This window comes from Megalops cyprinoides, chromosome 18, assembly GCF_013368585.1.
Source record: "Megalops cyprinoides isolate fMegCyp1 chromosome 18, fMegCyp1.pri, whole genome shotgun sequence".
Classification (NCBI taxonomy): domain Eukaryota; kingdom Metazoa; phylum Chordata; class Actinopteri; order Elopiformes; family Megalopidae; genus Megalops; species Megalops cyprinoides.
The window spans coordinates 12,964,725-13,209,014 of NC_050600.1; the positions used below are offsets into that span (position 1 = coordinate 12,964,725).

Consider the following 244,290-nt stretch of genomic DNA (forward strand, 5'->3'; position numbering starts at 1 on the left):
ATCATACTATAAAGGAAGTAATGAGTAAAAAAACAGCACCCAGATAATAATATTAATGTAACACATCATAGAGTCAAATAAAGAAGTCTTATGGGAACAGATTGGAAAAGGGGAATTTAATAAAATAAATTTGAAAAGTCATTACTGTTGGTTAGTTGATTTTTCTTTTAAAATGACAAGAATGCTTTGAGAAGCTTCTGTGGTTTGTCTTCTCACCTGTAAAGATGAAGTGAAATGATATTATGTCAGATTCATTCCTGTACTGTTTTTCATAGCAAAATTGGTTATTATCTATAATACTAACTTGGGACTGATGTTTGCGTCTTGTGTGCAGCAGGTCCAGAATGGTTACGTGAATGAAATGACTTAATTGGGGACCAACAACGCAAGTCATGTTCACCACAATCGAGGGTCATGCTGCTCTCCATGCACTTGCCAGTTTTTGGAAAAATGCAGAGGGTGATACAGCTGACCGCTGGTGTGTTGAGTTCAATGGTTGGTTGAGTGAAATGGTGGATGCTGTTTCTAGGTTACACTCCTTGCCTTCCACCATTACATCAAAACACAATAAGCATGAAGGCTCTTTAGCTCAGCTCACTGGGGCTGAGGGTGTTTCAATGTGCGCATTGGCATTCAGTTCGGGACTATCATCAAACACTTGGCACTATATTTTGAGATTTCGTCCTACAGATCATGTGGGTGACCATTTGCACACACAGTTTATCTGATGTCATTGGCAGTGAAGCTGATAGAGAAAAAGGTCAGTTTGGAGCTGAATGCAGTGCAACAAGGAGATCCCGAGCTCAGACTAGAACACAGGCCTGGGCTGAATGAGTCAGCCAGTCTAAGTAACAGGTAACCTTGGGAGCCCAAGACAAAACTTTTGAACATTGAACTGAACATTTGGTCCAGATACAGAGTATCCATGATATATTATGTATTGATATTTCTGCTGTATATTTAACCTTAAGGTTCCAAAACACATTTGAAATGTGTTATATTTATTTTTTTATTAATGATATTTATTTCTATTTTATATTTAAAAGTTATGTATTTATGGTAACCATATTATAGACAGAAAATTCAAATGTATTTAACTTCTACAAATACTGACAGCCAAGGCAGATCATTGTCTATTCATTTTCTTGTGGTTTTGTGGCTATTAGTTTAATGAGGTGAGTTACATTAGATCGATGAGCTGGGTTTCACATTTCACGAATCAGTGGTGGAATGAACAGCATACACTAGTACGCTCTAAATAAATCTGGTTTCATATGCCACTTAGTCACTTTTTCTTGCACAACTGTGAACACAGCTGCACAAATGGGAAAGTATGGCATAGTGAGACAACAGCTTAAAAAGCCCCTCACACCTGACATCTATGTGTATAATGCAAATACAAACAGAAATGAAAGCAGCAATAAAAATAATACATCCTGCAGTAACACTAATTTGTCCTACTTGTCCACCCAGTATCCACTGGTTTCAGAGGACAAGGGTAGCTTGTGGGGTGGATAGAATTTAGCAAGCCCTGAAAGAAAGGCAAGTTCCTGACCCTCATTCATTCCTAGGAATGGAAAACATGTTTTCTGACCTGGTTAGTTTCTTCTTTCATACGGTTGTGAAGCAGTTCTGCTTTCAAGCTCTTGACATGCACTTGACTGTTGAACACTGTCACTGACTGTTGAACTAAACGGATTGTGTTTGCATGATTGCATGTTGTAATGGTGACGAATTAGAGTAGTCATCATTATATAAATGTCCATCACATTGGACATTTGATTGGTAATCATTCTGTATTTTTGTTTGGTTTTGTAATGGATGTTTACTAATTGTATTTATATGGAGTAGCTCTGGGCTGAGAAATACTCTGCCTGTTGCATGACTTCTTCGGCACAGGTCCGAGATGAGCTTGGCTACTTCATCAGCTGCAAATTGCTAATGGCATTACTGCACACATTTATTTAACCACCACCCATTCTTCTCATACCATCCACCACTGCAGCTGAAAGAAATGTAATGATAATGAGTTTCTTCCTCATCCAGTCTGCCACTGGATTGATCAGGGTGAAAAATGAGCCTTGAACACTAGTGTCATCAGAGTTCATCATAAGAAATCTTACTAGGTTGCAGTCAGGTATGATATGCATTAGCACTACCATGTTTGTTCCAAAAAGGCTAAAAATTATTTCGCATTGGATGTAAAAATGTGAAAATTATGGATTTGAATTAAATAAGAAACATTAGCTATTCTCTTAATGAGAGTAAAGGGGTACTGATCTTTGGCTTGGAGTCATGATGCAGAGGTTGCACTTGGCCACAAGGAGAGATTGTCGATCCCCCATTGGACATCATAAACAGGAAAATAAATAAAAGGAGGAGAGAGGGAGAAGGAGGGAACAGCCAACATGAAAAGGATGTGGCAAGCAGATGATGATGAGATTAGCTGAGAAGGGACTGTCTGAAAATTCTCCAGCTGAATATTTATTTGGAAGTTCAACAAATATTTATGTGTAAAACACAATAAAGCCATAGTTTAACGTGTATTTAGTTTCATATTTGTTGAAATTTTGGGCTGACAATGAAATCCTTTCTGAAAATCATGAACAATATGCCCCCATTAGCAACAGAGAAACCAGGAATGGGGTAAACACCTGACCAAGAGTATTCTTGTTTACCTTTACACATATAAAGACAAAATGCAAAACATTTCAGATGCAGATGAATGTGCTATGACACAATCATGTCTGCCATACAAGAGGACAGTGATGGTTTATTTTATACTGACAGCCTAATTTATAGTTCTGTCTGTTTAGACCTTTTCCAATAAATCTGTAAGTTTCCGTTGCTGGAAAGCTTATGCTCCACTCTGGTTGTGATCATTTTCATCACTATTTTTTTGTATATCAAAAACATTTGTTGTAAAAATGGAACACTGCTGTACATAGATTATGCTGCTGTACATTTAGGTTTTGTCAAGTCGCCAAGTTAAAGGGAAGCATTGGATGAAAATTGAGTTATTATATTCAGGCAAGTTACTTTCCTGTTGAAAATACTACCCTTGTTTATTTTGGAATGCTTACTGAAAAGCAAACAACCTGTTTCACAGTACAAAAATATCCATATACATTCCCAAGAATGTTCTGTGCTGACACGAGGATCAGCATGGTGACATTTTTTCAGATTTTTATTTCTGTCTGATAAATAGCACTTTCACATACATGAATAGTAAACAATTATGCCTACATGGGGCAGATAAAATAATGTAAACACAAAATGTAAAATGACTTGTATATTGAAATAGCTAAATCACAATTAAGAAAGACATCTACACATTTGTTTCATATTAATATCAATATGAATTACCCACAGATTTAGTGCCCAAATTGCAAGTGCATCAGTCACAGAAATGGCAAAATTATTTAATGAGTTAAAGGGAACAGGTTTGAAAATCATGATGGCATATGCCAAATAAGGAAAAACTGTATAAGAAAAGAGGAACAATGTTTAGAAGTTGAAGTTCACTAACAGGGATAGACAGACGCTGAACAAGATAGTTGCTAAAAACCACAAAACAGCCTCAAAAAAGTCCAAAGAACTGAATCTATACTTCTATGACCCAGTCTCCACAAAAACTGCATCACAAAGCTGATATTCATAGTGGAGCTGCCATTTGGAAACTGCTTGTAATCAATGTCAATGTGCAACAATGTATAACCTTGTGTAATGAAGTCAAAACCTAGACTTCTGAGCAGTAGAAGAAAGTAATGGGTGTTTTTTGTACATCTGAAGAGGTCTATGTTTATGAAAGCCTTCAACCTGCATTGCCTATTCCTAACTATTCCTAACATGGTGTTGGATCTGTTATAGTATGGACAGCCATCTCATAGGAATCATTAGGTTGGAGTATTACTCTGCATGATAGAATTACAGCCATGGCATACAAAGCCATTTTAGGCGACTAGATGTACCCTATGACGCAAACATTGTTTTTTAAGATGTGCCCATTTTGCAAAATTACAACACCCGCATATACACTGCTAGATGGATTCAAGAGTGGTTTAATGAACATCAGGATGAAGTCAAACACCTTTTATGGCCTCCACGTTCACCACCTCTAAACATCATTGATCCTTTATGGGGCGTTCTGGAACACAGAAGGCGGAATATATTTCCACGTCCTTCATCTGTCAAAGAACTGGAGGCTTCCGTTCTTGAAGAATGGTCCTATATTTGCACTCAGTATTCGACAAAAGGGCTGTTGTGAAACCTGAAAAAATCAGAGCATTCAATAGCTAGCCCTCTACTGAGGAAATGGAATGCAAAAAAAAAAAAAAAAACAAGAAGAAAAAAACCTTGTTTATCAGATTCACATTGGGGAAAATGTTTTTTTTTTTCATATGACCTTTCCTTCATATCTCTGGTAAAATCACGATCAGGGAGAAAATGTGTCACCAAATGTGTTGGAAATCCAAATGTGGATTTTGGAGGTAATTACCATTTCACACAAGCAGTACTTAATTTTTCTATGAATTATTTGTATGTGCTTGAAAGGAATGAGGTTTATGAGGAACAAGGAAATATTCTGCAAGGGCTGTAAAGTTTTTTTGGAGTTACCTTTGCACATCAGTAATTCACTGAACACCATTTGTCGTCAACTGTTGAATCTTCCTTATTTTCCAAATAGGGAGCAGTTAATGTGTGGATAGTCAGAGAGAATGCAGACAGCAAAATGAGTATTTCCAGCTAATAGCTGCCTGTGACTCCCTCATGCGGGACAACCCACATGTTCTTCAGTGTTACTGAATGATGCAGTTTAACTGGATACCACACTGCGCTTGCTTTCTGTAAAAATAGAACTTCAAAGATGCAGTTGTAAAGGTTAATCATTTCACCCTTAGCATTCTTTCAGTGGTTCATTGATTTCACAGCAATGAACTAAGAACTAAGACCTCAGTCAGGGAGAGTTTCATTCTGAACAAGATAATCAGATAAATTTGAGAAACACAGCAATCCATTCTACAGGATATCCCTATGAAGTCTTCATTCCTTACCAATGACAATGCATGTTTCACCATTCTGAACCATGTTAGTCATCTACACAGTTTCTTAAGACTGGCTCAGCTACTAAGTCTGTAGGTAAATCTGTCTGGTCACTTATTTGCTGTATTTTTTAAATGTTAATTAATGACATACATGTTATGTATTGGCTTACTTATACATTGACGGAGTTATATATACCCTGTGTTGTGTGTTAAAGAGTTCTATATGTACCAATACATTTTGACATGAATATATTTTAATAAATTGTTGTTGAGTAGCAGATTTAGGATATGTGTTTCCCATTATGATGAGTAGCCAGGAGTTTAGAGATTCTGTGCTCTGTGTGATCCTTTCATATCGCACCATACAACAATATGTACAATAAATGAGGAGGTGGCATCTTGGGTGAAGCCAAGGACATCTATTCTTATCTGAGAAAAGTCTGACTGGTTCTTTATGACTGCACAGTTACATTTATGCTTTTAGCAGATGATCTGAGTAACCTGCAGATTCATGCACATAGTAAGGCCAGACAGTAGTGGGGGCTGTCCCATTCATTGTCCTGTATACCAGCATCAACCAGTTTTGAACTTTGAGTGATGACAGGAAGCCAGTGAAGTCATGTGAGGACTGACTTGATTATGTTTAGGGAGATTGTAGAAAATTCTTGCAGCTGCATTCTGGATTAGTTGTAGAGGTTTGATTGCCTTCTTTTTTTCAGAGCCATTTGCATCCCTGATACTAATTATTCATGTCTATTGAACAGTAAAAATGAAGGTAATGCATTATATGAGCTACTTGAGTACTGAGCCAAACCTGCATATTAAACCTTTAATGTGGTACGGTCTGGTTGGAAATGACCTTGTGTAAAAATTTCAACAGAAGTTAGCCAACAGTGGAGCTTCCATTCCAGAAGCATTACATTACATTTATTTCATTGAGCAGGCACACTTACAATTTTTTCCCCATTCGTACAGCCAGATAACTTCTGAGGCAACTGTGGGTCAAGTACCTTGCCCAAGGACACAACAACAGTGCAATAGCAGGGAATTGAACCAGCAACCTTTTGATTTCAAGCCCTGCTTCTTACCACTACAGCACCTTACTGCCCATGTCAATGGTTGATAAATCCACCCTTGGTGAGAGGTTGGGTATACTTCTATGGGTCTATTAGGGGCAGTGGTTACTGAGAGAACACAAAATATTTTAAACAGATATATAATTTTGAAATATTACTACAGGCCATATTACTACATGATATAATTTAAAATTACATTATATTATAAACTACTTTAATGAAAACATGTTGGATATGTGTGTATGTTGTGTCAGCCTATAGTCACCTACTTTTAGAAGAAGGTAAATTGGAAAAATATAATAAATGCTTTTTCCTTTTAGGAAACGTGGTCTAACTCTAAACAGTGTTTGATCATACGGCTCTTTTACTGCTATATATAGCAGTGAATACATAAATAAATATAAATTTTATATATATATATATATATATATATATATATATATATATATATATATATATATATATATATAAGCTCACATATATATATTATATATATATATATATATATATATATATATATATATATATATAGCAGGTTGGTCTAGCACGTGCTGCACAGACTCAAGCCAACTGCTTTCAGGGCAGATGAACTGATGTAAAAAAAAATAAAAATAAATATTTGTATCCCCTCAATGGCAATAATGAGTGAGTCTAAATGAGGGTTGTTTATGATGTCAAACAGTTCAGGTATTTTTTCCAAACAAACATTTGATAATGCTTCTAACTTCCTCAATTAAACCAGTTTAACTACTGCTCCTCCCAGCCCTGAAGTGAGCGACTGAAGGGAAAGTTGGAACCTTGCTGGACTGCAGCCCTCCAAGACCAGGAATGAAGGCCCATTCTCTAATTATATGCATTAACTGAGACTGTACCATCACACCAATACTTCTGTTAACTAATCTGTAGTGAAAGTGGTTTGCATTTTTAGCTCACTCATAGAGTGATTGAATTGTTTTATTCTATGTAATAATTATCAGTTTATGTGGATGTTACTATTGTTAAACTAGCACTTTGATTATATTTTATACATTTTATTATGGTCTGGACCTGTCATTAAATCAGCTGTGATTGATTTCTGTTGAAAAAAATCAATGTAACTAAAAATGAAAAGAGTTTAAAATTTGAATATTGCATGTAGTGTGAATAAATTTTATGTTCAGGTGCACTGTGTGACCACTCTTGAAAGTGTATGCTTATCATTACCATTCATACGTAACAAGGTGGGTTACGATGACACAGAAATAGAAGGCTGAAAACAACTACAGTGTCACTGTCATACAGATTTTATCTTTTTAGTTTTGTAGAATACATTAACGTAAGCGGATGCAAACCCAGCAGACTGGTTACCACATATCATGTAATATGATATATCTTACATCTGTAAGAAAAAAAAACATGACATTTTTAGAGATCAGCAGCAGCTGCTATTGGAAACATTAATTCATCAAGATTTAATGGAAACATAACAAGTGAATATAATATTCCCTAAAGAAAGGTCCTCCATTCAGTTGCCCCTGATATAAGCCTGTGATGGCCTATACAACCAGCGCATAAAATGACTTCAATAATTCCTACAATTGTGTTGACACAAATAACAATATATAGAAAGACCACCTCTCTTTCCCAGTGAGATTTCCATGGCGGCTCCACCTAGTATCAAAACAGGATGGGATGTCATGTTGTGACAGTAATGTCAGGCTGGAATCAGTGATTATATGACTTTGTAGATATTTAAATATTCTGTGTGACAGAACTCCTGCCCAAACTATGCTGTATCTGCTTGCGAAAATGTGGCGCAATTGTCCAGGAAGTAAATTTCAATATGCAATGCCTGTATTCCCACAATAGTTCCTCATTCCATGAGGTATGAAAAAGTACTGTCATGCGCCAGTAGAATTCCCCTGTCTAAGGGACTGAAGAATGTGATGTTTACCTTCTCAGGAGGTGGTTAGACCCCAATGGAATGGTCAGGTGCATGGTTACATACAAACATGAGAATGCATGACCATCCACTCTGTACTGATAATTCTTACACACATAGTAATTTAATGTCTGTCATGTCTTTATAAGCCCGTATAGTTGATAATTGAAATCTTCCTGCATACAGCAGCACTTTTTGTACATATTCATTTAACGTCTTTGACGTTTACGATACAGAGTATTAGGTTTATGTTGATATTTCATCATTGTAGCAATGTAAAAAGAACTCAGGGAATTGATCAATGTGCCATAAATCAGTGGAAAGAGAGTACAAGAAAATGGGTGTGGTTTGAACATTTTCCTTTCAGACAAATCCCTAAATCTCAGTTGTCTTTTTCAGCCACTGGACTTCTGTTTCACAGCTAATTCTAATGCTGCTTATCTCATTTAACAGCTTGTCATTGTCAGTGAAGGTAAATCACTCACAAAAGTAATATTAGCTATGTGCTAATGCTCCTGACTGTAGTCAAGTGAATAGAACTTTATTGTCAGCCCATCCATATGCAAGTATACAGTAGGGTTGAAATAACGTTTCCCTGGGACCCATGGTGCTGCATCTAGTTAGTGAAAGACAAAGACAACATAAGGTGCAAAGCATAAAATCAATAAATAACAAGACAATTAGTACAATAAATACAAGACAATAAATAGACAAAATAACAAGACAATAAATAGACAAAGTGACAGGCAGAAGTGTGCAAGTAACAGGCAGAAGTGTGCAAGTAGCAATTGTAAACAACTACGCATTTGCAAAGTGGCTGTGCTAACATTTGAATTTTTTGGGGTGTTCAGTCCAGGGGAGTGGATGGGGGCATGCTGTGCCCCTGGGGTCTTGTTTAGGCATGGGGGGGTGGAGGGAAAAAAACTGTTGCAGTGTCTCACAGCGACGGTATGGATGCTGCAGTACCTTCTGCCAGTCCATGGGAGTGGTGGGAGGGGACTGTGGCAATTCTGATTGCACAGCATATGCAGTGTATATTATAGGAGACTGGTTGGGCATTGAAGTGTATTGATTAAATAGTGCTTGTCAATGAAGGCTGTACAATATAGTACACACCATCATAAATGTTGATACGCTATGTATGTTTTAACTGTTGGTCTTTTCTGTTATCTACTGAAATGAAATATGCAAATGTTTGTAAGGATTTAGGCTTTTGGATCAATTTGATTTTTTCTGTAGGAAACACAGAACTGGGCATAACCCTCTGTGCTGCACACTGTTGATGTACCAATACCACAACCACAGCAGCACACCGTTGAAGGGACACTCAAATATCCTGACAGCACCACACAGGTTCTTTTCGAGTTACGGGATGCCCTGATTCATTCAAAGACAGACAGATTGCTTGGCATAAACAAAACTTTTATTTTTGAAACAATCATGTTGTAAAATGTCCAAAAAGTAGGGCAAGAAGGGATGGTAAGCACATGGTTTCCATTGAAACCACAGGTAATAAAAGCAGGTTGTAGTATAATCACATGAAGAGAGAATACCAGAATATTCTTTTGAAATAAGGATACAGTTTCACACCAGAGCAGTTGAAACAAACAAGTTAATTTACCTTGGCATAGTGTAGTGGAAAAATAGTGTACAATCCAAAGTTAACATCTGCGGTTAGTCATGTTCTAGTTTTATTGCAGCAAGGAGGGAGTATCATGATCATGCATCACCCCCCCCCCCACCCCCCACCACCTTCCACCACCTTCCACAGATGCAACGTCACCATGAGGTGCCTTCCCTTTCAAAGCTGCTTTGCTGCTCTGTCAAACTGTCTTTTGCCAAACTGTCAATAGGATTGCCAGCAGTACGTGTGACAAGGTTTCCAAACAAAAGCCTAAGGGAGTGGGGAGTTCTACCTGTACTATGCATCAGGTTCTAACTGCAGAAGGAAGCTCTCATTTAGCAGGTCTAGTAAAACAAACACAAATGTCTGTGTTATTTATCCGACACATGGAATGGGGAAACAAAAAAATCAGATATGTGCAGATTTTTTTTTCATAACCAATCATCAGGGCTGTTACCACACTTGGTGGCTGCTTTTGATAATGGCTATTGCTTTGACACTCAGAATTTATTGTTTCCCAACAAACCATAAAATTCACATGTCAGCCAGATCCAAATTTCATGAACTGATCCAAATAATTTTAACTCACAAGTCACTTAAGACCACATGATCACTGTAAATCATGCAACACAAACAGACACACATTTGTTCAGCAGTGCAGTACAGTATATGGAGGTACAATAGAGTACTTTGACTTTGCACACAGTTGTGGGTTTATATATATTTAATTTACTTTTATTATTATTTAAATGATATTATATATTATATATATTTATATTGCATTTGTTACTCATATTATTTAGTTGATCCGTCCATCTAAGGGAAACCCAAATGAAGGCTCTGCACCCCTGTTGCCTAATTTATAAGCAACAAATTAAAGCAAGCAATGTAGAAAATTTGCATAATTTTCTTGGAAGGAAATGAAACTTACATTATGCACATGAAATGTGATCGTTAATGCCAAAGATTACAGAGAGTGTACATCTCAGGACTGACTAGGTGAACAGGGTGTGTCCTGATGGAGCACAGAGATGGTGAGCAGTCACTTGACTTCTCCGCTTTGTTGACAGATGTGGACTGAACCTAACCTGTGGAGCGGGTAATGCTGGGCAAAACAGACAGTATTGAATGTACGGAAATCTAATACTGTGAGCTAATTGCAGGATTAATGTAAGTGTAGGGTAAAGTACTGTTATTTACATCCCTTGGTAAACACGTCAAACGACTCAGAACTGTAGAACAGAGATTTTGCAATCCTTCTGTCTTTCACTTGTAACGAACAGGAATAAATTTACATATTATCCTTACAAAAAGACTGTGGCCTAAATGGCATAAACTCTGAGGAATGTTAGTGAGGAAATGTCATCATGAAAACTCCAGGACTGCAGCTCTCAAGGGTTTAAAATATTTGCAATGTTTAAAAACAGGAAACAGTGGTGAACTCAGAATACTTTCTTTTGTCAGAGCACCAAACACAAACTGGCAGTAGTGCGGAAAAAAGCCTGTCAAACTTGAAGTAAGCACTTAATTAGTGTCATGTAAAATTTAGCAATGCTCCCATTGAGACAAGTAACACAGAGATGACACAAATGGTAAAATAAGACATTCTTGTTTAATTCATTGAAAAATACATGGACATAAAAAACAAAATAGCAAGAGTATGATATCATTTGACAGATAATTAATTCCACAATAAGATTCAATGGTTTGAAAGTCTGGAGATGTGAGATCCAATAATCCATTTCAGTACTAGTTTCACAATATTGCTATCTCCCACTGATGCTGTTATCCTCTAAAGGCAAGGGGTGGGGATATTGCTGGAATGTCCTGGAATGCTAAGGAATGTCTCCTATGTACATTACAGACTACGTTTCACTATTTGTTGGTATCTAGCGCCTTCTAGTGTACAAATCATTTATTAAAACATATTTCGAATTTACAACTTTCAGACTATTGGGTGCAGTCAGTGCTGTGTGTATTTACATGTATGTGCAAGGGTGGTCGCACTACAGTATTACAATGCAAGGCAATATGGGTTGATCCACAGGTTGTGTGTTAGTCTTATAAAAATCGGAAAAAAATAATGCAAATAAAATAAAAAAAAAAAGTCTTTTGCTAGACATTTAGTACTGACTACTAAGACAGCTTTCATTTATTTTAGGTATACTGTCATCTTTCATCTTAAACAAGATGGTACTGGAGTAATATCATCTGCAGTTAATGTCATTGTTAATATTATTGTTAATATTGCTGTTAATTCTTGTTCATTTTTACTAGAGAGTTGGAGATCTGGAGATTAGTAATGAATCTTGCTCACAAGGAATGCCAAATAAATGGATCTGGTTGCTCCACACTACTTGCATAAGAATTGTGTTTGGTTGCCGTAATGTAAAGTATTATGAGTGACTTTTATTTATTTGACGGAAATTAGAGGAGAAAAACTGAGAAAAGTATGAGCAACCACTTTAATCTTGACGCAGTGTTGATGTACGATTGCCACACCGTGTGATGGTAGGCAGAGACTTTTTGCCATTTCTGACATTCCTGTGCTCCAGCTCATGCTTTAGTTCCGTTTACATCAAATCTCACTCAGCTGATGCTAGTCTGTGGTGCGTAGTGAGCGAGTGATGCATTCTCACAGTGTATGAAACAGTCTCTGTGCGGACTTGCCTAAAGAAATAGATAAAATTGCTAAAGACCTTTTTGCCACATTGAAGGACTGGAAAGTGGGGGTGACACCTTTGGTGCTGGTGCAGCCTTTATGCTTCTGTTTGCCTATCCTGCCATGAGAGGGAACACATATTTCATTCATTCTGCACAGTGTTTGTACAGTGAATTTTGTACTTCACAGATATTAGAGAAGAGACTGGTGTCTGGAACGAACAAAGCACTGGCCCATGGTATGCTAAGTAGAATGGGGGTAGTGACTGTTATGACTTGTTCAATAGATGTTGTTGTACTTACGTGCAATGATACTGCCTGGAATAAGATCCAGGAGACATTGCCCAGTTCTCAGAGCTTCCTTCAAATCAGCCTCTGCGGTGGTGCTGCTTGGAACCACTGTCTGATTTTTGAATACAAGGGTCATGTCAACACCCACTGATCCCTTCCTGTTAACAAAAGAGAGGAGAGGGAGAGAGTAATATGTAAATATCTATCACTATGTCTGGTGGAGGGTTGTGATTTTGCAATTCTGATTATTGGAAATAAGTTATCTGCAATATGTAGAAGCCAAACAAACTATTTTATATTCCCCACTAACTGCTCACCAGAATCCATTCACTTCAGATCGCATAAAGGTCTCGGGATACCTAATCCTGAAAGCACGGCTCACCTATGGACAAAGAAAGAGTAAGAAGCTGCAGCACTTTGTTGTACAGTGTAATTATGCTCCATTGATATTATTGATGCTCTGGGATGTCACCACATACCTCTTCTGTCACATTTCTAGCTAGCTCCAGGTATTCAAGTGTTTGTGTATCCAAGTAAGTAGAGCTGAAAACCCCATGTATCTTCATTTGCAGGGCCAGCGTCCCCTCTGGTTCTCTGCTGGCCCACATTGACATAGACTTAGGGGTAAGTGCGTTGATTTGGTCAGTCCCATTGACAGAGGCAGTGTTTGTGCTGCTTATATTGGAGGAGGTGGCCAAAGTAGAGGCAGAGTTCCTTGCAGAAAAGGTTTCACGAAATACAACTGGATGCTGAAATGTAATTGGGGTAATGACAGCAAGTGTAGGTGCATTTGTAAAAAACACAACGGTTCCTCTGGTAGCTGAAGACAGCAGGAGAGGTGACGCTGAGGAAGGGGAGGACGTGGCTTTGAGTGGTGTAGTGATGGGGACTGACGTAGCTGTATGAGTTATACTTGTGGCCGCGGTTGCAGTATGTACAGTTTGGGAAGCTGCAGCAGAAGGAGGGGCAACAGTTGCTGAAGTTGTGGGTCGTGCAGTATTAGAAGCAGGAGATATGACTGGAGTCCTGGTGCTTGAGAATCCAGTTGTAGTCATGGGAGCTGGAGGTATGGGTATAGTTGTGAGGACTGAAGTTGGGTGTGTCCCTGAGGGGGCAGAAGTGAGGCTACTGGTTTTGGAAACTGAAGGAACGCTTATTGTCAGTGCTGTAGCTGTAGGTATTTTTGTGGCAGCTGAATTGGTGGAAGTATTTACAGGGGCTGTTGTCACAGATGTGTTCCTTCTGGCTGAAGTTCTCAGAGTTGTTGAGGGATTTGAATTTCTGGTTGTAGTCAAGGCTTCTGAAGGTATGGGTGTAGTGACACCAGGTAATATGGTTGTAAAGGTGGATTTTGTATTTATGGAAGCAGAAGCTGATGGTGTTGTCGTAGGTTCTGAAGTTACTGGTATTGTCATAGAAGCTGAAATGGAAGGTTCAAATGTTGTCCTAGTGTTTGTCGTCAAACTTTGGGGAGTCAATGTGGTTGAAAACGTGGGTGTACAAATTGGAACAGAAGTAATTTTAGAGGTCACAGGGGTTAAAGTTATACTTGTAGTTGTAGGGGCTGTGACCATAGATGCTGTTTTGTGAGCTGTAGGACTGATATTAATTGTGTCTGTTGGAATTTTGTTTGTTTCTGAAGTGGTGTGGGTGGTTGTGGGAACTGAAAAAACAGTTATGGCTGTAGTTGCATGTGAATTTGTGGGAGCAGATGTTATGGTAGTTGCATCTGTCAAAGCTGAGGAAACTTCTATGCCTACTACGGAGGTAACTGTGTGTTTAGTTGAAGCAGCTAAAGCTGTAGTATTAGCCAAGGGAAGAGATGTAAGGGGTATAGTCAAGGGAGACGAAAATATGTGTGTAGTAGTGGGGTTTGTATTTGTGGATGATTTGGTTATTTGGTTTGACGTTATGAATGAAGTTTGGAATTCTGGAGTGATGGGGGTAAAATTCATCAGTGTATTTGTAGTTGTTGGAGTACTGATTGATGTTGTTGGTGTTGAAGATATAGGCAAAGTTGTGGACACTGTAGTTATGAGGGATGTTGGAGTGTGGGTTGAAGTTACAGGTGGTGCTGTGGTGCTTGGATTAATGGGTGATATATTGGAAGTTAGTGACAAATCAGTCTTAAGAGGAGAAGTATTTTGTTTAGTCAGGATGGTTGAATATGTGGGTGTAGTCAAAAGGGTTCCAGTTAGGAGATTTGAAGTAGTACTTGTTGTGGGGCCTAAAATTGCAGTAATTGTGGGGGATGTGACTCTAGGTGTACCTGTTGGAGCTGAAGTTGAAACTGAGTCTGTCACAAAATTTGTGGTTGATGAAATCGTCTTTGTATTTGTAGGTTCAGAAAATAATGTAGTCCTGTCAGCTGAGGGTCTGAGTGTAGTAGTTGTGGCCAAAGGTACAAGTATTGAAGTAGGAATTGCAGTTTTGGATTGGGGAGTCACAGAATTTGAAACCTCAGGTGTTGCCATGACCGAAGTAATTTCAGTGGTCACATAGGCTGAAGTTACGCTTGTAAATGTAGAGTCTGTGGCTGTAGATATGGTTTGAAAAAATGAAGAAGAGACAGAGGGTGTGGTGGCTGGTGTTTTGTTTGTAGCTGTGGGTCCTGAAATGGTGCTTGTGGTTGTGAGAAGTGAAGAAGGGGTTATGTCTATAGTTGTATGTTCAAGAGCTTGAGTTTTGGTATTTGCGTCTGTCACAGCTGAAGAAATGTCCATGCCTGCTATGGAAGTAGCTGCATGTTTAGCTGAAGCAGCTGAAGCTGTGTTGTTTGGCAAGGGAGGTGATGTGATGGGTGTAATAAAAGAGGATGAAGATATGGGTGTAGTGGTGGGGTTTGTATTTTTGGACACAGTCATAGTGGCTGAAGCTGTGGATGATATGGTTGTTTGAGATGATGCTGTGAGTGAAGTTTGGATGGCTGAATTGATGGGGGTCAAATTCATCAATGTATTTGTAGGGGTTGGAGTACTGAGTGATGTAATTGGTGTTTTAGATATGGGCAAAGTTGTGGATGTTGTAGGTGTGGGTGGTGTTGGGGTGAGGGTTGAAACTATGGGAGGAGCTGTGTAGGTTGGAGTAATAGGTGATGTAGCAGACGTCCTTAGTGTCTTCAGGGTGGATGAAGATGTGAGTGTAATTAAAGGGGTTCCAGTTATGGGATTCGATGTAATACTTGTTGAGGAGTCTAACATTGTATGAATTGTGGGAGATGTAACTCTAGGTGTACCTGTTGGAGCTAATGCTGAAGGTATGGGTGGTGTTGGGGTGAGGGTTGAAGCTATAGCAGGAGCTGTGGAGCTTGGATTAATGGGCGATACATTGGAAGTGAGTGACAAGTCAGTCTTAAGAGGAGAAGTATTTTGTTTAGTCAGGATGGATGAATATTTGGGTGTAGTCAAAAGGGTTCCAGTTAAGAGATTTGAAGTAGTACTTGTTGTGGGGCCTAAAATTGCAGTAATTGTGGGGGGTGTGACTCTAGGTGTACCTGTTGGAGCTGAAGTTGAAACTGAGTCTGTCACAAAATGTATGGTGGATGAAATTCTGTTTGTATTTGTGGGTTCTGAAAATAATGCAGTCCTGTCAGCTGAGGTTCTAAGTGCAGTAGTAGTGGCCAAAGGTGTGGTAATAGAAACTGCAGTTATAGATTGGGGAGTCACAGGATTTAAAACCTTGGCTGTAGTCACTGAGGCAGAAGTAGTTTTAGAGGTCATAGGAACTGAAGTACTACTTGTAGTTGTGGGGGCTGAGGCCATAGATGCAGTTTTCAAAGTTGAAGAAGTGACATAAGTTGTGGATGGGGAAGCTTTGTTTGTAGTTGTGAACACTGAAGTCATGCTAGATGGTGAAACTAAAGAAAGGGTTGAATCGACTGTAGTTTTATGTTTATCTGTGAGAACTGAACCTGTGTCAGTCATGTTGTCTGATGTGTAAAGCATGCTCATAACGGTGGATGGAGAGTTAATTGTAGAAGTGGGACTTGTATTTACGGATGTGGTTGTGGGAATTGTAGTTGTGAATGATGTAGTTGTTGAGGCTGCAGGTTTTAATGCTGTAACTGTGGAAATTGAATCTGAAACTGCAGAAACTGAGTCTGTCGCAAAATATGTGGTGGATGAAATTCTGTTTGTATTTGTAGGTTCTGAAAATAATGAAGTCTTATCGGCTGAGGTTCTGAGTGCAGTAGTTGTGGCCAAAGGTACAAGTGTAGAAGTAAGAATTGGAGTTTTGGATTGTGGAGTCACAGAATGTGAAACCTCTGGCGTTGTTATGATAGAAGTAATTTCAGTGGTCATAGGGGCTGAAGTTATGCTCATAAATGTAGAGTGTGTGGCCCTAGATAAGGTTTGGGGAGATGAAGAAGTGACAGACGTTGTGAAGGCTGGCATTTTACTGGTGGCAGTAGGCCTTGAAATGGTGCTTGTGGTTATGGGAAGTGAACTAAAGGTTGTGGCTGTAGTTGTATGCTCATTTTCAAGAGTCTGAGTTTTGGTATTTGTGTCTGTCACAGCTAAAGAAATATCCATGCCTGCTATGGAAGTAGCTGCATGTTTAGTTGAAGCAGCTGAAGCTATATTTGTAGAGATTGGCGTCCTGAATGATGTAGTTGGTGTGGAAGATAGGGGTACAGTTGTGGATGTTGTAGGTGTGGGCCTTGTTGGGGTGAGTATTGAAGCTATGGGAGGAGCTGTGTATTTTGGAGTAATAAGTGATGTATGCTCATTTGTAAGAGCTGATGTTATGGTAGTTGCATCTGTCACAGCTGAAGAAATGTCCTTGCCTACTACAGATGTAGCTGTATGTTTAGTTAAAGCAGCTGAAGTTATAGCGTTAGACAAGGGAGGTGAAGTAATGGGCGTAGTCAAGGAGGGGGAAAACATGGGTGTAGTAGTGGGGTTTGTATTTATGTAAACAGTCATACTGGCTGGATTTGAGGATGATGTAGTCATTTGGGATGGAAATATGAGTGAAGTTTGGATGGCTGGGGTAGTGGGGGTTAAATTCATCAATGTATTTGTAGTGGTTGGAGTACTGAATGATGTAGTTGGTGTTGAAGATAGGGGTAAAGTTGTGGATGTTGTAGGTGTGGGTGGTGTTGAGGTGAGGGCTGAAGCTATGCCAGGAACTGTAGAGGTTGGAGTAATAGGTGATGCATGTTCATTTGTAAAAGCTGATGTTATGAGCAAAGTTGTGGATGTTGTAGTTAGGTCTGATGTTGGGGTGAGGGTTGAAGTTATGGGTGCTGTGGAGGTTGAAGTAATAGGTGATTTAATGGAAGTGAATGGCATGATAGATTCAGTCATAAAAGCAGAAGTCTTTAGGTTTTGCAGGGTGGATGAAGATGTAATAAAAGGGTTTCCAGTTATGGGATTTGAAGTAATACTTGCTGTATTGGGGCTTAGATGTACAGCTGTACTTATGGGGCCTGTGGTTATTGGTGTAGTAGTGGTGGTCGAAGGTGCAAGTGGAGTAATAGGAATTGTGATTGTGGATTGGGTATTTGACACTTTTTGTGAAACAGCATGTGATGTTCTGGGGGCTGTAGCTACAGGTGCACTTGTTGGAGCTAAGAGGGTCAAAAATGTTGTGGAAAAATCATGGACACTACTACTTGATTCTGAAGTTGTGTCTCTACGTGTATAGCCTGAACTAATGCTGGTGGTTGTCAGAACTGAAGGTGTGGTTTCAAAAACTGATGTCATGACATTAGTTGAGGGGGATGAAGTCAGAGGTACATTCAGGATAGTTGAAGTTAGGGAAGTAGTCTGTGGGACTGAAGGTTTTGGTGTTGGTGTGAAACTTGGAGACACAGGTGTAGTCGTTATGGTCTGTGTTGTGGCTGATGCTGAGGAGGTGGAAGAGCTGAAGTAGGCTGAAGGTATGAGTGCAGCTTCAGTGCCTGAAATGATGCGTGCAGATATGGGGGTGGTAGTTTCAGATTGGGGAGGCATGGGAGTTGAAAATTGTGGTATAAGTGTGTAGGCTGAGCTTGTGTGTTTAGTTGTGGGCGGTGATGTGCTACTTGTCGTTTTGGGTGTTAAGGAAATGTTTGTGGTTGAGGGCATGGATGGGGTTTTAGTTATTGGGGGTACAGGTATTGTAGTTGTCTCAGCTGAGGTTAGGACTTGTGCTGTAGAACCTGGAATTATGGTTTGAATTAAACGAGCAGGTGTAGATGTAGTTTTCATGGTTGTGATTATAGGTGTAGCAACAGCAGCTGAAGTCATGAATTGTCTCATGGTAGGACTTGAAGATAGTGATGTAGCTGTGCGAGCTAAAGCTGTCATTATTGTTGTAGAAGAATCAGAGGGGATGTTTGTGGACATGGTATCTGTTTCCGTAGGAACTGGGGTAATGGATGTCATGAATATATTTATGGGGACTGATACTCTGACAGTAGTTGTATGGGCTACTTTGGTGTCTGTAGTCTTGAATTCTGAATTTGCATTTTCAGTGGTTACACCTGAATTAGTCATGTTGGCCATGGAAGGGGATGAAGTTATATGTAGTTTTGTGGTGATGGTGCTTGTAGAAGGTAAAGCAGTGCTTTTGGTAATGGGGTCAGAATTTATGCTTGTAATTATGGTGTTTGAAGCCATGGATGCAGTTGTGGTGACTGAAGTAATGGGTATAGTTGTGGTGGATGATGGTGTAGGTGTATTCACACTTGCTAAAGATATATGTGTGGTCATTAGTGTCATAAACTCTGCAGTTTTTTCTGAAGCTGTTCTATCTAATGGTAGCGAAGTATTAGCTGCAATGGAATATATGGATGTTGTTGTAGGGGCTGAACTTGTAGCTGTACTTGTAGTGGCTGAAGTAATAGGTTGCATAGTTATGGGAACTGAAGTGATGTCTGTATATATTGGTTGTAAAGTAATATGTGAAGGGGGAGCTGATGTTGTGGTAATAGTTCTGTCAGTTATAGGTGATGTCACAGGGGCTGAGGTTATAGATGAGGTTGTGTGGACTGAAGTAGTTGGTGTAGTTTTTAGTGTTGAAATGATGGGTATGGCCATAAAGGATGAAGTTATGGGTGAAATCATGGGACTTGAAGCTATGTTTGTTGTTGTTGAAGCAGTAGGTGTAATATTGCTAGTGGTAGATTCATATCTAGTAGACTCAGAATTTGTAGATGAAGATGCACTGTGAGATACACTTGTGCTGATAAATAGACTGGGATAAGCCGTAATAGGTTGAGTTGTGTGAGTTGAAATTTTTGAAGTCTTTTCAATAGGAGATGTGATGGACATTGTCTCAGTGTTTGCTTCACTTTCTCCCGTATCTGAAAGGTGGACAGAGTTGGTTATAGTGGTAAATGGGGTAGGCGTCATTAAATTGCTGAGTGTCGTAGCCTTGATTCCATCTGATGCATCTAGAATTGTAATAGTGTTTGAAGCCTCATTATTCTGAATGGTTGTACTGCTTTGGGTATTGTTCTCAACAGCAGGGACAGCTGTCACAGTGCCTTGTGTAGAAGTGGTGGGGAAAGCTGTACTGCTGTGCTCTGTACTTTTGGTTGTGTCAATAAGGAGAGTGACCTTGGTTGTATTGGTGAAGGCTGTAGTATTACCTACAGAGTTCGATACTGCTGCTGTTGCAGTGGGTGCTACTGCTGTAGTAGTGTCAGTATTAGTAGGATATGGCTGAAGCTGTCCAAGAATAGTTTGAAGAACAGTAGTTATTTCATTTGCCAATCTAATTGGTCTGACAGGAGGGGATGGTGTTGTAAAGGCAGCAACAGTCTGGACTTCTGTTGTGGTCGAAGCTGTTGTGTCTGAATTTATGACAGAGTTTTGATCAAAGGGGAATTGTACTGTGGGTGAAGGGCTAAGTGCCTGTGTCATTTCAATTATTTCCATGCCTGCACTATTCAAACATGATGTGGGTGTGATAGCTGTGGAAAAAAAGGAAAGGATTATGGGAATTATATTAGTGTCAGTATATGGAAAGAATGCCATACTGTGAATCAGACCCATAGTGATAAATTATATAGCAATATATGTAAGGTCTTCCATTTAAAATACATTTTATTGGTCACATTTTAAAATTAATTAGAGAGGCACTCAGTTAAGGATCTAGCTGTACTGGCAATGTCTGGACTGCAGGAATCACTTGAGAACGGCACCTCTACAGTTACTGTAGGTGTAGTAGTAACACTAAAATCTCTTGCTACCTTAGCCCAAAAGAATTATTATACCAAATTTCCTCCAGTGTACAATATTTTGTAATTTGAATACTTTCCACGTGTTCATTTATGTCTGCAAAATAAATAAATAAATAAATAAATAAATAAATGTGCTGTCTTCAAGAGGAATAAAGATCTTCAGACAGTCAATGTCAGCCCTTAAAAGTTCCAGTTGATATTATCTAGTTAGATAAGCATTATGTGTAGTTAAGTTTTTTATATTAATACCGTAACATGTAAAGTAGTCTGAATTCTAAGAAATGCATCCCCAGTGTAGTGAATAGCTGACAATATGTATTTTATTTTACTGGCTTATCACTCAGTTAGCACATGAGAAGAGAATCGGACTGTTGGATAAGATGGTACTGTGCAACCCTATGGAGTAATGAATGGAGCAGTCTATGCCACCTTTCATCACTTTAACATGGACTTTATCTTAAGCCTTTTTGTAATAACCAGTGTTTAAATGCTTGCATTTCATTGGCTGTTTTTCTGTCACCATTTAATTGAGGAATTCAAATCAATTTAGTTTAAAGAGTTCTTAATGATTGATAATAATTACATCATCATTATGAACACAGTTACAGTTAGCATTCTTAGATGTCTGCATCGTTTAATGTAGTTATTTTAATATTTTGCATCAGTTCAAAACTGCATTCATTTGGTGATCTTCATTTGGTGAAGTCTGTTTTCACGCTTGTTCACTGTCTTCGAGGAGACTAGTTGTTGAGAACAGTGCATCATCTCTCCCTGAATTTATGGTGGTTGTGACCATCATAGAAGGACAATAAGATGAAAATGGGTTTTTCATGAGAATGGATGTGAAGAGAGATTCTGAAACATTGTAGACCTTGTACAGATTTGTCATTCTGTTTCTATGGAGATATGCAGAAAAATCCATAAATGTAGGTGACTGTGATGATTTGACTCACCAACCAGGAAAATGACAAGAGTCGTGACTCCACATCTCATGGTGGCTGTTCTTGTGTGTGGCTGTTCTTGTGTTCTTTATGTCAAATCCATTGAAATCTATTAAGAGAAAGGCCCATTTTGCATTTTAACAGTATACTACAGTTACATTACACTACAGTTACATTCATTCTGTAGAGCATTTATGAGGTCAGGCACTGATGTTGGACGAGAAGGCCTGGCTCACAATCTCCGTTCCAGTTCATCCCAAAGGTGTTCGATGGGGTTGAGGTCAGGGCTCCGTGCGGGCCAGCCAAGTTCTTCCACACCCAACTCATCAAACCATGTCTATATAGTCCTTGCTTTGTGCACTGGGGCACAGTCATGTTGGAATAGAAAAGGGCCTTCCCCAAACTGTTGCCACAAAGTTGGAAGCATAGTATGCTTAAGCATTCACTGGAGATAAGGGGCCTAACCCAAACCCTGAAAAACAGGTGTGGCCAAATACTTTTGTCCATATACTGTAGTTGATAAGCTAGCACATGGCATGTGAATACATGCCACATTTCATAAAAGGCATATTTACAAGTTGTTTTTCATGTAATTTAAAAATCATTCTATAAATTTCTTCAAAGAATAAAGAATAACTTTAGGGTTGGGGTTTTGCAATTATTGTTGTGGCTTAAGGCTCACCATTGCTGGCCTACAGACCCCATCTCATTGACTCGCAACCTGTCATGACTTCTTGTTTCATTACGTAGTCATTGGCCCTTCAATGACTAGCTAGCCTGTCATATTTTTGAGAAAAAATCTTTGCACCTGCACATATGTGTGCATATATATAAGTGCATATATGAGTTTTGTCTTCAACAAATGCTTTTTAACAACATAACAGGCATCAACTACTGTTAACTGAACATTTTGCAATTTCATACATTGATATGATTTGATGTACCTTGCCAATTGTGAAAACAATTGTGTCAAATTCAAATAGAGTTCATGATCATTTGTGAATTTCTGTCAACAGCATGGAATAAAACATATATTTCTTCGAGTAAAATGCTTTAACCCACCCTGTTGACAGAAATGCATAATTCGTTCCCTTCAACAGAGTGAAAGGCGCCATACTTTAATCTAATTAAAATACACTATACACATTTTCATAAAGAACATACAAAACAATTAACACACGCACAACTACATTAAAATGTTTCCACAGAAGGCCTTTATACCCCAATGTTGTGATATTCCATCTTTCTATTCTAATTGACATCTTATGCATCAGGAATGGAGGAGGCAGGGGATAAGCAGGCCTGCCATTTTTTTTTCAGTGGTGGTGGTGGTGGGGGTCCCCAACAGCCAGTCTGTTAACTTTGAAACAGTGATCAGTATTGTTAATGCCAATCTTGACTTTTTGTGTTATTTCATGTCATATTTAACATATCATTCGCCTTCACAAGCACTAATGGTACTAAAACAAACAAATACACTGCTGGCAAAAGACAGGCTCACCTAAAGACTAAAGACTGACATACTGAGAAAGCAAGAGAGCAAGAGAGAGTTATGGAAATAAAAATCATATTTTTACTGACCTTTTTTGGTGAAGGAACTGTGGTCACTCAAGCGCTTAAGGAAGATGTTGTAGATAAAACTACATCGGAGTAAAGAAGCCCGATCTAATTCTCTCAAACACAGACAACTCCCATTATTATGATCTGATCTCCACCTCTTGGCTGTTTCACATACTTGCACTGTGAGTCTGCTTTGTCTGCAGACAGCTTGAGTAAGCAACAAACCTATCTCTAGATTCACTTCTCCACTTTTCTTTGGTTGTTAGTACTTCTTCCTTTTGGTTATCTATGCATATCATGAGGTTTTTCATTTGTTAAAGTGGCTCTATGAGGAAATTTAGTAATTTGAGATGTTCTGCTCACCCTTTAACACTAGACCAAAGAACATTCCTGAAATGGCAACTTACTTTGACAGGAGAGATTTCGACTTTTTTTCAAAGGGCAACCTGTACGTAATAGTTGAGAATCAATTTCTTAATAGTTTCATCAGTCAACCATTAACTCCAACAAATATTGTAGCTGATTTTTTTTTGGTGAAGTGTACCTTTAATAACACATTACAAATAAAATATCAAATTAAGCATATAAAGACTCTGACAGGAACAAAGAGGCATGAAGGCAATCCTGTCAAGCAACAATTTTCCACCAGTCTTCAGTTTCTTTGGCAATTTTCCATGAGAACAAAAAAAAGAACACAGAATTGGGAGGGATGTCACCTCTCTGCGGTTCTACAAGAATGTGTGCTACCTATTGTGCCTCACAATAATTTAGCAGCGTCATGCACAAAATTGACAGGTGCGCCATCTTCCATGCATGCTTTTGTGTGTGTGGTCACATGCAAGTGACTTGAGTGCGAGTGTATGGACGTCTGCACGTGTCTGTTAATATGGATTTAAAAGAAGCCGTACTTACTGCAAAACACATCTGCTTGTTGACTCTGCAGATCCAAATTTGTTGTGCTGGGGTTAACAAAGTGCTGGTATAACATAATTTGCAACAGCAAATAATTTGTTTACAACAATCAAGGTGAAAGTTGGGGCTAAGATAAGCCACAACTGATAGGCAGGTCATTTATTCTAGTGTCATTTTTGATCCAAACTTGATTTGTGTGAATCATGTGCAGAAATCGTTCCAGACTGGCTTCTAGTGGCTACACACTGTATCCAAGACATTTAGTGGTTCTATGGTTCACTTTTTTGGAAGAATTTGCAAAAAAAAGTTTTAGTCTGAATGAGTTATACATATTTATATATTCATGATACATGTGAAAAACAGATTTTAAATTCCACATTTTACAAGGGATTGCCTTAAAAAATACATCTTATCTTAGCTTATCTTGACTGCAGGCTGAGTGCTACAGCCTGTCCTCAAAACTGGCCTTACTATTTGCTGACAACGGCCAGGACCCCACAGTGACAGAGCAAATTCGCTTCATTCTGCCATGGGTAGGGGTGGGTCAGCCAAGGTGTCCTTGTGTCACCACTCTCAAGCATGCTATGATTTATGAGGTGTCTGTGAGTTGCTCTGATCAGTTGGAGCCCATTTCATTGTAGATTGAATATGTCTTGCTTTAGCTCTATTTTGCCACAGCAATACTAATTCTCTGGCTACCTGATTTGCATGAGTTGCAGAGAAATTTTATTCAGGTGAATAAAAAAGAAGGAAAAAGATTCCTTGGCAGATTCCTCTTTTGCCCTCAAAAGTCTTCCTTGAAATCTGACCATGATCCTAGCCATGAGGAGAAGAAACCCATGCATTTATTTTTCAACTATTTAACAAAAATTAAATGAATTACCATAGACTTCATACAAACATATCTTTAAGTATTAGCAAACTACACTGCCTCTTAAAAAATCTTATTTTAAGGGTGTGTGTGTTAAAAATGAAATGATTCAATGATTTTTTAGACAGTCTTTGTAATGGTAAATCATTGTCAAAGTAAGAGTTGTTTGCAGGGATAAATGAAATAATTTAGCCATTGGAATTTCATTAAATTCCATTTCATTCCATTCAAATTTAAATTCTATAAACTGTCACTTATTTCAATTCAAATTCAAAAACTGATTTGGAATTTATTGGTAAATTCACAATTCAATTCACACTTGACCTCAGCCTTGGTAGGTTCTGGGCCTATAGGTACTGCTGACTCTTGCTCAACCTATGAAATACTATTGGAAACATAATTCATAGACTCACAAGTCACCATATTCACTGGGCTATTTCCTGGTTGTTTTTGCCCCTTTTTTGAGAAATGACTGAACGGCAAAATATGAAGTGGGTGTACTACATGTGCCAGCACTAAACAGATAGAAAATGATGACAAGGGGTGACATGCAGAAAGAGCACAAATAGGTATTAAATATGTTACATTTATTAGTCTTTTGTATTAAATTATGTATACACAGAACAATAATTATTTTGAATTTCTCTACTTAAAACTTCAGACATAACACACTTTCTAATATTCTCTTAATTTCAAGATCTTCTTTATCCAGGTTCTCCCCTTCATATTAATTTGTTGCCATGTTCTCTCTTCCATTCCTAGGATATTAAATTTATTAAAATACACCTAGTGTCAATGTCTTACGATAAGCAAGTAAAAAAGTGGAAAACAGATCAGAACAGTTCTGTTCAAGGTCAGCTTGGGAGATGCAGAGGTGCTTGCTGCAGTTGAAGCAGTTGTGGCCATGGTTGTGGTTGTGGTTGTGGTTGTGGTTGTAGTTGTAGTTGCATTGGCTTCACCTAAGAGAAAGAAGGGTAAAGCAAATTTGCTGGGTTGTTCTGGATTTTGCCACTGTTACATTTCAGCACCACCTTTGATATCATTAATCACAACATTCTGATGGTTCAGGACTGCAGGTTCACATCATACTGTACCTGTCTTCTAGAAAACAAGTTTGTGACCATTGACAGCCACAAATGAGACACTGCTGTTGTTACACAGAATGATCCTCAGGGGTGAGTTCTTGGTCCACTGCCATTTTGTGTCTACATAATTCTAGTCTAATTAATAGGCAAGACATTACATACATATGGTTTCACCTATCATTCCAGTGCTGAAAACAACAAAAAAAAACCAAAACATTGATGATGAGGCTGATTTTTTTTTAACCAGATCTAAGTCTGAAAAACAAAATTAATGGTTTTAATCTTACATTGAAAAATATCAATAATTGTATGAATAATCATAGAACAAGTTTTTCAGGTGGGAATTTGGCATGTACTAGACCCTTGTTTATCATTTTTTGATGCTGAAAAACAGATACAGGCTAATATTTGATACCTTTAATTTAAGGCATTACTTTCTGTTGATTCATGATGATAACTCTGACATTATCATTAATGACAAATCATTAATTGATTCAACTGAATTTAAAAAATATGCAGTATTTTTGTGTGTAATAAATCAATGGTGCTTCTTCATCAGACATGAGCATACCATTGGTATTACTGAGTGCATGATTACTTGCAGTAATCATCTGGAAGTTGTGGACTTGTCTTGACTTAATGCTGTCTGGTAATGACTTAATGTTGTGTGGATGAATGTAAACTTACTTGCAGTAACAGTACCAGGAATGACATCCAGAAATGTGTGCCCTTGGCTGAGGGCTTCCTGCAGAGTTTCTTCAGCTTTGGTTGTGCTAGGAACCACAGATTGGTTGGTAAATACAAGGGTCATGTCAACAACTACTGACCCACTCCTGCAAGACATACACAGAAAAAAAAGCAAAGGTTAAACTAAGCATGACACGTGAGGCGGAGGTAAGATCTGTGTCACTAGAATATGTGTTCTGTGAGGCTGAGAACCACATAAAACACACACAAACATACAAATCCTTTTACTCACGTGAATTTGTTGACCCTACAACGTTTGTATGTCAATGGAAAAAGGATCCTGTACCCACGATTTACCTAACAAGAAAATTAATAATGAACATGTAATAATTACTTATTAAGAGAAATGATGGTTTTGGCAGTAACAAATGATTGATAGAGGACAGACTACAGTGTGGTACATGTAACACAATTTACATTTGCAAGTGACACAAATGCTCTTTTGTGTTCAAAGTTGAGATAATACATGTTCAAAGTAATACTCATGAATTTAATTCCAGAATACAACTCAAAACTAAACTAAAATAAAATAATAAAAATGGAAAGTCTATAATCAGAAAGGAACAGTGATCACCTCAGTGGTAACGTTTTCTGCAAGAGCCTGGAAGGCTTGTGACGTTGTATCAAGCAGCTCTGGTGTGAAGTCACGCATTATGCTGAACCCTAGGATCAGAGATCCTTCCTCTGCTGTTGGCTTTGCAGTAGAGTCTGTTTGAGTAGTCACAATTGCTGTTGTTGCAGGAGGAGCTGCAGTTGTTCCGGTGGGTGTATTGGTAGTTTTTACGGTAGCTGGAGCTGTTATAACAGGGACTGCAGGTGTTGTTGCAGGTTTTGCAGTGGAACCCACTATTGCCACAGGTGTTGTAGTAGTTGCATTTGTTGGCTCTACAGCTGTGGGAGTTTCTTTTGTTGTTGCTATGATGGGGATCATCGTTTTTGTGGTGGAACCTGTCACAGGTGCTGTGGAAGTTGTATTTGTTGCTACTACAATAGGGGCTATAGGTTCTGTTGTAGAGCTTGTTGTTGCTGACACATTTGTAGTTGCAGGAGTTGCACTTGTTGCCACTATAATAGGGGCTATAGGTTCTGTTGTAGAGCTTGTTGTTGCTGACACATTTGTAGTTGCAGGAGTGGCACTTGTTGCCACTATAATAGGGGCTATAGGTTCTGTTATAGGGCTTGTTGTTGCTGACACATTTGTAGTTTCAGGAGTGGTACTTGTTGCTGCTGTGATAGGTGCAATAAGTTTTGTAGTGGGGCCTGTTATCTCTGACACATTTGTAGCTGTAGTTGTATTAGTTGCTTCTATAGTAGGTGCTATGGTTTTTGTAGTGGGGCTGATTATTGCTGATGCATCTGTAGCTGCAGGAGTTGCACTGGATGATGTAATTGAGGTTGGTTCTTCAGCTGAACTTGATGAACTTGAGGATGTGTGCATGGTGGATGTCTGGGCTGTTGTTGAAGGTGCCAAACTGGTGGATAAAGTAAAGGTTTCAGCTGAACTTGCAGGACTTGTGAATTCAACCGTAGATGCCATTAGTCTTTCTGTTGAACTTGCAAAACCTGAAGATACAATTGTGGTCGAGGTTGGAAGTGTGGATGAATCTGTTGAAACTGACAGTGTAAATGAGGTGGGCACTTCAGTTGAACTTGGGAAACTTGAAGATGTAAATGGGGTTGAGGCAGCTGAGGAGGAAGGGGCTGTTCCAGTTGAGCTTGTAGAACTTGAGGATATGTGTGTCGTTGATGACGAGAATGCTGTTGAACTTGATGAGGTGAAGGGCATAATTGTTGTTGAGGTTTGAAATTCAAATAAATTTGTAAAACTTGAGAACATATTTGTGGCTGAAGATGTGATTTCTGTTGGACTTGTGGAACTTGTGAATGCAACTGTAGATGCCATTGGTGTTTCTGTTGAACTTGCAAAACCTGACGTAGCTGAAGTAGAGGAAGACATCATTTCAGTTGAGCTTGGAGAACTTGAAGATATGTGTGTCGTTGATGATGAGAATGCTGTTGAACTTGACGAAGTGAAGGGCATAATTGTTGTTGAGGTTTGAAATTCAAATAAATTTGTAAAACTTGAGGACATACTTGTGGCTGAAGATGTGATTTCAGTTGGACTTGTAGAACTTGTGAATGCAACTGTAGATGCCGTTGGTGTTTCTGTTGAACTTGCAAAACCTGATGTAGCTGAAGTAGAGGAAGACATAATTTCAGTTGAGCTTGGAGAACTTGAAGATGTGTGTGTCGTTGATGACGAGAATGCTGTTGAACTTGACGAAGTGAAGGGCATAATTGTTGTTGAGGTTTGAAATTCAAATAAATTTGTAAAACTTGAGGACATACTTGTGGCTGAAGATGTGATTTCAGTTGGACTTGTAGAACTTGTGAATGCAACTGTAGATGCCGTTGGTGTTTCTGTTGAACTTGCAAAACCTGATGTAGCTGAAGTAGAGGAAGACATAATTTCAGTTGAGCTTGGAGAACTTGAAGATGTATGTATATTTGCTGTATGGGCCTCTGTTGTTGAACTGGCAGGCAGGTCTGCTGTTGTGGATGGAATGGCAGATGAAGTCATAGAACTTGGGGATACACTTGTAGATGAAGACATAGTTTCAGTTGAACTTGGAAAACTTGGAGGTGCAACTGTGGTTGACATTGGTATTTCTGTGGAACTTGCAGAAGCTGAAAATACAGTTGATGAAACAGGTAAATTTGTAGAACTTGAGGGTATGTTTGTGCCTGAAGTAAGTAAGTATGAACTTGTAGAACCTGGAGATGCACTTGTGCGAAAAGTTAGAAATGCAGCTGAACTTGATGTGGTTGAGGTGGGTACTTGAGATGAACCTGGAGAACTTGAGGCCATGTGTATGGTTGATGTATGGACATCAACTGAAGTTGTTGAACTGGGGGACAGATCTGTTGTTCTGCCTGGAGCTGCAGTTGAAGTTATTGAACTTGGGTATATACTTGTAACTGAATTAGTGATTTCAGGTGAACGTGTAGAACCTGAGGGTGGAACTATAGGTAATACCGGTATTCCTCCTGAACTTGCAGAACTTGAAGGTACAGCTTTGTTTGAAGCTGGAACTGTGGTTGAGTCTGTTGATACTGACAGTGTAAACAAGGTGGACACTTCAGTTGAACTTGGAGAACTTGAAGGTGTAAATGTGTTTGCTATATGAGCTGCTGATGAACTTGTTGAACTGAAAGGTAGATCTGTTCTTGTAACTGAAATAGTAGATGAAGGTGTAGAACTTGGAAATATACTTGAAACTGAAGTGATAGTTTCAGTTGAACTTGTAGAGGGTGGAAGTGCAATCATAGTTGAGGATGACACAGCAGGTGAGGTTTTAGAACTTGAGGATATGCTTGTGCCTGAAGTAAGGGTTTCAGATGAACTTGTAGAACTTGGAGATGCACTTGTGGAAGAAGCTGGAATTGCAGTGGAACTTGCTGCACTTGACAGGGTAAATGTGGGTGAGGTGGGTACTTCAGCTGAGCTTGGAGAACTTGATGTATGGGCTTCTGTTGCACTTGTTGAACTGGCAGGCAGATCTGTTGTGGTTGGAATAGCAGATGAGGTCATAGAACTTGGGGATACACTTGTAGATGAAGACATGATTTCAGTTGAACTTGGAAATCTTGGAAATACAATTGTAGTTGACATTGGTATTCCTGTTGAACTTGTAGAACCTGAAGATACAATTGTGGTTGAAATTGGAACTGTGGGTGAACCTGTTGAAACTGAAAGTGTAAATGTGGTGGGCACTTGTGAACTTGGAGAACTTGAAGACGTATGCATGTTTGCTGTATGGGTTTCTGTTGAACTGGCAAGTAGGTCTGTTGTGGTAGGAATGGCAGATGAAGTTGTAGAACTTGGGGATACACTTGTGGATGAAGATATGATTTCAGTTGAACTTAGAGAACTTGGAAATACAACTGTAGTTGACACTGGTATTCCTGTTGAACTTGTAGAACCTGAAGATACAATTGTGGTTGAAATTGGAACTGTGGGTGAACCTGTTGAAACTGACAGTGTAAATGTGGTGGGCGCTTGAGATGAACTTGGATAACTTGAAGACATTTGCACATTTGCTGTGTGGGCCTCTGTTGAACTTGTTGAACTGGCAGGCAGGTCCGTTGTGGTTGGAATGGCAGATGAAGTCGTAGAACTTTGGGATACACTTGTAGATGAAGACATAGTTTCAGTTGAACTTGGAGACCTTGAAGATGCACTTGTGGCAGAATTCAGTGATGCAGTGGAGTTTGCTGCACTTGACAATGTAAATGTAGTTGAGGTGGGCACCTGAGATGAACTTGATGATACATGTGTGGTTGATGTATCGGTGCTAGTTGAACTTGATGAACTAGGATATACTGTTGTTGTGGCAGGAACTGTGGATAAACTTACTGAACTGGGGAATATACTTGTTACTGAATTGGTGGTTTCAGTTGAACTTGGAGATACAGCTGTGACTGAAGTTGTGAAATCTGTAGAAGCTTGAATTCTTGTTGAATCTGTAGAACTTGCTGGGACTGTAGATGGAACTGTAGAGCTTAAGTATTCAGTTGTTGAAGGTAGTACTGTAGTTGTACTTGCAGATGAGAAAGGACCTGTACTACTTATGGGTGTTGAGCTTGGGATGGTCTCTGAGATCACTGCATTCATGTGCAGAGCTATAATGAGAAGTTGAGAATTAATTTAATATTTAACCAATTTAAATTTGTGGAAACATGATGATTTTTCCTACTTATATTTTTTTATCTGTTACAATGTTCAGTGTTCACAAACTCTTAAAACATTTAATATAAAACACTTACTGGCAAAAGCTTTTGAATTTTTCAAAAGAAGTTGAAGGACAACTTAACCTTGCCAGAACCTTGAAAATCTGCTCAAGGGAAAATATGCATGTGCCACACATATTTCACATGCTTCGTGTTTTGTATTCTGCCGTTTCTGGAACATGGTTTAAACAAATTCCATAGTCTGTTTTTTTCAGTAGGAGGGAATGTTTGAAAAATAGGCACTTTGTAAAACAGGTTTGCAAGTTATGTCTACAAAGATAAGAAATATCTTAACGTATGTATGTGTGTGTGTATGTGGACTACTACTAGTACTACTACTACTACTACTATTAATAATAATACATTTCAGTGTCAATAATGGTATGTAACGTACTTACCAATTACACAGATCGCTGCTGTAAAAATCATTTTAACAGTTGCTTACTGTTCAGAACCTGAAAGGCAAGTATGTTGTCATGAATAAGAACATCTTAAGTTCTAATGAAAAGCTATATGCCTCAATATAGACTGTATACACAAATAATCACGCTGATAATTTACTTGGTGAATCTACTTTCGTGAAAGTTATAAAGGCATTTATAAAATAAATAGCTGTGGATATACTATTTTATAGCTAGTCACCCGTACACAAATCACTCGCTCACATACCAGAAGTAATTACAGCACAAAACCTGAACAATTATTGTGAATTATTATAATCAACACAAACTTTGTTGAAACAGCACTAACCAGCTTAATATAGAAACTGCACAAATATCATGTAGTTACGCAGAGAATAAGAAATATGTGTTTGTTAACTACAGTACCAGTTGAAAGTGTGGACACAATTACTCATATAAGTATTTTTTTTTTACTATTTTCCACACTTTATAATAATAGTAAAGACATCTATGAAATAACACAAATAGAAATATGCAGTGACTAAAAATGTTTAACAAATCAAAACTATCTTATGTGTCAGATTCTAGTAGCCAAAATTTTTTTTTTGAAAGAAATTCAAAAATAGGCACCAACTTCACTATTTATATTTGTCTAAGGAACAAATTTCAAGCATTTAAGCATAAGTCTTTAGATCAAAATATCTTGTGTGCATGAATGCATGCATTATCTTAATCAGATGTGTCCAAACTTCTGACTGATACTGTAAATTTGCTAATATTTCCCAAAATTGCTGATAACATTGGAGTTTCTCTGGTAAATGAATTAAATAATAATAATAATAATTAAATAATTAAATGAAATAACAAATACCAAATATTTAAATGTATTATATCATAATTTCAAATTTATTCAGTTACTTTTGTGCATTAAAACATGGTGATGATTTTGTATTCAATATTTTAACTTTATTTTATTGGTGTTTTTAGAGATATATACTTATTTAAGAGGGAGGATGTGCAATCAAAGAATGATTTGATATTAACACAAATGTCATCATCAGATACATGCAGCCCCTATTGAGGCATTGAAAAAAATAGTCTAATAACAGCAAATAATAATGCTGGACTTAATCTCTAACAACAGCAATGGAAACTCACCCTCAGGCAAAGCAAACATCGAAAGGGTTATTCATTAGAAATGTATTCCTTTTCTTTAACAGATTGGGTTCCTTTCAAGAGCAGCATCACAGAACACAGTGCATGTGGAAGCAGCATCATTCAAACTTTTATATACTGTGTACCCGTAAGACACAAAACAAGTTCTCCCTCTCCACCCTTCTTACCACACCCATTCACATTATGACAGATGGTGAGCCTCCAAGGAGTGATCTAGATTTTGCATGGGGAGATTTGGTGGTCAAAACAGGAGTCTAATCAGAAGAGTAAGATATGTAACAATTACTATTAATGCATTGACCCCACAATACGTGACAATAGAAGATTATGGGTAAATATATAGAGAAACAACAAACATAGAGAGACAACAAAGTTCAAAGTAAAAAAATGGCAATATGTGAGTGAGTAATAATGTTTATTGGCCAGTTGTACAATGTAGAACTCCTGAATTGACCACAGATGAATCTCAGAATTGATCTAACTATATATAAAGAACACACTGTGGTTCAATATTGTGAGGGTGTTTCAAATGTGTGATTATATCAGGACCGTTACATTTATTTTGTATAATAATGGCTGCCCAAAATCACATTTAAAATATGGGATGCAATTTATGGCTAAAATAGTTTTAATTGCGGATTAGTTTGTCTTAATCCTGATATCTACTTTTCATCACTTGCCACTGGTTTTGATTAGAATGACTTAGAAACCTAGGCTCTGATTCAAAGGATAATACAAGAAAGTCATTATATTGGACACAATGAGTATTACATGTACAAAAATGAAATATGATAGGAAAAGCCATAATGCTGTATAAAATGATCACCACATTTACAGTATTGTAATTTCATAGCAAACATACCATTAAGATGAAACAAAGGTGCGCTGTCAGTTACTGTATATATGTGTATTAATTATTGAATTTATGAATAGATATTTCATGTCATTTTGTGCATATTTGGTATGTACGTAAAAAAGTAAGCTTCCATGGCAAGATGATCTTCAGTTTCTCACAAGAATGGGAGACCAACAAAAATCTCAGCTACTGAGCTACAGTCCACATCTAATTACCTGCAATAAATGATCTACATTCAGGCTAAGCTGAGGAGTCCAGTCGTTATTTTAAACTCAGCTAAATATCTCATCATTTTTTTAGCATATTTTTTATGAAGAAATGGAATGCTGTGTTAAAAAATCCATTCTGCTCTCTAACGTCCTTTTGAATATGCAGAGAGGAGAGAATATTTATGTGTATATTTATGAGGGTTTAGAATGAAACAGGTTTGACACACTCATTGTTATGTGCAAAATGATAGGCATTCAGTGGGACTCATGTCTTACCTCTGAAGTAAATTGCATTGACATGTTTGTGTTTGCTGCCCATAAATAATGTGCACAAAAATGTGAATCATGCACTCTGCTCACCATATGCAAGATTACAGACACTTCTTGACAATGAGCCCTTTTTCAGCAGAGGTAGTTAGTGAAAAGGATCCTGACACAAAACAAACAAGGCAAATTCTGACATCAAGGAAAAACTATTTAGGCAAAATTGGGTGTCCTATACATTTGTCTCACATGAAGGAAGTGCGACTTCACAGTAGACGTAGACACACCAGCACTGAGCATTGAGGGTCTCCGATTTCACTATGAATCGTTGTGAGCTACTCCATGCATAGATAACTCTTTGCATGAAATATGTCCTACACAGAATTCAAGACTGACAGAACATAAAAGAACTCCAATAGTCCTAGTTATTTTGATTTTTTTTTTCAAAATTAACAATCAAAATGAAGTCACCCCCCAACCTTACACACACACACACACACACAACACCACTGCTACCACCATTTCTTGAAACTAATATTGCCATTTCCTGTACTTTCACTGTATGTTTTCCTAATTTCTTCACCATTATTAACAACAGTCTGTTTCCCTTGGCTTGATTTGTCTAAATAAGGAGAAAGTGATCACAATTGGGTGATTTTGCACAGGTGACACAAGCTGAATAGCCAGACTCATGGAATGAGTGACGTTACCCAGACCGAAACAACAGTCAACAGTCACACCCAACACTGCACAAACGGGTGTTTACATGGAGGTACACACCTGTAATCCCTAATGTCTCTAATGTTGTGTAATGCAACATTTGTTGGGTTTCCTATCTCTTACCGTTTTAAACATTCTGTTCATAATGGCACAAGCAAATTCACAGTAGTGCAGGTGTTCCTCTTTGTTCTCTGTAATCTTTGAAGGATATAAAGTATGCTGCTATAGGCACATGACTATGGGATTCTTTCACGTACCTGCCTGGAAAATGTTCAACATTTCAATTACATATCTGTCAGTCAGTTATGTAACTTAACCCTGTACAAGTATACTGTGATAGCCAGCATGCAGTGAATAAATCACAAAGCAGCACTGAATAAATGTGTACAGCACAGATTAATACACTTATCTTTTAGCTATTAAGGTATTAGCTTGCAAGATAACTTCTATAAACTGCGAATTTCCATCTAATATCTATACTCTGTGAAATGGGCTGAAAATGTCCTGCCCACATTTTTAAGAAGCGTGATGTGAGAAGTTATGTAAGAATTTACTAGGAGGCTTCTGATTGGTTAATGTCCTTCAAATATGACTCTACTAAAGTATGTTTACCAAAAACCAAATTTTACCAAATATTTACCAAATTTTATAGATGTGGCCATCTATAGAAACAGCACAGTTACCATCCTTCCAGCAGGAGAAACAGTAAAGCTATGTCCTGCACTTGATTGCTAAAGTATTACATCTCAGGACTATTCTGAAGCACATACAATTGCTTGATCTTATCAATCTGATATGCCCTCACCTATGACACATATCCCCACCGAAGAGCCAAATTGGTCTTGATCATTTGCTGCAAGAGTACATCATTAAAGCTGACAGTGGCCAGAGAAATCTTGATTTCAGTCCAGATTTTTTTTTTTTAAGATTCAACATGCTGAAGATTTTTATAAACCATATATCAATGCAGTTTGGGTTATTTTGTGGGATTATGTCCACATGAAATGGTCCTAACAACATATGTTAACCAATGACAACCTGAAATTTTTTCACCTGGAATTCTCTCATATAACCCCATTTCACTGAATTTTTTGTCAGCCTACTGTTATTTATTAATTAATGCTTCTTAATCTTAACATTATCATAGATTACCTCTATACTCCATGGTACAGGGTTAATGAAATGTGGGAGATAAACACCTGGAAAGGAACTACACATGTGGAGAACTGCTTATAACAAGCAATCACTGATATCTCTTGATGAGCAGACAATTATTTTTATCTCATACTATATGGATGCAGAATTGCACCAGCCACAAGCTTTCTTGCATACCTGGATGCAGTGACAGATGGTGAACTTGGCATTGAGATGTACTGCATACTCTAGTTCTGTGTTTGTGAACACATAAGATTGGGTGTTGTTAAACACATACACAAAGATTGTGTAAGTGAACCAATGAGAATAGTTAAGAATTTCATAACAAATACCATAACTGCAGAGTGATTGAAAGGGACGACCAGGCTGGAGGGTTCAAGCAGGACAGCACTAGGGTCAGCACCTGTAGATGCCTGGAATAGGTGATGAGAAATAGGCAGATTCTTAAGATGTTTCCCATGAAGCAGTAGAAGCTGGATGCAAATGTTGAAGTGTAAACAGAGCTGAAGGTTCAGCCTGAAATTTGAGAAACAAACAGGTATGCCATCATATGTACTTGAAGTCAACTGGCTTCTTCTTATTTTGTGTTTGTATTCACTTGGCACAGCAATGGATGAATATAGATATTTTTTTTTCCTCAGTGGAGGGCTGGAGGAGAACTCTGATGGCATGTCTCCACTGTATATTTCACAACACCAAACAAAAGCCATCTCCTGGTATTCATTGGGCCCAATTAAGGTGCTGGTGATCACTGTCCCTGTAGACCATGTTGTTGTACCATTTCTAAAAGGCAGTTGGTTTCTGAGACAAATTGCCTCGAAGAAACTCTGTCTCTGCCTGTTCATTTGTCCTGTTGAGGGGTTATCTTGCTAATGTGTCAGTAATGCAGTTCCCAGGCACATGCAGAAGCAGAGTAAGTTTATGACTAATGCTCCACAGCAGGATGTAGCCTCATCACTGGTTTACTCAATTTTAAAATCCATTAAAGTGTCATATGTTAGAATAGACTAAAAGTCATATGATATTCTTCCTCTTCGTAGGAACAGTGTTATCATCAAAAATAAACACATAAATAAATGAACACAAGAAATAATAATAACAAATAAAGCCTTTATGCAAGTGAAATGAAAACCAATTAATTAAATGAATAAGTTAAAAAAAAATCAGGAGCTGAACCATAGTACATGATAGGAATACATGTGTTTAGTGTTTTAGTGTGCCATCAAATCCAACAATAATAATAATAAGAAGAAGCTTATGATATGATACTAAAAGAAGAACAGAGCATAAAATAATAAGCATGATATATTCCCGTGTAATTGTGATTATAAACATTCCAGTCCTCGTGTTGCGGGTAGTTTATTCCATTGACGAAAACAGCTTAATTTAGGTAGAGGAACGAATAGACTTAAGTTTGGTCATATATTTAGAACATGGCGGTCGAAAAATAATATTTTGCGTTACATCCTCGATGGAGCGCAATACAATTAAACACGTACAACCATAAATATCTGAATCCAAGTTAAAATTTAACGAGCTACTGGGGTGTGTAGTTTTATTAACCAGTATAATTCGAGCTTCTGGGTGAAGCGCCGCTCTTATTTCTGGGTAAGAGACTACATAACCCATAAGCACACCACAGATTTGAACATTTAATAAGAGAGGCATTTGAAGCAGAGAGGACAAGGGGTGGCGTATTTTGCGTTGATTTCTCCTTAAAGGAGACGCAACACAAAGCGCAAAAGATCGGTCCACGCCGAGGCCGGGCAAAAAGTACGTTTACTATAGCTTTAAGAAAGAAAAAATAGTGTCTGGGTCTTTAAAAATATAAATATTGCAACTAAAATACAGTAAATATTAATTGGCGGGGGAAATTAAAAGCGAATTTGCAGGAGAAAGAAGGGGAATGTGTTCTTAGCTGACATCAGCTAGCTAGCTAATAATTGAAATAGGGCCTTGTCCATTTACTCTGCTTTTCTGTCTACCTCTTCTCAATTTCAGAGAAATACAACGTAACTGCCGTCAGAAAGAAAGCTGTAAAGGGAAATTAACGGGGATGGACCCGGAGATTAGCCGGGCCGCAGGTAGTAGCGCCGAGGCAAGTGGAGAGGTTGAGCTTCCTGGTGAGAAGGCCGCAGCACCATCCCCAACCCCCAGACCGGCCCCTGCCCGAGGCAGAGTGTTGAGAGAGCGCGGACTGGGTCGCTCACAGACCGGTGTTTCCTCGGCAGGCCCGAATGACTCCAGATCAAGCACACCGGGTTCAGGGAGAGTGTTAAGAGACCGGTCGTCTAAGGGGGTGGTAGCTGGGAGAAACGCTGGGGCAGGCGGAAACACCAAAGGCCAGAATGAAGTCGCAGCGGCAAATCGCCGGAGAAAATCCGAGTATCCCCGGCGCAGGAGAAACACTGGAGCTCGTGGTGAGAATTCAGGAGAGACCGGGGATGACAGCGGCCTAGCAATCGAGTAAGTTTTGATCATCATTTAGTGATTGTAAATATAGCTAATTCGCTGTCTTGATCCTAAACGCTAGTGCTGTAATTAGTGTAGTGTAAAAACGAGAGTGCGTTTCACTATAGTTTGCTCGCTGGCTAAATGAGTGTTCATTGACTTCGATCGCGACGCTTTAAACTGTGACGAGTAAGCAAGCTATATATCTTATATTTGTTACCAAGAGAGCCAAGACACTTCTAGTAGCCCGATACTTCAGAGTTTGTGTAGCTGGCTAGCTAAGGAAAAGCGCTTCCTTGAGTGGAACTGAGCGGTGAATATAGCTGGCTTGCTAGCTACACACATGTGTCATGATTCAAGTGCTTCTCCTTTCACGTGGAAGGGGTTATCTCACAGTTACGTCTTGTGAGTATAAGTGAAGGCGTGTTTTCAGTGCTGTCTACATGGTATATACACATCTATATTGGATCTACGTGGAAAATTGCGAATGTAAGCCAAAGTGTGGTAGATAGAAAGTAACTGGCCAGTTTTGTTACACTGTACCTAACTGCTAACCTAACTGCTCTAAATATTAATCTCTGCCTTTCACACGTAGTTCTGAAGACAAGAAAGACCCCTCCGATAAAGGTAAATTTGAATATCTGTCTACTGTTAGTGTTGTGTCATTCAAGACAATTTGCTGACAAACAGTGTAAGCTCCAAGGCACTAAGCATATAATGATTTCTTGAGTGAAGACTGAATGCCCAGCATTCTACTGTGAGTTGTTGTGTCTGTCTGTCTGACCACTGAGCTCTTGACTCTGACCCTGTTTTCCCCCTCCGCCCTCTTCAGCTTCTCGGTCCTCCAGATCTCGGAGGCCCCAACCTCCACCACGCCAGAGGGCGCCCTCTGCTCGTACCTCCCGCCCGTCACCCACCCTGGTGTGCAAAAGTGAGCCTGATACCGAGACTGCATACGGTAAGACAAAGACTGAAGAACGTGGTTTTTACACAATACAGTTAATACCATGAAAGCCAGATGTTTGCTATTAAAACTCTCTGTCATTGACAGCAGTGCATGAAGTCAGGTAATTCTGATGTTAAAATTCAAGTACAGTGGTCACAATCAAACAGCCAGTATTAGCACCCACCAGTAATTCCAGTACTGATGTAGTTTCACCTTTTCTGCAAATACCAGTCATAGATCATAATTATGTGCATTAGACAAGTATGAAGATCAGTGTCTCCTTGTGGGAACAAACACATCATTACTCAGACCTCATGTTCTTCAAGTGTGTAAAAAAGACATTTAATTCAAACATTTTTTTGTTTGCATCTGACAGGATTTGCATGTTCTTTCTGGCCTCCAGCAATGAAATTAGTTACAAAGTGATCTGTGTGATTTTCACTTTCACTAATGCACAGCATGTCATTAAATAACATAATTTGTTGGGCATCAAGCATACCTGCTCTGTCAGTAAAGCTAATGGTCTCTCTGCTGTTTTAAATGCCAAACTATTGATCTTTTGATTGTTCAGGTGGTATGTTGCTTTTCTAGTGCCAGTATATGGTGTGTAATTTCTGCTCACACAGACACACACTTTTTACAGGGCTTATATGTAAGCCTCTTTCTTTTTGGCTGTAGGAGCAGCGGAGGATGTGTTGGAACGGACTGGTGGCAGGTGAGTGGGGTAAAACTCCAGGTACACCCTGGCACTGACTTTGGGGGGGGGGGGGTACCCTGCGGTAGTCTTTGACCCTTGCAAATTGAACAGGTGGTTTTAATGATTGTTCAGAATCCCTCATTCCGTTTTTATGCGTGTCTCTCAAAATCAACTGAGTGACTAAAATGCTTTTCAGTGATGATGAAGATGATGTGCTTATTGGTGAAGAAGACCCTCCTTTCAGAGATGACCCAAATGACCTGAACTATAAACCTGAGGCAGAAAGGTACTGTGTATGTGCTTGTTTTGGATGTAAAATTGTGAAGGTTTTTGCCAGAAGCAAGTACAGGAGACTCATTATTGAAAATCACATATTTTAAAACATTTCCAAACATTTGCAAATGTTAGCCAAATATAATTATACAAAACAAATGAGATTTGTATCACATTTTTGGGATTATTACCTGTTTTCAAATGCTGGTTGTCTTCTAAGCTTGTGTTTCTACTTTACTTGTTCTTAACAGGAATAAAGTTTTTTTTTTTTTTTTAACTGTGAAACTGTACTGTGGAAGTGTGAAATACTACACAATTCATGGAGAATATGCTATGGGAGTGTTCAGCATTCCACTATGCACATTGTCTTCCACATACAGGTTTCAAAAATGCATAAATGAAGGCTAGAGGACTGAGATGGTTATTTCTTTTGCCACTTTGCTTTAACATCTAAAAAACGGACAGACAGAGGAAAAAATAACATTTTAATCTTGCCCTCCTAATTACAAGCTGAACTATAGAATCATTTAGCCATACGGTGCCACCCACTGGTCACTGCTGCACTATATGTTGTAAAGTACTTACCATCACTGCAGAAGATATGAAGTCCGCAACTGTATCTATCAAGTTGCCCAGCTATTCCTTTCCACGTATTGTATTTCCTTATTTGTAGTGGTAGCTGTTCACTGACAGATTACAGAAACCATCACACTCTTTGTATAGCTTAATAGCGTCCTCATCTTCCGTGGGTATTTCTGGCTTGGCTTTCCCTCTTTTGCATTTTATCTTTCTTAGACCATAGCTCTTTCAGTGCTTTTTGCTGTGGTTCTGCAGGAAACACTAACAGCTTTCAAACAGCTGTTTTGTTTTTTTTGGTACATTGTGTTATTATTGAGTGGTTATTTTTAATTGGCATTTGGCAGTTCCCCACTGCTTGTGTAACCCTTCTTAGAACAGGAATCGGTGAGAATTTGATGGCTTGATATCCGCTTTTGTGTGTACTTGGGGGTCAATGTCAGCAGAACTGGTAACTAACGTTGAGTGATATTAAGACAGAAAAGGAGTTTTCCATGTGAGCACATGAATGCAAATTTTGTGATTCCGTGTGACAAAATGATACACTTCTTGCATCCCCGTCAGAGCTTAAATTCTGTAGTATCAGATATTGCCAGCAGCAAAAGTTAAACTTGGCAAATATTCGTATACCTTTTTAAAACAACTGAGTATCTTCTATCCCCTGCAAATTTTGTTTTTGAATAAGAAGTTTGAATTGGAAGTTGTGTGGAAAATTCAACAAAAGGTTTAACAATCCAGTTTTCGATATTTAAAACAATTATTCATCTCTAATTGGAACTAGAATAAAATACAACAAAGGTTAGCTTGAAAGTATATATCAATCATATGTTGGAGTCTTGTGCTTGTTGCTCATTTTAGTAACTTCAAGTTGGACAGAAAAGCAAGTTACTAAGCTGTGGATAATACATTTCAACATTATATCTGGATAAATTCTGTTAAAAATGCATTGTTCTCTGCAAACAATTAGATGTTTGGAAGGAGCTGGCTATAAGCCGGTAACCTACTGCCAAATTTAGTACAGTGGAAAAGCAGGTGGGCGTGTATGTGTGCACGTGTGGGGCTGTGTGTTTGCGTTCTGTACCATTGTGCTTGTGTTTCAGCGAGGAGGGTGAGACTAGCTGTGAGGAAGATATTCCTTTCAGGAATGACCTTCATGACCAGAGCAGCCAATCTGAGATAGAGAGGTTGTGTGTGTGTATGTGTGTGTGAGTGAGTGAGTGTCTATGTGTGCAGTTATACCAGAAGTTGAGTGGCAGTGGTGTGTGCAGTATATGTCTCAACTCCAGCATCAAATCCCGTTCATTTTCACCTCTGTGATTGCAGAGACCCCCAAAAACCACGACGCCGTCCCCCAAGACAGAAGGAAGACAAGAAAGAAAAGGAGCGTGATAAAGAAAGAGGGAAAGAGATAAAAACAGAAGGGGGAGAAGAAATGGACGTGAAGCTGGAAAACGAGTTTGGAGAAGAGACAGAGCCCCCCAGAAAGTGAGGAGGGAGGGGCTTAAAGGGAACCTAAGACATGGTGCACACGCAACTCATAGCTGGTCCCTAAGATGTACTGTAGTTCGATCAGCGGTCAAACAGCAAATTCTGCATACACCAATTGGGATATATTTTGCATTTCATAACAATTTTTGTTACTGCATGACACAAGCTTTTGTGCTGACGTCACTTGTGCTAATGCCATTGTTTAAGCCTTAGCAAATCCAGGCCTTTGAACCTATAACCTGTTTGGCCTCAGATGAAGTTTCATGTCCACAACCCCAGACATAGTCCTGCAGACTTTGACCAGTCCAGCTTTAAGCAGCTATAAATCATAATGAGCAAAATTATAAATATAGTATAATCCATTTAAATATACCCTCTGTCATGCAGAAGTAGTTATCCAATGGTGCTGTCATTCAGTTAAATAAATCAATATTTTAACCATCACCTGTTTTACTGTTAAAAAACACTAACTTGAAAAGTGTTTTTGGTACATGTTTATTAGCACACTGTACTACTGTCTCAGTTTGAAATGGTAGTGACATTGTGCGTTTGGCATACAGCATCATAAACTACATTAAGAGCTTGTCAGCTACGGTGTACATTGTACACTAGTGTTAATTTAAGATGATATTGTTTGAGGTTTACTCCTATACACCATCCCACAAACCCCAATTTGTAGTTCACAGTGTTCCTACAGATGAACATGGTATCATGGAGTAAATGAACTAGTTTAAAACCATATACATTAAGGGTGAAGAAACTATGAATGGCTACTCTGCTTGTGGCAGTAAATGGGCTTCCTGGTGAAAAGAGGCTATTTACCATTTGTGAAAGAATGTGACGTTGATAGGGTTTGGATTTTAATGAGGTCACTGGACCTGCCTAGTGATGATGAGTTAAAACTAAATAAATATGCAGTGACATACAGTGTCTGCATATTCAGCGTGGGATGGGGGGATGGATTTACTTACAAGATTTCACTTTGTTTGGAGGACCAGTTTTCACAACGTAATTTCCTTCTATCTAAGGAGGGGTAGACGAAGGAAAGATGACAAAAGCCCCCGGCTTCCAAAAAGAAGGTAGTTATGTTTCCTCTCTCTTGCGCACTCATATTTTGGTAATTTTGGCTTTGTTTTTTTAATTTGTCAGTATGTTGTTGAAGCCTTAAAGCAAGCGGGTCCTTGTTCAGAACGTATTAGTAAATTTTAGCCTTGTTCTTTCAATTGATTGAATTGAAAGACACATGTTGTACATTTCTTTGAAAAAAGAAAATGGAGCAAATTGTTGCTGACACGCTCTCTGTTGGAGACATACTCTACCGTGCTCTGCTAAATGTAAAAATGCCGTTGTTATCTTTCCACAGGAAGAAGCCCCCTGTGCAGTATGTTCGCTGCGAGATGGAAGGGTGTGGCACCGTTCTTGCACATCCACGCTACTTGCAGGTGCGCCATATCGAGCTCAGTAACTCTGACAATAGTGACATCACGTAGGGAGTGCTGTAAGTCACCCCCCCCCCCCCCCCCCCCCCCTTGTTTTTTCTTTCACTCTTCCTTTCAGCACCATATTAAGTACCAGCACTTACTGAAGAAGAAGTATGTCTGTCCCCACCCCTCCTGTGGCAGGCTGTTCCGTCTGCAGAAACAGCTGCTTCGCCATGCTAAGCATCATACAGGTACGCATACATTCACACGTGCAAGGTTAACAGACACCCCTCATCCACCCTGCATAACCATTACATTACCTTATCGACATTTATCAGACACTCTTATCCAAAGCAACCTACATCAGTTACAGTTTTTACAATGTTATCCATTTACTGAGGCAATTTTGGGTTAAGTAACGGTACAGCAGCAGTGCCCCAGCGGGGATTTGAACCGGCAACCCTTCCTTGACGAGTCCTGCTCCTTAACCACTGCCACCCACATCCATGGGTGGACTTACCACATACACACTCTTGCATGTCATACGCCAGAACATTAAGCACATCACAGGCATGCACACAGAGAAACACATTTACTCACTGCTGACCAGCCAGGATTGTCATTTTGGATTTGCTTATGTCATTGTGATCTCATTTCCCGGCCTTCCTAATCAGATCAGAGGGACTACATCTGTGAGTATTGTGCCCGCGCCTTTAAGAGCTCCCACAACCTGGCAGTGCACCGCATGATCCACACAGGAGAGAAGCCGCTACAGTGAGTGTTGGTCACGTGCTTGGGCACAGTCAAATTTGCCCAAATCACATGCACATTTTATCAACCAAACCAAAGCAACTTACACTAGGTTAGATTACCTAGGCTCTTCTGAATTTTTGCTGAAGTGTAGAATATATAGTATGATTTTAACTGTTGGAGAAATGCTCTCAGATACCAGTTAACCTGGTACTGGAATCATGGAAGATGTCAAGAAGTGAGAAATTGCCCTGAGACATTGCTGAGCATGTCAGTGAAAATGGCATTTGCATAGCACTAAAATTAAAGTAGGTCAGAAAAGATGATAGCCCTCAATATAGCAACTGTTGGCACCAGAAGCAATTTAATCTACTATAAAGAGTTGTGTAGTTACAGAAGTGTATACACACCTAAAGGGCTACAGCTGGGATCTAACTCCTCCCCCTTTCCCTGCTCCAGGTGTGAGATATGCGGGTTTACCTGCAGACAGAAGGCATCCTTGAACTGGCACATGAAGAAGCATGATGCTGATGCCTTCTACCAGTTTTCATGCAACATCTGTGGCAAGAAGTTTGAGAAGAAGGATAGTGTGGTAGCCCACAAGGCTAAGAGCCACCCAGAGGTGTTGATCGCAGAGGCGCTAGCGGCCAACGCCGGGGCCCTCATCACTACACCCACCCCCTTACTTGAAGCTCTTCCTGGGACGGGACAAGGGGAGCACATGGTTGTCGTGAGCGAGGAACAGAATCTGCCCCCCATGCAGGTGCCCCTCCCTCTGGCCCTACCTTTGACAGGGCAACAGATCATCACTACACATCCCCAACAAACCCAGCTGCTACAGCTGACCCCACACACTGTCCCTGCAACCCCCCAGCAACAGCCCCAGCTCCTGCAGCTCACTCCCCACACTACCCACGCCCCAGCACCCCAGCCACCTGCCCCACTCCTGCCTCAGACCCAGGACCTGGTCAACAGTAGGGAGAGCTTAGGGCTAGGCCCCATCTCCACCCTGTCTTCCTCCCCTCCTCCGCCGTCCTCTTCCCTCCACCAGCCAGTCATGTCCACGGGAGAAGGAGGGGGTGTGTGGGAGGGGGATGTGGAAGGGGAGAGGCACAGGCCAGAGGGAGGAGTGGTGTGGGAGAGGGAAGTCGAGGGGGACCGGGACCGAGACGGAGCGGTGGTGTGGGAGCGGGAGGGGGACGGGGAGAGGGACAGGGGCGATGGAGGAATTGTTTGGGAAAGGGAGGGGGACAGGGAGATTCTTCTGGAGAGTGCAGAGGCGCAGGTCCAGCATGGGAACCACCATGGGCTGATGTAGGGAGATGAGGAGGGGGGGAGAAGATGTGAGGGGGTTGCAGAAGATGAAGAGGGATGGGAAGGAGAAGGGAAGAGACTGCAAGAGTCAAACTCACAACTGTACTTGTGTGAAGGCTTTAACAATATATGATTATTTTACTGTATCTCCTCAGTGAAGTACAGTACAGATACTCACTTAGATAACTATACTACTATATCAGGGAATATGAGTTTGTCGTTGTTGCTTTTTGTACATAGAAACTTTTAGTGCGTATTGTAAGTTCTTTCAAGCCCCTCTCTCCGTCTCCTGCTGTACGTTTGTGTTGGTGTGTGTGAGTGCGCGCGTGCGTACGTATGCGCGCGTGTGCATATGACAGAGAGAGTGAGCGTGTGTGTGTGTGCGTGTGCACACGTGCCTATGTTGCTTGGGTGTAAGCAGAAACGAGAACGCATGTATAATGTAAGAAAATGTTGAAAAATAGACAGTCTCTAACCCCTTCTTTGTCTTCTTTGCCTTGCCACTCGCAATCTCTCTCTCTCATGCTAGGCCAATGTATCTGAGGCATTAGTACAGTATTAATTTACCATATTTTTTATTTATTATCATTTTGTCCCTAAGTGTGTAAAAATAGATTTTTAAAAAAAAAAAAAACAAAAAAACAAAACTGTCAGCTCCAAAATTACATTCTAAAAGTCATGTCTTATCAATCTTGTAAAGAAACTTGTAATTATGAATGCGTGGACTACCTTATTTTTAGTTTGATTATATTTTTAATTTCTCTGGCATTTTAATGAACACTGCAACTCAATCACAGCCCCCTACGCCATCCCGTTTGTGTGTGCTTTACATGCCCGTATTTGACTATCTTTGTTACCCCTTCCATTGATTTTTTTTTTTTTCCCCAGCACACCTTTATTTGGACAAAATGCACTGCATCTGTCCAACCATGAACAATATAATCTGCTGTCTGTTTAAATAAAGCCATAGACTGATAGGTATTCACATTCTGAAGTGTGCAGCAAAGTATTTTTTAAACACCAGATGATTTTAGTGGAGTTTTTTGAAACTTGTGTTAATTTGCAGAATAAAAATGTTACTATTTCATCATCAGATACTATGTCCATCAGAGAAGGCTTCTTTTCCAGTAGGGAAATATGTTTAAAGGGGGCAGTAGGGGTTGATGCAGAAGGGTGCAAAATGACTGGACACTACACTGGGGGGGACACTTGTATACACTGCCACTGTAATGCACCACCCTTGTCTCTGTCTTTCACATTTAATAAACAAGAAAAAATATATGATGTTAAGGAATAAAAAAACTCAAATAATGTCAATAAATGAGTGCTTTTCTGTTTCCTGCCTTTGCATACCACAACATTGTGGACAAGATTTAATGCAGACAAATGTTAAAAGGTTGAATGTTGAATGATGGCTTGGTATGATATAAAACACCACTTACACACAATGAATTCGTAATTTGTAATGAAAGATGTACACAATGGATAAATGACACTGAAAATATTAACTAGGACACAGCAACTTAGGTGTTTTAAAATGTGATTTTTCATGGCTCTTGGACTTGAATTTCGTAGTTCTTTATAAAATATTAAAGAACTACACCCATTAAATCACAATTAGTTTCGGGAATACTGTTTAAAAAGCTTTCAATTTGTGTAGCCGTAAGACTCAAAAGATCAATGGTTTAAAGGTACCTTGTACCTGGGACCTTGCAGGACATGTTCATATGCCCTGCTAGACTAAAATTACAAGGGATTGGGAATGGTGCCGTGCTCAACAAACCTTGACTTTGAAGAAACCTTGCTTTTCAGAAATGTAGGTCTGTATTTCACAAAGACAAAGTGCCACATTTTGCGTGGAGCTTTTGCTTGTTAGTGCGTATTTTGTCAGATAAATGTAATAACACTAAAGTGTCAAAACACTGCACATAGCATACGCTCACTCTTATAACCACAAAAATTAAACCGAGATTTACTCAGTGACTTTTATCCGAATTCATTAGTTAAACTTAATTTCCATTCTATTTGCATTTAAACTCAAGTACACCTCTCCAGCACCCCAGTGATAATCTATTAGAAGGAAAAAACATTCTGAAGGTGACTGATGACAGGGTAAATGTTGAAAAAGTAGTCAAGATTGGATTGAGGAGACAATTGAAATCGTTTCTAGAATAACTAAGGAAATACAGTATTCTTTTCACAATTTACATGTTTTGGTTCTATGTCAGACAGTTCCACCTTACTATTGTTACGCACAATAATAACAACGATATTATTCCAAAAATAATAGCAATAATAATTTTGATTATTATTGTTAGAAAATTGTGACAATTATAACAACAACCATGAAAAATGTCATAGTTCTCTATTGTGTCGTTATCATTGCTGCTAATATTCATTAGTGCCAAAAGGTGGTCCCTCCCACAAGTCGCTACGGGTACCGTTAGATTCCATTTTTCCTGAGTGAAGCGAGACTTTTCATAGCGCAACAATCTTTAGCTACAGCAAAGAAGGTGAACTTGATCTAGGCAGGAGATTGCGAACGCTTGGCGTCGCTTTAAGTTCCCAGGTAAAATTTTAAATGAACTAACGTTCGAAAAAAAATAAAATAAAAATCGGCGACTATAAGACTAGTAAAAAACTCGTTCATTAATCTTCTTTTACCGCTTTAGTCACGAGTGTCTTCATTTTCGGGGTTAAATTCCCGGCATTTAGTCTACCTCTGTGCACTTCCTAGTGCCCACAGCTTTCCTTCCACGGATTCTTGGGACTCAGCGATTCATGGCCGGCGAGGAGCAAAGTGGGAGGCCGGGCTCGGGGCGCTCTCGCACCGAGAGAGCAGTAGCGTTGGCACGGCTGCTGCACCGGGATTGCACTCGCCTGTTGGAGCTATACGTAAGTGTTACCACTCAGGACGATTAGCACTGCAGTGTCGAGTTCCAGTAATGCAGTTGGTTCCAGTAAGAGGATAATCGATATTACCGCATGGCCTGTGTTTATTATGTACAGGCCCGGTAAAAACCGCAATATCAGGGCCACTGTCATTCATCAAATTAATGTACTTTGTTACTGAAGTAACGATAACAGTACGTTAAGATGCTTTCTATATTTTGTGTTTACAGCTGGCTAGTGAGTTTGACAGCCAACATGAGAACTACTTACATACTGGCATATGACACATAACCACATAACAGTAAACATTGTAGCTAGGTTCGATAGATGTGTGTGTGGTTTTTGGCTATATGTGTGTGTGTGTGTGTGTGTGTGTGTGTGTGTGTGTGTGTGTGTGTGTGTGTGTGTGTGTGTGTGTGTATGTGTGTGTGGTGTTTGTCTTACTTTTTACATTTGGACCTGATATGCAGATCAGTGATCAATGCATCAGTGCATATTAGTCCCTGTCTGTATTGCTCCTGTCATCTACCCTTCAGGTTGTGGTATGTGGTATAAAACAGCTATAGCATGTCAAGCTTGACAGCCCATTGTGCATACATTTTCTGTTATTTTGAACAAGGATGGATCTCTAATGTCCATTCATTCTCTCCTGCTTTCACTCTTTATCTCTCCTGGTCTGGCCCACCTTGCCCCTCTTTTATCTTTTTCCCCCTTCCCTCAGAAAGAGAAAGAAAGCTTCCCAGCTGAGCACTCCCTGGAGGCAGATCGGATTGTGTCTGTCTGTGTGTCTGCCCCCCATCTCACAACAGATGAGCGGGTGTGGCTCCTTCACTCAGCCCTGCAGCAGTGTCTGAGGCTGCTGGAGTATGTGATTGGCCGAGAGGAGGAGCTGGAGGAGGAGGGGGAGTATGAGAGTGTCCGCAACAGCGTGAGGGACAGGCTGGGGCATCTACTCCATAACACGAGTGCCCTGCTGGTGAAGGAAGAAGGGTCTTCTGAGCCATCATGTGATCCTGATAGTACTGAGGTAAAGAGTATTACAGTTATAACACTGACATCACTGAAGCTTGTAAAGGCAAATACAAATCTGCAGAGGTAGCTAACATTACTGGACATGTGCTAACTGTAGTCAGCTAACCATAATAAGCAGCGGGCTAGTCAGTTATACAAGGGATTACTTAAATACGAAGGACACAAAGCTGCAAACATTGGCATGAAAATGGCATAAAAAGCCACTTTGGCCAATTAATTGATTAATTAAATTTCACAATTTACATTGTAAGGCTCCAGCAAAGCTTGTCAGCGCTTGGTATAGCACTACTGCCATGCTTTTTTTGCTTTGTCGATGTGATGTCATCAGAGGGGTGTTTTTGCTTTTGTGCACATTTAGACCCATGCAATGGCAAGCAATCCTTTTTTTCTGGTCCTCAGTAGCAGCTGTTTAGCATTAATTTGAACTTTTCAGGATTTGACCATTTTTCTACCAGTTCAAAACTACATTGTAGACATGGCAGAAAAAGCTTCCCCTTGAGCTTCACATAGAAGTTTGAGACACTTGTGCTCTCTCAGATTTTTTTTTTTTTTTTGCTTTTTTCCTTGCTGTCAGTTTATTCCTGAATAAAGCCATTGCATTTAGATGAAATGGAATACTTTTGTGATGTCTTTGTGAGTTTGGATTAGAGGGAGTCAAGTACTAAAAAGCACTCCAACAGCCTGATAGCACCATCATGTGGATAGGTCTGAGAGCAGTTTTTTGTTTTGCTTTGAAAAATGGCAGTGTTGTGGTTGCCCCTTCATCCTTCCAGGAAAAATTAGTTTCTGCTCTCTGATGCACCCTTACTGTTGCCCAGAAAGCTATTTATTTTCAGCACAAAAGCTTGGTTTATATAGGCATCTATTAATCAGTGCTGTTTCAGATATTGTTATCACAGTAGGAGTGGTAGGGGTAATAGTGGAACTGTGACTGATGTGGATACTGTTGCTAACATTGCTTTTTTATCAGGCAGAACCTTATTGTTGCTGTCATCATTGCTGATATGTTATAATTAAGGAAAATGTTTATTTCTGTGCCCCCATTGCACACCATCTGTCTCTGTCGCTGTCTCACTCATTGTAAGGAGATGCAGGTGGATGAAGCGGATGGCAGTTTTGGGGTGAAGCTCTGGACCTACCGGGTTCTGCAGGAACTGATCCACTGGACCCACTCTGCCTCCGAGACCCTCCACACCCTACATACAGAAAGGGAGGCTGAGCAGGAGAAGGGGCACAGTGAGAATGGAGGAGCGGAAGTCTAAGAGAGAAAGGGGACCAGGGAGAGAGGGGTAAACAGAGGGAAGTTTGCAGACAAGGTAGGAGAAAAATAACACCAAGCTTAGAAAGAAAGAGCATTTGGAAATATGTGAATGTGAATGGATCAAATTAGACAGCATGAAAAATATTTTTGAATGAGAATATCGTCAGAAAAAAATTTACATTTCAGTTCTGTAATAACTGTGATCATAGTAATATGTGCTGCTAACCCAATGAAAAGCTATACTGTATTAGAAAACTTAAAAACTATAAGCTATATTGACTGTTGCACTGTATGAATTACACTGTAGTTAAAGGCCATGATGCATTAACTGTGAAAACTGAGCTAAAGTGCTAACACACTGCCACACTGATGTTAGTTAGACTGTTACACTGAAACACTTACGCACTGACAGTAGTTCTATCAAGTAATCAAGAGAAGTATGTTTTCTGAGTGTCACTGTGGCTTTAGGTTTTTTGCATTGTTAGTTACACTTCAGAAACCTAACACATGTCATATTACTATGTGACAATTTTCTGACAGAAATAATGAACAAATCACATCTGTGTGAAGTATTTAAAATTTTTGTTGATCATCTTCCATATTTAAAAAGCTTAAACATTAAAAGTATTACCATTTTTTTCATTTTCCATTTTAAATGTTCCCATTGGCCCACATTTCTCTGAAAGTTACCTTAAGTGCCATTGTTGTTGCAATGTAACTAATTTACAAAGCAACGGCTATAACATTAATATACTACAACCAGGAAAATACAGCTTTATACAATAAAAAATAATGTTACACAGAATGTGTAACATTAGTTTTAAATTGTGGAAATTTGATTTTGAAAAAAGTATTTTTTAACTGTCTTAAAAAATCCTTGAAACCAGTTGCATAGCAAAATGACATCCTTTACTTCATAACCCATAGACTTACATTTCTGCTAAAACATTATCATCTTCCACCTTTGCACTCTTCTTCATCACAGAGGGAGTCAAGATTCAATGAATGTCTGATGGGAGAAATGGGGAGAGGGGAAAGCATTTCACACTTCACAACAGTGAACTTGTCTTGTAATTTTTTGTTTTACTAAAGCAGCTTTTATTAACTATTTATTGTTGTTCATAGATTATATTTATATAGTTTACACTGAAAATTGATAATGCTGTTGCTATTTATTCCATATTCTGTACATGGCATGTTACTCAGATCTTTCAAGCAGAGGAACCTGCTTTGGTTATTCATAGTTTATTCTTTGTACAGTATAGATGTTGTCTCTCAATGTATGTATGTTATAAAAACAATACAGGAGACCCTTGCCATTTTCAGATATGTCATTGGCCATTCTGTTTCCAGGCCATAGTGTGCCATATCAGCATCTATGTTCATACATTTATTTGCGTTATTCACATTTACAGGCATACCTCGTTAAGGGATAGCTGAGACAGGGACCAGTAATTTAAAAGGCAAACTCAAAAACCTATTCACTGTGGATTTTGGATGATGTTAGCAAACAACATTTATAAAAAGCAAGGGCATTATAACTTCAAATTGCTTCCTGTGCTTTCTGGAATGTTTTAAACAAAAATAACCTTAAAATGTGAGCTTTGTTATAAAGGAGCTTAGTTCTCAGAGGCTTTCTTAATCGAGGTATACCTATATTATTATTTTTATTTATTAATTTTTTAAACATAAATACACATATTAATCATTTGTTTACTGCATCGTATTAAATGTGTTTCTTGTGTGTTTGGAATAAATCCCCTGTTGTTTTAAGTCTGTTATACATATTTATGGCTTCCTCCATTTTCAAGTACACATCCCACCCTGAATGGTAAGGGTCTCCTGTATAATTTTGTTTGGCTGTGACTTCCTCAAAGATGAATGTTTTGTATAGACGGAGTCAAGGGTAGAGTAAATGGGCAAGATGGGTAGATGTTTCTCATATCCACACCATCTTTTACTCACTGCTTGTCAGATTGTATTTAGGGATAAATTCAGTGTCCTGATAGCTTCAACGTGTGAAGTATCCATTACTTATCTGCTGTTTTTAACCTTAATTACTTTAGCAAAAACCCATGTATATAAATGGATATGCTGTGAAATATAGGTAATGCAAGTCACCATGGAAATAGGCATCTGCTAAGCAAATAAAGTTTCATCACTGTTTAATATTGTGTATCTTCATGTGTGTCCATTGGGAAGATCCGGCTGTACAAATGGATAACATTGTAAAGAGCTGTAACCTATGTAAGTCGCTTTGGATAAAAGCGTCTGCCAAATGAATAAATGTAAATGTAAATGTAAGATGACAGTCAAAGCCATCACCTTGTAATGGGAATGACAACAAATGTGGAGTATGAACGTACAGTGCATGCATGTATGAGCAGGTTGGTGAGGATGACATTAATGATGCGGATCAGATAATTGCATTGAAATCAATTCAAAATTACCCGGTGATGTCTTCATTAACTGAGGAATCAAAACAGGAAAAAAAAAATCATGGGAACCTAAGGTCAAGACATTATGGTATTTCTCAGCATCATCATAAGTGTTGTTTTAATTGTAGCCCTTCAGCAGAAACCTCATTAACCCACTGATGACCTTTTTTTCAATTAATTATTTTTTTTTAATAAACTTCCTTTGAAGCTGTTATGAGCCAAGCCACTGTGACCTGACAGTATTTGCTCCTGGCAGACTCTCATGCCATTCGTCCTTAATTGTGTTTCCATTTGGTTCCCATTTAGTCTTCCATACAACACAGCTTTTAATGTTATTTTTATCTTAACACAACATCTAAAAATATCAATAATTACAAGGTGAAAACTGTGTATTTACAGAACTAATTTTAAAGTAAAATAGGTAGACACCATTAACAAGAGGCCCAGATAAAATACAATTGACAAAAGTTAAGGTAGGAGAATGTGAAAACACACAGTTACAAATATCAGTTTATTATATGAGTAAAAATTGAAAAAGAAAACACCTTTGTGTTGAATTGGTAAGGTTCCACTGCCCTTTGTCCCTGACACGCTTGTGCATGCTTGTCAGAGGGCTAAATTGTCCTTACCAGTGTTTAGAATTTGTATATTTCTAGTGATTATTTACAAATTATTTTAATAATCTGTTTTATATTGTATATTGTATTGTAATAATTGTATCTAATTATAGACATGTTTCCTCCACTTTATTCAGTAACGAATCAGCAACTTAAAAAATATCAAATAATCTTCCATGGGCGATTCTAACTATAGAGGGAACTATGCTAGTGTAACTACTTGCCTTACACTTTTGGATGTACTTTTTGTATGTCGCTCTAGATAAAAGCGTAAACATATTTAACTAGCAAGCTACAGTATGGGTGATGTGGCGGAAGTGTAAATACATGTAGATACAGTAGAGGCAGAGTAAACAAAGCATCGCTAGAGCTAAACGGTTGCATGAGCACAAATAAAATGAAGAAACATATTTTTTATATCAAATGACAGTGAAAAGCGTTTGTATAGCTTTAGATTTAAAATCTAAAATTTATGTAATTAAGATTTTTGTGATGTCAGTCCTCCCTTGGTAGACTCTGCCTTTGCCAACGTCTGTCTACCTTTAAGACGATACCACTCCACATATACAGAGGGGGACGCAATTTGTCCACATTTTTCTTTAAGAACAAGGAAACCTCATAGTTACCAAAGAACATGGCTGACTAATATTGCCAATCACGGTATATTTATTATGGCATTTACTGACGCCATGGGGCCGTCTGAAGTTGACATGTAATCGTTGTTAAACCGTCCTCGTCGCCTCTCCGCTCTACGTCGTGTCGTGGGAAAGGAAGCGGTCGTACCAAACTCGACGCGACCGAGCGGAGTGTCGGGTTAACGTTTTAGAGGAAACCCTCGGTGTAAGGACAATTTTTTTCAATGGCGGAGAATGTACGCTCGCTGTTCGACTACCGGGAGCCTCCGACCCTGGACAGCGACGGAGAAGGGAGCAAGCCTCCGCCACCCCGGGGGTGAGAGCAAGCGTGTGCTGGGAGGAAGCAGGGAGGACTGTGCGTGTGTGTGTGTGTGTGTTTATGTTGGGCAGTATGGTCGTGTTTATAGCTGGTTAGCTAGCTAGCTACCTAGCTAGCTGACTGGCTAGTACAGTTTCAGACCATCTCTATGTGTCACAGATAGAGAAGGGGGAGGCAACTTATCTGTGGCTAACATAACGGGATCCATTGTATGGTGGGTTTCTAGCAAATCTAACGTTGACCAGCCAGCAAGAAAGTGCGTAAGTTAGCTAGAGTAGCTATCTTACATGATTGTGGAGCTATCAGCACATAATAAGCTAAGTAGACAATGTAGATAAAAGTGTATTAGCTCACTGTGTACATCGTTAGCTAGATAACATTGTACATCCTGTGCGTTTTCATACAGCCACTATGTGCGAAGACGAGATGAGCAATCAGTGAGTGTTGGGGGTGGGGGTGCCTGAGACCAAAACAGCACAGCGGTAGCTAGCTAACTTAGAGAAAAAAGAAGAGTGTGTACGTGAGAGAGAGAGAGACAGTGTGTGTGTGAGAGTGTGTGTGCGCGTGCGTGCGCTCGCTCGAGTGTGTGTGCTTGCGTGTGTGTGCGCGTACACGCGAGACAGGGGGAGGGGAAGCAGTGTGTGTTATGAGAGTGTGTGACAGGAAGAGACAGTGAGAGAGAGAGTGTGTGTGTGTGTGTGTGTGTTTGAAAGGGAGCGATGGAGAGTGTGTCAGGGAGAAAGCGAAATGTGTGTGTAGGTATGAGGCATGTTAGTGGGGCTGAGCTGCAGGAAGGAAGTTTGTAAGAAAGAATGTTTTATTCTTAAGAGCAATGTCATATTTGTGTGTGTGTGTGTGTGTGTGTGTGTACGTGCGCACGTGTGTGGTTGTTGATGTATGTGACAGAGTATTTGATTATGAGGGACTGTGATTGTGTGTGATTTTAGAATGGATTGTGTGTGTGTGTGTGTGTGTGTGTGTGTGTGTGTGTGTGTGTGTGCGTGCGTGCGTGCGTGCGTGCGTGCATGCATGCGTGTGGAGGTGGGGGGTGTTGATGTGTGTTGTAGAGAAACGTGAGACTTTTGAAAAAGCATCTTAAGAGTTTAGAGTTTGTAAGTTCCTTATTTGTACATAAAATGAGTAGGGGCATCAAATCAATCTCACTACAGTGATAACCAGGTGTCTGCAAAAGTTAGTGATGTTGACAGAGTCAAATTCTGGAGACACCTCAGTCTAACATACTGGTGTTACGAGTCCTACATTCACATACCCTCAGTTAGGTCATGGCATCAGTGGGGGTCTGGCAGAGTCTAGCAGAGTGGTGGGGATTCCTGGCTGCCCTGGATGTCGTCTGACACAATTTAAACCCATTTCAGTGAATCATAACTGCAGATGTGATGTTGCTGATTGGTGCACACTAAAGTGTCTGATGTTCTTGAACATCGTTTTTGCCCTCAGCATCCCGATGGGCTCTTCCCTTCTTCAAATGCGCATGAAAGTCATACTTGTCTTAGTGTGGCATTGTAAGGATATGACCTGAAGGAGTGATATTTGCTTTTAATTTGTGCTTTGTGAATATGCTGGAGACAAAATCATGTTGTCATAATGTGTAGACTATGTGTATACTGTGTGTGGGTACGTGTGTGTGTGTGTGTGTGTGAGGCAACACAAACATGACTGTGAATACACGTGTGTGTGTGCGTGTGTGCTGTTGTAGCGAACAGTACCCTGTTACTTAGCAATTTAAATCCGTACTGATGTTTTGTATATGTTATTCTGTTGTTTCAAACCTGCTGTAGTATAATGTCTATTCCTTTGCTTTAAACTGAAACAGGAATGCATCACAGTTGCTGTTCATATTGCCTTGTGCTGTATGCTTTCCCTCAGTGTGAAAACAGCTGTAGTAGTTACATAAATGTTTTTATTTGGTAAGTGTTGATGGAACAAGAAGACTCCATTCAGACTGCTACAGATTCCAGAAGCTGTGGGAATCAGGAAGCTGATGAACATGGATATTAATCACCATTGTTGGCAGATAATGTCTACTGTGATCAGGAAAAAAAATCAAAAAGAATATATGTTATTTGGCATTTCTATTTAACTTCTATTATATAAGCCAGTACAGAAACTAAAAAAGACCTTCAAGAAATATGCCTATACAACCAGTAAAATAGCTATGCGTGGTTCATGGTGGAATGTAGGTAAGACAAAGAAACAACAGGTGGATACGTGTTGAAGACTTCTCTAGCTTGAGTTCTGGTCTCTGTAAAACTTAACCTACCATGAGATTCCTCTTCTACAAAACAATTGCCGGCAGATCTTATTCATGCAGATAATTGCATATGAAGGCAAGGTATCAGACCGTAAATCGTTCTTGATAATAACAGGATGGAAATATAATTTATACATCATGTTAATTTGTGTTTTTGTCACTGTTGAGCATCTCTGAAAAACTCAACATCAAGATTCAACTTAGGGCAGGGTGGCTGGAATGTTTGAACTTGAGTGTTCACGTGAGTGCTTTGAACTATCATTGATCAAATGAGACAATGTCTGATTATGTGTGTTGCAGACGGGGCTGCGGGCGGAAGAGGAAAGGGACACCAGTGAAGGTGTGTGACAGAGTGTTTGTCACTGAAGACGAGGAGGAGAGTCTGTCCGAACACAGCTACTGTCCCGGTAGTAACACACTCCTCCATTCTCACCATCTCTCTCCCTTTGTGGCACACCTTCAGTGAGGGTCTTCTGTATAGGGGCATTGACATTACATTACATTACATGCATTTAGTAGACACTCTTATCCAGAGCGACTTCTAGCACAGTAGAACATAAGTGTATCCATTCAATTTAATGAGCAACAGTGGCAGACCAGGCTAACAACATTCCCAGATGAGGGAGTGTGAGCATAACGCTAGTTAACTTGTGCAATCTGACAGAAGCCACTAGAACACAGAATCAAAAATGCATCACAGTACTACACATTAACTGTGCTTTCTGCAGGTGATGGCCAGTATCAGGAGGGAGATGATGACAGACTGCCCCCACATGACAGTCCCTACTACCTCAGCGACCCCACACAGCTGTGGTGAGAAAGGAGGGGGAGAGAGGAAGTGAAGTGATCCGGGAAAGAGCATGTTACGCTGTGATTTCAGTGTGTGTGAAGGTACCATGCCGATCGTGCGTGTCTCCTGTAGTGTCCCAGAGCTGGGTGAGGAAGGGGATGCCGGGGCTAGGGCGGCCATGCTGTACGCTGCCCCGGCCAACTGCCGCATCAGAGAGGTGCATTGTGGGAGCCAGGTGCGGCTTGTCGTCATTGCGATCAGAGACATCGCCAAAGGGGAGGAGATCACTGTGGACTACAGTCTGACAGAGTGGGGAGACAATACAATGGTGAGTGTTGACTACAATGAAATCGGTAATCACAGTGATATCAATGCAGTACTGTATCCATCTTTCTCAAGAGCTCATAAATGTTTACAGGTACAGTTCACATGTAACCTAATAGACAATGATTCCACAAGCCTGATGGTGAACAACAGTCACAAAAGTTTCTTTCCACATTCATTACTTTTGCTAATTCCTGGTTAATTTTGTTCCTTACGGCAGTTTTGTTAATTTTTTTGTTAATGTTTGTTAAAAATGTTTGTTAATGTTTGTTAACAAAACTAAGGCATGGAAAATGTTAGTTAACAAATTTAATTAGGGTAATTCCTGCCTAATATTGCAGAGGACAGCTCGCAGGGTTGTTGCTTCACAGTGAACACAAAAGGGATTATTATATTATCATGACTTGGATATGTATAACATAACGTTTAAGGGAATAGTCAATGTAATAACACCTCACCAAGTAGTTCAGACATTAAGAGTGAAATTCTGTCATTTGCTTTTTTCGTTGGCATTTCTTTTACTGGGAATAAAAAATTTAATGGTTACTGTTGTAAACCATCTTTGTTCATTTAAGGTCCTGCCAAAACCATACTTGTAAATTAAATAACATCACTCCAGATTACTTAAACGTGCATTTCAAAGTCGAGGCCAAACCATGGAATGGGAAGATTGAATAGCCCTTCATTTGTGTGTGTTATGAATTCCTTATGTCAGCATTTATGATCGCTGTAGCTCTGAGGTTCTTGGCTGCCTGAGCTCTGTAGGTCCCGGGAGTGGGCTGGCCTTTCAGCAGTTGAATTTCAGCAAACTCATCTGTACGGCAGTACTCTGCAGTTTGCCCAGATACCAGTAAGGAGAGCAGGGAGGGTACAGGCGAGGCAATGAGTCACACAACCTTAGATTACACTGTACTGGCTCTGCATATATTGTTTTCTAGTTCAGATTAACGTGTACCAGTCTGACAGCTGGCACTGACTGTTAGAGATTATAGTAACCTGTTGATTGTTATTGGTTATTGTGTATGTATAATTTATGGCCTATGTGCTCTTCAGGGTTTCCATAGCTCAGTGTCTCCAGGAGGGTTGGAGTGCAGCTCTGACCCCGAGAACATCATCAAGAAGGTACCTGTGCTGTCCTATTTATTTGTGATCATTTTTTATGTACAAATTGGCAGGGAGTAGTACATAGTCTTGTTAAAAACACAACAAATTAAAAGAGAAAGGGAAATAGATTAATCTACTCTTGTCTACACATACAGTTGTCTGTGCTTGTGTAGAGAAATAATTGGCAGTAATATCTCATACACCTTCTAACATTGTAGACCATGAGGAAATAGCTTGGCACTTAGCTCCATGCAGTTTCTAATTATGGACAGCAGGTGCTGTGTCCAGGTACAATTTAGTGGGAGACTGGGTGCAAACCAAACCTGTAGAGTAGTCTTTTTTGCAACAGACAGCCAACAACAGTCTGTGGTTAGTGACAAGAGCACAGTTGGAGAGGATGTTTCGGGGAGGATGATCATTGCTAATGATCTCTGAAATTATAGTTGCTATGTTTTTTCCAAAAACATACAAAAAGCAATAGCGCGCACAGTTCTAGAACACATGTAAGGTAGTACATTCACCTTCGTTACATAACAAAAGGGATCGGTTGCAAATGTCATGCAGAAGCATTCCCACAGAATAATGTTAGCTCTGTGCACTAATATAAAGTGGTTAAGATGGTGTTCTGGGTTTCTGAGCTATAGTTCAGGGTTGTTTTATCAAAAGACCTGATCTAGGCCTTATGATGACAATACTGGGTTATCTGGAAGTAGAGTTTAACTTTTAATAAAGTCAGTAAATCCTGAATGGAGTTCAGTCTTTTGGGATGTACAATATATCAAAGCTCCACCTGTTACCACGCGGTTGCTAAATATTAGCTTATAGAGTATTATGAAGTGCAGTAGGAGACATAAAAACAGAGTTTGTCTGAAAATATGCTTGGTATCTAGCTGAAAAATAAGTGTAGTGTTCAACATGTGGCTTATGCGCAAGGCCTCTGGAACATTGATGTCTTCCATGAGTCCAGCGGTTCAGAGGCTGACTTATCTAAAACTGGGTTCAACACAGTGTGAAATCCGTACCAATAACGCTTAAGCAACCCATAAATTCACTCAATTTATTAGATTCTGCTACATTCTGGTGAAAATAGGGGTCAGATGAGGAGCATAGATTGAGGCTGAATTTAATTTTATTAGTGACACCGTTGGCAAAAATGAAATGACTATCATTATCAGTTCCTGTATGGAGAACAGTCATGTCTTACATGTCATGTCATGTAACAGTCATGTTTAACCCCCAGAATTCCTGGCTACAGGTTATCTTATAACATTTCAAAATGTAAATATAAAAATGTAAGTATAGATTTATGTGTAATGTGTGTTACATAAATTATATATAAATTATGAATTATATATTGTATTTATTTTTTTAATGTATTTTTGTAGCAGACTGTCTCTGTTTAACCAGTATACTCTCTTCAGTTTGAGAGTAAAACTGCTTTGCGTGATGCCTTTGTTTTTGTCTCATTGTCTCTGCCCCACAGGAGGATGAATCTGGCCCCGCCCCCCTCTCCCTCTCTGTCTCGGACTACCTCACTCCTTCCTGGTCCCTCTCTCCGTCCTCCTCTCCGCTCTCCCACTCGGAACCTAGTGACACTGACCACGAGGAGGAGGAGGAGGAAGAGGAGATGGAGGAGCTCAGAGGCCGAATGCTGCGCAGGCGTAAAAAGCGGAAGGCCCCGTACGCGCCCACGGCCAAGAGGAAGCTCGCTGCCCGCACCCCAAGCCGGCCCCTCTCCTTCTCGCGCTCCCCCCACTCCTCTCCCTCCCCCTGTGCCAACTTCACACTGCCCTCGGCAGCCCCCACCACCACCACCACCACCAACATCAACAACAACATCAATATCAACATCGGCCGGGGGCGGAGCGCGGGCAGCCGACGGCAGCAGTGCCTTCACTGCGGGAGGCACTTCCGCTCGCTGGCGCGGCACCTGGAGAAGCACCACGCCCAGCAGCCCGAGGTGAGGGCCGCCATGGAGCGCGCCCAGTCCTACCCGCCCGCTCAAATCCCAGCCCTGCACTCCACTCACGCCCACTCGCACCCCACCCTCCAGTCAGCTTCCCCTGCCTGCTCCGCGGCCCCTCCCACTCTCTTCTCCAGAGAGAGGGACGCGCAGACCGGCCACAGCAGCACCGGCGCCGTCTCCTTCTCTCTGTCCCTCTCCCCCGCGCCCAGCACCCGCCCTGCCACGCCCAAAAAAAGCCCCACGCTCTCGACCCCGCCGAGGAAGAGCCCCTCCCTGTCAACGCCTCAGAAGAAAGGACGCAGGATGAAGAAGGAGAAAGAGGAGGAGCCCGAGAAGCAAGAGACGCCAGAAAAGGAAGAGGTGTCCCCTCCTAGCTTCCTCAACGGAGCGAAGGATGGAGAGCTTGATCTGAGTGGAGAGAAGGATGAGGAGAGTGGAGGAGAGGAGAAGAAAGGAGAGCTGTCGAGGTATGAGGTGGACAGATTCGTAGTAATCATTTAATTGAGTCAGTACAGCATTAAAAAGCTCTTCCATATACAAAGAATATGTAGAGTTTAGAAATGCAGTAGCTTAAACATTGGCATGGAACTGTTTTAGAGTGAAAGAATAATGTCAGTTTTTCAGACTCAGTTTTTTTTTTTTTGTGAATTTATGATTGAAGGCTGTTTTGCTGTGTAATTTTTTGTGCTTGTTATCTGTTGCTTCGATGCTCTGAGCTCTCATGCAAACCGTTCCCCTTCTCTCCCAGCTCTGGCAGGCCCCACATGCAGCCCCTGCTGTCCTCGCTGTCCTCTCTGGTGGCGTACCTGCGGAAGCAGCAGCACTCCTCCTTCCTGTCTCTGTCCCGCTCCCCGCAGGCCGCCGAGGCCTGGCGGCTGCTGTGCCACTCCAGCCTGGCGCTGCTGATCCTGTACAACCGGCGGCGGGACTGCGAGGTGTCCAAGCTCACCATCCAGGAGTACCACAACCGGGTGGCCCCCCAGTGCCCGGCTCCTGCAGGCTCCGGCTCCCCCCCCGCCCTCACGCCCCTGGAGGCGTCGCTGTCGCCCTTCGAGCGGCAGGTCCTGCCCCACCTGCCCCGGGTGGGGGTGGTGGGGAAGCGGGGGCGGGTACAGCCCCTCATCCTGCCTCCCCACAGCGAGCCCTGCCTGCAGCTGCTGCTGCAGACGCGCCCCAGCGTGGGAATCGATCCCCAGAACCCCTACGTGTTCGCCCGGCCGTACCACTCCCCCGCCACGCCCCTGCGAGGGGCGGACCTCCTGCGCAACCTAGCGCGGGCCAGCGGCACCAAGAACCCGCAGGCCCTGACCCACACCCGGGTCCGGCGGCAGGTGGCCATCCTCACGCAGCTGCTGCTGCTCGGAGAGGGGGAGGGGCAGGGGGGCAGTGCCGCCCAGCGTCTGGAGGACTTCCTGCAGAAGGAGTACCACGTGACCCAGAGCTGCGCCAGGATTGGGCAGGACCCCGGGCTGATGGGACGAGTGGGCCGGGTGGTGCTGTGCGGAGAGCGAGACGGAGTTCTGTTCCGAGGCATGAGCCTCAACCACATCTGTCTGGAGCTTGACGGTGAGAGACGGTCTGGGGGTTTTAATGGAGGCGGACTGCAAATAAAGCCGCACAAGTGTAATACAGGCAGGGAAAGGAAAGCATCTGATGCCAGTATTGCTTGGAATTTGAAAGGCTTTTTTCTCTTGCAGTGATGTCCGGGAACTCTGCGGACTCCTTCTCGGACGATTCTGAGGGCGGGCAGGAGAAGTGCAAGGAGAAAGGAGGGACGGTGAAGAAGGGAGCGGAGAGAGGCCGTCCCCCTCGGCGGAAGAAAGTGAGCACCCCCCCAGCGTCCTCCGTCAGCCCCTCCTCTGCCTCCAATGCCCACAAGAGGAGAAACGCCCAGCCTAAACCAGGTATGTAGTGGCCTTCAGGCCTTGCTCTGTTTTTCTCTGGCTAGCTTGAAGTGCTCCCTATCACAAAGGCCTAACAACTCTGTTTGCACATGCAGTACCAGTCAAAGGTTTGGACAGACCTGTTTTGTTTCTTTATTTTTACTATTTCCACATTTTAGAATAATAGTAAAGACATCAAAACTATGAAACAACACGAATGGAAGTAAGCAGTGACCAAAAAGTTGTTAAACAAATCAAAATCATCTTATATTTTAGATTAAGTAGTCAAAAAATATTTTTTGAAATGAAGGATTTAAGCAGAAGTCTTTAGATCAAAATGTCTTGGAGAATGCATGTTTCCCACTGTCTTAATTAGGTCTATCCATACTTGTGGATACTTTTGGACTGGCACTGTAAGTTACATTCTTTATTTAAAGTGCGACTGGCACTGTAAGTTACATTGTTTATTTAAAGTGAGACGCCGCATAGTATGATTGTGCAGTGAAAGTGAAGTGTGTGTTGTGTTTATAGAAGCCCCGCCCAGAGGCGTCATGCTGCGTACATTACATTACATCACTGGCATTTAGCAGATGCTCTTATCCAGAGCGACTTACATAGGTGACAGTTCTTACATGTTACCCGTTTATAGAGCTGGATATTTACTGAGGCAATTCTGGGTTAAATACCTTGCCCAAGGGTACAACAGCAGTGTCCTGCTCCTTGCCACTGTGCTACACTGCTGCCATGAATCTACAATGAGGAGCGTTTCATCTCCGCAGGGAAACGCGGCGTGCTGAAGCGGCCCTGGTCGGAGGCGGAGCGCGCGGCCGTGGAGTTCCACCTGAGCAGGAACATCGCCGAGCTGCGCGTGCCGGCGAAGGCGGACTGCGAGCGCTGCCTGCAGCTCTGCCCCCTGCTGGTCACCAACCGCAGGGACTGGAGGGCCATCAAGTTCTACTGTCACAACCGCATCCAGCTACTGAAGAAGAAGGAGAGGAGGGAGAGCGGAGCTCCTCGGGCGGAGTCATCTGTCTGCTGAGGACACGGACAAAGCGACGCGCACCAGGGAGTGAGAGGCGAGACAGGTCCCACTGCTGGCTCCACAGGAGTAATACTGACCTTAACCGAAGTCAGAGCAAAGAGACAGAGTTAAGATGCAGAGATGAGATGGACAGGTAAATTCCCTGCATGGGTGAAAGCAGTACTGTGGAAGTACTGAGCGCAGGCCAGAGAGAGGTGCTATGAAAGACGGACAAGCAGGGAAAGAAGAAAAGAGAGTTTCTGAGTGAAAACAGCAAAGAGAGGGATGGAGGGGTAAATTCCACAATGCTGTCACTGTTCCAGGGGACTGAGCTACCTGTGTCTTTTTGAGTTGTGTTCATTACAGTAATCTTTCCTTTTCCGCGGTTTGCTTCAGCCGTATAAAGTGCATTTCAGTGTACAGATCCATGGAGGTAGTTCAGTTAACTGGTGCACTCTTTACAATAAAACGACCAATATTGGAATGGAACAAGCGCACATATGAAAATATACTTGAATTTACCATTTTCTTTTGTTGATTACTTTACAAACTCAGTGTTCTTAGTAGTCTTATTATCTATAAAAGAGTACTGTTTTGTAATAGTTATCAATATCTTTCCCCAGTATACTATTCTTATTTCTAACTTATTACTGAAATCTGTTGTGGCATTGTGTTCATGTCCGATGTTTTCTAGTTGAAGACTGTCTTACAAGGGATCTGTTGCACTCGGGGAGCAAAAACATTCCTCATGCCCCCATACAGAGGCTTATAAACCCCCAGTATTTTAATCTTTAATACAGTTCAAGTAAAACACGGGAGGAGACATAAAGATACATTACAGTGTGTCAGCATAAAGTCAGGCAAACAGTACTGTAAAGACTAGAGTTCCTGTAATAGCCTGGTTATGGGGCAACAGCGGTGCATGCATTCAAACCATAAAGAGAGGAAAATACACAAATTAAAATGTGTTTAGGTTGACGTGATAAATGAAGCTATTGCTGTTATGAAACATGGAGGAAGTGTAGTGTTATGTGGGGATTCTTACAGCTTGTGATTGTGAGTGAGAAGGGATGTATATGTTTACTTCAAGAGAAAGTTTGTTACTGTATCCTATAACGTGATTTATTATCGATCACTTGTAGATTAAAATATTTTTTAAACATTTTGTTAATTCTTACAGTGTGTTCCAAGCTGCAGGATTGTACTGTGTTGAGAGGGAGAATCAAACATATCCACTAGGTGGCACCACCTCAGGTGCAGTTATAAAGCAGAAGTGGAGTATATTTATTGTTTTCAGAAAACAAACACAGTTCAAGAATTACATTCTAGTTTACATTACAGTTTACATTCCAAACTATAAGACGCTGTAGTGCCTCTGCATGATGCAATACATAATACATCAGAGATCAAAATACATCAAAATGCAAAACAAAAACATTTACATTACATCACTCTTAAGAAAAGCAGAACAGGTAAGAATAAGATACAGTATACATTTTTTATTAGATTAGACATACTGTGAAGAATAGCAGTATAACACCAGTGCTCATATTACTGCCTGGTACAGAGCTCTAGACCAGCGTTTCTCAAACCTCTCCTGGCAGCCCACTGTCCTGCATATCTTCTATCTATCCTTGCTGCTTGATTAAATCAGGTGTGCTCAGCTAATCAAAAGTGCCACTGATGAGTTCAGTCAGGTAGGTAGAGCAAGGATAGACAGAAGATATGCAGGACAGTGGGCTGCCAGGAGTAGGATTGAGAAATGCTGCTCTAGACAATTCAGATCAGTTACATGAACATTTATTATCAATGAGAAAGTTTCCTGTAAGGTAAGAGATTCACAAAATACAAATGTTCTAAGCTTTCTGTACAATGAAATTGTTTAGTGATGGTCTCCCTCTCCTCGTTCCCAAAAAGAATTTCAGGAAAGTAAGAAATTTGCTATTGCAACAGTCAGGTGTATAGGTGTTAGAGTACCGACAAACAGCTACTGCTGCTGACAGTCATGCCAGCAGCACGGTATGTCTGATGCCATGGACCCGCACTGTAGGAACCATCAATACGGCAAACTCCTGAAACACACAGATTGAATGAGGACATTGTACAGAGGCCTCTAGCTCAGAGAATGCACTCCCTTGGCTGGCAAACCACTAGGGCTGCTCGATTATGGCAAAAATCATAATCACAATTATTTTGGTCAATGTTGAAATCATGATTATTTAACACGATTACTCGTTGACTTTGGAAACATCATGCAAAAAAAAAAAAAAAAACTTTTTTTAGGATTTTCTTGAATTTTAATTATTAAACTGAAAAACAAATAAAAAAAATACATGTAAAAAAAAGATAAAATAAATTAAATGTGTATATATATATATATATATATATATAGACACACACACATATATATGTAGACAGTCTTACGTGCTGAGCTGGTGCTGTGAATTAATATGGTGGTGCAGGAATGAATTTTAATGTGAAGGATATGTGAACGTTTTGGACACTGCCTCTAGAGGACGGACATGGCACTTAGTAGGAAGGTGGGAGCTTCATTAGATTAGTCACTTGAGTAGTTAAGTGTGTCCAGTGAATGAAGTTACGTATTGAATCAATTTTTGGGATCTTTGATGTGTGTGTTTAATTGCTCCTAACAGTATCCTGGGATGTCTGATCTTTAACATCAAACAAGCCTCTGTTCCAACGTGATAGTCACTAGATGCTTATGTGAAGCTTTTATAAGGAGAAAAGAAGAAAACAAAGTGTAAAATGAGAGTTCTGGAGAGGAAGCTGTTGCCGAGGGTAACTGTTAACTGTAAGATGTGGGCTTGTTGTTCTCACTGTATTAGAGTTGATGAGCTAATGTATGCAGTCCCCTTTAGTTCCACTGAGGACACAATATACTGGGCACCCTTACAAGTACAACAACAATAGGTAATGAATAGATATGGATACCGTACAAATCAGCACATGCAAATCACTGCGAATAGAGTTAGGACCTTGTTCAGTGCATTGAGGATATGCACTACTCTAACCCTATGAGGTACTTTCACGACCTGGCCTTGTCCATCCTTGCAGTGGTATTTTAGGCATTTGTCACTATTTAATTTATACTAGTTCCAAAAGAGTTCAAGTTTGTTGAAATTTTAATTGGTGAATGTGTTTTTGACACAGGAACATTTTTAACAATGCAGAATACAGGTGTCCTACTGGTTAAATTAAACAGAGGATAATAGAAAGAGAGGAGGTGGATAGCATTAGCACCCACTCCCCTCTGACTCAGGGCTTTTACCTGCCCCCTCAGTTTTTGGACCTATGACCAGTACTGTGCAGGAGGACGTAGGTGTCAGTTGGAAGTTGAAAGGTTGAAAGGTGTTTGCTTAGTGAATAGGTTGAGTTGCAGGTATTTCTAGTGCTGTGTCACACTTGTGAGCTGGCTTTGCTCTCAGTGCAGGGTGCTTCATTTCTGGGTTTTGGGCTTGTAATATCAGGAATTGTGAGAGGTGCTTTATCAAACTTTCCTGGGTCAAACAAAGGATAGACCTTCCCCGTGAATGTAGGGAACAGAGTGAAGAGATGTTTTTTCTGCTCCACATTATAAAACGAGACCATTTGTTGGTCGTAATCTAAAAACACTCCCAATGTCTGAGGCCTTTGATCCAAAGGAAGAGAGATGGCTGGTGCAGTATTCACATAGAATCCTTTATCTCTGTCCGAGGAGAAGACCCAGAAGCCATGTTCAGGACTGAGTGGAATGTCACTCTTCCTGTTGGCTGACTCACAAGCCAAACCTACAGACCAGGACTCTTTTAGCCCTACCGTAGCGTCCCCTAACCCTACCTCCCAATAAGCAGTCCCAGATGTGAAGCCCTCGCTCCCCAGGACACAACAGTGGTGTGTGAACCTTTCAATAGGGCCATTCACTAATTCCTTTGCTGGCTCTAATCCATCCCTCACTCTCTTTCCATCTGGACTTAACCGCAGATGTGTATGGGCTGTATCGTGATCCAGTGTGATGTCCACTACGAAAGGAAAAAAAAACATTCTTTTTAAATACCAAAGATCTGAAGATATTTGATTTACAATACTGTTTTCTGCTTGTTACCTTACTATGTTTTGCTGGTTTTATGCATAATTGCATAAAACCCACTGATTTCCTGAAATCACCTAAATTTGAATGGGAGATAAATCTAAAGACAAAATTCATCAGATGGCATCAATAGCCATAGAAATAGAGTGAGTTTTGTGCTAGGGGTATATGCTTCCTGTACATACATGCCATTCGACTTAGTCAGACCTTGCTATGCTTTCAGCAGAATTTCCACTTCAAATATGATTTTTTTTTAATACAACACACCCTATACAGAGCATCATATCTGGTTGACAGCAAATTTGCAGCATTTCACTAATATAAGACAAGTGGCTGCAACTGTATCAGCAACTTGCTAGCAATTATGTGGCGTTGGTCAGTGGTGTGAATCAAGCTAAATATTCCAATGCTTGCATTTTAACGGACAGCTCACAGGTAGACAATGAAAAATAAGCTTACCTCCAGCTTTTCTTAATTCGTTAATATCTGCACACAAACAACCAACAAATTAAAACCATATTTAATTTGAATTTTCATTCATATGGGAAGCAAAGTAATAAAAAAATCAGTATTCATTCTCATCTTTTGGAATAAGCTGCAGTACATCTGAAAATGAAAGCAGGATTAATCTATTAATAAAGTTAAATGATTACACTTTTAACATGGGCACTATTAATAAAATGTAATCAGTAGCATTGGTCAGTGGAGTGAATGGGGTTAAGTATTTCAGTGATGCTATTTTATCAGTACTTTGATGATCTGTTTAGAATAGAATTGAGTTATAATAAAAAAAACAACCTAAATGGTGACATTTTCAAACATAAACAATGTAAAATAATTGCCTTCAGGTTTTCTTAATTTGTCAATATCTGCATGAAAACAACTAACAATTCAAAAACACATTCATTTTCACAAACCAACAAGGAAACCACATCACTGTTTGCCAGTGGAGGATTTCAGGTGTAGAGATATTTATATTAATCACACACTGTATGGCTGTCAAGTTAAAAAATAAAGATCAGAATTCATTCTTACCTGCTGGAATATGACATTGTACCTCTGAAAATTAAACACAGGATGTAGTTCAATGTGTTTTGTTTAAAACGCCCCCACCCCATTTATAAAATATAATCAGTGGCATTATTCAGTGGTGTGAATGGGGATGCATGTTGGTGTAAGAATCATTTTGAACAAATGATTTGATTAGGATTTTGTTATAAATTAAAAACAACCTAAAGGATGAAATTTTCAAACATAAACAATGAATAAGGAAAATTCCCTTCACATTTTCTCTATTTTGGCCATATCTGGTCAATTATCCACAAAAATAAATACTGTATATTATTCTAGGTACTGTGAGCATAGCAATCAAAAAAGAATTATAAATCATTCTTACCTTTTGGTAGAAGTGGTTGTTGCTCTGAAAATGAAACATAGGATGTTGTTTATTGATTTTATTTTTAACATGGGCTCCATTAAGAAAATGTAATTGGTCCAAAATGAATGAGTGAGACTGGGCTGGCAACCAAAGGTAGATGTTTGTTCAGCTGTGAACACCAAAACACTTAGACGAGAGAGGAGCTCTTACCTGACTTTGGGAGGACTGTGAACTGTTCGCGACCTGAAAAACAGAAACACAAATGAATTCACTCTACACCGGAACAAGTGTACAAGTCAATAAGTTCCCAGCACTGCGCTGAGTAAGTCATTACAACATCTTACCTCTCCTTCTCTTTTTGATGAACAGCCGAGTGATGATGACACCAATGACAGTTAACAGTAGGATGAGAATTGTAATGAAGGCTGCCTTCCAAGATCCTGATTGATTATCTGAGACTGAGAGAGAGAAAGAGAAAGAGAGTACAATACACCAGATAGGCAGTCCTTCCTCTATGTTTCACACCTGCAAATAAAACATAACTGTACATTTCACCTTTTCATCACAGCACTATATCACTCCTTTGGATCCTTTCTCCTTCCATATCAGCAGTATTATAAAACAATGCAGAATATAGTGCAAGACCTTTACTTTCATATCATAACCTTAAAAAGAAGCAATGCCAACCTGCTAATGTTTTGTTTCATACATATTCCAAATCGATTAAAACTCGCACAGACATATCAGTATTAGGGCAGTGTGGTACTGTTTAGTGTTTGTGGTAATAGTTAAGCAGGCTTAGCCTCCCTGTCTGCTTACCTGGTATTGGCAGGGATGAAGTAGTCAGTAGAGCCACCCTGCACTCTCTCTCCTCTCCCTTAGGCAGTGACACTGTGCAGGACAGCCACTCAGAAGCAGAGGCAGAGGTGAGGATCCAGCTGAAGACAGAGACCAGGCCCTGACCATCATGACTGTAGAGCACGTCATTGGAGGTGAGGCCAGAGCCACCCTGGCTATCTAGCCAGACGAGGTTAGGCTGAGGGTGCCAGCCAGAGGACACACAACTAACATTCGCTATGCCACCATCAACCAGGTGCACTGTTAACACTGGGGGGGTGCCCATCACTAAGAAAGAGAAGCAGAGGAAAGTAGGGAGATTCTTAGCAACAAACAACTACAACACACATCAACACACTGCAGCATAGCAGCAGTGCAGCATAGTGGTAAGGAACAGGATTTGTAACTGAAAGGCTGCTGGATCGATTCCCCACTGGGGCACTGCTGCTGTACTCTTGGGTAATGTAGTTAAACCACAATTGCCTCAGTAAATATCCAGCTGTATAAACGGATTACATGTACAAGTTGTAACCTATGTCAGTTGCTCTGGATCAGTGTCCAACAAACAGTAGAGGATTCATTAAAACTAAAAGAGGACAGACACTTCAAATAGTGGATTGCGCTAGTAATTCAAAACCGAGGCACTCACCGGTCACAACGAGATGGACACTCCCCTGCTCACGCTGACGGTCACTGCTGACATAGCACACAAATTCACTTGCGTCTGCCATTGTCACATTCTCCAGTCTCAGAGACACATCGCCCCCTTTCAGGCCCCCTGCCTCAGGGCCCAGGGACCCCAGAGACACCCGGCCCTTGTACTGGGGGTCCTGCAAGGCCTCCTGTATCTGCTGCTCCCTGTAGAGCAGGACCGGACTTTGGAAGCGCTGTGGTTGGTACCAGCGCACCTCCAAGGGCTCCGCACTGACGGGAGGGGTTAGCCAGCATGGCAGGGTGACTGCACTTCCCAACGGCACCCAGACTGGACCAGGGGGAACCGACACTGAAAAGCTGTCTGAGAGATAACAAACAATGACTGCTACCAAAATGTAGATGTCAGACGCAATGCCATATTTTCATGTTGTAAATATTCAATTCAGACATTTGGTTTTTCAACATATTTCTTTTGGAATGCCTCAATTCTGATGTATACTTTTCATTTTTAAAGTAATTGTTATGGTTAAGACATTTCCAGACAATTTCCAGTTGTGTGGCTAACACAAAATATACTATGTGTATTGGATAAAAGAAAAGCACATTCTCATGTGCAAAAAAGCATATGAATTCGGTCATAGATCTCACAGCGTGCTGTGATATATCTATGTCTATCTAATCTCTATCTAATGTCTAATGTAATTTCCTGAACTGCAAACAGTACTCTGAAACACTTTGTTTTACACTGACTGAGTGAGAGAGAATGGGTTTAAATGGACTTAAATAAAAAATTTTAAACTTAAACCTGAAACCTTGAGACAGAACAAACCTACCAGTAGCGACACTGATCAGAGGAATGCAGGCAGTGAGTAGCACACACAGCCACATTCTTAGGAATCAAGGGAAGATGCAGAAGCAACCGATGGACTCTATAAACAATAATTTAATTTCATCAGAAATTACAGTGAATGAGCATACAAAGTCTTTCAAAAAGATTAATCTGTTATGTACACTTTTTTCACACTATTTTTGGCAGATCAAATTAATAATAATAATAATAATAATAATATTATTAATAACAACAACAGTAATAATAATGATAATAATAATGTCACCTGGGATAGAAGTTGACAAACCTTTGTTGGGAACAGTATTAGAGGGTGACAAAAAATTCCCAAGTGGTGGATCAACTTCTCACTTACAGTGAGGAAGCACAAGACTGGAGGTCCTTGAAGAAACAATGGTTAGAGGATTATTGTAAGGTCACAGAAAGAAACTGTAGGAAATACTACTGTTTCTAATTAAGTTGAAATAACGTCTGCATGTTTTAAATCATCGATCGCGACACTGTTGTTCTGCAGCTGTGATGCAGGAAGAATTTTGATACTTTCCATACGGAAATGTCTAACAGAGAATGTGAATTTTTCGAACATAGAAAGACAACTTGACACATCTTGTGTGATGGTCCAAACCGTTGAACACCTAGTGTCGCTGTTTTTCCAGAAATATTATCCCAGGGAACTAACGCTGTCGGAAATGAACGGCCAGTAGCCAGTAACCTCGGCAAGCCAAACAATACATTTCCATGATATCTAGGGTACATCCGCTTCAGTTACGAATTATTGTACTTGATTCTAAGTCACTCCTGAATTTCTGTTGATAATGTATATATGTTCCCTTTATTTATGCACATCTCTGACATCTCGAATTATCCCTCTGCTGCGCCATTCCGCTTTTCATCAGCAAACGGTACAATACTGATGAAAACGTCTACAAATTACCATAAAATAGTTATGAGGTTATTCCGACATTTTCCGTTTATACCATAGCTTTAAACCTGACTTCAACGCCATCTGTTGAAAGGTTTCACGTGCGTGAATGTTTTAATCACGTAAAACTGCAATAACTGCATCGTGGGCAAGAGACGAAAAATAATAGCAACAATCACACATTTATGGATAACCCTGAAATCCAGATTAAATAAATACAGTAGTTTAAATAGTCTCCTGAAAATAAGAAATATCATCTGGTTTTATACATACCTCTTTCTTGCTCTCTCACTCGTACTTTCACTTTCTTTTTGGTGGTCTGCACATGGTATCTGATGTCATTGTGTAACAGATTTAATTGGGGAAAAGCATCACTTTCACCCTCCATTTCGGTATGAATGATTAGAGCAATCAATGCATCAATCGAGGGCTTTTCATTTATTTACAACAAATACAGGTGATAAATTGTATTTCTTTTCATCACCGGTGTTTCACCCCTCAGATTTCCCCCTTTACACCATGTTTTCCATTCTGTATTAGCCTACAAGGCTCATTTGGAAAGAATAGCAAGATCGGGCGGTGTCCCGTTAACATTACCATCGATATCATGGTAGCATAATAACATATTAGCGCACCGAATATTCTTATCGACCATCCCTGATCGAACATTATATACATATGGATATTCATTATGAAAAGGAGTCACAAAGAATTAAGTACACTACGCGGAACGACAACACGCCAGCATGCTGGGTAAAATGCTGTTCACCGAAATGTGCTTGCAATCCCTTTCAACTCTCTCATGTCCCCTCTCTCGCTGATCATTCATGTCTGGACTGTGCTCAGGGATTGTCCCACATATTCGCTGTTGCTCGCTATTCCATCAGCTGCTGTCTCCTATCACTCCCGTCTTATCTGAAATTCCATGCTTTATGTGTCGTTTCCTTTGCATCATATCATTTGATTATATTCCATGGTCAATGGTTTATAACTGAATTCATTAAATTAAATTTAATTAATTAAGTATATAAGTGTTTGAGCATATGTCTGCATATATATATATATATATATATCCAATACTGTGTGTGTGTGTGTGTGTGTGTGTGTGTGTACAGTGTTAAGTATTGCCAAGGATTTGGAGCAGGAGAATAATGGTATGAATGTTGAAAACAGTGGCATCTTATGTCCACTAACTAACACTTTTGAATATAGGTGTTGCAAGCAAATGGGGTCTTCTAGAATTTTCTTTTGGACAGATGGTGGTTCAAAGATCAAAAGTATTCATTTAGGCTCTCCCTTTTTTTCTTTAAAGAAAACCCTGACATGTATGTAGCACACGGCGCTTAGAGTGATAATGCGATCTTCACAGGCACGCCGTGGCACTGGATTAACCTGCAGTTGCAGTCTCGACGCTTTGCAGGCCAAAGCTAAGTACCGTAACATTCCAGAAATCTCAGCTCAGCTCACTCTATGCTTATCTGAGCTGTCGTCATACGGTTGTAGTCAAACTGTGGTCTGAGCCAATAATGTGTGTCATGCTGGCACACATGGGCATGTATACAAACAGAAGGTGGATGCTTTGTGCTCCCACTTGTGGTGTAGGGTTTGCATCACGAGGACTGTAATGACCATATTACAGCAGACCCTTTACGCTGAGTGTCCTTGCTCTCTGGACATTCATGCTCGAAGTCTGACACAGCTTGTACTGTTACATGTATATAGTGCAATCAAGAGGTGTAAAATAGCATTCCAGAGCACTGATGCTATAATGATGCTCTCAAGTATTGAATGCATACAGCTTTCAAAGGGAGAAACCATGATCTGTGATTAAAATCAGTTGTACAGCTAAGTGCTACAATGAGGCTGCAACAGTCTATGCTCTCCTTCATTTCCCCTTGGAGAGAAAACCCCTTTTTTCTGTGATAATTTCAATGCTGAGCACACATGAATAACAGAATAGAGCAAAAGGTCACTTGTCTGTTTAATCAAACATCTGACTAGGAAAGAACCTGTAATTCTGTCTCTCTCCCTGCCTCCCTCTCACCCGGAGAGTAAGCTTTTGTTCAAAACAACATATGGTGTCCGCAGATATCCTCTGTCTTCAGAGATGTTGCTTACTTTTCTAAATACTTCATGACTGCTTTATTTTTCCTCCTAAAATTCCATGGTCAGGTCAGAGGTTTATTGACACAACATCATCATAATTAATAATAGCAATAACAATATTTATAACCATAATGTATACTTTCAGAGCATTTGTTTGCAGTGGGAGATGCTATTTTTATTGTGCAATTCTATAGCAGTCCTTATTACTGTATTATTGATATGGTCTCATTCTGCCACTGTCCAGAAGTGGTTTGTGTTACTGTATATCATAGTTAATGGCAAGTTCAGTTATACCAGAATGCAATGCAATGTCAAGTTGCTATAATGTTCACTTGGGTAAAGGAACTTATTTTGTCTCTTTTTTTCTCCCTACTCTGTGTATTTTCTGTGTGTTCTTTCTCTTTCTCACTCTCTCTCTACTTCAATCTGCTGTTGACGTGATCAGCGTAATATCGTAAGTGTTTCCATGACAACCACCTGCTGTTGTCATTGCTTCATCACTCTCTTCCTCTCAGGCCCCCTGTCTGCTACCCCCACACATACACACACAAGAACACACACTCTACCTAACACTGTTTGCCATTACATAGTCAAAGGAGATCACACAAAGACAGAAAAGAGGAGAATGGCTACTCAGGTACACACAATGCTACTCTACAAAATTGTAATTAAAATTTCTTCAGTACAGTATAGATCAATTTCTGTAAAGGTGTGCCCAGTGCAGTAGAGATGGATTGGGTAAATTTGTGCTGAATGTAAAAAATGCATTTGAGCAAGGTATGCTCATATGCATTTGTAGACTCAGTTGGAACCAAACAAAAATCAAATACAGTTCCTCCACCCACTAGCCTTTACTGTTTAGTGCAGCTCACATTTGTGAGAAAAAAAAATTTCATGTGATAAGCGCAACTGCAAGATACTATATGTAAATGAAATAAATGCCACAGACCCACTACTACCATATTGTACATTATGAGAAAGGAAGCCACTCTTCTGCACCAAATGGATAGATTAATCAGCTTCTGGGACTTTGGAAGCTGCTGAAGTACCTTTTAACAGGAGGCACATAGTAAAAGGACAATTGACCCATACTGCATCCAACCCCCCCGCCCATTCTCTCTCCAAGTCACACACAGTCACACGTTTCATTTTCTAATCTGGACACATTTAGCCAGGTAATCACTTCTTAAAGTCTTACACAGGAAGGGAGGGCAGGAGAGAAGACACAGCAACACGCGCTGATCGTTCGCATCTCTCCGGTCTGAAGGAGAACTCTTCTGCAGACAAAGTGACTCCTTAGTTCCCCCTCACTCTGCTTCTCTCTCTTTGCCTTTTAAAGGTAAGAAAATACTCTTTATCAGTGTTCTTGCATGCCTGTCTCAATTCAACTCTCCCACCACTCTCTATGACATGTACTCTGTGGCAGTGTGTATGAGATGGTACTCGTACATCCATCGGTCAAACGTATGACCTTTTGTTTTTTGATGAAACACATTACAAGTAAAATTGATATTCTGGTGGGGCAGTAAAAAGGAATAATTGTGTGTACACCTTAGAAACATCTAAAAGCAAAGGAGTAAGAAGTACAGATAGTTTACTGTGGGAAGCAGTGCTTTGGTGACGGGATTGACGCACAGATTAGGTGTTGATGTGCGTATCCAGACTGTCTGTCTGTGTCACGTCATGTGTATTACTCTACACAGTGGCACACCCCAAATAACAAGCAAACCCTACACACTTTTGCAGTCTCTCTGATGCAGCTGTATGACTGTCTCACTTAATTGCTTTTGATCAGCATGTCAGAGAAGAGGAAAGGCGGGGAAGAAAGAGCATCTTCAAGCGACAGGTGAGCGGGAAGTGTCATCACATCGCAGCACAAAATCACTTTCCTGAACCTTCTCCACCGTTGTCCCCAGATGGTGGAATGAACTTCCACGCTTCATCCGTTCTGGCGAGTCCCTCACCATCTTTAAGAAAAGACACAGCTCTTCTGTGCTCACCCAAACACCGGAAACACTACCACCTAAAGCAATTTCTTATATCGTAAACTTTATTTTCCATGCTCAATGGTTTCATGCACTTTTATCTCTACCAGCTAGTGTGTACTTTGGCTGGCCAACTACAGAAACGTGGTCATTATGTGCTTCTAATATTGTTGCCTCCTTATGTGGCTTTTTGCTTGTGATGTACTCTGCCTCACTTGTAAATTGCTTTGGATAAAAGTGTCTGCCAAATCAATAAATGTAAATCTTCATCTACGCTCATCATTCCCTTCGTCATGACTACTTTGAAGCGGATGCCAATTATGGTAAAAACTCTTATCTCTCTCTTTTTTCTTTTTTTTTTTTTTTTTGCACACAGTGCCTCCGCGCGAGTTCCCCCTCCAGCAGATGCAGCACCTCTGAAACCGGCCCTGAGACGGGGCTCCCCCGAAGCTGCCTCCCCGGACTCCGGAGCCGCCACTCCCCGGCAGGGAAAGGAGTCCTCTCAGTCCACTGGCCGCAAAGGCAAGAAGAGTGCTGAGAATGCCATGACAAAGAGGTACACGCCCCTCCTCAACAACCTCTTTGGACAGGTGAGCCACTTCCTGAACACAGTGCCTTAGCCTCCTTCACATTCTCCACCTACACCCTCAAATTCTGTAATGTATGTAGGTAATGTAATGTAACATTCTCCACACACGTCTGCACACACACACACCTTAACACTCTGCGCACACACACCTTCATGCCTTCACACACACACCTGCGCCCCCCACACACACAAACACACACACACGCACACCCTCACACTATACTGTCTCTCTCCTGATGCTTTTGTGAATCTCCGCTCACACTCCGGCACTCATTCTCAAGAAGTGACTTTTTTTACATAAACAAACACTCTTCTTGCTGATTATAATCATTTTAAATGTTTGCATGTTGCATGTTTTTGATAGGAATATTTGTGTCAACTAGTTCTGTGCGTACTTCCAAATTACATGGTGACTGATGCAGTAATAACTTGTGATCCATTGCAGTTTTATGGTCAAATGCAACTTTCTGGAGGACTATATATGAAAAGTATACATACATACAAAAAACAGCCACACCAACAAGCGAATACAATCAGATAATTTGAAAATGAAGAGTTAGCGTACAATGCACATCTATATTTTCAAAATATAGTACAGTGGACCACATGCAGGCAATTTGCTACTCTATTGCATGAATCACTGCATCCATTTCAAAATGTCCAACAGAAACCATTCTGTAGAGCATTCAGGTCTGAATAATTTAAATTCAGGTTAGAGATCATATGGAAAAGTAAAGGGACGCAAAGGAAAAGTCTTGTTTAAGCTGTCTTGACTGCTGTTTGCATTACGACCCTGGGATCAAGCACTTTCCTGTCAAATCAACAAATGTGAAAATGGGGCTGCCGTCTGACCTGGAGGCACCTCTGCTTTTGCACCAGTAAGCTGGCTGCTGGAACCCCTTGTGCTATGACAGCCCCTTGTGATCTCCATATGTAACACATACAAGCAGGATTTTGACTTTCGTGGATGACAGCACCCTAATCATTGTGGAGCGAGGTCGCAGTGACCGGGCTCTGTCTACAAAACGCCAAGCCCGCGATGTTACAGAGATGGACAGAAGCCAGTTCCAGAAGCTTCTGTGAGCTTTGTTGAGTAGCAGCACAACTGCATAACGTGTAAACAAATCTAGCTGTGCTGAATTGAATCCAACTAGATAAGAAGGTTAGTTTCATGTTTCCTGTCTCTGCACATTGCAATGTTTTGATGTATACGGTCTTAAAACATAGATCAAGGTTACTCTCCCTCCAACGGCTACACACACATACTACTCCCGCCCCCCTTGCCTCTTAAATCCGGGCAGGGCAAAGGTATTAATAGCTCATTAGCGCAGTTTAGCGTCACCATCGATTAGTCTTAAGCTCAAGGAGAAGGAGGCTGAGAGACAAACAGAAAGCGAAAGTGGGGTCTGAGTTTTCCGTTGTGTGTTCATGTGTGTGCATTTCTTTCATAAAACAAGTTCAGATGCTAAATAATCAATGTAAGAGTGAAAACAGAATTCAGTGTGCTTGTATATGACTATGTGTCAGTGTGTTAGCATGGGCTACACGTCGTGTGTACACTGTGCATGTCCTGTGTTTCTATTGCTGATAAATATAGGGCAGTGGACAGCATTACAGAAGGGGTTATTGAGGCAAGCACCTCTGTTGCTTTGATGGTTTGGTAATGGGTTATTGACTTTGCTTAATTAATGTTGGTCACCCTGAATAAGGTTATTTGCTGAGCAATAATTATTCATAATGATAAATAATCTGAAGTGTGACTGTAAATACAGGTGTGTAGTATCTCAGTTTGGGTAGTTCAGTGTGCCTCGATTTTCATAGTTTGTAGTGTCTTAATTTTTGTAGTTTGTGGATCCTGGGTTTACATTTACGATGGATAGATTAAAATTTAAGGTATAATCCAATTAGGAATGCTTCTCTGTCTGTCCTCAATTCCTTATTTCCTGTTCTAGTCACAGTCTGAGATCAGCAGCTGCACAACCACACACTACTAAGTACACCCCATCACACTTCTGTACACCTCATTCATGTGAAATACCGTCATGCCTGCTTTAACAATGATCTTGTAAAGATCATGCTTAATAAAGTAGATGGGAATTGTTATAATGGGGTTGTTTTAGATAATTTCTAAAATCAGATGTTCATCTCTTGAATTTCCTTTTTTCTCCTCTTTCTGTTCAGGAGAGAGAATTGTCAATAGTGGAGCTGGATGGTGAGTGATTTCTAATAAGGATCAGTTGATGTTAATACAATATTCCCTTTCTTTATGTTCACAAGCAAATATTGACATAATTATTGCAGAAGAAAAAATTTCAGGAAAATGAAGCCCAAACTTGCTACCAGTCTCCTATTTATCAGTCAGGTGGCTGGAGAGGAGGAGAGTGCAAAACAAATTCCATTCATAAAAAAAGGCACTGAAAATAGTAAAAAAGGCTCATTTTAAATACAGTACATCAGTTCTTTGAAAATATCAGCTAATGAGTTGAGTAGGCTTATGTACGTCAGTGCTAATGCAGACAGGAAAGCAGCTGTTATGTTGTGCTGTGAGGCAGGAACACACATTACATTTCCTCCAGGCTGTTTAGGGCTTGGTCCATGTAGTTTTGTGTACTCTTTGTATACTTTTGCATACTTTTTTAATTAATACCACTCTCATCAACCAATTAACTTAAATTTAAAAAGGTTTACATGAGCCTTCTCTCATGCATTGTTTTGGTCAAAGTAATTGCATTTTATACAATTACTTGATTTTCGCTCATCTCAGGATATTGAAATAAACATTTGTGACTCCTGACTCCATTTTTCAGAGCTGAATGAGGCCTTCAAGGAGTTTGACTATGACCAGGATGGCTACCTGAACTACAAGGACGTGGCTGAATGCATGAGGACCATGGGCTACATGCCAACGGAGATGGAACTGATCGAAATCATTCAGCAGATAAAGATGAAGTGTAAGTGTGTGCATGTGGGTCTGTGGGTATATGTGTGTAAGTGTATGTGTGTGACAGGGTACAACAGACATGTTCCACTGGAGTGCGTCATTACAGGTCGCTGAGTCATTGATCATTTATTCGCATTTGTACTGCAGTCGGGGGCCTGATTGACTTTGATGACTTCTGCGACCTAATGGGACCCAGGATGACGGAGGAGACAGCCCACATGGTTGGAGTGAGAGAGCTGCAGTGTGCCTTCAAACAGGTGAGGTCGCACCATGATTAGACACTGTTAAAACTGCTAAAATTAATGTTCCATTAAAGCCAGGATTTTTGACCCCAGCTCTGAAATGCACACAACACAATGTGCATATGGTGTGGTTATTGCTCAAACCGTGCCATTTACCCAGGACAATACTGCTGTTTTAACTTTCATCACATGAAATACAGAACAACTGCATACAACTGCTACATCTTCCTTCTCCTTACTCTTTGTCCTTACCCCATTTCCCTGATACAGTTTGACTGTGATGGGGATGGACAGATCACCATGGAGGAGCTGAAGGAGGCGATGAAGACTCTCCTGGGAGAGAAGCTGAAGAAGGGAGAGCTGGAGGAGATCCTCAAAGAACTTGACCTCAATGGAGATGGAAACGTGGACTTTGATGGTGAGAACTCAGTCAACAGCACTTAGACATATGGACTCATGCAATCAGCCCCAATGAACAACATATAGATAGACAGATCCATCCACACACATACTGAAACTGTCCATGTCATTTCCTGACGATGACTGGGATCCCGCAGTAGCAGAACAAATTGGCTTAGTTCTGCTGGTGATAGGGATGGGTACATCTAGGGTTTCCTCATCTCACTCTCTCAGGCACCTGACAATTTGTCAGGTCCCTGCGAGTTGCTTTTCAGCGGTCAGCGGAACAGCGCCTGTTTTCCAAATACGCCACTTTCCACTAGTGTGAAAAATAGCCATTGGCTGTGTGCGTTGTATTGGATTGCATTCATCTTGCTCAAGCACTCTGGTGTGAATGCAAAGGGTGTTGCAGTGAGACAAGCATAATATATTTTTTCCAAATTCCAAATAGAGCTGTGCAAGGGTGAAAAAGACAGACACAGTCTCCCCCATGGCCTCAGCTTCTGGTCAGAGCCCCTACAATTATCTGGAGGTCCAAGAAGTTCCCAGTGAAATTTAATGGGAAATCAAATAGATGGCCTATTGCACACTGACACTAAAGACACCGGATGGTAATGAAAGAACAAACTGGGAGTTAACATTCTCCTTGGTCCTTGTTTTCTTTTCCTGTCTCCAGAGTTTGTCATGATGCTGTCATCTCGGTAGCTGCTGTCACACAAATGGGCTGATGGAGGTCACAGCTGAACAGGGACCAAGTCACCTAATCCTGTGATGCTTTTGAGTATGCACGGGTACCATTCTATTATTGCTTCTGAATCACAACACAGTAAGTTACATATTGAACATATCCATGAATTTAGATATCTTTATGTATATGTACAGTTATTCTTTGTACCGACTTGGCCAAGATTTATAAATATTTATAAATTGATACTCAAGGTATGTTCAATACTGTTGAGTTGTATGCCATATTTGAGAAATAAAAACACAAAAGAGAATGTATTTTGTCTGTTGACTAAAGAACACCCTAAACTAAGGTTGACCTATGAAAACTTAAAATGTTCAGCAACAGTTCTGTGAATACTATCCAATACACCAAGATAGCTTCCCACAGTAAGGTCGTTCTGCACCGATTTAACAGTGTTCAAATTTGCATGTGCACCTGCCAAGGACTACCACTTTTATTGAAAAAGACAACAAACAGATTTTGCTAACTTCATATAAAATATGAAAATGTCTCAGCTGAAATATGTGCTCATAATTCTTGTTGGGCTAAATGTGACAGTCTAATCACTCTATGACTCAACTGTCAGAGGCACACAAATTGTTTTCCTGAGCCACAAAAAGCAACCTTCTTTCAAAAACACAAAAAAAAACATAACCAGAGGCCTAATTTCTGGCCCATTAAAGTCATCAACAGTTCAATGTAACCAGAACAAAGTTAACAGGAAAAATGTGTACTAGAACCTTCAATAGTTTCACTTATAATCCATATTGGTGCATTTTGGACAAATTGTGCCATGCAGACATGAATGGTTCCAGAAAATGTTTTGGTATTGAATGGCTTCAATAAATAGAATGACATATGAGGTACAAAATTCTTTTTTATTCAAAACTGATAATATTTAAGCCAAAGCAAAATCTGTAAAAAATGTTGCAACAAATGATTTACAAACAATGATCATATTTACATACTTAAGAATTCAGCAAAATGCTGATTGGGAAAAGCTCATTACAGAATTAGCAGGACAACAGGAATGCAACCTATATCAATGCATTTTGCCATAATGCAGAATGCACAGTGGTATAAGGCAAAAATCCTCTGGGGACAGGAAACACCAAAGACACAGTAGTATACCACATCAAACCACAAACCTCCATCTCAGTAATAATTGTTACTGCTCTTTGGAGAACACAGCATTTGCTCAGATGGACTAATCTTGTGAAGCTGATAATTATTTTTGAGTGTGTTATAACTTAAAATCTGAAACTGTACAGAGTTGCTCATCTTGATTTCACACCATGGAAATATTTATGCTTTGTATATATTGCAGCAGATTAAATGACCATTGGAGAGCTCAGCTGTGAAGACAGATATAAGACACAACCTTGAGTCAACTGCTCAGATCAACACCATAGCAAATAAATTAAAACATTCCCAGAGGTCAGGATTAAATTAAATTCAAAATCAATTCAGAGCACAGTTGGAAGTCCTATTTCTTCAGACTGAAGGTGAACTACTGGAACCAAACCCACCAAAAATGCCATCTCTTTCCACATGAATTTGATAGTACAACATGGGAGACAGAATGCACAGCTGACACAGTTGAAGGTGGACACATACTTTCCCCTACATGCACTTTCAGGTGCCATTCAGGGTGTGAACCTAAACCCTTTTGTGACACCCTGTACATGTAAAGAAGAACATCTACATCCCCTGTACAGCTTTCCACACATTTCATTCCACATTCAAAATTTCACAGAAATTGCTTATGATATTCCCCTCAACACACAAACCCACATGCCATTCCAAAAAAAAAAAAAAAACTGCTGTGAATTATCTGCATTTAGGCCAAAGCTATCATTGCTTATGACGCTCATATGAGATGAGCACCACAAATTAAGTGAAAAAGGCGAATTTTCTTCTGTGAGAAGGCAGTAAAAGAGCACTGGATACGGACCGCACAAAAGGTGAGACGACTGGAAGAGCTACTCATTGGGGATGCTTTGCAGGTAGGTGAGGATTTGCTGAATCTTCACCAGCCGTTCCTTCAGGGACATCATGGAGAGCACAGACAGCTGATACCTGGGATCTACAGGCAGGACCGCCAAGAGCCACCAGCACCAAGCTGGCCCGTTGGGAGTAACCTGGGAATGACACGAACAGCTGCACCATTATCTTGACTGTCAATGATGCATCATAGATGACTCATTCTGATACTCATCATGCACAAAGAGCCAATCAGGAGGACATAGCATGTGGATATGATACCGGTTATAACAAAATCACACAATAACAGAGGTTATCATTATATTCACAATTCCCATAAAATATGATTTTTTCACCAAATTAATACGCACTGATCACCACAGTTTCCCATTACAGACTATATACCTGGTACTGCTTATTGCATTCTTATTGGCATTCTTACCTGAAGGTCTGTCTCTTGCTCTGGCATGGGACCAAAGTGCTGCAGGATCTGTCCTCTGAAGTGGTTCTTCAGGCTCTGGAACCAGCTGCAGGCCTGTTCGTATACTTGATCGTGAAGCTCTTGGAGTTTCAACAATCCTTTTACGTTGTTTACCTAAGTTCAAAATTGCAAAGATGCAATGAGACACACGGACAACAATTTTCTGTGTTCTAAGAATACCTTAGGATCTAGAGGCATTGTTACCTTTACATCTTCCAGGTATTCAATGTCTGCAGTGTTGTATCCGTCTTTCATTCCTCGACTCAGCACCTGGAACCGCTTCCAGCCAATAGTGTCCACCACTGATCGGCCGTCGGGCAGGAAGTGCACGCTTCTGATCTGGAGCATGCAGCCATAGTCTGCAAACCTGGCATAATGCAACACACTTTCTCAAACCGAGAACAAAACATCTACGCACTATACACACACAAAGAAAAACATGCGATCTCCCTGATTTCCCTGAGTCATAGTGTTTACATGAAGCAAAAATGTACGTCACACAGTACATAAATGACTAACACTGAAGTAAAACTATATCAGATTTCAGCTAAAGACTGAGTCATGGGGCGTGTAGTGTTTTGCATGAGTCTTGTCCATTAGTGTATAGTATCATCATACAGCTCATCCTCTAATGACATTAGTAAGCCATTTGGTACTATGTAGGAACAGCTTCAAGTCAAAGCTTTACTTTCTTTCCTGGGATGCCTATGGACAGTTGGACCTGGAAAACCTCAGACGGGTATCTAACACAGAAAAAAAAGCAAAGGGAGACAGGAAGCTCACCCTTTCTGCGCGTCGTGGATGCACATCCCGAATCGCTTGGTGCCAGTCTCCATGCACCTTCTGATCATCAGCCGATATCTTGGTTCAAAGACGTGCAGGGGGCAAGGCACAGTGGGGTATGCCATGGTGCAAACAAACATCGGGACATTCTTCGTCAGGCTGTGGATTGAAAAGCCATAAATGAACAGGGAATAGGAAGGGTGTAGGGCTTTTTCAAAGAGTTCCAAAAAATGTACATGAGAAAAATATTACAAGCTGTTCAACATCATGCTGAACTAATGACTGTTCAGAAGTAAGATGACTATCACTGATAACATGTCTCCGACTCACAACAGTGTAATGACTGTGTGCCATTTTCCATTATAACTATACTGAGCGTTATCGGTGAAACTGTACCTTAGGTATACAGGAGCTGTGTTCACAGTGTGAGCTGAGAAAAACAGCACTTACTCAGAGAGCTCTTCTGTTTCCTCAGTGTGAGTTTTGTATCTCTCTAAATGCTCTTCAGGCAAGTAATTTTTAATTAGTCCATCCAGAACCTCTGTAATACTGTACTGCCTAGATGCTAGGTACTGCAAAACAAAAACAAAAAAGATACATACTGTCACTGACAAAGTTTGTTACATCACAGTTTGATAATGTAGGCTATTTGGTTGATGTTCAAGTTGTTTATTGGCCTTAGTTACACAATCAGTCCTTTTTTCCAGCGTCTAGTAGGTAATGCAGATTGTGTCATTATTGCTAGCTAGGCAGTTTTGGACCAAGATAAAGACGCAGCTGAGTCTATGGAGATGACATCTGCTAAGAAGTATCACTGTCACTCTGGGATACACAATGTATCTAATAAGTACCAGCTTGCTTACTACATAATATTACCTTACTTACCTAGCTAATATTGACAAGTCATTCAGCTAAATGGCATAAATCAATAAGTTGTATATTGATAGTGAATTACAATGTCTTTTCATTTACAGAAACCACAAAGGTATTTTAGTTAGTCAGCTAGACAGCAAGTAAATCAGTTTCATTTCTATAATTTATATATTCACCATATCTTAAAGTGAATTAGCCAACTGTTTAGGACCACGCAGAATTTCAATCACTTCACTCTCTATAAACACAATCACCTGTTCTAAACCCATAAACATGGTGAAATTATGTGTTTCACATGGTAAATACAGAAATTAATTCTCGGTTTCAAAACAGACCAGCCAAGATGAGTTACCTCTTTGAGACTTTCTTTGCAGAGAGGACACTGGGACATGTGATCCAGACAGCGTTCCAGGCAGCTCTTGCAGAAGGTGTGCCCGCAGGGTGTGGTCACAGGCTGATAGAATAATCTAATGTACAAAAATAGAAACCACACACATCAGCTTGGCATTTCCCCAAAATAAATCCAAAAAAAATCTGTACTGTTATGTATCTCACCATGACAGAGTGTGTATATCCCTCTGGATAAGAACACCCACCAAATACTTTTTAAAAATATTGTTATTAATAAAACAGAAAGATACATTAAGTGACATGTAAGCATAATCCTTTTGTGCAATTTCTTTTTACAATGTAAGAAAGTACAAGGGCATTTTCAGCCCATACTATTTTTCAGTGGAGCTGCCTGATCAATTGATCAATTTCATACACACAGAGACCTTCACTCTGTTTCCTCACCTCATACAAAGAGGGCACTCAAGATCGCTTGCCTCCAATAATTCAGCAGGAACTTCTCTGCAGGGGACAGGGGTGCAGTTTCCTGCTACCATCACATCTGCAAAAAAAACATCAACCTCAATACGATGTGAATCACACAGCTTTCCATCCCCTACAGGATCAAGGCCTAGTGGTGCAACCTGCATCACAAAAGAGATCGATGTACTGAGCTAGGAGTTTCAAGGGCGACACTCACCGACTTGTTTTTTGTGCTTGTTCCCACCGCTATTGATGACAGAGGGTCCTGCCTCGCATACGGACAGCTTCCTCTTCAGCATGACCCCCTTGTCCTGGTCCCCCAGCTGGGGTGCGGAGGACACCCTCTTCAGGCCCTCTTCAGGCACAGACCCACCCAGGCGACCGTGGACTCGCAGGGAGAAAGCCCGGCTGAGACCTGAATGCTCTACATTCTCCAACTGGCTCAGCACATCACATTCCTGCAACGGAAAACAGAACAGTTCAACAACTCTTGGCATACTTCTTAGAACCACAACACCAAAGGGTTTGAGAGAAACCAGACTTTAAGAAGATATATAGTCACAGACTCTCCTAATGTGCTTGCAATAATATAACTTGTAACACAGCAAAAAATCAAATGAAAGAAATAAGCTTTACTGTTGAGAAAGACAATACATATGCTTATACAACCCATTCAGTAGCAGAAAGCCAGAGTATGTAGTGCTTTACTACAGAGTCAAATGAAATTCTCAGCCAGGAGAGAGCGGTGCTGTACCTCTTTGTGGTATGTGTGCGTGTCAGGTGGGGCCTGGCCCTGGGCTTCACTGACCAGCCCTTTGCTGCGCATGTATGGGGATGAGCTCAATGCAGTCTCCTGGAGACCCGCTTTGACATTCTCACAGACAGGTGACACCAAATCGTACACAATCTGCAAAGAGTGAGAACGCAGCGGTTACGACCTTGCGCAAGAGCCTCAGATGTAACCTGATCCTACATACCTACAAGCAGGTCCCTCTACAAACTGGTTAAAGTCACTGAGATGGAAGTCATATCAACTCATCAGATCAATCATCAGAAAGCCATGGCAAAAGCATGACTCACTACCCGACAGCTTTACATGTTAAGATTCAGAAAGAGCATTAATCACAACACTGTTGTGTAAACATGACTGTGCTCCAAATGTAGAGCAGATACTGGGCCACACCACACAGGCAACGCTGTTCTGCTCTGTTGATGTCAGCCACTCCTGCACCAACAGTTACTGAGAATCAAGTCCTCAATACCAGCTCAGTCTGTTCTTGGAAAATACAGTTAGTTATGTAAGCTTCACTATAGATCCTTTCTGTGCATTGGTTTAATGTAATCAAGTAAGTAGTCACGACCCTGACCCACTTGAAAAACTTACATCATTTCACCATGGTTCTACATTCAAGTATAGTTACAAAAATATATTGCAAACATTTATATTTAAGTTCACAGAAACCTGAACATACAGACATGAGCACCACTGCACTGGTTTACAAACTTAAAAGATAAACATAGCAGTCTTCTAATTAATTTCACTTCAAAATGCTATTTGCCAACCATGAATTTTAACTCTGACATGACTGCAAAAAACAGACTTAATGTTACATTTTTCCCCATAATTGCATTACTATTTTTGTGAAGTATTGAATACATAATGTATTTTTTTTCCATCACACTGTGGTACACATTCTAACATGCAAGCCATCATTCCATTAGGTAAATGTATGGCACTAGACATGGCAAGCATGTTGAATGAATGAAAGACACACTATATTTACTTGTTTTATTTGTACAGAGGTAGCATTTGCATCAGCAACAGATCAACTTACAGACCAACCTTGGATATTCCAAAATATGTGGTTTTGTTACTGCCTTTAGAATGTTTATTACAGACCACAATCATAAAGCACATCTATTTCTAAAATCCATCAATGCAATTTCATTTTCATCACTGCATCACAGAGGAGGATTTATGAAACACAACAACAAAAATACCTTCTCCACTTCCTGTTTGGCAGGCATGAAGTCCTCATCTAAGGCCAGACATTGGAGGAACACTTGCAGAGAGTCATTGCTGCAGTTCATCTCTTGAAGTATTTTGCCTTTCCGATAATACACCTGAGGGAAAGCACAGTTTCGCTGTAATTACTTAACAGAGTCCTACCACATCTGACTTATCTAAGTGAACTATAAAAACACCATTTGACTTTATAACTGTGATGTAACTACCACAAATGAGTGCACCATGCTAAGTTCAATCTAGAATATCACAATCAAAGCAGTTTTACATGGCTGATAAATGCCCTGTGTGCGCTCTACTTACAGTAGACATACAGTCACATACCTCTGGCCAGTCAGGCAAGGCCGCACACAGCTCTTCAAGATCCTTGAGAGCAGACTTGTACTGCTTGAGTCCTGCATACACCTCCGCCCTGCACATTCTTGCCAGGGCATCCCCCGGATCTGCAAAGCAGAGGAGTGATGTGTTTTGGTAAACTATGCAAAACATTACTGGACATGTGCGTACATTCACAAATGTTTCTGATAACACACGAGTGGACAGCAAGATGTTTCGGACACACAGTCTTTAGCTATGTCAACCTTGTTTGTTGCATTTCAGTTTGCCTACCCTCATCTAGCAAGGATGTGATTGTTGCTAGTATAGGCTACTGTTCTTATATTTCTCAGCATCAAGTGGGGGGTGTAAGGGAAGGATCATGTCATATCCACATTCGCCACACAGTAATTTAAGTATATTACTTTGGGTTGCCCAATGGATTGCATAACCTTTCCATTTCTAAAGAACTGATACTCAGTTGCAAAGTGTCAACAATAGCTGCAATAATATCAAAACCATATAGAAGATTAAATACCTTCATAACTTAAATACCTTCACTGGTGGCCAGATAAAGTGACTGCAGTCCACTACTACTCAGGTACACAAGTCAGCGAACAATTGTTCACAAGTCAGTAACACTTTTTCCTTTATTCCAGCCCGTTAAAATGCATAGGCAAACAGGTTTTTGAGAAGCACTCAATCTAAGTTGTAACACTTTGCTATGCGTTATTAATTCTTCTCTGTGTCTCCGGTGTACCGAAAAGTGTTGTCTCTTTTGGTGAATTTTTCTGGTAAATTACAGTTAAAAAAAGTAGTTTGTGAACACATTTTTATGACTTTGCTTTTCAGAATTTTTGTAATAATGCCAAGATGTTTTATTGCAGGCGTGGAGCAATCAAGAACTGCCATACCCATGTTCTGCACTTCCCATCCCAATTGTTTGCTTATTTTTTAAATCACTATCAATATTAAATTATGTGTTATGTCAAGACCAGTAACCTGACATTTTTGACACTTTGCAATAGTAAGTGCTTGTCTTTGAAAGCAGGCAGGCAACACAGAGACCACCCAATAACACCAAACATATAGCCAAGCCCCGTGTGTACATATTTGAGCTGAAAATTATGCCAGACAGCAATTAAGCTGTCATAAGTGTCACATGAATTAGAACAAGAAGTTCATGTTCACTTTATTCTAATGCAGTTTTGTAAGTGTCCACTCACAAATATCAATTTACTATTCGCAGGAGGAAAGCAATTCAAAGTTGAAATGTACACTGCTGCAATTATAAAGTGCCTTGAAAATACCTCAGTTTCAGCTAAGACATGCATGACAGCAATACCTTTTAGCCATACACATGCCTAAACGTACAACATTTAAACATGAATGTATCCTGCTAATTCAAAGACCTGAACTCTACTATACTGGCATAATTATGACAAGGTGGACTCAGAATCCAGTTTTCATACCGAGACGTGTTCTGATTAGGCCCACCTATAATAAGATACACAATTATGCTTTATTGAAGCGAAACTATATTAACTCCTACTGCGATTACAACACACATCTATATGAAAGAGTGGAAACATATAACACCTGCGAAGGTTATAAAACATTTCCAAATGTCATGACTCGGCTTACACAACGCGCCTCAACGCGCATGCCGCTGTGGTTATACAATGCTGGGTCGCCCGACGGTTACGTGACAAAGGGGTGGCAAATGTATTCTATTCAGCTGATCAAAGATTTCACACGAGCAAATGCAGGTCCATGTAGTTTAATCTATATTATTGTGTGGTAATTCGTTCGATCCCACATACTAAATCAGCTAAGTGTCAGGCTGGACGCTAGCGAATAAATCACGTTCTTCCCCTTACCCTACAATTTATACACTAGCTAGCTAACATTGACACATTATGAAAAAATGGAAGGAAGAGCTTACCTGACTCAATTATGCTATTGGACAAAGCCAACCCTTCTTCAAAGAGTCGTTTTCTTGACAGATCTTCAACTTTCGAAATGACTTTAAATATTTTAGTCTCACTTGGATAACACTTTTCCAAAACATTGGAGAGGATGACGTTTGGTCTAAGTAACGGCATTTCGGCGCGCCCAGCCATGTCATTACTACAAAGCTTGCATTTGGAGAACAAGTCTCCTTGCAAACACCTTTTGCAATAAGTGTGTCCACAACTAACAGTTAAAGGTTCATTAAGGAGTCTGTGGCAGCCCGGACAACAAAAAATATCACTGGGGTTTTGATCCGCGCTGCTATCTTTCTTTGAATGTGTGTTGTTGTTGTCCGTCGGGTTTGAAGCATGAGTCGCCTTGAATTTCCGTAGAATGCAGTCCACTAAAGTGCTCAGCTGTTCCGGTTTCACCGGCCCATACCTTATCGCCGCTGAAAACAAATCAAGGGCTTCTTTAAGATGGTTTTCCGATGCCAGCGCATCGGCTTTTTGTAAAATGAGTAGCTGGTGATCCACACTGTCCTCTTCGTCCCATTCCATGTTATAACCCAAACCTGGCGCTATGAAGAATCCTCCACCGTCGGAATGTAAGACAGACATGTTGCTGAGCCACGCAGATGAGATACAACGTAGTGTCAAGTTTTATAAAAACTGATACATCTCTGTAGTCACAATAACAAGCGTTGAATTGCCATGACCCGCTCGGGTTAGCCTCAACTTTAACCCTATGCTACTCGCCTTCACTTCAGTGTGTTATGTAAAAGACTATCACGTGGAAATCAGATCTGTGTTTTGATTGGTTGGAGGAGTCGAATTACAAAACCACGGTGTGGAAGTTTCATAACTCCTTACGGGAACTAGTTAGCAAGGGAATAAGAGGTCACAGTGACAGCAAGGTAAAATTTATATGTAAAAAGCGTCTGCCTGGCAGCGAGCTTTCTACACTAAAGTATGTGACATCAACGTTTAATGCTTCCCATTATTCTTAAAGCGACTGTTACGAAAGAGGAGACCCGAAGGGACCCGCAGCAGCAGTGGCTGTTACAGAATCGGTGACCTTACACTGTATAATGCAACACATGATGCTATTATGAACATACATAATGATTTGGCAGTTGTGTGCACTATAAGCAATGTCGGGATTGTTCCCAATTGTTCCAATACGTGAATTTTTGCGATCCATATTGCATAATTCGTAATGTTGTCCCCAGATAAACTACAAACAAGACTACCCTTCTTTCAGTTTTATCCAAACATGTACTCTACATTTTGTGTTTTGCCTTTTTGTTTTTGATGGAGCTTGGTAAGTGTTTTCTTCAGTCAACAAAAAACACCTAATGACTCACTGAATTAGACATTTGGTATCCATGGTTTCTCGTCACAGAGACATCAGAATTTATTATAACTTGGAAAGCATTTTATCTAAGTAACATGGCCAATGATAACTCCAGGAAGCATCGACTGTTTCTGTCAAGCTGTCAGTTTCTCCGCACCTATTGTTCTTTTGTTGCTTGTAGTGGTAGCTGTTTGTGGAATTGTTCAAATGGGTTGATAACTAGGATAACCAGCTGGATTGAAAATACTGGATGTTACTGACATGCTGTGGCTGGTGATGGGAAGAATCATTGTGGCAGTGATGTGTGCAAACCTAACTTAGTGAAGGGCAATCTGAATGCTTCAGCGTACCAAGACATTTTGGATAATGCTATGCTTCCAACTTTGTGGCAACAGTTTGGGGAAGGCCCTTTTCTATTCCAACATGACTGTGCCCCAGTGCACAAAGCAAGGACTATAAAGACATGGTTTGATGAGTTGAGTGTGGAAGAACTTGACTGGCCCGCACAGAGCCCTGACCTCAACCCCATCGAACACCTTTGGGATGAACTGGAACGGAGATTGCAAGCCAGGCCTTCTCGTCCAACATCAGTGCCTGACCTCATAAATGCTTTACAGAATGAATGGGCACAAAATCCCACAGAAACACTCCAAAATCTTGTGGAAAGCCTACCAAGAAGAGTGGAAGCTGTTACAGCTCCATATTAAAGTATATGTATTTGAATACAATGTCATTACAATGTAATGGTCAGGCGTCTGAATACTTTTGTCCATATATATATATATATATATATATATATATATATATATATATATATATATATATATATATAGTAACATCACTTTACCATTGTAGTTTTGAGCACTCTTGCATGACACTATGTAAGACTAGACAAAATTGTCCTTTCTGTAGAAATCATTCTGCAGCACTCACTGATAAAATGTACAAATCCGCCATATGTCTACATCCTTCCTTTAGCTAAGATGAGTTCCAGAAGGCTGAAAGGGAAGAACCTCACAACTGATAAAGACTGAAAGGGGTCATTAGGTACTGATGGGTCAATGTAATACAGAAATTTTAAATGAACAGGAGATGACAGAACCTGGCTTGCAGATTTAAAGGACATATATGTATGAATGATGTATGTAGTATGAATATATGAATGATGTATCATTTGGAATAGGTGGGTGGCAGTGGCTTTGTTGTTAGGCCTTAGTCTGTAGTTTGCCAAGACAGACATGCATTGGGATAAGGCAGAGGAACTGGTGAATATGACTCCATTCAACATAATGGAGAAAAGTTATTCAAATGTGCCAGTTCTTACCAAATATTCCAAGTAATACCAAGTATTCCATTGAGTATTACATTTAAAATGTTTTGAAATGCATGCCAATTGTTTTAATCTATACCCACTGTACAGAAATGAAAACAAGCAACCATAGACTCATTTTAAATTAGGTGCTAGTCTTCTGGAGTGTTCATTTAGTTATTCTTGCACCTACTCTCTTGGAGTACCAACTGGAACTGCAGGGGGGTATGATATGCCTGTCCTGAATGTTTCTACTATGCTGAATTTTCCTGGTGAGATGCCCTTCCCAATTTGCGTGCCACAGTGGATTCCAATCACAGTGCTAAGGGTTTACAGTCTATGTCCATTAATTAGGCTTGAATGAGCTGCTCAAGTACTACTGATATATATTCAACATCTCAAGAAGTCCTTTGTAAAATAAATGGCCAGTTGTAAAAAGACAAAACTAAAGGTAGCTCTTGAAGGTATTTCCTCTTACTCTTGCTCATTTGGATGTCTAAGAATTGGGTATCGCAGATTAGTTTTCAACTTAATGAATTAAAATGAGGTCTCTTTGTAATATATGGCCAAAGAAACTGAACAATCAGTTAAGCTTAGTGGAGGTAGGGGATCCAAGGCAGAAAAGAAGAAAAGGAGATGAAGAAATGCCTTAATATTTATTTTTATCAATACAAACGCACCTCAAAGAAAACAGCTCTTAATAAGATTTACAGTAGATATTTCAGTCTCAATCCCATGAAAACAAAGAACGAGATTTTCATTGGTTAAATGACAATGATAATTAAAAGTCGATGCACTAGGAATAGAAAGCCAGACTGTCACCCACTGGAAAATTGGGGCATTCACCACATTGACTTCAAACGTTTGTGCTGTGCTGTTTTTCTCTTGAGTCTCTGGCCCAATTCTCTTGGCTGATGCAGAGAGTGTTCTCCAAATTTAGCTGCACACCATACTGTGAAAGATCACCCCTTGGAAATGACATTCTGAAAAACAAAACAAAACAAAAAACAAACTCTTGAATATACACCATGCCACAGTTTCCCTCGGACATTTCCAGGAAATTCCCTTGACAGCTCACATTATTCAGAGTAGTGGAAGCGAGGTTACTTTACTTGCTTAGCCAAATGAGGCTAATCAGCTATTTAGTTGGTGGCTCTCAAGTTCACATGCAAACTGCCTCTGCTTCCTCAGGGAAGGATTTTCCAAGACATGACAAATCATAACAAGTCTCAATGATGCTTGTAGGACAGTTTTTTTGACATATCATCTAACACAGTTGCTTTTACAATGGCATTTTTTCTATGTATCAAAATACTTCTGCTTCCATGCAGCCCTGGGTTAAAATAACATGATGATGATGGATTGCCTTTTGGGAATCATACAGCACTGGGGAATCACTCAGCTACCCACCTGGGTGATGCATGGCAGCTGAGTGAAGAGAGGGTGGGGAATACCTAGCCAGTCAAACTCAGGGACTATTAGTTTTTGGATCTGACCAGGATTCTGGGGAATCCCCCTCTCTTAGCCATGGGTTTTTCATGACCATGCTAAGTCAAGATCCTGCCTTAATATCTAATCTGGGTGATGGTATCTTCTCCAGTACAGTACATCAGGCACATTGCTAGTGCAATGTGTTATAGCTGATAATACTATACAAATTAAAATCATAGTAATTAGAAGAAATCCATACTTAAAGCTTACCTTTTCTCACACTACTGACAGACTACTGCCTATTTATGACTATGCTTTCTTTGGTAAGGAGGACTCCTAGTGGAGATACATGGCAATAAAGAAAAACAAATGACATCACTCAACAAATGACATCTTTGAAAAAAAAAGGCAATCAAATACTGTATAAGCATCTTCCCAGATAGCATTGATCACAGTAAATAACTTACACATAAATAGAAAATAAACTTGAACTATGATGTTGAGTTGCTCGCACCAGCAATGCTTTAGTTGAAAAGGAATGCATATTTGAGTCAATTGTTGGAGTTTCAAGGGATTGTATGATTTATACATATGCATATACATCAATTTTGAAATTAACAAATTATTTCTGGTATGAGAGACCAGTATGTTATATGTGTACATTTACTGTGTCAGGGAAAATGCTCTAGTACTGATCATCCAGCCCTTCTTTGCTCTCACAATATTTTTTACCCACAACATGGATTCCATGTGGATGGTGGCATGGCAAGCACAACAGACTTGTAAAGAACGACACATGGGTTTATGATGACTGCTGAGTGCTACTCAAGCCTGATTATGGTGGGATGCAGTGCCTGTAATATAATTAGTCATCCGATTTAACTAATACTGGGCATGTTTGAATTTAATTTACCTCCAGCGCTGTGGCAATGAGTTGAACAAAGCTGTAAAACTTGATGGATTGGGGCTCTGCAGGAGACAAGTGTCTTTGTTACAAGCTATTGTCAAGTATTTCTTGTTTTTATCTTCAGTGAATTATATCTGATTAGCAGTATCAGAAAAAAACTGCACTAATAATTATACATTTACAGTATGCCTGGCAGGGGCATGCTCTGAGGACTATACTGATGTGTGTTTTCTATTGACAACCATTAACTGTGCAGTGTCACTTACCCACTACAGATAGTATTTTCCTATGTATTTCTATATTTGAATTGTACCCATGTCTACTTTCCTGTTGCAGTTTTTTTTTCTTCCTTTTTATACTGGCAATTTGTCCTTCCTTCCTGAGACAATACTATTCAGGTCATCTAAAAATGTCAGATCAGATTACGCCCCTATCAGGAAAGTGTTAGAGAATTTCCGGTGAAACCACAAATAACTCATATTGTGTAACATTTACTTTGTATTTGCTGAAAAATGAGACACATTTCTGTCACTATAATACCCTCTCAGCTTGATTGATAGATGCACAACTCATACAATTATATTCCAAAAATATCATCTTCTGCCACTGTATTTGTGAGAGCTCCTGGACATTATAGTTGCTGCTGGAGGTTTTTTCCAGTAGGGGGCAGTTGTTTGCTGTCAACCATTTTGGCAAAAAAAAAAAAACAATGCAGTGATGGGCACAACGTGCTGTAGGAGATGCCATCTTTTGAATATTGAATTGAGGTCATGACTCACCGTGGTTATTGAAGATCCAACAGCATTTCTCACAAACACTTTTCCTGCCAAGTTTCCAATCTGTCATTATCAAATTGGCCATAATTCTATTTTTCTTGCTTGCCTCCCCACCAAAAGTGTTGACTATCCCTGTGCAAAACATGACTGCAATACCTTTCTATATCAATTAAAAGTATTGTATAAATGCAAGTTATAGTTGTATACAAAATACATCATTTTTACTTCTTTTATGTAGTTATGACAACATCATCATTCAGTTGCAATTTTCCCCAGGAATTTCTAGTAATCCCTGCCCAGATGTAGGTATGTACATTTCAAAGGCTTTTATATCCAAACATTTTGTTTCTAAGAACTGGAAAACAGTAATCATGTTTAGTCTCATAACTATTGTACAAGTATTATTTTCTATATTTGTAGAAAAAATGTGCTGTGTTGGAGTTGCATCAAACAGCATTTTGTCGTTGGGTATGTGACTTGTTTACCTCACACATTTTGTGGACTTTGTGTGAAAGTACCATAGATTGCAACATGTCCTCTTCCATCTTTGTCCTGTGGTTGGAATGATATTTGCCATTGCTTGATAAGGTTTCTCAAACCAATAGATGTACTACAGCCTTGATAAAACAAGGAGATATTTCGCTAATGAATAGTGACAGCTTGATGCTGAGCTCTTTGTAAGATTCTCATATGTGAGCGATGCACACACCAATCCTCTATCTGACATGGTTGCTGACAGGCGCTTCATTAAAAGATAATCATAATTTCATGTTCCATACATACATGTGCACTCTCTAATATAAACAGATACCTGATAAATATCTGTGGAATCTTGAATCACACCATTTAACAAGTACCTTCAACATCATGTATTCTAACACTTAGTTATTTATATTATTCATGTGTTTATGTGATGCTTTATCCAGCATCAAATGTGTACAGTTTTTATATATTTACTCAATGATAGAATAGTTGTTGTCCACATGACAGCCTGTAGCCCCTCTATAGAGCCCTCCACCAAATGCTTCTGTGTAGCCCTAAGTTATGTGTAGTATGAATCCTAAGAACAATTTTCAAGAGCATAGTAGCAAAACAGTATTTCTTATGACTACTGAAAAATGCCTATTCATTTTTCTTAGTGCTTTTCATAGAGTGACCATCACAAAGAAAACTTTACAGGAAAAAATTATAAAAACAAAAGACACAATATGTGTCTGTGCTAGCTGTCAGTGTGTAGCAGCTACTCTCAGCAGTGTATGATGTAGATTTTTTTAACCACCTCAGTGAGATGGAAGAGGAACCATAGATATGGATGCCTTGCCAGCATGCCTGTATATCCTGAACAAATAATGGCCTTTACACTCAGTGGAGAAACCATTTTACCAGCACTCTGGGGGATCTTTAGGGATGTGATGTATGACATCTGCAAAGCTCTAATACTGCTTTTCTTATTACAACACATTAAAGTAACATTCAGGCATATTTTGTCTTACCATGTCCTACCATGCATGTTTTTTCTGCAGCTCAGATCACACAGAGCCAAGGACCCCATGCCTTTTAATCTTTAATGAAAATAGATTTTTTCTTGTTCTTGGATAGATTATAAAAGTCTCTTAAGACCACAATATTAGCGTCAACATCTAAAAGGTGCATGAAAAATGTCCTTGTCCTGTCCTTCATGTATTGAGCATAGAGTTCTCTGGCTGAAATGTGAACCCTCATAATCATGATGGCAATGGGTATGAGGGATGTAGGTATTTTGTATCATGTGCTTTGCGTGATCAGGCTAAATTTACAGGCAGAAACTTAATCTAACATATTTTACTGAATGGTCTGGTGTACAATATGGATAGAAAAGGAAATCATATTCTAGGTACAATGATATGCAGAGCCAGTGTTAGTCAGAGGTACAATCAGCAGTTTTTAATCTACCAGCAAAGAAGAACCCTATGAACAGTGAGAAATACCACAGATACAGTGGCACCATCAGCTCTGAGCTTACATTGCTATTGTCAGGGCTGTATTTTATCTCCTTTGAAGACACACCTGAAAGCTAGCTACAGTGCTCCACTGTCAAAATGTGGTGTATTTTGAAATTGTGTTAAGCATGAAATACCTCTCAAGGTTGTGGTCTCAATGAACCTAAGAACCTAAGTAAAGTCCCCAGACAATAGCTGAAAACTGACATTTACTTGCTGCTTGCTAATAAATCATATAACACTTTCAGAATGTCATGCGTTAATCACAATAGCATTATGCAGAGCTGACATCACAGTTTCAAGGTTTAGATCAAAAATATTTGAAATCTGCAAATAAGTCATCATGAATAACAGTCTTTCCACCACTTCAACATAACTTGTGTAGATAACGTGCAGCTATCGTCTAATGTCAATTGTCAAGGAAACATTCTTTATACAGCCCCTTCAAAAAAAGATTACTGAATGAATTGTGCTAGATGTTTTCTTTTTTTAACTGCCTGTTTAGATGACACCTGGTCAATTAATCCCTTTGTGAGGTTGCTATGGAAACCATTCCCCACAATGGATTCCCTCCCAATTGCAGCCAAAGATAGAACCGATTGATAAAACTGTAATACTGTTTACATAAAAGAAGTGACTCATTACATTTGTCCACCTTTTGCCTTCACTCTGCCACTGCTTGCTCATACGTGTTTGTGCCTCCTATTTATATTAATCAGTCAATCTAAAAATATAAATATAAAATAAGAAATATTTTATTGGTCATTCATTTTTACCATGTCCTATGTTCATCTTTGGCTATAATTATTTTTTAAATACGTTGGCAGTGACACAGCATCGTGTTCTTTGCTTTCGTAGGTGACTAAATGTATTCAGGAATTACAGATAAGATTTACATCATTGATTTACCTATAGCCTAGTCGGAGATGTCGTAGATGTCATATCTACAACTGACATAATAATTTTTTTGATGGGTGTAATACAAAGAATGTCGCACTGTGGTTATGGTTTTACATTTCAGATCTGTGAATCTGGCAGGAGCTGGTGGAATGTCATCGTACCTCTCATTGCAGCAATCTTTCAAAGTAGAATGTAACTAAAGATCAATGTGTTCCAATTACTGTGATTATAGTGCAGCCTCTGAAAGGACTAAACATCAAAGACAAGCATCTCAACTGAAAATGTTTGCAGTGGCACTCATATTGGATTGAAATATGATTGATATGATCATAATTTTAACATGACTATTTATAGAACATCACACTAGATTCTCTCTTCTTGGCTGAAGAACCTATTGTGCCACAGATGCTGTTACATTAAGCTAATATGGGCAAACAGTGGGTGTTTTCCTGTCAAGGCATTTTTCTTTAAATTCCAAACTGCCATGGAAATGTATAAGGGCTGGGAACTGTAAAAAGTCAATTTGAAATGGCTCTTTCACTTACCCTCTGTGTATTAGGACTGAAGGGTCTTCGCAGTGATGCCCAGAGTGATAAGACTAGCCATACTAGCCCAGATTGGGTTTGCATCATGTTTATTTGTAGTCTAGGTATACCTAGAGAGATAGTAGGCATGATTACCACTATCAAACAAAATGATGAATTAAAAATACGCCATTAGGAAAACATTTAAAAAAACCAGAAGAGTGTATAAGATGTGCATGATAACTGCTATTTTTATTCTAGAGTTGTACTGATGTAGCCAATTACCTTTCATTGAACACTTGATTTCCCCAAACCAACAAATTTAAATACTTTCCAAACAAACCATTCCATTGCCAGTGAAATTAGAATTAGCCAAAATATGAGTATGTCTATTTCTAACTGGTTATCGGTAGTAATCAAGACAAAACCCCCATTAGGTCTGTTTGATGATGATATATAAACATGCTGTAACAGTCATTAAAGATCATTCCTTTTTTTCAAGCTAGCTACCATGTGTAGCTACTAAGAGGCTGCATGCATAAAAATCCCTGTGCAAATTTGTCTGTATGAAAAATCTCTAGGTGGATGTAATACTGATTAAGCAATGTGATCCTGCCATTAACTGGCAAAAACACAGGAACATTGGTCAGAAAGCTAAAGCATGCTTAAGACTTATGAGCCAATGTTTCTTATGCAATCATACTCTCCATGAACAGAAGTCTCTCTCTTTCTATCTCTCTCTCGCTCTCTCTTTCACACTGTCAAATGACACTGTGGGTAAAGAGGACATGGGGTAAAATGCATCAAATGCCTCAGTTCATCAAATCCAAAGACACACATCCTACTGTCTTGGCAAAGCCACGATTAGGAGTCTCCATTGAAATGCTGGTGAGGTGACTCCATGGCAGTGTCGCAGATCACAGATTGTAGGAGAGAGAGAGAGAGAGAGAGAGAGAGAGAGAGAGAGAGAGAGAGAGAACACCTGGACCCAATAACATCATTTGTATGCAGTGACTGTATGCTCTTCCTGCATCCCAAGGTCACACCTATACTATACTATACACCTTTTCTTGTGCATTGCATAGCAATCATAATTGTGAGTTAGACATAAGTTAACACTAAGGGACATTTCATGAACAAATCCCCTCCTTATTTATTTCTATATAGCAACTATTTATATTAATGTCATAAATAATGTCATGCACACTTTCCATATACTTAAGTTAATCTCAAGGCATTTCCTCAGAGATATATATGGCTATTTTGGTAACTGCCCAAAGGGGAATAGCATCAGCACCCTGGAATCATTCCAGGCAAATCAAATAGCCCTTGGGGTGTTTATTAAGAAGGTGACAGGGAAAAGTTTTAGTTGGAATTTATAAATCAGTATTTATAATCAGTCTCAAAAGGGAGAGTGACTGGTTTTTCCAACAAAATGTTTTCCAAAGGGTTCATTTTCACATACAAATTGATTTATTTTCCTACAAACCTTCCAATTTATTTCAATCTCCTTTGATATACTCAGATTTACCATGCTTACAACCACCCTAGATGTATTGCAATCATTAAAAGTGAATGAGACATAGTTCATCTTGGCTCAGTTTTGGTCTTTGTACCTGTCATTTCCCTTTTAACACCAACTTTTTCCATGGAACTCATTTTTGCTTTTCCTTCTCTCCAAGACATGGGATTTCTGGTTTGTGAATGACACTGAACTGTTCTGCATGGTTATTTTGAATGAACATTTAGAGGGACGGAAATCCTAAAAACACCTAATACAAATATTCAATCCTGATTTCATAATTTCATACTACTCCATGAAATACTATGAACCTAAACCTGGGAACAATATAAGCAATGTTTCCATGATTCAAGCCAAAGATAACCGAAGACCATAATATAATTGGAAAATGTGTGTTAGTTCAGTGATAAAAGTATGACTCATTTGTTGAAACCGTTATAGACAGTTCTTTGTACAGGAATACAGAGGATTGGCTTTAAAGATGAAAAAAACAAGAATGGCTCAGTTGAAATGTCCAGAAATACTTTTCATTTTTTGAGCATGTCTGAAGTCCCATCTTGTCAGCTCAAGGGTTGAAACAAAAATAAAAAAAATAAAAAAAACATTGAAGGATGGGTACAGTTACATCACAATGCCCTTCTCTCTACATTTTCTTTGGCCACATTGAAAGGAATTGAGTGTCACAGGTCTGCAGCCAAAAAGAGCTACCTTTCAAATTATTAATCATTTTGACAAAAGACAGCCAGTCTGGGCTCAGGGTGAGAGAATGTGCCACAGGATTGTCAATCATATCAGTCGAAAAGGCTAGAGTATGAGCCGAGAAGGCAACAAAGCCGCTGTGCTTAAAGACCGTGATGGCAAAGCAACCTCATTATTGCTGCACCACACAGCAGCTGAAATGTGGACCTGGGAGGGCTGTCACACCTGTGACTGAGTGAGGAGAGATAATATGTATGTGAGAGAGAGAGTGTGTGTGTGTGAGAGAGTGAAGGTGTGAGTGTGTGTGACTGAGTGCCTGTGTGTGTGCGTGTGTATGTGTAAGTGAAGGTGTGTGTGTGTGTGCTGGAGAGAGAAATATAGAGAGGGTTAAGCATCTCACCATCCAGCCTGCCTGCTCTCTCCAGCACAGATTACAGCATCTCCTCGCCTGCGTGAGTCTTCAAGTGGCTGCCGATGTACCGCTGCCGGCCTGCATCTCCGGGAAAAAGCGGCACCGATGAACGGCGTCTAACAGAGTGAGAGGGGTCTGGGAGGAGATGGCAGGGAACTGAGAGATCAGGATTGATCCGTCGGATCCCAAGAGCGCTGGTATCCTGGAGCAGAGGTGTGAAAAAGGCAAGGTAAGAGGTTTAATTTGTGCGGTCTGCAGGAGCTGTGAGACAGGGAGACGTGCCGTGCTGGGAGCACACCGTGAGCATGTGCCGGAGCCGTCCATTCATGAATCATGACATCCACAGCCCACAGCGGGTGGGTTTGTGAGGAAAACATTGTTGTCAGTGTTATCAAGTATGTTGTCATGGCTTCGTCTGTCTGTTATGCTGTAAATCTGCTGTTATTCTACAGTTCAGTCAGATAATCAGCATAAATGAATGAACATTTCAGATATTGATAAAACAATTTATAGTTAAGGGTATACAAAATGGCACTTTTTTGTTATGATTTGGTTAATTAATTTACTATTCCCTGTTAAAATGTGTGTTATCCAGAAATTTGTTTAATTACTAAAACGCTTCATATATTTATGGTGTAAACTAGCACCACATTGTATCATGGTTAAATTAGAGTTTTGCACCTTTGTGGTCTTACTCACGGAGTTACCTTGAGGAAAATGTTAAATGCATTATTTTCTCTTCCTGCCGTCATGTGATGTTATGTGTGGTAGTGTGGTAATATGTGCTGAAACTGTGCACTGTGAAAAAGAAATCACTAAAAGACACGACATCATACATTTTTCATAAAGAGTGTGATGTGAGCTGCTTCTTGACATTTAACAAGGTCATATTTCTGCCACAAAAATGCAAATGAGTTTTTTTAAACCTAGAATTACCAAAATATCATCACCCAGAGTACTGCCAACCAAAGTTAAATTCCGCTGCATGTTCATTTAGGAACAGTAAATCTCATTCACAAACTAAACAATGAGACATACTTGGAGAACTCCAGTGTACACATAAAGAACTCAAATACTATCGGAACACTGGGGACTCTTAACATTTATAAATGTATGAATTTAGACATTTATACATTAAAGTAAATATAATCTTTTGTGCTCTGACTAGAATTTGAACAGTAAACGACTGAATTCTTATTTACTCCATCACATGTTTTTAAAATGACCAATACAATAACATCATCCAAACATTTCATAACTTGCTTCAGTTTTGTTAAGAAAGATCAGGACTGCTGCTGTTTTTAAGGAAGGACTTGACTTGTCATTCCTCCAATGTGCACACTTTGCCTGTTCAATATTCAGAAGGGCAGCTCTGTCTGGAGTTTATATTTAGACCATTTTGTAATAACTCAATAGAGCTGTTATGGTACCCTTGCACAATTCAATATCATTTTCAGCATTGTGTGCCTGTTACATTTTCTTTCTTTTGTTGTCTCCACCAGAGAAGGACACTACAGCAAAAATGGTTGCAGTTTTCATCACATTATTTAGTTTGGATTTGGGCCTCAGCAATGAGCATGACCTGCATACTAAACACATGCATTCCTTTGCCCTGCATTGTATTAATGAGTATCTGCAATCTCTATAGCTCTATCATTAGCTGGTAATGATAGGAACAGTGAATTTACCCTTTGTAAACAGTCTCCATATCAGGAATAATCCAGGAATAATCAACCATGTTTTTAAACATGGAAATAGAGGTAGTCTTTTGAACAGGTCTGAACCGGTTTAGCTGGATATTTGTGCCAGATCTAACTAAAAAAGAATGAAAACCATTATTGGACTCCTTACATTTGGCTGATTCTTTGAACATAGAAACATGTTTTTACCATCATTAACTCCAGTGTTTGATATTATTGTAGACTGACAGTGTAAACCACATTTTCCACAGCTAGGGAGGGGGAACATATTTTCATTTAGCTGGCCACAGTTTTTATATCTCATCATGCACAGAAGCCTGGCTCATGGTAAGGCCCCATCTGTGTGTCGCTATATTTCATTTCATACCTGTAAAGCACAATAATCCCAGTGTTAGTAACATGAGTTTGTGCATCTGCCTCTCTTACCACTGGGAAGGGGGATATGTTCTGTGAGGTATCCATTTGTCTGTCAGGGTCAAATTATTTCTTGGAGGCAGATATGACTTCAGAGCCTCTAAATTGAATGACAAGCTATGTCTGATCAAACGACATAATATAACTTTGAAAAACTTCCTCTGGGCTATAGGACATACCCTTGGGATAACATTGAAAACATCAGTGTGTGTATGTGTGTGTGTGTGTGAGAGAGAGAGAGAGAGAGGATAGAGAGACAGTGATAAACAGACAGAAAGAGAAAAAGTGCAAGCACTACTGTTTACTGCTGTGTCTTCCTAACCTTGAGGCTCAGTCTCTAGAGGCCTTAGTCAGATTTGTAGCACTTAGTAACTTCAATTGATTTATGTGGGCTTTTTAAAATTTATATTTGATTTGATTTATTCTCTATTGATTCAAAAGAAAAAATCAACGCCAGAGAGGGGATGTACTAAAAGGTGTATAAATATGGAGGGCAGAGGGCAGGCAAGGTGAAATGTCCGTTTCTTCTAGGATGGAGACTGAAGCAGTTTTACTTGAGAAGCAACACGTACACAATGTCTATGAGAAAACTGCCCCCTACCTCAGCGACCTTCAGGACAAAGCCTGGCCCCGTGTTCGACAGTTTCTGCTCCAACAGGAGCCTGGGGCTCTGGTGGCTGACATTGGTAAGCTTTCCTTCATGTGTTGGAATAATTCACTGAAACAAATTGTATTGTACTGACAATCAAGCAAGGTTAAAATTTTTGCATATGTATGTGCCTGTAGTGTTGAATGTTTGGAAGTGGTTGTATAACTGAAAACATGTCCAAGTCCCTGAAGCAACATATTTATATAGGCACACTGAAAGCAAACCATGTAATGGAAAGAGGTTTCTACCCCTCTAATTGTTTCCAGTAAGATATTGATATGTGGATGGTCTTTCAGCAAAATTAATTATCTTTGACTGTCTTTCACTATTTCAGGCTGTGGAACTGGGAAGTACCTAGATGTCAACCCCGAGGTTTACACAGTGGGCTGCGATCTGTGTGGCCCCCTAGTGGACAAAGCCAGGAAGCAGGGGAATGAAGTGCTGGTGTGTGACAACCTGCAACTCCCCTTCAGGGACCGAGTCTTCAGCGCTGTCATATCCATAGGAGGTAAACAGACTCATATGTCTCACCGGTTTTCCAGGCAGAACATAATCAATTAAAGCTGCTGCACCGACAGCCTGACAATGCTGATGTGATGTTGTTCATATTCTTAGAGTGTTACACACACACATATTTCCATGCCTTTTCACAGGTTTATAAGCTAATGAGCACATTATTCAGCTCTTCTCATGCAGGAGTAGCCAGTTACACAGTGTCTAATGTACACGCTCAGTTTTCTATAATGCAAAGTCTTTCTGAAAATGAAATTGACTCTTCACTGCAGTCTGCTTCCAAGAATGCAATTTTTTACTATCTTTTGGGCTTTATGGGCTATTGAGGCTTTACTTTGGTAAAATTCCCTGTAAATGTATATTTTGATTATGGATACTTAAGACGCTGAAATATTCACGGTGATACAGGGAAAGTAAGTGTCTGGTCCTGCATTGCATCCTGGGACTTAGTTGTTATTTTGGATTTTGGCAGTCCAGATGGACGTCCTCCCCCGCTTTCTTTTTCAGGAAACTTGTTTTTCCCATCCAAAAATAAATCTAACTTACATGAGCTTTGGCTTGAGAAGTAGAAGAAAGGATGTGTGTGTATGTGTGTGTGTGTGTGTGTGTGTGTGTGTGTGTGTGTGTGTGAGAGAGAGAGAGAGAGAGAGTGTGAGTGAGTGAAAGAGACTGTGACAGGGCAAGAAAACAAGCTGTTAAATTCCTGTCCAAGTCATGCCCATTCTAACATGCTACTTCTTATAGTGTTTTGATTGGTTTATATTTCAGAGCAGAAATGCCTGTAGTAAATATGCATTAGTGTGTGTTTGAATTGAGTTTAGGCAGCATGGATACTGAAGCAGTCCTCATGGGTAGCAGTGAAAGGCTAGGGAAAACCAGTCAGCTAGTTTTATGGAATGTCAGGGCATCAAAAAATCCAGCAATTTGATCCTGCAAATTACATTTCAAAAATCCCATCTAGATAATGACCTCAGCAATGCTACCTTGAGTGAACACATTGCTGTGAGGCTTACAACGTGCTTAATCTGAGCGACTTCCATTATTATTTGTTCATTTGTGAGGAAAGGTTGTCTTAGATAAAATGTATTATTGGAAAATTTATTAGAAAAAATACAAGTCATTGCTCAAGTAACCTGTGCTTCGTCACTGGACTTCACATCTTTTTGTGCCCTCCAAATCGTTTTCAAGGTCATTTCATTAACCAGAGACAAATTGGTTTCCATGAGAAGTGCTGTGATATAAATGATAAAATTTGCATGAATATTAACAGCAAATGTGCATGAATTAATTTCTCATATAAGAGGAAATATACAGGCTTAAATGTCACATTCACGTTCTATGCTGAAGGCCAGACTTTCTTTTTAGAAGTTCCTGGTTATCATTATGGCACACTACACACTGAATGAAAATGCACACTGAATTAAAGATGTTTATAGAGTATGCTAGAGTATGCTGTGCTAATGCTGTTACAGCACCGTCTCACTGAATTATCTACAGTAGGAAGATGATGAAAATTCAGAATGCATACCCACTTTCCAAACTCAGTATGGGTGGGTCATCCAGCAGGCAATTCGCCAACCTCCTTGAAGGTGTATCAGTTCACTCTTTCAAAGGACCAAAACAATCAGCGGCCAGCAACTCTGTCTTTAACAGGTTTGTCAGTTTTACGGGGAAATAAATATGGCAACAAAGAGAAAAACAGAAGGTAAGAGAGACTCCCAGTGAAAGCAAACTAAATCGAACTGAACTAGATTGAACTAAAGAAGGCAAGAGGAATCAAAAAAACAGAATTCAGTCGTTAAAGAAGCTAGTCTGCAGCAGGCCAGTGTACATCCCAGAATAAACTAAACGTCACTGTTCAAACCTAAACTGAAAAACTAACAGCATGTCCCCAAAGTAAGCAAACCAATAGGAGGTGAGAAGACTCCGCCCACTCCATTTGGTAAGAAGCAGTACACCTGCTGTGATTATAGTCTCTCTGCTGACTATGGTAGCGCTGAGCAGCTGTGCTTTGTAATACGTAGCATTTATCAAAGCATAAAGCAGGCTTACCTCAGATCAGGTACATTTCCTGACATAAGAATAGGTGCATACTAACAATAAAGGTGTATATTCATTTACATAACAAACTTGATATCATTCCTGAATGCATCAGAAGCTCTTTCCACTTTCTTTTTTTTTATAGTGCTTCACCATTTTTCCACCCCGGAGAGGAGGATCTGTGCGATAAAAGAGATGGCGAGGACCATGACCCCCGGAGGGGTGATCATGATTTATGTTTGGGCACAGGAGCAGAAGCACCGCCGTTTCCACAAGCAGGATGTTCTGGTGCCTTGGAACAAGGCCCTGTGCTCGAAGAGCTCCTCTGAGTCCGGGGAGGTGGGCCCGCAGCGGGACGACCTGGCGGAGGAGTGCCGGAGGATGGAGGCGCTGGGTGGGGAGGCCAACACGCGCCGTTCCCACAGTGTGGGGAACTGCATGCCAGTCGGGAGGTGCTGTGTCCGATTCCCCTCCCCACGTGAGAAGGCGTCGCGCGCCTGCCTGGGGAAGTCCTTACGCTCCTGGTTCTTTTCCAAATCCCTGGACGAGTCCAGCATGAAGAGGTACATAGAGAGGATAAAGCCCATGGTCAACCCGCCGAAGTGGATTGAGAGTGCAGTTCTGGTGCAGCCCACTAGGCACTGCAGCATCGACCTGGGCCTAGGCGGTCCACTGCTCAACGAGCCCGGCTCCGAGGAGGACGATGTGTTCATGGAGGCGCCGAGCAACGAGGAGGAACAGTGGCTCAAAGTGGCCGGTGCTTTAAATGAGATCAATGCCAGCCCTCAAGGACGTGTCCGTGCAGAGTACATCACAGAGGGCCAGCAATACCCCCCTGCAGTGAAATGCACAAACGACTTGAACTGCATCAAGAAGCGTGCTATGCCACTCGACTCCACAGACTCCATCCTGGAGACAATCGAGGTGGACGGGCAGGAGGATGGACTTCTCGACAGCAGAGACTTGATGCGCTATTATCATGTTTTCAGGGAAGGGGAGCTGAGCCGATTGATTGAAGAGAATGTTCCAGAGCTCAGCGTCCAGAGCTCCTGCTTTGACCATGGCAACTGGTGTATTATAGCAAAGAAAAATGTCTGAGGACCATCAGGGCTCACAATAACTCTCTTAAACAATATTCTCACTATTTAACAATACAGCTTAGAAAATCAGATATAGGATCATTGTTAAACATGTGGAAATTAAACAATTAAATTATAACACTAACTGGATACTCTCTTGTTTTCATATATCCATGTCGGTATGACATTCCCATCCCAATGCTGGAAAAAAGGGATTCTTTCTCACTCATAATGAACACAGCCGTTTTCAATACCATGTTTTTGGCTGGTTTAAAATGTGCATTTATAATTTCAACGTTGTGCCACTTTAAATTAATTTGATACAAGAGCCCATGAAGAGATGAATCATTTGTTATTTATGTTTTTACCTTTTCATTATTTTATGAACTATGATAGTAATTTAATCTGAAAGGCTTTATGAATAACTTTCAAACTGATGCTGTTGAACAGTTTGTCTTGCCAACAGATCATTCCAAGTTGTCAGACAAAGGAATAATGCAGGAAGAATGGTAAGTAAATTGAATTTAGGTATTAAATAGTTACACTGGTTGTGTTTGTTATTATAAATTAGGCAAATCCTAAGTGCTTTGTTAAAAATGCCACGGATGTAGAACGTCAGTGATTTTTATGAATGAAAACAGTATTGGAATATGCACCATGGTTACTGCTGTCCCCAGAGGATGGTAACTGCATTGCTCCTACTCACTCTGCTGCCTCTGTTTTATGGAGCATTGCAAAGACGCAAAGCCCACGTTCTTATCAGGCAAGAGCAGAATGCGTAACAGTTCCAAGTCATAGCTTAAAGGCTTTTGAAAAATGACATTTATTTTATGCTCCAAAAGACAAAAACAGACCCAAGTGTTTGTGTTATATTTTCCTCCAGGCAGCATTAGTCTCTTTACTGCACTTTACCAATTTTCAACAACATCTGCTTTTACTGGCTTTTAATCAGACCTCCATTGCCAGTTTGGACCAACGATGCACAGAAAATCTGAATGGTTTCTCACAGATGCAGTGCACTTTAACAGGGTAATGCAGTTTTTCATAATGGCCACCAGGTGGTAGGATGGCAGTGTTGAATAATTTATTTGACATTCACAGCGGACAAGGATTTCATACAGTTAACAGGCATACTACTTTTAGCAGCTGATTCATTTTACTTGATTACATCGATCACATTGCCTTGGATTCACGTGAAATTCACACTTGACTTCACATGAAATCATTTTTGGATAAAAAGTTCCTAAAAGGTTTTAGGATAAAATGGATCACTGAACCTATGATAATCATAAGATAAATGTTTCAATATTGCCGAATTTATTCATTATAATTAAACATATTAGGTATGGAATGCACAAAGACACTGTAATGCTACAATATTAAACACAAGTGTGCTTACCTACTCAATTCAAGGCAGTACTTGATTCTGCCTCATGACTCAAAACCAAGTTGAATTCAATAGGGTCGAGAATCCTTCACATGGTTGCATAAACCACCTTTCCCATCAGAGCAAACAGAAACTCCTTTTCTTCAGTGATAAATGGTTGTTTTCTAGCTATGCCACAAAGAATGAAGACAAGAGACTAAAGTTCCCATTGAAACAAGAAAATCAGCAACAGCTGAAAAGTTTTTAATGACAAACGATCCAAAACAATTCATGACAACTATTGCTTTAACATCTCTGCCTCCCTTACTTCTTGCTCACGTGTCACCACTGGCTCCTACCAATAATTCGTAGACTCTGAGGTCATCATTCTTGTTAGAAAATCTGGGGGAAATGACACTGTCAGCAATTCCACAGCATGTAATCACCCATTTGGGCACTAGCTGCGGTATAAATCAGTCCTTTTCAAAGCACAGGTCGTGACACCAGTATTGCCTTAGAGCCAGGTAGTTACAGAAAGCCCTACCTACTAAGCAAAGCCTCCTATCTGAAGTCCTTATTCACACTGGTAACCACAAGTTATATTCATTGATCAGAATCTGCCACCTTACTCATCACAATACTATATAAACTGCTCTGTGAAGCTGCTTTAAAATTTATGGTTTTCCTTCTGTGTATTAGCTAATATTAAGAGACCTCAAATGAAACAGAAAACAGCACACACACCACTGTGTACCACCAATGGAACAGGACAGTGATGGGTGTCATGTTCAAAGGGCCTGTGAACCTTAGTTATGGCATATGCCAGATGGCATGTTTTGGTTAATTATATGATGATATCATGGTTCAATAGGAAAGGTAGTATAAGAAACTGTAATGCTGAAGGAAAATGTTGAGATATTGAGGCAATCAGAATACATCTTTTTAAATGTAGAAACATGTCTTAAAGTGCTTTCCCCTGTGGTAATGCACTCACTTTGCATTGTAATGCATAACATATGAAATATAAACTTATTAAAAAGCATGTAATTAGCTAAATAAATTTCATTTAAGTTAAAACATTTTGTGTTTGCAATATAATCTGATTCATAGTGCATAACACATAATTTATTGGAATTCCCCTTTTTGATATAACTCCTAAAAGATCTCTGTAGTTTGCTATTCCATTTGTCGGATTTGTGTAGAAGGTGATTGTTTTCAAAACTACTCACTTATTCAGAACTTTGTTAAAGTTCATATTCTGTAAACATGCACAATTGAACACAATTGCAGAAAATGTAAAGTAAATAATGTATATTTTAAAGACAGGTCTGGCCAAGTGACTTGTAAAAGTCAGAAAAACTACAAATTCCTTTTAAAATAAAAACAAGTCTATTTATCTATCTGTTCAAGTTACTGTTCCAATTCAAATTCTGATTCTGATCCCGGATCAGTTGCTAATGCCAATACCACAGGAATGGCATGTGCTAACTCAAGGTCAGCAGGGGATCACATGCCCACTGTCCTTTACACTGGCCTGTAAACCGCACTTCCAGTATGTGCCAATACAGCAGAATAAGATCAAAACATTCTACTGCTACCCTGTGACTAGAGAATATTTTTGATTAAATTGGCACCATCATATTAATCCATGACAAGCACATTCACGGCAAGGAATGTGGTGTGTTTTGACAATATCCATGGTCTCAACCCAGATTGGAAAAATATTTTTCAAAAAATCTACAAATTCAGATAGCTTTGTGTGCTTGTAACAACATCAAAACCAGTTCACAGGGTAACTAACTTACACATCTTAAATGTGTGATGTTGCATAGTGGCCCTGTCATTAAGTGCCTGATATTGCATGAGGAAAATTGAAGAGTAGAAATACTCAGGTGGAAAACAGGAAAACAAGCACAGACTGAAGGTTCTTGTTTCCCCATCCAGCCTAGCAGTTATCAGTGTGGGAAAAACTCTTCCCAGTTGTGCAAAGAATGTCCTTTTATTTATTGACTTTTTTTTTTTTTGCTTTTATCTGGTCAAGTTCTCATTTGCTTCTTATCTTTGAGATGTTTCTTTTTCCATGAATGATGTTCAAAAGCTTTGTTTTTACAGCAAAACCTCAAGTGCTTTTTAGGTTTTCCTCCTTACTGAAAAGAATTCTGATTCATTATTTATCTCACATAATGCAAAGAGGGCCGCTGATGCTGAGTGCTGTGGACTTGACAGCTGGTTTACCATGGATTGCTATACAAAATGATGACTCGACCATTGCACCTTTTAGGAGATCTAGCTAAGACAACAGAAAGCTAACAGTCCACAGAAGCACTCCCTTCAGTAATGTAGTCTGATCTCCTCTACATTATTACATAGCAACGGTGGCAAATGACATCTGCAGCCATAGTTAAATATGATTAAAACAGGTAAAGTGATACTATTGAAATATAAAGGAGGGTAGGGAGGGTGGTGAAATGTGACATGAGGAATGAATAATGAACATGGTTAATGAGGTCTGGGCATAGGAGTCCAGAGAGGGCCAGAGCCTTGTGAGAGATTACTTTCTCATGATCACAGCTTTGATGCCCGCAACTCTAATGACATCTGCCTTTGAAGATATGTGAGGAGAAAGGAAGAAAAAAGGCAGCCTTGAAAAAATACGACCCAGCTGTCAGTGAATGTGGACAGACAAGGGGATCAGACCATATTCAATTTTTAAAACTTGTGACCATCCTGAAGGCAACAAATGCCCCTTTGTCAGAATAATGTTACACCACAATATATGCTTGCACAAATTTGTAAGATTGCTGGCTGCAGATTACATATTAAGTGACACCGTGCACACTGTATTGGTTGTGATAAAAAGGTCAAGGAAATCTGGTTTGAACATACACTAGCACTGCATCCATATTCAGTTCCAGCTCTGCCATTCGTCAGTGATATTACTGGACGTGGACTTTCTGAAGATATGAGCTGGAGCACTGTCCCATCTCTGTAGGTTCACATCAACCATCTAGGTAACTAGAGCTACTAATTGACAGTGGATTGATTTTAGCTGTTTAAACATACTGGTCCAAAACAACAAAAAATAATAGCTAGTCTCTCTAGTTCTACAATGCTGTATACAACAACATAAAAGGAAATCTAAGAGGACACACTAACCTTTTGGAATTTAAGATTACACCCTCAGTGTTGAGTACGGACATGACATATAAATCTGAACAGAGCTTTTCTTCTCAAGGAGTTTATATGTGCTTATAAGTTTATGGGCACTTTTATATGCAATGATTGTTGTAATTTGCAGTAGTGCGGTGTGTGTATGTGAACAAATTTAAAGGGAGGTTTGGCTAGGAAAAGCTCTTCTAGGAATTTAACTTTTTTCTCATTTTAGGAAAAGAGGACTCCTGAATCTCTACCTGCAGACACCCACTAAGTATGTCTAATTGATGATAACACCCTGATAATGTTTCAACACCCAGTTTCCCAGTTCCCAGGAGCCTAACTGAATAAAAGAGCCGGGACATTGTTTCTTGTCATTAATTTGATTTGATGCTCCAGTGAAAGTGAAGGCTAAACTTGGGGCACTCACTATTCAACTGAGAACAGAATATCAAAACAGAAACAAACAATCCAAAAAGCCCTGTAAAAGAACAACCACACACGGTCATAGTGACACATTTAATAGTGCATTTAATAACCTGTACAGAAATGATACAAATGATAAAACATTTATTCACCTTACCTTACCATACCATTTACAATAAAATGACACAAAGTACAAAAAATATCTGAGGTATAAATACATGAATATGTTAAATTAATTTTTACTGTCATGCATTACTCTTATTTGGCAGTATACAGTTAAAGTACACGTTTGAGATACAATAGTATGTACAGCAAATCAATTATAAATTTAACAAAAGCTTTTTGCAGATCTGAGAATGTACTTTTAAAATAAGCTTATTTTGAATTATTTTCATTTTAACTTCATATTCTGTAACACTGATAAACGTATGCAAAAAGCCTACATACAGTATTTTCCTTCTATGAATGATATGAATGTGCTTTACCATCTAGTCATTCATTTTAAATAGAATACAGTATCTTTTTTCTATAACTCTGTTTACAGTAAAACCTGTATAAAATCACCTTTATAAAAGGACCAGTTAAATTCTGTTTAAAATCCATTAGTAACAGATATATTTATAAAACAGACTGAATAAAGCTACCTTTATGTATTATTCTTATATTAAGCAGTCTATAATCATAGATATTCTAATTGTTATTTTTGTATTAGGATGCACATTTCTGTAAAACATTCTAAAAGATAACCCACTCAGACTTCCTGACCATGCTTGAGCAACAGGCAACATCTTAGCATTAGCAAGTTGTGGAGATTTAGTGCAGATTTGATCTAACAATGTTAAATGTATATTTGTACATCTGAATGTATATTCGTAAATGTAAATCTGATGCTTATGTACAACGCGTGTCTTGATGCTGTTGTGAAAAATTTGTTTGTCTGTACACTATATCTCTGACAGCTTTGTATTTTCAAGTCAAATTCCTAATAAGACCAAATAAAATTATGTTCTACTGTCAAAACCCAAGAGGGTCTGCTCCTTGCAATCTTAAAATGTCAGTTATTAAGCTTTGGTCCATCTTGAGTTCATTCCACTTACAGGTCTATTGTGGCCTACAACCTTTGCTCTACTTTATCCTCTAACCTACTGGTGTCCCAGCCACCCTTACCCTGCCCTCCTCCATGCCAATCTACACCATCTCAAGCCATCTCAACCTCTCAACATCCATATCCACTCTAGTGCAATCCATATCAAGAACACCAATGCAGGCTTATGCATAGTGTCACGCAAATGTCGCAAATCCTGCCTGTGGCCGTAAATAAAAAAACATTTGTTTTAACATCATATAGTCACAGAGAAAGAGCAAACATCAAAGCAGATTTATCTCACATACACACAAGCATAATCTTGTTGCTTCTCAGAAGCAGTGGCCGCCCCCGTGTCACCCAAGGCGACACCGAAGCTCTCAGGCACACATCCATTCCAGTTGGGGGCCAGCACCAGTAACCCGTTACTCAAATGAAGCAGCTTTAGACAACACGGAAAGAAGTTGGCACAGTCTGGGCCAATTTAATAAGGGTCACTCTCTGCCTCAACACCATGTGCAAACTGTGGAGCGCACATCTCTCTCCTCTTGGCTGGCTTCTCCTGCCTCTTTTCAGGAATTAGTGGCGTAGAGTCATCCGAGGTGACAGCAGACAGCACACGCTGGCTTCAGTCCTGTCGCTGCTCATTTTTCAGCTTGACTGCTGAAGGAGTCTCTTATTCGCACGACTTCAACTGCACACGTGTGTCCAAACATCTTATTATACCACTCTGGAAAGCGACCCCTGCAATCCAGACATACAGAGGCATGTATCTATTCTGAGGAAAAGCAATTTCTCTTCCAGGCTCCCTTTGTTAGAGCTCTCCATTACACCTCTAAACAGACAGTGGGTAACAACAGTATTGTGTGTTATTTACTGAACTAATAAGCATCCTGCAAAATATTACTTGGTGCAGTGTACCAAAGATGGGTAATGTATCAAATGCTGTCCAGAACACATAACTATAAACACGAGTCAAGTTTAATGTGTATTGAATGTTGTCATTCAGGGATGTTGAAAAGAATGGTTACTGTTCTGTGATTTAATTTTTGAGTCAGGCTGTAATTGAAGCCACTCACCTGCAGTCAATCCTACAGATGTAGGTGAGCCGGGACTTGCTGGGCCCACATGACTCAATGAAGTAGCGAGCAGTCAGGACATTCACCCGCACACCCATAACTGCTGCACCGTCATGGTCCACTGAGGTTCCAACAATGGCACAGGCCCCCTTAGGTAAATCTGTCACCCATGTCCTGTTGAGAGATCAAAAGGATAATCAATCTTATTCACAAAGCATCTCAGGACATCAATCAATACCTGATGGACTCCTAAACCACATAGCTGACACAACAATTGGATGTGATCCAATTTAGCGAAGAGAGAGTGAACATGCTGCTACCTAAGCTGAGTTTACTAGTCGAGCCAGCTGTTTGTGTCTCAGTATCTAGCTATGGTGATGGGTTTGTGATGGTAAGGGGCGTGGGGGTCTCACCTCAGCACCACATGGTCACGTGTGGGGTGCGGAGCCATGCTGTTCTGCACATACTGGTAGACCTCGGTCTGATTCCCAAGGGTCTCCACCACCTTGGACTCCAGCAGATCCTCATCCCAACGGTGCTGCTCCCTCAGAACCCGGGTCAGAACCTCCTCTGGAGGCGCCGGAACCTCAACCGTCGCCTTCCACATCCGCAGAGGGTAGCCGTCGTGCACCTTGGGAAAGGGATTAGGAATGAAGACCCAGACCCTGTTCTGGACAGTAGAATGAAGATTCAGGCTCGTGTGGCAACGCGCCTGCTCTAATGATGACACGGAGCGGGAGAGAGAGCGTGCCTGCTCTGTGATGGCATGGGATGAAAAGGGGTGAGCCAACTCTAATAATGACACAGGATGAGAAGAGGCATACTTGTCCTAACGATGGCATGGGCGAGAAAGAGCGTGCCCACTCTAATGATGGGACAGAGTAAAAAGGAGCTTGACTGTTCTAATGATGGCACGGGTGAAAAAGAGCGTGCCCACTCTAATGATGGCACAGAGTAAAAAGCTTGACACATGATGGCACAGTGTGTGAAGGAGCGTGACTGTTAAAAAGATGGCACAGGGTGGGAAAGAGTGTGCTTGTGCTTGCGAGTGAATATGCATTTTAAAATACTACATAAGGTGTTGTTTTAGCCCGTGGTTCTACACTGTGCTGCAAGGGTAAGTAGGACACTGAGGTAGAGGAGAGGAAAGGGAAGTCAAGAGCTTTGGAGAACCATGGGAAAAACTTAAAAAGCTCAGAAAACACTTAAGTTAATAGACTGCTGAGTCCACCAGCTTAAGATTATTTAAGGACGGAGCTATCCATTTAAGAAAAGAAAAAGCCTGGGGGCTGCAAAGTGAATTAACTCTCACTTACTTTCATCTGTTTTTAACTGTGGTTTGACTTCACTTGCTGTCAATTGTTACTCACTATGCATTAAACAGAAATGGCAGAGCGCACATGATCCCGCAAAATGCAGTGGAGCCTCACAAAAGCCTTAATCCTGCTCACACAATCACCAGCCACTCCTTTTTTAACAATGAATTCCGATCTCGTGACCTAGAAAATAATTAACAATTATGCTAAGACATCGTAATTGAGACTCAAGTAAAGAAAAGTTAAAGAAAAAAACAAACAGAAAATGAGAATAGGGCAGTATGTATTAGTGAAAATGATGCGTCTTGGTTCTTGGTAAATCATTCCATCTGTGCTTTCCTTTATCCCGAAAGAAATCAGGTGCATCAAGAAACTGGTCCAACACATTCATATGGTGTGCCACAGGTCAGACCTATGATGGATGGATGTGTCTGGTACACAGAGCACAACACAGGGATAGCGGCTGCACACAGAATAGATGAGGAAAGGTCAGACACAGAGCTTCCTGCTGAAACCGAGCTTCTGCCAACACTGTGGCCCACTACAATAAATCACCACAGTACCCAAAACTCATCTAGCTTTCTTGCGGTGGTTACTTGTCTGAAAATGTCTTCAAGCTTTTGGGCTGTTTCTGTCGTCGGTAAATTATGACTTTTGTGGAACCTTATGAAAATGTAATTGCCATTTTCCACCTCTTTATTGACCTCTTCCCCTTCCCACATCTGTGGAGTAATACCTCCTGTCAAGGAATTTAACATAACATGGAGACTAGGCAGGCATTTGTTGAACACCCTACACGACACAATGGACCAGTTTCTCCTGAATAAGTATGGGTGGGACATTGGGAGAGTACGTCTAAATTGACATCATGTTGAAAATACCTTCCCTCACACTTCAAAACTAACATGTTGGCTAACGAGGAAAGAGGGCAATCTGAAGTGCAGGAGACCAGACGACATGACACCGTGGCATGAATGAGCTGCAAATTAAAGATCTAATGTCATGCTATGACCAACTCACAGACACCCTGAGCGTAATTTATGGAACAGGAATGCAGGGGAACATGGGATACCTTCTTGCATGCCAGCTCCGATTGCTCAGGGGTGGAGTAGCTGTCATAGCCCTTAAACTTCTCCTTGGCCTCCTTCAGCAGGCAGTCCAGGCTCTCCTTGAGGAGGCCGCTGTAGCCAGAGGCTTGCTCCGGGCTGCCCTCTCTCAGATCCTCCAGCTTTGGAGGGTGCAGGCCCTGCTCCATGTAGGAGTTCCTGCAGCGGCTCATTTCCTCAGGAATCTAGGACGGATAATGGGATAGGATTAGATTAATCTCATACGGAAGCCGAAGGGTTTACGGTTCCTGTCCAAGTGAAAAAATGTGATCGAGGGACACTGCCGCTTTCTTTTCATATTATTTTCCCATTTATAAAAAATTATTTCGGAGCAATTTTTTGTGTTATTTTTTTCTGCACCGATCCAACAAGCAATTACTTATGGAGCTCCTCTTTTATGTCAATAATCTTTGCCTTATTTATTTTGTTCAACTATTAAATTCTCAAATTGAATTTACTGAGCCTGAGTCCATTATTCATACCTATCCAATTTAGAGTTTCCCGTTCACATTTTGACCCTGATTACATGGGTGAAAAGTGGTCCGAGGTCATAGGCTTGCATTGATAAAGCTCAAAACAGAGCACTTTACTGGTTATGCAAGAGAGGTTTTGCAATTTCATTAAGCTCAAACCTGCAGACTAGTAAACTAAATATTAAGCAATGTATGTGTGCAATTTTAAGTTAACCAAATCTGCTTGTCTTACATAACATGTAACAGCCAGCTTTTATGAGGATATTCTGAAACACGTCATCTGAGCTGATCCTTCTCAGACCGTGAACTTTGCCGAGAACGAACCTGGAAGAGTTTCTTGCACTCCACAATCATATGGGCCAGGCCATGTGTGGCAGCCAAGTTCTCGTTGAGGTCCTTCTGGTCAGGTTTGCCAAGGCTGTGCTTTCTGTGCATCACCCTGCACCAGAGAAACAGCATGGCCATCAGAGGTGGCTTACTTTTGAACAATAAGACTGGGCATTCTGCAGGAACTCGGAAATTCAAGCAGCGTTAAAGGAAACATCTGCACTAAGGCCAACTGGCCTTCAAGAATGTGTGTGTGTGTGTGTGTGGGTGTGTGTGTGTGTGTATGTGTATGTGTACATGCATGTGCCTTCTGCTATGAAGGCAATAAATACAACAATACAATCTGGTGTGAATTCAATATGATTCAGCCATGCTTTAAAAGAGCAAGGAAGCAACTTCAGCTGAATTAACTGAGCTGATTAGACAGAGCAAAGCAATGACACAATCTCAACACTGGGTTTCTGAATTAAACAGAGACAAAAGCTCACAATCAGATGAATCAAGAAAATACACATCCACAGAGGTACCCATCCAGCACAGTAGATACCTGTGCAGCTGCTCCATACACAACTGTATGCACCAGTATCATGTAAGACGAGAAACATCTCCTTGTTGTTTTTCCTTTCTGGGGCAGCTGAAGTTGTCAACTTTTTTTCTCAAAAGTCTAGTGCTTAAGAATGGCAATCTATAGCTGACAAGACCTACAGCTGAAACTCCAGCAAATAATTTGAAACAAGAACACAACTTTCAACCTTTGACCTGCTATTCTCATCTCCGCTCTAGGCTTTGGCTGGTGTGTGGAACAGCTCCAGCGTGTGCCCATCTTAAGCGAGAGGGTCACCCCCATCAAATACCTGGGGGAGGAGTTCTCCCTCTTCAGGGTGTTGAGATGGAAGAGGGACGGCGCCAGGCACACGGCCAGGTTGGTGCTGGTCATCTGGTTCTCCGCCACGTTGGCGGTGACGTCGCTGAGGAAGTACAGCAGCGTCTGGAGCACCTCTCTGTTGTCATCGGGCAGCAGCAGCGTGGCCGCCTTGATGGCCTGCAGACGCTGGTCTTTGGGTACATCTGGAGGGAGGACAAACGAGGCGGGTCAACCAGGGCTGTGACAGCAGCGTGTCTACCTGTCCTCCACCCAATGAGGTGGCTGAGATGCCACGGGAATGTGCAGACATCTTATCTGCATTCCATATACAGCGTGTCCCATAAGTCTGATCTCATTAGTGAAATATGTCTTAAATGCTTTTTTTTGCTGCAGGTAGAATAGCATGCAACGACTAATATGGCAGAGATTTACTCCCTGAACACTGAGAAATGTTATTTTTGGCTTGAGCCAAAGACAGACAGCTGAAGAGTTTCACCGTCGTCCTCAAAATAATTTACTGCTTGCTGAGTGTTTTGTTGGTCGGTTGCTTTCAAAATTAAGGCTTGAAACATTGCATCGACATGTGGGAATTATAACAAGGACACTGATTTGAGCATTCATTTTGGTTCTCGCTGTACTTTTGTAAATTCAATTTTAAATAAATATACTCAGGAGTATGCACCGTGTATGGCTAAAATTCAGCTCACTTTAAAAAGCAGTTCTAAAAATTAGCATCCAACAATGGCATTAGTGAGGCTTGGACTGGCCAGTTTGTTGTACAAAAGTGAACATGTTGGACCGAGTATGACAGTTTGTGTAAATTACAATGTCAGCAGGTCAAAAGTCAAATATTTGATTAAACATATCAAACTGAATCTGACAGAATGCAGCTAAAAACCTAAAAATAATGAATCATGCTGGTTACTACAATAAGCCTGAGCAGAAATGAGGCAAAAGGATTTACTATGTGTCACTACATCTGACACATATTCATAATCTTTTGTGTTAAATCCTAAAACAACATCCAACAGACTGACTGGCCAAAAAAAAAAGAACACAACACAAATTACAAGAGAAGAAAATGTGTACTTGTGAAACTCAATGATAAACATCAGGTCAACAGTAAGGGAAATTACAGCTTTAAGTTGCTCCTTCCTGCATTTCATATCGAAGCATCTCCCTGGTCACGGGACATAATAAACATCTTTGTCTGGATGAGAAAAAGGACTGTGTTATGAAAACCATGAGCTGAACACATGATTGATGCAGCTTCTGAGAGGAGCTCTGTGCTGCCAGAGGACAGATGGTCCCCCCCCCTCCTCCCGCAGTGGAACATGAACAGAAAGTGGAAACAGCATGTGATCCAGCGCTGTGCTTCTGCTGCCTGGCGACTGCCTTCCAACTGCTCTGCAACATTACATTTAATCTAATGTGCAGGGCTACAGGGAGATAATTGTCTAAGTGAATGCAAGGCAAGCAATTCCCCTCTATAAAATGTCTCAAAATGAGTACCTGACCCTGGTATTTCCACATAAAAAGACTGCTTGAGTCTAAAATATAGTTAAAGCTCATCTAAAAAATGTCAGGTAAGGGGGGAAAAAAACTTGCCAAGCTGCTTTGAACGGTCCCTTATTATGTGCTTGCTATGCCTCACCCAAAGAACTTTTCAGATCTGTGTGAATAAATGGCACTTAAATGCTAAATCCATATTCCGACAGGGAGGTGACAGAAAGGCTTACACTGGTAGATCTGCAGGAAGGTCTCAGACAGCTTGCTGGTGAGCAGGGGCTCTGGCAGGTCTCTGAAGTACTGCTTCAGCATGTCTGCCACGTCATAAGCCGACTGCCCCTCGTAGCTGATGCTGTCTGTGCACGTCTCGTTCATCTGACGGAGTGCCTGGATCCGCGACTTCACCCCTGACTTCCTGAACAGGCCCACCTGTAGCGGGAGACAGCGGAGCAGTCAAAGGCATTAGTGGCCAGTTGCCATGTGTGCACTAAGAACTCATTATAAAACAAGCAACTCTAGGTATCCAAACAGCTGGGTGAGCTGACGTGACCCATAACCCTTCCCCCTTCAAACCCATGAAGTGATGTGCCCTTGGGCCCCTTGTCTGCATACTGAAACAGGGAGTAGACCTTATGGAATTACTGCATATTGTTATGCAATACAACACGGAAAGCCTGACTTCTGACAACGGGTTTCTAATAATATTCAAATAACATGACATAATGCTCTTTCAACAACTTCTCTTACAGTGTCGTGACTTGTATGTGACTTCTGTGTTTGAATAATAAATGGGTGGGCCCGTTCTCCGCTGAAGCTCAGCATTTCCCTTCCAGCAGTGTGAGAGTGATTGCCCTGATTGAGGGCAGAGATTGCTCTGACCTGGTCCAGGCAGTGGTTGCGTAAGTACCGCATGGCCTGCTGGATGCTCTGGGGCAGAGGCTGCCCGCTGCGCTGCACGTTCACTTGAAGGGGGACCCCGAAAACATTCCGGTCTTTGTAATCCCGCACCTTGATCCTCTTCATAAACTTTGGCACTGCCCTGCGAAGACAAGCAACCAGAACACCGCAGGTGATGAGTAATTTGCCTTTCACATGTCTTAGAAGTTTCGTTGCTGGGCTACTGGTGATTAATTGGTCAGATGGAAGATTAATTTGATTAATCTGATCTCTGATCACAGATTAATCTGTGTAAATATAGATTAATATAGATTAATCAATTAAATATCCAATCATGGATTAATCTGTTTTAAAATAAAGGCAGGTAACTTATTTTTCAATTATTTCATGTATTATTTTTAAAAACTGAAAATTCCTCTCTCATCACATCATTGAATTATGGTTTCTTCAAAAAAATAAACACACTTTATAAATGTTTTATTTTACTGTTTCAGCATGATGCTCTTGATCAAACTCCTCATTATAAAACCGGCTTCATCATGAATCACAGGATGAGTAACACAGTTGCATTACCTACTAATGCCAAAATTAACCATGTAACAGCCCTATTTTATGTATACCTGTATTGCTGGAGTTACTAACATGATCTACTGAAATGATATACTTGAGTGAACCCCTGTCTAATGAATGATGTGTGTCTCAGTCCCAGCTACATAAGACAAGGTAGATCTGCTAATGCTAGAAAATGGAGATTAGGGTACCAAGTTGTTTAGAACAATTAAATCCCCATACAGAATTACAAAGCCTGGAGGTAAACAGAAAAGTAAAACAATAGGGTGGGGGTGGTGTTTTAGAGATCACATTGTGTAGGACTTAATGCCCTGTGGCACTGGCAGGCAAAAGGGCATCAAGGAATTTTCTTATTCAAGTGGCCTAAAAACTCTCTACCATCCAGCAAAGGGTCTGTTGCCACTAATTTAACAAAGAACCTTCAACTCAAGGACAGGTGATTTTGGATTAGCGCTCGCTCACTGGCTGCATCTGATAGAGTGAGATTAAGGCTGTCGTACTTCACACCCGCTGATTAAAAAACACAATAAAACAAACAAACAGAAAAACAATGACCCGACACCCAGAAGTGACCCAGCAAAAAAAAAAAACCAACGTCACCTCCAGCGAAAAAGCAGCCCAGTTCACACTTCTCAGCACAACACTTCTCACAGCTCCTTTTTATTTATCCTCCTTTATCGGCATAGCAGCTCAAACCTACCCTTAGTTTTTTTTTAAGAAGGAGGAGAAGCATTGGTTTGTAAGTGTGCATAAAGCAAGCTTGTGAGAGACAGCCCAGGAATTTGAAAAGAACACATTATGATCACCGCTGAGAATCCGAGGCATGCAGGGACCACTGTCAATGCTCAGTTCTGTCAGCAGCAAAACAGGCAAGCTTCTGTATTTAACATGGCTGACATAATAACAGCCTTTGAACAGTGGGGCGCTTTAAAGCAAGGAGGTAGGACTCGCTGCGAGTGGGTGGGACTCTTTGCTCGGCCGAATTCCTGAGGCCCAGGCTTGGGTGTGAAATGGCTGTAAATGGGAGACTTCTTCCATTTGCACCGTTAGAGTAAGGGAGAGCGGCTCACACCTGCATTAACTAATTGGGCCTGACCTGGCAGTTGAAGGACCTCAGAAATACGAAAGCTGAAGAGTGGAATTGGATCATCATTCCAATTTGCTAATAAACAAATTAATCATTCCACTTTGTCCCTCTGCTCACCCATGTTAGCACCACACTGCTTTTACTCTGGATCTTGTTACTGTTACGTCACATTACATTATTGTCACATAGCAGACGTTCTTATCCAGAGTGACTTACATAAGTTACAGTTTTTACATGTTACCCATTTATGCAGCTGGATATTCACTGACGCAATTGTGCCTTAAGTACCTTGCCCAAGGGTACAGCAGTGGTGCCCCAGCACGGAATCAAACGAGTAACCGTGCTCCTTACCACTATGCTACACTTCAACCTGTAGTGTGTTAATGCAAGGCAAGAAAAAGGGCCAAAAGTGAACGTTTGGTGGTTTTTGTCAGCTGACATGTAATACAGCATGACACGAAAAATCCATAGGCCAACCCCTCACTTAACAAGTGACTCTGACAGCTATGGGACTGATACCAACCAGCTGAAACCGTGCTTGTTGGTGGGAGTGTATTTCTCCAGCAGGGCGGTGAGTTTCAGAAGGGAGAACTTCTGCAGGAGGTTCATCTGGATGACGGACTGGCAGTTGATCTGCAGCTGCATGGAGGAGAGACTGGGCCGGTGGGAGCTCTGGAAACTGTGCCATCGCAGCCTCTGAGGTCTGCAGGAAGCACACAGAGGGCAGGAAGAACAGTCAGCACCTCAAGTCAAAGGCTATCTATCCCAACGGGAGGGGGAAGGATGGATAACATCGCAATCTGAAACTGGTTTTTCATGTTTATCTCCCTCTCAGAGGTAAAATGCAGAACATTCAGTCCAAGCCAAACTGCATTGCTTTCAAAAACAATCTCTTAATATTTAGATGTTTTTGAATGAATCAATAAAAAAGATGCACGTTTCTTCATGGATGACTGCAGCTGTGGAATCCCTCTTGTATCGTGTTGTAACCAGTGTGTCTCACAGATACAGTATTTGGAAAGAGGCAGGAATGCTGTAGCAATATGTTGCGTAACGTGGGGAAACTGTTTACATGTTTACATGTTGACATGTTTAAGTATGTGTAATGATAGAGAGACAGATTCAATTGTACAGAAATAGCTACATCTTAAAATGAGCTACAGATGCATAAAATGAGCAACAGTTTGTAAGCAAATGAAGTCACCTGTTTGATCTGGTTAGGGAGGCTCCGACCCCCGAGTCTCTTCTCTCTCGCACTGTTAGCGTCTCGTCCTGCTCGTTTACTGAGTTTCCCGTGCTGTCCAGGTCGCTGCCGTTCTCCGCCTCCTCCAGGTGGTTCTGCAGTGGGGAGGAGGGGCAGGGCGAGACCGAGTCCAGCGCCGAGTCCGAGTCGCCCTCCTCGCAGGCCCGCTCCGACCACTCGTTGACGAAGCGCTGCAGGCCGCGCACGTGGCGGAGGATGTCGTCTAGCCCAGGGCAGGGCAGGTCATCGGCCTCCTCGTCCCGGTCCGGGAGCAGCGAGGCGGGCACGTTGTCGTAGAGGCTGAGCCGGCTGTCTAGCGAGCTGGCTGAGTTGCGCCGATTGCGGCCGCTGCAGCTGGAGCCCTTGGAGCTGTCGTCGCTGCTCTCCCGCCGCAGCCTGAAGCGCGGGCTGCCATTGCAGAGCGCTTTGGGGAACGTGCCCGGCTTGTGGTCCTCAGGGATGAAGAAGATGACCTCCTCCTCCTCCTCCTCTTCCTCCTCCTCCTCCTCTACAGCCTCCTTCCGGTTCCTCAGGTTGCGCTCTGCCACGTGTCCCGCCGGGGCGGAGGCCGGCTCCTCCTTCTGCTGCTCCTGCAGAGGAGGCTGCAGCTGCAGCTGGCTGAAGGGGTCAAAGCCCTCCAGATACATGCCCACCCGCTTGTTGTTGTTGTTGGAGCAGGCGGCACTGCGGCTGCGGGCCCGGGTGACGGGGCTGGGCGTGCTGACCGTGCTGCTGCCGGCCTCCGACTGGCTGCTGCTGCTGCTGGTCTGGGTGGAGTAGGAGACGCTGCGGTTCCTTGGGCAGCCCTGCCCGTTGAGGCTGGAGATCTCCACGCAGTTGAGGCGCCGCAGCTTGTCCTCGTCCATCCCCTCCTGCAGCACGGGGCCGCTGATCATGAGCTTGGTCATCACCTTCTTCTTCTTGCTGGGCGAGCTTTTCAGCCGCAGGCTCTCCATCCTCTTCAGGAAGCTCTTGGCCTTGGAGCGCGTGCCCTTCACGCCGGGCTTGCTGTTGAGGGTGAAGCTTGGGAGCTCCTTGGGCAGGGACAGGCCTTCGGAGGAGTAGTCTTCGTTGGCCCCGGAGTTGGACGAGGAGCAGATGCTGGTCACCGAATCGGTCCTGATGTTGCCCACCCCCTGGCTGCCTGTGCTGCTGCTGACGCTGTGGAGGGAGTTGACCTCCGGCTGCTCGCTGAGGTCCGTCAGCACGCTCTCCGTGCTGACCCCCACCTTCAGCCCCGCGGGGCCTTCCGGAGGGCAGGCGCCCGCTTCTCCTGACAACGTGAAGACATCGAGCTCCTCCAGCCTGGACCAGCGTTTGCTGTCCCTCTGGAAAGTCCACCTGCCGCTGATGGCACAGGGCTCATCCTCATCAGAGTCCTCACTCTGCAAGCACAGTCACCACAGTAAGGACTCACACTGGAACACAGGTCATAAATCTATTATAATCCGAGACTATAAGGCGTTCCCACCTTATAATTATCATTCAGTTTGGGTTGACAAAATTAAAAATATAAAAGTCAATGGTGCAAAATCTTTGATAAAAACTGAAATAACACATCTGGAATTCTCAGTCTGGGTTTTAACAAGCGGACTTCCCTGTTTGTGGATTATATGAAGTATTGTTAAGTCCTACAGGCCATATAATTGGGATTCTTAAGTTAATTTGCCATTTTAGAAGATAAGATTACTGGAAAGGGCATTGTGCGTTACTTATCCATGTCAAAATCACAAGAGGCACATGTGGCTCCAGTTAATTTATCACTGCCCCAGAGGCAACAGGAAATTCCATCTCTGCTCTAGTTTAAACTCCAGTCGGCCGGGGTTAGGAACTTCTCCAGCCCCTTTCCTATGGCAGCTTCCTTTTCAAAGGCACTTTGTGCTCAGATACTCTTCTCTCTGAGAATGCACAATAGTCACTGTACCCAGAGGCAGTCTCCCTCCCTAAATTGTAGTGAAACCGTGATCATGGCAGAGCTTCAGAAGTCTCTTCATGGTGACTAATAACATGGCGACAAAAGTCCATAAAACCTAACCAATTTATTGCCTCCAAGCTGCTGCTGCTCTTTCATCAAGGACAGCTCTGAGTGATGAGGACCCTGAAACCGTGCCTGTTAGCTACACTGCCTTCTACAAATAAATTATACCTAGCTGTCACGCATACAAGGAGTCAGATGGCAGCTCACATGTTGGAGATTCCAGGAAATAAACGGCTACTTCTATAAGAACAATCACATAAAACATTTTAATAATGTCAAACAATGCAGCATGGGATTTTTATACATCTAAATAAACTTATTAAACTGCGTATACCTATCAAGGATCACGACAGGTGGCCAGGGTCCACATACCATTTATACAATAAGGAAGAATGGGAGGCAGTCACACAAAATGCATAAATGCATTCCAGTGATAGGTAGGGTTGCATCTCTATGAAGTGAGCAAATAACCCCCTTCAGTGGCTGCTGACCCTCCCTGATCCTAAAGGTCAACAGTGACATTGTTGGCCATTCAGGCCCATTCAACAGGGGGTCATCTGTATGCAGACAGATTGGCACAGTTTTGCAGAGAAACACAATCATCAAAATGAAAAGAAGAGAAACAGAAACCTAAACCTGGAACTCTGCAGGTAAAAGTTGCATAAGAACAAGCTAATTTTACTTTGGATAATTCCTATAAATGTTCAAAATATTAAAAAAAATAGCTTTAATATATTTTTGCAATTGCATTGTTTATGCAATTCAAAATGCACAGCTGTTACAAAGAGTTATTTTATAGCAAACCTTGTCATAGAAGACATAACAGAGAACAATAAGATATACATAGCTATGATAAAGAATAATACACTTATGTCTTGCAGAAAACAAAAATAACCAACAAAAAAGTGTCATGAAATAAACGCACAAAAGAACAACATTCTTCTATTTATGTGGCAAAAAACTTACTTGTTTTCTTTGTGGAGTGATTTCCAGCCTCATCACAGCACATTTGTTAAGGGTGTTTAACCGCCTGTGAACCACATACACACGGGAATTACAAAAGACATTCCAGCCTTGGGTCCTAGCCTCTCTACAGGAACAAGCGCCATTCTTTGACTCATTAACAAACAGAACCCATCCGAAAAAACAGGCCCTTTAAAAAAAAGCTGTCTAAGAGAAAAGAAATCTTCTTAATGAGGTGGTAAAGGATAAGCTCAGGCTTAGGAAGAAAAAAAAGGCCAGTTATGACGAAAACAAAACTTTAAAAAAAGAGAGAGAAAGCTTATCCCCCCCAGCACCTGGTAGGTGTCCTTCCAGACTGCTTTTCAAGAGATCAACTGAGCTGAACTCACAGCTTCGCTAAGCATTGAGTAATGCCTTCCAGATGCAAGCAGCCAGCTGGGCTAGTCTTTGCCTTCAATCATCTGTAAATTCAACTCCTCGGCACGGCAGCCAGAGCCGGTCTTGGCATCTCCCGTGCGCATGCCTCTCGACAGGCTTGTGATCTTAACGCGCTCTCCATCGTGCGGCACACGTACCAAAAAAAAAAAAAAAAACGTAAAAGCCCTCCAATGGCACTTTGGATGCCAGTGTCACGTGTACGTTTGTCTAACGTAAGCCCTGTGGTTTGCCACTAACCACCCGCCCCCGGCTGCCTGCGCTGATGGCGCAAGCTGTTTTCGCTCCTCATAAAAGAATGACAACAAAAAAATAGCATGACAGGAGAGAGGCATTCCTAGATAATAATGACGCTTCCATCTGATACCGTTAAAGTGAGGGTAAGCATTGTGTCTGTGACGCATTTAATCACTTTCCACCACCTACGGTGAGCTTTTCTCTCAGATAGTGGGGGGAAAAAAACTGAGTGGCTTATCTGTGCAAGGCAACATTTTTTAAGTGTGTGATCTTTGAAGTAGCCATTTTGTTATCATCTAACAAATTTGTTCTTGTTTGGATGGTGAAAGAATGTTACTAGCGGCGTATGTCGGTGTGTTGGCGATGGGACAGCCTTACCTGCATAGTGCCTCGATGGCATCCCGATCAAGGAAGTCATGGTCCCTGGTGACAGAGGAGATTTCAATAGGGAACTGGGAATCTAGGGAGACAGGGAGAAAAGGATGGGAGTTAGGAGAGAAGAGATAGGAGGATCACATGGGAGACGAAAACCAGAGCCGGTGCCTCTTCAAAGGAGGAATCCACCTCTCTATAGGGCCTCCCCAGAACACGGTAGGGGCCTGACCCAGATTAGGGCTCCTGAGCTGGCAGAAGAATGTGTGGGTCCTCTGAGCTGGGGGGAATCTGTCATCATATCCCGCAAGATCCCCCCCCCCCCCCCCCGCTGATGAAAAGGCAGAGGAAGCGCATCCCTTCTGCGCAAACAAACACAGCTGCCCTGCTGAAACCTGGGAGCTTGGCAGCTACTTGGCTTTCCGGAATGTCCCTCTAATTAAACAATCACGCCGAGCTTTTTGTCTGAATGCAAAGTGTCTTTAAGTTAATTGAGCGCATTATGACAAGGCTGCTGCAGACCCAGCCCAAACTAAGGATCCTCTAACATCGGTTAAGTGTGGTGGCACTACTCTTTTAGTGCATCTGAGGAAAGCCTTTACTCAGATAGCATTGTCTCTCCTGCCTTTGAGAATAAACACTTGCATTGATAATTTTTGCAATATAGGGACAAGTACTTTATGTACATTTTGACATAAACAGTTTTGTACTCTTCTCAAATGTACCAATTAACCATAGCTTCTTGCTCCACAGCCTTCTCAGGGAAAAAAAAAAACTGCAAACCATTCGATTCTGAAGACACCCATGATTTTGGTTTCAGAGCTAATATATGCCTCCTCCTTCAATTACACTGGCCCATACTTGTTTTAAAGACGTTAACAATACAAAGATGAAAGTTTAATTAATTACACAGGGTCATGGCAATAACATTTGGATAAGTGGTGGTGTAAATCTCAGACAGAATAAAGCTTGTCCCCAGGTTTCGGGGATGATGTCAGCCCTTTAATTGCTATGGTAATCCATTGTTCACTCGTTTGTTACTGAAAGAGTGACATGCAGCGCAGCTGTGGTCTGAGGGGATGGCGGTTACCTTCGTAGAGCTGTGCATACTGTGGGAACCCAGCTGCTCGTAGCCAATCACACGCCTCCTTGGCCTCGATCTCTGCAAAAACAGGGAAAATAAGATGACCCTCCATTAGACATTTACAGAGAAGGAACGTTCCAACGCACAGCTGGTCTGTGCTACAGCAACCTAATTACCAACAGCACCTACCAGCTGACTAGCCAGCCCTGCACACAAGGAACACCTCATTTACAACTGCAGATGCACTGCTTTTTAATGGGCTTCTCTCTTTTGCTTGACATTCCCAGCATTTACACTGAAAAAAAGCAGCAAGATGAATATGGATATGTTTTAGTGTTAACGGGATGGAAGTAAAATCCAACCAAACTGCTCAGACCCACAACTCGATGCCCCAGACGAACACATTTACTAAACAAAATTTGAACATGCTATTCGTGCTATTAATCCCAGAAGTTCCTATAATGTAAAAAAGGAACAAATCCTTAGAAAAGGTAACCTGTGAGATAACTGATGTCTGTAACTAAGTCTTCAGTCTGAGGTTTCTTGGGGCTTAAAGTGTCAGAAATCAAAATCTGCCGTAAGCCTTGAAGGCATTAGCCTCTAAATCTTATAATCCACTCCTATTCCCATCATCCATGGGAGAAATGATCAATAGAGTGCAAGACAATGCAGTAACCATACAGCTAATCATTAAGAGTTAAAGTCTGACTGTAGGGAGGCTGCGTGAGGATTTTCCCCCATGCTGGCTGTGCACCAGCAAGTCTTCACTGTGCGGCAAAAGACTTAAGCAGAGCATCACAGTCAATGCTGCTTTCATACGAATTTATGAAAGTGCGGCCACATCGCCGGCTTACTGCTGATTTACTGCGAACAATAATTGAAGTGAATGTCTCCTAGCTCACACAAGAGACAGGAGTAAGGGTGACAGTCTGAAGAGTCTGCTGCCATTTGCATTTCTCTTGTCCCTTGATGAATGCCCCTGAATCGACTTCAGATTGTAAAGGCCGTGAAACATTTCTGACAGTCCTGCTAAGTGCTGACAAATGCTGTCAAGGCATTGTGTTGCGGGGACAGAGGGACGACTCCTTGTTAACTCTAAAGGGTCTTTAGACCGTGGCCGCCAAATGGTGCCACGGCGGTCTGCAGGGCAAACGGTCTTCCAGGGCTGCAGCGACAGGCAGCAGCCATGAATGCTTCTCCCGAGTCCACAGCCAGAGTACACAGTCCCACCGGGGCCCCAGGAGGCTGTGTCCACGGCTGCCTTGGGTGTAGTGTGAGTGAGAAAGTTCACACGGGAGCTGGGAGAACTGGCAGAGAAAAGGCCTTTTATAGCAGCCTCTCTCATCAGGCCAGCTTCACAGACACCCTGGCAGGGATCTGCTCATTTCAGCAGCGCCGGAGCTGATGGTGAACGTGTGCAGCTCCCTTAAGCCCCAACACTCAAAATAATCAAACGCTGTAATGGTGACTGAGAGGAAGAACACAGAAGTCCATCACTCCTGAAACACAACGCAACCAGCTCTTGAAATTGCTGAAAAGCCTATTGCTTTTACTTTGGGATGGTGAAATTCCACCTCATTTCAGCTGCAATTACAATGGTGCTTGGTATTTCATTACTGCGAATACAAGTCAACGAAGTTGTAAAAAAAAAAAAAAAGTGCCTTTCCTCTTGTGGGGTTGGGTTAACGAGGAGGCAAGAAAAATAAACAGGGGGGGAGAGAGGTGACTGCTGACAGGGCAGGAAGGGGTACGTGAGAGAAGCTGTGTTAGGAGGGGTACGTGACTTTCCTCAACCAGGCATGGAACGAGAATCTAGACCCTGCAGCTATGCAAAGAGGCAGAGGCACAGTGAATTATTACCAACAACGAGGCCAGACACCAGTAAACGTGCCAGGAGCGCAGCTCAAACGCTGCACAACACAACATAACGCACGGGACTTTCACAGAGGTAAGCTTTAACACACCTCCAGTTCATGCAAACACCACACACACAAACAACCTAGGCAGTTCTTCACAAAGGCCTAAAACATTTAATTACATTTCTTTATGTAGTGATTCAAACACTGTGCAGAGAGAAATTTTCATAAAGGCAAAAAAAACACATGTAGAAAGAAATGCACAAATGCTCATTCAGCATTCCCAGTATATCTGATATCTGAATGAATAAAATAGTTCTTTACTTATCGGTCTCATTCTGCTTTATTCATTCGCAAAAATTTTCTTCAATATAGTATTCAGGAGGATCAAACATGACGAAATACTGCAGTAATTCGCAAATATGCAGATTGTGTCCTTAAAGAGACTATTAACACCCCAAAACATATCTGTTTGTATGCAAATGTCCCTGGCATTCCATTAGGGGGTATAGTCTGCCTTCCTCCATTATACTCCTCTTCTGAGGACACAGCTCAACTCTAATCAAGGAGCTCTTCTAAAGATCACACTCAAAACAACTCACACAGCACATTCTTCACCTGACTGTTTACAATGAATTAAGAAATAAAGTTTCCAGGTTGACAGAGGTATGGCTCTAGAAGACCTGGATCTTGATATGTAACGAGAGGTCACCCTCTTCCGTTTTACCCCCAAGCAAACAGACTCTGTAACAATAGAGCCCCCAGCAGTCTCCATGTAGCCTTGTGATACCACAAACAAAGGGCTACAAGCACAGCCAACAATAAACAGAGATGTTCTTTTCAGTGGAAAGAAACAGACACACTGTGAGTCTTCAGTGTGGGAGACGCTACTACATTATTGGGCTTTAAGAGCTCTGTTCACCGTATGGTTTAACACATGAAATGTAGAGTAAATTTGAAATATGTTACAACTGTGTTGTATATCTATAAAAATATAAGACCTTTAGTATCCTATACACTGTCTTTGTGTCTGTGCAAAACACTAACTTAAATGACGCTCCAACTAGGCAGCATAATGTTAGCAGCAGAAATTCTGGACTAAGTGTTCCCAGGATAATAAAACAAGCGACAAGGATAAACAACTTGATAACAAGGCAAAAGGAAAAGGACAAGGCAATGTGCATTGGACAATGGAAAACATGGACAATGTTTTTCTAGAACAATATAAGGTTCCTAAAGACGATTAAACTATCTGCATCTAACTCGCTCCCTCTTCATGGTATCAGTTACACCGTCATAGAATAAACCTTGAAGCGGCACAAACAGTGTTAAAATGTCTCAATTAGAATGCTCGAAAAGCCTGTGTCCTATCACACAATGCATGTTCACTACAAACCTCTTGAGTGGGTTAGGTGCTGTATTGTCTACAGTCTTCCAGGGCCAGTGAATTACCTCATTTCCCTTTTCCTATTAGTAGGAAGCGTGTGAACTTGTTTACTGTACAGAACCATCCTGTATTGTGAATGACCCCCCCCTTTTTGTTCAAGGCCAGATAACAGAGCTGCCACGTCCAACAAAAACACGGGCTCCGGCAATTGTGTCAGCCTCAAGTTTATAGAGAGATTTTAGCTGGCCAGCAAGAGGGTAAAGAATACCTGCTCTCCCACAAATTGGCATCTGCTTATGCAATCAGAATAAAACAAATTTATTCAGAGAAATTTCAAAGATTCAACTTCATGCTGTAAAAAATCATTTCCATTAACAGACGATAAACCTTGTAATCCTAACATTGAATGGACAATGCAAGTAGGAAGGAGGGGCCTACCAACACACTGCCATGGAGGAAAAAAAAGAACAATCCAAAAACAAACAGACACCCAAATGTTCCAAACAAACCCCCCTTCGAGGGCAGGCTACTGACCATCCATCAGGCTTACATTTTGATCCAGTAAAGTCCCTACACATGCCAGCGCACATAAATCCAGGAGTGTAGTGCTCACTAGAGCCAGACCCCAGATGGCCACACAGGATGGCCCTGAGAGGTCAGGAGATCTGGAACAGCATTCTATCTCCTCAGTCCTGCTTGGTCTCACAACTGCACCAACTAAAATTAATGTCATACCCACGCTTTTTTTTTAATTCATGCATTTTTTTTTTACAACCCTGAAAACCAGCTGTGTGAAAATTCGCTAAGTCTCCTTTGCGACCGCGCCAGAGTTCAGCTACCCAGGCCATTACCACATTAGCTACACCTAAAATTACTCTTCATCCCCTCCACTCTCTGCCCACCCCCTATCCCTTCCTGTTACAGGAAACTCACAATTGGTGGCCAATATTGACTTGGGACAGGACAAGAATATTGCTTGATGTATGGCCTCTTGTGCCTCAAAGGAATGCAGTTAGCAGTTGAGCCTAGCTACACTTTGAATTTCAATAGACAGCAGCTCTGCATACAAGCAAATTAGGGAGGACTTTTCTGGCTCTTTCTGAATTTTGTGTTCTGAAACGAAGACAAATTACTCTTTTCTGTAACAATAACAAAGTAAAGAACTCTACTTAGAAAAGAGTTCAAAATCCTCTTTTAAGTTTCATTCAAACTCTTCAAGCTGAGTTCCTAATGCAACACAGTTTTACGAAAGTGGCTCATGCACTGTAATCTAAAAACATGTGTAACAGGTTACAGCACTGTTCTTTCAACACAATATTTAGGATGCTTCAGTATTAACAAGGTACATGCAAATCTACAATGAAGTAATGCAATTTTTTTATGAGATGAATTCACAATATATTTTCACGTAGTATCTCAGAGGAAAACATTATATACTGATCATATGCTCTGCAGAGTCATAAAAGAGCTCTTCAGCAGGACAGGTCACTCTGTACAGATCTGGCTGTGACCATCTGCTGCTCCCATAACAGACTGCAAGGAGAGGACACACTTGTAGGAATAATGGAAATACCTAATGCCAATTATCTACACCATGAACCAGAAAGAGGCTGCTGTCCAGATGGAACATCTAAATGCATGTCCTAATTGCTCTTTTTACATGAGTGATAGATTTACACCCTGGCCACAGTGCTGTCAGCTCCGCTCTTTTCTCAGGGAGAAAGGCAGCTGGCTTAGAGAAACTGTGCACATTTTAAACCTTAGACATATTCAATGTCCTGAAAATACTGACGACTTCAACTTCGATTTCAGAATAGAAAGATAAACGAGAGACAAGCACATCAATGCATAATCTGCAGATAGTGCAACTTTCATGTTGCTTTGGGGGATGCTGGCTGTCCTTCCTTGCCTTGCCCCTGTGGCAGAAAAAAACATCTTCAGGAGGTGTTCCTGCCCCTTGGAGATCAAAGGCATTTCTCACCATAGACAGCTTTAGCTGGGTGCATCTCCACAAACTTCAGGGAGATGCACGCAACCGCAGTTTTACGACAGTTGGAGTTTTCATTTAAATTGTTTCAGAAATTGGAAGCCCATGAAACGTATTGGTAAAAAAGTAGACAGCATAAAAGAAGGATGCACCGTACAGGTCAAAACCATTACAATCATATTAGAAATTATGAAACTGATCAATAAAACAGAACATATCGCTGAGATGCTTTTATCGGATTGGTGAATCATTTATACAATTGTGCAACATGACAGAACAAACCTCATATTCTTTAAAACTGCAGATGTGGAGGATTTTTTTGTTCCCTTCCTATAATTTAAAAGAATCTACGAAAACCTGAGCCAGCGGACTATGGTAAAGAGCGTTCTCCTAATCTCCTGTTTAACGAAGCGCGCAGACCCAGTGGTGCCGAGAGGCAATACGCAGACACTTGGAACTATTACATCGGTCTCTGCAGTTAACGCATTGCTGATTACCGGTGTAGTTTGGTGAGGCTAAAGTTTTAAGTAAACACATTAAAAGCTGAACAAACGTAAAACCAAAATTAAAAAATCGTCTAGGATAAATGAAAACTACATGATGATTCATGATAAAAGAGATTACTAGAAACAGATTAGATTATAAAAAACAGATTATTGCAAACTATTGATCAAGTGAAAAAATTGGGAAGTTTTAAAAAGAAAACGGACCTTGTGCTTAAACATTCATTAAATGAGGAAAACGAAATCATAATGCAGCTGAATATACTTACGAGTTAAGATCATTCTCGTGTTTTAAAAGTGTATGTTTTCTGTATTTTAAAAAAGTTGCACTTTAATGACAAGTCCAGTGCGCTTTTCCAATGTTAAGTCGAAACACTCATTTTATCCATCACATCGGACCAGCTATTCAGAGGGAAACTGGAAAGAACAAATCAGACCGAATATGCCACAAGTCCTCTGATCTTCACATCATTTAATCCATGATTCATTTTTCCTCGGACATTTACTCTTTTTCCACGTATATTTTTTTCTCTCTTCTCCCGGAACAAGTCGCCCTGAGACGTGGGTGAACGAATTCAACTGTTTCGCTGTTGAGGATTGGAAATCTGCAGCTGCAAAGCTCCACCTCCTTAGGCTACACCAACCACACACCTGATAGGGGAGACCCCCAGCTAACCCACGTAGCAAACCTATGATAGTAGAAAGTGTATGATAGTGCTGCAGTTTTGTCATTAGAGTAGAAACAATGAAGCGGAATGTGCATCTCTTTAAATGCAACAAAAACAGTACCGATAGATTAAATCGCATTCAACACTCTAGTTAACAGTAATACAGTAATGCGGGAACGCACACACGTACATGCATTTCTTAAAAAAACACTAATGACTACTTTAAATATTTTAAATGATATACCTTGCTAGGAAGGCAGTCAGCTTTATTGCATAAACAACTCTTAACTGTATATATAGGTACACAGCACATCAGATCAGCAACACAAAATGTCAAAATGTGTCTTATTAAATAACTACTTTAACTTGCAAGATGTATGTATTTCCATTATCAGTGATGAGTTTTGAATAGTTTTAGGTAAGCTTGCTAAAGACAACAAGGGTGGTGTAGAATAATTTGCATCAGCAAGGATATCTATCAACAAATCCAGGTGTGCCTGCTTCCAGCCCTACTGCATGTTGTATATGCACTGCTCTTTGAGTTTACTCCATGCTAAGCTAAACAAATATGACGTTGACTAAATCAGACCAAAAAAAGTTGTACGGCAGACCAGACTAGTTTAGGGCTTGTACACAGACATTACAAGTCTCAGTGAGAAAGGGCACTGTAGGGAGAAATCTGTTTACACTTTGTGCCTGGGCCATGGAGAGAAATGGAGAGACTTTCCCATACATGGACAGCAGTGCTGACGGTGGAGCAAGGGAGCCGGGTGGAAAACCAGAGCAGAAGCTCCTTGGCCAGGTCACTTCCTGGAGTTTATTTACTTTCCGCTTGCTGAATGGGCCAGAGATATTAGCTGACTAAAAATAATCTGGGGGGAAAGGTAGAGAGCAGAAGCTGGCACCTCTCCCTCTACTAAAATAGCTGTGAAACATAAAGCGTCAGGCATTCTGATTTTATATAAAATGCTGTGAGTGTGGGGTTGTTTTCAAAGAGGTCACTACTGGAATGTAGCTTGTAGTGGATTGTTAATGAACTGCCATCTCCCTCTGCCCCTCCTTCTCTACCCCCCCCCCCCCCCCCCCCCAAATGCTTGCTGGCTTGCTGCGGTTGCTTACCCCAGCCAGTTTACGGCTCCTTTTGCCTGAGGAATCCAGATAAAAAGCCTTCTGTTATCAATATGATCTAGCCAAGCAAGCTATCCTCCACAAGGAACCAATAAAAGTTACTAGTATCAGCAATAAAGCGAACAGAAAGAACACACTTTACATACAATTATAGATGTGACATTTTAGTATATTATTATTATTAGTTTTATTTAACATGGTGTCAGATTTTAACTATCAGGACTACAGCTTCTTTTCTGATTTCAAGATGCATGTATTGAGCAATTTGTCATTGTTCATCATATTTTTTTTTCTAATGAAGCAAACTATTTCACAATTAATTTTAATGTACATTTAGTATGATTAATTTCATTATTTTTGAAGCTACTATTTTGAAAACACAGCAGTACTAACTGCCAAGAAATTACATTAGAAACCATTTTTAGTGTATAAGTCAGACCAAAGAATTGCTTTGAAAAACTATTAAATCAGACAGAATATATACCCCCCCCCCACTGAGGTGAATAAGTTAAAAGACATGCAACAAGACCCCTTTCAGTTTTCATATCAACAGCAACCATGGCCCAAGGCAAACACTTCTCCCATGCCAAATGCTATGTATCTGTGCTCAGACAAGCCAGAGAGAGGGATAACCCAGAACTGTATACAAAATATTTGCGTATATATTCTAATACATTTGACAGTTTAACAATATGTATGAAAGACATCTGTTAGAAAACAGATACTCATTGGATACACCTTTGACCTGCATGTACACACAAGATGTTTTGACCTGGACTGGCCTTCCTCAGGCAGCAATGCTTGCTGTGCATATGCAGGTAATATGAATTGTTTTACTGGAGCTTATGGTGAATAAATGTAGAAGCTGTCTTCAAAAAAATACAACAGTTAATGGCGCACATTTTCCACACACATAAAGATGGACAAACATACACTTACCTTTCAGATCTTTAATTTTTTGAGGACTCATATAAACAAAGCAAAGAAATTCATTGTGCCGTGATAATAGCAATTACAGTCTTTTGGCCACAAATTTGCAGTTTTGCATCCAGCCGTAAACACAGATGCCTCACACTTCCCAAGATTCATTGTGTTGGCTGTCCAGAGGGACTCATTAATGTATAATTTTAATATCTGTCTGGGCCCAGTAAAACAATGTTATGTTCATTGCTCCTGTTATGAACAGAGTAAGCAGAGACAATCTTGATAAATGCCCTCCAATGAACTTTTAAAGACATTGTGCCTCTGTAGGCAAATGAACTGACAAGGGGCCTCAGAGGAGAAGACAAGACACAAAGCGCCTTTTTGTCTTCTCTTCCAACCTGGAAATAACTGACTGCAGCCTTGATAAGTTTCCTTTTTGATCTCCTCTTCTAATAAACAGAGATAAATATTAACCTTGTTTCATGCCCGTCTCAATCCAAAGACTATGCTAAAATAATAAGGCAGAAATGCAGGCAGGGTCTGACTTTTTTTTTGAAGCTAGATAAAAACCTGCTAGATCAACTGAAGCTATAATACTTCCCCATTAAAAACAAAAAAAATTTTTTTTTTTTTGATAATCTGATAATTCTAATAACCAAACAATACAGAAATAACCACAAATTCTATTTTGATTCTTCATCAATTCTCAAGGCAGTTACTGGGAACATTAGCCAGTGGTGGCTTCATCATTTTGAAATCATTCAAATTTGAAACAAGTCCAATCATTGTACATGTAATTCCAAATAACTGCTATCATATATTTAGGATTCAGTCTTGGATTCAATCTCACACAGAGAACCATTAAAAATTAACCCTTGTTTAACGTTGTTATTAAAAGTAAAGAGCAAACTGTGAACCAAGAGGATTTAATCAGACCCTGAGTGACTGTATTTAATCAGTCAGGAGGTGAAACCTGGAGAGAGCTATTTCTGACAGAGGATTTAATGAGATCCACGGAACCTACTGGACTTGGCTGCGTAGAAACGGAACAGGCATCCACATAGAGACCATCACTTTGACCGGTAAAATGCTTCCATTGACATGCAGCATGATGTCTTAGGGGGAAGGGTTCTATTCAGTTAAATTCCAAATGCACTTTACCATAAATGTGAGTATATTTGAGTGAGATAGATTTTTTAATTCAACCTCTAAGCTTGAAATATTGAATGAGAAATGAAACAAAAAGAATGCTTTATTAAATGCATTACTCAAAATTAATGATAGGGAATTTCAGTTAGAAGAACAGAGAAATTACCAAGATATATAGCAAGAGCTTTGGCTGGAATACAAATGTAGGTGGACAAATTCACAAGACAAGAACCAACTGCCAGTGTTCATGTTTGCAATAAAAAGGGTTCTGATCCATAAAGATAGATATATCATGTGTCTTAGGAGGTCAGCACACTGTCTGCCCAGGCAGTCATTTGATAATGCCAATGCTGAAAGACAGGGGACATTTTCTGGATGACAAAGAATCAGTGATATATTAAAGAAATGAATCATACCGAGTGAGACCTTTAGGGCATGCGCTATCACCATGCCTTGGTTGACATCATTATATTGCCTAATATGGTGATAACTCATACACTACACACTTATGTTATTATAACTAGAAAGATATGTTGCTAATAAGTGAAATCTGTGAAATGATGTATGATGGGGAAAAACAAGGTTCTTGCCACTTTATGGCTTGTAATGGCTGACATTGTTATAGAATGGCAAGAGGTTTTCATAAGACTATTTCTCGATATGATTTGAATCCATAAATTGATGATTTTGATCTCAGGACCAGGAAAAAGTGTTTCTTTCCTGGAATTCAGAGACTTTGCCTGGCACACTTCAGTACAGCTGTGTTAAAATGGCTGTTTCTAATCTTGACAGATGTCCATTTTGACACAAGCAGTTCTGGAGTCTGTCCTTGAGGGCAAGCACATGATCATTTATCTGAGCCCAAGGGACAGGATCCATAGAAGACTCAATTTTTACTAATGCACCAGCATTCATCGCTAGGAGCAGACTGTAACCAAGACAAATCAAGAGAGTGCCCATGTGATACAAAGTTGTCTCACCCAGATCATTGCAGCAAATAAAATAAATGAAACAGCTGTAATATTTGGTGGCAAATTCCCTTTAAGTAGTCAAAATGTGGTACAGGTTCTGTGAAACAAAGTAGAAATATGTGCAGTACATTCCCTTAGAATATACCGTACCTCCAAGTATATATATGGTACAGTGTTTTTTCCTGCTAAAATGGAGATGCAAGTGAAAAGGCAGATGGGATATTTAGGTGTTGCTACATGCAGAGATCTATTGATCTCTGCAATTATTCCTCAAAAATATCGATCAGAAGCTTCTGTTCCACAGCACCACACTTCATGCAATATGACATATGGGACATGATTTTAACACCCCTTTTCAGTGTAGAGCTGGAACCAGGCTAGCTTGTATGGCTCAGTTTCAGGGTGGATATCTGTTATATTTCTCTCATGACAACCTGTCATGAAAGAAATATAGTGGTGCTATATAGTAATAGTGTCAGTGGTGCTGGCCTACTTATGTACAAATGTAAAGGGTAAATTGTGTAACTTCATTGCTTCCATTGACATTGGAGCTAAGCACCAGGATGGTAACCACACACAGCTGAGGGAAGCACACTGCCTTCACTGTAATGTGGAGTCTAGTGTTTTGGGGGTGGGGAATGTCATGTGTGGACTGCAGAAAAAGTCCAGGCAGTGACCTTTGTCTGGGCAGACATCAGCATTCAGCTACAGCTAAGGTTGTATGTAAAGCAAAAGAAAAGCAGTCATGATGTGCAGGGTCGGCTAGCTTTGGCTGATAGCCTGGTTTAGGCAGTACTGTAAAAGAGAAATACATTAGACCTGGCAGAGAGCAGTATTACAGGATTCACTATCCAACCACATCAATGTTATATTGAAGTTTAAAATCAATACAGTATGCCCTCCTGTGCCATGGCTTGTAAATACTCTTTAAAAGGCCAAGGCTTTGTTAGGATGTTATCTACTTATGCAATACATTTTGCAGTGTTTTTGTTTAAATGCTTAAAAAGTCCTTTAAATAATATATTTATAAATGAACATATATATGTTAGTACTTTCCCAACATTTTCCCAAAAACTAAGATCTACAACATGTTATATAAGTTGTCATTCATTGGAGAATGAATGAAAAATGCAATGTGTCTGTTATGGAACACTTCAACTTGTATAATAGAGGGCCTGGTCAAGAAGCCACAAATATATTTTAGAAATAATGAAGCAAACAAATACTTGCTAACTAAATGAATTAAATAGAATATTTAAAGATATTCTTTGTGTACTTTTCCCTGGTAAATTCCAAAACCTTATTATTGTTCACCATAAGGTATAATTATTTGCACATTTTTTCTTTCCTTGCCACAAGCTATTGAAAACAAAATTCCAGCAGCGTTACTGTTAGACAATCAATCAGTCATGCAATAGCCATCTGTTTGTGGCCTTGTTTATTTGCTGAGCAAGAAAAAGATGATATATGTATCTGAACTACATATCATTGTGATCTGAAAAGATTGATGGCTTAAGAGACTTTATATTCTCCCCTTTGAAAAAAAGAAATTTTGAGGCAGGACTGTGGGTTATTTGAATGAATATTGATGTATTTCTACTGATACATTTGTAGTCATAGACTAGCTTCTCTCCTAAAGTAGAAATAGCATGCTGACGTGTCACGGGATTTGAACTTAGCTTGGTGAGCAGTAGCAGATGAGGAAAGTTATACTGTGACTACAAAGACAGGGTAAAAATGGAATGGAAAACAACATTCACTATGTGGAATTTTTTTAGATGAGTTGAGCCTCAGGATCATTTAGCAAGAAGGTAATAATTTGGGAGACACTCAAATCACTTTGAGGGTGGCAGAATGGGAGCTGAGAACTTGGGGACTTGTAGGGAAACAGTGAAATGTGAGTGTTAATTTAAATTTATGTGGTGCGTGAAACCTCATGAGAATGTTGAATGGTGAATGAGAATGGTTTGTTTGACAGCATGTCATCTATGAGAGATGAGAACATGGACTATTACACTTGTTGTTGTAGATTCATATTTAATCCCCGTATACACTGGTGTCCTACAAACCATAATTGAATTCCCTGTTTTTCTGTGAGTGAAATTCCATATTCTGTGAATTATAATGGACTATATCCATTATAATTATTATAATATAATTATAGTATTATAAGTATTATATAGAATTATAATATAGATGGAATATTATCTCTTTCTCTGTCACTGACTAACTGATAATCATGTCAAAACATACAGGCCACACTGAGAATTTAAGTTGGGATCAGTATTTAGCTACTCCAAACATTTGTCATTTCCCTTGAGAGATTTGTTTCACCTTCATACAAACTACACTATAGTTGACAAACATGATATCCTGTGGAACTATGCAACTTTCCAAGAGAAGCACAGCCCCAATTAATGTATAATGAACACATCAAATGTCTAAAATCTGACATTTCAGATTTAAGCAAAGGTTTCTGAGGACAGAGATCTTAGCAAGAGCTCAACCTTTCAGGTTGAATGATGATATCTAGCCAGGTTTACCTTATTTACCTGTAAGTAACTACAGTATTGCCTTAAAATGTTCATGGAATGCTTCTCTGTCAGCATGATCTACAGCTTTAAAGATGTGCAGCCCTGGCATGGGAGATACAGGACTACCCAGCTGCCAAACATGTGGCAGTGTCTTTTTGTAAGCAATAAATCATGTCAAGAAAGTCCTGAGCACATACTTTAACCATGCAAGTAATAATGTGTACTTTTTCTATCCATTCAGTAAGTATATAACACATGAAGCTCAGGTAATGAGACAGTTCAAGGGTAGATGTACACCTCTTCAAAAAAAATCATCTTTCATATCATTCCATGTATACTGGGTATCTCTGGGAAAAGGGCAGAGTTCACTGCATAGTTACAATAGTGAACATGATAAATGATAAACACATACTTGCATGAACAGGTGACAGTATATTTTAATTTTAATATATCATAATCAAAATTTGCATATTACCACAGATAATGTGTGAAATGGAATAAATAATGGCCTTCATTTCACGACAATAGTGCTTTCAATGAGTAAGTGTGCAATACTGCAGTACTGAGGCAGTTATTGATGAACATCTCTGGATTTCACAGGCAGACAAAAGAAAGAAGCCTGCTGTAACAGTAACATGAACAATGTCTTCATATAAATGCTGCTATTGTGTTCTCTGATGCAACCATTTCAGTGTCACAAATAGCTCCGGAAACAAAAACAAATCAAGCTAAGTAAATCATATCAATCCCCAGAAGCATGCAGCATCATTTGACTTCAGCACAAGATGCCTCTATTGCTTGAAATGATTAGAACAAAAACAATCCCGATAATCTACGGAAAAAACAATGTAAGACTATTCTGCCAATGCGCAACAAAATTCAGTTTGAAATATAGGCTTATGCTATATAGGACTGATAACCCGTCCACACCCCATGCACCCATGAGCCGTGTCCTTCAAAGCTTGGACATGTTCTTTTTGCATGGAGAGGACAAACAGATCTACTTTAACACCTTGTGCCAAACATGCCTTTCAGATCATTGGACACATATTTCACTTCCACTCACTTCCTATTTCCTGCAACAACAGCACAGCCTGTGTAGCTCAAGAGAGCAGGTACAGACACAGCTCAATGAATGAATTTAGAAATGCATGTGCTCTCTGATATGGTCATGTGAAAAATGATCCTAGTACTAGAAGGCTTTAAAGAGATAGTGAGACTCATGTAAACACATGTGCCTTCTCTAAGCTCTTGGTTAGCTGGAAAAAATGTGAGGTTAAAATACAACAACCATTCCATTAAGATGATAAATGCAAGATCCTCTCAACTGTGCAATACATGGGGCCAGTCCACTTGCCTGTCATTCCTGATGGAGTTGAGGGAAATGCAGTGGAAGTGTGAAAGAGTGTCTGATGAATGGATGCTGAGTTGTAAATATGGTACATGCTTAAGTACCAGTGGAGTCATGTTACATAAATGTCTTTTTGTCTGTCCTGATATTTGGACCTAATATAAGCCAACATCAAACGAAAGTGACGCTATAAAATAAGACTTCCCAGCAAAAAAAAAAAAAAAAAAGTATATGAGAAAAAAAATCTGAAGTCTGATCCGACATAAGAGTGTCATATATGTGATAACTTTACACAACAATGGTACCAAACATGGTTCACATTGCATTTTTGTAAGGAGAGGTACAAACTCAAACACAAATTGTTGTTGGTTTTTTTACATTTAATGGTGGCTGTTTTAATGGATTTGATCTGGCCCCCAAGTGAAACACTATGACACAAAGGAAGACTTCTGGCATGGTGACCAAGCAATTTATCAAATGCTGTGTTGCTGGGTCTGAGCAATTGCAGTGGGGAAATAGTTCTGCAGTTGCAACACCACTGTCCCTGTTTTAACTTGTACTGTACAGTACGCACTTCCTTGATAATTTACAACCACTCTGCTAAAATAATGATGACAAATAACAGAGTGTCTCCAGCAGCTGGCAAATAAACCACCTTCACTCTGAACGGGAGACTGCAGTTAGCTCATTAATTTTCAAGGACAACCTGACCTACTTAGCAGGAGCCAGAGATAAAATAAAATGCAAGCAGAGAGAGCAGTGCACGTTTAAAAGAGAGAGAGAGAGAGAGAGAGAGAGAGAGAGAGAGAGAGGCCTAAGCTCTGGCTGGGTAACAGAATAGACTGGAAGTTTTAATGTTGTTTGGTACTGGTGGCCTAATACTCTCTGGTGGAAGCCTGTGAATTTCCATAAAAAGGGACTGATTGGATTAAGTAGCATGCTTCCAATGGTGCAGGTGCTCAGGTAAACCACGCAGTCAGATGATGCTAATATAGGCCCCACTGCTCTTGATGCTTCTTGGACAAATTCACTGATGGGTTGAACTCCGGTCAGGTCACCACCCCAGGGGGGGAGAACAGGAACATGCAAAAGCCAGACTTCTCTAAGAAGTAGGACACCAGAAAAAGGGAAACAAAAATGTTTGAAATGGCGAGAGATTATGTTTATCTCTATAGGACAATTAAATTGTGATATCATTCATTTCTATTCAAATATCAAAAGAGTGACAATTCTGTCATCTTTGAACATAAAAATGAGTAGCCACAATATGGGCGTAGTGATTTAATAGATTCATTAAGGATATTACTCAACTGCATATCGGATGGAGGACATGTTTATCAAAATTTCATTAAAACTTAATTCATTCAAATTCCCTGGAGTACTATATAGCAATAAATTATTTATTTTGAGTCAGCTAAAATACATTTTTATTTGAAATTGCAAGTCATTAAAGTTAAAAATTAGAACAAGCATTTAATAAAGCTGCACAAGTAAAAGAAAATGTTTCAGTTTCCATGTTTAAAACCAGCAAGTGAAATTACAGAATTGATGGATGGGGTCAGCCACTGGACTTGTTTCAAAACATTCAGAGTACTGTATGAAACTTTGTATAAATGAGAAATAGCTGCCAACATAAATACCTGTGACTCTAAAATATGTAAATGTCCCAGCATGCATTTCAATTGAACAACTGTCTGTTGTTAAACTGAAACCAAACTTACATTTTTAGTTAAATTCAGTGAAGTTAATAATCTTGCACATGTAGGCAATTTTGCAAGGGTCAAATAAACTTTTAACCCATATCATGCTTCAAGACAGTTATTAGGTAATTAAAATTAATTTTCATATTTTTTCTTGTTAGTCACAGCTACAATTCCCATATTAGTCAAAATACACTGTGGGAGAGCATTGTAAATAATTTTTTATCAATGAATTGTAATCTGTGATAGTATGAATGCCCTTTCTAAAGAATAACATTTAGTTTCCATATATATCTTTCAGACAAACACAGAATAAATTTGCTTGTGTTTTGTTGCATCCTTGGTAGCATTGATGGATAAATGTAAGATGAAAAAAGTTGTAAAGCAATAAAGAAGAATTAATTCGAATAAGAAAACCGCATAGTGGGAAATATACTCATTTCAAAGCCACATACTGGAATTGATATTCATCAATCATGAACTGTATGGTATGGCTTTACTCTATATCCTTTTCTGACAGGGCAAGATTTTTTTGATGTTTCCAAACACCAGTGTGATTTTTCAATCCTCAGAAAAGGCTGTTTCATACCACCTTTACTTTGTTGTTTCAGATGAATGCTAATTTTCCACAAACGTAAGAATATTTCAGAATATTTTCCGATTACAAGATGATAGTATAATAATAGCTTACTCACACATGACTTCTAATTCACAAGCTAAGTGAAATCATGAATAATTGACAGGTGAAAACCGGTACAATGGACACCTTTCAACCCTGAAGTGTGTCCACCTTGTTAAAACCCCAGCCTCTGACTAACTCACAGAAGCTTTCTGCGGATTATTCCCTGTTTTTGTTTCATCAGCAGTTACCTGGTGCACTGTCAATATTTGGGTGGCATGTCCCAGAAGTCAGCGACCTGCAGTGCAGTTTTATTTGCTCTGGAGTTAATGAATGGGTGACAATGAACAGAAGTCAGTAAAGAGAGCCTCTCCCTAAGCCGAGTGTGCCACAGCTAAATCCTATTGTGCACATTAATACATTCCAGCTGTAACCCCCCTGGCCAGCATGACAACAGGAACATATGGTCCCAGACTGAATCTAAGGGTCTTTTTCCCAAAGTGAGCACTGTGGTATCTGCTGGTTACATGGAGCATCAGAGCAGCATTGTCTGGGAGTATCTTGAAGTGGACAGCAGATGAAACTGCCTGCTTCTTTCTTAGTGGTGATGTGGATGACAGCGCAACAGAGACAGGCAGAGGAGTACATCAAAACACTGAATAATGCAGGCTGTCCTTTTCCATTGAGGATTTGTCCAGAACTAATTTGACTACTGGAAAATGCTGCCATTAGCCCTGCCCATAATATGAGCAATATAATATGCCGTTATAAGGTAAGGTAAAATAATTGTGGCATGTTGAAAAAAATTATTTACTTGAATGTACCACCAAAAGCAAATGTGTCAACTCTGGTATGTCTACAGAGGCCAACAGTATAGACTGTTTGATTTGTATACATATAAAAACCATATGAGAGGGACATTCCATCGCTTAGTAATATGAAAAGATATCAACTGAGTGCCATGCAAAATGTGCACAGAAGTTTAAAACAAGGGATCCAGTAACCATTTACATGAATATTGCTATAAAATAAATGCAAATCAACAAAACGTATTTACACACATAATGATAATGATAAATAACCATTGCATAATTTAAGTGGCTGCAATGAAATAGATGTAATAATAAATCAGTTAACATTTAAGTTGTATTAATCATAAAAAAAAAAAAAAACTGCTTTCGAAAATCATCAGATTTGCTCTTTTCATGGTCCGCTGAGCTGCGGGAAATGCACATCTGAATATGCTGCAGCTATAGCTATCAATAGGTGGAAATTACATCTTTGTGGTACAAAATCCTGTTGTTTACTGACATCTGATTGAAAGACCCATGCTTCTGGTACACAGCCAAAAATAGAAAATGTTTCCATGTCCTGAAATGACCAAGACACTAAAAAGAAATGAACTGGAGTTCTTTTTGAACTAAATGAGAGAACTGCTGGTCATGCAAAAATATAGGCGGACTTTTGTGGATCCCACTTTATATTCACTGATGATGTATTCAACACATTTAAAGCAACAAACCTCTTGTGGACAACAGAATAGACATAAAGATTGAACCTGAGAAAATTACAGTTATTCAGCACAGACAGCTTAGATGGCCATTATTTGTATTTTTTTTGCCAGGACGTGTAGTTAGAGGCGTGTTATGGCCCTTATATGTAATGTTTATACTTACACGGCAATTGCTATAGTTCCACAGAAACAGTGAAACAGTGAAAACGTGAATCTCTGTATATTTATTCAATGCATTCCCAGACACATTTGCCATTCCTTGAAAATTCTAGCTTGTCCACATTCTTACATTTAAAACTGTAATAAGAAAGTGGTTCTCAGCTTCCATTTTCTTTCAATTTACTTGGTAAATTGTAGACAGCAGATGCATCAGAGAAGTACACAGGAGAAACAAAATCAAAGAGAAGAGTGGCTCTCTCTCATTTAGTAAATTAGGTATTGTATTGGTATTGTATATCACTCAAAAATGTAAACACTGCTCTCATGTAGACACAGTTCTTCATTGTGAAATGGCATTCTATACTGGAGGGCTTTCACTTCTTATGAGCCAGGAACACCTTCCTAATGAAGTGCTTCATACACATGAGACCAAATGAAGCGCAGACCAAAACTATCACAGTGACAATTGTGTGATACAGTCCTACATGCCCTAAAGGAGAATAGTAAACAGGTCTCAAGTTATATTTCAAATACAGTATAGTTTTAAGCAACATAACTTGGGTCATTATTTTTTAATGTTCAAGTCACTTGGTCATACCTTGTTTGGACTGCAGTATATTAGTATATTATATATACTGCTTTGAATTTGAAAACAATCAACCACATAGCCATTACAATGGAATACTCTACCACTGACACTGTGTTTGTCTTGTCTGTTCTTCATAAAAAACATCATTTTAAACAAGGTGATTAAATACATGACAGTGACCCAGAGTCAATCAACAGTTTTTTTTTCTTTAAATATGTACTCCAAAGAATAATCCTTGAGCCAGCCCCATGATCTTTGAACCTCATCTATGTATGCGAAAAAGCCTGCATTATCTTGTGCTATTGAGGTTAACTTCACGATTGACCCCTGACTCATGGTAGCTTTTCTTTGAGCAATCTGGGTGGGCAAGAGATCACAACCATTTGGGGAAACAATATCTCTCTTGTATGAGCTCACGATTCCTACAAGCCCTGAGAAATTTAAAACATACACTCTTCGTAATTATGGGTAGCAGTATTGCAGTATCACTTAAGACAGAAATAACTAATAGACGAGCCCCATGCAAGTGAAACAAGTGGAAACATTTGGAAAAACTCTTAACTGAATAGCCTTCATCACATCTGTTGCAATTGCTTGAGAAGCCAGGGGAAGGATGAAATCTGTTTCTGACCCACAAGCGCAGACACACTTATCAAAATCAATGGTGTGTGAACACCAGAGCATGCTTTCAAAACTCTTTTTGATCTTACAGTCTTTCAAAAACATATGTAGTCAATCTAAACGTTGCTAAATGTTGTCTTTGTTAATGGTGGTTATTTGTGTGATGCCAATGAGAGGGAGGGAGAGTGAGATCCGTTATGGATACTAAACGTGATGAATAAAAGAATTACATGTTAAGAGTCTTCCTTAGAAACTGAAAGCATAGGGTTAGTCTGACTGCGATGTCTTTTAGCTCACAAAACAAATAATAAATAAATATGTAGTACATAGTAAAGCATTGCTTTCATGATGTAATTTGTTTGATGTTTTTTGCAGTGATTCACAGCCTCTGGCAGCCTGTGGTAATGCCCTGCCTAAAAGGAAACAACGGTACATGTGGCAGCTGCCATGACTGCCCTTAATGTGTTTATAATGCTAAGTACCATTTTACAAATGGCTCAGCAACCCCACACACTACTGGCTGAATACGAATTACTCACCCTCTACATATACCGCTACAACTCAATGACACATAAATAGGTACATTGATTTGAAATAGCTAGAAACCAAGCAGCAATGCTACATGATGTTTTATTGTGATGCATCCATCAACACTATTATGTTCTTATTGTGCAATGTAGGTAGTGCATGCTCTGGATCTATGTGAAATATTTGTGAATTTCATTCTCCAAAAATATATTGCTGTCAAAATATAAAAAACAAACTGAAAATCCAAAAGCAGTCTGCTGATTGGAAAATTATAAAATGTTATTACTAATGCAGTTGCTGGTTGTGTTCTCATTAGTTATAGCTACAACACATAAAGGTAAACATTGTGACAGTGATAACTTTGAACTGAGGTAAAATAAACACTTTAAGAATCATCCAGAAAGCAAAGTTTGAGGGTAAGCTGGGCGTAATTATGCATTTTATATTTCCAGGGATCAAAGTTGGCTACTTGGTAAATTGTAACTTTTTTGATAACATGGTTGGACAAGCAGATGTATTCATCACTTTTATAACTTTTTTTTTTGTACAACAGCACTCTGTCACACTTCTTGTCTCACCCTGTACACATTATCTAAAACCTGCAAGCAACAATTAATGACAACAAAGCAATATGCCTGCCATTTTTACAAGATTCCACTGTAGGTCCTACTAGTCGATTATTTGAAGGCAAAGAAAATGAGACGATGATAACAAGCATGCCATGGTTATAAGTGAAGTGACTACACAGGGTGGAGAAAGTCCAAAGAAAGTCCAAATCTATTTCAGCTAAATAACTCAACAAACCATTTTTGTTCCTTTGTTTGTTTTCTACACAGTTCTACATGGGCATCTTCCGCATCAGAACCTAATTTACATGGACTTGTCATTTGCCTGAAAACATTATGCAGAATGTCAGGGGTGATGTTGTTAACAGCAGCATAATGGTAACAGTGGCATAATGTTAACAGCGACACATAAACAATCTTGCTAAGCCATAACATTTAGAACCTTTAGTCCATGAGCTTGAGACGTAATGTACCACCCATGCAAAAAAGTCTAAGGGAGTTACATCTGGAGATTTTGTCTACTGGATAGCATCTTGGGTTACACGTTGAACTGAAATAAGTGTATTGTTCACATGAAAGTTTGGAGGAATTCAACCAGACATATTGGACCAATGTGTGTGAAGTTAACAGAAGAAAAAGCTCTGGTTCCATATCAGTAAAACTGTGGCATTAAAATTCTCAATTGTATTTATAACAAGATAGAAGCGGATTGACTTAAGCATTAACATTAGTGATGTCAGTTGCGTTATTATAGTTTATGGACTGTTGGACAAGAAATGATATTCAGACATAAAATATTACAAAACCCCTTGATTATGTAACCACTAATCCAGATCCGACCATGTTTCTTTTATGCTTCCTCTCTTTAATGATTATTAAAAAATTACACAATATTTTTATGAGTTAGTCTGTACAGTCATTTTTTTTTCTGGCATGTACAGTATAATTAAAGATGAAATATTCATTAACTTCATAGTCTGTGAAACTTGCCACAAATAATTCTGAGCAATTTGAGCGGAATACTGTGGTCAGTTGCAGAGAGGAAACGCAAACATTCATCAGACAGACAACTCAGGAAATAAAGGAAAAACAAATCACCCTGCCATAAATAATTAGACAAATAAACTTCGCCCGGAGGTTACAAATTGTAGAATTTTTAACCCTTGGATTTCACATATTGTGACACATTGACAAATACCATGTTGAGGAAAGACTGCAGGGGTGGATACAGGCACACCTTGGCATTATTACACCCTCCATGAAAGCTCTGGAGGTCAGTGCGAAGCAAATCAAAGCTAGAGTGCAGCATAATGAACACTGTGACCTCTTGCTGCTGGCCAACAAAACCTCTTTCACCATGTACTACTCACAGTTCCTTCTAGGACAGCTGATTGTCCAGCTCCCTGTGAGGAGGCCACGCTACTGGCTAACCGACTTCCTGCTCAAAGACTCAGTGGGATGACTTAATCCCCTTACCTCTGAGATCCTCAATTTCCGTTTGACCAGGTGGCACACCCCCTCTGCTCCAAACGGCCCCCTTCTCTTACAGCTAACCGGCGCCTTGAATAGTGCACCACACTGTCTATGCCAATAACGAAATAATGCAAAGTTTGGCCTCGCAGGGTCAGCATGAAGAGCAGAACTTTGCCTGACTGTGGACTGACATGTCAAGGAGTTGGGAGAAGTCAGTGTTCAATGCATGGCGGGCATGGAATTTGACTTCCAAAATTGCCCTTCCCCCATTGTTGTGACCCTCATTCAAAATAATGCTCCCACATCCGAGGATGAAAGTGCAAGCATGAGGAGGGGCAACGTATGCTTTACTGACAGTCACTAAACAGTGCACATTATAAGTGGCTCAAAAGATAAACAATCTTTATCATTATACCAATGTCCTGTGAGGAAGAAAACAAGGGGCGGAGACATCAGCATAACACAACACCGCCTACATGTCCTACAGAACTCACAAAGGAGTCGAGCATGCTATCTGGTGGAGGTTATCTTGCTGGATTGGTCGTAGTCTGGGTAAAGGTCAGCCCGAATGATTCAGCAGATGGTAACCACTGTCTGGCCCATACAGAGTTAGATTTGTCCACTCTGCACATTGTGTCCCTGATAGGAGGATGTCTCAGAACTCATTCACTCTGGCTGGCTGAGACTAAACAAATATTAGCAAGTCTGAGCAATCACTGTTTTCAACCCACTCGCTCATTACTACACTCAGTAATGCTCTGTAATAAAATGTTCACAGGCTGTTTTTCTGTCTATCTTTCCATGTTTTATCAGTGTAATATTTAAGCAATTCTCTCTCATTTCTGTCATTCTATTAATAAGGTATTAATCATTTTAGACGTGTAGAGTGATTTGGAAACAAAGCAAAAACTAATCATGAATAGGACTGTTCATGATGTTTTGTATGTCTCCAAAGTATTCTACCAAAAGTACACATACTTTCAAGAAAGGATATTTCATTTTGCGTAGCCAGTGGGAAAAGCTATATTTCCCCGTCCAAAGAACTGGTAACTCTTGAAACACAAAATAAAATATCCATACATCTTCCAAGGTGTGAAAAAAAATTCACATGCTTGTCTTAGAGATCTCACCTCCTAGGGAATAAGAACCCTATCATTCTATGAAAACTAACAAAACAGAATAATGTTTGGATGGAGAATGTTCACAGGGAGAAAGCATGCAAAAGCACTGAACTGCTCATGGCAAGAAATATTATCTGAATGCATCTTATATTAACTAATTTCCAGGATAACACAATGTTTTATTTAAGTCAATAATATAAAAATGGTAAATGGGGAAAAAGTAACACCCCCCCCCCATTCCAACACACACACAGTGAGTGGTGGTCTGTCAGAGGGGGTGGGGTGCAAGAACTGGTTTGTTTTAAGTTATTTAGGCTGTTGAAGATAACCAGAATTATTTGTACCATTGTATAACCTGGAAGTGAGAATGGAAGCTTTCAAAACTGAGGGGGGTGGAAGTCTGAGCCTGAGAAGAGCTGAAGCTGGAGAGCTATAATTAGAAGAGGGCAGCAGGGGGTCCCGTATCTGGCACTGTGAAGGTGTGTAAATCATGACAGACCAGGAAGGTGCTAATGCATTTTATATTTTTATGATTAAGCTGCGATGGGACACATTAATGACACTCTGCACTTTCATTTTAACTGTTTGTAAAAACTAAGCATTTTCTTAGCCAATATTTTTTTATGGGATTTCCACAAATATTGGCTTGGTCATATACATACACAGAGACAGCAATGCATACAAATTGATTTTAAATGGACACAAATTCCTGGTTGTAAACTCATGGTGTTTATGCACCGTGCATGTAAATATAACATGCACTCAGTTAAGGGATTGGGCCTACCACACACACTCTACAGCACAGGTAAATATTTATCTCAACTATATGGGCTGCCTCCTGAGATGAGCACTTTGGTAAGTTCAGCGCTCTTCAGTCAGAGCTGCACTCCTTGTGAGGTCAATTGATCACTTAAATAACTATTTTTTCACTACCAGTGTTTGGATGAAAAAGGGCCTTGTCCTTGTCCTTGTCCGAAATGTCATGACACCAGGTAGGGGTGATGCAGTGAACGGTATTTGGGGGTATTTCGGGGTATTTGGGGATTCTACAAAACATTAAGTCATGTGAAGCCAAACAGTGAAAAAGGAGGGGTTTTCATCTGTCGGATAGACTGGAATGTGGTACATAGGGTTAAAGACCACTTTTATTTACTCTGTAGCTGAGTCCTCTTGTTACCACGGCCTGCCGTGTTCAGACTTGTCCGTAACAATAGGATTGTTTACTGTCAAACTGTATATGAAATATGATTTCTACAAATGCACATACCAAGGCCAACACATTCATCTAGGCATTTCCCTCACTCATTTGGCCATATTTCTTCCTCATTGTAGTAGCGTTTGACAGCTGACTTCGGAAGGAGGGTAAGTCGCTTTGGGCGCCCTCATTTTTCCTTGCCAGAGAGGCCCGTGGCAAGGTAAAGCAGGGCTATGCATTATACTTCTATTACTCACCTGGTGACATGTAAATGGATGTCTTTTTGAAAACAGAGAGATGAGCCACAAGCAGTCATTGGGTTGGTGACCTCACAGACAGCCTCATATATTAATTCTTAGCATGGATGTGTCTGGTTAATTAGAACTTCAATGGCAAAGATATTTTAGAGTAGGTGTTGTAAATAGCACTTCTACATGCTTTAGCTTCGGATTCAACAATAGATGCTCAAACCACCATAACTGATTCATCTTATGGTACACCAGTAAAGCAATCATTGTACCATTTAACATTAGCACCAATGTAGTTGCATGACTCTAATCACAAGTTATCAAAAACACTACAAGCATGATCTAACATGAGGAGTAAACAACGAAAGCACAGAGAGATTCGTTCTCTCCTTTCCTGTAAATCCTAAACCATCCATTAATTCAAATGCCAGACTAGATAACTGCAACAGCATGTGCCCACGATCTGTGGCTTTCACATGAAAAAACCACAATCTTATGACTTTCAGATACAGAATGCACTTCAAGACGTAACATGTTTGGGTAAATTAAGGACCCTCTACCTTCACAAGCGATGCAGCTGCAGGATGTGTCAGTTGAAATGAGAAATACAATATTTGTTAGTTGCCACTCAAGAGGTTTTGTGTTTCCACATTTGAAGCGATGGTAACATACTAGACTTTTGAGGTACCAATACGGGGCTTGAACAAGTTGAGAAACTTAGTTATTTAACTGCTTGAGAATGTAATGTCAATGTGTATGTCAACAGCTAAGAATGCAATGTTCTCTTGTTAAAATAAATTGCATTTATAATCATGTAATGAGTGATTATTTTCAGTACTGTGTCAAATGAACAAATGCATTTCTTTGAAGATCAAACAGTTCATGCACCATGACTGTTCTCAGAAGTGGTAAGTAATGTGTTAGTGCCCTGGGACAGAACCATTCATTTCTTGAAATTGACAGTCCTTTAAATTTGTGAACAATTTTCTAAAAGAAAGAACTAGATTTCTGTAAAATATCTGTTTTGCCTTTAACAAAATACAGTTATATCTGTAAAACACAGAGTAATGTCAATACATTAGCTGACACTAAACCTGAAAATGGCAGCAGGATATTTAGTTCTAGAAAGTATCCCACATGTCAAATCACATAGCAAAATTGGCTTGTCAAATCACACAGCATAATTACTGCTGACATTTCTGTGGACATTGCTTTCTTGTTTCCTCATGCCTGAAGGGTTGTTGATTCATTGACAAATGTTTTGTGGTCCATAAAGCAATAAACCATGCAATACTTTTAATGAAAAAATGTCCATCTGGAAAAAAAGAATAACAGCAGTGAAATTTCTTAATGGTAAAAAAAGGTAGAACAGAAACTTCAGCGTGAATAAAACAGCTTTGGTGTCTTTAATGTCACCATTAATAATAATCATTTCTGTGACAAAACATATAAGCAGAAATATCTTTGTTTGGAGGTGGGGAACACTTCATTTTGTTACATTACATTTCATTACATTACATTAATTTAGCAGACTTAGCCAGAGCTACTTCCACTACAATAGAACGTAAGTTTATATGTTCAAGTTGAATGAGTAACAGTGTCAGACCAGGCTAACAACACTCCCAGACCAGTGAATGTGAGTATAACAGCCCTACCACAGGTTAACTTGTGCAACCTGTCTAGGCAACAGAAGCCAAGTGTAGAACCATATATAAGCCACTAGATCACAGAATCCAAAATGCATCACATTATTACATGTAAAAATAAACAGCAAAATTCATACCCATGATATTCTTGCCCAAATTCAAGTACAAACAGACTAGCAGTGACAAGACAAGGATAGTTGTAAGTTGGCTCAAAGCAATCAGTTTTTCCTCCACTTCTTGTTTTACACATGAATGAATTAGATATCAGAACACATATGCACCACACATAGACCAAAACATTCAGTCCTAAATGAAAATGTAAGTGAGTGGGCTTTGGAACATCTGGAACATATGTCTATGTTTAAATGGAATGTTAAGGTTTTAATTACTCCCTGAACTCATTACCACCATAACTACAAAACAGCCACAGTCCTTTTAATCATTATTAAAAGCATCACTGCAGGCATCTAGATACTAATGAATGATTACAACAAATACAGAGAGATTAAATGTTTCCTGTCATAATTAAGAAAAACACATCTGTGATTAAAAAAGATAAAACGGTAATTTTTTTTGGTTTTATTATTCACACTAAATACTAAATAACTAAATAAATGTATCTGTGCTATTACTTATTATACAGTGTTGTATAAACTGTAATTTTACAAAAAGCCCTATATCTTTTTTAAATTTTAGTGAGATAATACAGAGATGGTTATTGCCACACAACAGACATACTTCAGCGCCCGCTGAACACCTGGGAAGATTGTACTGAGAGTGATGAGGAGGCTGTCCAAAAAAGGAGTTTGCTTCCCTGCTGCTCTTTTTCAAAAGAACACAAAGACCAACAAATTGCTTCTACAAGAGAATGTGAATGTCATTGAGTACCACAGTGTGAATAATTGGATCTGGATACCACGGTCAGACTAACAGATGATAATTACATTCTCCAGTTATACAATGGCTACCAAGAAGCTAGCTATTATGTCTTTTGACTCAAAATAAAGACATAATTTGGCAGTGAGGCTGAAGCATTTTTAGTAAAAAAAAAAAAGATGTAATTAAATTGTTCTATGGTAGTCAAGTGGATGCAGAAAGAGGAACAGGTTGTTCATATATAATGTCAAGATGCATTTCATAACATAAGCCATAATTATGACCATCTCATATCATCTAAACATCTACAAGCATCATTTCCAGTGCAAATATAATTACATATGGACTCAATTTGCTTAGCACATTGCGCTCAATTATCATGTATCAGAAACATGTGATTTTTGTATTTACACGACTTTCTGTCATTATACTGGTGCAGGCATGTTCACATTCCAATATGAGGTTTTCCGAATACCCCTTTGGCTATTTTGCAACAGATTTAATCCAGATGAGTAGACTGCTTCATTTTTTTTGTCTGTGAAGCATAGCTTGTACAGTAAGTAGGCCCAGAACATTTTTATGCATGTGTATATTTTTGATGTTTCATATTTTGGGGGAGTAGTACATAAACATGAAGAAGACATAAACATGGCCATTAGAAGAATGAATTAAACCCCACTTCATACATCTGGCCAATGGTGGATATTGCGATTAATGAAATGATGATAAAATTAAAGGGAAAGTTATAAATGCAAGTGACACTATATATTTTTACATATAATATGTTGCGCTGACACATGAGTGAGGCTAATCAAATGACACAAACCTTCAGATGTATTTAAACAAACTAAAATGTATGGATGAGCTTAGCCTTATTATACTGTAGCCTGATGAAGTTGCAAGTGGACACATACAGTTCCACAGATCAAGCCACAATAACTCATCTCATCTTTCACGTTTTTTTTTTTTTTTTTTTTTACTTTCAAGTACATCAAAACACACGGTGATGAACTTAACTGAAGTAAAGTTTAACTAATTGTTGAAGAATATAAGATTCAAATCGGAAAAGTCAAAGCAAAGTCTTTTAAAGATGATACAGTTTCATCATCAGCATTTGCAATTAACGTCTGGAGGATGATCAAACAGTCTGCTTGCCTTTCCAGTAAACACTTTTAACTTTGCAGATCAAAAGGAGAGTCAATGAAATTGATTTGTTACATATAAAGTGAAGCTATGTCCCTGAAATTTGCGGAGAATGGCTGATGCAACATTTGAATGGCTGATCCAACATGAGTGGGTTAATTCTGGACCTTGAAAAATAAAGATGCAGATATGGTTGAAAGGGTTGAGGACAAAGTGAATAAGGTCTTATACACATGTATTCTCAGATTCTTTGTTACACAGAAACAAATATTGGAATTGCTGATGAGCACAAGCTGTTGACTAAAATTACTTAGTGTTGCATTCAAGGTCTAAGAAGAGACTTAATACTGTGTTCTAATGTAAGCTTTTCTCATTTTGTGACTTCCTCTCAACAGCTATACATTTGGTCTCTATCCTAATGACACCACAACTGTAGAAATCTCACAAAGAAAAAATCCATTAATGAGCTGCATGACCATCAATATGTTATATCGTACTACCACAAAAATATGTATGAGCCAAACAGATGTATTTAGACATATTTACATACATACTGAAATTAATTAAGTATCACAAAGAGAATCTCATCTCCATTGCAATACCTGGAACATTTTTTTGCCTACAGAAAGTTTAAGGATTACATTCTTACATTGGGACAGGAACTAGCCTCACAACTGCCTTGCAGTACCTGTTCTTCACTATATCTAAAGAGACGTAATTATAATGACAATTTGATGAAAGGGTCTAATGTCGACTGAGGTTTGTAGCTTCAGTTCTCCTAAAAACATTGGTATTCTTGTTACATCATGTTTACAATGTGTAAACAATGTAAACAACACAACAATTGTGTATTTGTATGAACATAGCAATTAGGTGAATATTTCTAAGAATAAGCAGCAAACATTATTTCAGTCACAATAGGGTGTACACAGTAACATGGGCTTCAGACCCAGTCATTGTCATTGTATTACATGTGATGTGAGTAGATGGTTTATATATATATAATTACTCATAATCATAATTACTGGCAAACACCAAACACTACCCTACATAAACAGGTGTATTAAGTACGATGATATATTTATAATGCAAAGGCACTGTGTTGTGTAAGTGCAGCATCATTGGATAATACTGAAAACCTTTAAAAATCGTACCTTGTTTAACATTAAACACATACACAAACATGCATGCACGTATATTGCAGTAACTTTGCTAGCTATGTGTAAAGAATAGTTCAGTTTGCTCAAAGTAGCTACAACAAAATATACCCAGTTAGTCATTACATAGAGATTCTCAGAGATGCAGAACACATTGGCAAGTATTCAGAAGGCCACAGTACACTTGGACCTGCAACAAATTGGACAATAAGACCCTTATTATTGAAAAACAGCACAGGAAAGCCCAAGTGCACTGTGGCCTTGTGAGTACTTATAGATTTGTTCAGCATTATGGAGGGCAGTGTTGCAGATAATTTTGCGCTTATGAAACACTCTATTAAGTGGACAACATGTAGTGGTTCTCCCTGTTTATTTAAGAACTTCGACATTAAATGGCCTGTAAACATGCTATAAATACACAACAATTACACAAGTAAATGCAATGCTAACATTGTGTGACTGTACACATAAAGGGTTAGTGGTGGAGGTGGTTAAATGGTGTCTAATATTAGATCTATGTAATATGTTCCTTGTAATTTTGTTTTGTTTATTATGTTTATCTTTTGAAGTTCACTGTTCACTGTTTTCACATTTCATGTAAACAGTGAGTAAATATAATTCATTGATAAAATCTGAAATAGCAATAACTGAACAGTGTGCTATGCACAGTGCATACATATAATTTGATTATTGCATACTTAATGATAATGACATTGTATATGATAATTTCCTGACATTGTTTTCCATAAAGCAACAGTGTTTGCATCAGTTTGCCAGGAACTTTAGTGAGACGAAATATTCCTCCTCTCCAACATCTGTAGAATACACCAGCTTCTCACTTCCAACAAAACCCAGCTCCTAATTCAGGACTTTGACCTGTCCTTGTTTGGAGCATTATGAACAATTTTTGCAGATACAGTATTGCTCATCTATTTTTTTCTATGCCAGACAGTGCCAGTCACGCTAAATAAGAGTGTGAGGTAAATGTATTGTACTGCACTGTTGGAAGAATGGGAGAAAGTGGGAGCGATTTTTAAAAAGTACAGCCTTGCAAGTCTTAGAAACAGAACATGACTTGTTGGATGTTTACTACTATATACAGGTCTAAAACACACAGGAAGCTGTCAACAACAAAAAAAAATGTGACTAAAAAAAGAAGAGGTGCTCTCATCTGGAGTAGTATCGGGTCTTAAATGAGCTCTGGCAGTAATTTGGCTGTCCTGACAATTCTGAAACAGAGCCAGAGGAAACAGTAGGAGCTCTTTTCCTTAGTCAGGGGAACATAACATTTTACAATCTCATTCCCAGGGAGTAACATATGTAGTTTAGCTTTTAGAGGAAATGTTTTGTTCAGTCCATAAAGTCGTTGCAATTGATTTCACAAACAAAGTAAAAAAAGAGATGCAAATCACAATGTACAGCTATGCAGATTAAAAAGTAAGGTAGGAAGGTGTGAAGAATTGAGCTATTATTTGATACCTGTTGGTTGCTAATATTAACACTATTAATTATATTTACAAATGTTTTACTTTTAATACACGTGCAAGTGAAACACATGAACACTCTTCATTCCATATCAGCAAATGCATCCCAGCCTCTTTTTGTGTCTCAGCATTTACTGTGGATTGACATAAATCAGAAACAGGCTTGGTCCATCTGGCCCACACATTAATGTCATACAGGCTGTTATAGCTTTGTCATCATTCATCATGAGCTGTTAGATCTGAAATACAGCAATGAATACAAATAGATAAATAAATAAGAAAAAATAATTTTCCTTCAATTTACTCATTACTCTCACTGGATATTTAAATTCTCTTCCTGGCCAGTTTCAAGATGACACAGCAATTTTCAAATTCAAAGTAGTTTATCACCTTCAATCACGCCAATAAATGAGTGACATTACACAGTTATAAACCCATACTGCATGCGCATTTGCAACAATATGAATTGTAGAATAGTATTAATATAAAAAATTCATCTTGCTTTAAGAAAGAAGTGATAAATAAGACCAGTAAAAAATAAGACCAGTTCAGGTGTTTAAGATTCTAAATGTTAATTTATCTTGAGACTGAGAATTTTTTCCCCTAGCAGAGAGAAAAGAGTGCTAGCCAGGAAACAGAAAACCTGTACTGTAGAAATTCTCAGCCTCAGAGAGAAAGATGATAATGACTGAACAGCCTCCTCCCTTGTAACCTTGCAGAGACTGACATGCGTAAATAAATGAAAGAAAAAAACTCTGGTCTCACCTGCGAGTCGTTTTTCTCTTGTGCTTTTGTTAAGCAGATCCAAAGCTTTAGACTTGGAGTACCTGATGTGATCACTGAAAGATCTCTGCAGCAGCAGCTTCACAGACTGGGACATACTGCAGCACACTTCAATGTAAGCAGGACCACTCAAATCCACTGCAGCTCTCTCATATTTCTTTTGGTTTCCTTGTGTGTGTGCCGGTGTGTGGTTAGCGTGGCTGAATCTAAGCCCTGCTGCTCAGCGTCCGTTCCCCGGCAGTGTGCATCTTGAGATGACTGTGCTTGTCCAGTTGCATTGTTTGCTGGGATTGCCTGACTGCAGATTTTCTCTCTCCGGCTCACTGCAGCAGGGCGAGTGGCACCACGGCTCGCATCCACCCCGATATGGAAAATTGCCAAGGAGCCGGCAGAGGGGCTACAGTACATCTGGAAATGGTTACCAGCACAGCAGCAGCCGCGATTGCATGAGTGGGCTCTTTATTGCAGGTTTAAAGGGGACTTTTCATATTATTGCAATAAAATGAGACACTAAGGCAACGTTTACTCAAGCTTAGCCACTCAGTTGGAATTAAAGCCAGCACAGGCAAGGAGATGTGGGCATGCACACATGCATAACTAATTTCTTGAATAAAAGAAGTCGTTACAGCTTACACACCTTCCAGATCAGCTCTATAGGTGATCATGCCATCTTTATCACGAAGCTGGATTGTCTTAAAAGCAATTATGGTTATACCAAAACTTGTACAAATTAAATCCTAACTTATTTATCCTAACAGTTAATCCTAATTTATCAGCAAGAATCTATAACTTCATTATTTAAAAACTACTTTGAAAAGTTTTATTTTTAAAAGGCTAAATATATACTAATACCTTAATATCCTGAACTACATTGGTATGTATAGTTAGAAAATAATTGCATTGTAATGCATGCATAATGTTGTAAAAGGATGCTTTACATAATGCAAACTAATTCAGTTATGCAAAGTAATGCACCAATAACACACTTTGTAAATAACGGATTCTCCTCTGCGCTTACAAAGGCTTACAGAATGGCTAAACATGTAACAGGATGACCCCCGCTATGCCCCTTACATTGTACCCTTTACAGAAGAAAGCGATCCCGTTCCCCAGCCTCTAAAAGAAAATTGATCTGTGTAGGCAGCTGCCGGCTGAAGTTTGCGGTTGAAATGTTAACGCATGCCATGGGGAGAATCTTCGCCACTTTCTTTTTTTTTTTTTTGTTCGTCAGTCTCTGGATGCTGTTATATGTTCCCTGCTGTAGCTTGGTGCCACTTGTTGGCATTGACATTCTCTTGCACAAACATGCTCAGGGTCATGGGTTGAATTTTACACACTTCTAAGGGTAGTACTAGGAAGTGCTCCAGAGGTAGTTCACATTTGGACAGATTGTACCCTTACACTCTGCTGACTGCGGGACCTGTGCTATTATTGCAATGAGGGCTACATACAACACACCTCGACCACCATCGCTTTTTTCTCCAATGGAAATGAGGTTATGACCTTAAGAGAAAATGAAATCTCATTATGTGAAAGGAATCTGTAGCATCTTGTGATTTGCACGCCAACTTGAGTTCTCTTAGAGAGAACCATTAGGAACACACATCTACATGCCATTTCTTGGGAGTCACACAGATATTCCTATAGTGTTTGTGAAAGCACCCGCTGTCACACTGGTGCAAGACCCTGATGGAGTATGTTAGTATCAGGCAACATTCTTGCATAATTTATTTTTGCAAAGATGCAGGCACTGATTTATTATGGCAGATAAAGGCTATTTACTTTATTGGATGATCATTCAGGTGCCATTGATTTTACTGATTAAGAGTACAATATAAACAGTTCTAAGTGAAACAAAATCATCATGTTCAATTTTACATTACATTAGATATATGTTACATTCATTTAACAGACTCACTTATCCAGAGCAACTCCCAGCACAAAATAACAGAAGTGTATACAAGTTGAATGAGCAACAGCATCAGACCAGGCTAACAACACTCCCAGACCAGTGAGTGTGAGCATAACGCTATTCAAGCCCTGCCACAAGTTAACTTGTACAGCTTGACTAGACAAGCGAAGGCAAGTATACGACCATGCGTCAGTCACTAGATAACAGAATCCAAAACACATCCTGATACTACACACGAAAGTATTGCAAGTAGCACACATTAGGGGGTGGGGGTAATTTACGAGGAGAGTATATTCACATTGCACATTGCATATCTTAACTGTAATGTTGTCAATTGAATGATTTCCAGTAGTTAATGACAAAAATGGCTAAAGCTAAGTTGAACTGAAGTCCAGAGTAATAGGTCATTTCTAGGAGAGAAAACAAAGCAAACAAAACCTCCTCAATGAAACGCTCATTGATTTTATGACTTTTCAGGTGACCTAAAACACATGCTTTCCCTCAATGTCTATAGATCTTTCCTCATTTATTATCTGTTTTTACTGGTGCTCACCCATCGCTAAAATCACCACACACTAGACCGTGGCCTAGTTCACAACATGTAAAGTGGGCCATGCAGGAAATGGCAGGTTTACAACAAAAAGGCAGTACAATGCTTGGCATTCTGGAGAATTGGGAAAGAAGCTCTGAAATTCTAGTCTGCCAGACACTATGCAATGTGTCAAGTTGTAGGTACTGCCAAAGAGGGGTGGCAGAGAGTAATTAGCTGCTATCACATATTGACTTTTCTTTCTTCCTCGGATATGTGTGGCATGCGGCCTTTGATATGACCATCTGCATGAACGTCTGGTCCTGTAACAAAGATATTCTTTAGGTATCAGACATCTGTGCTTTATTCTTTTTCAGTAACAAGAGAACCACAAGCACACATACTTCTGATTATAGTTTATCTCCTTAATCTAATATGGGATAGCACAATAAGGTATACACAGAATGTGCTGTGGACATGCAACAAACGCTGCTTTATGCTTATAATTGGGAGTTTGATTCCTGTTTGGCCCACATCCTTTTAATTAGTCGCTCCTCTCTGAATCAGTCAATCAAAAGAGTCACAGCACATATTACACAAATACATACATTCTACACTTATTCAAAGTAATTGAGAATACCCACAAAATGCTCAAAGGCTGCTCAACCTATAGCAGTGGAGATACATTCAGATGAGGAGAGAAAAAAAAAAAAACTTCCTGTGATCATTAGCATTCATTGGACAGGAACAGCAGACATCTTCCTCTGTTGAAGCATTTATGTTTTATAATTGGGGAATGGTTTGTTTACCTAATAATGTAGAAGGGATTACTGAGTACATCCTGTCAGCTACACATCTGTTTAAATCATCAGTTTGTTTCTATGAATACTTTGATCACAGGGCAGTCTGTTCATAAGAAGAAAACAACTCATTAAGAGTAGCCTACAAGGAAATATCCAAGACATACACAAAAAATTTGTTTGAATAAAACATTAATGAAGGACTATTAGGTATAGGTGTATAGATTTAGTTGCTGTATAAACACATAACTGAAATTAGGGCTTGGACTATTCCTAAGGCTGGGGCTATCCCTATCCATGAGTTGAGTGCATTAAGTCAGGGTTGCAAATATTTTTTCCCCACAGTCTTTTCATAGCACACTTTTTCTGAAATCTATCTCATGCACATCCTATTGTGCATCACAATTAGTCCATTGAAATAGATTTTATACATATAAAGGTACAGAAAAGATACAAAAATGTTTTCTTTTCATTTTTTTTTTCCCCTGACATCTCTGGCAATTTGTAAAATTGGATTGTTTGTTTAACCCAGCAATGGCCACAGGAAGAGAGAGTTGAGAGTCAACGCTTGGTGTTATGAGGTCTGGGAATGCAGCCTTACACAAATACAGAGAATCTTCAACTAACCAGAAGGAGTCTGAGGGGGAATGATTCTCACAACAAGAAAAACAAACACATAAACCAACAAGGCCAAAGGCTTAAGGATTTAATGAAACCGGTCAAGGAAAGGTCTGGAAAATACACAAAGCGTTAACAGCATTTCTGGTGATCTTGTCTGTTCTGCAGTTCTCCTTTTTCACTATGACTTTGAATACTGATAATAATATATTTTAATGCTTGAAGTAATAGTTATTTTAAATATTAAAGTAAGAAATGATACACATTGTCCCTGCAGTGCTGCCATAGCTCCTGCAATGAGATACTTTGAAGAATGTCTGTCGTATATGGCGTATCTTTAGGAAAGTGATATGTGAGTCAGCACTCAAACTACAATTAAGTAAATGTTTTAAACACAAGTAATTTCAAATTTAAATCATTTCTGACAGTCTTTCCTAAGAGGGGAGGAAAGCACAAAGGGCGAGCTGAGGGGAAGGAGTACAGACAAGGCATGCAAAACAAGGCCAGAGAGGAACCTCCTGCTGATGAATTGTGGAAAGCAGGAGGACTGCAGACTTAAGTGCCAAAGAATGCTTTTTAGACTTCCCACCAAATCAGCTTGTTTTATCTCCAGATGTACAATAAAGAGCTTCTCCGTCATCATTTCAACAGGAATCGGGTGTAAGGTTTTATGTCATTCCATGGTCACTGATGCTCTTTGAAAGTAACCCCCCCCCCCCCCCCCCCCCCCAGCAGCGAAGGGTCACAAATTCCAAATTATTGGAAAGCTGCCCACATTGTGTTGTGTTTAAATATTCCCACTGTGGTATTTTTAGAATGGAAAAAAAAAATTCAGCAATAGAATTGGCCTCAGATTAGACACTGACTTTGTTCTTCCACTGTCAATTTTGTAGATCGAAAAGTACACCATATAACATTATGAGTATGCAAATAAATATGCAAGTGAAACAACAGAAATTGAAAATAATGGAATCATCCATACTCACATTATGCAGTGATTCCTGCTCTAAATGAACAAACAAATGAGTAAATGGATGGTGAAATCAATGTGGCTCCACTGATTTGTGCATTAATGAACAGATCTTGAAGTCGACATCCACCCCTTGTCTGCTTGTGTGTTACTGCAGTGAATGGCGGCACTTCAGTGAGGAGGTGGACACGAGGAGCCCTCTGATGTCCCGGGCCGCAGTCAGGGAGCGGTCCGTGTGTTTGTTGGGTCACAGTCCTAATATCCTGAAGTGCTTTACTGACAGCAGCACTTTCATGTTCCTCTGCGGCAAAAAAAGGGCCCGGCCGCTCAGGTGCAGGTGAAGGCAACCAAGGGCTCATTGTTTGGAGCCGCCTGCGAGCCGGGCCCGAGGAAGCCTGGAGGAATGCTCGCAGGCATGACTGATCACACATCAAAGGAGGGATCAGAACGACCGGGAAGGCACCGGGAGAGGGACGGGGAGTTCACACAAGGTACCACATTCACAATGCCGCTCCTGCCCAGCAGAGTGGAGCTACTATTTGACTCAGGCATAATTCATTTCTTCCCCCGAGCTTTCCCCTGACTGCCCCCCACCTCCTCATAATAGGGGAGATTCTCTTCCTAATTGTGTTTAGCCAAAGAGCACACTGCTGGCTGTTGTGTGTCCCTGCCTGTCAGGACAATTAGGCCAGAGAGAAAGAGGAAGTCAGAGCAACAGGCCATTGAACTGTTTCAAAGTTACTGATCATTCACTGATCACTCAATTATATGTGTCTGTGCTGACAGAATAAGTGTCCTTTCAAAGATGATGCTATGCAGTTAGCTGACCCAGCAGCAAAGGCATGACTGAACTGTAAATGATTGCCCTAATGCATTGAATTCAGTAACATGTACCCCATCGAGAAATATCATTTACTGTTGTTGATGATAAATTCTAATATAAAATTTAGTTTTAAGTCATATATTAAGGATAAAAGAATTCAAAATAGAGGAAAGCTGCTTACTATCAAGATATCTATACTTGGTTCAATATTTAATAGCCAGCCAGTCTCATGAACATGAAAATATTAACACAAAAACTTTGATGTTACCCAAAAGCTAGGTGCAATTTCAATTCCCCCAACTGAAGAATTCAACTGTTCCTCACCACCTGTTCAATACAGATGCTGTCCGGACCCTTGTACCATCCTATCTGTACTACTACTAACTCCCTATTAGCCTATGCTTTGTGTATCTATACCTGCCCATGCCATTGAACCGTTTGAACTCATACACAAGAATAGAATAGAATAGAACAGAAACTTTATTTGTCCCCGTGGGGAAATTGGTTTGGCTGCTGGACTGGTGCTCAAACTCCACAGTTATGCCCATGTCTCACCTCTCATCATCCCCTTCATTGACTACCAATTACAGCTCAAAAATAAAATCAAGACCACTCTGTGCTATGATATCGGGGAATGATTTCCTTATTCCTTTGTATGATTATCTGGTCACTGTTATTATTATCATCACTTGATGCTTTTTGAATTCTGAAATGTCAGAGAATAATATGGCCCACAAAGTTGTAGATTTTTATACTCAACTCACCTTTGTAATCATTTTGCCATTGTCACACAGCACACACAGAAATACAGACACACACATATATGCACGCACATGCACACACTTTACCAACAAAGATGACTATAATAGCAGTTAGATTACAGCATTTCACAATGTGGTGCCAGTCAGATTATATGTTAAATCTAACTGCTATTTGACTTGTATGGCTTGCATTCCTAGACTAACCCATTTTCCCATGTTTTTCAGAAAGCTGTTAAATAAATATTGCACTGTTCAGGTCTAGTGGTTTCTTATTAGCACAGTCATCTGGTGGGCTGAAAACCTGAGGAGGTCATTGTGTGTGTGTGTGTGTGTGTGTGTGTGTGTTGGGGGGGGGCAAGTCACTCCAAAATGGTTAGCCTTTGTGACTATTGGGGAGATAACATTCACTCAATTAGGCAACAAATGCAATATAACAGATAGAGTTAATTTGCATGAGCATTTCAGAATGTATGGTAATCTCTCTGCCATGGAAAAAGGAGGTGCACACTTCCGCGTCTCTAGCACAATAGCAAAACAGAGGGAATTAAATTGTTATGGGTTGTTTTTAACATACCAGAAAACAAAGTTCATGATTCGAAATGGCCCAGCCAGAATGTAATCATACCAGCCAATTACTTTGACTCCTTGCAGTTGTCGTTATTGTCAGAATCTTTGCCCTCATTGTATCCTCTAAATTCCTAATTCCTGTCACTCACGGAAGGATGGTGAACCAATGAACTGTCCTATATTTCTCACCATTTCATCAGGCTTTGTCATTTGGAAATGTGTGCCTCCTTCCATATTTTTTCCTAGTATATTTAGTCAAGCAATTTCATGCTGTCATGCCTTTTTCAAGCTCTATCAAAATTAAAGAGATTATAAAATGATTTTCTCAACCATGTCAGCAGACTGGGCCAGGAGTATGTTCCCTTAGCATACCAGCAAGCCATTCTACCTTCTGTTTTATGCATCTGATTTACACATTCCAACTTTTGAATAAAATAAATAACAGATTTTGGCCTATGCTCTGATTTATTGTGACTTTTCTTCTGATTCAAACAAAGTCACCTAAAATCCAATCCATGTTTTCCATGTAATGTTCTCCATTTACAGCTATGTAGGCAATTTACTAACTATTGTTAGTCTGCTTTCCACAATACGTAACTATCTAGATAAAAGCAAGTGAATCCTGCAGGTACGTTAGCAAGCTAAATACAGGTGTAATTGTAAAATAAATAAAATCAAACACTAGACAACATATCAATGTGTTGATATTCCAATTTAGCAAGAATAAAACAATGATGAAAACAACTCCACTTTCTAGTTAAATTATTTTCATGTTCTGAACTCCTGTGATCTCCTCAATTTGCTATTCATGTACAAGGCACTGTGTTCTGTCACTGTGATGGAGGCAGTATTCAACAAAAGGTGTGATTGGTCTTGTATAAGGTTTCTGAACCTGGGTCAACAGACTGTTCAGGTGCAATCATAATATCAAAGAATGTAGAACTGCCTTAGATGTTCTGTTACTGAATATATAAAGTTCAGTTAGATGGGCCTGGGAAAAGGGATGCGGCACCAAATGACAGGGGTATATGGTCTAACCTTCAGTGGTGTCTGTTTTTTATCCTTCAAATAATTGTAGTCCTGCACACAAGCAGAGTCATGTTCCTTGTAGATTACCGTTGGTGCTGTAAAGCCAACAGACACCAAGAGCAAGACAGACAAATCCTGTTTGAACTACCAGCAAACTATTTACAAACTGATCGAGTCTCCCTTCAGGCCTCTGATTGATTATAAACATCAGAACAATGTTAATATGTCCTGTCAAGCTGGAATGCATGGGAGTAGCACACCACATTGATAAAAACCAAAATGGGAATGACGATGCTACTGGCAATTTACATCAAATTTAACTCATTGAGAAAAAACCTAGACATCCAAGCCTTTATACTTTGAATACATCCTGTATGTGTTATGATTTATTGTAATTTGAATAAAAATGTGGTCCGGCTGATACTGAGTGTATTTGTGGTATTCAGTTATTCTTAAACATAACTTTGACTGACATTCAGACCCATCCAAGATCAGAACTCATATTCTGTAACAGACAGAAGGCAAGTCCTTCCAGACAGCATATTCACCAAACAGACATCAACCCCGGCAACAGCATTCTTTGTAAGTCAACATTTAATGTTCCAGAGAATTTCTTTGAATTTCTTCTTCTCAACAGAAGCAAGTATTTAAAATGCACACAGCATAATGACTTACTTTTGATACTAATCTCACAACAGCTGGGTAACATTAAACTGGCCTAAATCCAAATAAAACCGTGGATGGATAATTTAACCAAAATGTATTTTTGTAATATTGATTGATAAATAATAATACACAAAACATTACAGAACTTATACACAAAATAAAACTTACCAGCTTTATCTTTTTCTGAAATAGGAGGCATTATCTACAAAAAGAAAAGAAAGAAAATTGTTACTGGTTCTGTCTTCACACATACTGTAGCATAACATGAGATATAAAAGCATGACACACATTCATTACCAGAAGGCTTCGCAGGGAGATAGAGAAATTGAACAGTCAACATTGGAAATGTATCCTTTTGTTGTGTTGCAGCTGTGATCATACTTGCATTATACACCCTCATATTCCCTCAGAAACATGTGAAATACTAGAAAGAGATCTGAAACAAAAGACAGAAATGAAAGAATATTAAAGCTATTTGCCCAGACCCTGACATAGTTAAAAGAGAATATCAGCATTTAGAGCAACTTGTTGGAGGGATTTCACCTCAGCACTTGGCACAATAACTTGTTCATTCCTTGACCTTGACAACATTTGGCAGCGCTGAAGAACAGAGATGCCCCTGAAAAATTGCTCATACAATTCAAATCCCCTACAAGTGTTTTTCATGTATGATTCAGCCTGGACTCACATAGATTTTGAGTTCAACAATGTGCCATTGGAAGCATGTAAAAGATGCATTTCTGGAATGTATAGGTGTGGTGTCGAGGGAGGACAAAGACTGAATGTGTAGCTTTGCAGTGTTAAAACGTCAGAATGCATAAAAGATCCAAATTGCCTGCAATACCAAATGCATATTGTGCTTGATGAACGCTTGATGTCCATTGCTGAGCTGTGTAAATCACATACCTATACAATTAATGAAATAAAGAAGGCATAAATCATTTCCGTATGAACTGGCACTGGCACACTGCATCGTGTTGTACTGTAAACTGTAGCTCCATTTTACAATATAAAAAAGTAAAGAGCAGTCATGGCAATTTTTAATTTGACTGATTCTGCATACTTGTGAGATGTGTTAAATTCATATAACACTTCTTTTTTACACACTAAAGTACTTAGTATTGTTGATATAAAGATATTCTAGATACTAATTTGACATTTATTTGTTAAAATATCTTTTTTTTTCTTCAAATTTCCAAGTATTATGAAGCATGAAGCATCTTTTTTTCATGGGTTTTCAGTTCAACGGCATGTGGTTAGCAATGACGATATTCAACAAATGAGTGGCATGAGGGGTGACTCAGCCCTGTTGTTATAACACGGGACTTGTCAGCAGATTTCATAATACGCCATCAGTCAATCAATGTGGAATGTAAAGCTCATTTGCAGTGCCACTGTGTTCAGGACATGTTTGTGTGCTGAACTGGCATGCAGGAGATTCTTTGCCAAGCAACACAAACCTCAAACCAAAGACATGTGACAGAAGCAATGAGACTGATCACTGGTGGTTGCAGAGAAACCCAGTGGATGCACAGTTTCTGAAAGCTTTCTGCTCTTCTCAGTGTCTTTGAATACCTGTCTCACTGGCAGGCACTTAACAGGGCTCATCCTCCATTTATGTTAAAAATGGTATTTAGGTGAGTAAATGCATTAAATTAAAATATATTAGCATCCAACAGGTCTGGTAAGCATATACAGAGAATGACATAAAGTTAGCAGACTGTATATGGTGGGTGATTAAATATCTCAGAAAGCTCTCATGAAAGGATTTTAAATGGTTTATATTTAATTTCCTGGCTCATGGATGGAAAAAAAATTCAGCTGAAAGCCCCCATGATATGAAGACAATACTGAGCCCATCATCCTCTCTGTCACAAGGGCCTGCCTTCTGAAGAGGAACAGTCTCTGTTCAGTTAAATGAGCTTCATACAGCAGATCGTTTGGATTTTGAATTTATACAGTTCAGTTTCACTCAAGCGTAACTATCAGAATCTCCTCTTTTATGCTTTATGTTTTCAGCATCAGACTGAGGCGACAGTAAGCCTGGCTGCAATGATGTCCCAGCAGGGCTGTACTGACCTGGGAGACAGGCAGAAGTATGGTGTGGATTCCATTCAGCAATGTGTGTGGTTTGTGTTTTTAAAATTTTAACTTTTTTTTTTTTTTGTTTGCATGTATTTTTTAGAGAATGATTATGATGTCAGCATTTGGTAATGAAATTACTTTTCAAAACTTGCAGATGAGACACTAGTACAACACTAAGCTTAACACAATGCTTTTGGTAATCATTAGATAAAATGTTGTCTTGATCATAATCTGCTTGAGTTTTATATTGCCCAACACCATAGCTGTGTACGCATTCCTCCCTGGTTTTATCTTAATCCCACACTCCTCCAGAACAGCTCACTGAGGGAGTATAGACCACAGCTCTCAATGAATTGTGCTCAAATTTCATCTTGAAATCAATCATGTGGGATTTATATTTCCATAACTCTATGATTTAAGTTTTTTTTTTTTTAAAAGACAAACCGCAGCTCTGCCTGTTTACTGTATTTAACCAAGTGATTGAGTAAAATAATGATGCATTTAATTCCAAACATTCTGCACCAATACTGTGTAAATGTCACTAAATTATCATCAATGTCATGCCAGTTTAAAAAAGCAAACAAACAAAACAAAAACAGTGAGCCAGCAAATGTGTCTCTGTAGGAGGTAAAAATCATGTTAAGGCAATGTTCTGATGTGAGATTTCAGGTCTGCCTTAGGTATTGTCAAGTCATCTTTTACAAATCCAACCAGACCCGAAAGTACACGTTTGAAACACCAGTGACAAAAGCTACTTTGAAGATTATGAAAGCTCAGGTCCGCTGCAGTTATACGCAATGCAAGCTGAGTCACCATAAACCTCCAGATGAGAGTTCTAGTGGTCTCAGAGTTAAATCAGAATCTGTTCCGACCTCCTATATATTATTATATTAAGCATTGAACATAGAAGGGAATTATGAATTGAATAAGGTTTTGGTCAAACACACAACTGACTTTTTTCATGTTGTTTTAGTAACCATCCATGCCAGAGTTCAGAATTCAGAAACAATTTCATATTGCTTTTTAGACAATCTGTAACAACTTTTAAAGATGATTCAATATGCAATACGTGCAATAATGAAGTGTTCCACTCATCTGTGAGGAACATTAAAGGTATTCATCTGTCATTATTACATTACAGTGACACCTCTACATAAAAATCACACACATTTACTTCATGAATCAACCCTGAAAAAGGAAAAAAATATAACTGCAACAAGATACAACAGACATCTTGAAGTTCCATTAAAGATTCTGGAATAGAATTTTGTTTATGCAAAAGAAACAAGCCCCCAGCATACTAAGCACTGTCCTTTGCGATTTGTTTTTCCCATCACACCCACAGTGGAATATAGTTTTCCCTCATGTGATGTGCAGTTCTTGGACCCGACCAGCCTTGGCCAGAGACCAATTTTATGCCTTCAGAGACCGCTTCATGCCACAAATACACCAAAGTATGGCTGCTCTCCATATTAATTCTTATATCCAGATCAATGAATGAAATATACATAGGAGAGCTAGAGCGCACAAGTAACCCCATGCTGTCTGCTAAGACAATGAATAACATAATGGTCTCTTGACACCACAGCACTAACAAATTCAACTAACAAACTCAATCTATTGCTTGGGATCACTGTGTGAGGCTGCAAGGGATTACTTAATTGTTGGAGAACAACAGAATTTGTTTTGGATTTGAAAGTTGGTATGTCTGCAGGCCCAGCTCCAGGAGAAAATACAGAGGTATATTTGGGAGGGGGGTCCACAAAAAGTCATATTTAAAAAAAAAAACATAATAAATAGTATGTAGACATTGAGATATAAGGAGACAACTACGGGTACGCTGAGGTCCATCTGGAGACCTAAGCACCCCATAGTTCCAGGCCTGTATGTCTGTTTATAAGGCTGATAAACCAATACCTACTTTCAAAACAGGCTTCCAAGTGATAAAAAAATATTACTTTTCATATTTTAGATTACAGGTATTTACACTGAAACACTAACATTCACACCATTCTCTGGCTACGAGGAGAACTCCTGCTCCCATAGCATCCTATGACTGCATGGTTATGTGAGGCTGACTGTTTAATCACTGAGTATCTGAAGCTGACTTGTTTATGCGGGTTAGATACTTCCCATTACATAAATACTTTCATTTGCTCTTCTGAGAACTGGCCTGTGACTTCCACATTTCCAATTAGTCACATTGGATTATATAGCTTCACAGCATTTTTGAACTCTCTTTGTAATTTATAAGTTCAGTTACTTTGATGATTCTAATAATATGTGCGAGTAACGTGAAAGATCATATGTATACAAGGTAAGGCTATTTGATATTATTAGAAAAATGACACACACCTGTTGGAAATGTTATTTTTGGGTTTTCATTTTTTTTATTTAAAATGTATATGCATATATATTTCTTATGTTAAAATAAATAATATCAACAATTTACATTTTTTTCTGTTTGGAAGAAATGTTAAAGGCATATATGTAATATATATTATCTAAAATGAAATTCTGACTCGTAACTGTTTTTCAGTTTTATCAACAGTTGTGAAGATAGCTTGAACTGATTGGAAAAAAAGCTTGACTGCTGAAACATCTATTGCATCTATGACTTGTAAATCATACTGGTTCGTCTTATGTCAGTTTATTTATGTCACTGTCATGTTTTAGCAATTACATCACGTTTTGTCTATAACACTACTGAATACGGCATTAGTGAACACAGATATTGTCCATACAAATTGTGATGCTCTTTGATGTGTAACACATTTACAAAAGGAGAGACTGTAAATGAATGCCATTTGGTGTAAATCATTCCCAACACGCATTTCAGTAACAGTCCTCTTCAATTGTGATTAGTCATTGGGATTAGTTGCAGACAAACAACTCACGAAAAGTGGCCAGAGTAAATGGGTAATGAAGTGTGTATGCTATTCTGCCACAGAAGCAAGACCCCTGGAAGATGAAATGCAAATTATATGTTCAGTGCCATGATTCCATGAGATGGAAAATGCTGTCATCATACTGGACTTTAGGACTGATTCTAGAAATATTATTCTTTTCATTGGTTATTAAAAACATTCACACAACAGGTTGCATCATATTTAGTATATGTAATGGACATGTTCATTTTTCATAATCCTACATGTATCATAGCTGGCTAGCTTGCCTCACTTTCAAGTAATGTGTTTTTGAGTTTATTTACACAAAACACCACCTTCGCTTTCTGAACAGAGGCATGAAATGTAACTGACAAGTGGGCAATTAAGAGATACAGGCTCTCATTTGCAGGAGGAGAGAGGCTAATTATGCTGGTAAAGAGTATGGATGGTAATGGATAGTAATGGTTGGTTATTGAGCATGGCATATGCCTGGTAACTGAGACTGCTATAGCTCAATTACATCTGTTCATTGATGTTTTGTGAAAGTACTGGACATCTTCTGAATACACTTCTTTTACATGGAGTCAGAGCAAAAAGAAATTTCCAGCAGTCACATTAAAGCTATGGTTCTTCCATGAAAAAAAGATGGAGAAAAGATTAATAATACCAGTTTCACATTCATTTTTGCTTTCTCACATTTGGCTGAACCTTCAGATATCTGGCACAGTAAACTCTTCTTGCTCTGCCCTTGGGATGCCTGGTGTAATATCCATAATCTTTAATCGACAAGACAGAAGCCATTTCCTTGAGAAGGTTGAGAAGAAGTTAACTTTTAAGTTCTTTTTCCAACTAAAAATCTCTTATTTTGACATCATCATGAAAGTAAGGGCCAATGCACAACGCATATTCTTACTGAAAATGGGTGTAGTCTGATTATATCCTTAAATGACCATATTGTCAATGCATTCTGAACATGTACATCATTTTTATCTACATAGCAGATATAATTTGATTCCCATACTATATATTAAGCAAAAAAAATCTAATTTACAAACTGCATTCACACAAATAACATCTAAAGTGTCTAAAGTGTCATCTAAGAAACCTGAGACAGACAAAATTGAAATAGATAAGCTGGTATGTGATATTTTATAAAGAAAACGCTGGAATAAATTATTCTTTGAAAGATTATTCTTCTAAAGCTGAAGAACATTTGAAGCATTCCTTCCTTGTACATCCTGAAAGAAAAATGAAAGAAGCCTTTATGTCCCGCCTAGCAAAAAATATTGGAATGGAGAGGTTTAAGGGATGTTTGTTGATTTTAAATTGCTATTGTTGCCAAACAGGAATGCCTTGGGGAAGGAGAGAAGTCTTATCACGCAAGGACCGTAAGCTCTGCTCTCCTGTAATATTGTGATTACACAAAAACATGTGTAGGCCCCCACTTTCTCTGCTTTCTGCTTTTGCTTCTGAGATAAGAGTAACAGTTTGGAAAATCAAATGCCAGCTTCCAAAGAATGCATTTACTGGCTATATCAAAAACCGGAAAAGAGATATAACCCTGATAGTTACCCCTGATAGAAAGCAACTTCCATGAAACAGTTTTAATGGCAACCCGGGTTTGATGTGATATTTTACAGATTTTGTAGGATTTGAGTAATTCAGCCATTTTATTATTGGCTGAGAACATAGTGTACTATTATGTTTTGCCAAATTTGGATGAATTAAATAAGGATTCGATTTTTAGTGGTGAAGGTTTTTGCTATGGGAGAGATCATTGTCTTTCCTGCACATTTTTCCTACAAATGTGTCTGTCATTTCTTTTTTTTTTTTTTCGCCTTTCACATGGAACACCCGTTTGGCATGTGCAATATTCAGATGTAAAAGGACAACATGCCAACACAAGAGATGATTTATGGTTTGTGATGCAGTCTTTAGTGATGAAGGCAGTTCAGGAAGCCAGGAGCTTGACATGTGTATCACAAGCACGGTAATCACATTGGGGCATCTTTCTCATAGTTACCTAGTGCCACGGTGTTTACACAGTAGCATGACGAATTCAAGGGAGAGGAAGGAATGCACATGCTCCACTGTCTTGCGCTAGCTGATAAAGAAGTGGTGCTTTTCTTTTATCAAGGCAGCAGCAAGAAGCTTTGTGCAGTTCCATTTCCCATTCAACCATATATTTATCTGTGTCTACTGTGCCGTTTACTGTGCAACAACCCTGAAAGTCATGGTCTGGGAAGAGGGCATTGCCCACATTCCTACCACGCCTCCAGATTTATCATGCCTTGTTTTGTGTTAGACTATGATCCTGAGAGGTTGCACATCTTCCATTTATTGTAATCCACCACATTTTTTTTCCTGTTGCTATGTATTTTGTTACAAATTACTTGAAAGTCACAGTGCTATGTCTTACAATACTGAGGGCACACTGATAACCCTCTGTACCAAAATGGATCATACAGGTGGGCCATAAACCTACAGGTTCCCCTTATGTCCCACCTGTCAAACCGTCTTATTTCCTCTTTACACAGCTAATAAATTTAACAAATATACCTGTCTTTTAGCCTATTTCATGTGTGTTCCACAAACTCTGCAAGCTTTATTTTTGCGCAGATAGCTCTGGAGGCTAACTGTGACATGTCATTTCCTGTAACTGTGATTCAAAGGTAGAATCATCTTATAATAGTCAGAAGAATGTTGGTATTAAAGGAATTAGTGTCTCGGAGGGGAAGAAGTCACTGCTCATTCTAGGGTTGAGAAAGTTTCACAGTGCAAAAACACACTTGAGATAGTGCAGTCCCTGTTCTCTGGTGCATTTACACAACCACATTGCACTGATCTCATAAGAATCTTGCCGTCGTTACATAAAGCGTTACAACACATTCAAAGCCACACAGACACAGACAATGAGGAGAAGCAGGACAGAGCATGGGTGATGTTATGTAAGATGATGGCTGATGGTTATTAACATCTCCATCACTGTGAGTATAATCTCCTGGCATTTAAAATGACAATGAAACAAATTACACTTTTTAATCAGATAAAACTTGTCTGAAGATGATGTTCATTAAATAAAATTTAATTAATACATGACTGAATGAAATGCTCCTTTGCAGCCTGCATTGAATTAATGTGGCTTATTTTTATACAGGTCATGGGGTTTTCTTGTTTTTGTATTACAATTACAGTTTAAAGTAGTTATAATAAAACAAATATTGACAGGTCTAGCATTATAAATAGGCATTATAGTTTGAATAAACAGGATCACTGTGCCTATATCCATACATGCAAATCTACATTATGTGGCCTATTTAAAATATTCACTTTATTTTTCAAGGAATAAAATTAAAAGGTATGGTACTCACGCAGTACCATTTGAACTGCTTCAAATTATATCTGATGCACTGCATTTGACACTTGAGTATTCATTCCAAATAGATTTAATTTAGTCCCTTCTCTGCTTATGCATGTTCTTTACAATTATATGGGCACAAGGTAGAGCACAATGAACTTTATTTTAGAAATATCACATTTAATCTGCTGTCATAATGGAAAAGACTAACATGCAAGAATTTAAATTATAGTTCTGAAGTAACTGTTAAATGCATTTATGAAATACATAAATGCCTAAAGATCTCTGTTTCACAACCATACTTAGCTAAATACAACAGGCTTAGCGCTAATACATTTCCATGAATTTAATCGGCAAGCTGCAATTATAAGTTAGAGGTCCTACAACTGAGTGGTATGGAGGGAAAGCATTTGTGGATGAATTTTGAAAGATCAGACACTTTCTGCGGGAAAAGAGAGAAGCCACTTGGATTTGGGGAAAAAATCCCAAGCGTTCTGTGGGAACCACATCAGCCGCTCAATGGATTTACAATCAGAACTAATGATCTGATTTTTTAGGCTTAGTCCAGTAATATTACTGCCACAGTGTGCCAGTCCAACTGGCAAGTACATCATCCAAATATACAGCTTCACATAAATCCTTTAGTTGGTATTTCAGCTGTAAAAGTGGAAAAGTTGTTTGATAGTAAAATGGAGGTTGTCAGGCTTTTGCGAAAGCTGGAAAGTTTAGAAAACTGTACTGACATATCAAAAAATATGGACCTGAGTGGATATCATGTAAATGAAAGATAGCTTTGTGTTATGTAAGAGGTGGTCATTGGAAGGGACAATGATGATTTTACCCCTGAAGAAATGGGCACGTCAATCACTGATTCACCTCATTGTAAAGGAAGTCTGCCACTGAAATGAGCTTCTTGATAATAGCAGCTTATGTACTACAATTATTGTTGATGAAAAATCTCCCGGAAGAGGGTCAGCTAGAGAAATTAGCAGCTCCAGGCTGCAGGCAATACATTATTGCATTCACAGCGTGTTAGCGCTCTTCCTGCTGTGACTCTTATGGCATTTCAGCCAGTGTCAGCTAGAGTTCCAGGGGAATGGCTGTGTTATGGGTCATTAACGTTGCACTCCAGCCAAAGAAAGGCCCCAGGAGGTATGAGGACCTGAAGTTAAGCATGGAGTGGCCACCACATGGACCCTGTCACAGCTCCAGCTCCGATTCCTTATCTCCTTTCCCCCTACATCTCTTAGGCCACCATATTGCACTGCTGTTTTAAGATACAGCCAGGAGAACACATCCCACATTGTGTCATCCTGTTATTGCGTCCACACCAGTGGGTCATCCTTGCGTCCTGTACAACTAAACATTTATTGCAGACATTCAGATTAAGTAAGGTACAAAGACAGCGCCCCACCTGGGCTTTGAATCTGCAACATAAAGACTTAGGTCTCTAACAACCAAACCATTCTGCCACATATTTCAAGTCAAATAAATTGTCATGATTACATCAGATCAGATCAGATAATTGAAATGATAATATGTTTACTGTCAACCTTTCATTGTGAAACCACATTCCTTCGTTATACACATTAAACAGTCCCTATCCCCTCAAATACCTGACATTTATGAGGTTGGGTTATTCACTCTACTTAACGATACAGATAGCACATTGTCAAGTATGCCCTAAAAATAGACATTCAGAATGAAATTCATTACCGTGATCAAATCCAGACTTTTTAAAGATACAGTTTGTCTGTAGTGCCCTGCCTAAAGCCACTGTCTTCCCACACTACTATACAACTGCTCTCTTCAGAACAAATACAATGTAACTTTCAGTTTTAATGATGAAAACATTAAGCACAATTATGATAAAGAAGGACACATTGAGAAGAGGACCCATGCACAAATAAGTGGATGACTAATTTTTAATAGCTGTGTTCTAAAGGGCAGAGATTTGGAATAAACACAGAGATAGCAATGTGAAACTGTGCTGTGGATTCTCTCAGATGCAAAAAGTTTAGCTTTTTTAATGAGTGGAAGAAAGTAGTAGTCATTAACCTAAAGGTTAAGAGAGGGCAAGACGTTAATCTCTCGTGCAACACTTTGGCCCTCTATTTGCGATGTGCTGCTTGTCCTGGTGGAGACTGCTAATTATGGCTTTAACGACCCCTTAGTTAAACAGTATAAAGTGCTGGAGTGACATTCCACTCCATCACCTCTGTGTGGCTTGACCCCTTTCACTGTGTCTGAGCTGTAAGCAAATAACTCTGACTGGTCTGTGGAGAAGAGAGAGAAAGAAAGAAAAGAAAAACGAGCGGGCCAAGGGCTAAATTGAATCACACAGCTGGTTTCATTTGAATGTCCTCACTTTCCTCCACCATTGTTGCCATGTTGTTGAAATGGCAATCAAAGTCTAATGGGCCAGTAGCCTGTGCCTCCTGAGGTCACCTCTGACAAAAGGGAAAGGCAACGTCATTTGTTTACATTCACCCTCACCAAGTGCGCTGCATCAGCCCACACCAAACCAAAGAAGCCAAAAATGTTTGTGATAAATACCAAAACACCTATTGTGCATCCACTTCACTTAATTTTTTACTAAATTTTGGTTTTATTAGTCATTTCCTTTTTGTGTATTCGGCACATTGCACAATAGCTGTCAGTCTCCTTTGTTACAAGTACAGCCTGTGATGGGGCTCATCAATAGCCCCAATGGTTCATGATATATAAGAAGTGTACATAAGAAGTTTGCATTGAAATGATTTTCATGCTGAACCCCGTCACACGACTTACCCCAGTCTTTGCTTTCAGTCCACAGGCTGCCACAGGTGCTGATGATGTCAGAGCAGAGAACATCATATGGGGGATGATTTTGGGTTGTTGCATCGAGTGTAAAGTATCCCCTCCATTTATTGTTTCCAGGTCCGTCCCCTGCATTGCAATCAAAATTTTGGCCCAGTGAGATATCAGTGCAGTGAATTATTACAGATAGGTAAATGACTTTGAATAAAATATGACAGTTACATGTACAGTAGTTACAAAGACAGAATTTTCACTTAATGCTACTGCTGTTCACAACATAGAATGTTAATGATACTTACATGGACATTTCTTCGTTTCATGGTGGGTGTGTTGGATATTGAGGAGGTGGCGCTCAGCGCGTTCTCAATGTCTTGGTCGAGCTGGTCCAGTTTCATAATCAACAACACCATTGAGTCTAGGTGTGATCGCTCTCTCTCTTCTTTTGACCCCTACCAGGAAAAAGGGCAGATGTGAAACCATTTACAGCAATGACTCAGAGGAGTGTGGAGTGGCAGAAGACTACTTTTAGATGGAATGGCAGCTATGGATACATATTCAAAAACAAAATGCACATCCAGTTATCATACTTTACATCCAGTTTTAAAGCCAAACTCTTATGTATTTGGAATGTCACATATTTGGGTGCTGTACACCTATTTGAAATGTTGCAACAATCAATGCCTTTTCTGTGGATTTTTTTATGTGAATATAGTACAAGGGATGTGTGAAGATGTCATGGGAAAAAATAACATCTTCTCCGATGTATGATTAATCTGTGCTTTTTTTACAAGAAGGATGACATCTAGAAGTCTAAAAATTGTAATTAAAGGTCATATTCCCTCTATATGCTTTGAATTCTGTGCTTTTTTATTATTAATTCAATGAGCACAGCAACATTCCCCTTTGGCCAACAGTTAGTTGTTGATTGTGTGGTTAGTACTGGATGTGTTCACTATCTGATCAAAATTCTTCTCTCAGTGTGCTCTTTTTCTCACTCTCTCTGAAAATAATGATGTAATGAAGATCTACAATAATCTTGGATCCAGCAATATAAATAATAATTTCCATGTCATCTCTCTCTCTGCAGTATATATGCAGTTTTAATGACATCAGATAGAAACTTGTCCAAGACATCTGTACTTGCAAAACAACGCCCCATTATGTGTTTCTCAGTTGACACATTGTCTCCTCTCTGCTCTTCTCACTTATATTTTTCTCTCCTGCTCTCTATCCCTTCTCCCCTGCCTGAGTTTGCTTGTCTGTGTAGTGTAGTCAAGCTAACACTGACATCAGGTGGTCCATTTGCATTAAGGCATACAGGGCACTGTTACTCTGCTAACACTGAATGTCACACTGTAGTCAAAGGAGAGAAAATCGAATTAGCAAACATCTGCCACTTTCATGCCTTCCTAAAATATATTTTGTGCAGGCTAGTATGAAATCTAATTGAGTGCAAGCAATTTCATATGAATTTATATAAATGAAAGTTTGAAATGTTCAGCAAAGTTAGAACTAAATAAATAAATGAAGCTTAAGCATGAAATTATAAATGAAACACAGGCAGTGTTTTTACGTGCAACCGTATTTCCCAGAAGTCATGCATTATTTTAACCAAGATGTCTGTTCTCACACAGTTTTATTGTTCTCCAGATGGGTTGGGGAAGGATTATTAAATTCAAATAATCTGTTTCATTTGGTTACACAAAATGGCTATTATGTTAAATTGACCAGGGAGGTCTGTGTAGTGACAAAGCATTCCCATAAGTTAAGACTGTAAAGCATCCACACAGGAAAGAGTGAAAAAATGATTCTAGAGACAGAAATATGAGGTTCTCTTGTGCATGCATGCACACATGCACAAGCACGTGCACGCACACACGCACGCACACACACACACACACACACACACACACTTGCAATTACTTTTTTCTGTGCAATCTTGTTCCATTGTCCACCAAAAAAGTGGTTTGTAGAGGAAATACAGAATTCCCTTTGAGAAAAATACAAACTAAATTATTTCAGCAACAAAGCAGACCAGCCAGCACTGTTGAAAAGTTTTCAGTTGACTGAAATTGCAGAGAAACTTATTATAACCGCACAGCGAATTCTCAGGTACAGCCATCACTGCTTGTTCCTCATCAGTCGAAGTTCACAGCTTGCCTCAGCTTTTGTTGGGGGAAATCTTGTGAATGACTTTCAGCCAGGCATATGCTGAAAGTGAAGCACCCTGAAGAATGCTGAGATACCTTTGATTACAGTGTGGCAACTGCTAGTGCCTCAGTGGGCTCTCTGCAATTTAATGTGTGAAGTATCTGGGCCTACGTCCTGGCTTGCTGCCTTGCTTGTTCTGTGGCCATTGCTTGTGAAAAGGCACTTGGAGATAAGTGGGACTGAGGAACAGTCCACACAAGGCCTAAAGAAAGCAATCAGATTTTCACACCACACTACCAGAAAATTAGATTTAGTTCCATGAGGTTGCTTCCAGCGAGCAGGTCGTTGACCAGAGGTCCAAAGTGCTAGGCCAGGAAAATGCATTACGCAATCCGCAGAGGAGCAGAATACTTTTGAAGTGAAATCTCAGACTAATCAACCAATTGGTGCTGTTCTGCTACAGCTGCCAGATTTTTGAAGAGTACTTTTCATGAGGTGTCTTGACAATTGAATGAGGGCATGCCAATTGGATTTCCACCCTTCCTAAACCTCTATATCTCTTGAGCATTGGCAGAAAATTCAATATGGACTCCTTGAAATTTACATATTTGTGTATTCCATATTTATTACATCATGAATATTTGCAGTTCAGTCTATGTCGGATGTGGCGGCCCAAAAACAGTTTAATATTCAAAATATAAAGGGCAAACACTAAAAGACATTTAGACAGCGCAACACTGCCTACAGTTTAGGAATCCATTACATCACTGCCTCAGCTCAGGGAGTGATATCACCATTAGCAACTCAGAATACTGTCGTTAGAGACCAGATGCACATCCAAACAAATACACACTTTGTCTAAATGACTGTCATATGACTTGGAATGCCAGAGTTCACTGTTTTGAGTTGTGTTGCTCCCTCACTATTCAATCACGTAATGATGAACAAAAGTCACTTTATGCCAATAAGCCATTTCATGGTATTGACAAAAATGGAATTACTGCTCTGTGATAAATGACAGCCAGTTTGGCGACTTTTTTCCACCCCTAAAATCTCTTGTGATGATGTTTACATGTATTTTCCAGTTTCCAGTAACTCACCCTGTGAATGGAGCTCCTTTTCAATTTGCACAAGCCAGGGAAGAACGCATTTGTACCACTTGGTGTAATGGAAATGCTTGCCTTAATACTGCTGTTTTCACAAACCATACAATGACTTTTTTCTTCCAGTCTCTCCCCTCCCCCCTCACAGTATTTTGGTATGAAACAAAGCCTATCTATGTGGTCACTCCACATGAACAAAAGCAGTTATGTAAAGCAAGAAAATAAGATCCCAGCCAACTGAAATGCCACATTGAATCATTTAATTGCATGGTGTGGTTTGCATTTCTATCGCATTCTCTTTAGTGTTGCCACATTCCTCATCCACTTCCCATTTTAAACTCAAGTGAATTTCCGTTCTCTCAGGTCTCTCATTCCTCTCCCTCCCGAGAACCCTGTTTCTGACCACCCACAATGGGACTAGCTCGGTTGGTGATGTCACTATCTGAGTGTTGCTAAACTCCCACAACATGTGTATTTTAAAACTTACAAGTAACATCATGTGTATAATTTAGAATAGGGTTAGAAATATGAACAGAACCAGAGATCATTTGCTTGTCAGTGTCTAACAATGAGATGAATCCTACTGCACTACCATGCCTCTTCTACACTTACACAAGCACAAATGATTTTTTCATCAGAGGGACTGCATGCTTTTCACATTTGAATAGCCTCCAGTTGTGATATTTAAGGTGGTGGTGGTTGGGTGGATCGAAATTGATATACTGTTAGAAAAAGCACTTCATGCACATTTTCAGATGCAGCGATAGAGAAAGTAATGTGGCGATGGGCAACAGGAGATGACAAGGAGGGTATACTGACATCTGGTCCTGTAGTTGACAATTTAAAATCCTGAACATTTTCCAGTTTGTCCTTATCTCACTGCATTTTGTATTCAAAATATTTGTATTCTCAGCTGCAACTGCAGACAGCAGGTTCCCTGGGCTTGATGATTGGGTCTATTTATTTCATTATCTTATATAAAGTGGAATCTTCATTTCCTCCCTGTTCTATTCTCAGACCCATATTAGAAAAACAGACTCGTGCTATTTCATTAAGATCTCTAATGAGAAACAGCTGGAACATGGTATTATCCAACATATATTATAAGGTTTGATTGTATTTACAATGCTTGCAATGCAGAAGCTTGACTTGTTGGAGTTATGGAGTTATTAAAAATATCTGTTTCAGGTTCAAAAGCGAGGAGTCATTTAATCTAAATGTGTATTTTTTATATACAATTCTCCAGAATTAAGACAGAAAGTACATTTTGGCTCCAGTCCTTACTGAAAAAGAATGTACAGTATAGGGATATATAAAAACACCAAAGGGGATTTTTTTTTTTCCAGTTAACAAGTTGAAAATCTTTCGTGTGGACCATTTATTCCTAGAACTGCTCGCAATGAAAGTGGCACTGGTTACAGAAGTATTAATTTCCTCCAGGGAGATCACATTCCCCTCAGCAAGAAGTGCTGCACAAAGTTGAACGTTACACCAATTTGCATTTGGCCAGTTTCCGTTGGAATGCCGTTTTGCCAAGATATGACGCGTTTTCCCTACAGTGGCTATTCAACACCAATCTGACACGTGTACAGTAGGCCGTTATTCTACAACTCAGTTATTGTATGAGGGCCGGGCTAGCGACATCCAGGTGTCTCTGTGGCAGTGTGGGATGCAGGAATATGTCAACCCCTAAGATGCATCACATCTAAGTGTCATGTGACCTGAAGCTTAGACATCCCTGCCCATTTCATCCCAATGGCCTCTACCTGTGAAAATTTGTTTCATGTGCAACAAAAGTGGTACTATAAATATAACTTCTGTATCCATGTGCGCAGGAACATGTGAAAAAGTGTTATTGTTAAGTGCAAAACCTGCAGAATCCTGTGTTGTTATGGAAACCAGTGTTGCCTCTGTGTGCCAGACTTAGGGCACTGTGCGTGTCAGAACCCTTGCTGGAAAGGGTGATGGCGGTAGAAAGATATTTGTAGGAAACAGGAACAGCTACTCATTGTTTATTCACCTTTTAATAGCGACCTCTATCAACCATTTGTCACCAATCTAGTTGTGACGTCGGCTGGCAATTTGTGCCAACTATAACTATACATGGAGGAAGGTTTTCATGTCTAGAAAGGTTGCATGTAATGCAGCAACAACAAATACATGCAGGTATGATATCCAACATTTTTGTTAATCTTTTGTTATTTATCTTAATGAACAGATAGTCTAGAGGTTATGATTTCTGCTAAGTAACTTATGCCCATGCGCTTCCTCTAAAGCAGCGTTTCCAAAACCTTTTCTGCAGGACCCCTTGTCCTGCATGTTTTAGATTTCTCCCTGCTCCAGCACAGCTGATTTAAATGATCAGTTTGTTATTAAGCAGCTTCAGGAGTTCATAACAAGTTGATCATTTGAATCAGCTGTGTTGGAGCAGGGAGAGATCCAAAACTTGCAGGACAAGGGGTTCTCCAGGAGAGGTTTGGGAAACACTTCTCTAAAGCAACCTTGTTCATATGAATTCCTGAGCATACTTTTGAATTATTCCCCTCCCCTATCTTCACTTAAAGAGCCAGTCTATGGAATTAGCCTTTAATTACTGACAATTATGTGGTCTGCATGACTGAGTTGGGCAAATTGCTGCCAGCAATCTGAACATGGTTAATGGGGCCAATTTAAAAATAATGAATTGGAGAAATATTCTGTAGGCATCTGAAGTGAATAAGAGTGGAAAAAGGCAAGGCACCGGATCCTTTTGACACACCATATATAGATCTATGAAACATTATGCTTATATGTTTAATATGTTCAGTAAAACTCACATACCCTTTTCATTTAACTTGTTTGATTGAAGAAGATTGAAGAGCAAAATCGGTTTAAAGGCAAATTCTCGAATGTTATGAGGTGGGACTATTTTGGAATAGCTGTACAACACCATTTTGGTAATTTTTGCATAAGTGTGTGTATTAATGTATCAAGTTGCTGTAGACATTTGTACTTCACTGAAATACTGGATTTGCAAAATTTAACTTGTTTTCATTCATATTTTAAGGATCATTCAGGATTGGTTTTGGACCTTGTCTGTAAAAACTCCTCCAAAGCTCGCTTTGCTCACTGTTATTTACTCAGCTGTGCACTGAACTTACAGGAAGTGAGGTAAGGGAATACAGTATGTGGTCAGTTTTGAAGATAAATGGTAATATACTCTATATGCAAACAACATACTAACAAACTGTTAAACACATATTGTTGGTATCATTTATGATATGTACTCTATTTTAATAATGAAAGTCTGGTTGTATTAATTTGGTTATATTATTTCCAGACAGCTTAAAATCTGTACTTTTAGTTGACCAAACCGACCAAATACTTCCACGGAAAAAAGCTTGTGGAAGTTAATAATTAATATAAGCAGTTGCACCAAATCAATAAACTGTACACATGGAAGATTGCCTCAGTCTAAACATGGCTATTTTTGTTAAACGAGTGAATAGCCTACCTTTCTTTTCCGCAATTTTACAACACTGTCTTCCACCTTATGCTCAGTCACCTCAGCCCCCGTTTCAGCTTCTCTTACTTCGGTGGCATTTCTCTCTTCCCCAGGGGCATTATGGGGCACCCCAGAGGACAGTACCCCACTGACTGTATCCGTTTTTGGGGTTGTGTTGTTACATTCTCCCGGTGGCTTGAGGGAGTCCACTTCTTCAGAATGTGGTACCTCACTTATTGTAGCCATTTTTACTGCTGAATCATCATACTCTATTGTTTGGCCATCAGCTGCGTCAGAACTTGGCTCCTCACTGATCACACTGACATGCGGAATAACTTTACGCTCTCCTGGGGTTGTTTGGCTATGCATCACCTCTGAACATGTCACATCACTGATCATATCTGTCTCAGAGGCTGCATTGTCACATTCCTTCATTGATGTTTTCTCACATATTCCATCTCTACTGAACAATAGTTTGTCATCACAGCAGGAAGGCAAGGCCTCTGAATAACCCTTGGCCTCACAGGGTTGCGTGCCATCTTTTGATGTGTCTTCTGATGGCTCAGCTGGTTGTGCACTGACAGCATGCTGAGGCAGTGCATGAACATGATCACGAGCACTTTCCTGCTCAAAATCAGAAGAAAAGGTTTGAGTGGATGCCTGATCTTCACTTTCTTTTTCAGGGGCCGTGGCTGGTGTAACATTCTCCTCATCAGGCAACTTCATCGTTTCATTGCTTTTCTCAGATTCGCACTCGGAGCTGCAGTTGTCATCTCTAAGGCCCGCCCTGTCCTCAAGAGCCTCAGTAGGAGATGTGTCCTCAGCCATGGGCTCCGGTGGTCCGGCTTGGTCCGGCTCAATGGAGTCAGATCCATTGGAGCTGCCAGAAGAATGACCCCGCAGTTCATAGACCAGTGTTTCTACACTGCCCTCCACGGACAGACAGTGGCTGGACCCTCGATCAGCATTTTTGTCTTCATCCAGGGCATTTACCTGGGCAGGTGTGAATGGAATTCCATCAGCACGAAACTCATGGCAACACTCAGGCAGTGATGCACACCTCTCTCTGCGCCCTGATTTAGATATGTCCATACCTGACGCATCACCATCATACGTAATTCCATGACAGCAAAGTATATCGAGGTCATCAAAACTGTATAGTAATCCAGTTCTGTGGGTCACGTGTTCCTCCCAGCTTCTTTTCCTTGCAGGAACAGGCATGACTTTTTGAGTGATTGATTTTGATTTTTATCACAAAGTCCATGCAACATCCAGTCCAAATGTAGTGCTGACACAACTGGAGTTATTATCTCTGAAAAAGACTGAGAGAATGCGAGAGAGAGAGAGAGAGAGAGAGAGAAAAATTAAGGAGAGCCATACAACTCTGAATCATCAAGTAAGAAGTTAAAAGCCAAAATTTTTAGATGAATCCCCTCAAAACTGTTTTTCATAATAGAAAAACACTTACATAGCAACTGTAATACAGTCAAACAATAAGCGCTGTTTTAGGTCTGAAATATTATTTGTTGTCATGAACTGATGCATAGCTAGACATATTGAAGCACATCACTTGAGCCTAACAGAGTACTTAAACAAAAGTAGATTTTTGTTCCATTGTTTGTTTTGACAAGTGTTAAATGGTCACAGTTCCCTGCTGTTTAGCCTGGGTGAAGAATGTATATTTTCCTGACTCAAAGAGTTCAAACTGCATGAGCACAGAGTGAACATTCTCTGAAATACCTTTTATTAGGTTTTTATTACAGAAAATCACATTCAACATAAATGTATGGTGGGAGCAAACCTGACCATATTTGATAAGTTAGGTATATACACCCCATGACATTCTGAAGATGTTTCTCAATCAAACAAAAGATTCTGACAGTCTGATAATAGCAACTTTCTTGCTGAAAACAAAGTATTGCCAAGTAGAAGGCCATTTCTTAAACAAACTAACATGATATACAACAATGACAACTATATCATTTGCAGGTAGAATTTAAACTGGACATTAGGAAATGATACAAATGAACTCAATAAGTTACAAAGTTACACTAGATCTTTTTTTTTGCAACAGCATCCCATATTCTGTGAAAGTGTCAAAATGGATCTTGAAGGCTTGAAATCTGGCTTTATACTATTTTAAATTGAAGTATAAATGATTCTAGTCACACTAGCTCAAAAAGACACATTTTATCACAAAGAATTTCCAATGGTAAGAAAAGTGTTATAAAGAACGTTCTGTAATCAGCTGGTTTGTACAATGCAGCATGATTCTGAAACTCTCCACACTGAAAGCTGTAACAGTCTGAAGTTAGCTCCTGCGATTGTATCGTTTTGATTTCATGCCATACATATCTGCATTGCATGAGATTCATTGTTTATTTACAATGCATATTTCATATTTCATATTCAACAGCTGAGCCTTTGACTTATTCATATCTTAAAATATCTTACCTTCTTTGTAAGAAAAAAAATCAGGAAAGTAAAAATCATTTCATTGCCATGGAGCATACCACAGGAGAGACTGTTATTGCTATAATGCTGAAAAATTATACCATCCAACTTAATATCTCTAGCAGCGGGACTGGTCACAGAGCTCTCCCACTCCGTCCTTTTTTCCGGCACTAAAGCAAGCCCCCAAACCCTGCTGCAGTTGTTTGAGTTTCTGTCAATACTCCAGCCTACAGGTTTCAGACCAACGGTTTGTTTGACAGGGGCCAGAGCTGGCCAGACTGCCTGCTGGTGTTTCCTGCCTTAGAACAGCTTGCTCATGTTTGAGTGATAAAGGAAGCCACGGACAAGGTTTCACACCGGAATCGATGACTCTGAAGATTCTCTCGGTGAGCGGTGTTCAGAATGGTACATAACACATATCTGAGCCCGTCATGTTTTTGTGCTGCTAGAAAGGACCATATTACTTGCTGCAACTCTGCAAAATAAATAAATATATATAATATATACTTTTCCTAAAGCCAGACATTATGAGCAAATTCTGTACTGAATAGCCAAAATAAAAGTAGTAGTATTTCTACAGAAGGCATTAAAAATGAATTAAGTACAGTCTAATATTTATACCACTCCACAGTTTAAAAGAAGACCAACGAACCGAACATGCTGCACAAACTAAAAGCCTTCCTCTGCAGATATTCCCAATCCAAGTTAAACGCGTCCCATTTGTGGAAATTCCTGTAGTTACCTTTCCCGAAAAGCCTCTAGAGCCACACAAATCCAGTGCCATAAAAGCCGAAAGACGGTCTCCATCTTGATCACATTAGGATTGTGCTGACACTAAACACTTGTAGGAGCAGTGTTCTCTCCAGCCTGACAAGCCGTCTGAATCATGTCTCTGGGACAGCCCACATCTTTCACGTCCCCCGGCTTTCAGCTCAGCCTTGCTTCCAGTCTCATCTGTTTATCTTTTCTGCTTTCTTCTTCTCTCACAGAGAAACTTCCTCCAAGTCACTCTCTGAGTATCTCTCAGGCTGGGAACTGATCTAGCCATTTGGTTTTGATTAAAAGCAGACATGCAGCTTTGTAAAACTCAGGATATAAGCCAAGGGAGATTGCAATGTTTTGGCAGTAATTTCCAAGCTTTTTAAGAGTCGCCTGTAACTGTACAAGCATCCTTGCAAAAACAGAAGAAAAAAAAAATACATTGAGACATGTTTATAGACATTCCTGGAGAATGTGCCACTCTTGCAAAAACACAAAGTTGGCTGGTCTCTGTTTAGTGAATTTCAGACAGATTTTGACAATGTGATATTTAAAGAACTGCAAGTTTACCATTTTTGTAAGTTTCAAAAGAAAACACCTTTAATACCATTTAATACCACATTAAATCCCAAATATAGGCATACCCATGGACCAAACTACTTTATGCCTGTAGTACTATTTAAATCAATTCCTCATAATATTGGAACAGGTAATGCAGAGAACTACACAAATTGACATTTAAAACAACCTTAACCACTGCCACAAATGTACTGGGGGGAAATGCCTCTCATGTGAAAATGAACATACTTGTTTGTTTAACAATTCCATTTGTGAAACAATGCAGTGCCTAAAATAAGCCTCCTCTTAAATCCAGACAAATATCTTAATAAAACTGCTTCATAAAATGCAGGAAATAGTGAGTTTCAATGTTTTTTCCACTTGGATCTTTGACTGCCTATGTACAAGATGCAAACAACAAAAACAATAAACAAGAAATCAATTAGAATAGGATTGTCAAAAATAGCCCAAAGTAGATCAGAACTGTCACCAATGACTTCAGATGGCTGTTGGTTTAAGCAACCATCTGGTTGGTACTACTGGGATGGATGCAGATGTACCACCAAAAGGTCTGCCACGTCTGTTAGTGACCAGGGGAAGGAGCCTAGGAGGCACATTTTTGACCCCTCGAGGTTTCTCGCATCCCACCTGGCAGCTATTACAAAATCATCATTCCATCAGCAGCAAAGTTCTGCTCAAGCCCAGATGGGCGTCCAGGCATTTCATTATGTTTTACTTAGATCCCTTGTGGGATAGTGCATCTTCCTGTTTGCGCAGTTCCTGACAGCTCTCCCAGGAAATGGCCAGCTGGGGTAGAGTCCAGCCTAGAGAAACATTAGTGAAGCTGGGCTATTGGCAGTCACTCTAGCCCTAGCAACAAATATGAGGAAAACAAGAAGAAACAAGCACAAGACCCACACGTTAACAATTCCAAAAAGATTGTTTTTGTCAATATTACTGTGCCATTAACCCTTTGACCGTACATACTGTAATGTAGCAGGGCTAGGATGTTTGAGAGCATGCATACACGCATGCACGCATGCATGCATATATACACATACACATACACACACACACACGCACACACACACACACACAGAATGTCCTTGGAGATTCTAATAGTTGGTATTTTAATGCCCCGCCCCAAAGCAACCTAGAGAAAAAGCAGAGATTTGCAAGTGTTTTTAAAGAAGGAAACGCAAAACCACTATAAAGTTAGTGTTGTATGGCATCCACTGTGAGTTTACACAGTCTTGCCAAACTCCACGCCCAGGGAGACTCCAACACACTCTTCGCAAGCAGGCCAAACCACAGCTTTCAAATTCTTTTAGTAATATAGATTGACATTTGTTTGTGTTGTAACTCAGGATCAGCTTCCTTACAGTGGAGATTTTTCACTCTCTATCTGAGAAGTAATGGGACTAAACACTGCATTCTAATCACTTACAAGAAACTTCACACGTGATGATGTTTGTGAAGATTGTATTGGACTCAAGACCATTAGGAAAACAGGAGGACTATCAAATTATGTTTACTGTGTTATTCAGCAACATGGCTCACTTGTCTGAAGAAATTATATATACACTGATTTTTTACGTTTTGCATGGCACAGACAATCACTAGGTTATAGTATTTAATGTTAGTGTAATATTGCCTGTAAATCTCCACAATCTCCTTAATTTGTTTGATTTTAGACTAGAGGGTAGAGAAAACATGGAATATACAAGTGATTTATTTCCCCTGTATCCCAACAAAGTCAAGCACAGAGAATGCACCTGCAGAATGGTTGTGTCCAATTCATGCATAGCTCCTATAATGACAAGATAAACACCCATCTGAGAATTCTACACTCAGTCTTCAGTGTTTTGTCTCTCGGAGATATGATTCACCACATTGTATACACTATACACTGAACAGAATAATTTGAATCTCCCAGTATTGCTGCAAGCAGCTTTTATTGCTAATTATATGGAAACATAATTCAGACCGTGCTTTCTGCAGCTGTTTACAAAAACCCATTCATTACGCATTCACTAAAGCCTTGGACATTGGATGCTGATCTATAATTTGGGAAGATTTGAGGAAACCATTCCTCTAATGAGGGAATTTACCAATAAACATAATCCTCCAGTTTAGATTATAAACTACTGTGTATGTTATTATGTTTCTTTAAGTCTAAAATCTTTGCGGTGAAGATGAGCTATAGATTGTTCTAATACTTCCAGTCTGACATTCAGTTTTTTCAGCTTTTCCAATGATTGTTTAATATGCAAGAATGTGTTCAAATAGACGAATAGATCCCTCTGTCTGCCAATATATATCTTTATTGATTTCACCTATAATCTAAAAGAATTCTGGGTTAAACGTCCATGGTAGCATCTCATCCTTTGTTGTTGTCTATGGTTTTGTTTGCAGGACAGAAATCACAAGATTAGTAAGACACAGTCTTCAGATGAGTTGTGCCATTCTAAAACGATGAACAGATGATGAATATAATACGGATGGAGATGATGATCATGAGAACACTGTAAATGCCATCCAATTAGTCCAGCTGCTTATTGCTGCCACAGAGGTGTGAAGTGCACCCATAGCTTTGGCATGTTGAGTAAGATGCTACTAAGCACCAACTGTGCTATTAATTAAACTAAATGTAGCTATTTATGTTGAAATCTCCTCACTTACACTGTCTGGAATTTAAAAAAAAAAAACTTGTTTTCTAGGCTGAAATTTACTCAGCAGAAGTGAGTGACTAAAATCTTTTTTTTGATGATTTTCTGGATTATGTTGAGCAATGCAGTTTCTTAAAGCTAGCTTCTACATTTTTGAATACTTTTGAGAATATGAAACTCATAAGTCTGGCACCTCTAGCATAAAAACTTTTTTTTAGGTCGTGGAAGCAAATGTGTGAATAAATTTCTCCAGAATGAGAGCTCAAGGTCAAACAGCCAATTGAAGTTTGTGCTTCTTAGATCTTTGCAATCAGAAAAGTTCATTACTACCTATTCTTGTGTATCACTGCATAGCAATACAATGATACACAAGACTGAACCCTCCACTGAAAAAAGTTAACAAAGCCTGAGGCTTGAAACAACATTTGAACATCTTGAACAACTTTCTCATTTTTCCATTCTATGCTCTTTTAAAGTGTATTTACTTGTAAACTATGCAGACAACTTGCCAGTGATGAGTGTAAATTGGATCCCCACAGCATAGTTACCTGGTGTGATCTTCTGTCCCCATGCCCTTTCTGTTAATATCAGAAAAAAAGATGAAAAAGAGCATCAGTATCTGTTTGTCTACTTGTTTGTGTGTGTGTGTGTGTGTGTGTGTGGGAGCATTTGTGTTACAGATATCCATGAAGTGGGAGTTCTGTTCAGCAACCATATCGAAGATCGAAGATTCGAAAGGGAAAAGACAGTGTTAAAGAATGTGGGAAAAAATTGTAAATCAATAGAGATATTCACATTTTAACAATAATCTTTTCTGTGTCAAAAGAAAAGAGTACATTCATGACTGGACAGACAATGGTTGTCAAAAGTTATATGTCTAATTGGATTTAAATGAGTAAAAGAACAGGTGAGTGGATGACGGGGTGGTGGTGTAGAGGGTCCTGTGGTACTCTCCAAAATATGCTGATAAGGGAAAGATTTACCCTTTCCCTTTTGCTGAAGAGTCATACCCCCCTTTTATTACAGGGTGGAGAGCTCAGAGGAAACTGTTTCAAATTCTTCAACGATATAGTTTATTATTGAAAGATTCAAGTCTAAATTGTGAGAATGGTAGATGTGGACTCTCACCTTGATAGGAAATGTTAGTGTCCATAAAATATCAGGTCACAAAAAACAGAGTCAGTTTTGAGGGCTTCCTGCAGAGCAGTGCATATGAAATATATACGGACGTCCAATGCTTTGGAGACTGCATTTTTCTATTACATAACTGAAAGAAATGAATGTAGCACAGTATTTCACAGTGTCTTATTGTTCCCAGCCCTATGCAGATCCTGTTTTCCAGCCCGTGCAAGCTAAGTGTTTGGAGGGATGGAATACAAAGTGCATACTGATCAAATTTTTTAATATGTATTCATTATGTTATCAGGTTACATATTTACATTAATATTTCTTTATAAAAAATATCTTCCGTTCTAAAAGATTTTGCTACTCTGGGGACTGTTTCAATCATATTGACATAACAGAAATGCATTCCAAATGTATTATAAATTTTTTATGTCAAATCCATTCTCGTAATATTTCATAACATATTGTCAATGTAATTATTATACATGTTATATTTCAGAAAATAAGTTGTATATCAAAACTGAAAGAAATTGCGCACAGTATGCAGTATGCAAAGCAATAGAGTTGCAACATGGTTCCTCAAAATGAAATCTATATAACAGTAACTGATTTGACAATATAAAGCTTTTTTCAACAAAATGAATGTGGTTCCTATGAATGTACATGTTTGTCCAAATAAAAGAGGAGTACATATTCCATTAAAGTATTTGTCCACGTGAAAAAAAAACTGAATGAGACCTCACTCTGAATGATGGACAGTAAGGAGACCCGTGTCTGTAATACCAGGCAGTGCCAGCAAGACTAAGAGCAGAACATGCTCTGACTGCCTTACTTTTTTTTTTCCATTAGCAGTTAAAAGCTACTATTACAGCCATCCAGGCAATCCGTTATTGGCTCCACGCTGTCGATCTCCCCGATTACAGAACCCCAAACCATGAGCAAAATAAAAAGACAGAGCCAGGCAGGACTGGCATGATGTAAATTCAGCACTGTGTACATGCTCGACCTTTCAACTGCTGTGATCATTCAATAATTGAATGGGTGGACTTTCAGAATCCTGCATCCCAGCGGTGCCTGTAGGATATGGTTAGTGTGGGCGGTTCGGGGGGGTGGGGTGGGGGGTCACAGATTCGATGTGGAGCCATGGCGATCGTGGGAACAGGAAGAAGGGTTGCTGAAATGGACTGACATAATCTCAGACAAAATAATCAACCTACGCTCCTTCAAGAGTTATTTTGTCACCCCAAAGCAAGTCAGAGCAGCTTCTGATGCAGTCCTTTCAGGCTCAGTTCAGTTTAGTTGCAAAATAAATTATCTTTAATCCCTAAAGGAACATTTATGCTACTATTGTCAGCTTTCACTGTAACTGAATGAGCATGAAAAATGCTGTTCACAGCACTGTAACCAGGCTGGTGGAAGTGGTGTGATCACAGTGTGTGAAAAATATGGAGGCATGTTTTTTTGGTTCATTTTTAATGATGACATCTCTTTTATTGAAAATACGTATTTCCTAATAAACATTGACTGTCATCAACATTTTCATTTTTCCACTGTTTTGAAAAGCTGTGAATTTAGTGCATTACCACTCACATTGAATCAGTAGGTCAGTGCTGCAATAGCAATTAACAGCATTGTGATAAATCATGTACCAGAGATAAAGATTCCTGAACCATCCCATCTGAAAGTTGCAAATATGATTGTAACTTTGCTATAATGTTAAGGATTGATTTCTACTTTTTTCATTCAGTCATGTCATCAGAAGAACAGGGCCATATAATAATTATAATCACCATTATGCTTGCTTGATTTTCCCCCTGGTGCAGTAAAATTTCACCACAAAATACCAGCAGAGAATGTTCTCTTGAACTGAATGCAGTTAGACTGGCTCAGACTGACCGCAGCAGCACTTAGGAAGAGATCAAATGGCACATGTCCTTGCTCTTTTAACCTAGATTGTTCCTAAATAGTAAATATTGTAAAGTAAATACTAATCAAACAGTAAGCAACCGAAGCTGAGGAAATTAAACTGATTATACGGTAGGTGGCAAACAAGGACTGAACTGGCACTGTTCGTGGGCTGAGAGTACTCTGCAAGCCTGCTCGCCCTCTAGTGGTGAGCAAGCACTCTCAGTGGGCGAGCAAGTGAGGTGCAGGACTGTTTATAAGACCACTTCCTCCAGTTGCAGCCAAAAATATATGTGGTAGTTTCCCAGGATATTAAATGCCGTATTTAACAAAATTCCATTAGTTGTTCCCTAGGGCATAAATGGAATCTTTAATACTCTCCAACAAAATAAGAATGGAATACACAGGCTGTATTCTCACAGACACCGCATTTTCTGTCTAGTTGTAAATAACAATTAGATTAGCAAAGCTTTCTCTCATGTAAGCCCTCTTTCAAGTTGTCATTGAATCTCTTTGTTATAGCTGCTAATCATGACATCTTGATCCTTTGATAGTGCTTATTCAGTCCTTACAGGGTAGGGGGTTTACTTTGCCAACAGCCAAAGAACACAAATTGAGGCCAGATGCTGCTGTAGTCCTTTGCCCCATATGGAAATACCTTGGATGCAAGTGAGATTTTCCAAGCAGGCTGCATGCCTTTGGCCCAGATGAATAATTCTTTGAAACATGTACCCTGGCTCCTGATACCAGACACAGTGACAACATTGACCAAGTTAAAGTTCAAATAATGAAGGGGTTGTACATTATTGTACAGTGAATTTTGTTTAGAACTAACAGTGTCACGCAGTATGACAGACTGATGAAATAATATTAAAATATGTGCCATAATAATGACAAAGAAAAATGTATTTTTTAAATATTTAACCAAATGTATGTCTGCTCCCTCTTCCATTTCACATTTCCCTCTTGATCTTGAAAACCTTTTCTACATAAAAAGGTCTCACTAGATACATTGTTTATAGTTTATGATTAATACTACCTAAAGTTACCTATTTAAACATGGTAGAACCCGGAACGTGTGAAACAAACAGAAACCTACCATTACTTGCTAGATAAGTAACAGCTTGTCTGCTATAATGTGGCTTGTTTTGTATAATTTGCTGGCTAGATAGTTTGCCAATTCTAGTTATGATGGTGGTTTTCCATCCTTTCAGAAAATTACAACACAAATTAAATTAGACCGTGAGGGTAAAACAAATCCCACAGGTAGCCAGATAGCTATAGATAAAGACAAAGACAAAGAACAGCAAGAGCAGAGATGACTGACTTACTGTTCATTACAGGGTAATGTAGTACAACAGCAACAGGCCCAGATAAGATCGAAAAAAAGAGCAAACAGACAGGAATTTATTTATTTATTTACTTGGACAATAAATCCCCTCTTTGCCCATTTGCTAACAAGCCAAGTTACCTGTGTTTCATCACAGACATACAGGCTTTCGATATGAAGTAAGAGCACTTGGCTTGTGGTCAAAAAAAGCCATAGTGTACATTAAGTAATAAAAGTGCTGCAATCAAATGGAAAATTGAGCAATAATCTGAGATAGATGGGAAAGGTAAAATGAAATAATAATTCATTTTACCTTTATTGAGGTAAGGAATTCCTATGACATGTTCATCCGCACTGCCGGATCCTGATGTTTCCATAAGGAAATTGTTGATTCCTTTACTATTCATAGGAGGGACAGGTATGCTCACTGTAATGTTCTGCCAAACATTTCAAGTCTCAGTGTTACAACAGGAAGCTACATATTTTTAACATTGTCGGCACAAAGCACATTCACTCTTGAATTACTGAAAAAGTTGTTTCACAATAAAAAAAATGTTCTTAATGGCCACATGAAAAGAATGACAGAACTTCTGTGATTATGCCGAGTATCCTGAACCCACCACAAACACAAGTTTTTCCACTAAATTGATATTGTAGCTATCAATCTGTTTATGTTATGAAAATTTCACAACATGTTTGAATCTATTCTGACCCCTTAGGGGCTCTCTAGTACATTGAGTTGATTTATTTTATTTTTTTTTATTAATTCATATCTTTGTAAGTTAATCATATCCTTGTATTTATATGGGCCCAGTACAAATGACCTTTTATTAAACAGTCATGTAATTACTCAAATTGAGGACATTCATGATTAATTTGTAAAAACATTGTACATTGTTCAACTAATGTAAGGGCTGATTTTCATAAATGCAAGTTCTTGTGACAGTGCACTGCAATGTGACTGCAATCGCTTTTCTTTGGCTTCGTTCAAAGATTTCAGCTATCCACTGACAGCAAAGCTAAAGAATAGCACACTGAAGCAAATAACTAGCAATTTAGCTTTAGATGTCAGAATAAATTAAGACTACAGACTCAGGATCATCTGAATTATTAAACAAACAAAAAACTCTTAGAGACATGCCCCATCCACAGCAGGGCCGCTCACAGAAACATATAAGTATGCAAAAGGAAGGAGAATATTTCTGTTCTATAGATCAAAACCTATCCTCTTCTCTCTTAGTAGTGAACTTACATAAGAATCCATCATAATGGCCCTTTGACTCCAACTTGTAAATGTATTATTCATGCCCCATACTTATAACATCCACAGCAGCACCCGCTATTAAGAACAATTATGGAAGAGAGGGTGACATATGAAGTATGACTAAATACCACATAGGTGAATGACAACATTTATTGTGATAACTATAATACGCATATATGTGCATGTGCATAGCACATGCATTCTTGGAATAATTACATAAGCATCTGGTATCTGCAGGTAGGTCAGCGAAGCTCTAAATTTAGAGCTATAGGGGACAACTGATACTCTTTATAGGTTAGTTAGGTAACAAAAAACTAATATTTAACCCTGTGCAAATATGCATTGTTCAAGTTAGTAATTATACTATCCTTACACATGACCATGTGTGCGTCAGATGTACCACACAAAAATTTTAAAAGACCCAAATGCTCAGGTTAAAAGGAGATGCAGGTACCCGTTCAGAAAAGTAGTGTTGCGGCTCATTGATGAATCTGCATTTTTTTAAATGTAACGTAGTGATAGTTTTCTGTGTATTTGTTTTATTTTCCCCCCACACCAATTATTCGTTTTCTGAGTCATGCACACTGTACTTTTATCAGAGGAGGCAGGAAGGGACAAATGGAATAACATACTGTATGTGAACAATGAGGTTAAAGGTGCATTGGGCTGGGGTGTAAAACAAGGTTGTTTGGCATGTCATGTCATGGCATCATGGAGAATGGTGCACGGATATACAGTATAGATGGAGCATTAACACAGAACTAATGACAATTATATCACAGATACAGTACTGTCTGTAACAGCTCTGGGCAATCTTGTATGCAGTTAGTGAAAATTCTTATTAATGAACCAATGTATCAAACCAACATCTACGCATAGCATGTAAACCTTCTTGAGAATATATTCTTCTCTTTTGTGCCTGGAATATCCTTCCCTGGAAAGGCTTGTGCCAATGTTTATGCTCAGCTTATGAGCTTCTGTGAATTACATCAGCATTGCCAGTGCTTATCGTATTGTTTTGTCCCCAGGATTTTTGGATTTGTCAGGGTTTACTGTATTTTGTTCTTTGGTTTTACTGTGCTGTAGTGTGAAAATGCTCTGGAAGAAAGTGTTGTCCTGAGATATGGTTCAAAAGCATTGAAAAAAGCAGAGAACAATCTTGAATAGTGGCCCTAGTCAATGGCAGTTTGGAGCTGAATCTCTCTGAAAGTAATTTAACCGCAGATGTGATATTACTAAGTGGTGGAAACTGACACATTGGGCAACCCTGTACACTGACATTCCTGCCCTCAGCATCCCAATGGCATGTTCACTTATACCTTCTAGCCGTCAGGGGATTGCTTCCGTAATATTAATGTCAGCTTTCCCCATGTTTTTGTACCAATGGCTGCAGTTTAATAAAAAAAAGAACATCATCACATTCTATATTAAAGTATTACAAATATACCACTTACTGAGATTATTTTTTCAACACTGTTTAGTGTTTAATCGATTTTTTTGGGAGTAAAGTAAGTAAAATAATTTTTAGTGATTAATATATAATGGTGACCTGTGAATAAATTCTTCTGGAGAATCACACAAGTATTACATACGGCTAATCAAAGTATTTTTCCAATGGCTTTGTCACGGATAGCATATGCCGATGGGTGTTTCCCAGGTAAATGATGGCTCCGCCACTCTAGCACTAGTTAGTGCAATGATTGTTGTGGCTGTATAAATGAAACTAAAGCAGACAGAAATATACTGTTTGAAAATGTGAGTTGTGCCACCTGCTGTCCAAAAACTTTAAGTTCGCTGGAACAGGAGGGGCCATAACTTATCTTGATGGCAGTTGCATTTAATCACCTTTTGGGAGTATCAGGAGAAAATGTTTATTTCTCAAAATATTATGGATCATGGCAGTCTAATAATGAGCCAAATAACACAGTGGTATCGTTGATGGTGATGCCAGCTGGGGTCAACAATAACTGCTCACTAAAATCAAATCATCAACAATAACTGCTCACTAAAATCAAATCAATGTAGGAGATCAATGACTGTATTCTAAGCATGTGTAGTTTACACATTGATTATATGTTGAATAGGTTGATTAATCAAAATGTGGCCTTGAAATCAAACATTAAAATCCACCAATAATTACAATTACAAACCTGCCCACTATAACAAGTCTTCAGATATGTAAATTATTTTTATCTTCTATTTTTGATGTTTTGGTTTGTTTTAACTGCTAAGAAATTAGAGACTATGTTTGTGCACTTACATTTTCCCAGCTTCATTATGTTGCACAGCAGTCTGTCAGGGATTTACTCTTTTTTGATAGCTGTGGCAGAAAACATCAAATAGAAACAGGAATAAACACATATTTTCATTTTCATTCTGACAGGTTACACTGTTGTACAACCTTGTCTGGCATTATAGGACATGTTCTGCATTGAGCTCCTCTGTCACTACTCTGGTAACATGGAAACTCTTTTGAGACAAGGTAATCCTGTGAAAAGCCACCTCCAAAAACAAACAAAACAAACATAAATCTCCTTTTTACAATGCTCTTGCCAGAGACTTAAATGCATAAAAATATTTTTGTGTAAGTTATGGAAAAATCTTACAAAGCATGAAGTTTCAAAGAGTGCTCTGCTGTACTATTTTACAGTCAGTAGGACTTAATTTCTTGGAAAAATACTTGTCTTGCATTTCTTTCTGATGTGCACATGACATGTTTACGAAATTCTAAAAGCATGTGAAAAAAAAAAATCTCTCTCTCAGCAGAGGGTCCAATTTCCCAATGTCCCACAGGAAGTGCAGGTCAGGCTATGCTTAGTAATAGAAATACACGAGAAAAACATCAAGTACTTTTTCAGGGATCTGCACAGGCCTCTCAAGCAGAGATGGAGTTTGAGACATTTGCTTTCAAAAGTGAAGTTATTCATAATGCAGCTGAATTACAACTCATTCAGTTCTCAGTCTGTGTGTATTTTCCAGACAGACATCACCATCTGTGCACCATTTCAATGATGCAAAGTAATTTCAGAAGTTTGCAGAAATCATGATGTAAACAATTACCCACACCACTTCTATTCTGGAAGGTGAAAATAGCCTTTAATGAGTAATTTAATGTGTTTCCACCTAAAACTGTGGGCCTGAATAAAGCACACTTTACACCTGTCATTCATCGGTACTAGGATTTGTTGCCGATTATTTCTGCCCTTTCAAAACTTGGAGTGAAAAGAATGACCATGAAAGAAAATCAGGGGCCATTCCTCTCTGACTGACAGGAATCTAACACACTTTAGCACAATTAAATTAGTTGTTCACAATTACAAACTCAGCCCAGGATGTTGCAGGTCTGCAGCCCCTGAAGTGCTGGTCCTAGATACAGTATGTGGGGTCACAGAGGGAGAGGTGTGAGAGAGCAGTGACAGCAGCTTTTGTTTGATTTATACTTGATTTCATTAATTATATTCCCTAAGGATATTTTGGTTTATGGAGGTGTTGGCATGCAGTGGGGCATTTGTTTACCCCTTAAACAATCACAAGTTTCTTAGTTTCAACAGAATCAGTTGTATTGAATGAGGCAAAAAAAAAAAAATTTATAATGGATAAAGTAGTGATGTTCATGGTTTATTAAAGGAAGTTATGCCAGGAAGAATATCTGATAAAAAGCAATAGTAGAAAGTATAATAATAATAATAATAATAATATGGAATTCGTTTAACCCAGACAAAAATGCAAAAAATTCAAATGTGTGTAAAAATGAGTATGCAAGTAAATGTAATTAAAGCCACAAACCATGACAGTAGTTCAATGATAACAAGATTATATACTTTACATTTGCAATTTCTTATCAAGAACCTTGCTTGTTGCAGATTTTATCCTGATTCATAGTCCAAAAATGTAAAAAGCAATATAATTTACAAGAGACATATTTAACATTTATCTGCATTAGATAATCACACCCACATTCAGCATCTAAATTTCAAATAAGCATTCAAATAAATGCAAGGGATTTTTGTCAGAAGGCTTGAGTTTATGTCAATGTGCAGCACAAATTGTAAACCTCATTGATGAAAAGTAACTCATTTCAATTAATCATTTTCACAGGTTTATTTCTGTCCTTCTCATAGCATGGTTTATGGAGGCTTAGGGTTCAGTAATGGTCTTGTTTTGTATTCCTAATATTTCAGCTGTGAGCATTACCATCAATACACTTTGGACTTTTACAGGAGTTAGAATCCACAAATTGCCTCAAAGGTAAGATAGATTGCATGATCAATGGCAATCCATCACCAGCTCTTGCAAATATCAGATTCTCACACTGTCAGACTGGGGACTCTCAAAGCTGCAGCAGGTAGAAAAAGCAGGATGCAGGTGTGAGACAAAACAAGAGCCACCCCAAAAAACAATCAGCCATTCACTACCTAGCATGCTAACTTGCTACCTACGCTTCATACTCATTTGTTAGGTACATCATTAGCATTGTCATGTCATTGTCATGTCATGTCATGAAAGTTAGCAGATCACAATTTTGAAAAATGCCATTTACGCTTTTAAAGTGAACAGCACCATGAAGGTGTGACTTCATGGTCATAATATCTGGAAGCAGCAGTTAATACTTAATACTAATATTTAATTCTGCTTTTCATTTACAGGAATCTCTAGAAGTCTAAGATAAACCATCTACCTTTTAATAAGATAAACCATCAGCACCTTTAAAATTACAGATGAAAGGAATTCTACTGTAGTCAAAGCTTGCGGGGGAGATGCTCCGCACCTAATAACAGCAAAGCCATTTCAGCTGGTTCAAACATTTGTTTTGGTTTTCTTTTCCTAATATTGACTGATTGTGTTGATTAACCAAAAAAGATATTGGAATGATATTGGTTGTGATAAGCTAGCTAGTTGCCTAGAAAATTTGGATGATAATGGTTCACTCTTGCATACTTTCTAGCCAGCCTATTTTATTTTCAGCCATTTAGCTATGTCATTTGTTGATATGTTGCAAAACTGTCACATAACACATTGAAAATTGACCCCTCTGAACTTGTTAATACACTTTAAATTTGACTTTGACTTTTGAGTTTAAAATAAGGTAGTCAGTGGATTACTCTTGCTTGCTACCTACCTTATTTTATTTTCAGCCAGGTAGCTAAATCATTAACGAATTCTACAATAACAAAAATGTATTGCATCCTTGTCCTATGTTAAGCTTCACCTTTTCTAGTCAATGAAAGTATCATAACTAAACACCAAGACATGCAATACTGACACCATTCTTCTCTATTACACTACATCATTTCATACGCTTAATATCATTCCATGTATATACATTATCTCGGCTTCAATTTTATATCAGTAATTTTAATGGCAGACCTATTTTGTCAAGTATTTCTATTCACTTACAGAGAGCAAATATGCCAAAACTGTTGATTCACTATATAGCTTAAATGGGGTTAACACTTGAGGATTTGGAAAAAGTACTTTTCTGCAATTTCAGTGGCTTAAAATGCCAGTAAAATAATGGGTATTGGACATGAACATTAGATGCACAACTAGTTAGACTGCACATTAAGAAGATGAAGAGGAAATGCTTACCTTACTGTGCTGCTTTTAACATGCTGTGGCCCATGTTTCCCACAGGTTAGGTTAGTGTCATTTTTTAGATGTGCTCTTGAGGGAAAGAAAGCACCCATGTGAAGTCATTGTCTGGTAAAAGTATATAAATATAGCTCACAGATAAAGAAGATAAACCAGAAAAATGACTCTCCTGCGAATTATATATATTGTTCCTTTGTGTATCTCCATGGTGGTTTGCCCAGTGAGGTTATTTGCACAAGTGGTAGGAACTATTTTTTTGCTAATTCTTTTCTGCAGAGGTGGCAGTTTGCTGAGGTGAGTCCAAGAGTCAGGCATCGATGCGGGATGCTGGCCCTGCACAATGGGCCTATCGGGAGCTGTATGCAAATGCAGACACATTCATCAGGCGGTAGTGCTGAGCCTCAGCCCCTCCTTCAGCACGGCACAATTTGTCACAACCCCCCCCCCCCCCCCCAGAAGGACACCAAAGTGTCTGCTCTTAATGTGTGGGTCTTACAAATGTGGTACAACATGCAATGTAGATTCGGTTTAGGCAGTAGCAGAATAGAAATTGCCTTTTTACATTGTTAAACGCATGCCACATACTGTGGGTCTATGAGTTAATTGTATAAATATAAATTTCGATGTACCACTGTGCTTTTAAATGAATGAAAAATAGCAGTAATTGTTGAGTGGACTTGCTCTCAATGTGTCTGTGTGTTGGGTAAGTTGGAGACATGCACATTAATAAAAAAATAAATCCAATGTGCTCATTTCATATAGTTAGTGCTACCAAGTAATGGTTCAAACTGTGATAATGTAGTCCATGCCATCTGGATGAAACAACCTTTAGTTATAAGTAAATGAGCAAAGTAGCACAGTGGGACTGGACACATTATAATAAAATGGCCACCGGGGATGCCAGTCAGACAAAGACTACTAACGGCAGCAGTTCTTATTTATTGTCAGCTACAGCACTTAAGGAAATGAGTGCAGCATTTATTGCAGGGCTCCCTGTGAATACAAGTAATATAAAACCAGGGGGCTTTAGGACCTTTTCTGAATTATTATTGATCCATTATGACTTAGGCTGACTTCATATAATTAGAAGCAGTTATAGAATTTTTTTAATAGCTTGCATGTGTCAATTAACCAGTCTAAAGTGGTATGATGCCACATCTGAACTACCCCCTCCCTCTTTAATCACATTTGGATATCGAGTTATTATGTATGACAAGTAAGTTTGATGTATGTGAAGTGACCCCTCTGTATTAAGTATACTGCTATAAACATGCATTTATATTGCAGTTCCACAGTATATTCAAGAGACAATGGGACTTGATGTAATGTTGACTGTGACTATGTTGTATACTGTATGATGTGAATCCATAACCATGCTAAATCTCAACATCTAAACTCAAAATATAAAATAAGTAACTGTCTCTCCATGTTCAAAAAGGTATTTTTTCAGTTGTGAAAGTAATGGTTATGCAAGCCAATGCATACAGAAGGACTAAAAATCCCAAAAGGGTTGTGTATTCAGCAGCACAAATTCCCAAAATAGTGCTTTCTCCTGGCTGCTGAGACCCCAGGTCATATTGGGGTATTCTCAGACTGGATTTCTTTTCAGTCTATTCCTGCATTATTAGATGGGAATGCTGCTGCCCCAGGTCAGTTTGGCAGAATTAAATAAATTATCTTCCTCCTCCTGGCCTCTCGTTTTTCACAGATATTGAGTTATGCCTTCATATTTTCTCCTGGAACTACAGGTAAGGACTGGCAAGGCCACTGGAGCAGAACCATAAAGACACTATTTCCTTAGACAGATTATCTTAAATGCTCATCTTTGCTAACTTCATATTGTAAAGAAAATGAAATTATGTGAGACTGGCTTGAGCTAATTAGATCATTTACGATGCCTGTTAGGGAAAACCCCAAATATATCTAAATTTGTCTATTAAAATTACCCCGGGAGAACAGCACTTATGTGTGCGTTCAGATGTCTAGGTTTGTGCTGGACAGAAATCATAATATTTGTGAGAATTTATTTTCCTAATGATCTGGAAAATTGATTTTTTCATTGGTGGAAATTAATGTCCAAGGGGTAGATAGAGTGTTTATACTGCTCATTGATATAGACATCGAATTGCTTAGTGTCTGGAGTATAGTCAATAACATTTCTTCACAATTGTCCAAAATGAAATAGATCAAACTTCTTTAGTACACCTTAACTGCATGCATACATCTGCAGTTCTCTCTTTCCAAATTGATTCTTTTGCCTAGATGTTCCTGGACTATAAAAATCTGTTGGAGTGCTCTCCCTCTCCCTCTCTCTCCCTCTCTCTCCCTCTCTCTCCCTCTCTCTCCCTCTCTCTCCCTCTCTCGTGCACACACAGCTACAACACTTGTTCCACATGGTTAGTATTGCATCAATTCAGCCCCAATTTTGTGTGTCTAATAAAAGTAACTATAGAATTTCCTGGAGTATACAACTCTTTTTGAATGTCAGAACCATCCATTATATATGTGACACTAAATAGAGGACACTTTATGCAATTACATTATGTATTGGTCTGTAAACGTAGGGTTTGCATAATGGAAATACGAAATCAATCAGTAGATGACTGCTCATGCTCATAGTCACACCCACAAACACTATCTGATTTTGCAAAAAGATTAATGCAAGACTATTAATGCAGACTTGGTCTGTTGTTTGACAGCTCTATATTCTTGCTCTAAATCTAATAGTATTACAAACCTCACCCACCAAACCCTGCAATATGTGGGCTGGTAGACAAGCCAAAGTAAGGGAAACAGGAAGGATGGCCATTGAGTGCTCATTGGAATTAGTGATACATGGTCTAAACATTGGATATCAGTAAGATGACACCAATGGGAACACCACAGTGATAGGAGGGAAAAGCAAAACAGGGACACACAGAACTGGGCAAACTATACCTACCCACCACTGGCCAAGGGATAACACAAATCAACAAAGGCAGCAACGTCCATTTACTATTCTGAAAAACTAAAAAAGAAATTTAACCTTGACGCTGAATTTTGATTTCCAGTTACATCGATATGACCAAGTGGTTTATATAATTCAGATTGGAGTTACTTGTCAGATGTGATTAATGTGTGATAACAGTAAGGTGAAGAAAACTTTACAGTTTCAGTGCAGCTGAATTCAAGGTGAATCCCAGTTAATCTTTTTATAGAATATCGCGGCAGGATTAACTCCTGTCACTGTGTTTTTTTGAGTTCATGACATTGCAGGGCCGAGGAGGGCTGCATTTGAGTTATTGTGAAAAGTCTGGACCCTGTCTATGTATGATAATTGTGCTACTGCTGCTTTTGTGTATAACAACGTCTTGAGAGCCATATTGTTCTTCGCCTTCCTAAATAATTGAGGGAGGGAGAGTATGCAATTCATTCTTCTTTTCACTTAGTTATTTTGCTGCTGTGCAGTTTGTTTGGAATAAAGCCATGTGTGTAGATGCTTTTAGTTGTTCACTTACTGAAAAACAGAAAAAAACAAAAAATTGGTGACAATTCACAAATAGCTGTCACCCCTTTTTACAGTATAGTATTGTAACATTAACATGTTGATATTCACTATAACTGATGTTTATGATTTGTCTGTGTGTTCTTTTTATATGATTAATGCCATGTATGTTTTTCTTCACATATGCTTTACAGAATATTCAGTACACGCATCTAACTTTCTCTTAATGAACAAATTTAATAAGAGAGAAAAAAAAAAACCCTTGGTTTGTTTGTTGTCAAGATAGTTGAATTTAGCTGGAGTGTCTTGCTATTAATCTACAAACACGACACAAGTATACAGAATCAGGAATAATGTCATTGTGAATGGACCGCTGAATGGGACATAGAGATAAGGGTAACTATCCATATCCTCCGCTGGCTCTAGTTTGAAACAATGTGTGAAATGGCAAGAAACCAGCAGGGGGCAGCACAAATCCAGCAACAATATCCAATTGGACTGAGGTAGTCACCTTCTGTGCATGTTGACATTGAAGTTACTGCATGTAAATCACTGCAGGAAACTAGTTACTGATAATACAGTTCTTTATGCACTGTGGGTACCAACAAACTAGACAGATAAGAGATGTCATTTTTCTTCTGATGGGGCATTTGTTCACTTGTGTATTAAGCTGTGCCATAGAATAGAAAGCAAACAAATGCCTAATCTTTAATCTAATTACCCTTTGATTGGGATGCACTGTTGGCCATTAAATGACTTTTAAACTTTTTATCATACCTTTATTATCAGCGCACTCCTGTGAAATGTGGCAAAAATGAATTAGATAACAGCAAATAGATAGCAATATGTTGCAGATAGATGCTGCCATAATGGCTGCTCAATGACCTTGATGACAAAAATTGTGGGGGTTTGTAGAATAGCTGTTTGCAGGCTGGTTGTAGAGAGTTCTGCACTAAATGAAAGTGTGTGAGCAGACCGTTTTCAGAATGGCAAGTCAACACTACAGGCAATAAAAATTCCTCTTTGGACGGTGCCTCTTTGTTGAATAGTGTGTAAATGGCATACAATTATGACAAAACAAACATAAAAGACAGGCAACCAAATAATAGCAGAGAGACCTAAGGGATGAGATGCAAGCTGCACATGAGGCTTATCACAAAGGATGTGGCAGGAATGGTGGAGTCAGGTACCTTCTATGCAGTGGCAGCTCTCAAAACAGCACCGTCTCCATGCTGACTGACACAGTGATTTGTCACTTGAACCTTCACTCTCAAAGATTGCAGTTCATGCAGACTGTTACATTAGACCAATTATGTGTATGTGAACTCAATCTAGTAAGTGCATCACAACACAGACACAGCATTCACAGAGAAATGTGTGTTGATACAAAAATTTCCAAAATGATTTTAGACACACTAGATAAATACAAATATTAATAACATGTGTAGGCTTCTTTGTACATTGTTAAAATGTCACAGAATTATAACTAGGATTTACACTGTTGCAATGCATCTATAGTGTCCAAACAAAAAGAATTTGAACACATTTACATATGCAATAATGTAACAATATTGATTTAACTAGTAGTTCAAGATTCTTCTCAATTGTCTTTTCATCTAAGTAAACGTTTATGGGACGGTGTACTTTTTTTATCTTAATTTTTAAATGGATTACAATATTAAAATTTCAATAACTTACCAAAGCAACAAGAATGATCAAAATTTCAGGTATTCAACACAACTGGACGGTGCCATTTGCAACAGTGACCTTTGTCCTGCAAACAATTTATTCAGCAAATTAAACAGCCATCTCTTGGGTTATAAAGAACCAGACAATGAAAGGAGAAGGACACATTAAACGAATCTGGTTATACCCCCAATAATCAGAGCTAAGAGAAACTGACAGATGTGAAGCAGAGGCAATTAGAAAAGAGACAGCCCAAAAGCAAAGCCCAGATGAGATGTAGGGCAAAACTCCCTTGAATGAAAACTACTGTGTAAGTCATGGGGTGAGAGGAGGGCTATACCGACAAGCAAAAGTGTCTCCTACAGTCTGCATTGGTCTGTACGATAAGGATAGACTGAAATTACACATGCATTGATAGAATATAATTGAATATCTGCTACTGCATTAATACACAGATTACATTTCTGTTTCATCTGACTGTAAATAACACCCCACGGATGGTCCTCTTAAAGAGAGGATTTTTCATGCTTAGTAAAGTGACTTTAAGACCAGGCAAGGCTGTAATGGTGATGTAATACCCATCCATGAACTAGTCATCTTAAACTAGATCACTGTTTCAGCCACAGGGGAGGTCAGTAGATGAACTTAATACCTGCCATAAAAATGCTGAACAGGGCTCTTCTCTCTAGTTTATTTCAACAGGGGTGGAAAAAAAAATCCCATAGGATTCTTGGAGCTATATGATTTCAACATCTTTTCTTTTGTTAGAATTTTTCTGTTTTTGTCTTTCTTTTTTCAGTATCACTGTGGGCATAGACATGGTTCTCTATCATTTTACATATGACTCTTCCATTTTTTTGTTTTTTCCTGGAACATAGATGTTGTCATACAGACATGTTGAAAGAGATTCTACACACTGTTTTTCACATTATACATTATGCATGACAAGACATCTTTAAAAATGAATACAGTTTTGCTGTGTTTGAGCTGATATTCGCTTATCTATTTTATTATTTTTTAATTCAAGGGTTTTAAGTCTCAGGATTTTCCTGACACAAGAAATTTCAGATCAAATCCCCCTTATGTGGGTCCTTTGAGACTGACAGGTATGTACACTTATTTCTCAGGAGGAGATTGCTGAGGGCCAATAGCTAATTTACTCATTGCTGGCTACCTCAGGAGAATTGGGCTTGGGCCAATCAAAGCCCACACATTTTTCACTTGATCTATTGCCTGCTGAACCATTTCCCATATGTCTCCATTTTTAATGGCCTCTGTATGTCCTGGATGTTCCTCAGAGACTAGCATATGCTTATACAGAAACTTACAGAGTGATCTATGCTTATCACTTAATGCCCTGGTTGTTCTCCTGTAGTTCTACTCCATATGTAAGCATAAAATATAGTTGTAAAGATAACCTTTAGGGGCAGAAGTCTGAGAACTGATAAAGGGCATTATGTCAACTTGAACATGACCCCATCGTTGTACACCTCGGGACTCTGAGCTATAGGGGGCCATATGTAAAGGTCATGTTGGGGGAGTGTTAACAATGCACATCTGTGCATTATTTTAAAATATCCATAAGAACTTACAGTTTGGAGACATGTTAAAAAGTGTGTGTCATACAACAAATATTAATGCACAGTATCAACAAATTTACTGTGTTTAACTGAATAATTCATCATCAAAACATTACATCAATTACTCAGTCAAATGCATTTATTTATATGTATTTTTTGGGGGAGGGAATAGCAAAAAAATTGATTTGCAGTGTTCATATCTACAAAACAGCTCTTTAGTCTAGATTGTTTTCAATTATCTTCCCCTTTTCCATCAGTGACAATCCTCTGCCTAAATGACACAGCCAGCTATGCCTCATTAATAATGAAAGTTGTTATTAACTAAATTAACAAACCTGACTTAATCCACAGCAGTTTCTTTTCTGATTCTGTTTCCTTCATTTACCATTTTGAATTCTAAAACATTGCATTCTGAATGGTCAATTACACACAATTTTTGCAGCAGGTTTCATTTGTGGCAGACATCTGCTGGCTGTTTTAATTCTGTTTCCAGGGGTAACAGGCACCCTGCCTGTGCTAGCACGTGAATGAGATGTAGCTGAACTTTTGAGCAGAGTGTTTGCTGCAAATATTTCGTGGATGATATGGATGCCCACTGATATTGGAACATGATATACCAATTCAGAATAATGATTGTGAAGATGGAATGTGATGCAGTACGGTTACAGCTGGAGCAGCATGCTTATGTTGGTAATTGAGTTCTCCATTCCCACTGTGATGACTGTATTTTTTTTATGCACAGCAACAAAGGATTTTAACCATTCTGGTACTGTCATACTGAATCCAGGGAGTCATTACTCCCTGGATTCGATCAGCATTTTTCCTTAACTTTGACTTGAGTAAATGCAACCATTCATTTTCTGTACAATATTTCAACAGCTGGTTTTCACTAAATGTGTTTCGAGGAAAAATGTGCAACATTTTAGACAGATGTTGACTGGGTATTTGCGATTTGCTGGAAGCACAATTACTGAAATACTGAATTGAAAAAGAAGTATAGATAATTGTCAGTACAAGGGTGAAGATGACCACTTTGAATATACTGATATTTATACTATTTACATGCACTGTTTCCAAACATATTGGTCCATATGTTGAGATGTATAAATTAATTCTTCATGCTAGCCATCTCCTGTGCTAAAAGGGATTTTCTCTGTTATTGCCAAATCTGCAAATTGTGTTGTTATATTGGCTGATTTTAAACTCAACATGGGAAATTGTTGATTGGCATTCTTATTTTTCTTTTCCTTTTGTTCCATTCAGGAAAAAAAAATTAACAGAAAATTTTATCCAAAGTATCCAAAGTCAAGACAAACAACCAGATAAATAAATAACCTGCATGTATTAATAACGGAAATGTCAGAATAACATGCATCCAGCAGTGGGAGAGGTTCTACTGTTTTGATTACTATCATAAGGTGGAGCAGCACACAAAAGGTATCAAATGTGCCATTGACCTGATGTAGATTGAGACAGCTGCTGCAGGCATAGGCATTTCAGGGAAATAACCCATACACTCTCATCCCACCATGAAGCATTTTCATTTCAATGTCATTATGTACTGTTTTCATTAGAATTAATTTTAAAACTGAACAAACCCAAATAAATAAACATGAACATTGTGACAAAGATGAATGCTACCCCCACTGTGATCAGTTTAGATTATATAGGTTTACACACTTTATTGTACAGTAGGTTTATTTATTTATTTATTTATTTTTCTTTTTTCTGAGGATAAAGGCTTTAGCACAACAAATTCCCACATAACTTTATCTCCATTGTCTAATGTAAATCAAGGTTGGTAAAATTAGATTACGTCAGAAAAACTATGACTTATGGGTGGGAGGAAAAAAAATGAATGAGAAATAGAGAAACCAAACAAAAGACAGTTTCTAAATAAGAAATGGAGACAGGCAGAGAGTTGATGAAGAAAGTTTTTAGCAGGATGAAAACTGCCAAGGAAGATTCTTTGGCACACAGTAAGCAGGATGTATGGGAGAAATGACCAAAAAGTAATTAGTATTGTAATTACTATTGCAATCTGCAAGGTATTTGATTGGTTGGATTCTTGTGCAGGAGCCTGAAGTGAAACTGTTGAAGAACTCAATAGGAGTCTCAGGGAGGAAGTGGAGTGCAAGTATTGCTGTAATGCTGCCTGAGGTACAGTAGTTTATTTGATAGGATCCAGCTCTAATGTCTTTCTCTCTGTGAGGGATGGAGCCCAGTAGCTCCTTTATCTATACTATATCCAGTCACTGACAAGATTTGGCTTTACTCCAGACCACCATCTTAGAGCGGCTTTTCACTGCTTATTGCATGCCATTCAGTTTTCTCTCTGGTGTTGTGGCCTTCCTACTGCAGTTAGGGTTAGGTAAGTAACCCTTTTAATGTCAGCCCATCTGTCTCTGTACAAATTGAATAAAAGTGAAGTTGCTTATTTTTCAATTACTTCCAGTAGCAAATGTTGAATGGTTCATGACCACTGTCATAACTTCCTGCTGTAATGGTTTTAACTGGAAAAGAACTGGCAAAACTGGAAATAAAGGCATCAGGCCTTGGGATTGAGAATTGGGTTTTGAGTATTAATTTTGATAAATAAGGCTTAAGACCAACTGTATGTATAAATGAAACTAAATGGGTGATGTAACAAACGCCATCTGTTCATCCAATCAGAAACAAGTACAAACCCAAGCCATAGTAAAATGTTTATTTTTACTCCAACTTGAGGAAGCACAAACATTAAGATGAGCTGAGAGCTGAGATCTTATTGGTGGATGCAGTGAAAAACATAAAACAGTAAACAATATGGTGTTAGCAAGATATGAAATAGCTAATTCACAGTAACCAACACATTGTTAATTGTGAAGTATTTAATTGTGCTGAAAGTCCATAGTATTCATATTTATTATTTTCAGGTAAACACACTTTTGCTAAATCCAACAATACTTTTAAGGTGGCCAACATTTTAAGAGTGTGAATTCTGTGCAAAGCATCTGTTGAAACCTCACTGGAGATGTCAACACCTATGAAGCAGAAAATAACAGGACCAGTAAGGACAGATGTTAAGGCTGGCATACAATGCATTGTAGTTGCAGTAGCAATGTCCAACCAGAAAAAAAAAACTCTGAATTGATACAATGCCCTGAGATCACAGTAAGTCACAGAGTAATTGCTCTGTTTCAGAAGAAGCTTTACTTTTTGTAATCTTCTGAAAATTCACACCCGGAATTTGTTCGGCTGAAATCCACATCAAGACCTTCTGAAGGTTTCTCAGAATTCCTAAGTCTTGCTGTAAGCCAGGCTTTGTAAGAAGGAGTGCTGCACCAGTGCGGTATGAAAATGCACTGTTTGCCTAGTCCAATATAAATGCTGTTCTTTGGCTAGGTAATATTGAACTGCCCTTGCTTTGTACTCCTTTCCCTTTGTTGTTGGAGATATTTTGGATCTTCATTTCACACCCACACAAATCCTGAGGACTCAGAAACTGTGGGATTTAATCGGGCTCAGAAAACGGGGCTGTGCATGTCCTTCCAGCAGAAAGGGCAACGCTACATTAAATGTTTAAACGCTGAGGGGGAGGGGGGGAGACATCAAAAGGAAGAGAAAAGGGGAAAGAGAAAACAAATCAACAAATATGAGCTGCAAGGAATCCAAGTCAGTGCTTGAGCCCCCTCAGGACTTTCATCCTCTGTAAGCAGGTACCTTTTGGAGACAGTCTCTCCTAGGAAATAGGCCTCTTCCTCTGCACACTATCCTCTGCACTGCTGTCTTCCCGGCCTAATATTCAGTCACCATTGTCATTTTCGCAGCCTTGCCTCCCTCCTAAGGTTCAACTGTACATATTCATATTTGGCATTTTTAAAACCAGTTTCCTTCATGCAGGTTAGCTTTCAGAAGATTAACGCTAACGACAGAATACCAAAATAAATTTCTGTGACGTGACACACCAGATATTGATACAATCACTCCACAGATGCTGGAGCACTTTCAGAGTATCTGATCAAACCCGACCATGAATGAGACAAATGTTCAAGCTTAGTAATAAGTTGTGCATAAACATATACAGTAAACGATTGAGACTGGGTCAGAAAAATAGAACCTCAATAAACACCCTTGATACAATGTGCAGGCTTGTATCTGTAAATCAAATCTGCTATAAAGATCTGTGCAAACTGTGTAGCTTGATTGGGAGCTGACAAATGTAATCCCAAAAGTTCAAAGATGCAATATACAAAGGAAAATTTATGTTGAAAGGCTGATGTCATCTTTCCCAGGTATATTATAAAGTACCTCTTCAGAGAGTTCTTAAAGAAATCAAATATGCTGCAAGGGCATCTGATACTCTTGGAAGCTATGACAAAATATCAAGAAGATGCCACAAAATGCACTGTCGATTTTCCGTAGGTGGTCCATTAATGGTTGATTATACCACATCTAAATCTACTGACTCGCAGAATAAAATCACAGAGTTATTGCAAGATGTCAATAGTGAAAAGGCCAACAAACAAAACTCAAACAAGGGCAAAATGTGATGCAAAGAACACCCGTGCACAATAAACTGGCTTTCTGCCTTAATACCAAGGTGTTATATTTAATTTGTTCAGGTTAAAAAGCAGTGGATTTAAATGATAGAATTTCAGATTGACAGATATGGCTACCCACATCATTGTTTATCTTCTCTGTGTCTGCCTGTACAGATTACAGCCTCACCCTGAGAGATGAAGTATTTGAGAATATTTATAAAGCATTTTGTGAATTGTACTAAGTGTTCAAAATGATGTGTCATACATCAAGTGAACCTGATCCTTGTTATCTGTCGATATTCTGTTTTCCAGTTCATTTATTCAAATAAATTCAAAATGCATTAATCTTTGTTCATCAATAAATCCCTGCTTTAGCTGAGTGGTTGTATTTGAGGGGCATGCAAATGTTTTCCTCTGATGTACTTGCGATTCTATTTTTGAAAGTGTCACAGGAGCTTTACAAGATTGGCAGTGAGCGAGAACATAATCTGTATGTACTGAACATGACTTCTATTAAGCAGACAGTTCAAATGCTAAAAAGTCCCACTGAAGCAAATACCGACAAGGATCATGACAATACTCTTTGATCCAAATACATTTTGTGAAACTAATGTATAAAGCAAAAATGGAAATGGATACCCCGTACTTGCTGTTTGAAATCAGTAGACACCAAAATGTCACAATTTATATTAGACTGGTTGTAATAAGTTTGTTGTGGCTAACACTCTCACCAATTAGGAAAACAGTGGATTTGGGTACAGAATGCGAATCATAAGTCAACAGCAAGTAAAACTCCACCGCCAGTCACTGCCAGCTAGTTAAGCTTAGACCCACCACCTCCCTCATTTTTTAAGCGCTACACTGGCATGTGTCCAGTTCACATCACATTCCAGCATGAACTTCCTTAAAGTGGAGCTTCATCTCTCTCTTCCCTGAGGCTGGGTTCAAGGACAAATCCCACATCTTGGCTATCCCCCATTACATTCACCAACAGGCAGAAGCAAGATCAGCCCCAAGGCCAAGTGAATTTGGACTGCATTCTCACGTGCTGCACATCACTGTCACATCGAGATCCAACAATAACCCACAATGCTAAATTATTTCATGTGAACTATCAAAATAATAATGCCGTTAGCTCAATGATGAACAAGAGGTCACTGCCTGCATAAATTTATGCCAGCTGTGAAGCTTGTTTCAGCATTGTGTACCTTGCCCTCATATTGGCTATGCTTGTATAAAAATTTAATGCTGGCACATTTGAAATTTATTTTAATATAGTTACATCAAACAATAATTTATATGAAGTTAATGCCAGTGTTATAACTAGCTTTCTGACAGAAAATTACAGATCTGGTGGATTTGATAGGTTGGTGGCAGAACTTATAGCAATTCTCCCCTTATACTGGTTGTTTGCTCAGAGAAGAAGCTAAAACTGTCCGTGATGGAATTCTTAACAGAGCACTTGAAATGTTGAACTGCATTTTATTTCTTTCATGGAATTTTAAACAAGTAGTACTCAATTCATCACTGCTGTCTGTATAATAGTGGGCCAATTAAGAGCTGCTTGGGGATTTTAAAATCCTTTTCAACCAGGATACTGGACAGTTCTCACGTTAAAAAATGTATTATAAGTCACTGAATTATTTCACTATTTAACAAGGAAAATCCCTTTTGTATGGACAACAGCCCTCCTGCCATAAAAGCTAATAGATTGGTTTTATGCATTACATTTTCCTCAGACTGTTCCATTATCTCTGAATATTTGCTTGTGCGTCCATGTGCACAGACCTGCATTGTGGGGGCTGAAGGAATATTCTCATATAGGACAGTAGTACGGAACTGGGCTTGTAACCGAAAGGTTGCTGGTTCAATTCCCTGCTGGGGCCTTACTGCTGTACCCTTGGGCAAAGTACATAACCCAGAATTGCCTCAGCAAAAGTCCAGCTGTATAAATGGATAACATGTAAAAACTGTAACCTACGTAAGTTGCTCTGGATAAGAGCATCTGCTGAATTATAATTATGTAATGTAAGTGCTGTTAATTGGAGGATGAAATAAACCAGCAGCAGAAAAACAAACCTACCTCCTCATTTGCCTTAGTCATTTCTATTGCATTAATGTTTCATACAGCAATACGCACACACACACCATAGAAGACATACATATGAACCATTTGCTGTTCAATACAAAAAACCCAAACATTGGAACACAACCTATGCTTTTACATGCTCACTCAACATAAAGAGTGCCCATTGAGCCTCTCAGCCTCAAACACACTTTCTTTTATGTCAGTGGGAAGTTAGACTTAAATCAGGTGTGGCACAGCTAATAAATTAATCAATTATAACAGCCTGTTCTCAATCCGTACCAAGTACCTGTCCCAAGGTACAATTGGTCATACCTGTTCATTTGCATCAGCCCATGCCTGATGCTGTAATTGACTTACTGCATTGTAGTTAACTATCGCAAATGTGAATTTTTATAATTACTGTGAAACAGAACTGGCCCATGCTCTGTACATAAATTAGCAGGAGTAAAACTTTACAAAAACACAATAATTTATTTAAAAAAAAAAACACTCACAATCACAGGAGGACCAGTCTAAAACCTCCAGCACAGCAAAATGGCTTGCAGCAATCTCCCCTCCCTCTGGCCACACACCTGTATTTAATCAGTCTAAGCTGGTGTGACCAATTAACTGGGTCTCAAAGACAAAGACATAACAATTAACACCACAATTAAACAATCATTAAAGACAAACATGTAAACTGTTTCAGTTGTAATTGATTGATTTGAAGCACTTATTTTACAAGATGGAATATAGACAATGAGGATCCTCAATTTAACCAATTAAACAATTAACATTAAACATTTAACCTGTTGGGGGTGAGGTGAAGGGCTACTCATTCACATACTGTTATTATAATTCATTTACATACCCCTGTGAGTGCAGCTGCCTTGCCAGGAATTGTTTGGCCCATAGCATAACTTTCCCTCAACTGAGGGTTTATACACTTTAAAAATTCCAAATGCTTTGATTGAATAACGACTTAAGCCCATATAACACCAGCTTGAGGCTGCTGGCTCCATATCTGATTACTGCATTTAAATTTAAATTCTATAAGTAAAATGAATACCCTGTGCATCTGCAAGCATATGCATCTCTTCTCCGCGATCAACACTGCCCTTAGGATGACAAAGGGAAATGAAATATGAGGCAGCTTGTGGTCAGTTCCTAAAGGTATTCGCAAAGGTTGGCTGAGTCAAAGATTTCGCAGATTAACAGTATGTTATTAATATGTACCCTTTGCCTGCAGACAGTTTTCACATTGCATGCAGTCCACATTAAAATATGTAGGTGTTTTATCATTGTCAGTGCAATAAGCTGGCTCTCCATTTCATCCACTGAAGCTCGCTATAAGCTATATTTTATAGTTCAAGGTTGAAAGGACCTTTTTGTCATTCACCATTATGTTGTAAACATACACTTATGTGTAAACAAGCCAAAACAATGTACTTGGTCAACACATGTTTTGCAATGGACTTATCTCTACCATTATGTTCTCCCTCTAACAGGCTATGATGCGGTTTCCTGAACAATCACTGGAGAATAGTTCCTCTCGGCGTAATGATATTATTGGACCTGCCGCTCCAGTTCAAACAGCAGCTCTTTCTGTGGCCACTGCGGGGAATGGAAAGCATTGCTTGCACAAAAGGATCAAAGCAAACCAAGTGGGATCTCAAACTGTGGTTGCTATGAGAAACACCAAGAATGTAGCATTCGTGTACAGTACTATGCACAACTATACAGCAACTTAAATACCAGTATTTTCTTATTAGTTTTCAAGGCACTGAAATAACATGCTGACTATCGAGGGAATACAATATCATATTGATGGAAATATTATATACGTATTGCAAATGCATGCCTTTCAGTGCTGCCAAATACGGTGACAAGACTATTGTCCTGTAAACTGGCATAGCAGAAATACTGAATATGATGGAAATTTCCTCCATTAAGACCAAAGTATGAATAAGCAGTTTTGAATGATGTGTTACTTATTCATTTAGCCATTTTTTTTACTGTGGAAGAAAACAAAAATTTGGATGATACTAAAAGGATGGTCAACATAAGGACTCTCAGAAAGTGCAATGAGCACTGTTTCAGTGGTTGTTGATGTTTATTAGAATTTTACTTTATGATAGAAAAAAAAACATCCAGGCAGAGTACACATTGCAAGCAAATGTTTACTTTGATATCAAAGTGATTTGGGAGACAAATAATAAGGTTTTCAAAGGATTCAGCTAAACTAATATCCTGAGAGGAACAGACTCTTCTATCTTTGAAAGTTTGACAACTTTTTAAAACACTACTGTCTCTAAAAAATCTCTCTCATATCACTTAAAATAAAATTATAATTCACTAAGCACCGTTAATGAAATGCAAAACAGATCAAGCTTTTGTATCTCTTTGTGGTTATCGAGTTGAAGAAATTAGGGGCCGAGACAATGCTGCTCGAGTACTCTGGGATGACAGCTTTTTCTGTTTGACCCACTGTCATTAGTGAGTTTCCAATCATGAGTGTGGGAGTGGAAGCAGAGTTGGTGTGTCCCCGTTACTTGCCCAAACACTTTTGACTCACTTGATTATATGATGATATGCCACGATGATACAGTCTTGTGCTCCTTCTCAAGAAGCTATCATACTTACATCTTAGCAGTTTTGTCTGCAAATATCCGCGAGGTCAGAACACCACATGGAAAAAAATTACTACAAGCTTTGTAACAACCCCCTTATGTTTTAAGCTAATTGTGCAGATGGGTTTAAATTGGAATGGTACATGTGAAGTACAGGAATACAAATGAGAGTCACACAGCAGCATATTGCAGAATCCCCCCAACAAAGTTCAGGAGGTGGCCATTACTGAAAGGGGCAAAACTTTAGTTTTTCTAACCATTCTTACTGGCCCTTAGCGAGCTATATAAAGTTATTATATGTTCATTTCAATTTCAACATGCACCTCTTTTTTTTCCTCTGAAGATGACTTGCTGTATCAGAGGGCCTCATAAATTAGATTGTCTCTCAGATTAAGCAGGAGCATCACCAGAATTTGAACACATTTGAGGCTAAGCAAATGCTTTGTGATTATGGTAGTAATCACAAAACACGGACAATGCAATGTTGGATAGTTGGCAAATACATTCCATGCATTCTTTGTCCATGGGTTAAAATGTCAGCTAATGTTTGCTAGCTAATGTTTCCTTATATTGTATGAATATCTAATTACCCATTATGGTTTACAAAAATTAATATTTTTTGTGAGTTATATGGGTAGGTCTGGCAGTTAATGTAGAAGTAGCTCAGAAGTCTTTTATGTCAGGTAAAATGATAGCTATCTAACTTATCTATGTTCTCAGATTAAAACACCAATTTCTATCCAACTAGTTAGTACAAAAGATGCTATTATCTCATTTTTATCTCTGCTAACTCTTGGACATAGCACTTACTGCTATTCAGCTTGTCTTCTTAAACTTGCTAACAGCCACCAATTTGGAATGACAAATGACCGCAAGATGACAGGGAGCTGTTGGAATTTGACAAATTTCTTCATAATAAAAGCAAACCAGACATTGGCATGGGCATTCAAAATAGTCATCCTTTTCAACAGGCTAAAATCTGGTAATGGGTACTTAGGGAAATCTAAATAAAGTCTGCCTGGATTAAAAAGTTCAATTTTCCTTTTTATCTTCCAGGAAGTTCTGCTATCAGGGAGATCCCTCTTTGATTCTCTATACAGTCTTGACAGGGAAGTGTTGTAGTTAAATTGAAGTTGTTAAGTTTATAGCCTAGCTATTCAAGGCATTGCATTGTGCAATATTATTGATGTGCATGTGATTAGCTTGCCATGAAAATTGGCACTCTCCAAAAAAAGATTTGGGGTTAAGGCCCTGGAAACCCAGCACTAACACCAGACTTATAATGGAATGCTAAATGAATGGGACAATAATTTATAAACGGGAATGATTTATTCTCATTAGAAAGTAGCAGCACAGACATTCAGAATTATGACATCTTTTGGTTACTAAGGCAGGGAATGAGTTAAATAAGCAGCAACATTTGTAGCATGTAGGTCAGATGAGAAACAAGTAAGGTCAGCCCAACTAAAACATTCCTTGTTTTACTGAGAAACAAAATCAACAAACTCATTCTCTGAGCTCTGTTCCTGGCACTGAAATTCTCATCTGTGAAGAGTAAATTAAAAACACTTTCCAACCTGTGCTGATTGGCTGAGTTGAAATAGTAAGTCCATCCTTGATGGAAAGGCTGATGGCCATCTATTGATTGGCTTTGAAGCTCACAGCATGATCAGGAGAGTCCTGGATTACAACCCCTCAAGAATTAAGGAGCCTGGTTTCTCTATTACTTAACTAGGGACTGCCTTGAGTGTGCATAGATGGCCAAACCACCCATGTTGAGACAGATGATGCCTGGTTAATCCCAAGAGATGGGAAAAGATTATTTCCACTGTTTTGTGGAGCAGAGGGGAGAACTAAAAGTCATTTAGTAATTTAATTAAATAGGACAGGATTTATTTGAGAAAATAAAAATGAAAAACAATAAAAGCTCTACAAATGCATATGAATTCTTTGCTTTTTCCTCCCAGTGATCATCTTGCCAACTACTCACATGGCACAAGGCATTGCATGTGTCACATACCACCATGTCAGTGGGTGTCATGACACTCTGTTCTGTCAGCGCCACACCAACCTAGTCATGTTCCAGTGCCATTTTAACAATGGTGCTAAAGACTGAGGCAAGCAAATGAAGTGATAGATATGCCCAGCGCGATGCACCCCCAGTTTTCTTCTTATATCCTGATGTCTACGTAGTACTTGTGACTTTTTGTGCACCCCCGTGGATTGCATTTGCACCCCTCTGTATTTTCTCCTGGCACCAAGTCTGGATACAGGAGAGATTTAGGGAAATCATGATTTTTTGGAGTAGTTTAAGATTTTCTGCCTTTCCAGCATTACAAGCATAGGCGGATTACAATTTTGACAGATTTCTGCATCATTTTTGCATGGATTATATGCAAATAATGTATAACTTTTTTTGGAATGATAGAGTACATTCATCCTATATCTCTTTCAAATATTGAGACCTCATTATTATTTTGTGCATAAATCTTTCCAGATATCCAGTAACCTCTATTAGCTGACAAAACACTTCAAGACCAAAGGGAAAAAAAAAAAAACATGACAGAACTTGGTCTTTCCTTGCCACATGTTTACAATCATTTTGCTGTTTGGTGTGCTTTGAATCTAGTCATTATGGAGTTGATTCAGAGGGAACTGAGCTTTTTTGTTACACACCTCACTTGCACATTTTTCTTTTTGTTGGATTGAGACTTAATTTACACAGCCCTATATCTCTTAAAATGGGTGATAGACTACAAATCTGCATGCTATGAATAAATGCAAATTGGCCTGGAAGACCAAACCTCCCTGCCCAAAGTCTGGTGGTGCAGGCAGTTATCAGTCTTCATTGCAGAGTGCAGTTTCAAGATGCTCACTTTAAGCATTAAAGCTGAGCATATACCTAAAAAAAAAACAAACCAGTTCTGGAACCAAGATGTGCCTTTTAAACACTTCAGCATAAAATGATAAAATTGTCAGTGTCAAATCTTTCTAAAAAGAAAAAATCTATACATACCACAATGTTCTTAGTTCAGAGCTGGTCTTTTCTCACTTAATGGGATATGGTTATAAATATAGGCCTGTATATGTATATATGTATATAGCCCACAGCAAAAGCAAACTTGCCATAAGTATCAGAGGTTACTAAGTAACCCTTAGTAGTAACACGTGCGCAACTCTTAGCAGAAGCACTTAAGTGGGGTTTACCTGCACATATCTCAAGTCTGAATTGGTCCCTATGTGATACACAATTGTGTATTTAAGTTAGAGCACACCCAGCAGCAAAATCACAAGTCACACATTTTCCCAAAGAAAAACAAAAGAATCACACTGATGGTGAATCAAACAATGTAAATCACAGGCAGCAATTGCTATTGTGTCTTGAAGTCAATGTACAATGCACTTTAAGTGATCCATTTTACTTGATGTCATAAGAAATTGGCCTTTTTTCTCTTCAGTTCAAAGTTGTTCTTCCTATTTTCAAGTAATATTGATGGAAAATCCACAGGAAAAAACACACAAACATTATTTGGCAGCTGAGGAACTGTGGGACACAGATTTCACTGAAGGGATGAAACCAATTTTTCCTCTCTCTTTTCAACCTTACACAAAAGGAAAAAAAAATCTTTTTTAAAATAAATGCAGCACTTGATCCTGTTGCTGCATTATACCCGTCAGGCTTATGCCCATACACAACACAGAGACAGCCTTCTCCATTTCAGCTTGAGGCAAGCAAAAACATGAAAAGGAATACCTGACATATTTAACCACAAAACTAAGCCTTACCTCAAGCCTTTGTTGTCTAGAACTTTACATTGATCAGCAGCTGTCCATAAGTTAAAACTCTCATTCTCAATTCTCCTGTGCAGAAACTATGGCAGATACAATACAGAAACGGTACCCAACTGAATTTTCTCAAGGCTTTGGAAAAAACTGCATTTAAAAAAACAATACAAGTACAATTTTGTGTGACAATTGTAACATCTGTAAAATGTTATGTAGAGAGGCTGACAGTAATCACAATAGTCAACATGCCCTCATCATGTGGTTAACACTAACTTCAACAATGTACATCAATGTATCCATTTTGGTTGTTTAATAGGCAGCCAGAAAACAGCTCTGTTTTTTGTTGACATCTTATTCCACCTAAAAAGGCCACTTCTTAGCTGAATTGCTTTTTCTCCCACGATAGATAAGATTTCAGGATATACAGACATGAAATATTTTTTTTCTCTTCAGAAACAACACTGCTGGTTTGCATTGCTGTTGCATGAACTGTATTTGTATTGAAAAAGAAAAAGTTGTCTGCTTTATGGTGTAATATCATGTCCACTTTCTTGACAGCACTTTCAAAATGTGTTCAGTTTGAAGTATTTAGCTTCATGTTTAGTTGCTGGATGATGAAGTTCAGATTTGTGATTATGGAATTTTTTGCCGTAAACACTAAGCTTCCCACTTGTCCTAGCAATCCATTTCTGGGACAGTGTTGAAAAAAAAAACAGCAGGATAAAGATGCTGTGTTCATGCATAAGACTCAAGGCCATTTTGACTGAGTGCCAGATTCAACCAGAAGCATAGTTAGACTATAGAAGGATCATGTAGACTTGGCTGGACATGTTATCTAGGTGATGGGGTAGCAGTTTGGCGTAGTGGTAAGGAGAAGCGCTCGTAACCAAAAGGAGATAAGAGCGTCTGCTAAATGACTAATGTAATGTAATGTAATGCAGTACAGCCGTGCGATGATACAGCTTTGCGCTGACATTGCACTTTAGCGCAACATTTTACTTTAACATCTCATATGGACGAAACTGTTCACTTTGACAGAATGTGAGAGAAAGAACATATATGGTACTATGGTTTTTAATGTATTCCGTTAACAGCACTATTTTATTATCTAAGTGACGGTTGCCGAATCATTGTGGATATTCCGTTACATACACGTAAAATGCCGGCTTTCGCGCATGTAGAAGTAAAACAGCAGGTCCATTTCCTTTGCATCGGTTCGTGTAATCCATCGTTAGGAATGTGAATCTGGACTTTGTAATGACTTTCACTCAATGCATTTTATGTAACTGCGATAGGTATACTGCATTTGGACATTAAAGCTGGAAGCAGGCAACTTACCTCGCAGTGTACACAGCGTGTGTGCGGTTACAGGGGAAATGCATGCACCTGTGCGCGTGCCCTTTTTATAGACATTGGGTAAGACACACCTTAAAGGGAGTGTTTATCGCACTCGTGATCAGATCTTAGCATTATGTATCATCTGTGTAGATTGAAATGAGACTTTTTTATGTGGTTTTATGAGGTTTTATGTGTTTTCTAAGGTATTGCCGTGATATAGCGAGCTGCATGGTTTTAAATGCGTGATATCCAGACAGCAATTTATCTGCGTGCCAGTTGGTATGCTCCAGTCAGGGGTATCGTGTGGGGGCAAAGGGTATATAAGCCATTCTCTTTGCAAGACTTGAGAGAGAGTTGCAGCCTGAGATGGCAATTAGTCTGTTCTGTAAGTCTGCTTGGTAGAGTGAGCTAGGTTTTTATTATTATGATTGTTTTGCTGAACAGTCTTAGTGTGTACTGTGTATAAGTTTGTATATATTTCCTTTATATATATTATATGTATTTCCCTGCCACTGTACACATGTTTATTATTATATTAAACATTACATACATGTATAATAAACAGCCATATTGCATCGACTTCACTTGGCCATGTGTGTTCCACTACCTTGTGACAAGCAGGCCACTCCCATGGCGTATGGTATGAACACATGGCGAGATAAATATGTAAATACGTCTTTTGACATTCAGTGCAACCTAAGGCCATGTTTTAATTTGGTTGTCAATGCTGTGCCATCACAAGTAATCTTGTCTTTACCACCACCATGTTACTTTGTGTAGAGCATCCAACCCCTCTTGCTCAGTTTGGAGGGAAAAAATACTTCTAATATACAGGTCACCGGACTTAGTAAAGCAAGAAGGAAGGAATGCATTACCTTGAGTCTGTACTGTACTGAAGGAGTGTGTTTGTGACTAGGACAGTACAGTAGTGACTCCATCACTAATCAGTGGTGTAATCCACTTCACTGGGTCTGCTGACTCAGTGTCTTACACTGCCCTTTCTGGTAGATGTGACAAACCATTAGTGTGCCAGTGTTGTTTAGTGTCCTTGAATTTAATATCATTGCTGTGTGTACCTGTCTCTCTATAAAAATGCAGGTGTCATCACTGACATTCATTGCATGCCAAATTCTTTAACTTAAAATAAAACTATTATAAAGACCAGATTTTTTCCCAACAGTTAGCAGGTGGTTCAAAGGTAAGTAGATTATATTTATCACTTGAAAGTCTAACCTACAGAAACTCTTGTCCTCTTGACTTAAGAATGAATGAAAACAGTCAAATGGGAGCCTGTATAATTTATGCAAAGTAGTCACTTCAAAAGACATGTATAAATAGGTCATTGAATGAGTTTTGGGGTTGACAGATTTTGTATTTAATTTAACAGGCCCAGAGCTTTGATTCCATCCTTAAGTTCATTAAATCATTCTGTACTCAAGACAGCATTTCTACCTAGTGAGTCAGCTCATTGAAATAGAAGAAGACAAGCTAATAATTCATCAGTGAAATATTTTCTGTTCTCTATCAGCTAAAACAACAATAACCATGCTATGATTTCATTACTCTGCTGTGCAGTGTACCTGCTACAAACCTGATGCAAAACCACAAGGTCTATTCATCCATTACAATTTAATAACCCCCATAATTCACTTGCAACAATAGATGGAATAAATAGAGGGAGCTGCTATTTCAACCAGCTCCACTTCTGAAACATACTTTATGCTTTTCAAATTACTGGAGTAATTTTTTTTTAAACGGTGCTCACCTGCCCGCTCCCATTCGCTGGGACATTATTCAGCCGAACAGAAAGTGTTGTTCAGTGCAATTTGCAAAGCAAACTGAGACTGTACCTGAAGAAGGAAAGAAATGCCCTTGCTGAAACAACACACAACTCCCTTTTACTTAATTGTTTTGGTAATTAGAGGATGAACTCTAATTAGCTAAGGTTGGATAAGCTGATTTTATTTCAGTTCTGGTCATTCTCCTGCAGTGACATTCCCAGGTCTCTAGAGTAGACAAGCAAGAAGTCAGTATAAAGAACTAAACATCAGCTAGCAGACTCATTTTCGTTGCTGTTAATGACACTGATTCTGAATGGGTGCCAAAAATTGTTGATCTAAAATTTGGAATGAGTTCACATTACTTTGAACAACAATGTTTTGGCGTGTAATATATAGCACATTCATCTTCATATAATATGGAAAATTGCTTAATGAAATTGCTTAATGGCAAGCAACCATCATTTTGCCTCCCAACAGAACTCTACTGTCATTGAAGGGTTATTTAAACTTGGACTCCGTTTACCGTATACTGGTGCAGATTTCTTTGCTTAAAGTTTCACATTTCTGGCATAACCATGCCCATTCATGAGCAATATGCAACTGTGTCATCAAATGTCTCGTGTACTCCCATTAACTGCATACCTTTGACTTTTTTTACATTTAAGTAAAAAAAAAATGCAAAGGTCCTGGTCCTGTAATAAAAGCAAGATCTGTCTTATTTTCAGAGAATATTTTTCCAGAGATTCCAGAGTACACTGAAAATGTCCTCAAATTGTGCTGGAAATTGCCATATGCCATATAAAATTTGTTTCTTTTATTTTCAAGTCTTTAAACTGCATATAAATATTTACCAGCTTTTCCATGATACATTGAAACACACACGAATACAACTAGCATCCACTGACATGGATCATGGCGTTCCTTACAGTAGCCTTGTTTGCATTCGGATGAGTCCTGCTATTCCCCGGGATGGGCACCTCCACAAGTTTCAGGTCCACCCAAGCATCGTCTACCTCATGCTCAGTCTAGCGGAAGCACTTACAAGTTCTATTTCACTTTATAGATATTAATTTAAGTTTTTATCCATGAAACAGATATAAAAGTGTTAAAGTGGAGGAAGTGAAAATATATCGTTCAGTCACTTGACTGATCATCTGTGATATAATGTATGATGTAAAATATGATCATTTTAATTTTTATGTCTTCTTGACATTTTTCTGACAGCCTCGGCAACAGGGACAGTAAATCTCCAAAGGCTGGCATGTTTCCAAGGTCATCTTAAGACTTGGAAAACAGATCAAAAGTTCAAATCAAATGGACATCTTTTACTTCACCACACTTGCACAACCTGGTTCAAATGTAGCGGAGAATAGCTTATTAACACAAACAAGTAGTCCTTTAATGTTAGTAGTCCATTAATGTAACTTAAAGGAAATACTATCTATACACTAGAAAGTATACATAAAACTACTCTACAGAAAAAGTACTTTGAATGGGATATAAACATGTATGCATGCTGTTATATTGTTAGCAGTTGTTGACCCTATATATTACATTTATAGTTATGGTTCAGAAAAAAAGAATGTTGAAATAGATGATTCCATCCACTTCCATAAATTCAAAGTCAGTTGTTAGTAAGCCTTTCTGCTTCCGAGGTTTGAGAACAATGTTCTTTTCAAGAAACACTATAAGGTTGCTGAAAAACTCTCATTATTTTACATTCATTTAGCAGATGCTCTTATCCAGAGCAACTTCCAGCACAAAAGAACAGAAGTATATCTCTTCAAGCTGCATGAGCAACACTGTTGCAGGCTAACAACATTCATGAATGTGAACACTATTCAAGCTCAGTCAATGTCAGAAGATGGCCAGTGATTTCACTGTCCCGGTCCCCATGGGAAGTTCATTCCACTACTGATGGACCAGTACAGACAGGCATCATGCCTGAGTGTAGTGACCCCATGAGGCTGGGACAGTCAGTTGCCCCATGGTTTCAGAATGCCTTAACTACCATCATTGTGGTCAGTTTGGCAGAGCGTTCCTTGCTCTCAGTGCTTTATTGCATGCTTGCACTGTTGTGTTGTGACTCATACTTGTGTAAGACTTTCATGTGTGTGTCAATGGGAGTCTCTGTTCTGCGCATGTACAGAAAGATGAGCATTAGGATTTGATTGCAATTATAAAACACTGATCACTCAAATGCATTGATCATTTTCCATTAAAAGCAATTGTTCTCATCAGATGACAGAAATAAAAAACAAATTCACCCTGTTTGATCTGTTTTGGTAACTGTTATGGCAAAGAAAATCAATATTGTATTTTGAATATACAGCTGAAAAGAATATTGCATTACCTTACATTAACTTTCACCAATGTGTGATATCATATTGCTCAGTTTTTGGTCCCAAGATAACTTGTTTGCTGTTGCTGCATTCTCAATAACCCACCTAACCTTGGTCAACATACCTATTTTGTCTCAAAGGCAGAACCTGAAATAAATGAATTAATACATGTCCCTTTGTGTGTCTGCTGTAGTTTGTTCTTTCTCCTCCAAATGGTTAGTGTATGAAGCATTAATGCTTCTGCTCATTACATTATTTTCAATTACAGACAAAGAGCTAGACATCCCGCTGTTCAGATTTCCCATCAGTGTGTACCCCGTGGAGCAAATGATGAAAGAATGGATGACGGTTTCATCAGAATCACAGGACTTGTGGGATTTCTGTAGCCACAGGAAGCCAAATCAACAAGTAATTGGTGTAACTACTTAAAATGTTTAAATAAAAATGCATTCCATTCAGTATAGATATCAATTTATTTAATTGGTGTTGGAATCTCCATTAATTCAATATCAGCAATTTATACAGTTTTTTTCACAATCGTAGAATGCAATTTACTTTGTATGTGTCATGTATAATGGCATCTAAAAAAAATAAAAGACAATAATGATGAAAACTCAGATGCATTTGTTCTGATCAGCTAATTAGTTTATCTACAGTAGGATTGACTTGTTGGACAAAAGACTGAGGATCATATCCACTGCGGAGATTCAAGGTTTCAGTGTTGGTTCATCTTCTAGTAACTGTTAAGTTGTCTAGCAGACATGCATATCCAGGGCAAATTAAGGCCGTGAAGGTGACAAAACAATCATTCCCACAACACCACAAGTTGTAGGTATGTATATCACAGTAATGGGTTGGGTGGAAACCTTTTATCTGAACCCAAGCAAAAACATTTTTGACCTGCTGGTTTTAAACACTAATGCAAATGTTGGCATATCAAGTGTGCAGAATGAACATATGCAGACATGCCATTATGCAAAATGTTAAATTCACTGAACACAAAGTAAGACGTAACATCTTTTATTTTGTGGAAACGTAAGCCCGTGACAGCCATATAATAAAAACTAAAATATATTTCACCCGAGGTGTCAGAGACTGACCAATAATAGGGGAGGGATTAAAATAACAGCATAATGTCATTAGAAGTGTCTTATGAAGCATTAAATCTCGACTTTGAGAGAGATTTAAAGCCTTATTTGTCTCACATCACAGTGACTGATGAGGAACCTAGGGGTATACCATTAAGATTGTTAGTAATTACTCAGTGTGGAAAGGAGGCTTTGCTTAGCTGGCACTATCAAAATGATCCGACTTTAACACACAGTAACACACAATATTCTCATGCAAGTAAAGATTTAATGCAAGTTTTATTTGCATTTGTAAATAAACAGAGGCAGCTTGCATGAATAATTATGTGGATTATGTGTAACATTTTGTCAAAAGCATACTATAATTACTGTATGTCGGTGAATTCTAAACAGTTTTAATAAAATAATTAGTTCATTGTTTGACAGGAAATATGCATATTTGACACTTGGGAACCCCTCCGGTACATTCCAGTGTGTACTTTCAGTGTGGCATGTTGCCGAAGGCTCACTAATTATCTTTTCTCATGTTGCTTGTAACCAAGCATCATCCTATGAGAAACAGCAGGTAAAAACAGCATCTGATAAAACACATTGCTATGGCAGTCATTTGAGGGCAGTAGCACGATGTATCAGACAGGAAACAGCACTTTTAACTGAAAGATGCAGATTCAGACCCGGGTAAGGCATGGCTGGTGTACCCTTGAGTGAAATGCTAAATATTCAGCTGGAAATAGATAATACGCCAAATATAAGATAAATAATTTTCCCTCAATACGCACGTCTGCTAAACAACTTGATAGCTGTTAGAAGATGAACCAATACTCAAACTTTGAATCTCTTCAGTGGATATGATGATTCCCAGTCTTTTGTCCAACAAGGAATTCTTTTTGTAGATAAACTAATTAGCTGAACAGAACAGAAATTGTACAACACCATAAGTGTATTCTCACCCACTGTAGACACTAGTGAACTTCTCATGTCCAGTGCAGTATTTGTGAACATTATACTGTTGTCCAGAAGTGTGTACTAATGGGCTAGTGTGACCCCCAAAAGCAATTAAAAACTGGTGACATTACTATCTTGAGTGAACTAGATACAGTAACTAGCAATAGCTACTAATTCAAAATCACAGGAATACTCACTTTAGATCTATTTTTCAAACAGAAATGCTGCATGTCTACAAATTTCACTCTCATGTCACATGTGATGATCTGCAGGTGTTCATCTTCAATGGGTCACACTGACATAGCATTCAGTCTGTCTTGTATTTCTCAAAAAGGTCTTGATCCTCTGTGGAGTCGAAAAGCTGTCAGGAGGATGTTGTTATTGGAGTTAGTGTACATCGATTTTCTTGTAAATTATTCTCACAAATTAACTTGAATAGGAAAAATTCATTTTTTTTCTGTGGTGAAGCTCATTGTCTTACTTAATACTAATCTTCTGAAGTGGAGAAAATTATAAACAATGAAATAATCCACTTGATTCATGAATATTTATACTGATTCATGTTTTGTGACATTTGAGAGATACAGGAAGGCAAGTTAAGATAAACAAACAAAGCTTCAGTTTCATTATGTTGGCTAAGCAAGATATTCACAGTGCCCTTGGGGCTCGAGACTGCATCTTATTGCATTCCAAAGCTGTCAAAGGACAAACACAAACAACCTTTCCTCACAGTGTCAAAGAGTCCAGTACTTTGTCCTTGTTCAAAGGCCCCATTTTAAAACATGGTGTGAAACATGTTGTAGTCAGCAGCAAAACACCAGCTTCACAAGTTCTCTCCCTGTCATGCTAGCGTTTTGCCCAGTGTAGGAAGGCAATGGGTGGTGGCCAAACAGGGTGGGGTTATTAATATGCAGGGAGCTGTGGTATTTTGCCACAGGACAGTAGGTATCTTTATGCTTATGTTTACACTATTTGAGACTTGGCAGAAGGCCTAAGGCAGTGTTTAACAGACAGATTTTACAATGTCAGTTCATCATACTGTGTTTTTTTTTTCACTGATAAATTCGCGAGTGATAGGTAGTTGCTGAATAATAAATAACTAAAAAAATGTACCTGTATATCTTCAGAAGAAGGTACAATGTAAAAACCTTTTGCAAAAAATGGGCATATTCGGTCCTCACATCACAGTTATTTCTTTTTGTATTTTGTGAAATAACTGTTACAGCATATTCACACTATTTTCTGTCTTTAGTTGTTCCAGTAAACACATGACAAAAGAAACAACATATCTGTTGAATTCAATAGCAACTATTCAGGATAAAGCATTTCATTCAGAAATAAATAGTTGAACTATTCAAAACATACTTCACAACTACAAAAGAATCAAAAGTTGTCTAATAATTTTCATCTGTCTTTAACTTTTTGGTCAAGGGCAAAGTATTACCATTGTGATGCATTGGAAAATGTTAAATAAATTTTAATATAAAAGGAAACAGCAGGCACACAATCCAGAGGGGAATAAACACTGATGTGTGCTTGACATTGTGATGTGCATTAAGGATGGATGAACACCTTTCCCCAGTGGGATTTCTCAAATCCCCACAAAATTAGATATCTTTTCCAAGAAACAATTTGATTCATATTCAGAGATCAGTCTTCCTCTTTTCACATATTGACCTAAAGGTGAAAACTTCCATTATTTCCTATTAAATGTCTCCTAATACTCAATAAATATCTATTCCTGTCAGAGTTATCACTGCTTGATCTGATAAAAACCCTTTCCCCCATGGATCAAAACCTCTAAATGCCCTGTTTAATAAAATGCATGTTGATACTATCGCACTGCTTCATTCTTAAACCCCTGTAATACTTTTTAAAGTCAATGTCAAAGTACATATACAGCATGATTGTCAATAACAAAAATTAATAACTAGCATGGTATGTTTGATATGTTTGAGTATATTGAGGCTATAGAAGTGCCTTTATACCAATGTGTTAACAATGCTAACAAATATATGCTACCTGTCCTAGATCAACTCATTAGTCCTTCATCTTCACCACTGTACAATCATACATCATATGATAGTATCAGTCAAAGAGTTTCTACATTTTCCACTTTGAGACACAGTCATAGTTGTTGCTGGACTCGAATTAGAACAGAAACCCTTTAGAGGATTATACACAACAAAAATAGCAAAACCTGAAAACAGAAACAAAGGACATTTAAAATATGGGAAAATGTTTGCATGCTTAAAATAGTTGCTTGTCAGATATATAATTGTCTGATATAAGTGCGTGAGCATTCTGAAAATACATTACTATCTCTAGCTTTTGTAACATATGCATATAACATATTTTTCCTCCCAGATGACTTGCTGCTTATGCTAAGTTTTATATGCTGTCAAAATACCACAACTATGCTGGCTCCACATCTTTAGGCCAGCACTTCACTGTTGTATCTGTACTAAACAAGTGTTCACTACATCAATACTGGGCCCTGGGTGTGACACCTAATCAACCTTCACAAAAAGTCATGTTGTATTAATCCTCTTGAATGATCTTCTGTTGATGCACAATTAAAGACAGTTGTTAATATCCACTCATAACAGTTCAGTTACATGTCAGGATTTTGACTCAAAATGCATTTAGCACTGTCAGTATTTCATTTGTTTTTATCATGTTAAAGTACTAGTTAAAATATCACAAGCTGAATGGGTTGGCTCTGTTCCTAGAAATCAGCATTGCCAGTTTAAATGAGTTAAAGTGACACATGAATGATTTGAAACAGCTCGTGTTTGATCCACTCCCTAGTGTTCCTTCAGGCATTCTGTGATTAACATAAGATCTGTGGCTAACATCTGTCAGTTTCACCTCATGTTGGTTTCTTTGGATACCTAACCTTTTAAACAAAACATTGATAAAATGCAGTAATGAATTTTCACATCAGGCTGTTAACTGTGAGCAAATATTGATGTCTCAGGACAAGATGTCTAAATAAAACATACTGTACCATGTATCACAAAGAAATAAAAAGTGGTAAGCAAACGGGTGAATACCACATGCACAATTTATACTCAGCCTTCATGCAATTATTTTAGTAATTTTAATTCAATAAATCACCACACAGTTAATGCTTTTTGTTTTTCAAATCAATTATTTTCTGAAACATCAGTCTCTACTATGTTTCATTAAGAAAACTCAGAACAACAACTGAAGGCAGGCTATACTGTTTGGCTATATCACAGATTATATGGTTTTCTAGAGATTATGCTGTTTTTGCTTCTTCTGAAACCAACGTGCAGGCACTGGATGCCTCATGAGCCCAACTAACAAAAATTGAATTGAAATATTTGAAACTCAGAAAGTACTAACTTTTCTATATTTTCCATTCATCATAGTATGCACTTCTCTCTCATAATGTCTGAGTTGCTATGCAAATATTGTGAAATCACCAAATTGTGCCAAACAGGTCTGTTACAGTGTTTCCGCATCCTTATCACTTAACATAATGAAAGAAAATACATACAGGTGCATGTGACAACCAGCCCACTGTTTTACAGTATTTCAGTATTTTACAGATTTGTACTGTTAAAAAAATGCTTGTTTCTTCAATAAAGGATGCACCAGAAACTGTCAGGGGTAAAGCTTCCTTCCTCCAATGCTCTAATACAAGACAGAGGGTAATTTGTAGCATTTCTCCTTTTCTGAATATTAATACTGGGGCATACTATTGCTTATTTCAAAATACTTTCTTGAAGTTTGATTTATATCTGTCATGCAGTGCAGGTGACTTCCTGTGGTCCCTTTGTTTATTAAATGTATTAATTTATTTTGTTATTATGTCCAGTGTGAAGGGAGCTTTCTTTACGTTCTGTTCGGTGACTTGGCTTGACTACAGCTCTGGTTTTCACACTGCCATCCTCTGCAGAGTTATCACGTGTTCCCTTCTCTGACAAAAATTGACATTTTTTTTCCTCTCAAGTGAATTGTCTATTCACTTTCCATTTCATGCAGCTGCATTGTTAAATTTGGCTGCTTTGCCTGTGAGTTCTGGCAAATTGTCCTGTGGAGGCTGCATCACAAAGCCTGGGTTTGTTCTGATTGTATTTAAAATCTCTCTAGTCATTAAATTTGGTATGAAGAGTAGTGTATAACACACACACACACATCAGAGACTACAAATACATACCACAGACCAACAGGTTACAAAAGGGATATAAAAACAAATGTTAAAAATATGCATAGTTACTAAATATATTCATTTACACTGAAAATCTATTGATAACAATTATTATTATAACACCTGTGCTTCACCCAAGGTTTTCCATCTAAACTAAAGTCAATTGAAAACATATTTCTTTTAATGCCCATTGAGCCCTGAGTGCTGACATGCAAATCCCTTTTGCTTTCATCTTGAATTTCTCACCCATGCCAATGGAATTTGGCCTGAGTCAATGTAAACTGAGCAATGGTGGTTTGAATGAAATTATTATGCAGAGTTTATCACTGACATTAATCATATAAATGCGAATATTTAAGCTGAGCTGCAAATTTCGACTCTTAATTTTAAAAAGTGTTGAGGGTGTACAAGTTTTCACAAGCACCTCTTGTACAATGCTTACCTGACTCCATGGAATTCTGAGGATCTGAAACCAATACCTAATTTGGCAAAGGTAATATTTAATGCTTCACGCTTGGGAAGATATAGCATGATCTCTGAGCTTGTTGAGACTTCTTGAAGTTAATTACATTGCTAGTTTACCCATGAATAATTAGATCTTGAATTATACCAGAATGAGTCTTCTAATGTTGCAGGGATATGATTCAATGTATTGTTTGCTTCGACTGGGCGGTCTATTAGATGTTCAATATTATGATCATTCAGTTTTGCCCTTTATAAGTAAATGGATTACTTGTGTTGTACAGCTTTGCTTTATGATTTAATATTACACTTGTAATAAAATATGGGGCCTGCTGACAGTCATTGATTCATTATCCTCTGTGTACCTTGTGCATTACTTGTGGATATGTATGTCCCTACAGTAAATGTCCCATAGGACATTTGATTTACTATAGGTTTAAGCCCATTTTCAGCAGGATTTTTAATAGTAAAACAGGACGTTTTTGAAAGGGCAGACACATTGGACCTTAAACCGTTAAACTACTAAACCATTAGACAGATTTAAGAAGAAATACAGAGATGGTATTGTTTTAATACAGTATTTTATGTGGCTGGTCTCAGACTGAACCATCCCAGGTGAAAGGCAAGATTATTGGACCTCAACAAGGACTGGGCACACACACAGACTGCCCCCCTCACAGCAGAGAATACAGCAGAGGTGTGCCATGTGGCATTAGATTTGAAAGATAAACTGCCACCTGTAGGTTTGGGCATGTCCGCATGCTGCTGCAGTCATAGCTGTGTCAGTGACACTATCTGGCCAGCATCACACAAGCCATATGTCACTACTGATCACCAGCCGTTAGATATACATAAATTTGATGTTGAAGTTAGTGGTTAGAAGCAGCAATAAATACAATCCATCTACAAACTTGTTGGTTTTACTTAAGCAGCTCCTAACAGGTTAGTCAGACGTTTAAATTTATTCCATCTTACATATCATACATGTAACAGCTTACATATATTATCGTAGTATAAATTGCACTGCCACACTTTTAGGTAAGTAGTTAGGTTAAGATTATCAAGACTGACAGTAGATTTAATATTTTTATGATCTACCATCCTTAGATGAAACGTTCAACTCACTAAGGAAATGCAAATTATTTGCAGGCAATTGTGTGGACCCATCATACTTAATTAGTTTTACTCAAGAGGCTGCATGACATTTATATTAATTTTGTAATTGATCACATCTTAATGTTGATGAAATATAAATGTAAATGTGTGAATGAATCTTGAAGTAAAGGAAGTTTTACTTTTGGCATTTCTTTTTTTCCCTAATCCCATCAACCACTACTCTGCATGGGGGGCCAGCTTTCTCTCTCTTTTTCTCCCTCTCTCTCTAATCATTGTCTGGTACATTAAATACGGTACCATTATTTAAATTAAACATATTACATAAATAATTTAGATAAAATGTCATATAATATCACTAATATAGGTGTTTTTCCAGACCCATTTATATATTGCCTCATAGCTTATTATTACTAATATTAATAATTATTATTGCAGCTATTAAAGAAGCAATAGACAGTGTATTTACTCCACTGATAACTGAACTCAAACTCCAGTAAAAATCTTAGTAAGGATGAGGTTATCTATGGCTGGTTCTAGAAAAGTTTGGATTTGGTCAAAATGATTAGACCTTTCTACTGTGGTCCCCTTGCTTCTGTGCTTTCTGTGCTTTCGGTCCTTTCACTTATATAGATGAACCAGACAGGGGTGTCTTGTTCACCTTTGCTACTCACCCTTTCTCTGCAACCCCTAGCTCATGAGATCAGGCAACGTGAAGGAATCTCCCTAGTCTTAATCCAGGGATCTAGAAACTGTGTCTCACTTTATGATGATGATAGCCTCTTGCTATCTTTTTAGTTTTGGTACATCTCTCCTCTAAATACTAAAAGTGTTTGACTTTCAAGATCTGGCCAGACATAAAAAACTTGGACATAAAAAATGCAGCTAAAAATACTCTCCCCCGTGTTTTACCTATTAACACTGATTGTTTTTTCCCTCCAGAAAACACTTGACCTTAAGACATGGAGTGCCTCAGAAATGTAAATGCAAGACAGTTACAACAATTAAAGTGAACGTCCTCCCTCCATTAACCTTCTTACATACTTTTCATGATTCCTGTCTAAGTACCTCAAAGATTTATAGATTAAATGTGAGGTAAAGAGTAAAGGGGAAGAGAAAAATTTGGGTGCTCAAGAATAAAACTTTATGTATGTGGATTGAAAAAATCAAAAGTGCCCTGACATTCCATAGAGGCTTCTTTAGTTAATCCACACACACTCTAGGGTTTGTTGTATGTGGGAGTGGGGTGAGTATGGAACAGTTTCAACCTGTCATTAGAGTTCAATCTTTTAGATATCCTTTGTGGTCTGTGAACAGCATACTTTGGCAGATATTTGTTGAGAGGCTGGAAAACACATGTGTCAATAATATCAGTCATATCCACACTGTGCAAAGATCCTCTTTTTTATATATATATATATCTGAGATTGAGAATGACAATTTGTATGAGGTTTCTTGGACAATATATCGTTACTAAAACAACCCACCCACTCCAGACTGGATATATTGGTGAGAGAGACTGGTGCTCTCAAGGATTGCAGTATACATTTGCAATTCTCTCATGGGTGGAACATGTATGAAATTGTCTGTGGAGATAATCTGGGAGAAGGACATGCAAGAACTAAGATTTCATCCATACGGTCAAATTCAAATGCAATAAAAAATAAAATCTATAAAATGTGTGCATCGGCTAATCCCTACATTTTACACAATACAAAGTAAGGTTAATAACCAGCCCAAATTTTACTTGTTGGTCAAGAAAATGCACTTGGGTTCTCATATTCGGATGTTTTCAGAGTGCCCTGTGAGATTTGAATTCAGAAAAAGTCATTATTCTTGTTAAAACTGAATTTAATTTGACTTCATTCTTTTTAACCCAAACTTGATTGTCAACACTTGTTTGCCATTGAATTGTTATTTAACATTATAAGCACCTAAACATGACTGTTTTTCATAAAGAACAGGAACAACATTTAGTTTAGTATATGTAATTGGATTAGGTGTGTTGGAGCCTTATTGCTACTGCATTTTAGAAATCTGATGGAATTGCACTCAGTGCTGAAATGTACACTCACAGCAAATGTCCATATCAATATTGTATGTCATACATCCACCATATTGGAATTTGTAAGTCTCAATACACACCTACAGCACATTAAGGTTAAAAGACTTTTTTTTTTTTTGGTGAAAAACCTTGATTTTATGTCTAGCAATTAAATGCCATCTTTTCATGAATGACTTGATACAATTCTATTGTATTGTACAATAGTTACATGTGATCAGATCTGGTTGCTGCGACTTATATGATATAAAAGCCATTCCTTAGGGTTCTTGGCTAACATAATCACTTATAGCTTATGGCTATTTGCAGTTGTAAAATCTTGTTTTCTGTCAGGTCCACTCATTTCTTTCCCAACAAGTCCATTGTTTTCATTTTTTCTGTTGTACAAACTGTCAACTGTATGCAATTGAGTATGAGAATGGATTATGTCATATAATTGTGTAGCATATGCATACATACATATTAAATTTTACAGATGTTTTCACTCTTACATTGAGCCACCAGAAGTGTATTAGAAGAGAATCAGGGACATGCTATAAAAGAACAACACAACATTCTCTTTGTTAGGGTCTGGAAGATTGCTGGAGCTGATTGCTTCAAATGTGCATACCCCTGGCTTAAAGCTGCATGCTGTGTAGACTTCAAATTTATGTCAGATGCTTGTTTTTGCTCCAGGTGGCCTCATGCTCTTCTTTATGCTATGCCTGGCCACAGGGTTCGAATTACGGGGGGGATCAGGGGTGTCTGACCCCTGGGGGGGGGGGGGGGGGGGGTCGAAACATTTATATATCCTTCTTACCTGTAATTGTAAATATTAAAATATATTTCCCATATTCATGCCTGGAAGAATCTTGTAGTATGATTTCAGACACCCCTAAAGTGGACATACTTTGTAATATTTACAATTACAGGTAAGAAGGATATATAAATGTTTTGACCTCCTCGAACTGTTGTTTTTACCTGTTTTGGGGGTTAAGCACAGTGAAGTTGTAGATCCATTCATTTGACATATTAAAATAAAAAATACGGAAATGAAGCTGTATTTACCACAAGCTGGTATTTAGCCCTAAGGATTAATAAAATAGCCCTAAGAAATAATGATTTGAAAGCAAAGTAATTAAAATCCCTTGGATATTTATACCACCCCTGAAGTTACCGGGATACTACAAAATATCATAGCTTCTGCTGATTAATTTTGGTTGGTGTAACATGTGGGAAAACACTTCAAGGACGTCCAACATGACAGTCATGGCCAGATATTTTTTTTACAACAAGCTGGTATGAACAGCTCCTGATGTACACCAATTAAATCATGATCTAAAGTCATGATGTTGCCGTCTTTAGCAGGCTAACCTAATGCATTTGAATTTGTATTTCAATTGTATTTCAAATTCAACAAGTATTTGTATTGAATTGTGTATGTTTCTTTCTGCTACACAGATTGCATGCTTTCAGCTAATCCTGTCAATTAGAG

At 39.2% G+C, this 244,290-nt stretch overlaps 9 protein-coding genes across 15 annotated transcripts; 5 read left to right on the forward strand and 4 right to left on the reverse strand.

Annotated features, from left to right (window-relative positions):
- Nucleotides 1–13,301: 13,301 nt before the first annotated feature.
- Nucleotides 13,302–23,388, reverse strand: LOC118793607 (mucin-2-like; the record flags this gene model as incomplete). Its single annotated transcript, XM_036551833.1, has 3 exons — nucleotides 23,314–23,388; nucleotides 21,745–21,841; nucleotides 13,302–20,521 (listed from the first exon to the last, which is right to left on the reverse strand). Coding segments are annotated over exons 2-3 (7,260 nt in total), but the record flags the coding sequence as incomplete, so codon positions are not given.
- A 14,784-nt stretch (nucleotides 23,389–38,172) lies between these two features.
- si:ch211-113e8.10 (E3 ubiquitin-protein ligase ZFP91) lies at nucleotides 38,173–47,658 on the forward strand. The gene is made up of 12 exons (XM_036551295.1): nucleotides 38,173–38,252; nucleotides 38,481–38,945; nucleotides 39,526–39,557; nucleotides 39,763–39,888; nucleotides 40,555–40,591; nucleotides 40,770–40,859; nucleotides 42,746–42,907; nucleotides 43,939–43,989; nucleotides 44,274–44,352; nucleotides 44,468–44,582; nucleotides 45,006–45,105; nucleotides 45,541–47,658. The coding sequence occupies exons 2-12, from the start codon at nucleotides 38,536–38,538 to the stop codon at nucleotides 46,397–46,399; spliced, it is 2,061 nt and encodes a 686-aa protein (XP_036407188.1). The 5' UTR covers nucleotides 38,173–38,252; nucleotides 38,481–38,535; the 3' UTR covers nucleotides 46,400–47,658.
- Nucleotides 47,659–48,870: 1,212 nt separating this feature from the next.
- Nucleotides 48,871–51,705, forward strand: LOC118793701 (ciliary neurotrophic factor-like). Of its 4 annotated transcripts, XM_036551954.1 has the most exons (4): nucleotides 48,871–48,964; nucleotides 49,133–49,290; nucleotides 50,009–50,314; nucleotides 51,405–51,705. In XM_036551954.1, the coding sequence occupies exons 2-4, from the start codon at nucleotides 49,177–49,179 to the stop codon at nucleotides 51,579–51,581; spliced, it is 597 nt and encodes a 198-aa protein (XP_036407847.1). In that variant the 5' UTR covers nucleotides 48,871–48,964; nucleotides 49,133–49,176; the 3' UTR covers nucleotides 51,582–51,705. The 4 variants fall into 4 exon arrangements, with proteins under 4 accessions (XP_036407847.1, XP_036407846.1, XP_036407848.1 ...); XM_036551953.1 differs by having other exon boundaries at nucleotides 48,871–49,290; XM_036551955.1 differs by having other exon boundaries at nucleotides 48,871–49,290; nucleotides 51,408–51,705.
- Nucleotides 51,706–55,256: 3,551 nt separating this feature from the next.
- Nucleotides 55,257–65,980, forward strand: LOC118793240. Its single transcript, XM_036551314.1, has 9 exons — nucleotides 55,257–55,586; nucleotides 58,162–58,268; nucleotides 58,590–58,674; nucleotides 58,784–58,979; nucleotides 60,029–60,097; nucleotides 61,563–62,512; nucleotides 62,794–63,611; nucleotides 63,743–63,949; nucleotides 64,708–65,980. The coding sequence occupies exons 1-9, from the start codon at nucleotides 55,495–55,497 to the stop codon at nucleotides 64,965–64,967; spliced, it is 2,784 nt and encodes a 927-aa protein (XP_036407207.1). The 5' UTR covers nucleotides 55,257–55,494; the 3' UTR covers nucleotides 64,968–65,980.
- Nucleotides 65,981–66,952: 972 nt separating this feature from the next.
- On the reverse strand, nucleotides 66,953–72,793 carry LOC118793608 (butyrophilin subfamily 1 member A1-like). Its single transcript, XM_036551835.1, has 9 exons — nucleotides 72,739–72,793; nucleotides 71,901–72,233; nucleotides 71,234–71,539; nucleotides 70,759–70,872; nucleotides 70,625–70,657; nucleotides 70,433–70,456; nucleotides 70,072–70,095; nucleotides 68,787–68,968; nucleotides 66,953–67,021 (listed from the first exon to the last, which is right to left on the reverse strand). The coding sequence occupies exons 1-9, from the start codon at nucleotides 72,791–72,793 to the stop codon at nucleotides 66,953–66,955; spliced, it is 1,140 nt and encodes a 379-aa protein (XP_036407728.1).
- A 4,783-nt stretch (nucleotides 72,794–77,576) lies between these two features.
- On the forward strand, nucleotides 77,577–82,641 carry LOC118793609 (calcium-binding protein 2-like). The gene is made up of 7 exons (XM_036551836.1): nucleotides 77,577–77,626; nucleotides 78,142–78,355; nucleotides 80,536–80,566; nucleotides 81,162–81,305; nucleotides 81,443–81,552; nucleotides 81,808–81,955; nucleotides 82,613–82,641. Exons 1-7 carry the CDS (start codon nucleotides 77,577–77,579, stop codon nucleotides 82,639–82,641), a joined length of 726 nt encoding a protein of 241 aa, XP_036407729.1.
- A 1,458-nt stretch (nucleotides 82,642–84,099) lies between these two features.
- Nucleotides 84,100–92,622, reverse strand: LOC118793268 (LON peptidase N-terminal domain and RING finger protein 1-like). The gene is made up of 12 exons (XM_036551366.1): nucleotides 91,883–92,622; nucleotides 89,947–90,065; nucleotides 89,598–89,720; nucleotides 88,351–88,503; nucleotides 87,814–88,054; nucleotides 87,579–87,675; nucleotides 87,136–87,250; nucleotides 86,361–86,482; nucleotides 85,911–86,069; nucleotides 85,332–85,494; nucleotides 85,089–85,241; nucleotides 84,100–84,804 (listed from the first exon to the last, which is right to left on the reverse strand). Exons 1-12 carry the CDS (start codon nucleotides 92,508–92,510, stop codon nucleotides 84,646–84,648), a joined length of 2,232 nt encoding a protein of 743 aa, XP_036407259.1. The 5' UTR covers nucleotides 92,511–92,622; the 3' UTR covers nucleotides 84,100–84,645.
- Nucleotides 92,623–106,351: 13,729 nt separating this feature from the next.
- Nucleotides 106,352–110,119, forward strand: LOC118793610 (probable tRNA methyltransferase 9B). Its single transcript, XM_036551837.1, has 3 exons — nucleotides 106,352–106,505; nucleotides 106,803–106,976; nucleotides 109,167–110,119. Exons 1-3 carry the CDS (start codon nucleotides 106,352–106,354, stop codon nucleotides 110,117–110,119), a joined length of 1,281 nt encoding a protein of 426 aa, XP_036407730.1.
- A 5,603-nt stretch (nucleotides 110,120–115,722) lies between these two features.
- On the reverse strand, nucleotides 115,723–193,345 carry LOC118792952 (rho GTPase-activating protein 7-like). 4 transcript variants are annotated; one of them, XM_036550852.1, is made up of 18 exons: nucleotides 193,289–193,345; nucleotides 190,102–191,414; nucleotides 183,654–183,803; nucleotides 183,346–183,483; nucleotides 172,393–172,426; nucleotides 131,677–131,748; nucleotides 130,593–130,674; nucleotides 129,546–129,609; nucleotides 126,563–127,986; nucleotides 125,882–126,061; nucleotides 123,684–123,843; nucleotides 123,035–123,233; nucleotides 121,285–121,498; nucleotides 120,428–120,542; nucleotides 119,597–119,815; nucleotides 117,622–117,839; nucleotides 117,209–117,382; nucleotides 115,723–116,873 (listed from the first exon to the last, which is right to left on the reverse strand). In XM_036550852.1, exons 2-18 carry the CDS (start codon nucleotides 191,311–191,313, stop codon nucleotides 116,774–116,776), a joined length of 4,755 nt encoding a protein of 1,584 aa, XP_036406745.1. In that variant the 5' UTR covers nucleotides 191,314–191,414; nucleotides 193,289–193,345; the 3' UTR covers nucleotides 115,723–116,773. The 4 variants fall into 4 exon arrangements, with proteins under 4 accessions (XP_036406745.1, XP_036406746.1, XP_036406747.1 ...); XM_036550853.1 differs by lacking the exons at nucleotides 172,393–172,426; nucleotides 183,346–183,483; nucleotides 183,654–183,803; nucleotides 190,102–191,414; nucleotides 193,289–193,345 and adding an exon at nucleotides 163,532–163,646; XM_036550854.1 differs by lacking the exons at nucleotides 172,393–172,426; nucleotides 183,346–183,483; nucleotides 183,654–183,803; nucleotides 190,102–191,414; nucleotides 193,289–193,345 and adding an exon at nucleotides 137,673–137,833.
- Nucleotides 193,346–244,290: the final 50,945 nt, after the last annotated feature.

What these genes read in the sequence shown, in the direction of transcription:
- si:ch211-113e8.10 (XM_036551295.1), top strand. Translation starts at nt 38,536, where the DNA reads ATGGACCCGGAGATTAGCCGGGCCGCAGGTAGTAGCGCCGAGGCAAGT. An exon ending in TATAAACCTGAGGCAGAAAG is followed by an intron (nt 40,860 to 42,745) that starts GTACTGTGTATG and finishes CTGTGATTGCAG; the next exon opens with AGACCCCCAAAAACCACGAC. An exon ending in CACATCCACGCTACTTGCAG is followed by an intron (nt 44,353 to 44,467) that starts GTGCGCCATATC and finishes TCTTCCTTTCAG; the next exon opens with CACCATATTAAGTACCAGCA.
- LOC118793701 (XM_036551953.1), top strand. Translation starts at nt 49,177, where the DNA reads ATGGCCGGCGAGGAGCAAAGTGGGAGGCCGGGCTCGGGGCGCTCTCGC. An exon ending in CTCGCCTGTTGGAGCTATAC is followed by an intron (nt 49,291 to 50,008) that starts GTAAGTGTTACC and finishes CCCTTCCCTCAG; the next exon opens with AAAGAGAAAGAAAGCTTCCC. An exon ending in GTGATCCTGATAGTACTGAG is followed by an intron (nt 50,315 to 51,404) that starts GTAAAGAGTATT and finishes ACTCATTGTAAG; the next exon opens with GAGATGCAGGTGGATGAAGC.
- LOC118793240 (XM_036551314.1), top strand. Translation starts at nt 55,495, where the DNA reads ATGGCGGAGAATGTACGCTCGCTGTTCGACTACCGGGAGCCTCCGACC. An exon ending in AAGCCTCCGCCACCCCGGGG is followed by an intron (nt 55,587 to 58,161) that starts GTGAGAGCAAGC and finishes TGTGTGTTGCAG; the next exon opens with ACGGGGCTGCGGGCGGAAGA. An exon ending in CCGAGAACATCATCAAGAAG is followed by an intron (nt 60,098 to 61,562) that starts GTACCTGTGCTG and finishes TCTGCCCCACAG; the next exon opens with GAGGATGAATCTGGCCCCGC.
- LOC118793608 (XM_036551835.1), bottom strand. Translation starts at nt 72,793, where the DNA reads ATGTGGCTGTGTGTGCTACTCACTGCCTGCATTCCTCTGATCAGTGTC. An exon ending in ACAACCACTTCTACCAAAAG is followed by an intron (nt 70,096 to 70,432) that starts GTAAGAATGATT and finishes TTTAATTTTCAG; the next exon opens with AGGTACAATGTCATATTCCA. An exon ending in ACAATGTCATATTCCAGCAG is followed by an intron (nt 68,969 to 70,071) that starts GTAAGAATGAAT and finishes TTCCTTTCGTAG; the next exon opens with TGGACATCACACTGGATCAC.
- LOC118793609 (XM_036551836.1), top strand. Translation starts at nt 77,577, where the DNA reads ATGTCAGAGAAGAGGAAAGGCGGGGAAGAAAGAGCATCTTCAAGCGAC. An exon ending in TCAACAACCTCTTTGGACAG is followed by an intron (nt 78,356 to 80,535) that starts GTGAGCCACTTC and finishes CTTTCTGTTCAG; the next exon opens with GAGAGAGAATTGTCAATAGT. An exon ending in TGGAAACGTGGACTTTGATG is followed by an intron (nt 81,956 to 82,612) that starts GTGAGAACTCAG and finishes TCCTGTCTCCAG; the next exon opens with AGTTTGTCATGATGCTGTCA.
- LOC118793268 (XM_036551366.1), bottom strand. Translation starts at nt 92,510, where the DNA reads ATGTCTGTCTTACATTCCGACGGTGGAGGATTCTTCATAGCGCCAGGT. An exon ending in GAGTGCCCTCTTTGTATGAG is followed by an intron (nt 87,251 to 87,578) that starts GTGAGGAAACAG and finishes TTTGTACATTAG; the next exon opens with ATTATTCTATCAGCCTGTGA. An exon ending in AATACCTGGAAGATGTAAAG is followed by an intron (nt 85,242 to 85,331) that starts GTAACAATGCCT and finishes TTTTGAACTTAG; the next exon opens with GTAAACAACGTAAAAGGATT.
- LOC118793610 (XM_036551837.1), top strand. Translation starts at nt 106,352, where the DNA reads ATGGAGACTGAAGCAGTTTTACTTGAGAAGCAACACGTACACAATGTC. An exon ending in GGCTCTGGTGGCTGACATTG is followed by an intron (nt 106,506 to 106,802) that starts GTAAGCTTTCCT and finishes TCACTATTTCAG; the next exon opens with GCTGTGGAACTGGGAAGTAC. An exon ending in CGCTGTCATATCCATAGGAG is followed by an intron (nt 106,977 to 109,166) that starts GTAAACAGACTC and finishes TTTTTTTTATAG; the next exon opens with TGCTTCACCATTTTTCCACC.
- LOC118792952 (XM_036550852.1), bottom strand. Translation starts at nt 191,313, where the DNA reads ATGCCTGTTCCTGCAAGGAAAAGAAGCTGGGAGGAACACGTGACCCAC. An exon ending in TGAAACGAAGAAATGTCCAT is followed by an intron (nt 183,484 to 183,653) that starts GTAAGTATCATT and finishes ATTGCAATGCAG; the next exon opens with GGGACGGACCTGGAAACAAT. An exon ending in CGGAGCTGGCATGCAAGAAG is followed by an intron (nt 117,840 to 119,596) that starts GTATCCCATGTT and finishes CCCTTTCCCAAG; the next exon opens with GTGCACGACGGCTACCCTCT.